The sequence below is a fragment of the Cynocephalus volans genome, chromosome 9 (assembly GCF_027409185.1).
Source record: "Cynocephalus volans isolate mCynVol1 chromosome 9, mCynVol1.pri, whole genome shotgun sequence".
NCBI classification, from domain to species: Eukaryota; Metazoa; Chordata; class Mammalia; order Dermoptera; family Cynocephalidae; genus Cynocephalus; species Cynocephalus volans.
Window position 1 is genome coordinate 112,461,621 of NC_084468.1, and position 288,358 is coordinate 112,749,978.

The 288,358-nt window shown below is 36.0% G+C and overlaps 4 protein-coding genes and 1 pseudogene across 15 annotated transcripts; 3 read left to right on the forward strand and 2 right to left on the reverse strand.

Moving 5' to 3' along the window:
- Positions 1–3,619: 3,619 nt before the first annotated feature.
- Positions 3,620–35,543, reverse strand: MFSD8 (major facilitator superfamily domain containing 8). Of its 2 annotated transcripts, XM_063108268.1 has the most exons (13): positions 35,405–35,543; positions 31,542–31,633; positions 27,281–27,324; positions 21,557–21,797; positions 20,585–20,698; positions 18,430–18,574; positions 17,592–17,647; positions 13,796–13,904; positions 10,519–10,653; positions 7,686–7,789; positions 7,348–7,598; positions 5,128–5,337; positions 3,620–3,696 (listed from the first exon to the last, which is right to left on the reverse strand). In XM_063108268.1, exons 1-12 carry the CDS (start codon positions 35,467–35,469, stop codon positions 5,128–5,130), a joined length of 1,566 nt encoding a protein of 521 aa, XP_062964338.1. In that variant the 5' UTR covers positions 35,470–35,543; the 3' UTR covers positions 3,620–3,696. The 2 variants fall into 2 exon arrangements, with proteins under 2 accessions (XP_062964338.1, XP_062964339.1); XM_063108269.1 differs by lacking the exons at positions 3,620–3,696; positions 5,128–5,337; positions 7,348–7,598 and having other exon boundaries at positions 7,742–7,808.
- Positions 35,544–35,668: 125 nt separating this feature from the next.
- On the forward strand, positions 35,669–79,256 carry ABHD18 (abhydrolase domain containing 18). Of its 4 annotated transcripts, XM_063108241.1 has the most exons (14): positions 35,669–35,950; positions 42,260–42,352; positions 43,453–43,561; positions 47,867–47,951; positions 54,524–54,624; positions 61,057–61,135; positions 61,243–61,327; positions 62,975–63,002; positions 65,966–66,104; positions 68,020–68,109; positions 68,774–68,875; positions 72,687–73,065; positions 73,614–73,776; positions 78,973–79,256. In XM_063108241.1, the coding sequence occupies exons 3-14, from the start codon at positions 43,470–43,472 to the stop codon at positions 79,022–79,024; spliced, it is 1,395 nt and encodes a 464-aa protein (XP_062964311.1). In that variant the 5' UTR covers positions 35,669–35,950; positions 42,260–42,352; positions 43,453–43,469; the 3' UTR covers positions 79,025–79,256. The 4 variants fall into 4 exon arrangements, with proteins under 4 accessions (XP_062964311.1, XP_062964308.1, XP_062964309.1 ...); XM_063108238.1 differs by lacking the exons at positions 35,669–35,950; positions 42,260–42,352; positions 43,453–43,561; ... (1 more) ...; positions 61,243–61,327; positions 62,975–63,002 and having other exon boundaries at positions 47,871–47,951; positions 61,057–61,127; positions 78,973–79,255; XM_063108239.1 differs by lacking the exons at positions 35,669–35,950; positions 42,260–42,352; positions 43,453–43,561; ... (1 more) ...; positions 61,243–61,327; positions 62,975–63,002 and having other exon boundaries at positions 54,539–54,624; positions 61,057–61,127; positions 78,973–79,255.
- Positions 79,257–90,316: 11,060 nt separating this feature from the next.
- Positions 90,317–90,944, forward strand: LOC134386548 (large ribosomal subunit protein eL13-like; annotated as a pseudogene).
- A 12,473-nt stretch (positions 90,945–103,417) lies between these two features.
- LARP1B (La ribonucleoprotein 1B) lies at positions 103,418–213,301 on the forward strand. Of its 8 annotated transcripts, none has more exons than XM_063107901.1 (19): positions 103,418–104,301; positions 110,434–110,492; positions 110,902–110,961; positions 112,960–113,134; positions 115,441–115,581; positions 121,187–121,330; positions 121,554–121,719; positions 126,162–126,306; positions 131,810–131,984; positions 136,956–137,128; positions 143,280–143,639; positions 177,822–177,945; positions 200,652–200,821; positions 201,286–201,392; positions 205,293–205,453; positions 205,843–205,987; positions 210,150–210,259; positions 210,976–211,103; positions 212,700–213,301. In XM_063107901.1, exons 1-19 carry the CDS (start codon positions 103,797–103,799, stop codon positions 212,943–212,945), a joined length of 3,294 nt encoding a protein of 1,097 aa, XP_062963971.1. In that variant the 5' UTR covers positions 103,418–103,796; the 3' UTR covers positions 212,946–213,301. The 8 variants fall into 8 exon arrangements, with proteins under 8 accessions (XP_062963971.1, XP_062963972.1, XP_062963975.1 ...); XM_063107902.1 differs by having other exon boundaries at positions 200,694–200,821; XM_063107905.1 differs by having other exon boundaries at positions 103,418–103,510.
- A 57,147-nt stretch (positions 213,302–270,448) lies between these two features.
- On the reverse strand, positions 270,449–287,403 carry PGRMC2 (progesterone receptor membrane component 2). Its single transcript, XM_063108242.1, has 3 exons — positions 286,990–287,403; positions 273,765–273,920; positions 270,449–272,595 (listed from the first exon to the last, which is right to left on the reverse strand). Exons 1-3 carry the CDS (start codon positions 287,399–287,401, stop codon positions 272,498–272,500), a joined length of 666 nt encoding a protein of 221 aa, XP_062964312.1. The 5' UTR covers positions 287,402–287,403; the 3' UTR covers positions 270,449–272,497.
- Between the last annotated feature and the right edge of the window lie 955 nt (positions 287,404–288,358).

The following is a 288,358-nucleotide window of genomic DNA, read 5'->3' on the forward strand; positions in this document are numbered from 1 at the left end:
ATACTTGGGGCCCACCGGCCTTGCATTGTCCCTTTATTGCCTCAGTTAAGGTGACTCTTCTCAGTCACTATACTCCAGCCACCGTGGACCTATTTTTAGTTCTGTGAAAACTCCAGGATCTTCCCACCTCTAGGTCTTTGTATATGCCCTGTCTTCTGCCTTAAATGCACTTGTCCCATGCTTCACCAATCCCAATCGTTCTCTTCAATCAGGCCTCAGCTAATCATTACTTCCTTGGAGAAACATTCTCTGACTTTCCTGTTCAGGTCAGGTTTCCTGTTATTCATATCCACCCCATAGCTCTCTTGTAGAGGGTTAGAAATCTTGATTCTCATTTGACTTTAGAATAGGTTTTTAGGTAAATACACATATGGAGCAAAAGCCCTCAGGTAGGAGGCCACGGTCTACAGCCAGAGGGCAACAGCCCATCTAATCAACTTAGCATTACTGCTTAGGTGTGGGACTGTATGCTTTTAGAGCTAACAGGTAGTTGCCATACCGATCCTGTTAAGAGATTTTAAGAATAGCTGAAGGGAAAGATGTGAAAAAATGTTTGCTAGGGGCAAGCTGTTGGTGGAAACTTTAGAGATAATTATACTTCGAATTGGGGCTGTACTCAGTTTCTCCTTCTAACAGAGGAATTGTTGAGGTGCAGTCCCTTCAGGCTTCTCATCACATTCATGATGCTTTGAGTAATCCTTTTCTCATCTCTGTTACACAGTGAGAAGTGTAACACTCTCTGTGCTTCTCTTTCACTGCCCTTCCCTCAATCATAATCATCTGTGTAGTCATCTGATTAATGTCTGGCTTTCCTGCTGCTATGTAAGCCTCTGTGCATTTTATTTATTGCTCTATACCCAACAATTACATGGTAATTGGCATATAGTGGGTATCCCTTAAATATGTACTAAAAATACGACTGAATAAAGTTCTAAGGCTTAAGGTACATGAACATAATCTTATTTATTAGAAAATGAACATTCACAATGTAAAATAGACATTACAAATAAGTCTACAATAGTAAAAAATGGTACATAGAATTTTTTCTCAAAACAAGTCAATCTATTCTTGAACAGATGCAGATAAGTAGTTTATGCTCATCAAGACAAAAAATTACATATTTCACTTTATGCAAGAGAAAAGTTTCACATGAACTAGAAGAGTAAATGTAGACAAGCTGAGCAATATAGAATGGAAATGCTTCATGAAGCTATAAATCCCATTAATATATAAACAAACATCACCCTCTCTTCTCATTTGTTTAGGTTTTCAAAAACATGTCTTCTTTTCTTAAATATTTGCTATTATTAGCAGTTCTTCACACCTAAAGGTCCTCTAACATCTTTTCCAATTTATGCTCAACTTGTCCTCAAGACTTCAACTGGGTGAATTTTTTCTGGAACTTTACCGCCCTGCTTTCCCCAACCGCATGTCACTTCCTTATCCCTCTTCTTTTATGCCGAGATGTACTGTGCTGGCATAATCCCCAAAAGAAGAAAGTGCTCTCAATAACAAGGAAGGTGACAGTCATTTTTGCAAGGTTACAGGTTATCCGAATTTTAATCAGTATTATAAATCTTTAAAATTTGGGAAACTTTTCCACATCATATTCTCGCTGGAAACAGGCTATTATGCTAAGACAAAAGCCCCTGTCAGTATGCTTGAAATTACATTTCCCAAATATTTTTGCTGATAGGAGCCATTGACACAGATAACTTACTCTACAACTACTAATTGTGAACTATAAAGACCTTACAAACCTGGGGCTGCCAGTGGCCATCTTCCCACAAAATGGAGAGCATCTGAAAAACTCAAGTAGAGGCATACAGAACTGCAACTTTCTAGGCTATTTTCCCCACTATGAAAAATGTAATGATTAAGTGTGGACTATGAAGACAGACTGTTACTTAGACAAGTAACTTCTCTGTGCCTCCATTCTTTCATGTGTAAGATGGAAATCATAATAGTATCTTCACCCTATAAGACTGTTGTGAGAATTAAACAGTACATTACACATTACCTGGAATATGGAAGAACTCCATAAATGTTAGCTCTTATCATTTTCATCATTACCATTATTATAGTTATATCATGCACACTATCCAAACTTCTTTGGAAAGTATTAGAAGTGACCCATAAAATGTATGACAGAGGAAGGAGTTGCAGAATAACAGGTAAAAGGAATTCCAGGACTTGATCAAATAGCCAGAAACCTGGTTATGGTTCTGATAAATCAACTGAAGTAAAGTCTTGTTATGGGAGGTGGAGAAGAGGAAAACAATCTCTGAAACTGTAGAATGATTTCTGTCAGATTAAGCCTTCTATTAGAGATGAAGAAATTGGGTTAAAGGGCACAGCAAATTTATTTATTTTTTGGATGCTAAATTTATTTTTCCTAGTTTTTGTCTGCTTCCAATTCTTTTTGCTTCCTATATTCAATGTATAAAGTAGTGCTTTTAACTGTGTATCACCTCTCCCCCTCCCACCCTGCAAGCCCACCCAAGTTTTGCTTTATAACTGCCCTCAGCCCACCCCACCGCAGTTCAGGGGCCCAGAGGGGGCTTCCAGTGGTGGGTCAGTTGTAGCCAGGATGGATGCAGATGTTGGGGGTTTGTGGCTGAGGATTTGGCCCCTTCCCACCGTTTCAGGAGCCAGCAGGGCTTCTGCAGAGGCTTGGTCATCACTGGGCTGAATGTGGATGTCAGGGGGTGTGGCTGAGGTTCTTGGACCCCCCACCCCAGCTCAGGAGCCTGGGGGGGGGGGGCTTCCAGCTTGTCTAGGTTTTATAGGTGTTCTTTGGTGGTGTTAGACCTTTACTGGTTAATATCAGAACTTTGTCTCTGACCTGTGGGTTTTTTGTGTTTTCCTTCAGTTCTGTGTTGGATTATTAGCTGTTCCCACCACTTAAACTCTGGACTGGAACTAATTTGTTCTCCTTTGCTTACTTCCAAAATGGAGGAACTTCCTGTGGGGACCAGCACTTGAGCTCTATGATTGAGCTCAATTGCTGCTTCGCTGCTGATTCCCTGGGAAAGGCTTTTTGTGCAGCTCAGGTTTTAATTGTTGACGTCGTAAGCACTTCTAGGTCTTATGAAGTCCAATACACATGGGTTGTGTAGAAACTCTGGTCTGGGCCTGAGTCTTTTCAGCAAACTGTACCCTCTGCAGTTCTATATTCCTGACCAGTTTCCGCTGAGTGATTCTGTGCTGACTGGAGGGCAGATCAGCTGTCAAAGCTGTGCCCCAATGTTCCACAGTGGGCCAATCTTCCCCACCCACCCCGTACTCCAAACACTTCCCACGGGACGGGCCATGTGCTGGTCCCTTGTAATGACTCTGGCTTTTGAGTGGCTCTTTTTTTCAGTTGTCTGTGGCCCGTCACTCATATGTGGGTCCACAGACATCCTGTCAGTGGTTTTGCTGACCTGGGGACCATCAACGCCCTCCTCTCCCTGCAGCCTCCAAGTAACTTCATACAAAGGGCACAGCTGTGGTTTTTGCCAGCTCTTGCTCTGTGTGCTCACCAGGGCCAGCCTTGAAATGGCCGGAGCTCGAAATGGTCAGAGTGGTCCTTTCTTTCTCTCATCGTGACTTCTCTCGCCTTCATGAACTCTGCAGGTCTCTCCTCCTCTTCCCCTGAGCTCCAGTGGCCCCAGCGTGGCAGTCTTTGCTCTTTAATAGTTGTAAATTGATTGACTGTGGGAGAAAGTGATGCTGGGGACTGTTTATTCTACCATCTTGATTCTCCACCCAGTGCAAATTTAGTATAGATTATAGTGTTTACTCTCAGATGTGAAAATATTTATAACATTATATTTATTATATTTGGAAACATTTGGAAAAAGTAATTAGAAATATTTGTTCATTTTTTGTAATATTAATTATCCATATACATAGTTCTCTACTAGTTCCTTTTATCAGCATTCAACTTATGTAGAGGTAGAAATGTATACATAGAGAGTATAATTTAGCCAACTTCAAGTAAACTCAGTAAACCATTAAAGGCATTTTGCTTCCAATACTTATTAGCCTGACCAGATTGGGGGTTTCAGGGCCCATCCAAATTTAAAATCCTACTAAAATTCTGCAGCTCTAAATATCTATGCAGATATAGACCGAAAACTGTTGTGTTCCTCCCTTTCACTACTGCGAGATCAGAAAATTAATTAAAGTGAAAGTTCTCCAGAGTTTAAAGAAGTTGAAAAATAGCAATAATTTTCTGAAACTGTTTACTGTTCAGTATATGTATACAATAATATACATCTGGCTTCTGTTTCCCAAGTGTATTATTTATTAGCACTTGAAAGAAAAAAGTAGCCCTACTAAAAGTAGTAAAATCTATCTTGATCTCTTAATCTTTATTTTTCAAATATTAGCATTATTTTTACTCATACATTAATTTAGGGTTTCTTAGTGAGATCTTAAACTAAAAATAAGACAAAGATGCAGTACTAAAATAAAGGCTCACAGAAGGCAAGGTAGTATAGCAGGCATGCTAAATGGAAAATTTAAGACCATAATTTATATTTCACAAGGAAACCTGATAACAGAAAATGAATTTTTTATAAATAAAACGTAGGTATTTTTGAAACAAAAAATTTCTATTTAGGTAAAAAATTTTCCATAATTTCATTTTGCTATAACTAACTCATACAGAACTGTCCTGGTTCACTGTATAAGATATTTTCTCATTATTTTAATGACACCTCTGCAGTTTGTATTAAGAGTACAACTTCAAGGCAGGCTAGTTAGCTCAGTTGGGAGATCAGGGTGCTGATAACAGCAAGGTCAAGGGTTCAGATCCCTGCACCGGCCAGCTGCCAAAAAAGAGTATAACTTCACATTTATAGACCACTGTCCATTCATTAATTAGTTCATGTATCCCCAAAAAGGTGTTATAAAGAATATTTCATTTTTGAGATAAGGAAATTATGATACAGAATGTTTTTATATATCCTACTATTCACAGTTACATGTGGAATTCCTCTGTTATTCAATATATGTTCTTGTTATTCAAATTATGTAATATTTGCAGCCTTACTTCTGGAGACTGGCTCATAGCAATCATCTAGCAGAGCCTTGGACTAGGAAGTGACACACAGCAAGTACTTTTCATCACAGTCTTACCTAGTTTATTCTTGAACTCCCATATCTTACAGAAAAAGCAATGAGTCTTTTGTAAACCACTCCCAGGAGTGTGATGGTGAACACCATTATTCCACACACAAGGCTGAATGCCCATCGTGGTCCCCAGTAAGTATACACTTGGCTAATGAAAACAGGCCCGAGAATCCGTGCTCCACTTCCAGAAGCTGTTAACCAGCCCATGTATACACCCTGTGGGTGGTGAAGTGGGGTAAAAGCAGAATTGATATTCAGGGTTAGTTATTTAAAAATAAAGATAATGCTACTACCAAACTAAGGCAAACTCATAAAAATCACTTTCTCCGTCTTTTACTTTTAAATTAAATGTAAAACGCCTCTCCATAAATATAAATAATGAACAATAAACTTAATTGATATTATAGTCAGTTTAAGAAAAATAAAAGGAGTGTAAAAAGACAATGTCTACAGAAGCCCTGAAAGCAATATAATTTATTAATATACCTTTTAAAGCTGACATTTATTTTGTACCTGTTATGTGCCAGACACTGAGGTGGGTGATTTACACAAACCGTTTCTAATGTTCATAGGTTTTGACAAGAGGTGTTATCCCTGTTTAACAAATGTGGAAGCTGAAACTCAGAAAGTTTAAATAACCTGTCTAAGAGATTTGAAGTCATGTTTGGTTGACTCCACTATACCACTTTAAACTGTACCACAATGCCACTCCTACAACTACTGTATCCAAATCTACCCAAGAATGTTCAGTGCAGCATTACTTTTAATAGCCCCAAATTGAAAACAACCTAAATGTCAATGGTGAATTAAATGCATACATTATAGTATATTTAATGACTAGAATGCTAAGCAGCTGTTTAAAATAAGGTCTTATGTAGAGTAAGATCTTGTAAGAATAACATTTATATGCACTGACATGGAAAGAAGTCTACAACAAATTAAGTAAATTAACATCAAGATGCAGAAAAAATATATATACATGCGATATAATGTTTTATCTTATAAAAACGCATGAGTGTGGATATGTTTGAATAGGTATAGAAAAATGTCCTGAAGGATACAAATGAAGTTAAACAGTGGTTGACTTTGGTGCAGTGAGGCTAAGAGAAGTCTTCATTTTCTGTTACATACATTCTAAATTATTTGAATTTTGTTTCAACCATCATATGTTGCTTTTGTAATTAATATGCTTTTATCTTAATTTTGAAAAACTGAAAATACAATCTTTTAGGTTAAAAACAAACCCCCAAAATACTTCCAAAATGTTTTACCTATTCTTTCTAGCTTGAAAACACAGGTATTAAATTTTTTTTTCTTTGAGTTATTTCAATAGAGAAATACTAATTTCTGCTCTGAAAAGGTAAAGCTATCAGTTTCACTTTTAAAGAGGAAGATAATATTTTTATTTTGTCTTCATTTAAATATCTGCAACTGAGTTAGATGCAAAACCTGGATATAACGTAAATGTACAATAATAGGAGAATGATCATGAGTAAATGATGATGTATACATAAAATGGAATACAAAGTTTCCATTAAAAATAATTCTCCAAAATACAATTAGATGGCATGGTAGAATACTGGCAACACACTGTTTTTTAAAAAAGCAGATGACAAAACAGTATCCATGATATAATCTTATTTTTGTGTTAAATACACACACCCATTCACATAGGCATATATAAAAGACTGGAAGTAGAAGCATAATTTCGCCAAATTGTCTCTTTGATATTTTTCTTCATTTTGATTAAATATATTTACTGATTTTATATAATGAATGTGGAAATTCTCATTAAAAACTAATTTTTAAAAAATATATATCTGCTGTAAACTTTTAAGACTGTTGTTTTCACTGCTTAGTAATGGCTCCTGGAGCCAGATAAAATTAAGCCTAGATCCAAATTTGGCTATCAATTTTGGTTCTCTAACTGCTGCTTAGTTTAAGAATGAATTCTGGAAATGTATGCTTCAGATTTTTTTACCATGAAAATGACTTTGAGCTCATAATCTCTGGGTTTAAGAGATATCTGAGTTCTAACAGAGTATTGTTTGGTAAATTTCAGCATATAAATCTTATAAATACAAGTTGTAGGTTTAAGAAAAAAATTTAACGCTAAATATGATTAAAAAACCCAACTAGCCTGTGTAAAATAGAGAATGGTAGCAAAAAATATGAATGCTTACAAGTGTATTTCATATAATTGCAATGTCAGGGTAGCTAGGTTACCTGAGGTTTTGGTCCTAGAATTTTTGAATATAATGTATAGGACATTACATTGCACGCTGGATAGCCTACTCCAATTAGCACAGCTGCTGTGAAGAACTGGGCCAGATGGATCATTGGGGTATAGAGGCACCAGGCTTGTTCAACTGGACAACCAGTTGGTCCTTCACTGTTATCTTCTCTTGGAGACTTCCAAAGACCAATAATAATTTCCCCAAACGTGGTGGTATTAGGGATTGAATTATTATGTAGATCTGTAAAAACAAAATTAGTAAGGTATATTACTTGTCAATTTTAGATGAATAAATGGGCTAACATTAGAAAATTATGTATGGCTATACCTTCCCACTGTATTTTGGGAAATCGATTTCCCCAAGGTAACAAGATAAAGAAGCCAGCCCATACAGTGATGAGTCCTCCCAGCAGAATAGCACGCTCACCAATCCTGTTAGAGAACAGAAACTCTGTAATTTAAAAATGAAACATTGTAACATGGTTCCATTACTTTCATATTTTAAAAACTATGAATAATTTTATAGTTTTTTCAATACTTTTTGTGATACATGTATTAATATGAATGCTAAATATAATTTCCCACTAAAAAGAATCAGGACTCCTCTGAAAAATGGCTTATTTTTCAGGACTGAAAATGTGTAAGATAAACCTGGACATCTTTTCACACCAGAAAGCACAGAAGCTATCAGTAACTACTAGCTCATGACAAAAGTACTCAGAGCCAATTTGAAGAAGCTGGCCAAAAACATGAGTGTGTGAACACCAAAAAAGAATAATAATGGCCATGGACAGAAACATAAAAGTTTTATAATTTATGAATTCATACTATATTAAAATAAAATACGCATTGGTCACTTTTCAAGGATGCTAGAGAACCAACTCATTATTTTAAAAGCCAGTTAATAAAAGGAAAGAATTAAGCATTTACCCTGCCTTTCCTATACAAACTATACCTCAGGTTAACCAAATAGTTGGTGAAGGGAAGCTTTTCTTCATAGAAACTATTCTAGCAAATAAATAAAGAAATGATAGAATTAAAATACTAGCATTTTCAATGATCCATCAATAAATTAATGAATCTAGGGAATGATCAGTGGCCACTTTCATCATAAACAAACCATTGTATTTCTCCTGATATAAGCACATAACACTATAAAGTATTCTTGCCAAAAAAATTGAACTCAAGTCATATCAAACTTCTAGATCTAAATAAAAATCAGTTCTCAAGGAATATAGTAGACAGAGGAAAATATTTTTAAAACACCACAGCAGTGCAATCAGCAAGATCCAAAATGTGGGACACTATAGTGCAAATGTTCTGATTTCTTCAATTTGTAAGGAGGAAAAAAACAGAAAGAAAGAGATAGAGAAGAAACCTATCAATAAAAAGAGACTTAAGAAACTTAAGAGCCTGAGTCCAGTGGGCAAACCTGAAACAACAATATAAAACAAAACAAGTATGACACCTGAGACAGTGGAGAAAATTTGAATACTGTTTATATTTGATGATGTTAAGAAATAACTTAATTTTTTTAGATGTAATAATGTTGTCATCATTAACTTTCAGAGATACATACTGAAATAGTTATGGAAGATATGAAATGATGCCTGGAATCAGCTTCAAATAATCCAGGTGCAGGGGAAAGGGAGTGTGGAGTATGTGGAGGTATAGATGAAACAAGATTGTCCAAACATTTGTAATTGTTGAAGCTGGGTAATGGATATTAGCGAATCAGTACATGATGCTCTCTAGACCTTTGTATATGAGTATGTTGGAAATTTTGCAAAATAAAACATACAAACAAAACCAAAGGCTTCCAAAAGCAAAACAAAACAATATAAAAAGCCAACCAACCAAACAAACCCAAAGGCTTCCCATCGCCCTCAGAATACCAACAGGCCTGACATCTTTCCAACTTGATCTACCATTTTCCATTTCTTTTATTCTGCTCTGGCCAAACCAGACTTCCTGCTTGTTCTTTAAACATATAAAGTTCAGTCTTCTGGGAAAAGTTAGTTCCAGGCCATTGCATGGCTATCTGCGGACTTCACTGAGGTCTCTGCTTGACTGTAACTTCCTCAGACATGCCTTCCTTGAGCAGTCGATCAAATATGTATAACACTTCTCCACTCCCCAGCCCTGCCCTCGTCACTCCTTATTCTCTTCCTCTGCTTCATTCTTCTTCATAGTACTTATCACTACCTGACTTAACATTTGTGTTTATTGGCTTTCCCCTGACTAGAACACAAGCTCTTTGAAGGTATGGAATTGGATCTATAGGAATACACAACAGCAGCACTGCTCTACTTGTGTAGCAAGATATATATAACACATTTACTCTTATTTAAATCTGAATATGAATCTATGTCTATGTCCATGCCTATCTCTATATATCTATATTTAACCCCTCACCATCGCTCCAAAGCCACAGAAATCTTCACAATCTTCCTCATAGCACCTAACCCAATGCACTGACTCCATATTTGCTGATTGATTTGAGAACTTTACTAGAGTATTTTAAGAATAACTAAATCATTATAACTGTCTAAATTCATCTAATGTCCTGCCTTAGACTAAGTTCTGACTGAACTTAATTTTATACAAGCATTTCTCCCAAAGTGTGTTCCTTACAGTTATACTTTTACAAAATGACTCTTTAAAAAGGTGTTCTGTGCTCAGATAACTGAGAAATACTTCAAACTATATTTGCCAAAGTCATGACATAGTGTATATATATATATATTGAAGACTTAGAAGTTCTAAAATAAATAAGTTTGATAAACTTAACCAGAATTTTCCAAACTTAACCACTGAATCAAACTTAACCATTTGTTGCTTAACATATATTACCACATAGCAGGACAATGTTTTTATGAAATATGCTTTTAGAAATACTTTAAATAAAACATAATGTACAAAAGATACATTATTTACTTTGTAGAATATTTTGCTTTACCAAAAAAAAAGTCATAGGGTAAAGAAATATCACACTGTCTTAATAAATTTTAAATGTTTGCAAACTTTCAAAGACTATAGTATATAATGAGAGAAAAGCTTTAAATTTATTTTACTAGCATATTCATCTGCATTGTTAGCTCTGTTTCATGCTTCATTCTTAAAAAATAAACTTGAAACAAAACCAAAAACATATAACTTACTTTTTGGAAAGTAATTTAACCCCCATGAAAATAACCACTGCTTCAACTCCAAGAGCAGCAAGTATTATTCCATCATATAATACTGCTTGTTCTCGAGTCCAGGCGTACATATCCATTGTTAATGGAGTAACAATGCTAAAAAGAAAAAAAAAGAAATTATTTTATTTAAATCATAGTAATTGTTACATAAAGTGAAGTATAAGCTTTAATATTAATTCCTACACACTCAAGAATCTGCATTCCTTTTAACAATGACACCAGACCTATATAAGCAAAAGTTTGAACACATTTTAGGCACATTTTGTTGTTACATACACAAGCTACTAAGTTTGCCTATTCATATTTTTATTTCTTCATATTATTTTAATTATATAGATAATATAGTCATATTGCAAAGAGTTTGATAAACAGAAGGAAACAAGTCCAATCATAACTCCTGTCACTCTAACATAACTAAATAATCATATATATATATATATATATATATATGGTCTCTCAATCATAGTTATATTTTGGTTTAGATAAGTCTCTTTCAACACAATAATGTTCCTATTATCAAGTTATTAAAACCTGCTAGTTTTTTTTCCTCTTCCTCACTCTCTTCCATCTCTATCTTTGAATGTACATATATTTTCTCCTTACCTCTGAATGTTTCTCTTCCTTTATACGACTATCTGTCTCCTTTGTTGCCGATCTTTTTTTCTACATTCTATTTTCCTCTGTTAACTGATCAAAAAATGGAATTTATATTAAAAATATTCTCTTAGGGCTGGCCAGTTAGCTCACTTGGTTACAGCATGAAGCTGATAACAACGAGGTCAAGGATTTGGATCCCTGTAGTGGCCTGCTGCCCCCCAATTTTTTTTTTCTTAAAAAAGAACACCACCATGTAAATTTTTAAATCAGATGAGGTGATGTAAAAAAGAGTTTAGTGGTTTCACAGAAAGTTAAACAGAATTACCATATGATCTAAGCAATTCCACTTCTAGGTATATTCCCAAAGGAAGTAAAAGCAGAGACTCAAACAAACAATTGCACATCAATGTTCATAGCATCATTATTCACAATAGCCAAAAGGAGTGAACAACCCAAGTGTCCATCAATAGATGAATGGACAAACGAAATGTGGTATATACCTACAATAGAATACTATTCAGCCATGAAAAGTTATGAAATTCTGATATATGCTACATCATGATGAACTTTGAAAAAAAAATCATGCTAAGTGAAATAAGGTAGACATAAAAGGAAAATAATCAACTTATATGAGGTTATCTAGAATAGGCAAATTCATAAAGGCAGAAGGTAAACAGAAGTTAACAGGGGTTAGGTGAAGGGGGGATGGGGAGTTATTGTTTAATGGATGTAGAATTGCTGTTTGGGATGATGAAAAGGTTCTGCAAATGGATAATGGTGATGGTTGCACAACACTGTGAATGTACTTAATGCCACTGAATTGTACACTTCAAAAATAGTTAAAATGAGCTTGGTTGATGGAGCTGGAAGCTTCCCCCTCTGCCCGCAACCAGGTACACTGCTGCCATGGAGCTGGTAGAGGATCCCAAGGCAGGAGCTGAGGACCGCCACCCCTGCCTGCAACCAGACAAGGAGCACTCCAAAAACACACTTCCATGCAGGTAGCCCACCACAGCTGCTGCAATAGATACGGCTGCCACAAAAGCAGCTAGATGTCAAAGCAGTAGCTACAGCAGCCACCATGCAGGTGGCCCACCAGACACTCAACTGCACTGACACAAGGAGAGTTACCAGCAGAGACCAAAAAAAAGAAGAGGATGTCTCTCTCCACAAAGCCCACTCCAAAGTAATAGAAGAAGCATCTGCTCTACAATAATAATGTGGAATCTGAGCACCCCTCTCTCAGCACTGGATAGATCATCTAGGCAACAAAACAACAGAGAAACAGAAACCATTAATCTTTCAGAAGGAGAGAACAAATCTATGGTTATTAGAGAGGAGGATGGGGAGAGATTGGATCTGGGGCATAAAGAATGTACAAGGGCCGGCCCGTGGCTCACTTGGGGGAGTGTGGTGCTGATAACACCAAGGCCACAGGTTCGGATCCCTATATAGGGATGGCCGGTTAGCTCACTTGGGAGAGCGTAGTGCTGACAACACCAAGTCAAGGGTTAATATCCCCTTACTGGTCATCTTTAAAGAAAAAAAAAAAGTACAATTTGTAATAATGAATATGCTAATAATATTGATTTGATCAACATACATTATACACAGGTGATGGTAGTCAATGCTGTACCCCAAAAATATGCATAATCAATTATGCTTCAATAAAAATAAACTTCAAAAAAATGAGCTCAGTTAGTTAGAGCACGGTGTTATAACACCAAGGTCAAGGGTTAGGATCCCCATACCAGCCAGCTGGCAAAAAAAAAAAAAAAAAAATTAAGAAAAAAACAGTTAAAATGGTAAATTTTATGTTATACAGATTTTGCCACAATAAAAAAATCACCAAAAAAAAAAAAAAAAATCAGATGAGCTGAAACTTTCATATATCTCAATAATTTTGACAATAAAAACATTTAGCAAATCTACATGTACTGACATAAAAATACCACATGTACTGATTAAATGAATAAACCAAGTGGTCAGATGATAACATGAGATAGTCCACGTGAGTTTAATAAATACACACTCACACATGCTCTTATAGCTGCACAGAAAAGTGTCTGAAAAACTACAAACTGATGTATTAGCAGTGATTATCTCCATGAAAAGGAGTAAATGTGAAAATGTAGTGTTTGAAATTTTTACAAGAATGTACTATTTTTTAATTTAATGGAAAGGTATTTGAAAAATAAAAGAGCTGTAAGATAAATAAAGCCTATAGGAGGTAGAGACTTTGTAAGATGCTAGTTTTTTTCAGGATCAGGGATTAAATACAGTTAAAATTGCCAGACCGAATTCTATATACATAAGTAGGGAGTTATATAGCTTAAAATTAAATAAATCATGACACTAAAGTTTTGTAACTGAATTTATCATAAAACTCAGATGAAAGGGGGAAAGACTAGTGAAACAGATTCCATTCTAAGGAAGTAAAATAAGGTTGTGAGATTATGGACAGAGAATGAACGACATTCAAGTTAAAAATCACAAAATTTATATATAGTTTTTACATCATGATAAGAAAAATATGCCTTACATAAGGTTTTCAATAACATCTACATGTCTACTTAACACTGCATCAAGAAATATAGGTTAATATGTAATTTCAGTTAGATGAAGACAGAATAAAACTTACGTTTCAAAAAGGGCAAAAATAAATAGAACCACAAAAAACAGAACATTGGAGGCCACAACAGCAACATGATCAATATTTCCTTGGGGAACCTGAACTTCATCTGTACTTGCTATAGGTAAATAGGAGAAAATGATATTACCTATACATTTAATTTTCCTTATCACAGTAAAATAATGTAGATATTATATGTAGCAAATTCAATGAACAAATATTTAAAATCATTTTTAGGCTTCAAAGAAGTTTAAAAGTAACAATTTATATGACAGAAATCATCTGTAAATGGCATTTAGAAGTAATGTGAACTTTCTTCCCAGGAGATATACTTCAAATCTATTACCTACAGGAAATGAATTTATTTTCTATTTGGTGTCTCTCAATCCAAAATATCTTTATTACAGAGTTCTATAATAAAGTGATCTCACACTAAATACAGTTGCTTTCAATTTCAGTTACAGATGCTTTTTCTATCTTACCTAAATCTTAAATTTACAAGGATTTCCTTAAGAACTCAAGTAGTTTATTAAATCAGTTCCCAGTTATATGATTCACTTCAATGGATATACATTTTGAATTTTAATGCTATGTGAAATTAGTATTAGTAAAAAGCTTTAGTTATCATTGCCATTAAAAAAAATCTTTGTTATTTATATTTTTTGCAAAGAATCAGGATTTGATGGTGGTTTTATAAATTAGAAGGGTTAAGCGTGTGTATTGACACGCTTGAACTATGTAGTTAAGCTACACACTCAATATTATATTCCTGAAATAATGTAAGTATATAGACATATATGAGGGTACTTCAAAAAGCTCATGGAAAGATTCCTATTACCTTTCAATTCCATTTTTCCACAAACTTTTTCAAGCACCCTCATATATCTACTCATACATATCCATCATGTTGTTTCTTAATATATCCACTTATTCAGAGTAAACCAGGTAAGTAATACAAAAATGAGTTCATTTATGCTATCTTTTAAGTGTATGTGTGGTGGCAAGGTGGGGTGGTACAACTTACCTAAGACAAGTAAGTTTCGGTAACTTTTTCATAATAGTGCCTGCCTTTCTATCCCAGGATTCCTAAGAAGGAGTTCCTCCTCCAGCAATAAGTAGATTTGGAAATAGTCTGCTATACTTAGGGGGAATTAAGCACCTTGAACACTCAGTATAGGCTAATCACACACAGAGAACTGGTCACCTTTGTCCAGATCCTTTCCCAGGGGAAGGCTTTCGTCCTGTAGCCCTTGTATTATTTTGGCTAGAACTCTCTGATTCTCAATCGCCACCTAGAAGCCAGTCTTTAGTCTGAATCAAATATCAACATTGTCCCAAGTAAAACTGGGGTTCACTTCTTATGTGGTTAGTTTCCTGCAGCCTTCACCCAGTGCTGACTTCAATGGGGAATCTCAGGAATGTTGCATCCTAAACTGTGGGGATTGACTAGGTATCTTAATTATAAGAATTTTAAGAAAAGACAACATTAATGTATTGATTCAAATTCTATGTAATTGGAAATTATAATCCTACCCCATGATAACCTCTTTAAGTTGAGTATCTTTAAAATCAAAACAATTATGGAAGTTTTTACCAGATGCATTTTATCCATTTATTGAAATTTGAACATTTTATTTTATAAAAATTATTTTGAAATACCTAAAATCTCATGAAAGAAAACGGATCTCTCCTCTCTAAACTCACTTCCTTTTGTACTTTAAACAGTACTGTACAATAGAACTGTGACGTGATGGAAATATTCTTTGTCTGTGTGGTCCAGTGTAGAAGCCACTAGCCACATACTCCCATAACTGGGCACCTGAAATGTGGCTAGTATGACAGGAGAAAATTTCTTAAATCTACTTGAACTTAAATAGCCACATGTGGCTAGTGGCTACTGTATTGGATAGCATAGCTCTAGATCTTTGCTACTCAAAGTGTGGTTCACAGGCCAGCAGCAATTCACATAGTACTTTTCTATAAATGTAGATTCTCAGAATCTCACTAGGTTTGCCAGACTTAGTAAATAAAAATACAAGACATCCATTTAAATTTCGCACTTGAAATAAAAAATTAATAACTGTTAGTATAAGTACTATACTAAAATGTAATATTTAAAATTTAAGTGTAAGAATGTCCCATGAAATATCTGAATCATATTTATACTAAAAAATTTGTTGTTTATCTGAAATCTCAATTTAACTGGGCAGGACATACTTGTACTAAAGCATAATTTGAATTTAACTGGGTGCCTGTGTTTTATCTGGCAGCCCTAATTAGGCCTCACCTACTGGATCAGAATCTGCATTTTAACAAGGTTTGCACGTGATTCCTAAGCATATTAAAGTTAATGAACGACTGATCTAACTCTATTGATCTTCTCCCAACTTCTGAAAGACTGTTTTTACGTATCTTCCCTTTCTTAGTACTTTAACTTCACCCTCTTAACTACCTCATTCCCTTTACCTCATAGGGCCTTAAAGTTGGCATCCTATTTTTCACCTTTTAAAAAAAGTAGTTTGTTCCACCTCTGGCACTTCCTCACCACTCATTCTTTCTTCTCTTTTCTTTTACTTTTTATTTTGAAAGTTTTAAACATATTCTCATACATCCGCTCCCCAGATTCAACAATACTTTGCCACACCTGACTCATCTACTCCTTCCTTTCTTTGTCTCACTCTCTCTTTCCTGCTGTAGTATTTTTTACTGTGACTTTAAAATTTGTATGTCCAGTTTTGATCTTTACTGCCAAAATTACAAATACTTCTGCGATTTTTTATATATTCTAGTATAACAGTATATTCAGCTTGATACAAACTGAAATCATCTTCTAAGCCAACCTCCCCTCCTAAATTCTTGTTCTCTTTCATTCTTCCAATAATCTAGAATCAAAACCTGGCAGACATCTTAAAAAAACTTTCTCTAATCTTTAATATTCTCTATCCAATCTGTCAAGAATCTTTATTTTTCCCTCAAAACTCCTACTTCTCCCTTCTGCATTCTCAGTCACTGCCCTAGTTCAGGCCTTCACACATCTGGATTAGCCTCTGCATGGGATCTATTGTCATACCTCTCTTCTGTGTTCAAAAACTTACTAAAGCTCCTCATCACTCTGCTCTTCACCCTACTATATTTAACTTTACCTTCCACTATTTTTGTTGTGAAAATTAATTAAAATGGCTATGAAAGTACTTGGTAAAATAACACTGTGTGTCTCCCACAACTGTATAAACTCATTGAGGGCAAGGACTCAGTTGCATTCTTTCATATGGCAGAACATTTCCCAGGGAGGATATAATTAGTACTACAATAATGGTTTATTTGGTAAAGTATAACTACTTACCAGATTTTGGTACCTATTTATGAGTCAGAGAAATATCTAAAGAATGAAAATGTAAATTTGTAAAGTATACCAAAAGAATAAAAATTTTAAAAAAAGAGAAACCATACCTACTCTCATGATTAAGGGAGTAAAGAACTGCATGAAACAAAAAATACACAATTTGGTAGCAAAGTTACTGAAATTATTCCAAAGATCTCAAAGGTTTTAGGATATTGGCTCTTTGAAAATAAAATGAAGCTAGTTTTTGCAATGGTTTTAAGCTTGCCAATCCTGAACACCAAATAACTGACATAGGTATGCCTTTCTTAAAAAAAATCAATTTAGATTTTTTTCTTTGAAGATCTTTCCCAATCACCTCTTGCATTGTCCTCAGTAGCAAAATCCAAGTAAATACCAAACAGACAGAATCATTGGAAACGCTTTGATAATGTTACAGTAATTTAGTCAAACAGGTCAATATACCTTCTTCAAAATTAATATTTTTACACGGTCGTCCTGAGTCATCCACACGATGTTCTCTTAAAAAGAAAAAGAAAACACAAATATTGCATCTATGAAATGCTTACTATAATAGAGAAATGGCTTAAATTTGTTACTAGCATTCTATTTTTTTGCATTCTGATATAGTTTCTTTTACTGGCTTTTGAGTAATGAAATTTTTTACCAGTGAGAAACAACCAATAAATTAAAAGAGACAGAAGATGTAATTCTTATCCAGATTTTGTACCAAATAGGTACCAAAATATGGTATAAGATCCTTATCATATTAACATATAAAATGAAAAAAATACCCAATTCATCCAAAAGCATACATGATCTCTTAGTCAGTATTTAAGTTTTGCAGTAATTTTAAACATTAGTTATAAATGTTTCAGACTACTGGATAAAGTGCTCTAAAGAAATATAAGTAACAAAACTTGTAGTTTTAGAAAATTTCTTCTAATATATAAAAGATAAGAGATATACATTACAAGTAATTTTTTTACTTGTATTTAAGGCAGAAACTAATCCATTAATCTACTGTACTTAAAATGTTGCTTTCATACCATTACTCGACTTAGAAACATAGTCAGTAAATCAAGGCCAAACCCTGAATCTTCAAAGACCTTCATAATCTGCTCTCATTGATTGGGTTGTCTATTATTTTAATTGCCATGTTATAGGTGATCGAAAATATAAACACAACTAAAGACATCAAAAACCAAACAAAGACATCATAGGGATAATTATCTCTCAACAATGACAAAGCTTATTAAATTTCAAAATCTACAAAAGTAGCTTATTGTTTCTATTTAATTACCTTAATATAGTAAGAATCAGAATAATATTTAAAACTCCCAGGAAGGCGCCAAGTAGAACTGGTGCTGTGTACATGTTTATCTGCAGCTTAATCATATCCCATGTCACGCCCTTTTCTCCAATGAGTGCAAAACAAGTCTGAAAAACTTATTAAAACAGAATGCACACAGATGAATTGTTAAATGGGAGGGACAGGCTACAAAAACGTAAAAGACATTTGCCACAGAATTGGAAGTAACATTATGGAATCATCTATCTACATCATGCATTTCAACAGGGGCAAGAAAATTGGCTCTTGAGTGGGGGAGACAAAATATTTACTTTTTTCATGCATAAAGCACATATAAAATATATATATATAGTACATAAAAGATATATGATAGATATGTGGTATCAAAATTTCATGAGATGGAGTGATCAGGAAAAAAAAGTCTAAAAAGGCTCCTTAGGGAAACAATAATGGAAAAAAGACTGAGAAACACTGATGTACATGCATTTGCAAAGGATTATATATTTCTAAAGTAACCTGTCAGTATTTTCTTTTTTAAAAAGATCGCCATGGAAAATTTAAATTACACATTTTCTTCCATAAATCAATTATAAAAGTTTAATCAATTTCATTATAAAAAAGAAAATATCACATTTTAGATCAAATATTTTAAATATTACTGTGTATATGGTACCTAAATTTTATATATATATATATTTTTGTTGTTGTTGTTGTTGTCTTTTTCGTGACCGGCACTCAGCCAGTGAGCGCACCGGCCATTCCCATATAGGATCCGAACCCGCGGCAGGAGCGTCGCTGCGCTCCCAGCGCTGCACTCTACCGAGTGCGCCACGGGGTCGGCCCTAAATTATATATATATTTAATACCATTTAAATACCATTTAATTGGATTGGAACAGTACTGATTTGCTCTCCTGATTTAAAGTCTATATGCAGCTCTGTCAATAATTTTCATGCAGCCTTAAAGTGAGGATTAAATCAGATATTGCACCTAAAGCACTTAGAATAGTGCCTGGTACACAGTAAACACTCAATAAATGTTAGTGCTTGTTGAGTGGTTATTATTATTGGGAAAGTGGTTATTATTATTATTATTTAATCTCCTCAGGCTAACATTTACTCATCTATAACAAAATATTTAAATGAGATAATCTATAAAATGTTTTTAAGAAGGCCAAAAATATTTACTGAGATCCTAAGTCTATACCAGGTACTGTGCTAGATACTGAGGGTAGAGTGGCAAATAAAAAAGACCAAGACCATGTCCTCATGTAGTTTACAACAAGGCATTAAAATTCAAGTAGTCTACATCTGAGCTTATATTTGTTTCTGAATACTAGACCAAAATATTAGATTTTGGTGAATGAAGAATTAGATTCTCTTCTGCTGAGCCTTTTTTTCGCCAAGTTGAAGGAAGTAATGGAAACTGAGGGTGGGGGTAAGGTGCTAATGATGAAGTAAACTGAGATGGATTCAAATTGATAATACTCATAACTGTAATATTCAAAGCATGGACCAATTATATGGTCTTTCAATATTATTCTAGGCATAAAAAATGACTAATTTCTCTACTCAGCAGAAAATAAGTTTGTGTTGTGAAAATACTAAGTCTCATTTATATGATTTTACACTCTGCAAAAGGATGGAAGCTTTGGAACAACATAAGTGTTTTTAAAACTCTTACATTTTTTTCAAACTTAGAAAAGTCTTAAAAGGTATGGGCAAAGGGTAAAAGGGTAAAGAAACCCCTATAATTTTCCTCAAATCTTTCATTTGAAATAATTTTGTTTCTAATAAATGGAAAAAGAAAATAATTTCTTGCAGAGATGTCAAGCTAAATTTGACAGAATCAGACAGAGTTAGGTTTGAACCCCATGTTTCCTGTTTACTATCTGGGTGACTTGGGACAATTTTCTTTGATTCTCTATGCTTTGGTGTCCTCATCTGTAAAATGGGACTAACAGCACTTAAGTTAGAGGATTGGTGTCAAAGTAGAATGAACCTAGCCTCACTGCTGAATCAAAAAATATTAGTTTCCTTCCTTTTCCCTTTAGCTACAAGGTTTTATACTTGGATCTCACTGAACATTTGAACCTCAAAGATTTTCCCAATTCAAATTCAAGTAATGACAAGTGAAGAACACCTACCTGGACCTAGAATGAAACCTAATGCTTGACATGCACTTGTATTTGCCATGGAACTTGTTCTTTCCTGAAGGGAAGTAGCACCAGCAATATATGATCTAACAACTGCTACATTTCCTAAGAAAAGATAAAACATTCCAAAGCAAAAGAAAATATCCTTCAGTTATAAAATTCAACTTCATTTATTTTATACATAGAAGAAGAAATATTGGTCAACAGGATAGTCACTGCTTCCTCTTTAGGATCATACAAAGCATGTAAGATATTTTTACTGAGCAAATGAATTAATTAATAAAACATAGTAGTTTTAGTAATATGAAAACAGTTAAAGATTTGAATGAATGAAAAATGGCATTATAAGAATATCAAACTTGTTTTCATTATTAAATACTGAGAAAGCACTGAGTATATGGCATACTACTGATTGCCACAACAATTTTTAAAAGAAAGGTTTCAGAAATTCTGCATGTAGAGACCTGTAAGATAAGGATCAGAAAAAAAAATACACTAATGATTTAACTCAAAAATTTTATTGAGCACTTATTATGTTCAAGAGACCCTGTTAGGGGCCACAGAATATTAAAAAGTATCACAGACTGTCTCTATTGCAAAAAGTTTACTATCTGGTTGCTGAGAAAGGATAAAAACAGTGCAAGACTATAAGTGCGTGCCACAGACATGTTAGAGAAGAGAAAGATCTGTTAAGGGGTAGGGTTGCCTGAGAAGGCTTCATGGAAGATGTGGAAGTTCAACTAAACCTTGAAGGATGAAGAATGATGGGAACAGAAGCGAGAAACCATAGGCAATGGGAACATCATGAGCAAATGCAAAGGTTAGAAAAGGTATTTTTCTGTTTGCAATGAGAAATCTGTATGTTGAACTGTGGGATATTATATAGAGAAGGTAAGAGAGGGCCATAAATGTCAGGATGAAGTAAATTTGACACAACCAAACATATACACGCAAACATATTACCTGCTCCAAATCCCACCAATCCACGAGCAACCAGCATGTAGTATTTATTATGAGAAGCTGGGATGTGAACATACGCATAGAGGCAGTTCGCTGCCACGGAAATGAAGATGGAGACAACGAGAGGTTCTTTTCTTGGTCTATAATTAGACCATAAACCAAATATAGGTGAAGCTACCATTTGGCCAATACTAAACGAAGCAATAACCCAGCCCAAAAAACTTGCATCGGCTGTCTGATCAATCTGCAGAAAAAAAGTACAATGCTTTAAGAATTGTTATCCAAGAAAAGTTAAGTTTAAAACCTAAATACATTTATCTGACCACGTAAATTTTCCTATTAAGAAAAAATTTACACAATTCTAACATACAGATTTTGTAATACTATTACTTATAGTAAGGGATTCAAACTTCTGACAGTACAATTAAGTGTTCTAACAATTCACTGTACCCAAGGAAAAAATGCTTGGGAAGCAACATCTTTTAGAATGATTATGGAAATTTCTGGTTCATAAAAATCTTGTTAAAAAGATAATCACACACACACTATATAAATATAGCAATAACATCACAAAAATAATGAGCTATTCTTTAATTTTTATAAATACAATTCTTTAGATTTATGCTACCCTATAAGCTAAACAGCCATTAGCACTGTATATCTTTTTTTTAAAACTGGGCACAGCAGTCAAACACATAAAAAGATAATAAAAACACAAAAACTGACAGACAATTCTTTCATTAAAATCTATTACTAATTCTTCCTTTCTACATAGACTATTCAGGACTCTACCACTTAAAAAGGGTTTATATATCATGATGAACATTGAGGTGAGAACTAAATGACTAAAATTCAAAAAATAAGATACTTTCAGAAAAACAGAAAACTTCAGCTTAGAAAACAGACTATGGAATAAATCAACAGATTTTTTCTTAATATGATAGGGCTATATAGCAGTTTGGAAAAATAACCATAAAATTTTAGAAAATAAATTTATACAAATATAGATAAGTATTAGAACAATAAAGAAAACCATGGCCTTTTCTTGCCTAGCGATATTTTTAAATAGCTTAAAAGGAAATATTTAGGTATATTTTTCTTTGTGGGGGATGAGAAATAAGAGTGCTTAGTACAATGATACATAATATTAAAATGCTAACCTTAAAAATATCTTTCATTTTAGGCACTCTGGTTGTCATTTTCTACCTGCAAGTATTACCTTTAAGCTCCTTTTTTCTTCTCTATTAAAATACAAAATAATAATTTCATGTCATATACATTTTAAAATTAAATTTCAAAATAGCATTGAAAACCCAATTTAACATTAAATGTGTAGTGGTTGAAAGCAAAAGACAAAAGTGTCTTCTCAGGATACCATTGATCATAGTCAAGAGTTCATTTCACAGATAGAAGTAAGCTGACTTTTGGGGATGGTGCTAATGATATTAATAATATTTGCTAGAGACCAATGGAAGTTTTATATTAATTGAATAATACTTTTTATAGTGACTGAAAAGCTGTAATCTGCTAAAATCCTGCTATAATTCCAACAAGAAAGTAAAATGTGTGCTGCTGATAACACCAAGGTCCAGGGTTTGGATCCCCATACTGGCCAGCTGCCAAAAAAAAAAAAAAGAAAAGAAAAAGTAAAAACGGTTTGTGAGAGGCAGACTCTACACTACAACAGAAGGTGTCACTCCAGTACACCTCTGTACTCAAGTGTGTTTCTGTCCCTCTTACAGAGATGACAGCATATCATTTTTGGTCCTCTGCCCACCTCTGATGATCTCTATCATGCTGTTATTAGGATAAAATCTAAACTGCTTACTATGAAAAACTAGCTCATGAGCTGACCACTAACCCCCCTCGCTAACCTCATCTATCTGCCTGCTCTCTCCCCCCAGCTCTAACTTCCAGTCACATAAAACTGTTTGAAGTTCCCAAAATGAGCCAAGTTCTTTGCCTCCCGGACTTTCTGCACAGGTTCCTCTACTGCCCCTTCTACCAGGAACACATTCCCGGCCTCCTACTCCTTGGCCCACACCTTTCCTTCAACTTCTGTTGGCCTTCAAGTGGTCAACTTCTGCAGGCCTTCAAAACTGAGCTCAGGTGTTACGGATTTTGCAAAATCACCAGGATCTCTTCCATCTGTATTAAAAACATCCCCCAACCTCTCTCCCTCTCTCCCCGTGGCCTCTCTCTCTCTCTCTCTCTCACCTACACACCCCCCCGACACTTTTAGATCTTTACTTATTTATAATATTGTATAGTATATCTACAAATTTGGTTTTGCTCACTTCAGTGAAAGTTGGATCTATATCTTCTCTAAAAATTAAAAGAAACAAAAACAAAAAACAAACTTTGGGGAAAGTGCTTGGTATTGAATTTTAGAACATTCTTCTCTAAAAATGTAATGCTATTGACAAAATCAAAGTTCTAGAAGCATTAATGCTTTACTATGGGAGCTTAGATATGAATATGGGTGTTCCAAGCCTACTCAACAATTTACTTACAGATTGTTGCTTATTCATTCAATTAGCAATCATTGAGGCTTTGTCTGTGGCAAAATCTTATAGCAGGCAATAGGGATGCAAAGATGAATAAACACAGTCCCTGCCATCAAAGAGTTTCTCAACTAGGTTTTACTCATCTGGTTCTGAAAAATCTTCCATTTGAGTTGGTAGGAAAATAAACAGCATGCTTTAATTAATTCACGTGTCAAATGGGGATAACTTAACAGAGCTGTTATAAGAATTATTTGAGCCAACACATGTACAGTGCTTAGGACAGTGTCAGCATATTGTATGCACTTAATGAATGTTACCTATACAAAACAAGAACAAATATTTCTTAGTATTTTGTTTCACTAATATGTCAGTTTAATTACAGTGTTGTATTATCATAACTCATGCATGAGTATTCCCACTAACTCCCTGGGCCTACTGAACAACCTGTCTTTACAATTCAAGACCTGGGTTTTAAGCACATGAGTCCTGCTGGAGATCAACCCCACCTCTGGGCAACACAGCTGAAGGAATCACTCGATTGACGCATGTCTATCAGCTAGGGCAAGGAAGTACAAATTAATAGTACCAAATTCCTTTTGGACAGACCATTACCTGTTTTGTTCTTTTGTGGTGTTTTTTTCTTGGCGGGGGAGGGATGGGGAGAAGTGGATTTATCTTTCTCTTAGCTTTTAAGCTAAGTAGGCTGATTGGTTAACTCAGTTGGTTAGAACACGGGCTGATAACACCAAGGTCCAGGTATGGATCCCTGTACCAGCCAGTAGCCAAAAAAAACAAGCTAAGTAATATTTAACAATATACTACCATGAAAGGGACAGTAACCTTAAACTAGATATTAAAAATATTTAAGGTACTAGGTAACATAGAACCGTGGTTAAGAATCAGATTCTTGTTTCAGATAGGCTTGGTCTTGCCATCTGTAGCTGTGTGACCTTGGGCAAGCCACTTTCTCCGGGCCTGGATCCTTCACCTGTCAAACAGGAATGACAATAACTACCTCACAGCGTTGTTACGAAGATCAAGAGACGATGTAGTAAAAGGTTTAGTAATATGCCTGGCACACAGTAAGCTCTCAATACTATTATAAGATATCTTGAATGGAGCTGGCTGGATAGCTCAGTTGGTAGAGTGTGGTGCTGATAAACTGAGGTAAAGGGTTCGGATCTCCATACTGGACAGCTACCAAAAAAAAAAAAAAGAAAAAAATTCTTTTTGAGGAAATAAATTGAGACCTTTTTTGGGGTGAAAAAGTTTGTATTTGTATTGCCAAAGAACCAGTTTTCAGTTCATGTATTCAATAAATTTACCTTTGAAGAGCTTTCAAATATTTGGAGAAAGGAGTGCGACTTTTCAAAATTCAACATATTGTGCTGAACAGACCTAATCATTACAAATATCCTTCTTATGAGAATTTTAAGGTTAGAAAGATTAGATAAAAGTTAAAAAAATCAAAACAGTTTTGATACACAGAAATATACTTTAGCAGACATGATGTTGCTTCAGACTTGTTACATATCTTGTTTCAATTCTAGTGACTCTGCCAGTACGGAAAGAATTTTTAGTGTCATGGGTAGTAATTTCATTATTATTGTTTCAGAAGAATAGCATTTTCAAAAAGTAGAAATTCAATAACACCAAGGTCCAGAGTTCAATACCTGTACTGGCCAGCCACCAAAAACAAACGAAAAAGTAAAAATTCATAAAAACTAAAAAATATAAAATGAAACATAAAATGCCAATAAACTTCTTATATCACAGATATTTTTAATCACTAAATATTCATCAAATATGTCTAGTATTTTTTATGAAACCATGTGACCATTGTAACAATCTAATAGGGGAGTTAAGTAAACTTTGTAAACACATTGCTACAACACCCAACAATAAGTACTGATGATAAAAGGATGTAGAAGTACATAGGAAAACCTCTGACCCAAACTGGAGGGAGGGACAGTCAGAGGAGGCTTTCCAGAGGAGGTGACACTGGAGCAAAGACTTACAGAATGAATAAAAGATAGTGAGGAAGGAAGGAGGAAGGGAAGGAGAGAGGAAAGGAAAGACAGAGGGAGAAAAAATATTCCAGAAAAAAAGAAGAAAAATGCGTAAAGACCCGAGAAGCCTGGGTTCATCCAAGTAGACACATCTGAAAAATTGTTGGCTATATATCTTACATGGGCCAAGGTTCAGAATCTACGCCAACACACACACACACACCTACACACACCCCCTCACACACCCATATACCAAACTCTGGGCAAAACCAACAAGTACGAACAAGGTGATAAAGAAGAATACATAAAAGAATAAGAACAAATAGTTAAAAAGAAAACCAGAAAAGGGAAATGTCATGGAAGCTAAGAAGTGGCTTTAGGAAGTAGGGAGAGGACAACAATGTCAAATGCTGTCCAGATGTCACCTAAAGAAAGGACTGAAAAGTATCTGTCTGGTCAGCAATTAAGTCATTAGAGACCTTAACAAGAGCAGTTTTAGGGTAGCAGAGGAGTTAATCAGACAGTAGCAGGTTAAGGAGTGACCAGGAGGTTAGGAAGTACAGAGGAACTCTTTAAAAACCTTAACTGAAATACTGTTAATAGATGAATTATGTAGCCAACTTATATACTGATTTTAAGTAAGTTCGCTCCTGGAGATTTCAGATAGAATTGACAGAACCTGATGATCAATTATGTCAAGGTACCTACCAAACTTACATCTTTATGTCATCCCCTCCCCTTCTAGTAATCACAGCATTACAATACATATATTATCTATTTTTTCCACAATGTTACCTGACAACCCAAATTAATTCCATGGGAAAATCATTAAATTATTCCACAGAAATATCATTTTTACATTGTGGGAATTCGGACTGTCTAATTTAGTTTTTTTTACTAGGAAGGGGGTAGTGATGGCATGTGAAAGTGGCTTATAAGTAGGTGACCACACATCTGTGTTTGCCTGGGACTGGCCAGGTATAATCCTATTTTCCTGGTATAGCACCCCTTTTACTTCAAATGTATTCTGGTTTGCACAATAAAGCATATGGTCACCTAACTTACAAGCCTCTTTTGAGGAACTATTATCTCAAGTTATTCTAGTAAAGATTAAACTGTAGAGTACCAAAGAGACTCTAAAATCACAAAACTACATAATAGTTACTACTATTGCAGTTACTTAAGAGAAGAAAAGATTGAAATGTACAAACCTTTTGGAGATATGGCCATATTGACATTATCACTATAGAAAACCCTGTGAAGAGGCAAAGTCGGTTATTTATACTTATAATCATTTAATCACTATTACAGATACAATTTTTTAACTATAACATGGATTTAAAAATACCATTCTGAACCTACAAATTTGTGTACACAAATGCCTAATTTACCAAGCAATGAGATTTTTTTAGTTAGAAGGAAAATAAATACTAAAGTCTCGAAAAGAATATTCAATTATAGTCCCTGACCTTTATTACTATCCTCAATCACATGTCTTTACTGTAAATGGAGATTACTGAAAACTTTGTTAAGTTTTTATAACAGAAATGAATGGAGAAAAAGCCACTTTGTTAGATAGAAAGTGCTAGGCTTCTAGCTTGTACTGTTTGGAAAGATAATTGACCATAGGGAAGAAGGAAAATGGTCACCTAAACGGATCAGTGACTATTCAGAACCAGGATACTTCAAGATGGACATATCTTAAAAGAAAAGTCATAACCTCTGCTAGCCTTTACTCTTTGTGAACTGTAATGATAAACTTCAATGCTATTTGTCATTTATAAATGTTAGGGAAATCCAATTAGAAATTCTTTAAAGCTTATTTCTAAAAATAGCTTACTGAGATATAATTCACATGCCATACAACTTACCCATTTAAAGCGCACAGTATAATAGTTTTTAGTATAATCATAAACATGTGCAACCATCACCCTACAATCAATTTTAGAATATTTACATCACCTCAAAAAGAAAATCTGTACTCTTTAGCTATCACTCTGCTTTCCTTTATCCCCTTTCCCACAACCACGAGCAACCACTAATCTACTTTATACTCCATAAATTTTCCTATTCTGAACTTTTGTATGAATAGAATTACATAATACGAGGGTACTTGGAAGAGTTCATGGAAAAACAGAATGAAGAGATAAATGAATTTTTGAAAACCCTTTGTTATGTGGTCTTCTGTGTCTCACTTCTTTCACTTAGCATAATGTTTTCAAGATTCATCAATGTTGTAGCATGTATCAGTATTTCATTTCTTTTATAAAGCCTATTTTTAAAAATAATTTAATATTAGTTTCATTTTAAAGTATTTCAAATTGACAAATTGACTCTGATGAGAAAAGGACTGAAAAAACCAATTAATCCTTGAAATCAATTCTACAATTTTGCAATAAAGAAACTTGTAAACAAGTAGAATGCATACCAATTAAAATCTTAAGTTAAAATAATGGTTTTGCTGATAAATTTAAAATTGTTTCTTAAAATTTTAGATAATTAAGTACTAGAAACTAGAAGGGTTTCAAAAGGAAAAAAAAAAATCTATTGCAGACACTGCTACCTAAACAACATCCATTTTCCCCCTTCCACCTTCCTGATGGAATCCCAGTTTTATTCAGGAATCCATCCCTCCTCAACAAAGCCTCAGGGTCTGATCCTGATTAGTCTAACGAATTCAGTCGGGTAATCTCATTACCCTAGTTGATGATGGGTTTAGAAGTTGACAGGTAACCAAGTTTTGACTAGTGAGAAGTGAGGGGAGGTTTACTTGGGAACCTCTGGTCTATATGGGGATCTCTGGGAAAGGAATCCTCATGCTTGAAGAGGCTTTAAAAAAAGGGCTCTTTCAATCCCCCCCAAAAATTGCCACGAATGGATGGGACACCTGCAACTACTACAGCAATCCTGTAAATAGCCTAAAAACTAAGCTAATGTGTAGAAGAGGGCAGAACTAAAAAAGTTATTTAAAAACAGAGCCAAAGCCCCACTGAACCTCACTTGGAGTTGTCCTATTATGGACATCTTATAAGGAATAATAAATTACATACTGTGTAAGCCAATTGATTCAACATTTTTTTTCTTTTTGATATTTGTACAAGGCATCCTAACTGATACACAATGCAAGATGAAATTGTCTTATGAAGAATTGTTGAAAATATCCTTTATCATGCACATTTCATTACTTCTGGCTTTACTTTAAATGTATTTTTACCAGTGTTGGATCATGCACAAGACTGGCAACAGAAAACAGGAGGATGACTGAGGTAAATAGAAAAGATACAGAAAACAATTTAGTAAAATGATCTTCACTGAATCCATCTCAGGGAAAGAAACCACTTGTAAAATTAGTGCCTATAGATTTTAAGGTTCTAAACTTGGAAAAAAAATTAATTTCCTAAAATATTCCTTTAAAAACTATCACTTATATTAATATTTATTAAATAAGTATTAATAATGCTTATCCCTTATTTTTAATATGATTACAAGTATTAATATTTTTTAAAGTTTTCTTCATAAAGTTTTACTTTTTAGTAAGTACATATTCATAAATAATGCTAATAGGTTAAAATACATCAAACAATACAAATTTAGATTCTTGTATTTTACTGTTTGTATGTTGTGTCAGTATAAAAATTAAATGAGGTTAACTAGCAACAAAAGAAAAAAATAAACTGGACTACACCAAAATTTAAAACTTTTATTAATTATAGGACATAATCATCAGAGTAAAAAGAAGAGTCCTGGAATGGGAGAAAATATTTGCAACTTGTATATCGAATAAGGGGTTAAAATCCAGAATACATAAAGAACTCCTACAACTCAACAACAGTAAAAAATCAAACAACCCAATTAATAAATGGGCAATGGACTTGAATAGACACTTCTCCAAAGAAGATATACAAATGACCAATGAGCACATGAAAAGATTCTCAACATTAAAAATCATGAAGGAAATGCAAATCAAAACCACAATGAGATACCACCTCATACCTACTAGATGGCTACTATAAATAAAAAAATTTTTAAAAACCCAGAAAGTAATTGTTGGGGAGGATGTGAAAAAATTAGAACCCTCCCTGTTGGTGGAAATGTAAAATGGTGCAGCTGCTATGAAAACAGTATGGCAGTTCCTCAATAAATTAACAATAAAATTATAATAATTATAATATGATCCAGTAATTTTACTTCTGGGTACATACTCAAAGAATTTTAAAGCAAGATCTTTTTTTTTTTTTGGACAGATGATCAGTATGGAGATCCAGACCTTGACCTTGGTGCTTAGTGTTAGCAGCTCTGCCCTCTAACCAAGTGAGCTAACAGGCCAGCCCAAAAGCAAGACCTTGAAGTGACATTTGTATACTCATGTTTGTAGCAGCACTATTCACAACAGCCAAGGGTGCAAGCAACGCAAATATCCATCAATGGATGAATAGATAAACAAAATTTGGTACATACTGAAGGGGATCATAAAATACCACCCCAAAATATGCTGCTTTGGCATATTGATTATTTTGAGCTGAAGGCAACTGAGAAACAGCAGATACAGGAAGGGCTCTCTGCCCACCCCTGTTCTCCCTAAAAGCAGGGCATAAATTTCCCGAGAAAAGTGCTCTCCTGGTACCAGGAAGAAGAGAACATTCCTATCACCAGGAATGGGAGTTTACACCAAGAAGAGTGTGCACAAATAAACTTTACTAAAGTAATTCTTATTTTCCATTAGTCTCCCCCATATATTTCCTAGTTAATTCCCCACAATTTACTGCCTTTAGGAGCCCAAACCCCTTTCCTTAGTCTAGTCACTTCTCCACAACTTATCCCCTTTTGTTAAAATGGTATATAACAGAATCTAACTGCTTCTTTAAGAGTTTTTACTTCTTTACTATGAAGTCTCCCGAGTCACAAAAAAATATTGACATTAAATAAATTTGTATGCTTTTTTCCTGTTAATCTTTCTTTTGTCAGCTTAATTCACAGTCTTCAGGCACAGAACATAGAGGACAGAGGAAACGTTTTTTCCTCCCCTATAACACATACAATGGACTATTATTCAGCCTTAAAAAAAAAAGAAAATTTTGACACATGCTACAACATGAATGAACCTTGAGGACATAGGTTAAGTGAAATTAGCTAGTCACAAAAAGGGAAATACTCTGATTCCACTTATATGAGGTATCTATAGTCAAATTCAGAGAAACAGAAAGCAGAATGGTAGTATCAGGGGCTGGGAGAGGGGAAAATGAGACATTTAATGGGTATAGAGTTTCAGTTTTGCAATATGAAAACATTCTAGAGATTGGTTGCACAACAATGTGGATATACTTAACACTACTGAACTTAGAAATGGTAAGATGGTAAGTTTTATGTTATGCATTTTTTAGTACAATAAAATATCATTTAAAAAAATTAAATGAGGTTAAAATATGACATTTATCTGAATTTTTAAAATTGTGTATAATTTCTAATACTTACCTACACTGCTGAGAAACATAGTAAGATATAGAATCCTAATAGATCTCCATCGGCTTTTATAATGCTCTTCAGTTTCTATAATGTCCCATTCTCTAGGTATAAAGAAGAAAAAAATAGTATAAATTTATCTCATTATGTGCAGATATTTATGTGTTAAAATTTTTATTTTCTCTCTCCTGAAGTCATGAACATGATATGATAAAGGGAGAATTTTCTCTCCTCAAGCCATGAAAATGATATGATAGAGGTAGAAATGAAACAAATATTGGTTTCCACTGCACTAATTCATGTATGAATAAGCATTATTTTTTTGAATTTCCATGAATTGTATTTATGCTCCATTGTATATAGAAACTTGGGGGATACAAGATAGCTTTAAAATGCAAACCATTTTGCAAAGCAATTATTTTGCTATTGTTGGCATGCACAAATTTATTAATCAAGATAGTTAAAATTTGGTAATTTAACAAAATGACTAAACTACATCAAGATAAATCAAATAATCCATCTACAACAATTAAATCTCACAGCTTCTAAGTATTAAAAGATATTTACTGTCATCATTATTACATGCTCCACTTGATGATAGCAAACTAACTCTGTTGCAGGAAGCTGTTTTGGCTGGGGGCTTTAGCAAAATTAATGCAGAAGTGACACCAGTAAGGTTTGACGTGACCTAAGACATTCCCAGCCCTGGGACCCCCTGGAACACTTTTTGCTACAACATGGATTACTCGTGGACCAAAGAAAGACCATGACTCTCCAGACTGGGTTGATGTTTCAGGTAAGCCTCTGATCTAGACTAAGGGGCAAGGATACTTAGGAGACATTCAACCTCCATTAGGTGACACATGAGTGTATGTAGTCATTACATTTTCATATATATACATAAAAAAAGTTAACAAATTTACCTTAATGAAAGCATCATGTTTTCAAATAATTAAGACAAGCATAACAGACAAAATGCCTTATGTTCCGAAGTGAGTTTCTAATTATTTCTAATTACAGACCTTAGAACTGTCAAATCAGTCTTCAAAAAAGAAAATTTTTTTCAAATGTAATGTGGTTGGGAATGGTAGAAAGGGAAAGAAGAAGAGCAATAACATTTTTTAGATCTACTATTTGGCAAGTATATTAGTCCCTGAAATAATATATTTCAAGTATTTAACACTGTGAATGTTATTACATACAAACAGACCTTTAATCATAATGTAGCATACCTGAAAAACACCAGAAACCCAGATGCCCATATTTTGAAATCAATATACCATAATTTGGAATATATAATGTAGACAATAACTCTGGATTTACTAAGGAAAAAATAAAATGATACTTTCACCAGAGAGAGTATCCATGAACTACTGAAGAGCAAAGAACCCATATTCAAAGAGGATAAAAGAAGTGTGTGCTCACTGACAGAGCAGTGCAACAGTATACCAGTTATAAAAATAAGACGGAAATAAACTGAGAATATTGTATAAAGATATGCTCTATAAGGACAGATGCCCTAGTAAATTTGCTTTACAGAGACTATGCTGAAGTTGTAAAGAAAATTTGAAAACATAACACTGGATCAGCAAACTATAGTCTACAGGTCAAATCCAGCCCACCACCTGTTTCTGTATGGCCGATGAGCTAAGAATGGTTTTTGCAGATGAAAACCTGCTGTCACTTTGATGACAGAAAACACTAACTTTGAAATCCAATTAAGAAAAATGTTACCCCTCCAAATTCTATTTCTATCATTAATAGACATATTATAAAATATTATACTCATTTATTATTATATTTTAAATTTCCTTACTAAAATTTTTTGTGGAATTTGTTCCCCTGTTATCTAGGTATCTATATAATATCCTTGATTTTGCCTCTTGGCCTGAACAAACCTAAAATATTTACCATCTGGGCCTTTATGCAAAGTTTGCTAATACTTGTTCTCTTAAATAAATCTCTGTAGAGAGGGTCAGGAGGGTACACAAGGGACTCAAGAAAAGGATAGGAATCTAGTCTTACTAGACCAGCAAATTACAACCAATCTTGTTAGTTAGGAAGGGCTGGCGGTGAACTAGACTCACGTTTGTGTAATATATTCAAAGTGAACCTGCTAATTAGTTGTACATGTTCAATTTAATAGGTTCACTTTAACAGGAAATCTGTGTTTCACTTTAATAGGCAGTCTGTGTTTTTAAAGACATATACTTAATTATTCTCAAAATACTCCCTTTTTATTTTTATTTACTTTTTTTGGGGGGGGGGCGGCTGGCTGGTAGAGGGATCAAAAGCCAAACCTTGGTTCGATTAGCACCACGCTCTAACCAACTGAGCTAAGTGGCCAGGCCCTCCTTTTTTATTTTTAAAATGCTAACTCTAGAACCTCAATCAGTGATATTGTATTGTTCATGGACAGAAACATCTAAATTTAGTCGGGCCCTAATGAACATCAATCACTTGGATGAAACTGAAGCTAAGAGTAAGAAAAAATTTCTCTACTTAGGCTTATTTGGACAGGGTGACAGATGTACCATAAGACAAATTTAAGATAACTCAAGGATCTTGCAATCTGTCAGGAAAACAACCAAAAAAGAGAAAGAAGCTAAAAGGATTCTGAGAAAAACCAAATGTCACGAAGTCTATGCACTCAAGCTTATGCACTTGACTAACAGGAGAGATCTTCAACCCTCAGTCAAAGACTCCATGTTGTAACACACAATTCTATTAAGCACAAATACATGGTTTTCAAAGCCACTGCAAACTAGAAGCCCCAAAATAAAGCAGGGAGAAGATGGAATGCTTACAACAAAAACAGGGGTTTGTGACAAATTTCAAAAACATGAGGAGGTATAGTCTGCCATATACAGAATAGCTAACAGAGAACTGAAAAGCATACATACTCAAGTACAGCATTGTAGAACAAATTAGTATAGAAGCAAGTGTTCCCAAATGCCTCGATAGACCTGGATGACATCACGTTATTAAAAATATTTCAGCATTCACTTTAATGCTCTCAAGATAAAACCAAGTAAAGATAAAATTGCACTTCATATATTCTGTTTAGTAAATCAGGGACCAGGGATCAGAGAAATACATTTTTCAAAGAGTTTCAATCAAAACAGTTAAAATAAAGGTTTGGTGCTTAAGAGGGATAAATGGCCAAAATTAAACATTGTCGTAGACAGGTGAAGTTTAATTGTGTATTTATTAGTTAATTTACTTGATATAATTATTATACATGTTTCAAATAATTCCGTTTTCCTAAAGGTAAAAACACATACTTAATTGCGCAGTAAGAGACCAAGTGTAAACATTTATGAATCACGGCCCGTAAAGTAGGCTAAAAATAATCAGAATTATAAGGATAAAAACGCTGACACCTTATCTCTTAAATGCTTAAAAATTAATCTTTATTTGTACATTTGGCACAGGTCACAGGTGAACTAATTTTAGACAGGTTTACGTGCTAACAAAGTATCAAGAAGTTATTAGGCAATTAGGTAGGTCAGTACTGAAACCAGCAACCTCATGTTATCAATTAGAACCATCATTTCAGAACATTTGTGAAATGTGGAAAGTAATCAGCTATAAAGGGCCAAATACAGAACGCAGTGGCTTGGCTGCTGCAACACTGTTGCAGCGAAAGTCACAAAGGCCACTCGGGTGTCTCTAACACCTGCACCCGAACCAACCAGCGCTCCGCACCACGCAGCCGGACGCACTTTCCCCGCTGTTGGGAGAGAATTTCGCCGGTTCGCGTGACCGGCTGACGTCGGGCACTCGGGTTTTGCCTGGTGCGGCTGACGCCCGGAAAGTAGCCTGTCCCAACATCGCAGGAGGGTGAGGGGGTCCTTCCACCAGCATCCGCTCACCTGCTTCCGGTTGTGCGGTCTCCTAAGAGCGGTTCCTGTTCAGTCTCGACCCCTAGGCTCGCCATAGTTATAATCCCCACAAGGCGGCGTAGGGCCAACTCTCGCGACACCTGCTACCTCCCATCCCGAGCCGTCTGAAGCTGGCCACACAAGCCTGTAAGTGCGCGTGCGTGACTGGAGGCCAGAAGCGGGAGGAGCGTCCGGAGGAGAGAGGTGAGGTCACGCAGGAGACCAGACGGCGCAGGGTGAAAAGGCGTAGGGGGGCGGGGCCGTGTGTCCTCCGGCCTCTTCTTTCAGTTCGCGCTTTCCCGCCTTCCCCTAGGAAAGCCTAGGAGGGATCTGGATGGAACCAAACGTCCTCCCGTCCCCGGGCTTGTCTGCCTCCCTCCGCTTCGCTGTCTGCGGTCCTTAGTTTTTCCGTTCCTGGAAGGGCTACAGTCGCCGCGGTTGGGACTCGGGCGAAAGTCGAGTCCCAGGAGGCCTGGGAACTAAGGCGCTGGAAGGCTCGCTCAGCTCCTCCGCAGGCGCCCGCCCAGTGGCCGCTGAGTAAGTAGCCAGCCTAGCCCGCGTTCCCGGCGCCTACCAGCGTGCTGTGTACGTGCAGGAAGGCAGGGTTTGAGAGGAGACTCGCGGGTCCAGGACGCGGGGGAAGTTGGGGGCGAGAGACTAGGCTGAGGTCCGTGGCGCGTTCTGGCAGGCCGGGATGAGGTGAGTGGTCCTTTCTCCCAGTGGAAAGTGGAGGTGGCTGTGAGCTCAGGTTCTCTAGCTCGGCTAACTACAAAGGCACCTTACCCGTAGTGCTTGTCAAGGCCAGGACTGTCGGTGGGATTTGGCCGCTTCTAACCTGCCGGTCCCTCGATCCGCACCCCACAGCCTCCCGCGCCGACTGGGGTCCTCATTCTTGCAAGATGCCATTCAGCAGAGCCTGCTGCTGTAACCTGGGGGTAGAAAAGGCGCAGCACCTGCTTAGCAATGACCAGCTCCTTTCATCACCGTGAAGGTGACATTTTTAGAAAATATGTTATGGCTTTTTTTTTTTCCTCCACTAGATATCGATGCTGTTTTATCACAACTGTCCTATGAGATAGGCACAGCAGACGTGTTTCTATTTTACCGAGAACTAAGATCCAGAGAAGTTAACTTACCCAGAGTCACTCGGTGTGGAAGTGGCGGAAGTGGGGCCCAAAGTCAGTTCTTTTCAGCTAATATTTATGAGCACTTACCCTATGCCAAGTCTTATACTAATTACAAGTTTATGCCGTCACCTTTGATGTTTGTCTCATTCGTGACCTTCTTGTGTGTATTCAGTTAGGCACATTCCACTGGTAAACAGCTAAACTTGAAATGTGTTTTCTGTTAATTCAGAATTATTTTCTGAGTCCAGCCTTGATGTTTGGTACTTGTATTCAGACTTGCAAATTCATTTGTAACAGCTCACAAAAATATGTCAGATTCTTGTAATTGGTTCCAGGAAGATACATATGTAGAAAATGTAGTATTTTCTTGCTATAATGTTGCTTGGAAGCTAGTATACATAGTGTATGGCACACAGGTAGTGGACAAAGAAACTTTTAACCACTATTGCACCAAGCATAATGGTTGATGGGTAAATATATGTTGAATGAATGCTTATTGAATTACCTCATTTCATCCCTACAACAATCCTTTGAAGTGGGAATTGTCTCAAGTATATTTTACAAGGAAATTGAAGGCAGGGAAATTAAGTAACTTAACTGATAGGCAACAGAGCTAGAATTCAGGAAACTGGGACTCCTGACTGTAAAAGCCTGTGCTCTTTATCATCAGGTTTCCTGTGGAAAGGATGCAAGAATCTTTTTCCATATCTCTTAAAAAATATCAAAACAGGTATTCAATTTTTACGTAAATGAAATAATTTGCCATTATATATTAGGCAAGGCATATTTCCCACTAATAAGTTGAGGTGGCTTATTCAAGGTCACCCAGTGGAGGAACCCAGGTCTTCTGACACTGCTCTTTTCTATTGCTGCCTCCAAGTGATGACTTCAGACCACAAAAGCACGTGGAATGAGCACATGTACAACTTGCAAGATCTAAACAAGCTCTGTGTATCGTATCAATAAAAAAAGAAAAGAAAAAAATATTTCTTAGGAACACACACCTAGCATCCAAAGTAAACATTTTAAAACACAATATGTTTTTTAAAAGCTCATGGAAACGAGGTGCTAAATTTGACAAGCGATTAGATTATTTCCTGAATGTTTCACACATAGATATGAAACAGTCCACTTGTTAGATTTCCTTAGGTGACTGCCCAGAAAAGATATCCATACCCTTCTCAAACAAACGTCCTATTTTCCTACTCTTCTCTAGTGTAGGATTAAAAGGGATTAAAAGTTGCACTGGGGTAGTAGATTTTAACAGTGGTTATATAAAATATCTAAACCTTTCTCAGCTACTTTAATTTCTATTAAAAAGTGATTTAAAAGTGAAGTTATAAGATAAAAAGTTAGATGTCTTTGGGGAGTGGTATAATTCTTGTACATGGTGGTATTTTTTAAATTTTCATTTATGCCTTTTATCAACCATGTGAGGATAAAAGTCCAGACAAAATCAGGGTTGCATCGTTTACAATTCTTAGGTACCAGAGTGATAGGAGATAAAAGTACAAGATGGCGTAATAGACAATAAGGGCTACGTTAGCAATAGAGCTCACTTCTAGGAAAGACTTTTTTTTCATTCCTTGGCACTGTAGTGGAATTTTTGTTTGACTTTGTTTTTCCCTTTCACGTTTGCTATATAAAAACATAGATGACAATTGTGTTGGTTTCACTTCATACATGCTTCAAAAGTGGGTCCTGTTTCTGCAGAAGTTCATTGGTGGTGTCAGTCCAGCCAGATGTAGAAGTATCTGGCATGGCTCCAGATGGTGCCTCCTTTTGATATACTGGAGTTATCTTTACCTTGGGCTTGGATTATCTGTCCCAAGATAATTGGCACTGGATAACCTGAACCCAGCCAGTCCTCAAAAAGACCTGCAAGACCTACATGTTTAGAGGGTCCCAGAAAAACCTGGTCTTTTATACTGTTCTTGGGGCCAAAATGGGATTTAAGAAGATCTGTATAATCCCAAGCCCCAGAACTAAATTTATAGTACGCTATACATGTGTTTGATTTGCTTTCTGTTCCTCATTTGTTTGTTGTTTACTGGCAGGTAAATATAGCAAGGAATATGCTGGCTCTAGATTTGGAATGCTGACTCTTATGGCCTATACAGGGAACTAAAGTGATATGGGAGGGTTTTCTAGTGTAAATTAGAAATGGGTTGAAAGTTAGAAATGACTAAAAAATTTAGGCACATAATAAATATAGTACTTTACAAAATATTTGAAAAGTTTCTTAGATTCTTTCTTGCTTTCCTTGAAACTTTCTACTTCTGTGTGTTTGTCTTACTTTGGTTTTATCTACTACCAACCTAGAAGAATATTGAAGTTTAGAAAAATAGAAAATTTCATGAACAGTATATTACTTTTCTTTTCACTGTAAAATATGAATGTTGGATTTTTAATTTTATTTTTACTAACACGTAATCTGCTTATTGCTATTGATGCCATGATTACAAAGGAAGATGCTGACCCCAGTCTGTTTCCTGCCAATGTAGAGAAAGTAAGTGGCCTGTAATATTTGCAGAAGACAACAATGATATGCCACTGTTCTACTGCAGTTTAATAAATATCTACAAAAAAAATCGGTGTTAAATATTTTAACAATTCCAGAAAAACTCAAGAAGTAAAATAATTAAGTCATCATTCATCACTTGGAATTATCTTTCTTTATGCCATAGAACCCTACCTGAATATATCCAAAGGGTTGGCTTCTTATTTGGAATAGGTAACACTGCTCAGAATTTTGGTAATTGGGTAAAGAATAAACTGACTATTTCATTTCCACTCCACCTGGACGTACTTCAGTTCAGTTCTGACACTAACCACCCAGGGTTAGTGCAGACCCCACAAGTTAAGGGTTCAGTCCTCCAGACACACTTCAGGGGTCTCTAGGCCACCCACACTTCTGACCAACTTGGCTACAAATTTAGGGGTTCTTAAGACCCCTGTGGGTCAATAATTTGTTAGAATGACTCACAGAACTCAGGAAATATACAAACATGATTTAGACAAACTTTTAAGAGCTCATTTGCTTTATAAACGTTTATTCAGGCCCATAGCCCCCCCCACCCCCGTAGGAAAATGTGAAGAAGGAAATTGTCACGTGCTATTGATGATGTCAGCTCAGACATTCTACTCAAAGGCTGATCAGTGCAATTTGTTTTCCTAGTGTAGCATGCGGTCTCTAAAGTGGCCCTCATGATCCTCACCTTCTGATGTTCATATCTCTGTGTAATCCACTCCCTCTCTTTGAATTCAGGCAGAATCTGTGATTTGCCTCCTACTAGGAATATGGCAAAGATGATTGGCTGTCACTCCCATGGTTGCCTTATGTTATATGGCAAAGGTGATGGGTTGTTACTCCCATGGCTCACACTCACTCTTCTAGCCTTAAGGAACTAAGGCTGGTTCATGTTGTGAACTTCCTATGAAGAGGACTGTGGATAGCCTCCTGGAGCTGAGGCTGGCCTCTGGCTAACAGTAAAAAAAACTGAAGCTCTTAGACCTATAGCTGCAAGGAAATTAATTCTGTCAGCAATCTAAGTGAGCTTGGAAGCAGGTTCTTCTCCATTCAAACCTCCAGATAAAAATGCAGCCCAGCTGACACCTTCATTGAAGTTTTGATTGAAGCCAGCTGGGCTGGGTACTTGGAAACTAATCCTCAAGGAAAAGGGAAGTGAAAAGATGGAGGGAAACAAAATAGATTTAAGAGATTTTTTCTTCAAATTCTTTTATTTAAAGGTCTTAGTGAAGCTTTCAAATATTTAAATTATGCAGTGGCTGTTTTTAAAGAGAATAATACTAGCCTTGAATTTTGTTCTAACATACATAGAATAATTAACTACTTCTGCTTACTGAGAAAGGTGTCAAGAAAAAAGGAAAGCATCAATTTACTTCCTCCCAAAAATTTGTAAGGAGACTATCAAATTACATCAAATTCTCAATATAGTTTACTCTTACTAAGTACATTCATATTGTTGTGCAACCATCCCCACCATCCATCTCCAGTTTTCATCTTGCAAAACTGAAACTCTACGCCCATTACACAATAACCTCCTCCTTTCCCCTTTACCACCCTAATCCTTGGCAACCGTTATTCAACTTTGTGTCTGTGAATCTGACTACTCTAGGTATCTCATATAAATGGAATCATACAGTATTTGTCTTTTTGTGACCAGCTTATTTCACTTAGTGTAATGTTCTCAGGGTTCATCCATGTTGTAGCATGTGCCAAAGTTTCTTTCCTTTTTAAATCAGTATACCAAAGAGATACTTGGCACCCCTGTTTATTGCAGCGCTATTTACAATAGCCAAGATATGGAATTAATCTAGGTGTCCATCAATAGATAAGTAAAGGAAATGTGGTATATATACACAACGGAATACTACTCAGCCATAAAAAAAAGTGAAATCATGTCATTTGCAGCAACATGGATGAGCCTGCAAGACGTTATGTTACTTGGAAGACATTATGTTAAGTGAAATAAGTCAGGCACAAAAATACTGCATATTTTCTTATGTAGAAACTAAAAAAAAAGTGAGCTCACGGAAGTAGAGAGTAGAATGGTTACTAGAAGCTGGGAGGGGGAGGGGAGATAGTGAGAGGTTGGTTAACAGCTACAGAATTACATCTAGATAGGAAAACTAAGTTCTAGTATTGGATAGTATTGCTAGGTATCTATAATTAACAATAATTTATTGTATATATTCAAATGGCTAGAAGAGAAGAGTTCAAATGTTCTCATCACAAAGAAATGATAAATGTTTGTGGTGATGGAGATGCTAATTATGCTGATTTGATCATCACATAGTATATACATCTATCGGAATATTATTCTGCCCATAAATATGAACAATTATTATGTGTCAGTTAAAAAATAAAATTAGAAAAAAATTGACTTTCCTTCCTTTTTAAGATTGAAAAAATACACCATTGTGTGTGTATGTATGTGTGTGTGTGTATATATATATATATATATATATATATACACACACCATATTTTGCTTATCTATTCACCTCTTGAAGGACACTTTGATTGCTTCTACCTTTTATCTACCAAATTCTAAATTTTAAGAAGACAAACAAAACATGACTAATTAATACAGAATGTTTAATTTTAGTTCTATTCTGTAGGATATCAAATTCTCTTAAAATCAGTATTTGCATTATATTTATACCCATTTTACAGCATTTGGATAATTTATAAATTTAATAAATATAGTGTTTTATAGATGTATCTTTGCATTTATTGTGATATTTGTCCCATACCTATGATTTATTTGATTTTCTAAACCAAGGAAAGGTCAGCAAACTATGGCTTATTGGCCAACCTGCCTGTTTTTCTATGGCCCTTGTCAGGAGTGTCAGATATCATTTAAAGATGATAAATCAGAGATGAGAGATAGAACTCTACAAAAAGGTATAAAGAAAAGCTGTAAGAAAAAGTATCAATTAAAATTGGGTGATAGGAAGAAGGGAGCAAATATATCTGTCATTATTTATTGTAAGGAGTCGGTACTGTGTACATCATGGAAATACATTTTTAATATTTAATAAAGTTATAAAGGTAACCAGTAATATTGTTGATATTATTAGTAGATATAGCATTTAAATTTGCAAAGTGCTATTTAATTGCTTTATAGATACTAACACATTTAATTCTCATACCAATTCTGTGAGGTAAGTACTGTCATTATCTCCATTTTACAGATGAGTTACAGAAAGTTTAAGTGACTTGTTCGAAGTCTCATGGTAAGGATTTGACCCAGTTTGGCTCTACAGTCTATGCTGTTAACCATTATGGTATGTCACATCTTAAATATATCTCTTTTGAATTTACATACTCGTAGTAAATATAAAACAATTAAATGTGAGTAATTAAAAGAAACTATAGAATCAGTAAAACCAAAAAACATAACATAACTAAAACTAAATGATAATTCAAATTATAAATATATGTGAGCTAAACGCACCTATTAAAAGAAAAAGATGAGGTGGGCCTGTATACCGTGAATTTGAAAGACCTTTGCAGATATTTATAAATAAGCAGCAGAAAGAAGAGCACTGGAAAAATAATTAGTAGTTGGTCTCTTCTGTGTTTAAAGAACACACCAAAAAACTTGTGTTCATATATAAATTGTAAGAACAAGGGCTTACAGGTATGAAATATTAAAAATGGTTACCTTTGGGAGGAGAGAGCTTAGTGTAAGTGATGAAGAGAGACATCTCTTTACTGTGTATATTTTGATATTTTTGAATTATGCCAAAAGTGTGTTACATTACTTCTGTAATTTTTTTTAAAAGTGTGTGTAGGTAAATAAATAACATCAACAACAACAAAATATCAAAAAGAACAGAATCCAGACTGTTTGCACTAGGTATCCCTGAAAAGTAGAATTATAGGTGATTGGAAAGAGATTATTTTCCCCCTTTTTACTATATATTGTATTTCTGTATTGTTTGCATTTAACATTTTACAGTGAGCATTTTTGAATTAAAAAACAAAGAATCCTCATACCAGACAGCCACCAAAAAATAAATAAATAAATGACAAAGAAGAGAGTATGTGATCGTTTTCTCTTGCCTTTCCCTTATATGAATTAAAGTACTTCATAAGTATTATCCCCTACAACAAATATCTGGTACTTATGTCAGTCACTGTACTAAAGATGGGAAGATCCTGTGTAGAGGAATTCAAAGTTTAGTGAAGTTCAGGGCTCTACTTTGTCTTCTTTCATCCCAGTTCATTTTTTAAAAAATAGTGTATGTTTTTCCAAACGAATAAATTCAAAGATTTACTCCCAGTCTTTAATAACTTTACCTGATATTGAAAGGAATGTTTAGAAAATTGACCTTCATTGATAAAAAAATATTTTAAAGTCCTTTTAAATTTTGTTTTATAGAGGCTTGTTTGCTACTAATGGGTGTGAGTAAGTTAGATATTCTATACCGGAGACTTCTCCTCACAAAACTTTTTATCAGAGGATGGGGAAGACCAGAGGATCTCAAAAGGTAAGCATTTTTTCCCCTGAGTATCTGTTCTGAATATGCTTTTTTTTTTTTTTTTTGGTCGTTTTCGTGACCGGCACTCAGCCAGTGAGTGCATTGGCCATTCCTATATAGGATCCGAACCCGTGGCAGCGGCGGCGGGAGCGTCGCCGCCCTCCCAGCGCTGCACTCTCCGGAGTGCGCCACGGGCTAGGCCCCGGAATATGCTTTTTTTTAAAAAATTTTATTTTGTCGATATACATTGTGGCTGATTATTGCTCCCCATCACCAAAACCTCCCTCCCTTCTCCCTCCCCCCCTCCCCCCCAACAATGTCCTTTCTGTTTGCTTGTCGTATCAACTTCAAGTAATTGTGGTTGTTATATCTTCTTCCCCCCCCCCCCTGGTTTTGTGTGTGTGCGTGTGAATTTATATATTAATTTTTAGCTCCCACCAATAAGTGAGAACATGTGGTATTTCTCTTTCTGTGCCTGACTCGTTTCACTTAATATAATTCTCTCGAGGTCCATCCATGTTGTTGCAAATGGCAGTATTTCATTCGTTTTTATAGCTGAGTAGTATTCCATTGTGTAGATGTACCACATTTTCCGTATCCACTCATCTGATGGTGGACATTTGGGCTGGTTCCAACTCTTGGCTATTGTAAAGAGTGCTGCGATGAACATTGGGGAACAGTTATACCTTCGACGTGATGATTTCCATTCCTCTGGGAATATTCCCAACAGTGGGATAGCTGGGTCGTATGGTAGATCTATCTGCAGTTGTTTGAGGAACCTCCATACCATTTTCCATAGAGGCTGCACCATTTTGCAGTCCCACCAACAATGTATGAGAGTTCCTTTTTCTCCGCAACCTCACCAGCATTTATCGTTCAGAGTCTTTTGGATTTTAGCCATCCTAACTGGGGTTAGGTGGTATCTCAGTGTGGTTTTGATTTGCATTTCCCGGATGCTGAGTGATGTTGAGCATTTTTTCATATGTCTGTTGGCCATTTGTATATCTTCCTTAGAGAAATGCCTGCTTAGCTCTTTTGCCCATTTTTTAATTGGGTTGCTTGTTTTCTTGTAAAGTTGTTTGAGTTCCTTGTATATTCTGGATATTAATCCTTTGTCAGATGTATATTTTGCAAATATTTTCTCCCACTCTGTTGGTTGTCTTTTAACTCTGTTAATTGTTTCTTTTGCTGTGCAGAAGCTTTTTAGTTTGATATAATCCCATTTGTTTATTTTTCCTTTGGTTGCCCGTGCTTTTGGGGTCGTGTTCATGAAGTCTGTGTCCAGTCCTATTTCCTGAAGTGTTTCTCCTATGTTTTCTTTAAGAAGTTTTATTGTTTCAGGGTGTATATTTAAATCCTTAATCCATTTTGAGTTGATTTTAGTATATGGTGAGAGGTATGGATCTCGTTTCATTCTCCTGCATATGGATATCCAGTTATCGCAGCACCATTTGCTGAAGAGGCAGTCCCTTCCCCAGTGAATAGGCTTGGTGCCTTTGTCAAAGATCAGATGGCAGTAAGTGTGTGGGTTGATTTCTGGATTCTCTATTCTATTCCATTGATCAGTGTGTCTGTTTTTATGCCAGTACCATACTGTTTTGGTTATTATAGCTTTGTAGTATAGCTTAAAGTCAGGTAGTGTTATGCCTCCAGCTTTATTTTTTTTGCTCAGCATTGCTTTGGCTATGCGTGGTCTTTTATTGTTCCATATAAATGACTGGATAGTTTTTTCCATTTCTGAGAAAAATGTCTTTGGAATTTTGATGGGGATTGCATTGAATTTGTATATCACTTTGGGTAGTATGGACATTTTCACTATGTTGATTCTTCCAATCCAAGAGCATGGGATATCTTTCCATCTTCTTGTATCCTCTCTAATTTCTCTCAGCAGTGGTTTGTAGTTCTCATTATAGAGATTTTTCACCTCCTTGGTTAACTCAATTCCTAAGTATTTTATTTTTTTGGTGGCTGTTGTAAATGGGCAGGCTTTCTTGATTTCTCATTCTGCAGGTTCACTATTGGAGAAAAGAAATGCTACTGATTTTTGTGTGTTGATTTTGTATCCTGCTACTGTGCTGAAATCATTTATCAATTCCAAGAGTTTTTTTGTAGAGGTTTTAGGCTGTTCGATATATAGGATCATGTCATCTGCAAACAGGGACAGTTTGACTTCCTCTTTTCCAATCTGGATGCCCTTTATTTCCTTCTCTTCTCTGATTGCTCTGGCTAGTACTTCCAACACTATGTTGAATAGGAGTGGTGAGAGTGGGCATCCTTGTCTAGTTCCTGTTCTTAAAGGAAAAGCTTTCAGCTTTTCCCCATTCAGGATGATATTGGCAGTGGGTTTGGCATATATGGCTTTAATTATGTTGAGATACTTTCCCTCTATACCTAACTTATAGAGGGTCTTTGTCAAGAATGAGTGCTGAACTTTATCAAATGCTTTTTCAGCATCTATAGAGATGATCATATGGTCCTTGTGTTTGAGTTTATTAATATGGTGTATCACATTTATTGATTTGCGTATGTTGAACCAACCTTGCATCCCTGGGATGAATCCCACTTGATCGTGATGAATAATTTTTCGTATGTGTTGCTGTATTCTGTTTGCTAGTATTTTAGTGAGGATTTTTGCATCTATATTCATCATGGATATCGGCCTGTAGTTTTCTTTTTTGGTTATATCTTTACCTGGTTTTGGTATCAGGATGATGTTTGCTTCTGAATATGCTTTTTAAAAAATTTATTTAAAAAAAAGTTTTTGGTGGCTGGCCAGTAAAGGGATCTAACCCTGGACCTTGGTGTTATCAGCACCATTCTCTTAACAACTGAGCTAACCAGCCAGTCCCCTGAATATGTTGTTTTAGTAAACATTTGAAGTTTTATTTCAATTAGACATTCACTTAACATAAGACCCAGTAATCCCACTCCTAAGTGTTTACTCGAGACAAATACAGACATACATCTACATAAAATGTTTATAGCAGTTTTATTCATATTCACTAATAACTAGAAACAGTCTTAGTGTCCATATATAGGTGACTGGACAAATTCTGTTACATCCATATAATGGAATACTACTCAGCAACAAAAAGAAATGAATTACTCATATATGCAGCAACATGGATGAATCTCGAAAGAATTATGCTAAGTGAAAGAAGCCAGAATCAAAAGACTACAAACTATATGATTTCATTTATATGACATATCTGGGAAGAGTAAAACTACAGGGACAGACAACAGATCAGTGGTTACAAAGGCTAGGAGAGAGGGGAGGGGATTGATTACTAAAGGGTACAAGGGAATATTTTGAAGTGGTAAAAGTATTCTTTATCTTGACTATGGTGATGGTTGCAGAATTGATCAGAATTGAATACATTGCTAAATTTCATAGAACAGTACCCCTAAAATGGTGGACTTTACTGTATGTAAGTCATGTACAATAAACTTGCTCAAATCCTCAAAAAAATAAAAAACTTCAGTTATAAAATGCTTTACTCTCAAATATGGAGTGATTGGTTGTCTGACAAATTAAACATCAAACTACAAAAATGTAATTGTTTCCTTTTTCCTCTTATCTTTTTTAAAGTTGTTTCTCTTAAGCTTTAGCCCATATCATCATAAATTGGACTATTTTAAAAATAATTCAGGCCGAGCCCGTGGCGCACTTGGTAGAGTGCTGCGCTGGCAGCGTGGCAACGCTCCCGCCGCGGGTTCGGATCCTATATAGGACTGACCGGTGCACTCCGGTCACCGAAAAACGACAAAAAATAATAATAATAATAATAATTCAGATTTTAAAATAAAGAGCTCAGAACCACAAACTAGATTTTTTTTTTTTTTTGGCAGATGGTTGGTAGGAACCCATGACCTTGATATTATAAGGCTGTGCTCTAACCAACTGAACTAACTGGCCAGCTCAAACTAGATTTTTAACCCTAGTAATTATTAAGCTGATTAAGCTGATTAGAGTTGTATGTAGTTTCCAGGGACTGAGTTTTCTTGGATAACCTGAATTTGTAATGGCTATAAAACTGGAATATACCATAACTTATGGAGAACTTAAGAAAATGAATTTTCAGGATGGCTGCCCTTAATTTTGTGTCTTACATGTGTTGATTACTTTCTGAAAAGTGTTGTTTCTTACATTTTTCTGCAAAAAGTGTCCAGTTTGAAAAAGCCAACAGCCTAATCTTTTTCTTTAATAGTCAAAATTAAATTTTAATATGGCTATTCATCAGTCTCAATATAAAGAGCATAATAGGTGGTATTAAAGGTGAATTTTTTTCCTTTTTGTCCCATTTCCCATAATAGACTCTTTGAATTCAGAAAGATGATTGGAAATCGAGAGCGATGCCAGCATCTGGTTTCAAGGGATTATCCAGTATACATCGATAAGGTATTCAAATGAAAAAATGCAGTTATAGAAATTCTGGTTTAACATAAGTGTGTGCCAGGATAGATTGAATGTTGGAGTATAAAATAATAAACTGTAATATATGAGTGCAGTGTTGATTTTTCACTTAATATTTAGAGAATGTTTTTAATAACTATATTCATGTATATTTCATGTTTTTAATAACCATACTAATGTATATTTGGGAGCACATATTTAGTAGTTGCCTAAATACAATAAAGTATTTAGGCTGAATCTTTCTGAGTCTCATTTTGTATCTTTAGGCTCAGGAGGGTTAAAGTAAATTATTCAGTATTACAAAAGAATGGTAAGTATTAAAGGTGAATAATGTAGTTGGAGAATCAGCATGTAAGCAGTTATTAGCAAAACAACTGTTAAATAACACCAGGAAAAATGTATGGGATATAGTTAATTGCTGAGGGAATAGCAGAAAGAAAATGCTATAAAATTAGAGAAGATGAGAATGCTTTTGAAATTATTTTGTTTTTTAAGCAACCAACTGTATTTCTGTAAAATATTTCTAATTGGATACTTTGAGGTATTGTTGGAGAGAGGATACAAATGAGTGGACTTCACACATCACTCACTGCCCTTTAACCAGAGTAACCTTACGTGCATCTCTTATGTATTGGATATGTTTAGAATATTTCCTTTTTTAAAAGAGTTCTACTGCTAAAAACAAAATTTTATAAATTGAAAACTCTTCCTCTACATCATGGTTATTTCTCTGTATCTTCTGGATTTAGAACATTTCTCCCTGACTCTCAAACTTTGCTAAATATGTCTATATTCTTTTTTTTTTCTGTGAAAAAATGATAGGCTTAAGTAAATTTAAAGCACACCTAGTAAAAACCAAGTTCTCTTAAATCTCTGCCACATTTCACCTGCTAATTCCATTTCTCTCACATGGGGTAATTACCGTTAAAATTTTGGAATGCATTTTTACAGATCTCCCCCACCCTCCTGGTTTTTATTTTTTATTTTTTTATTTTATTTTATTTTTTTTAAGTTTTATTTTGTCGATATACATTGTGGCTGATTATTGCTCCCCATCACCAAAACCTCCCTCCCTTCTCCCTCCCCCCCTCCCCCCCAACAATGTCCAATGTCCAATGTCCTTTCTGTTATCAACTTCAAGTAGTTGTGGTTGTTATATCTTCTTCCCCCCCCCCGGTTTTTTTTTTGTGTGTGTGTGTGTGTGTGTGTGTGTGTGTGAATTTATATATTAATTTTTAGCTCCCACCAATAAGTGAGAACATGTGGTATTTCTCTTTCTGTGCCTGACTCGTTTCACTTAATATAATTCTCTCGAGGTCCATCCATGTTGTTGCAAATGGCAGTATTTCATTCGTTTTTATAGCTGAGTAGTATTCCATTGTGTAGATGTACCACATTTTCCGTATCCACTCATCTGATGGTGGACATTTGGGCTGGTTCCAACTCTTGGCTATTGTAAAGAGTGCTGCGATGAACATTGGGGAACAGGTATACCTTCGACGTGATGATTTCCATTCCTCTGGGTATATTCCCAACAGTGGGATAGCTGGGTCGTATGGTAGATCTATCTGCAATTGTTTGAGGAACCTCCATACCATTTTCCATAGAGGCTGCACCATTTTGCAGTCCCACCAACAATGTATGAGAGTTCCTTTTTCTCCGCAACCTCGCCAGCATTTATCGTTCAGAGTCTTTTGGATTTTAGCCATCCTAACTGGGGTTAGATGGTATCTCAGTGTGGTTTTGATTTGCATTTCCCGGATGCTGAGTGATGTTGAGCATTTTTTCATATGTCTGTTGGCCATTTGTATATTTTCCTTCCCTCCTGGTTTTTAACAATTAAGATATACAGGCAGTTGTTGCTTAACAATGGGGATAAGTTCTAAGAAATGCATCTCTAGGTGACTTTGTCATTGTGCAAACATCAGAGTATACTTAGACAAACCTAGATGGTATAGCCTACCACACACCTCAGCGATATGGTTAACCTGTTGCTCCTAGGATGCAAACCTGTACAGCATGTTACTGTATGCAATGGTATTCGTGTATCAAACATATCTAAACATAGAAAAGGTACAATAAAAATACAGTATAAAATATTTTCTAAAATGGTAGACCTGTATAGGGCACTAAATCTGAATGGAGTTTGCAGCACTACAAGTTGCTCTGGGTGAGTCAGTGAGTGAGTGGTGAGTGAATGTGAAGGCATAGGACATTATGTACATTATGGTAGACTTTATAAATATTGTACACCTAGGGAACACTATTTAAAAAAAAAAGTAATTGTGCTACCATATTAGGACAGCTATGACATCACTAGGTGATAGGAAATTTTCAGCTCTATCATAATCTTATGGGACCACTGTCACATATGATGTCCTTCACTGACCAAACGTTATGCGGCGCATGACTGTAATTTAGAAATGATAAATTTCACCATTTTAAAGCTATAATTCATTTTTTTAAAAATTATATTACTAAGGTGTGCAACTATCACCCCATCACTGTCTAATTCCAGAACATTTTCATTTCCTCAGAAGGAAACCTGTACCCATTTGCTGTCACTTACAATTAATTGCCCCTAGCAGCCCGCCTGGGGTCCTGAGGTATGGAGGAGGGATCAGACCCTCCTTCCACAGCCATGCACACCGCCAGCGCTACGGGGCCCACCCAGGGTCCTGAGGCTTGCAGCTGGGGTCCGGACCCTCCTCCCATAACCAGGCACACCGCCAGTGCCACGGGGCCCGCCCGGGGCCCTGAGGTATGGAGTGAGGACCAGACCCTCCTCCCACAACCAGGCACACTGCCAGAGCCATGGGGCCTGCCCAGGGTCCTGAGGCATAGAGCCAGAGACCGGACTCCCTCCCACAACCAGGCACACTGCCATCGCCACCACCAACTAGGTAAGGAGCATGCCAAAAACTTCACTTTCATGTGGGTGGCCCACCACAGCCACCACAATAACCACGGCTGCCACCAAAGTGGCTAGACACCACAGCCACCGTGCAGATGGTCTGCCAGCCACTGGAGTGCATTGACACAAGGAGATTCACCAGCAGAGACCAAAGAAAAGAAGGAGTATGTCTCTCTCCACAAAGCTCATTCCAGAGTGACAGAAGAAGCATCTGCTCTACAATAATATTGGGGACCTGAATACACCTATCAGCATTGGACAGATCATCTAGGCAACAAATCAACAGTAACCATTACTCTTTCAGAAGGAGAGGAGAAATCTAGGGTTATCAGAGGGGGGAGGGGGATAGGGAGAGATTGGACAAAGGGCATAAAGAATAAGTATTATTTGTAACAATATATATGCTAATGATATTGATTTGATCAATATATGTCAATGTTGAACCCCCAAAATATGTATGATCAAGTATGATTCAATAAAAACTCAAAAAACAAAAACAATTGCCCCCAGCCCCCCACCTCCTGGCAGTCACTAATTTGCTTTCTGTCTCTTTGGATTTGACCATTCTGGACATGTCTTATAAATGGAATCACACAGTACATGGCCTTTTGTGTCTGGCTTCTTTTGCTTTGCATAATGTTTTCAAGGTTCATCAATGTTGTAGCATTTTTCAGTACTTCGTTCTTTTTAATGGCTAAATAATATCCCATCGTATGATATACCACATTTTGTTTATCCATTTATAAGTTGATGGACATTTGGGTTGTTTTCACTTTTTGGTTATTATGAATAATGCTTCTAAGAATAGGGCCAACCCAGCAGTGCACTCGGGAGAGTGCAGCGCTGGGAGCGCAGCGACGCTCCCACCGCGGGTTCAGATCCTATATAGGAATGGCCGGTGCACTCACTGGCTGAGTGCCGGTCACAAAAAAGACAAAAAAATAAAATAAAATAAGAATATTCATGTGCAAGTTTTTGTGTAAACATATGTTTTCAGTTCTCTTGTTTGTATACCTAAGAGTATGGTTGTTGGGTCATACGGTAACTCTATGTTTAACTTTTTGATGAACTGTTGAACTGTTTTCCAAAGTAATTGCACCATTTTACATTCCCACCAGCTGTGTACGAGGGTTCCAATTTTGCCATGTTCTCACCAACACTTGTACTTGTCTAAGCCATCCTAGTGGTTATAAATGTATTTCATTGTGGCTTTGAGTTTCATTTCCCTAGTGACTAAGATGTTGAACATATTTTTATATGTTAAATATGTTTAACATATTTTCCTTGGCCATTTTTATACAGTAGTCCTTCTTTATCTATGGTTTTGAGTTCCATGGCCTTAGTTACCCATGGTCAGCCACAGTCCAAAAATATTAAATGGGAAATTCCAGAAATAATTCATAAGTTTTAAATTGCGGGCCACTCAGTGTGGTGAAATCTCTTGCTGTCCCACTCCTTCTTGCCCTGGATGTGAATTATTCCCTTGTCCAGCATATCTACACTGTATATGCTAACCATTTGTTAGTCACTTAGTAGCCGTGTGTGTTATTAGATCCATTGTCGTGGTATTACAGTGCTTGTGTTCAAGTATCCCTTATTTTACTTAATAATAGCCCCAAAGTGCAAGAGGAGTGATGCTGGCAATTCAGATATGCCAGAGAGAAGATGGAAAGTACTTTCTTTAAACAAAAAGGTGAAAGTTCTTGACTTAATAAGGGGGGGGGGGGCGGGAATCTATGCTGAGGTTGCTAAAATCGGTGGTAAGAACAAATCTTTAATCTGTGAAATTGTGAAGGAAAAAAGAAATCCGTTCTAGTTTTGCTGTTGTATCTCAAACTGCAAAAGTTATAGCCACAGTGCATTTTAATTGCTTTGCTAAATGGAAAAGTCAGTGGAAGACATTAACAGAAATACGTTCCAATTGACAGCAATCGATCCAGTACTATCCCTGGTTTTAGGCATCCACTGGAGGTCGTGGAACATATCCTACATGGAAAGGGGGGGCTTCTGTATCTTCTCTGAAGAACTGTCTTTTCAAATCCTTTGCTCATTTTTAAATTGGGTTATTCAAGGGGCTGACTGGTTAGTCCAGTTGGTTAGAGTTTGGTGTTATGTAACACCAAAGTCAGGGGTTCAGATCTCTGTACTGGCAAGCCACCAAAAAATTTTTTTTTAAATAAAAATAAATTGGGTTAGTCATCTTTCTACTGTTAGGTTGTATCTTGCTTAATTTTTAAATATATCATATATATAATGATATGTGGTTCTAAAGTAATTGTTTTCTTACCAAATTGCCAGCTGTTTGAACACTATTTGTTGAATTATTATTCCCTTTCACATTAGTTTGTTCTACTTCATTAAATAATTAATAATTTATTCATTTGTGCTGCCTCCTTTATCAGATAACTATTCTAAAATATATAAGAAGAAAATTTTGGAAGTATACTAATAGGCATAAAAATGACTAAAATGGAAAGATTTATTAGATCAAAAATTTAATATTATGCAAATGTTAGGTCTCATTAAGCATTTTTAGAAATGTAATGCAAGTCCAATTAAAGTATTCAATTTAGAACTTAGATCCATAAAAGCATCCTAAAATTACTTTGGGAAAATATGTGAGAGTACAGTCAGATTAGGAGTCTTCTGAAAAGGAAGAGGGATAAGGAAAGACTACTTCAGTCATATATCGATGAGTACTATAAAGCTAAAATTATTGACACAGCTTGGTATTGGTGCAGATATAAAAGATAGACTAATGAGATCTAATAAAATATTGAAAATAACTTGCAGAAATTTTGGAAATTTAACACATGATAGAGTAGTATTTTAACTTTCAAAAAAAATGTAGATTATTTAATAAACGATGCTTGCACAACTGGCTAGAATTTGTTTTTAAAAAAGCTGGATTTATACAGCATCCACAGAGAGGGTTTTTGTTTGTTTCCCATTTTAATGAAATTATGTGGTACCTTACTGCTACTTTAATTTTGACTATTGGCCTAAAATAGATTCTTAATTTTTTCCTTTTAAGGCTTTTTTTTTTTTGGCAGCTGGATGGTACAGGAATCAAACCATGGACCTCAGTGTTATCAGTACTTCGCTCTAACCAACTGAGCTAACTGGCCAGCCTGGGAACTTTTTATTTTAAAAAAATAATTATTTGAGGAAAATAAGTTTAGGTGTTGAATGTTAGCAAATGCCTTTTTATATACGAAAAGTCACATTTTTCCTTATTTAGTATGTTACATCAATAGATGGCCTGATGTTGAACCATTGTAACATATTTGATGTCAACCCTTATCTGATTGTGGTAAATTATTCTTGCAATTTGTAAATTGTTCTTTTTTTTTAATATTGTTGAATGTTGAATTCTTTTAACTGTTTTATTTTGAATTATTGCATGTCAATGTGTGAATGAGATTTATGGTTTATTTTCCCAGCTAGACTGCAGTAAAGAATGTAGAAGGGAAAGAAGGATGTGTGGGTAGAAGCCATGTCTTTAAAAACACAGTGGGGTGAAAGAATACATAGTAGGCATTGAAAAAAAGTTTTTGAGTAGAATTTTTATTAGAAAAACATCCATGATATATCAGGATACCTCAGTAAATTTCCATACATCCTGGTTTTGCTTTTCTTTTAGATTGAAGAGCAGTCAGACTGTAAGATTCTAGATGGACACTTTGTCTCTCCCATGGCCCACTATGTGCCTGATATCATGCCAATTGAATCTGTTATTGCAAGGTGAGAATTTTTGTTCAGCAAATTAATCTAGTCATTTATGTTCATTAAAATTATAATAATATCAACATCATGTTTTTTTCAAATTCTCAGTAAGAAGCCAGCTCTAAATTATTGAAGAGGCTAAATTAGAAGATATTTTAATTCTTCTAAGACCATAAGAGTGGTACATGTACAAGGATGTTCATTGAAGCATTGTTTATAGTTGTAATAAATAGATAATGCCTAAATGTTTAATAGAGGATTAGTTAATTATCCATGCCATGGATATTGTTATTGACATGGACATATGGTCACTTTATATGAAAGTTTAAGAAGATAATATAAACGATTGTTTATTCCATTTTTCTAAACACACAAGCACAGACACAGTCACACAGAAAGTTTCCAAAGGATCTATATGAATGTGCCAACCCTGATTATCTCTGAGTGAAGAGATTTTGGCTTTTAGAATTTCAATTTTAGATTTCTACAGTATGCATGTGTTGCTTTTATAAGAGGAAGAAAAATGTATTTAAAAGAGCTCAAGGGCTGAGCCCGTGGCGCACTCGGTAGCGTGCTGCGCTAGCAGCGCGGCGACGCTCCCGCCGCCGCGGGTTCAGATCCTATATAAGGATGAGCGGTGCACTCCCTGGCTGAGCGCCGGTCACGGAAAAAAAAAAAAAAAAAAAGCTCAAATGTTCTCTTCACAAAGAAATGAATTTTTGCAATGATGAATATGCTAAATACCCTGAATTGACAGTCACACATTGCATACATGTATACCTTATAAATTTGCACAATCAATACATTTCATTAAAAAAATAAATTCTTTTAAACATCTGAGGAAACTAAAGAACATATAGTAACTTAGACTAGACACTACATAGTTTTCCTAAGTAAAGCTCCTCAGGATGGTTAGTAAATACATGAGATTCTTAAATAGTTAATTATACAAGAGTTGAAACTTTGCTTTATTGGATCTTCTTTATAAGAGTATATCAATAAGAGAGTACTTCAAAAAAGTTGTGATAAAATAGAATTAAAAAGTAATATGAATCTTTCCATGAACTTTTTGAAGTACCCTTGTACTGTTAATTTGCTTTGTTGAAACAGTCATCACACATGGTACAGAGGTCAGTTTAGCTCAATGTGGTTAATGGGTTTTTTTTCATTGTTTTTAATTCTAAATTAGTGTTGAAACTAGGTCTTTCCATGGTTTTCTATTTTATGCTTTACCTAATTCTGTTTATTTAAAAGGAACAAGATACTTTACTTTTTTCCGCATTGTTGATAATAAACCATTTACTATTTCTGGTAAAAGGTTTCTCCTTTTAAGATTTTTGTTTTCAATAGCAATGATAAAATAGCAGTGATACATATATGTGTGTGTGAAAAATTCTTCAATTAAGAAGGGATTATTTTGTAATGGAAACATACTTAAACTTTTATGTGAGTATATTGAAATCTTAAAGCTATAAAGTGTGAACTTATGGAATAGCAGTTCGATAGACCTGAATTTTTAACTATTGTAGTCAGCTGTCTATTATTTCATTATCCATAAGGTATTATTTTAAATATATATTTTTTTCTGTTAATAACTTCAAAATGAAGGCAAGCAGTATCTTGCAGTGGAAGGAACCAGAATTTTGGAATTAAACAGATCTGCGATTGAACCCTGGCTCCACTGCTTATAGACCTAATGACCTTTGGTCCATTTCTTAACCTGTGAATCAGGCTTTATAAAGTAGAAATAACACTTATAGTGTTGTTAAAAGGAATAAGTGAAATAAGGAATGAAAATCATGTGCAGGGAATATAAAAAGCATTAAATAAGTGTGTAGCTCTTTAACCTACTAGGCTAAAGGATACAGAGAGAAATTTTAAGTTTCTGTATATCATCAGTTCAATCCCTAGAACAGTGTCCCCTTCTTGTATATTTTCCACCTTATCTGGAAAATAATATAGGTTATAAGCATAAAGAAAGAGAGGATATTGTGTGCTTTGACTCAGTCTAAGAAGTAATCCTTAACATCTAGTGGGAATTGAGGAAGAGTTCTTTACAGTTGATGACAGAAATGGAGAAACAAGTGACTTCCTATTTCTGCAGTGACATATTTTTATAGTTTAACTTACTTTGGTAAAATGCTACTGTAAATTCCCAAGTGATGCACATTGATATCTATTTTCCTTTCTTTCCCCCCATCATTTTTGGACATTAAAATATTAGAAAATACAAGTAAGAAAAAAAGTTATTTGTAATTCCACTAAGGTGGGATAGCAATTTCATAGTATATTCTTCTAGTCTTTTTCCTATGTGTCCACATACAACTGTGCTTATTCTTTCTTTTTGACCTAATTAGTGAGTATGCAGTCCGTCATCATGTCAATGGCTGCTTGGTATTCCATACCATAATTTACTAATTCCTTATGGTGGATATTTAAATTGTGTTATTTTTCACTTTATAAACATCATAATGAACATCCTTGTATACATCTCTTTGCCTACTTATCTGATTATTTTCTTGCTATAAGTTCCTAAATTTAGAATTTCTGGGTTTATAAGATTTGCACAAATTTTAAACTTTTGAAAGTAGGAAAAGTCTTAATAATCATGCCAAGCTTAGATTAATCCACAAGGAGAAATCTATTTGTCCCGTTCTCATTCGGTTCGTTACTCATGATTCTGTCTCTTTTTTTTTGATAGTTTCTGCTTTTATAGAGGCAGAGAAAAATATACCCAGCAAATGAAATAAGGGAACTCAGGCATTCTTTTTCCTTACTTAATGGTTTAAGACTGTTTAAGATCCATCTGTAGTAACAGGGTATATGAGGGTACTTCAGAAAGTTCATGGAAAAATGTAATTAAAAGGTAATAAGAAATGGGCTATCTGGTTAGCTCAGTTGGTTAGAGCTTGGTGTTATGACACCAAGGGCAAAGGTTTAAATCCTCTTTCCAGCCAGCCATCAAAAAGAAAAAAAAAAAGATCATATGAATCACTCCTTGAACTTTTTGAAGACCCCTTGTGTACACCACAGAATATGGATTTCCCTATGTAATGCGAAATAGCTCATAAACTATACTGTGTCTTGTGGAATGCCATATTGGAAATGTACTTATGTTAAAATTCCAAATGAACTGTAATATTTTTAAACATAACATTAATTTCAGCAACTGTGAATAATTTTATGCTACCATGGTATAATTTAGTATTCAAATTTTACCAAAGATTGAATTCCAGTACTATTTGGAATATATTGAATTTCCAATACTATTTCCAATTATCAATACTAATTGATAATTTAGTATTCAAATTTTACCAATGATTGTTAGAAAACCGTTATTGTATCCTTTTGTGATACCTAAGAAATCTTTTTTTTTGGGCCGGCCCATGGCTCACTCGGGAGAGTGCGGTGCTGATAACACCAAGGCCCCGGGTTCAGATCCCATATACAGATGGCCGGTTCGCTCACTGGCTGAGCGTGGTGCTGACAACACCAAGTCAAGGGTTAAGATCCCCTTACCGGTCATCTTTTTTTTAAAAAAAAAAAAAAAGAAAGAAAGAAAGAAATCTTTTTTCTTGTTTATTTATTTATATATTTACTCATCAAAAGGAATGTAAAAATTAGGGCAAATTTAATGTTTGTCCTCTGGTGGAATACTAATAATTCCTGCAGGTATAGTTTATATGTCTTCTATAATAATTTCATTTTTTCAGTATCAGAGATCAAAAATCATTTTTATACTGTGATGCTGATAACACCAAGGTCAAGGGTATCCCTACCAGCCAGCTGCCAAAAAAAAATTTTTTTTTTAATATAATTGGGTTTTTCAGAAATTTAAGGATAAGACATTCATTTTAAATTATGCATACTTTCAAATAAAATGCTCTTGGATTCATGAAACTTTACTCCATTTATAGAAACATGGATGTATGTATGTGTGTGTATAGGATAAAATGAGCTATTCTTACCTGCAGCATTGTTACTTAACACATCCAGTGTTATTTTAACTCTACATTCTAAATTGTACCAAAAAAGTATATTACCTAAAATAAAATGTAGATAGTTTCATATGTTATGATTTCATGCTTACAAAAGATCTTTAGAATAAACCCAAGCAGGAAAAATAGTAGTTTAATTTTCACTGCTGCTTTATTCTGGTGGTTTTAACAGCAATAAGTCTAAATTAATGTATTTATATAATGTATGATTTTAAATATAAATATGTAACCAAATTAGTAAATTCAATGTTATAAGCAGGAAAAATAGCAGCCTAATGTTATATTCTGCTTTTTTCTAATGATTATAACAGTAGTTTCTACCAGTGTTTTTAATTCATTCTCGCTGTCTTAATGTGGCATTCAGTAGTTCTCTACTTATTCTGAAAAGGAAAAAAAAAAACCTAAATTGCATAAAAATTTTCCTAGACTATAAAAAATTCTGTGTAGGTACTGGTAATTCCCTGTCTGTTGTAAGAAGGAAGAGCCAGGGGCCAAGACTCAGCCACTCAATCCCTGCATTTAGGCCATTTATTTAATTTTATGGTGCTTAGCTTCTTCCCTTTTCTGAATTAGAGCTTACTGGAAATATATAGACAGGAATAAAGAAATTAAAGTTGAAAGGAGAAAGTATTAGAGATAAAAGAGTAGAAAGCTACACATTTACTCACACGTGCTGGGAAACAGTACTTAGCTAAAAAAATTTTTAATAAAAGTAATGTGATATGGCGTGGAGAGCCATAATGAAGCTGTTCAAATAGATAGCATTCTCTTGCCTTTCAATTTTCTAGTTGTTTTTTATCTAATGTAGATGTCCATACCCACTATTCTTATCTGTACTCTCTGGAGATCAGGGAATCTAATGAATGCATGTTAAAGACTTAAATTTCAATCAGTAGAATCAGCAGAAAGAGTTTTTGAGGGCAGTGAAGAAGCAATACTCATTTCATGTGACTGAATTTGAGTTTCCTTGAATCTCAACCTTCTTCAGTTGTCTCCTTGCTAGCCTTAGAAAGCTAGGTTTCTTTTGAAATGTGCAGTTTGAAAATTGAAGAGTACCACTCTCAGCCTTGTCAGAGGCAACAAATGATTAGGAAAAGCAGTGAACCACCTGGCAGTAGTAAATAAATGTGTGGTTAGTTAAAGATATGTAACTGAAGCATTTATCTGTTGCCTCAGAGAAAAACTTGCTCATTTCTCATGTTAGCTCTCATCTCCCTCCTTATTTTCTGTTCTACCTTTTTTTTTTTAATCTCACTTCCTCTTATCTTTTTTCAACTTTCTTTGACTTGATCTCCACTGTCTTATTTTCTTTTTTATTCTTTAGGTCTTCCTGTTTCTTCCCACTTTCCTCTCTCTGCAAAATGCCATTATTAAATGTACCCTCCCAAAACACAAAGAATCAAATAAGATAAAAGCAAAACATTTTATTCCGGTAACTTATATTTTAAATTATGTACATTGTCTCATTCTGTAGTTTGTCTTTAAAGCTGCTTGCCACTATGGAACTTTGCATACTTAGGAACTTCTAAAATATTTTAAATGATTATTGGGGTGAAATACTGGGCTTTCAGAGTCTAGAATCCAGAGCAAAGCAGTTATGCAGCTATGGAAACAATCAGTACAGCTGTTCATTGATTCTTGATTACTGAAAGTTTAAGGAGTTTACTATATGCAGATTCATTTAAATAAATATATTTTTAAAAGATGAGTATAACATCTACATTTGAAAGTAGGCTTCTGGTGGCTTGGTTCCCACCATGGCTTAAAAAGAAGTGAAAAGGGCCCTTAGGTGAAGATGAGTTATTGTAGGAAAAAACAGAATTTTTTACTCTGTGGTATATTTTACCACAATTTAAAAAAAGTAACATAGAAAAAGAAAACAAAAACAAAACATTGAGAGGACCAAAATACTACCATAAGAAAAAAATAAACAGAAAACTATATGTGTTTGTTTTTTTCTGGTATGGATTGGGTTTATGTAGCAAAATTTTGATGAATCAGATCCTATCATATACTACAAGTTAAAAAAACCAAAAAGATACCGTAAACTATTTAATTGGTACATCAATAGCCAAGCATGTCTCCTGCAGAGAAGAGGGCAGAACTATATTTAAAGAGCAGTTTCTTTTTAAGACAATCATGTATGTTGATGTATGTACAAAATAAGAAAATTTCATCATGCATTTTATAAAGTTGTGGTATTGAACTAGGAAAGGAGTAATTACAATAAATTCTGAGTTTATGTTGTATTGAATATTTTAATATCCTAACATAAAGCAAGTTTATATTCGTAGCTTTTGGACAAATATTAGTTTAATCCATTACAATCTGAATGTCAAAATTCTGAATGATCTTTTCTCCCAAATAGTTTAATAATAAAATTTTTAAAAATCGCAAGTTTGTATTGAAAGCCTTTTAAAGACAATTTCATTGATTTTTTTTTTTTTAATAGGTTCCAATTTATTGTGCCTAAAGAATGGAACAGCAAATACAGACCTGTATGCATTCATCTTGCTGGAACAGGTGATCATGTAAGACTTTATTATAACACCCTAATCCCTAGATAATTTGTCAACATATTCTTCTTAACAGATGTGTTCATTACATTCTTTAAGTATGTCATCTTTTCTTTCCTTAGCATTACTGGAGGCGACGAACACTAATGGCCCGTCCTATGATTAAAGAAGCCCGAATGGCTTCATTGTTGTTAGAAAACCCTTATTATATCCTTTTGTGATACTTAAGAAATCTTTTTTCTTGTTTATTTATATATTTATTCATCAAAAGGAATGATAGATAGTAACCAACTTTTCTAAACCAGTTAAATTTTAGTCATCAGTTCAGAAAATACTTAAATTAAGCAAGAATAAGGGGCTGGCCAGTCAGCTCAGTTGGTTAGATCCTGGTGCTGATAACATGAAAGTCCAGGGTTCTCTGTACTGGCCTGTTGCCAAAAAAAAAAAATGAAAAAAAACAAATCATAAATAATGAAAAGGACTGAAAGATTATTTCATGCCTTTCAAACACTAACAAAAGAATTATACTTCTGTTGTACAATAGATAAATTGTACTTCTATTTCTTATGAGATGTATGCTGAGTTTTAACATTAATAAGTCAAATATTTGCTATTAAGGAAACACTCATGTTTTAAATGCATTTACAGTATCAGTTCAGGTTTAGAATAGTTCTTAACTGAATTTTCAAGATGACGTCAGACTATTCACAGAAGAAATGAAACCGATGCACAGATGTAAAGAAATGTTCGGCATTTCTGGTAATAAGGGAAATGTAAAGTTAAAGCAAAAATTACCAAAGATTTAAAAAAATAAAACACAGTACCAGTGTGGATACTGTGAAATAAGCACTCTCATTACTTATGACTGTGAAAATCAGGTTAGCCCTTTGTGAAAGCATTTTTACCATATGCATTGGGAGCTTTAAAACATCTCACATTGCTTACCAGGTTAACTTTGATTCTGGGAAATTTACTCTAAGGATAAAATACTAAGGAAAAAGAAAATAATAGAAAAAAGATATTTATATAGCTTTATTTATAATAGTAAAGCATTAGAAATAGCTTAAATGTGTACAGTGGAAAATGGTTGAGTAAACTGTGGTTCATAATATTAGGATTTTATGCAGTTGGTTGTGTTATGTTTATTGCTTTACCACTTACTACCTTTGTGATCTTGGACCTTTTACCTAACCCTTTAATACCTCCGTTCTCTCACTGGTAAATGGAATAATCTCTTACATTATGGAAAATATTAAATGCTTAATACTCTTCAGAACAGTGCCTGATAACTAATAAGCACTCAGTAAGTTTTAACTGTTATTATTAAAAAGTTTACAATAATGTATGAAAAGTATGATGCAAAAATAGGATATAAAACTCTATGGTATGACACAGGTATGCAAAAAACAAAATATAAAACAAAAACTCCATAAAGGAAAAATACTGGAAAGAAACACATCAAAATGTTTTGTGGTTTGTAGATAAAGTAGTTTTTCTTCTATATGCTTTTCTGGGTTTTCTATAATAAACATAATTATAAAAATTTTAAAAACCAAATCAATAAACTTCACTTTAAAGTTGGAGATTGCATAACCTTGTGAATATACTGAAAACATTAATTTGTACACTTTATATGGGTGGATTATATGGGATATGATTATGTATCAAGCTATTTTTTAAAAAGACAAATAAGTTGAAAAAACAGAACTTCTAAGAAGCCTACTTTAGATAACTAGAAAGTAATTTCAGTATTAAATTGTGTTCAAATTTAATTATTTTGTTTAAATTAATGTGTTTTGAGACAAAAAGTATATTTAATTATTTAAAAACTTTCTCTTTGACCCACATTCTTAAATGGCTGCAGGAAACCCAAAGACCAAGTGTAAGTATATATCACCTTCATTTTTGTAGTCTTTATACCAGATCTTCAGCAGCATTAAAATTTTTGGTAGCCTTCATTTAACCATTTCTAAATTTAATATTCAAATATTACTTGGGAAAAAATTCTGTTATAAAACCATAATAAGAATGTTGACTTTAATTTTTATTTTAAGACTTTTGTATTTTAATGTCAGATAAGGAGATACAATAAGAAATTATAATAGGCTGGCTTAAGATATATTTTATTGAAGAGACAGTAAACTTTTTCCTTTTTAAAGTCATTTACTTTGTATAATTAAACCCTACTCTTTTTATTTGTGCAATACATAGTATAGAAAATCTGTAGATAAACTTTTTCTTTATGGTCTTTTAAAATCATGAACTTTGTAACCAATTGTTTTTTTCTTTTGCATATCCATAATCTGTATTGTGTTTGGTTTGGTTCATTCAATAAATATTTGACCCTAGACACCGGGAATACAGCAACAGTAAGACAAGGTCCTCTCCCAGAGCTCATATTCTAGTACAGGAGATAGATAAAAATAAATAAGATGATTTTAGATATTTGTCAGTGCCATGAAGGAAATAAAGCAGGGCAATGGGACTAATAGGGGGTGCAGTGTAGGAACAGTATTGTATATAAGGACATGATATAGTGAGAAGGAGACACCCAGGTGGAGACCTGGAGGATGATCAGCCACAGAGAAACAAGAGTAAATGAAAAGCTCAATGTAAGCATGAGGAGGGGAGAGCAGTACATCATAAGGTAAGAGACATAGGCAAGGGCCAGATTATGAAGGGCCACCATGTTTCAAATTTTTCTGAAGGTGAAGTGTGAAATGTCAAGAGGATTTTAAGCAGATGAGTGACCTGATTTATATTTTTAAAGGCTTATTTTGGCTTACTTGGGTAAGAGTAGCAGGAGAGAAACCAAATAGGAAGCTAATGCAATAATGTAGGAAAGAGAAGAGTGACTGTAGAGTAAGTTGAAGGTAGTGGAGATGGAGAGTTCTAATGGATTTGAGATGTAATTTAGATGTTTTAATGATAAGACATTGATGAATTGGATGTTGTGAGTGGGAAATCAAAAGTTCTGACTTGGACATGTTAAATTTGTGATATCTGTTGTACCTGCAAGTGGAGAAATCAAGTAGGGAATTGGAAAGTGCTGGAATTGTGTTTGGAAGTCACATGTTCTGTGTGGTCATGGCATGAAAGATGTAGATGAAAGCAGGGTGGGATGGAGGCAAAGCTGTATACCAAGAAGGATAGTTTAGAATGAACCTCGTGAAACCTTGTGGAAAATTAAAGTCTAAGCAAAATAGTTCAAGAATTTTCACTCTGGAACCAAGCCCTGAATTCAGAAGCAAGTGTGTCATTTTTACGCTATTCATAGGTTGGTTAAAAACCAAAAAGAGTTTATCCATGTGTAGCAGTCTAAGTTTAATAGAAAGACTGACTTTGGAGTCATATATAGGTTGGAATTGTAGCTTTCCATTTACTAATTGTATGACCTTGACGTTTCTAAGTATCAGGTACCTCATTTATAAAATGGGAATTACTTGTACTATATAATTTCTTCCATGCAGAATTGTTGTGAGAATTATAGATAATGTTTACAAAATATCCTATCACATACTACGTACTCAAGAAATAGAATAATGGTCCAATGTATTTGTTTGATTTTTCTCAAGTAATTCATCATACGTAAGAAATAGCTTGCAATTTAAGTCACAAAGTTACTGTTCTTTTTTAAAAGGCCATCTTTTTTTTTTTTTTTTTTTTGGTGGTGGTGGAAGCCAGCCTGTAAGGGGGTCTGAACCCCTTGACCTTGGTGTACTAACATTGAGCTCTAATCAACTGAGCTACCTGGCCAGGCCTTTCTATAAAAGCCATCTTACATCTATTCAGAAGTGCTTAAGCAGTTTGAGACTGGGTACATTGTTATAAATAACCACTTATAACCACTGTCCCAGAACATCATATCAGTAATTTCTATGTAAAAGATCAAACTGGGGAGGACCTCAGAATTCAAGACTTCCATAGCAGGCCAAAATAATGAGGGGAATTATGTAATCATAAATAGAAAATTGGCTTTAAGATAGATAATAAAGACAAAGAAAAATGGGCTCTTTTCTGATAAAACATGGATATTTTCTGTTTTTATGAAAGATAGCATAGTTTCCATAAAGAGAAACCCTGTCTTCTGGACTTAATAGCTCTGAGAGGACTTGGTAAAATAGTGGACATAAGCTCTGTGGGGGCCAGGATTCTGTTTTTCACACTTGGCATTCCTTATGACACCTGGTTCTTTGCACATAATTATCATACATAGGAATACAGTAGATAATCACAGGTAAAATGAATTTTTGTACATTTTGACAAGATTTCATCCAGTAGCCAGTTATGTGAGTATGTCTTTAATACAAATTAAATTTTGAAAAATAGACTCTAAAGAAAGAAGAAAAACAGCAAAAAAAAAAAAAAAAAAAGGAAAAATCCTAATTTGGTCACTTTTGTAATAAAATATTTTTTTATCTCTATATAAGGATGGTTCTGGGATCTAAAAAGATGTATTTAAGTACTTTTTTTTTTTTTGAGGCTGACCAGTATAGGGATCAAACCTTGGACTTTGGTGTTATCAGCACCACTCTCTAACCAACTGAGCTAACCCCTAGTCCTTAATATACTTCTATGTAAGATCAGTTTTTAAAAACAGAAAATTCCAGTTGACTTGACCTTTATTTAAATTAATTAAAACATGTATTTTTATCAAGTTTAGGTGATTAATATGTAGAACAGTGTTAGCAACACTCTAATTCCATCAGTTTATTCCATTGTTTTACTTAGCTGTGTGGTCCTTTAGAAGAAAAACATGAAGTCTGGCTGCCTGTTGTAAATTTGCGTATGTTAAAATGTAAATGCATAAAATAAATCATTTTCTATTTTGTTTTGTGACTCCAGAAGGTCCAGCTTAAAAAATGTGTCTGACCTTTTTGTGATGGGAGGAGCTCTTGTTTTAGAATCTGCAGCTCTCTTGCATTGGCTAGAGAGGGAGGGTTATGGACCTCTGGGAATGACCGGAATATCCATGGGAGGACACGTAAGCCTTTTCATGTCAACTTATATTTAATTATGATTATGTTTATAAGATCTAGGAAATTTGGTTATTTTAAAACTTCATTTAGGTATAGAATTATTTTTAGTTTTGGTGAAAGTAGGAAGCAAAAGCAGATACTAAACTTACATTCCAATTATGAAGTAATAATGTTCATTTTTTTGTATGATTTATGTAGACATTCGTTGTACTACTCTATAGTTATATCTTAGAAGTTGGATTTAATATATTATTAAAAGTTAATTATAAAATTTAGTTTTTCAGCTCTCAGGTATAAATGCCCAATTTTGCTGTTAAGTTGGTCAAGATAGCTGAATTGGGAAATAGTTTTCATTTATCTCTTATCTCCATCTCCAGTACTACCAACCTATTTTACCTTTATCTATCTTCTAGAGTGTACTAAAACAGACTCTTAATTGGCTCCCTGTCTGCAGTCTTTTCTCTCAGTAATCGTTTTCTTTTCTTTCTTCATCCACACCATAACTAGAGTGATTTTTCTAAATCTGATCTCAACTTTCTTCTGCTCAAAACCCACCAAAAGCTTTCTTTTACATTGGGTTCTAGCTGTGCCAGGTGTTAGCATCCCTCTAGTACCCCATTATTCCTTTTTACCTAGCCCAATTACAGCTTACCCTTCTGGTTTCAGTTTAGAGCTTACTTTTTATAAGAAGCTCTTCCAGACTATACTTCATCTCTTATTAGTACTTTTCACTGTACTGTAATTACTTGTTTAGCTGTCTGTTTACTTCATGAAGCAGTTGGTTCAGTGAGGGCCAGGAATGTGTTCTGGTTCATTACCTGGCGCATATTATTCACTCAGAACATTAAAAATAAGTATATGAAGTTTTGTGTAGGTCATCTGATTTATAAAATGAAGTTCAAAAGCTTACCCAAATTCAGAACAATGATAAGACAGTGAAACTGAGGGTGGAAAAGGATTTATTTTCCTACCTAGCAGTATTTCCATTGTTATGACCTAGGTCAGGTCCTTGTAACTTTCACTTGGACTAATGCTGATTTACTGGTCTCCCTACCTCAAATCTCACCCTCTCTAATCAATCCTACAAATTGCTATCATGTTAGCTTCCTTGAATCACTTCTTTGACATTACCACTCCTTTGCTCAGACCTCTTTATTAATTACCCATTATCTAAATCACAAAGAGACCTCTGATCCTGATCAATCTTTCCAGCCCAGCCTATCTCCCTCACCCCATTGGCCACATGAGCCTACTGACCAGCCAAACTGAAGTATATTGACTGTTCCCTTGCCAGACCCTGTGCTTTCTCAACATCTTGCCGCTGATCATACTGACTTCTTTATATGAATACAAGACCCCACTTTTCATCCCTACGAGAATCAGCCATTTCAAGAAGCTTTCTCTGATTCCTTTAGCCAAAAGTAACTTTTCTCTAAACACACATATTAAATTATTTTATATCCATTATACAACCTGCTTTGTAGTTTACCATGCTGTTGGCATCCTTGCTCAATCTCAGAGGTCTGAGATTTTCTAGTTGTGATTTTGCTGTACCTGAGCAAGTCACTTAAGGAATGAGTGTGCTTAGCCTGCTGCCCAGTATCTACATCTTACTTAGTATGTTTGCTCTAAATTTACACAGTAGAAAGGAATTCTCAGTGAAGGGTCTTGAGGTTACTTAAAATTTTCTATCGTACATTATTGCATTCTAAGGGGGAATATTGTATATGTCATTGAATTTATGATTTTAGGAGTTTAACAAAGTCACTAGACATTCTCAGGAGTGTTTATAGACTCTGTGTTCATTTCTTATCTCACCAACTACTTACTACACAAAATATTTCTTAATATTAAATATTTTTCATTTCAAAGAAACTTGAAAAAGAAGCTCTCTAAACTGACTGTGTTATCTTATTACAGATGGCTTCTTTAGCAGTATCCAACTGGCCTAAGCCCATGCCATTGATTCCATGTCTGTCTTGGTCCACAGCATCTGGTGTCTTCACTACGGTAATTTAACTGCAATTAATATTTAAGTAGCTATATACAATTAAAAGTAATTGCTTTGGGAGTCCCCTAAACCACCCCCAGATTTTGTGATTGACTAGAAGGAATTACAGGACTCAGCATGTAGTCGAACTCAATTAAGACAGCTATAGCAAAAGGATACAGCACAAAATCAAAAAAAGGAGAAAGCTCATTAGGCAAAGTCCAGAGGAAACCAGGCACAAGCTTCCAAGAGTCCTCTCCCAGTGGAATCTCATAGTTCATGCTTAACTTCTCCATTAATAGTTGTGGCAATCAGTGAAGCTTGCCTGAGTCTGGTAGTCCAGGGTTTTTATCAGGGGTCATTGACTTAGGCATCCTTTGCCTAGCATGTACCAAAATGCTAGAAGGAAACCAGGTGTTCAGCAGAAACTACATTGCTTGAACAAACAGTGTAGGCACAATAACTTTTACCAGTTAGGGAAAGTTTTATATCAGTGTAAACAACTGTTTTTGCTGGTTAAATTCCCATATTACAGTCAAGGGCCAACCTTACAAGCAGGCCTTTCTAAGAATAGATAGTATCATGCCTGCTATGCTAACTCCTTCCTACACAGTAAAAGTAATAAAAGTATTGGGCGAAGTACATTATAGTGTGATTTGATCTTCATTTAGTTTATTATTTCAGGGTGTGTTGAGTAAATCAGTTAATTGGAGGGAGCTGGAAAAGCAGTATTATACTCAGACAGTTTATGAAGAAGAAATCATTCACATGCTTGAATACTGTGGAGTAAGTATTTTAATTTCTAAATAACATTGGGGGGAAGAAAGTTGAATGTATACCTAATCCTTCAAATTTTTAAAAAGAATAACCAATTTTTAAAAATGTAGTTGTACACACTATTTTACTTTTTAAAAGTCTTCATTTTAAAGTAAAACACAGATACAGAAAATTGTGCAAAGCAGCTGTATGTCTTACTACATTTATTAAAAGACAAACATTAACATCCAAGTCACAGCACAAGAAACCCCCCCCAAAAAAAAAGACACGTTTTGTAACTACTACATAGGTCAAGAATAGAACTTAACCACGAAACCCTTTCCATGTATCCTAATCACAAGGCCTTCCTCCCCCAGCTATTAGCAAACATTATCCCGATTTTTATAGTAATTATTTCCTTCTGTCTTTCAAATAATTTTATTGTCCAAATATGCATCCTTAGACACTATAGTTCTTTTAGTTGATGTGTCTTTTAATCAGTAAGTTCCCTTCCATCACTTTCTTTTCCTTATAATTTATTTCTTAAAGAACTTGCGTTGTTTGATGTGTAGAGAGTGTCTAACAATCTAGATTTTTCTGATTTTATTCTCATGGTGCATTTCAGCATATTGCTGTATAATTGTCTGCAAATTGGCAGTGGGATCTAAAGATTTGATTAAACTCAGTTTTGATTTCTTTCTCAAGGCTATAGGAAGCACATATGGTCTGATTGTCTTTTTTTGTGAGACATAAGACTCCACTGATGCTTGATGGCTGTATCTATGAATTCATTGACAGTTGCAAAATACTGATATTTTAATTGTATCTTTTTTTTCACTTATTAGTTCAAATACTTACATAAAGAGACACTTCCCTTCATCTATTATTTATTTACCTAGTTTTCAGTTCATGTTGAGAGGCAGGATAAATGTTGTTTCCTTTAATTTACCAGTTTTCAGGATAATGAATTGGTTACCTTTTACTCACCAAAGGTGACAAATTCTTTTCATGAATTTAAAACTTTTCAGTTTGAAAGTACTGAGACTCTCAAGAAATCTCAGAAAGAAAAGGAATCTTTCTACTATCAATGAGGGCCTTTTATTTATAATTACATCACTATGAACCTCACTCTTATTAAGTAGGCTTTCTTGCATAACGTCAAAGGGTAGTTAATTGCTTGCCTAAGAACTTTATTATAAAATAGTTTTACCTGCTATTTAGTTCCTTGTGTTCCACTGTATGTATAATCTGAAAGATACCTATATTTGAAAGCTTCTAAGAAAATTTACATTTATTTTTTAAAGGAAGTTCATAAATTTTGGTCATCTGAAATGGCAGTGTGGTTTGTCTCAGTCCATTTTGTCCTGCTGTAACAGAATACCTGAAATTGGGTAATTTATAAGAACAGAAATTTATTTGGCTCATGGTTCTGGAGGCTAGGAAGTGTAAGGTCGTGGGGCCCGTATCTGGTGAGGGCCTTCTTGCTACATCATCCCATGGTGGAAGGCGGAAGGGCAAGAGAAAGGGAGAGAGAGGGGAATGAGGTTGAACTCAATTTATCAGGAACCTACTCCTCATAACTAAACTACTCCTATGATAACGGCATTAATCCATTCATGAAGGAAGAGCCCTTATGACCTAATCACCTCATAAATGTCTCACCTTTCAACACTGTTTCACTGGGGATTAAGTTTCCAACACATGAGGACACATTCAAACTATAGTAGAAGCCTTCCAAGAACTTGCCTCAGTTAGAACTAGTTCACAGTAACGAATATTCAATAAATGTCAAGATGACTTCCTATTGTTTGTTTTCCCAATCAAAAGAAGTCAAATTTATTGGTGTAATTGTAGGAACCTTTGATCCTTACATTTCTAAATATTACTAAACTTCCTTTCTCTTTTATATTTTTACGGTCTGGATGATTTGTTCTGGTAACCAGGTTGTTAGGTATTCTTTTTCCTTGCTTTCAACCAATGTTCAATTATTTAATTTAAAAATTAGATTGTATGGTCATATAGTTTAAGCATCAAAACTTATAAAAAGAGGGGTCTTCAAAAAGTTCATGGAGAGATTTGTATTATCTTTTAATTCAATTTTTTGATGAACTTTTTGAGGTACCCACGTGTGTGTATATATCTATGTATGTGTGTGTGTGTGTGTGTGTATTTGTATACACACACACACATATATAGTGAAAAGATTCCTACTCCTGTTCCCTATTTGCCTAGGTCCTATCCCCCTCAACAAATAACCTACTAAATTATTGTTTAATGTTTCAGGGAATTTTTGATCCATATACAAACCAATACAATATGAACTTTTTTTTTCTTCCCTTTTTTATGGACTATACACAAATGTTTCCTTTTTTTTTTTTTTTCCTGCTGTATAATAGTCTCTTATATGGATGGATGTACCATAATTTATTAATTAGTACCCTATTGATAGACATTTATATTGTTTCTTTCACTATTCTCTGAAACATTAAACATTAGCAGAGCTGCAGTGAGTAACTTTATACATACATCATTGCACAAGTGTAAATTCCTAGAAATTTTATTGCTGAATCAAAGGGTATATGAATTTGTAATGTGGTTAGATTTTGTCTAATTCTAGTTGTGTCAATTTACACTGCCAGCAGGAAGGTGAGTGTCATTTTCCCTATAAGTTCACAAATTCAGTGTGCTATCAAACCTCTTGTGGGTTTTTTTATTGAATGATAATAGAAAATGGTATAGTTTCAGTTTAATTTACTTAATTATGGGTAAGATTGAGCATGCTTTTATAAGTTTAGGAGTGATTTGTATTTTATTTTATGTAACCTTTATACTCATTTTTTCTATTGTTGTTTTGGGATTTTAAAAAATTATTCAGTTCTAGCTTTTAATAAATTAAAATAATTAGTCATTTGTCATATGAGTTGCAAATATATTTTCCCAGGCTGTCATTTTTTCTTTTGACGTGCTTTTAGTATATAAAAAAGTTTACTTTTACTTATGTTGTATTTATAATTCCTTAAACTTAGAATATAGTTTTGAGACTTTAATAGGCAATATAGTTTCCTTGATAAGTTTTAATTCTTGTTAGTTCAACCTGAGAAAGGGATTTAGGGTGGCTGGTGTTCTCTTAAGCTTGAATTTACATTACTGCCGAGACTTTTGGAAGTTCTAAGTTTAAGTCAGATCATGGATTTTGAAACTTTGGCAATAAAAACACGATGTAGACTAAATGATACCCTTTACTGTTTAGTAAGAAACATTTAGTGGTAAGGTATGTCATTTATCTTAGTCCTCAGTTAAATTTTGACATCTCTTTTCTCTTTGTTCTTTTTTAAAATCATGATAAATATATATGTACAAAATAAAATGTACTATTTTAACCATTTTTAAGTGTACAGTTTAGTGGCATTAAGTACATTCACATTGTTGTGCAACTATCACCAGAACTTTTTCATTTTCTCAAATTGAAACTCTACCTACTGAACAATAATTCCTCATTCTTCTCTTCTCCCAGCCCCTAGCAATTGTCATTCTCTTTCTGTCTCTATGAATTTCATTACTGTAAAGACCTTATACAAGTGGAATCAGACAATATTTGACCTATTGTGTCTGGCTTATTCATTTAGCATAATGTCTTCAGTGTTCATTCATGTTGCAGCATGTGTCAGAATTTCATTCCTTTTAAGACTAAATAATAATACTCCATTTGTATGTATATACCACATTTTGTTTATCCATTTATCCACTGATGCACATTATCTCTTCAATTTGTTTTAACGAAGTTGTTAAATAAAGCCCTATTTTATATTAAATGATGTTTTCTTTTCTTTCATATATTCAGACAGATTCTTTCAAAATGGGACAAGAGTTTGTGAAACGCTTCCCTAGCAGTGCAGACAAGCTAGCTAACCTTAATTTGGTTCCCAGAACTTTAAATTTAGATATGACAGACCAAGTTGTGTCCCAAAAACCTGCTGAGTGCCATAATTCTAGTAAAACATCTATCAGTGCCACATCAGAAGGAATCTTGTTGCAAGATACCTCTAAGATGAAGTGCTTCAATCAAACATTTTCAACCAACAAAATTAGTTATACAAATTGCCACCCTCAGTCATACCACCTACTCAGTAAAGAACAAAGAAGAAACAATCTTCAAAAAGAATCTTTAATATTTATGAAAGGAGTCATGGATGAATGTACTCATGTAGCAAATTTCTCAGGTACTAATGTTTATATGAAATTAAAAATATTTGCTGATCTGTAATAATTTGTGAAATATTTTTAAGGATGCTTTGTAAGATAATTTCATGTTTTCAAGTGCATATTGTTTGTTGGCTCCAGAATATGTTTCCCAAGATAAGTTTGTTATTTAAATGTGTCATATTTTATCCATGCAAATCTAAGACCATTTTATTCATTAAAAAACACATTGGAAAGCTAGCCGGTTATCTCAGTTGGTTAGAGTGTTGTGCTGATGATACCAAGGTCCAGGGTTTGATCCCTGTATTGGCCAGCTACACTACTCCCCAGAAAAAACACTTTGGATTTTGTATCTTTACAATATTTATCTCATTTTATTAGAGATGAATATCAATGATACTATGGTATATTATAGTTAATTTTTAATTTAAAAGAGTTTTAGATTGAGAAGTGTTCCACTTACTGTATGGTGTATTTTATTTTCTAATTATGATTTAGAGTATTCATTTAAGAATCTTAGAGCTTTTTAAATGCTTACATATTGAATTTTTAAAAATCATATACCTAGTTCCAGTTGACCCAAGCCTCATTATAGTGGTTCAAGCCAAAGAAGATGCCTATATCCCACGAACAGGAGTTCGAAGTCTACAAGAAATTTGGCCTGGTTGTGAAATTCGGTATCTAGAAGGGGGTCATATTAGTGCTTATCTTTTTAAACAAGGACTCTTCAGGTAAGATGATTGGTATAAACAGGTGTTTATTTCTTGTCTGTTTGTTTTGGGGGTATTTTTTGTCATCAAATATAAAAGATTAGGTATTTTTATTGTATGTTTTAATCCTCTTATTTCTTCTTTGCCTCTCACAAATCTCACATTGAGGTACTTTTCTCTCTTTTGTATACCATCCTGTGATTTTCTTTTTCTTCTGAAGAACTAGGTGTGTAGCATATCATAGGCATGCTTTATCATGTTTTACACTCTTCAAAATTAATGGCCAGGTGTTTTAGAGTGTGGAGAGAAATATCACAGTTTGTAAAAATTACGTTGGTGTGTCAAGAATATTTTCACTCCACTCTGATGTTCCCTCAGAGTGACCTGAGCATCTATGGAATAATCTAGCAGTATTTTTCAGTTAGCAAGTAAATATTAAGCCTTAAATGAGAAGTGAAAAATTGGTTTTAATGTTAACAACCTTTTATGACTCCATTTTTTTTGGGGGGGGGGTGCTGGAGGGTTTTTTTGGTGGCTGGCCATGACTCCAGTATTTTAGTTAGAACTTATAAAAACTTTTATATTATAACTCCAATTTTCTGATATTCTGTATTATTTCTACTTCTGTCCATATTTGATGGTAAAAGGTATCATTAGAATGTACTTATCATCAATGGTTAAATAAATTAGTTCATATAAATGCTTAAATCCATGCCCTGTGCATCAGTCTTCAAAAACTACCAACTAGATAGCTATATAATAGAAGAACTGTGTGATATTATGTTTGACATGTTTTAGCTCTTGTTAACCTAAGAAATAATTCTTTATGTTGTTGCTTATTTAGACAAAACATAGATGTCACCATTTGAGGTACAGACTAATTCTTTAAGTTTGTAAAATCTTGAAGGATATAGTAAACCTTTCTTTTTATTGTATAATCATTTTTAAAATATTCAGCATTTCAGTCCCTTTTAGCTGGTGAGTGAGCAGACTACCTGCCTAATAATCAAGTGACCCTCTGGCATAGCAAAACTTAAACAAATAAACAAATGAAGACTGTAAGTACTTAGAGTTGCTTAAGAAGTCTAAAGTTCTGTTATATGTGTAAGTGCAGAGGACCCATATGCTTGCTTTAGTAAATCAATATCTAATTTCTTTTATGCTTTTATGTAATCTAAATGGGAGTATAGTTCAGAGGCATTAAGAAAAGTAGAAATAAATCAAAGTTAGATGTAAAAAATCAAAAGTGCAAATTTGAAGGCTTCATTTGAGGAAGAGATAAGTGTTAACTATGACTGTGTGCCAGATACTAGGGCAATCGCTTCATACATTATTATCCCCTTTACATAGAATAAAGGGAATAAAAAAGATTAAATAACAATAAGTTGCTTAGGTGGACTTGCTCCTAAGCTATTTGGCCTCTCCGTTGCCCACCAGTCACTTCAAAAGCTAATAGAGAGTTTAGATGATATTGACATAGAACTTTTTAACGTTCATTCCTTTTCCTCTTAAGATCTGGAACAAGACAAAGATGCCCATTTTCCTTACTCTTATTCTTATTCAACATATTACTAGAAGTTTTAGCCAGCATAGTAAGGCAAGAGAAAGAAAGAAAGGGCATCCACATTGAAAGGAGGAAGTCAAACGATTCCTATTTGCAGATGACATGATCATATGCATAGAAAACCATAAAGACTCCACGAAAAAATTACTAGAAATAATAAATGAATTCAGTAAAGTGGCAGGATGCAAACACACAAAAATCAGTTAGCATTGCTATATACCAATAACAAAATATCTGAAGGTGATATCAAGGAAGTAATACCATTCACAATAGCTACCAAAAAAATGAAATACCTTGCAGTAAATTTAACCAAGGAGGTGAAAGACCTCTACAACGAAAATGATAAAACATTGGTGAAAGAAATTGAAGACACAAATAAATGGATAGCCAAAGCAATCTTAAAACAAAAAGAACAATGTTGGAAGCATCACCCTACCTGACTTCAAAATATACTGTTAAGTTATAGTAACCAAAACATGGTACTGGCATAAAACCTGACAAATTGACCAATGGAACAGAATAGAGAGCCCAGAAATAAACCCATGCATTTACAGCCAACTGATTTTTGACAAAGGTGCCTGTATTAGTCCATTTTTGTGTTGCTTATAACAAAATACATGGAACTGGGTGATTCATAAAGAAAAACAAAATTTATTGCTTATAGTTTCTAAAGCCGGGAAGGCCAAAGTCCATCTGGTGGTGTCGACAGTGATCCAGGTGTCTCACACTGCAAGATAGTGGAAGCAGAGAGAGACAGACAGACAGACAGACTCTTCTTTTAAAGCTGTCAGAACCATGCCCCTGACCACTGTTTTTAATCCATTCACTATTGCATGGTCCTACAATACAATCACCTCTTCAAGACTCCACCTTTCAATTATCATAATAGGATTTCCCACCCTTTTAACAGTCACAATGAGGGCTAAGTTTCTACTACAGAAAACTTGGGGGACACATGTCAAGCTTCGGGGAGTTTTGGGGGACATAATATAATCCACCACAGCGCCAAAAATATACAGTGGGGAAAGGACAGCCTCTTCAATAAATGGTACTGGGAAAACTGGTTATCCACATGCAGACCCCTATCCCTCACCTTACACAAAAATCAACTCAACGTGGATTAAAGACCTAAATTTAAGACCTGAAACTATGCAACTACTAGAATAAAGCCTAGGGGAAACGTTGTACATAATGGGATGGGGCAGTATTTTTTGAGCAAGACTACAAAGGCAAAGGCAACTAAAATAAAATAAAAATAGACAAATCAGACTACATCAAACTAAAAAACTATGCACAGCAAAGGACATAATCAACAAATTGAAAAGAACCTACAGAATGGGAGAAAGTGTTTGCAAACTCCACATCAGACAAGGGGCTAATATCCAGAATATATAAGGAACTCAAACAACAGCAAAAAAAAAAATTTAAAAATAGGCAAAGGACCTGAACAGATATTTCTCAAAAGAAGACATACAGATGGCCAACACAGTTAGAGCATGGTGTTGGTAATACCAAGGTCAAGGGTTCGGATCCCCATACTAGCCAGACAACAAAAACAGCAAAAAAGTCAAATGGCCAAAAGGCATATGAAAAAATGTTCAGCATCACCACTCATCAGGGAAATGCAAATTAAAACCACAACAAGATATCATCTTACTCCAGATAAAAGGTTGTTACCAAAAAGACAGAAAACAACAAATGCTGGCAAGGATGCAGAGAAAGGGGAGCTCTCCTACATTGTTGGTAGGAATGCAAATTGGCACAGCCATTGTGGAAAATAGTGTGGAGAACTAAAAATTGAACTACTTTATGACCCAGTACTGGGTATGTACCCAAAGGAAATGAAATCAGTGTGTTGAAGAGACACTGCACTGCACATTCATTGCAACACTGTTCACAATAGCCAAACGATGGAGTCAACCTAAATGCCCATCAGTGGATGAATGGATTTTAAAAACTATTTTAAAAGATATTTGGAATACTGTCCAGCTACAAATATGTATATATATCATATAAATATATATTGTATATATTATACAAATATATATATATTATACATATATATATATACACACACACACACACACACCACATGATCTCACTCATGCGGAATCTAGGGGTTAAAAAAAGTGTTGCTCAGAAGTAGAGAGTAGAATAATGGTTACTAGAGGTCGGGAGGGGAGGGGAAGTGGTGTCCTAAATGAATCAATGTACAGCATATGTATGTATTGAAACAACACACTGTACCCCACAAATTCAGTCTTTGCACGCACCAAATGTAAAAGTAAAACAAGCCACTCCTTTATGTGTTCCAGTAGTTTGTGTTAAGTTATTCAGAGCTGATAATATGGGTGAATCAGAGACTATTCAAATGATCGAAAAGGCATATGTGTACCTTTCCTAACCCTCCTCATACCATATACACAAACCCAGATTACAACCTTAGGCATCAGAAAGTGAAACAAATTCAGATTCATTCTACCAGAGCAAATACCCAGCACTAACTCTAGGAGGCAAATATCTCAGGGCCTTCTCCCTCTCTCCTGCAGTAAACTGTTGCTCTCACACCTGCTCTAAAAACAAAATCTCTGTTTACACCATCATACAAATGTCCAGCTTTAATTTGTTTCCTTTCTCGTGGTTTGTTGTAATTTATAAGGAACAGATTCTTCAGCCAAAGAAAAATAAAAGCGTGTTGGAAAGCTGTCTTCCCAGTATATCAGAAATCATAATCTATTATGAGACTATCAGTTTTAAAGATAATCTTAATATCTTTGTTAGGATGTGGGGAAATGCTTAAACAAGTAGGATACAAAATTATTGTGATCTCATAGTTATTGTTTAACTGGATGAAAGTACAGACATACATTTAAAAAAAAGCCTGGAGGAAATATTAAAAAAGATTAACCATCGATGTCTTAGAGTGATAGATTTTGACTTCTTTCCCTTTCTGTATTTTTGGATTTTCTGAATATTCTGCAATAAAAATGTATTATTGTGCAATAGGAAAAAAACAAAATAAGCTTTAAAAAAATCTTATAAAGGGCAAGAATAATTTGTCTATTCCTTTCCAATTGAAATATTGAAATACCTAGTGAGGTTAATGTAGGAAACCAAGGCTTTTAAGTTCAGTTGCTAGGAATGTGTTCTTAGTAAATCAAAAACATCTATATCATAACCTATGAAATATGTAGGTTGAATCCCACATTCTGAAAAGTTACATAATTTTCAACAAAGTGACAAAAAGACAATAAAAAGAAACCAGTTTATTCTATCATTTCATATATAATATGTATATATTATATATTAGGGAACTACAAAATGGCCATGGAAAGATTTGTGTTATTTTTTAGTTCTGTTTTTCTATGAACTTTTTGAAGTACCCTTGTATATGCTAACAAAAAAGTCCTTCAGTAAAAGATGATGCTTTTGGATCCATCATCAGTGGGAAGTACATCTGAGGTTTTCTAGTAATGGTGATGAAGTTGCATGGATCCAGATACGCACCCTATGTACCTGCCTTTTTGATAGCTGTTTAGAGAGGAGGTCAGGTTGCAAGCCACAGATAATTTTGGAAATAACTTATAATAGAGGTGTTGTCTGTTCCCCTTTTTGATAATTACTTGTATTTTTTCTTTCATATTTAATTTCAGACAAGCCATCTATGATGCGTTTGAACGCTTCCTCCGTAAATACGCTAACTGATTGGATCCCTGTATGTAAACCCAGTGTGTGGCCATCATGTTTTATATGAAAGGAATTTTCATCCTATGATATGAAGAACAAGCAGCACTACATATCTAATTGCTATCAGTTTAGTCTGGAATTCATGTTGCAGATCAGTTAACTATAAACTTTAGATACATTTGAATAATTTTAAAACTATTTGATTTAAATAATATTGAAGTATTTTGTAACTGGGTGTGAAAATCCCATATACTCAATATCTAGTCTGTTGTTAGTGTTTATGAAAACTTTAAAATTTTAATTATGAATAATTTATTAATTTAAAACAAATTTATTCATAGAAATTATTTGTTTTTGATAGAATTGCTAAATCAAACTAAGATTGTAATATATCAGCCTGTACTGATAGCCTTATATGACATTTCTGCCATTGACTTAATTTGAGAAATGTTTCTTTCTTTGTTGGATGTGTGGTGAGTTTATAATCTTATAAATTTATACGCTTATAAACTTTAGTTAATTTTCTGCCATGGAAATAAACACTCATGATGTGTAAAATCAGTGTTAACTTTGAAATCTAAAAAAATCCTGATTGCTTTGTAGATAAGTGTTTTTAATAATTAAAACGTGTTGAAAAGCAGATAAGATGCCTAGACTTTAAAACTATACCAATGATAAGGTTAGAAAAAAATGCCAAATGTATTTCCCCTACCTAAAAAGTTTCATTGCACAAAAAATGGAAATAGCAGAAGACCTATTGCATTCATTGATGGATTCCATGTGTAAGATTTTCTTCTATGCCTGCTCTTTGGTTTGCTAAATTCTGACTTTACTTTAAATTTTTGTTTTTCAATTTTGATGGCTGGCCGGTAGGGGGATCCGGAACTCTTGACCTTGGTTTTAACAGCACCATGCTCTAACCAAGTAAGTAATTGGCCAGCCCCTGACTTTAGTCTAAGTACTCAACAGCTTCGGCTTTTTAATTTCAGAATTTAGTAGCCATACATGAAATTGATTTATCCTATATAAACTACTTTACAGAAAAGACAAAGTTTTATTTAATAACTACTAACTTTTTAAAATGGATTATGTGGCTAGATTTGGTGCTTTCTTTTTATGTTAAATTTCTGTCACAGAGCTAAGATATTAAAGAAAAAACTAGAAAATATTTTGGGGTATTGAGTGAAGGTTTGGATCAAGTGTATTTGAATTTGTTTGAAATCTGTGTTTATTAGTTATTTTAAAATATGTATTCTGGGGCCGAGCCCGTGGCGCACTTGGTAGAGTGCGGCGCTGGGAGCGCTGCGACGCTCCCACCGCGGGTTCGGATCCTATATAGGACTGGCCGGTGCACTCACTGGCTGAGTGCCGGTCACGAAAAGGACAAAAATAAATAAATAAATAAATAAAATAAAAATAAAATAAAATATGTATTCTTAGTCTAGTTAGGATATTTGAATTATGTGCCTTTGCAGCCGCTTTACAGATTTTATTTGTCACTCTAATGCCTATGCCTCTATCATCTTAACTTTTTTTGGGTGGGGGGGCACTGCTGGCCTGTAAGGGGATCTAAACCCTTGACCTTGTTTTTATAATACCACGCTCTAACCAACTGAGCTAACTGGCCAGCCCCATCATCTTAATTTTTAAGAGCTATTTAAAAATTATTAATGTGAAGTCATTGATGGCAGACAAAATAGTAGCTTCTTTAAAACTACTTTGGCATAACAAACCAACATAGTACAGCTATTTTACACGTTCAGACTAGAACCTTTAGTTTTAACTGAAAATACAAAATCTACTAAAGTTCTTCCACAAAATACTGTTTAAAGATAAAGTAAAACTTACTGTCAACTGAATTAGTACAATTTTCTTATGTATATAGTGAGGTGATATGATTGCTTTCTGAACAATGGCTTTAGTAAAACCAATACATTTATTATTTTTCATGTAAACATTTCTTATTAAGCAATAATGTACTATGTTATGTGAATTTCTATCGTTAAAAGAATGAAATTTTGATTGTTTTAATTAACTCTTAAGCATAACTAATTTTTCCTAAATAAATGTGAAGGTATTTTAAAAATTTCATCACTTAACCAGATGTTTTAAGAATATATCCACAAAACTACCTCAGCTGATTAAGTCAAAATGCAAAATACCTTTTCGTTTTTTTTTTTTCTCTCCCCCTAAAATAGTGGCCAAAATATTCTCATATATGTGTGTGTGTATATATATATATAGACACATACAAACATGAATATGCATGTATACACACACATTTTTCTCTCAGAAATGCTGTCTGCCATTTGTCATTTTGAGGATTAGATACATAAAATGCTTAGGGGCTGGCGGGTTAGCTCTGTGGGCTAAAGCGTGGTGCTGATAACACCAGGGTCCAGGGTTCAATCCCTGTCTGGCCAGCTGCCTCCACTCTCCCTCCCCACCCAGTGGATAGATATATAAAACGCTAGAAATTCATTTAGACCACAGTTGCAAACTGGTAATCCATCAAGGCCAGTTTGGCCCCCAGTCATTTTATTTGGTGCATATGTTTCAAAAAATTTGAATTTGAAAAGTCTTTTGATTTGGGTGTGCATTCGCCAGTTTGCCACAGTCCACTGGACTCTTATATCAGACTACTTCTCTATATCTCCTACTCAGCCCTGCAGACATCTAATTTTGAGATCTGTGATTTAGATCTGTCATTAGAAAACATTTCTGTATTTCATGATTTGCTAATATTGTAATTACTATTAAATCATTTTAGTATATGCATTGTAGATTGTTTCTTATGAATGTATTTTTTAATGTGGTGCTTTCTCTCAATGTTTATTGAATTGGTAACTAACAAATTTGAAAAATTATTTCTAAATATTTTGTATGTCACAATAAAAGTCTGTTTAAAAAGTTAAGTGTTTTTTTCAAGAGGCATTATTGTAAATACAAAAATACATGTCACATTTGATTAATGTACCCACATTTGAACTCATGATATGTGTTATTATACCCTAAACAAGGTAAGGCAGAAATAAGCAAGGGAGGCTCTAGCAGAACAGTATCAGTATCTTTATAACAAGAACCACATTTTCCCCAAAATGTGTGTGATCTAAGGCAAACAAGCATTTTTTTTTTTAATAAAGAAAACAAAATTTATTGCTTAGTTTTTAAACTGAATCAATTGATTATACATATTTTGGGGGTTCAACATTGACGTATGTCAATCAAGTCAATATTATTAGCATATATATTATTACAAATCATACTTGTTCTTTATGCCCCTAATCCAATCTTTCCCCAGCCCCTCTCCCTCCCCCCCACCTCTGATAACCCTAGATTTCTTCTCTCCTTCTGAAAGAGTAATGGTTACTCTGTTGATTTGTTGCCTAGATGATCTGTCCAGTGCTGAGAGAGGTGTATTCAGGTCCTCCACTATATCATAGAGCAGATGCTTCTTCTATCACTGGAATGGGCTATGTGGAGAGAAACATCCTCTTTTCTTTGATCTCCGCTGGTGGCTCTGCTTGTGTCAATGCACTTGAGTGGCTGGCAGGGCATCTGCATAGTGGTTGTTGTGTCTAGCCACTTTTGCAGCAGCTGTGGCTATTATGGTGATAGTGGTGGACCACCCAGATGGAAGTGTTTTGGGCATGCTCTTTGCCTGGATGTGGGAGGAGGGGTTGATCCCCAGCTTCATCTGTTTTTACATTCTAAGATGTTGTTGCGGAGGAGTTCGGTGGGAGGGGGAGAGGGAAGGGGGAAGGAAATAGGGTGGGAGGAGGAAGGAGGGGGGATGTGGTTGACACCCATGAAACCCCCCTCATTCCTTCAGGGGAGACCAGGGGGCTTCCAGTGATGGCTTGGTTGTTGCTGGACTGGATGCAGATGTCAGGAGGGTGTGGCTGAAGCCCTTGGCCCCCCACCGCCCTGCTTTGGGAGACCAGGAGGCTTCCAGTGGTGGTTTGGTAGTCATCACTGGGCTGGTTACAGATGTCAGGGGGTTATGGCTGAAGCCTTCGGTCCTCCACTGCCCTGGCTCGGGAGCCCAGGATTTTTCCAGCAGTGGCTGGGTGGTCATTGTTGGGCTACTTGCAGCTGTTCGGGGAGCCGAGGTGGCCGAGGCCCCTCACTGTCCCAATTCGGGGGCTTGGGGCACTTCTTGCAGTGGCTTGATGGTCATCACTGGGCTGGTAGCGAGTGTCTGGGGTCACGGCTGAGACCCCTGGCCCAATGCCCTCCCTGGCTTAGGGGCCCAGGGGGCTTCCAGTCCTTCTAGATTTTATACGTGTTCTTTGGTGATGTGAGACCTTTACTAGTGAATATCAAACTTTGTCTCTGATCTGTGGGTATTTTTTTTCTTTCAGTTCTGTGTTGGATTATTCACTGTTCCCACCACTTAAATTCTGCACCTGAACTAATTTGCTGTTCTTTGCTTACTTCTAAAATGGGGGAACTTCCTGTGGGGACCAGCACTTGAGCCCTGTGGTTGAGCTAAATTGCTGCTTTGCTGCTGATTCCCTGGGGAAGTCTTTTTGTGCAGCTCAGGTTTTAATGGTTGACTTTATAGGTACTTCTGGTATCGTGAGATCTGGTACACCTGGGTTGTGTAGACTGGTCTGGGCCTAAGTCTTTTCAGCAAACTGCTCCCCCCCTGCAGTTCTGTATTTCTGACCAATCTCCACTGAGTGGGCCTGTGCTGACTAGAGGGCAGATCAGCTGTCCATGCTGTGCCCAGTGTTCCCCCAGTGGCCCGTCTCCCCCACCGTCCACACTCTAAATACTTCCCATGGGACGGGCCATGCATCAGTCCCTTGCAATGACTCACCAGCCTCTGAGTGGCTCCTTTTCTCAGTTGTTGTGGCTCCTCACTCCTATGTGGGTCCACGGGAACCCTGTTAGTGGTTCTGCTGTCCTGAGTGCCACCAAGGCCTTTTTCTCACCTGCAGCCTCCAAGCAACGTCATAGGAAGGACACAGCTGTGGCTTTTGCAAGTTCTTGCTCTGTGTGCTCACCAGGGCCAGACTTGAAGTGGCCAGGATTTGAAATGATAGGAGCAGTCCTTTCTTTCTCTCCTCGTGGCTTCTCCTGCCTTCATGTACTCTGTAGGTCTCTCTTCCTCTTCCCCTGAGCTCTAGCAGCCCCAGCTTGGCTGTCGTTGCTTCTTAATAGTTATAAATTGGTTGATTGTGGGAGAGGGTGACACTGGATACCATCTATTCTGCCACCTTGACTGGAAGTCCTCAGTAAATATTTTTTAGGTGAATGAAATGACCAAATTAATGGACTTAAATGCAATACATGTAAATCTGTCTATTTAGTGCCTGGCTCTGAGGGTGCAAGTCTGGGTTTGTGAGTGTGATAACCATTATGGTCCTTGTCCTCTAGAAATACAGTCAGGATTCTCATGTTGCAGTTCTTGGTTTTTAAAAGCACCTTTAGAAAGAAATGTGCATTTGGTCAATCTTTTCCTCCTGTTCTCTGGAATTTGGTTCCAGAAGGGACATACATGACTGCCTACTTTCTGATATGAAAACCTAAAGACCTGGCAGGTGTCAATTCACAGCAAAATGACCAGACCATTTTGGTAAAATATAACTATATTTGCCATTTAACCACTTTTAAGTGTACAATTCAGTGTCGTTAATTACATTCACAATGTTGTACAACCTTCGCCGGTATTTCCAAAACTTTTTCACCATCCTACCTAAATCATTTTTTAAATATTTCTTTTAAATTGATGGCAAGACTAACTCTTCTCAGTTCTACCACTGGTCAGAGTACTCCTGTGTGTTTTAAGCATCTCAACATATGTGCTTCATCCTAACTTTTGTTAGACCTCATGTCACTCCTAATACTTCCTATCCCTAACTAATTACATGTTCTTCAACACTCATTAAATACAACTTTTAGAACAGATGCACACCACAAGACTATGCTTTATCTTCTCAGCTTAATCTTGTTGACTTAATTTCCACCAATAACTTAATAACCTCTAAATTCAACATAGCGGTATCTGGAAACTAAAAATATTCAAAAATTAAACTCATTTTCCATGCTACCACCCCAGAGTTTCCCAGCTTCTCCCAATCTTTTCCTTTTTTTTTTTTTTTTGGCAGCTGATGAGTACAGGGATTAAATCCTATAGCTTGGTATTACCAGCACCACACTCTAACCAACTGAGCTAACAGGCCAGCCCTGGAAGGAACATCTTTGGCCCTTCACTTTTCCTCTTCCTCTGTATTCATTCAGTTCTCAAGTCCTGCTAATTTTTTCCCCCAAATACTTCAATAATCTACTGCTCCTTTCCAAACTCACTGCCAGAGATTTAGGTTAGGATTTTAATGTCTTTTCTCAGTGACTACAATATCTTCTTTAAAAATAATTTTGCAAAATAAAACAATGTAATATATGCACATAATTAAAGTAAATAGTATTACTAGCTAATACACAGAGTCCAACATAGTTCTCAGCAATACTTGACATCAATTATAAACATCAATATTGTTACTGTATTTGAGGATATAAGCCCTTGTACACCACAAACTACATTTTCCTTCACCCTTAAGAATGAAATTGTGTTACAGTTTTTGGCTCAAATATACATATTACTGTGTCTAAGTAAATACTGGTCACTACTGAGCTAAGCATATTCTAGTACAATTACTTTACTGAATAATTTTGTTTTCCTGTAAATTGCTTAGTTTCCTACACACTTAAGACTTCACTTTTTCCTAAGTGTTGTAAAAAGATGGGCCAAGTAGACTATGATTTTTCTAGACTTTCATATCATGTACCACTTCCCCTTTTTTCCCCTGATGACATCTCTCTGCCAATTCTCTCCCAACCATCTTTCCTCTAGTACTAGGTGTTCTTACATCCTTCTCTTGTGTTGAATCACGTTTTCTGGCTCCTCTCGCTTCTCTTCTTTTGGTTTTCTCCCTAGTTTGGGAGCAGCACATTCTCTAGTAGCATTCTAAGAAAGAAGTTATGAGAAGTAATTTTGAAGTTTGCATATCTGAAAATTATTTTTTTCCACTTTTAATTGATAGTTTGGCAGAATATTGACCTCTAGATTGAAACCATATCTCTCAGAATTTTAAAAGTATTACTCCACTGTCTTTTAGCATTTGAAGTTGCTGGTAAGAACTGTAATGTCATTTTAGTTATTGTTTTTTTGAACACTTTTTTAAAAGATTTTTTAAAACTTTGTGTACTGAAATTTCATGATGATATGCCTTCATGTCTACAGTTCTCAAGTCCTGCTAATTTTTTTCAAAAAGCCGTGTAACAGATACCAATAAACCCATTACTGTGATTTAAGAGGTATTAAACCTTTGCTGCAGACCTCCAGATGTCTTTTTTTTAAAGAAATGACAAAGATATATATGCATCAACTAGCAATCCAACCTCTGATATACAACAAACTACAGGAAATGCAAGAAGTAGCTAGAAACACACTAATAATAGGAGACTAACAAACCACTCTCAGTATAAGATAGGTGGAATTGACTAAATATTTGTGTCCCCCCAAATTCATGTTGAAGCCCTAATTCCCAATGTAATGTTATTTGGAAGTATGGCCTTTGTGAGGTAATTAGGATTAAATTAGGTCATGGGGATGGGAGGCTCATAACAGAATTAATGTAATTGTATACATTTTTGGAATACAATATGATATTTTAAGTACATTCATACTGTGTGCAATGATCATATCAGGGTGCCTAGTATATCATCACCTCCAACATTTGTCACTTCTTTGTGCTAGGAACATTCAGCATCCTCTTGGCTAGCTATTCAAAGATACACAGTACTTTGTTGTTAACTGTAGCCATGATTATTTTTAAATAAACAAAATTTGTATGGTTTTGAATGACCTATAAGCAATATGCATTTGCCAGTTTCTAAATGATCCATCTGCTGCAGAGGAACCATAACATGATCTGCATACTCTATCAGAGATGGTGTATTTGGTGAGCAATAATGAAGAACAATGGCACAAATAGAACAAACTATTCTTAGAATGTATTTTGGTACTTCCATTGGGTGTGAGTATGAATTCACCTCCCAAACAGGGTAGAACTTAGATTCAAAACCACTTAGCAGGATCTAGAATTTGTCAGCTTTTAATTAATAGTCTCATATATTATAATTTCCTTTCACTGATATGGAAAGAATCATATGATACGGAAAGAATTATTAATTGAAATAAAACTACAGAATATAATGTACAGAATGCAAAAAAATGAAGGATATATAAATATATGTACAAAAAATTTGGAAAGATAGAGTATAAGGAACTTTTACTAGTTCTGGAGAGTGAGAATAGAAGGGACAAATTAAACTATTCAATTAATGATCTTTGTTGTTTAAAAATGTTGCCATACCGTGTACTATTTCAAATAAATGTAAAAAAAAATGCAGTCATTTTTATTCTTTTCCTTGAGATTAATGGTTTATGATTGTATTAGCCCACTTGTGTTGCTTATAACAAAATACATGGAACTGGGTAATTTATAAAGAAAAATGAAATTTATTGCTTACAGTTTCTGAGGCTGGGAAATCCAAAGTCCATCTGGTGGTGGCAACAGTGACTCAGGGGTCACACATTGCAAGGTGGTGGAAGCTGAGAGAGAACAGAGTGAGACAGACTCTCCTGTTCTTTTAAAGCCCTCAGAACCATGCCCCTGACCACTATTTTTAATCCATTCACTAGTGCATGGCCCTACAATCCAATCACCTCTTCAAGGCTCCCCCTTTCAATTACCATAGTAGGATTTCCCACCCTCTTAACAGTAGCTATGGGCACTAAGTTTCTACTACGTAAAACTTGGGGTACACATTTAAGCTTCAGTGAGTTTTGGAGGGACATAATTCAATCCGCTGCAATGATAAATTTCTATTTAACTGGGATTATTAGGTCAAAATCCCTAAATATTTATTCCTATGGTTCTTGAAACCTTGTGCCAAACAGGAAAATATAGTTTGCTTGTCACAGATGCAGCACATCATCAAGTGTTTATTTCCGCATACTGTCTGGCATTCTGATAAATATTTTTCCTGTAAAAAATTGGCAAAACCTTTCCACAATATTGCTCATCTGCCCTATTTCTTAGTTGCCTGTTTTCTATAGCAGGTGAAACTCAGCCATATCAGAAAAAATAACAAAAGAGAGAAATAAACTGATGTGTTACTTTTTGAAAGCCTCCCTAAAACCGGGACAAACCAATGTATCTTTAAAAAAATTTCTTTTTTTTAAAGTTGCAGAATTGGTTGTATAGTACTGTATATTAAGAAAAACCTTAGGAAAAAAGATACATATATTTGCAAATATATGTATTGACTTTGAGAATGTTCTTTGTACCTCTAAGGAACTGAAAGAATTTTGAGACTGATAAAGGATTTTGAAAAGAGGGCAATCTTGGCTTCTGGTCAGGATGGTGGAATAGATGGTCCTCAGAGTCACTCTCTCCCACAAGTCAACCAATTTACAACTATAAAAAAGCAACGACAGCCAAGCTGGGGCTGCTGGAGCTCAGGGGAAGAGGAAGAGAGACCTATGGAGTGGGCCTCAGTCATGTACCCCCAACCCCCACAACCAGCCCAGTGATGACCACCGAGCCACGACAGGAAGGGCCCCAGTTCCTGAGCTAGGCTGGTGTGGGGTGAGGGCTTTTGCCACACCCCCCTGATATCTGCACTCAGCCCGGCAATGACCAACCACCCCTGGAAGCCCCCTGGTCTCTCCTGTGGGAATGAGGGGGGTGCCACAGGCCTCAATCCTGCCTCTCCTTCCTTCTTCCATCCCATTTCCTTCCCCTGTCTGCTCTCCCTCTCCTTCCCAACTGCTCCACAACATCATAGAACATAAAAAAATATTAATAAAAAATAAAAATCTGTAGAAAAAACAAAAAAAGAGGCAATCTTGTACTATCTGAAAGTGACAATTTATTAGCTAAGGAATAAATACTTATCATAAGTAAATATATTACTTGTAGAAATATCAGAAAACAAAACTGACTTTAGTTAAAAATTAGTATGAAAATGGAAATTAGGGGCTGGCTAGTTAGCTCAGTTGGTTAGAGCATGGTGTTCTCACTCATCTGTGGAAGCTAAAAAAATTGATCTCAGAAATAGAGAGTACAATAGTCTTTACTAGAGACTAATAAGTAGAGGGAGGAGAAGGTGATGGTGAGAGGGTAGCCATTGAATACAAAATTATAGAGATAGGAAGAATAAGATCTAAAGTGCTATAGCAATACAGGGAGAATACAGTCAACAGCAAATTACTATATAACTTCGAGCAGCTAGTTGAGAGGATGTTGAACATTCCCAACACAAAGAGGTGACAAATGTTTGAGGTATGGATATGCTGCATACTCTGATACAATCATTGTATACTATAGAAACGTACTCGAATATCACATTGTACTCCATAAATATATACAATTATTACAGGTCAGTTAAAAAATAAAAAATTTCAGAGACAAGCAGATTAGAGGTTACCAGAAATTGGGGTGGGGGGTGGGGTGGAGGAATAATGAGAAGTTATTGCTTAACAGGTACAGAGTTCTATGTTTAGGATGATGAAAAAGTTTTGGAAATAGAGGTAGCAGTCATACTGCATTGTGAATGTAATTAATTCCATACAATTGAATATTTTGTAGTCTGAAATCAAGGCTGTGGAGGCAGAAATAATTTTATAAAGGTTTATTGAAAGCCAAGCTTGAGGACTGACCCAGGAACCACAAGCCAACAGAGTTGGAAAGTGCTCCGAAGTCTACTGCAAGTAAAGGCATTCCATAAGGGAGTTTCAAGAGGGAGGGGGAAGTTCCAAGCACAGCTGTCCCTTTTCTCACGGACCACAAGAATCACCATCATTTACTGATTACGACATGGGAACCAAAAGTGTATGTGTGCAACCTGGAAGCAGAAACTTCATGCTTTACCTATTAGCAATACCTAAATGGCTTATCCAGAACCAATAGGTCTGGCCGGTTAGCTCATTTGGTTAGAGCATGGTGCTAGTAACACCAAGGTCAAGGATTTGGATCCCCATACTGGCCAACCGCTCCCTCTCCCACACAAAAACAAAACAAAACAAAAAACCCCAATCAAACCAGAACCAACATGTTACATATTAATAAATCAGCAGTTTTAACCACATACATTGTTTATCTTAAGAACAAGATGTCCACCTTGAATTTATGAAACTTATCCCAAGAAAGTGAGTTTTGGAAAATCTGCTTCATTTTGATTGTTTCATTAGTTCAAAAACTGCTTAAAGGCTGTTCTCCTATGGAGCAGGCAGCCATGGCGCCCAGCCAGAAGGACATGATCCTGAAGCCCCCCGTCCACAAGGACTGGCAGTAGCACATGGCCATGTGGTTCAAGCAGCCAGCCAGGAACATCTACAGAGCAAGGCCCGGCAGGCAAATGCACACCGCCTTGCCCCACACCCTGCCTCAGGCCATGCAGCCCAGCACGAGGTGACCCATGGTGCGCTGTACCAGAGTATAGGCCAGCAGGGGCACCAGCCTGGAGGAGCTGAGGGTGGCCAGCATCCACAAGCAGTCGGCCCACACTGTTGGGATCTCCGTGGAACTGAGGAGGTGGAACAAGTCCACTGAGCCCCTACAAGCCAACATGCAGTGGCTGAAGGAGTAACGCTCCAAGCCCATGCTCTTCCCCAGGAAGCCCTTTGTCTCCAAGAAAGGAGACAGCCCTGCTGAAGAAGTCAAACTGGCCACTCAACTAACAGGACCAGTAATGCTCATATGGAATGTCTACAAGAAGGAGAAAGCCAGAGTCATCAACGGGGAGGAGAACTTCAAGGCATTTGCCAGTCTTCGGCATGGCCCGGGCCAACGCCTGCCTCCTACGCATTTGGGTAAAGAGGGCCAAGGAAGCTGCAGAATAAGATGTGGAAAAGAAAAAATAAAGCCCTGTTGCAGACTTTTAATAAGTCAGAAGTTAAAAAACAAAGCTTAATATGGCAATCATGTTATATAAGTTTCACTAATATTAAACGATGGGAAAAAAATAAAATATAACTTTTTCAAAACAAAAAAATTTAGTGAGTAATATAGCATTATTTCAAAATAGTTTTAATGTCCAGCTTAATAAAAGACAGCTGGACTTTCATATCTGCTTCTGCATTTAATCTGTTGCAATAAGTTGTTCTGATTAAAGTATTTGAAGAAAATCTGTTTGGAAAATGGAAGGGTATTTTAATAGCCTTTTCAGATAATTGAGAAAATTCTTATTTGATATTACACCCAAACTCTGCAAGGGCTATTTTGTAAAGGCTAGTTGCAATGTGGAATGTGAAACCATATTAATAACTTCTCATTCTATTGTTCATTAAAAGCCATTGTTCAGTATCCTGAAACAGAAAAAAGACATTGGTGGAAAAAGTGGTGAAATCTGAATAAAATCTGTAGTTTATAGTGTTGTACCAATGTTAATTGCTTATTTTTAACACATGTACCACGGTCACGTAAAATTTTAGATGTAGCTTGGTGAAGGTGATATGGCAACTATTGGTACTATCACTGCAACTGTTCTACAAATTAATTATTTCACATTAAAAAGTTTTTTAAAAAATGGATCCTGCTATGGATTGAATTGTGTCCCCTCAAAGGTTCATGTATTAATCCCCACTGTAACAACGTTGAAGGTGAGAAATTCTTTGTTTCATTTGTTTGTTTGTTTTGGTGGCTGGCCAGAATGGGGATCTGAACCCATGACCTTGTTGTTGTAAGGCTGTGCTCTAACCAACTGAGCTAACCAACCAGCCAGCCCCTGAAGATGGGAAATTCTATTATGGTAATTAAAAGGTGAGGCGAATAATAAGTTGATGGTTTAATTGGTGGTAAGAGGTGTGGTTCTGATGGCTTTACAAGGAGAGTGAGTGAGGTTAGTGCTCTCTCTTGCTCAAGCCATTCATCATATGACACCTGGCATTGCTGTGAAGAGTTACCACCAACCAACAAGGCCCATGCCAAATGTGTTACCTGGGGTTTGGACTTCCCCATCTCTGAAACTGTAAGCAATAAATATTGTTTCTTTATAAATTGCCCAGTTGCTGGTATTTTGTTCTAAGCAACAGAAATGGACTAATATAGAAAATGGATATCAGAGAAATGGGGTGCTGCTTATAACAAATAGTTGAAAATGTGGAAGCAGCTTTGGAACTGGGTGTGGAGGAAAGCCTGGAAGAATTTGGAGGAGAGGCTGGAAGAATTTGAAGGAGGAGGCTAGAAAAATCCTAGCTGCTGGTGGGAGTTTAGAAGACAAGAAAACCAGGGAAAGTTTGCAACTTCTTAGAGACTGGTTAAACAGTTGTGAGCAGAATGCTGATAGAAATATGAACAGTAAAGACCATTCTGAGAAAACCTCAGATGTAAATGAGAAGGGATTTATTGGAAACTGGGGCAAAGATCACCCTTGCTATGAACTGGCAAGGAACTTGGCTGCATTCTGTTCATGCCCAAAAGTTTTATCAAATATGGAACTTAAAGGTACCAACCCAGGGAATTTGGTGGAAGAAATTTCTAAGCAGCAAAGCATTAAGGAAGCTCCATGGCTACTTGCAGTAGCCTATGCTGAGTTATGGCAGAAAAGGTATGAGATAAACCCAGAATTTATAATTCAAAAGAAAAGCAGAGGGCAAAAAATTGGAAAAATTTCAGCCTGGCCATGAAAGCAAGGGTATAGCCCAGCAACCCTTTGCAAAGGAGATTAATATAGAAGAAAGGGATTATCAGGAGAAGGGAAAAAAGACCTTGAAGGCATTTCAGAGATTTCCTTGGGGAACCGGCCTGAGGTGCCCCCGTCAGACTCACTGCCCAGGGCCCCCTCAGGAAGCTGCTTCTAGCACCAGCAACCCCAGCTGCTTTGGCTGCCCAAACCATGGCTAAATTGGCCCCAAGTGTGACTGGACCCACAGCTTCGGAAAACACAAGCTGGAAGCCTTGGCAGTGTCCACATGGTGTTAAGTCTGTGAGCTCACAGAATGCCAGAGCTGTGGAGCCATAGAAGTCTCCACCCCAATTTCAAAGGATGTATGGAAAAACCTGAGGACACAGGAAGAAATCTGTCACAGAGTGGAGTCACCACAGACAACCTTTGGTAAAGCAATGCCAAGAAGAAACGTGGGGTCAAAGTTGTAGCAGAGAAACCCCATAAGTGCCATGTCTAGTGGGGTTGTGAGAGCAGGACTGCCATGGAGACCCCAGATCTGTAGAGCTACCAGGGTGCAATGCTAGCCTGAAAGAGCTCAAGCATGGCCAAGGACCAGAAAAGCCGTAAGAGTGGAGCTGCCTGAGGACTTAGATGCCTAACCCCTGCACCAGAATGCAGAGGATGAGGAACATGGAGTCAAGGTACATGATTCATCAGCTTTGAGATGTGTTACTTTCTCTGCTGGGTTTCAGACTTGTTTGGGACCTGTTACACCTTTCTTTTGGCCTATTTCTCCCTTTTTGAATGGGAATATGTACCCCATGTTTGTCCCACTATAGTATCTTGAGAGTAGATAACTTGTTTGATTTCACAGATGGGACTTTGGACTTTTGAGTTGAAACGAGTTAAGACTTTGGGGATGTAATGAATGTATTTGCATGTGAAAAGTACATGAGTTTTGGGGGGTCAGGGGAAGAATGCTATAGATTGAATGCCCCCCAAACTCACTGAAGCTCAATCCCCACCGTAACTGTTGAGGGTGGGAAATCCTACTATGACAATTGACAGGTGGAGCCTTGAAGAGGTGATTAGATTGTGATGACCATGCCCTAGTGAAATGGATTAATAATGGTGGTCGTGGGTGTGGTTCTGAGGGCATTAAAAGGAGAGCACATGAAAGTATCTCCCTCTCTGCTCCACCATTCTGCCATGTGAGACCCCTGTGTCACTGTCACCACCACCAAGGCTCTCACCAAATATTCCTGAACTTTGGACTTCCCAGTCTCCAAAACTGTAAGCAATAAATATTGTTTCTATATAAATTACCAAATTTCAGGTGTTTTGTTATAAGCAACAGAAATGGACTTATACAGCAGGTGAGCATGTTAAATGTTAAGAAGTGCTCTTGGCTGGCCAAGTTAGCTCAGTTTGTTACAGCACAGAGCATAGTGTTGTAATACCAAGGTGTACACACACACACACACACACACACACACACACACACACACACACACACACACACACACACACACACACACACACACACACACACACACACACACACACACACACACACACACACACACACACACACACACACACACACACACACACACACACACACACACACACACACACACACGCTCTTACCATTCTCACTGGACTCTGCAGAGAGTTTCCACCAAGAACGCCCTCATCAGATGTGTCCCCTGGACTTTGGACTTCCCAGCCTCTAAAACTGTAGAAGTTTTTTCTTATAAATTACTCAGTTTCAGGCATTCTGTTATTAGCAACAGAAAACAGACTAACACTTTATTACAGCCCTAATCTCATTATATTTAAATAATTAGTTAATTGTCTGTACCCCACCCTCTCCAAATCCAGTCTGTGAATGAAACAGATATTATTCATTTTTAAGCCTTCAGTGCCTAGCACAGTTCCAAGCACTACCAGGTCATCCAAAGTCTGCACAATAATTCCAAGTGTAGTGTTCTTTCCACTGTACCAGCTTGTAGTTTTAAAATATATTAGGGAGCAATTTTATGCAGAAATTTTATGATTTCCTCCAGTGGTTTTCAAACTGGGTTCCACACACTCCCAGGAGTTGAGAATGAATTCTTGCAGTCCTCAAACTATTTTTTTTACAATTAAAATTTATGTGTTTTCATCTTAATGATATTCTAAAAAAACCTAGTATTAGAATGTTGTACATCACTTAGGTCAATAGTTCTCAATTCTGGCCACAGATTTGAGTCTCAGTGGGGAGCTTTTAATGGCCGCACTCCAGACCAATTAAATCAGAATATCTGAGAGTGGGGCCCCTTACATGGGCTTTTTTTTTTTTTAAACAAAGATCCCGAGGTGATTTAAATGTGCAGTCAATGTTGAGACTTACTACAATCTACATCGGGGTTGACAACCTGTTTCTGCAAAGGGCTAAAAAGTAAATGTTTTAGGTTTTGCAGGCTGAGAGCAAAATTGAGGATATTATATAGGTACTTATATAAGAAGAAAAAAATACATTTCCACAAATTTTTTGTTAATAAAATCTAAGACGCTGGAGCTGGCCAGTTAGCTCAGTTGGTTAGAGTGTGGTGCTGATAACATCAAGGTCTAGGGGCTGATCCCTATTCCAGACAGCCATTAAAAAAAATAATAATAATAAAAATAATAATTGAGTACAATTGTTTCTAACATAGAGCTACTACTGAGAAGAATAGGATTCTTTTTGTAGGGAATAGTTCACTTAACTGGGATTCAAAGTTTGTATTACCTATCATCAAAATCTGCTGCAGATATTCATCTGTTAATGCTGATCTGTAATGACATTTTACACATTTCAGCTTTGAAAATGTCTCCACATAGATAGGTACTGCCAGATACTGGTATCAGTCCAAAAGCAAATGCTTTTAATTGAACATACTCATCATCTGGAAGGCATTTATAGAATTCCATTAGATTCTTCTCTTGATATTTGCCTTTTAGTCTTTTTACAACAATATAGTGATTGACAGCACCATGTATGGTCTCTGCTGCCACTACTCAAATCTGTTGCTGTAGAATAAAAGCAGCCATAGACAACAGATAAATGAATACACATGGCTCTGTTCGAATAATATTTATAGAACTGAAATTAGAATTTCATATACTTTTCATATATCACAAAATATTTTGTTTTTTAGCCATTAAAAAGTGTAGAAAAACATTCTTAGTTTGTTCCTGTATAAACACAGATGGTGGACAGGTTTTGGCTATGGGCCATAGTTTCCCAAGTCCTGATCCAGATTATCCATATAACCCTGAATTATTTTCTAAATAATGTATTTTCACTAGTGTTTATGATTGCCTTGGAATCGAGCAGTTATTCAGTAATAAATATGATTGTTCATATTTAAGGGACATGTAATAATGAGAACATTTTAAGTCAGAAAAAGGCCAGTAGTCTTTCTTACTCTTTATCTTCCCTATGTATTATTTTGTAACATTTTTTAGTCATTTGGAAAATCCTGAAAACAAAATAAAACAAAACAACGGAAAATATTATGTCACTGAATTATGCAGATCTCCCAATGCTGACAAATTTCATTATATGATGTCAAAAATTATATTCATTAAAATCACAACTGATTTCATAAAATCTTTAAGCATTGGGAAACTGTTTAGCTCATGGTGGTAGTTACAAGTTTTCCAAACTTCTTTTTTTTTTTTTTTTTGTCTTTTTCGTGACCGGCACTCAGCCAGTGAGTGCACCGGCCAGTCCTATATAGGATCCGAACCCGCGGCGAGAGCGTCGCTGCGCTCCCAAGCGCCGCACTCTCCCAAGTGCGCCACGGGCTCGGCCCTCAAGTTTTCCAAACTTCTAATTTTGTCTTGAAAGCTTGAATTTTATCACTGGCAACAATATCATCAGTTGTTTCCATTGATGTGGTAGGCTCACTTCATCAATTTTTCAGAAAATTTCTTCCAAATGACCTAAGCATGAATTAACCTACTTTGTTATCAGTTTTTCTTTCAAGTAAAAATATGTTCCATGAAGTAAACAGTTTTGCTTAAGAATCAAAATCTCAGAAGTGCTTTTCCTTAAGACAATCATCACACTCCAATAAACAGCAAAAGTAATTTATGTGTACTTCCTATTTCATCACACAGAGTATTAAAAAGATATGCACTTGCACTCAAGAGTTAAGTTTTAATCACATTAGTAAGTTTACTTCTGCATCAAGGACATTCTGAAGTGAAGCTTGCAATTTTTTTTTTTTAATTGTGAATGTGTAACTGTGAAGAATATGATAACTACTAGTACACTTTGGTGCCACTGCCTTGATTCATGCTAACTCAGCAGCAGACTTATCTACCATTGCTTTTGCACCATCAGTGCAAATGTCAACACAGGGGAAAAGGCAAATATGTCTTAATATTATGAAAATAGTTTTGACCTTGTGGAATTCTTGAAAGGGTCTCCACAACCCCAGGGGTTTGGGGAGCACAATTTGAAAATCTACTGACCTAGGACATAGTATTGAGCATCTCCACCAAAAATTTTCTACGTTTGTTTTTTTTTTTGGTGCCTAGCTGATATGGGGATCTGAACTTTTGACCTTGGTGTTATAAAACCGTGCTCTAACCAACTGAGCTAACCAGCTAGCTTTTTCACCAACAATTAATGCTTAGGCAAAGAAGTATTAAAAAGGTAGTCTGAGGATTGGGAATGTGGTATCATTGAAGCAGAGAAGAGGAGTAATCAGGAACTCATGGAAGAAATAAAAAGTTTCCCAGAAAAATCAATAACAACATATATGAAACTAAGTATAAGATCTGAATCCATTCCTTTGATCTTGTTTCTAGGAAATCATGACATTGAAACCACAGAGAAGGAAATGTAATCCTAGCATAGGCATATTACATTGTCCTGCAGTGAGGAATATTTATATCCTCAAATAAAAAGCTATTTAGGGATTCTTAAATTTTAGAACCAATCTATGAACAAAGGGTAAAGAAGTGTGTTACGGTTACAGAGATGTATGAGGGGGCTTCAAAAATTTGGGGAAAAACAGAATTGAAAGATAATAGGAGTCTTTCCAGGAACTTTTAAAAGCATTCTTCGTACAGAAATAAACAAGCCAAAGTGTTTTTCCTATATTCTTGCTCAGCAACGATCAATACAGAAGGCTTCTGTGACCAACTGTGTGGAGTCTACCTAAAGATAGTGTCAGATCCCACAGGTTGAGGGCTCAGTCCTCAAGACTGCCCCCGCTTCAGAGACCAGTCGGAATCCAGGCCCCCGGAACTTCTATCTGACCAGCTATAAATTGGGGTCCTCACAACCCTCTTCTTGAATTTGATTGATTTGTTGAATGTTTCACAGAACTCAGGGAAACACTTACTCTTACCCATTTATTATAAAGGATATTACAAAGAATACAAATGAAGAGATGCACAGAACAAGGTATGGGGAAAGGGGCATGGAGCTTCCATACCTTCCCCAGTGGGCTCTCACCAACTGAGATAATCGGGAGCCAGCCCTGTCATTTTTTTTTATTTTTTAAACTGTAGGTTATAATCTCTACCTAGGTCAAGAAATTAATTTAGTGTTTTAAAAAAGTAAAATGAAATAGAATAGATCACTTAAGGATATATTCATATAGTAAGACAAGCACTGCTTTGTGGAACTTTGCTTCAATAATACGTACTGTAATGAGGTGTGAAAGCCACTGCACTATGCATTTTGCTGTTTTGTGTAATTCCTGAAATGACTGCTTCACTAGTGTATCTCCAGGATGTAGCCCAGTAACTGGACCATAGTAAGCACTCAGTGAATATTTATTAATTGATTAAAACAAGCCATGATAGGTATTAAGAAGTTGATAAAAACTTTTCCCTAATTTTTCTACAAAGTTTATTTTTTCTTATGTCTGCCATTGAAGTTCATATTAACTTGAATTTAAAGATCACATTTACTTTGTAACAGTATTCACATGATTATATTAATACTAAATATGACTGGATAGTAGGAAATATTCAGAAAGGTTACTGACCTCTCCTATACTCTATTGTTTGAAAATCCCTGTTATTTGAAAACTAGAAAAGAGAAAAAGTTGTGCTTCCTTCCAGCATACTTAATATATTTTTTTAAAGATTAAATATTACTATTATTTCTGTTACTACAAACAATTGTAAAAGAAGAAAGACTAGTGTGGCAGGAAAGGCAGACAGACTTGAGTATCAATCCTAGCTCTGCTATTATAGGGTTAGAGTTCTTCACCAATACACAAACTTTTGAGAGCCTTAGTTCCTACTTTTGTAAAACTGGTCTATTAGTCCTATCTAAGAGAGCTACATATTTCTTTTTAGGGGTTTAGGAACAGCAATTTGGTTGGAAGTAAGCCTAAGTTTGACTTGAAACTATGTTTGCACATCGAGTACAGTATTCTTTACATATTTGTACCATACAGGTCAGTAAAAAAAAAAGAACAACATTTTCTATACTTTTTTTCCCCTTTGTTGCTGGCTGGTATGTTATAAGGCTGTGCTCTGACCCACTGAGCTAACCGGCCAGCCCATATTAAAGGTGCTTTTATTCTCACTTTAGGTAAGACTGAATATGTCAACTGTATTTATGGAAAGTGGGGTTCTGACGAAAATTATGGGGGAAAGGTACAAAGCCTAACAGGTATACATTAGCACTGACCCTGCCTTTTAGGTTACAGACAATAGGAATTATTTAGCATTAAAAGCTATTATTATGATAAACAGGGCACAAGGCTCTGAACTTGGAAGTAACGATGGTTCAGTATATCTTAAAAAACTGCTCTTCTTAAAAGTGGTTATTTTGTTGGAAGTTAAAAAAATCTCTGGGTTGTTTTATCTTCTCCTTGGACTATAGGTCTTTGAAAGATTATATCTAATGCATTCTTTGTAACTTCTCTAGCATCCAGTGCAGCTCTTTGCACACTGGGATTTTGCCAGCCTGAACCGAAATTGCACTGGTTATATCAGAGGACCTTGAAGTTCTCACAGTACTTCAATTTCCTGAGACACCAGGGGAAGGGGGAGGAGGAATGGGTTCAATCATCTGGAGATATATTAGCATACTTTAAACAGGAAAAACAGGATTCATCCTTTAAAGGCTCATTTGAACAATGTGATCAAGTTTGTAAAAGGAGAATTACTTTATGTTTCCTAATTTCTGAAGGCCTAGAGAATCATTCTCCCTTTCAAAAGATAACAAATCTAGAGAACAGGTATAGGGTTTTCTATTGCAAAAAGAAAAAAAAAAGTCAGACCTTTGACGGCAGTAGTTCAGTAAAATTAAGGTCACTAATCTTGGTTAAATCTACTGATTTAAAAGCAGTAAAAATAGGAAGCATTATTGAACTAGGGACTTTGGTAAGCATTTTACACATATTATCTCATGTAATCCTCATAACAATTTTATCAATTAGGCCTTAGTGGAGGCAGAGAGGCCAATTAAGGATGGCAGCTTGAAGTAGGTGGCAACGGAGACAAAAGCAGAAGGATGTGACAATTAGAAAGTATAATCTATTGGTCTTGAATGCCTAGAACATTACCTGGAAGAAGCTTTAGAAATATTTATAAATGAATGAACTAGCTATGGAGGGTGAGAGAAAGGGGTTGGTGTGAATGGTTTATGGATTGGAAGGTGGTGCCATTCACTAAGATAGAGAAAAGGGCTGAAAACCTGGTTAAAGGATACCACCTCTCATACGTGCTTACTGGAAACTGGTTCTCCTCCCACCCACTTTGCGTACATGGCAATGTTTTGAACCAAATAATTTGTTCCTCCAGGTCAGGTAGACACCCTACCCAAGGGCAAATAATCCTTAGGTTGGCTAATGAATGATTTGGCTAGAAAAAATAAGTAGAGCCAGTTTTGTACTTGATTTCGAACTGAGAGAGGAAGAATCTGGCAAATATACAGAGGCAGAATCAGGTGACAAAGTAGAGGTTTGCAATGGCAAATTGGGTCAGTCAGGATCCCAGCTAAAATAGATGGAATGTTCAAACTTCATAATCTGAAGTTATTAAAAGGAACCATTTATAGAAAAGCAGGCAAGAGTTAGGGAAACAAGGGATAAAGCCGTACCCCAAGGGCTGGCAGTTATTGCACCTGGGCCTTGTTGAATCAAACTAAAATGTTTTGGCCTGAGAAAGTCTCTCTACTCACTCGAGCTACTCATTCACTATGTCTGAACTGCAATCTAACTTAGCATGTACGCACATGCGCAAATTGAAGATTTAGAAGTGTGCTTCTGGGACAGTAGCTGAATCTCAGCCAACTGCAGTCACCTGTTCTGTACCTCACTTCCCTTTTTCTGTCTAAATCTAACCAACCATGTGTTTTTGGCTGTAGTCCCTCTTAATCTGTTCTAACAATAGGGACTGCCCAATCTACAAATTTTTTTTTTTTCCTTTTCTTGCTCAGGTTAAACTTCGTTAAATTCAAATTGCCTAAATTTATTCTTTTAACAACCTGAAGGGCAAAAGGAAGGATTGGAGAGGCTAACTGTACAGACAGGGCTCTGCAGCCAGCACTTGGTGACCCAGCTTTGAGAATAATGACTATGACCTTCCTACTGGCCTCCAACCTCCTGCAAATACTTCTCACTGCCTGAACCCATCCAGATACCCATTGGCACAATGAGGACAGGTAGCCCTTTCAGGCACAAGAGCAGGAGGAGGGTAGAGAGCACATATGGAAGGGCAAGTAGAAGACAGTTGTGAAGTTGGTTCCAAAAGGCAGTTCCGTGGAAGCAGGAGTTACTAGTATCCATTTAGAATAAAGACAAGAAATAGCCAACTCCCTTAACTGACATTAGGTGAAGATCTCAAATACAGGCTGTTGAGTTCTCTAGAGCCCTTCTGAGTCCACAATTACCCTTCAGTTCTCTCTCCCAGCAAACCAGGAAAGGCCTCCTGCATTCCCCCATCAATCCTTCTCTTCTACTTGAGAAGACCCTATAGGACTTTTTGATTAAAAAGACAACAAACAGACCAAATAACCATGGTTAGGTAGCCCACATACATCAAACTTTGGAGAACTAGACCACATTACCTTTTTCTGCAACCGACTCAGTAAATATATGGTAAAACAGAATGCGTTGCTGGGTCACATTGGCTGTGAATTTGTTGATAGGCTTTTGTAAAAAAGAAAGTCAAGTATTACCTGGCAATACTCCAAAGGGCTGATTATAACAAGAAGAGCAACTAGCTGGTAAAAACACAAAGCTTCACCAGTGCCTCTCTGGGAATTGTAGATGGAAGTTCATCCCTATTTAATTGCAACTGGGTTCAGGTTATTTAGGATTAGGTAAATCGGAAATTACAGATAAGGAAAACAAGAAAAACCCTATTGTTTATAGCTGTTATAATGTATGAATAGTTTCTTAGCCTTAGGAAAATAAAGAAGGGCTAGCCAGTTGTTTTTACCTTGTAACGTCAACGTCAAGCGTTAGTATCCCCATTCCAGCCAGCAGCCAAAAACAAAAACAAAAACAAAAACAAAAAACCAAGAAAAAAAGAATTTATGCCTATTACAGCTTTTGAGTGAATAAAATATTATTAACCTCGAGTTTAATGTGATTGAAGCGATACTAGGGGGAGGGGGAGCTGTACAAATTACTTTCCTAGGTGAGCAGTTCCAGGAGAAACCGGGAAGGACCCGTCGCAAGTCTATACAAATGGCGAGCACGGATCATGTATTTAACAGGGCTGGGGGCGAGGTGCTCTTCCAGAAAAAAAATTTCACCTGGCTCAACCTGCGCTCAGCGACCTTGCGCAGAACATAAACATTAACTCAAATACGCGCACGTGAAACCAATATCGTCTGGAATTGAAATTGAGGGCCAAGTATAAAGCTCTTATCGGATTCATTATCAAAACTTATCTGTACTATTTTAACATCCCAGGAAAAAAAATTGGGAATATAACTAATTTGTAATCAAGAGCTATCTCCTCAAATTAAAGGAAGAGGTAATAAAAAATTTAAAAGCCGGCGAAATATTAGCTGTTTTACTCGAGCACGTTAAAAATACTTCACTTCGTGGATGGGAATCGGGGCGGGGAAGTGCACTATAAATGCCCGGGCAAAGGTTTCATAAACTATTACCTACAGACGACGCTGTTTTCGTTTTGAACGTGGCTCAAGAACAGGTGACCTAAAGCGCCAGGAGGAAACTTTCGCCAGTCGAGGGCGCCCGGCTCAGGGGGTAAAAAGCACCCGGGCCCGGGGACGCTGGCCCACTCCAGAGCCGTTCCGGGCCGGTAGCCGACACGGTCCCACATCGCTTCGCCTAGGGGAGACTAGGCTTTAGCGCTTAAGGGCAGATCGACCGCCCGGTCCTCCCGGCACCACGTGCGCGACCCGCCCAGCTCTTCGGCAGTGGCCGCCGTAGGAGCACAGCGCAAGCCGGCAGCGAGTCACAGAAGCCCGGTACGCGACCCACCCCTGCGCCCGCAGCCGGGGCAGCGGTAACCCATGAGTCGGGGAATCGCCCCGTTTGCCCGACCTCCCCCTCGCTGGCCGCTGGGGCGGGGGAGGGCCAGCCCTCAGGCTGGGCGGAACCCAGGAGAAGTACTCAGTCGACCGCCAGGGCGGCCTGGCGAGGGCAGGAGCGGCTGTGCGGCCACGTCACGCTCCTGAGGGAGGCCCCGCCCCCGCTCCGTCCTCTCAGACCGCCCCGTCCACGGCCCCGCCTCCAGCCTGCGAGCAGTTACCGGCTGGGCCGGCGCGCGCCTCCCTGACTCGGCTGGAGGTCCTCTAGCCCCGGCTCGCTGTGCGTCCGCCGCCGCCGCCCGCGCCAGGTGAGGGCTCGTGGCTCCCGGCTGCGGCGCCCGGTGCGTGTTGAAGGGCTCTGGGCGTGCGCCGCCGAGGAGGGCTGGGCCGGCGGTCGGTTAGCGCTCCGTTCGACGCGGGGAGAGGCGGCACGCCGGGCGCTGCCCGGCCTCGGCTGTGGCGGCGGCGGTAACGGCCGGGCTCTCGGGTTCTCTGCTTCAGGCCGGAGCCAGTCGGTGCCCCAGCGGAGAGACGGGCAACCGGGTTCCTTGGCCCCGGGCCCCCCTCGGTTGGGGCGGCTGGGGCAGGGGGACGATGTCTGCTCGCCTCCCAGTGCCCGCCTCTCACTCTCGTGAGGATCCGCCCGTGGTGGCTGCTGAAAGGGAGTCGCTGTCGGTCGCGGTGAGCCGGCAGGCCAAGCAGCAGTCCCCGCCCGAACGAGAGGGCAAGGAGGCGGCGAGGGAGGAGAGGGCAGCGGCCGCCACCAGCGCGGGGGCGCGGGGAGAGCCGTCGCCGGCGCGGGTGCTGGGACGCAGCGTGCCTCAGGCGGCGGTGCCCGTGAGGCCCCTGGCGCTGCACCTGGCTCACAAGGCGCGCGGGCCCGGGGGCACCTTCGGCGGGGAACCGCCACCACCACCCCCGCCCCGGGATTCGCCAGTCGAGGACGCACGGGAGGAGGCGGCGGCGGCGGCTGGTCTTGAGGAGAAGCTGCAGCCGCCGCCACTGCCTAAGGAGAACCCTTGGACCAAAAAGCCTCCTCAGCACCTGTCCCCGGCCGGGACGGGTCTGACGTCGCGCCCGCTGGAAACCTTGGAGGCAGGTCTGTGTCTCATCTACGGTGTGCACGGGAATGCTGCTGGGAGTGGGGGGCGGGGATGTGGGACGAGTCGCGGGACTTTGCGGCGTGTGGCGGCGGTAGCGGGCGCGGGGCTGGGGGAAGGGCAGGCCTCCTTTCCTTGTCAGTCGGAGGCATTTTGTTCCAAGGTGTCATTCACTCTGCCTATTTACATAAATGGACATCTGGGAAGGGAGCGGCAGGAAGAGGTGGGACGTCAGGTTCTCTTTGACTGATGGGGACGTGGAGGGGGTAACTTGGCAGGGTAGCCCCGCTGGCGCGGCCGCGATTGTGTCTTGCACCCACGTGTTAGTGCCTTGTGGAAGTAGCTAACTTTAGATAGATATTGCAGCGCATCGTACGGGGAAGTTTTTGTAGATTAAGAAAAAAAAAAAAAAGAGTTGAAGGAAGTTGGAGTAAAGGAGTTTATTTCTAAGTGGAAGCGCGATGGTGATCTTTTATTGTGAAATAATTGATAAGCTGTAAATCTGAAGGTTTTCAAAACACTCCTGAGTAGTCATATTAAAAATGAGACCTTAAATGTAGTTCCTGTTAAAGTGCTTTGAGTTATAATTGTGGTGGAAAATAATTGAAATAAGATAGTTGATATGAGCGAGTGAATTTCACGTTAGTTAGATGGTGGTCTTCTAATATTCAGTTATTTTTCTCTTACCTTTAAAGGAGATTGGGGTATGCCACTGCATCTGAATGCTGCATTTGGTACTTAATTTAGTCTTAGTAACTGCAATTAAAAAAAAAAAAGTTAAAATGGAAATGCTAAGTAAAACAAAGACAAAAAGCAGTATCTTCCACTTTTGCTTTCTAAATTGTTGTAGTAAATTAGTTGAACTTTTTTCTACCTAATTGAACTTTTAATATGGAAATTACAGCTGTTTACTTGCAAATCTTCATTATTTCTTAAAATTAAAGGTTAACAGTGGGACAAGAAAAATTTGAACGCGTTTACAGGGTTGTGGGGATCAAATGCAATAAAGGATGTGGCATTAATGCAAGACGATTGTATACACTTGTTAACATTTCCGCAGAGGAACCCTCCAATAGAGGGAGATAAGTTTTAATTGATTCTTTAGCTTTTGGACGGAAATAGTCTTCGTCAGTTCTTGATAAATTTTGACACTTGCAGAAGAAACTTAAAAATTTGCTCTAGATTTTTTTGGTTTTGTTTTTGGTGGCTGGCTCTGGACCTTGGTGTTATTAACACCACACTCTAACCATGCTCTAGATTTAATATTGGCATACTTAATTTCTAGCTGGGAAGATTTGTTTGTTTACTTCTTTTACTAAGTGAAGAGAACACCCTTAAGCAAAATGTCCATAAAATTTAGCAAAGAAAGCCCTAGTGAATCATCTTATTGGCTCTCTCACTTCCCTACTTTTGGACTTACACACAATCATACGTTATATTCAGTAAACTACAGAAAACCTATCTCTTTGTTGATTGTTAAACCAATTTTACAGGTTTTAAAACTTAAAAACTTTCTAGGTGAGACTCAGGAATTTTTGTTCCAAATGACTTGTGAAAAATATTTAACAGTTTAATTAACCTACTGGTCTTTATTCTCCAGTCTTCACTGGAGATTAAGAACAAGGTGATGCTTGCTGATGTATGGTATGGTTCATGGGAATTTCAATTTTGCTGATGTCTCTCTCTAGGCAACTGTATTTGTCTTTCTTGGAATCCATTCTGGGCCTGCAGCAATACCATTTTTCAGACCTGAAATACTGTAGCAATCATAGCCCCTTCCCAACACTGACTCTACAATGTTCTCCGACAACTTCTATTTGTAGTCGAATAACTTAGTTAATTTAGATATGAGATTGTGGTACAGAAGTGCATTGTTCTGAGAGACTTGGGTTCTAGTTACAGGTATTGTTACTAACTAGCTAGTTGACTCCTGGCCTTGTAAATTAAAAGGATGGACTCATCTCTTCCAGTTGTTAGTACCAGAGTGTCATCTATAACTTGAGTGTCTTGACTTCCTATTTTCCTAAGCAAATTTGCAACTTCAGGAATAATGAAATGGGACCAGAGGTCATTTAGGGTTCAGAGTGGGTGCAAACTAAGGAGTGTTAAAAAAGGGTGCTTGTATAATTTATTCTACCAAACAGGATACTCTTGAGATGGAAAAGGAATGATATTAATTACGCTATAATAACAGACTTAAACCAGGTCTTTCCTGGCCAAACCTGGATTTACTCTCACTCTATTAATGAGGTAAGGGAATTCCATTCCACAAAATTTTGCCAGACATGTTATTACCAGAGTTAGAAACATTGTAGGAAATGTAGGGGCATTTCTATTTAAAATTATTTCCTCATAGATGCCCAGGGTTTAAGAATAACATTTTACTGGTAAGGGTATCTGAACCTTTGACCTTGGTGTTATAAAACCATGCTCTGACCAACTGAGCTAACTGGACAGCCAAGAATAACATTTTAATGATATTGGAATATTGCTTAAAAAAAATTGTACTGGTGTATAGTGTCATACCAACGATGTTTGAAAATAGGATATATGTAGATCACACATTTGTTCATTTGTATTTATATATACTTGGAGCTATTAGTAGCTAAATTTGTTTCTTAGGTTTCATCTGTTTGAAAAAAAAATTTATGTATATAATGTATTTTTTTCTTTTGTCTGAGGGAGACTGACAGCATTACTATTTATAGTTATAGCAGCAGTATTTGTTCAGCATGTAAGATGAGTATAGATTTTTAAAATTTTTAAATTAAAAGTTTTTAATTTTCTAGGTTGGTTTGTTTTTGTCTTACATTTTCCCTAATGATATGCAGGGCAGTTACCTCCATTTTAGTTAAAACCATGGGGAAATGAAAGATTTCCTTTCGCAGACTTGTTTTACCTATAATCTATGTGTATACATAAAATTATATTTAAAACCTAGTGGGCTTCTTTCCATGTCGATACATACAGATTTATTTTATTCCTAACAGTTTTGCATTATTTTGTATAGATACATCATATTTTAACTATACCATACTACTGAATGTAGAGGTTATTTAAATACAATTATCAGCAAAGTTGCAGTGAACATCTTAATATAGACGTTTCTGTACCTTGTTTAAATTCCCAGATAATTTCCCAGAAATGGAATTGCTTTATTAAAAAGCATATACATTTTAGATGACAGATTACCCTTGAAAAAGAATACTATTTCATACTTTACCACCAGCATGAGAGAAATGTCCATTTCTTTATAGGCTGACCAGCACTTGGCATTCTCTTTTTTTTGGTCAATATGATAAGTGAAAAATGTTTCATTTTAGCTTACATTTCTTTGTGAGTGTCATTGAATGTCATTTCATGTTTGGCCATTTGTATCTCTTTTTTGAATCATTTGTTCATCCTTTACTCAGGTTTTTTTTTTAAGCTCATTATCATCCTTTTAATTGGAAAAATATACTGGGTTGGTGGTAATCTAAGTGAGCAGTACAAAAGACTTACTTACACTAAATTTGGAATTAGACAGATTTATCTACCTAGTTGGTGTTGCACAACTGCAAGTCCCAGTTCTACCCTTGTTAAGTCTGCCCCTGTGAAGTTGGCAGCATGAAGGAGCAGACCAGAGTGCTTGCTTTTTGTCGCCATTTTGCTTCCAAAGAAAAAAGAGAAAATGTGCTGGCTTTACAAGTTCCTTTTACTAAACTCATTAATTAGGAAACTTATTCCCTTTTTGCGGGAAGAATTGGGACAAGGTGAATAGAAGTGTTTAGGGAAAATCTTCCTCATGCAAAAGTAAGTTAACTGTGAGGGTCACTTAGTAACCAACGTTCAGAAATCACTCCATAATATGTTTCCTGTTCCAGAGTGTGCAACTACATTGGTCAACATAGTTCGTCAAATATTCTGTGATTAGGTTAAATTATATATTGATAAAATACACATAAACATCCCAGTTACAATATGTGTATAAGGTACTCCACTAATAAAACATCGGCATTATAGATACTCCACAGTTAACAGTAACCTTTTTCTCATTATATTTCCTGGGTAGGAATTAAATTTGAAAGATTAAAATTTAGACAAAAATCCAAATATATATATATGTGTATTTTGGGGGGAAGGGGGGCAGCTGGCCTACACAGGGATCTGAACCCTTGACCTTGGTGTTACAACACCACGTTCTAACCAGCAGAACTAACTGGCCAGCCCCCAAATCCAAAATTTTTGAGTTCAAAAGAATTGACTGAAATAAAAATCTCTTCATAATAATTTTTTGGCAGTTGGCTGGTGTGGGGATCCAAACCCATGATCTTGGTGTTATGAGGCTGCGCTCTAACCAACTGAGCTCTGGCCAGCTCCCCCCTTTTATTCCTAAATGTCTGAAGAAATAAAGATCGATTTTTCCCTCCCAGACTTCTTTACTACCTTAGTGAGAGGTTATTCTCAAAGTCTGAGTAGCATATGGGACATAATGGTATTTTTAATCAATAAAATCATTATTAACTTTCTGTCATGCTGTACATATTTTTCTCCAGTTTTTAAAACTTAATTATATCATTTAGTACTGAAATTAAAAAATTGATTTTTATGTGGTCAGGATGACTTTTTTATCTTTAATTTCTGACCTTGGTTTCATGATTATAAATGTCTAATTGATTTGTAATAAAGATAAATAAAACTTGTTTGGATAGCCTATCCCTTATTATTTTCCATTACATCAAATAGTTTGTATAAGGCTGTATTACATAATGGCCAGGCCCTTGACTTAATCAGCAATATTTAGAGCATGTTTCCATGTTCTTTGAGGGAAAAGTCTCCCAGAAGTTGTATACTGTAACTATTATACTATATATATAGTGTTTACATAGTGTATTTCAGTCATTCTAGATAATGTTCAGGCAACTATTGTTCTTTATTAGTAATTTAGGAAGGGCATGAGCGTCCATTTTTTTTTTTGTCCTACTTGCCTATAGTTTTTTACTACCGAATCGAGTTTTTCTTAATGAAAATTTTATTTATATGGACATATGTGCCCTTTATTTACATGTGGACATGTACATATATGTTTACATGTACACATATATGTACCAAAAGTATAAAGGAGAATAAAAGGAATGCCTGTGTACTTACCATAGTATTTTAAAAATAGAATGTTGCAAGATTTATGATTCCCTGTATGCCCATCCCTGATCACACCTTCACCCCTCATCCCTCTTCCTTTAATAAGTACACTATATCTTAAATCTGCTTCTGGATTATAACTCAAAGATTGCTTTATTCTATAAATTGGTCATTGCCATGATTTATGGGATTCATGTTTTGCTGGATTATTTTGTTATGTGTAGATACAGATCCCAAGTTTATTTTACTTTTTAATATTTACTTTATGTCATATTTAGCTAGGTGATCCTGCCATCCAGTCATCTTTATAGGTAATGAACCAAACCAAAGGGTGCAATGTATAAGCTTCTTCGTTTGGAGACATTATATTGGTTTTTATTGTCAACCACAGTGTTCTTATACAAGATAAGGACAAGTGGTGATGTAATTCTGGTCTTGTACAAACTCAGAGACCATTCTCTCTTTATGGCTTGAATCTAGGTACCACCTATTAGGGTTGCCAAACCTGTTTGTTTCCTAGGACAATTAGTTTGAAGTCTTCTGACCTATTTTCTGGATGCTCCTTGATGAATGTATTGTGTAGAAAAGTGTATCCCATTGGAAACTGAGTTGCTAACTTTACTGTATTAAAACATTATATTTCTAATTTTCTCATGTTGTATTCTATTAACGAAAGGGTTGGTCAGTTCAGTATGAATAAACTTAATATTTTCTATTTAATGATTTGGACAGTGAAGGCGCGCGTGTGTGTGTGCGTGCGTTTTGTGGATAGCCATTATGGGATCTGAACCCGTGACCTTGGTGTTGTAAGGCTGCACTCCAAAGAACCAATCTGAATCTGTGTGTTAAATGAAGTTGATTTCTTGCTAGGAAATTGAGTCTCAGAACTTTGGATTTTGTTGGGAAGGATGACTACAGTGACGTACTGAAATTGGTTTAATTGCTGTTTTGTTAAATATATTGAATTGAATGAAGTAGTTGTAAAAACAATTTTATGTATTTTCTTTTAGAGCTCAGTTCCCCCAAAATTATAAAAGCTGGAAAACTCAAGACAAAGAAATCCAGCAAGGTATGTCTTTACAGGAAATAGTTAACTATATTAATTTTAAAAATTGTTGTTAGGAACTCTTCTTAGATTATTATGAGTATTTTTCTTCTAATTGTATCACTGATGTTAGTTTAAAATTAATATTCTAGAGAATTGTAGCTTTTGTCCAAATTTCCATATGCCTTTGTTATCATGTGTATTTTAATTTAGTTAGTTGTTAAATAGTGTCAGAAGTTTGTTCATAAGGCCAAAGCATTCTTATTTGAAAGCATTTTGTTGTTTCAAGAAATGTTTGGTTTAATTTGGCAAATGACTGCATAATTAAGTATACATGATTTTTTAAAATTGCTGTCATTTTTAGAAAATATTTTTTCTATTTGAAATTTCTAAAACTAATTTGCAGACGTAACACTTATTTGTTACTTCTTAGGCTAGCGATTTCAGCGATATGGCGAATTGGCCAACACCAAGTGAATTAGTGAACACTGGAGTGAGTATTATTTTAAGGCTTTAAAAAAAAAAGAAAAAAAAAATTTCATTTTAACATGCAGGATTTATTTTACTTAAAATCTAAAGAATTGACACATTGGGGGACAGATTTAAAGACTTAATTTATCAGCAAAATTACTTTTTCATTTAATTTGCAGTCATCCTTTGATGCTGCCAGTAGGGAGTATTAGTAATGAACTTGGTGTCTTAAGTTTTACCCATGATCAGCTTTACCTATTGTTTCTGCAACAATGAGCACATATATAAATTATAATAAAAATTTTAAATTTTTATAAAATTATATACATCGATAAAGAGATACAGAAAACTTGGCAGCTTCTCTTTTTATAGTTTTACCCACTTTTCAGATACCTGATTTCATTCATCACATTTCTCTCATCTGGTTGTATTCTTAGGAGATAACCTTATGCTTGGGGGAGGGGAAATATACCTAGGTTTCTTCTCTCTGTAAGGCCTACAAATAAAGAGAATAATTTTTAATGTGTCTTATTGAAGCCTATTTTTTGATTCAAAATTTGTGCTATATGTGTATGTTTTCTTTGATTTATAATCTTATATGTTGAAGTGCTAACTATATGTACACACATGCATGTATATACTATATGTGCATATACTATATGTGCATATATATTATATGAAGAATGGATTTTTAATTTTAACTATGAAAGAAGCCCTGAAAAATGGCTCTAAAATATCCTATCAAGGGGCTTTTTGGATGGGTAGCCAATATGGTTATCTGGTTACATGTTTTTATTTGACACTGTTCCCTTGCTTATTGCAATTTGTGCAGTGTTATTGGTGTGTACTTGTAGAAATATTAATTTAAACAATTTAATTAAGGTATAAATGACATAAATAAACTGTGCATACATAAAGTATACAGTTTGATAAATCTTGACCTGTATGACCTGTATGTATGTTTCACCCATTATGAGAATGAACTTAGCCATTGCTCCCAAAAGTTTCCTCATATTCCTTTGTAAACTCCTCCCATTCACCCCCCACATCCCAGGCAACTGCTGATATGCTTTCTCTCACTATAAATTAATTTGCATTTTCTATAACTTTATATATGTGAAATCATACAGTAGGTATTTTTTTACCCTGACTTTCATGCAGCATTAATTATTTTGTGATTTATTCATGTAATTCATTCCTTTTTGTTGCTGAGTAATATTCCATTGTTATGGATGTAACAGTTTGTCCTTCACCTATTTTTGACAGACGTGGATTGATTCTAGTTTTGGCTATTACAAATAAAACTGCTATATAAACATTTGTGTACAAAATTTTGCAAGACTATATGCTTTCATTTTTCTTGGGTAAGTAACTAGGAATAGAATGACTCGATCATATGATAGCTATTTGTTTAGTTTTGTAAGAAACTGCCAAACTTTACAATCCCACCAGCAGTGTATGAGGATTCCAGTTATTCCACGTCCTCACTAACTCTTAATATGGTCAGTTTTTAAAAATTTTAGCCATAGAATTAGAAATGAGTGTGTAGTGGTATTGCATTGTAGTTTTGATTTGCATTTCTCTAATGATGTTGAGCATCTTTTCACATATATCTGCCATCAGTATATTTTTTTGATGAAGTGTCTGATCAACTCTTGCCCATTTTTTAAAACATGGAATTTTCTTATTACTCAAAAAGGAGTTTTGAGGCTTGTTATGTATTTTTGATACAAATTCTTTATCAAATACTTATCAAATACAAGGGTACTTCAAAAAGTTCATGGAAAGATTTATATTATCTTTTAATTCTATTTCTCCACAAACTTTTTGAAGCACCCCTGTATTTTCCTATAGTTTGTGGCTTGACTTTTCTTTTAACAGTTTCTTTTGAAAAGTTGTTTTTTATTTTTGATAAAAGTTATTTTGTCATCTGTTCTGCGGTAAGCACCTTATACAAATTTTTTGATAAGTTAGTGAAAATGATAATGAAAATTGCTTCATTCAGAAAACCTTTTTTCAGTGTCAAAGTGTCATCAGCCAAGGAAATAAGAAGTCACAAAACAGAAAAGAAAAAGAAGAGAAGGTTGAAAAGAGAAGTAACAGTGAGAGCAAAGAAAACCGGGAAAGAAAATTAGATGGTCCTGGTGAAAATGTCAGTGAGGATGAGGCTCAGTCAAGTAATCAACGTAAGAGAGGTCAGTTTATCTATATCTTCATTTAGATTTTAAGTTTTTGAAGAAGGTTGTAGTAATGAAGAATTGTATTTAAACAGTTGATTCCTGGTAGTCCTCGGTGTGTATTTTGTATTTCTTCAGAGTAAACTATCTGCAATGATAACTGATTTGCTTTTGTAACATTTCTGAACTATTGGACTTTCCTTTTTGCACTAAATTTGTATTTTGTGCTAGAAAATGGAATGAAGTTCCATATAGAGATATGGTTGTAGATATATTCTTGTAAAGTTGTGTAATTATTGTTCTTTTGCATTGCAAAAATTAAATACTTGATTTTTCTAAGAGGAAATAAAACTGAGAACAATTTTAGGTGACTTTTTTCCTTCATAGCATTCCCCCTAAAAATTACACTTTGAAGAAAAAAATATTGTCTTCATATCCTTTTGTATTTTCTTTTCTGAACTTTTCATGTGTTTAGGGACAGATTATGATTTATCTGTTGTGTAAAAGCATATTCTCAGTCAGTGTTCTGAACCTTGTTAAAAGTGTCTTCAGAGGCCTCTAAGCAAAAAGGGCTTTAAACTTTCAGAAGGTCAGTGGCTAAAGCACAGTGAGTTTTGGGGAGAGTAGCAGGAAATGGGGTTGGAGACATAGGCAAGGTCCGTGGTATGCAGGGCCGTGGTAATTTGGAATTAGGATTTTATTTTGAGTGCCATGGGAAGCCATTGAAGCTTTTGATCTACAGGTGATATGGCACAGGAGGGAACACTTAATGGTATAGCAGTTGCTAGCCAACTTCTTTAGTACTAGAACTAACAGTCTACCATATACTGAGCACTTACTTGAACAGTTTGTCTTTTTAATGAATATCTAATCTTTAGCTGCAGGATAAGCTTTAGGCTCACTTGATATAATGAGGAAAGGCTAACTGCTCAGAAGTTGTGGCAACAGGACAGCCAAGTGGTTATTAGAAAAAATTCTCCCCGTTTCTTTCTTTTTTTCTCTTTTAAACAGAATTTTTTTTTTTTCAGTGGCTGGCCAGTACAGGGATCTGAACCCGTGACCTCGGTATTAAGATCTAATGTCCATTTTATTTTATTTTTTTGGTGGCTGGCCAGTGTAGGGATCAAACTCTGGACCTTGGTGTTATCAGCACCACACTGTAACCAGCTGAGCTAACTGGCAAGCTCTCTCCTCATTTCTTAACCACTTTATTATCACTTACCTTTTTCCTGCTTCCTAGACACATAAGTAGTCTTTTTGGCAGTCTAGAATTCACAGACCTGTCATCCTGCATTAAAATTTGTCTTCCTTATTAGTTGCTTCAAATAAAACTGATCAATCAATACTATAGCCAGGTGTTTTGTAGTTAGGGTAATATAATCAAGCCATGAATTCATCTCCTAGAGCACACATTTTTGATTTCAAAAGAAGGGCTTGTTTATGCTAGGAAATCTCATTGATAGAATTTATAATATAGGCTTTTTTCAGATTCTTTCGTATTCTCTTTTCCTCATCTGATTCATAGTTTGCAGGATTTGTAGGAAGTCAGTACTGTAGTTGCACACTAATACTGTTTTTTCTCTTAGTTACCTTGGTAGTTTTTCCTTTGCTGATGAGTCTTTTTGTTTGGTAGAAAATATAGATTGGGCAGAACAGTGAACATTTTGAAACCTTAATTATGGAATCCTTGAATAGGTAATCTTCAGAATTTCACTGTAGTATAATCATAACAATTAGTTACATTGTCAGTTAGTCATCAAGAAAAGTTAAATTGCTTGTATCTCTTTTCTTAAGCTGTGTAATAGCTGTAAAAAAAAAAAGTCAATTTTTGTATTTATCTTACATTTTGAGAAACTTCATTCATTAGTAGTAATGCTGGATAAACGAATATTTTAGACAGTTGTCTGAAACAAAAAGTGTTTTGACTCAAAAGCCTAACTTTCCAGTGTGTACTTTATAGTGTCTTATCAGCCATACCTCAATCTAAAGCCTAAGAATCAAGTATTAGACAGGAATATTACGTATATGTACTATTTTGGATAGTTTATCCATCAGCGTTAGAAGAGTGAGCATTTCACTAAAACAAAAATTCCTATGATACTCCATCACTGGCTTTTCACTTGATTTTTAGAAATGTTATTTACACAAGCGAGTTTATCAAAGACCTATGTGAGAAGGGAAAAGATTCTTTTGGTACTCTACAGATAATCCCTTTACAGACAAATCAAGTCTTTCACTTATTAAAATGCAGAGTGCTTTTAGGATTGCAAAGCTTTAGGGAAAGTTCTACAGTCATTAAATGATTCTATTTTGTTTTCTTCAAGCTAATAAGCACAAGTGGGTACCACTCCACTTAGACGATGTAAGACCAGATAGTCAGGAAAGACCTGGATCCCGGAACAGCTCAAGATGTCAACCTGAAGCAAATAAATCAGCACATAACAACAGGAGAAATGATATACGAAGTAAGTTATGTTCTAAGAGAAAAATGTCTAAAGAAAGAACTTAGTCTTAATGCTTATTATTTTAGTAACTACATGTAGTATAAACCATAAGAGTAAGTTGCAGACATCTGTACCTTTAACTCTGAATACCTTCAGAGTGTATTTCGTAAGAATCATAGCACAGCTATCAACAGTGAAACTTAGTATTAGTACAGTGTGACTGTCAACAGTTAGATTTTTGCAATAACGTCCTTTAGGTTTTATTTATTTATTTTTTCCAGGATCCAATCTGGGATCACACATTGCTTTTAGGTGTTTTTTTTCCTTTCTACCCTCCATTGATCTGTAACAGTTCTATTGCTTTTGTTTTTCATGACATTGATTTTTTTTTTTTTTTTTTTTTTTTGAAGACTACAGGATAGTTATGTCATAGATATCCCTCATTTGGGGTTTTCTGATGTTTCCTTATGATTTGATATGGGTTACAAATTTTTGGCAGGAATACTACCAGAGATATATAGTTTTCTTCTCAGCACATCACATGGGAATGTGCATGATCTTGATTTGTCCCATCATTGATATTAACTTTAATCATTTGATTGGAGTGGTGTACTCCAGATATTTTTATTGTAATGGTACTCTTTTTCCCCTTTGTAAATGCTATGTTATTTTTGGAGTCAGGCTTTGAGACTATGGAAATAATTTTTTCATCAGACTTTTTGTACATGCTTTAGCTAACATTGATGATTCCTGCTGGATTCAGTTATTACTATGATGGTTGCAAATGCTGATTTTTCTTACGGCGTAATTCCTTCTATATTTATTAGTTGGTATTCTACTATAAGGAACACCTTTCCATTATTTTCAGTATGGACTCATAGCTTATTTAGTGGGTTATAATTTGTTACTATGTTTAATTTGATGCTCAAACTGTCCCAGCATTGGCTAATGGGAGCCTCTTCTGGGTGGTTTCTAATAAAGCAACTTTTCTGAGATATAAATTACATGTATTAAAATACTCACATTATTGTTATTAACCTCTACCACTATTCTGCTTTTTGTTATCACAGATTAGCGTTGCCTTTTCTAGAATTTCTTTTTTTTTTTTAGAATTTCACGTAAATGAAACTATACAAAATACATTATGTACTCTCGTGTCTCCTTTTGCCCGGCATAATGTTTTTTAGATTCATCCATATTGTTCCATTTATCAGTAGTTTCTACCTCTTTATTGCCAGGTAGTATTCTGTTGAATGGATATACCCTTTTTTCCATTCACGTTTGCTAGATAATTGTCTTGTTTCCAGTTTTTGGCTGTTATGAGTAATAGCTGCTATGAACATTTGTGTACAAGTCCTTATATGGACATATGTTTGTTTCTGAAGTAAATACCTATGAGTGGATTGCTAAGTCATATGGTAACTGCATATTTAACATTATAAGAAACTGCCAAATTATTTGTACCATTTTACATTCTCATCAGCAGTGTTTCTTTCTTTACTGTTTGTTAGGTCATACAGTGTGCATATTTCCCAGTGTATCACACAGCAAGAGGAAGAAAATAGCTGGGTGTTTCACTTTCAGCTTTAAGACTGAGTTCAGTTGTTGTAGGCCTGCTCCATCCATTATAAAGTGTACCATTAGTCTTTCACTTAATGGTTTTACTTTCATTAAAATCATTCCCCAGATATGTTATTTCAACAGGATTTTCTCAGATTTTAGAAAGCAGAAAACTGGAGGATATATGGAAACAATAAGATAAGCATTTGGTTTCGTAGTTTTCTGCTGAAATCTTTTAAGTCTGATAATGCGTGTTCTGTGAATGGATAAGAACATCTAAGAAAATTTTATAAACAGAATTGCCACTTAAAAATTTCCAATTATATTATGAAAAACTTTAAACATACAAAAAGTTGAAAGAATTGTGCAGTATATACCTGTCTATCCACCATCTAGGTTTAGTATTTTGCTATATTTAATTCATCCATCTGTTGAATCATTTGAAAGTTACTTGGAGATATCATGACAGTTCATCACTGATGTCCTAGGAAAATCAACACTTAATTTTCTAATACCATCTAAAATCTAGTCCATAGTTACATTTTTCTTAATTGTCCATAATATGTGACTTTAAAATTATAAAACAAGGACTGGCCAGTTCGCTCAGTTGGTTAGATCGTGGTGCGGATAACACCATAGTCCAGGGTACGATCCCAGCTGCATCCTGCCCCTGACCAAAAAAAGATTATAAAATCTTTCTATGGGAAAATTAAGACTTTCTTTGCCTTCTGTTTCATTGTTCCTCATTTATGTCATTTTAAGAGTTTTATTTTTATTATTTATTTATTTTTCGGTGGCTGGCCGGTGCAGGGAGCCAAACCAAGTGAGCTAATTGGCCAGCCCTAATTTTAGTTTTTAATTGATGTGTAAAAATTGTACTTGTTTATGGGGTACAGAACGATATTTCGATAATGTATAAAATGTGTAATGATCAAGTCAGGGTAATTAGCATATCCATCACCTCAAACATTTATTATTTCTTTTGTTGAGAATATTTGAAATCCTCTCTTTTAGCTTTTTGAAAAATAAATTATTGTTAATTACAGCCACCTAACTACTATAGAACACTAGAACTTATTCTTCCAATCTAGCAGTAAGTTTATATTTGTTAACCAACCTCTTCCTATTCCTACTCTCCTCTTTCCAGCCTGTAGTAACCACAGTTCTACTCTCTACTTGTAGGAGCTCAACTTTTTTAGCTCCACATGAGTGAGAACATGTGGTATTTATCTTTCAGTGCCCAACTTAATTTCACTTAACATAATGTCTTCCAGGCTCATCCACGTTTCCTCAAATGACAAGATTATATTCTTTTTTATGGCTGCATAGTATTTTACTTTATATGTAAGAGTACTTCAAAAAGTTTACGGAAAGATTCGTATTCTTTCAATTTTATTTCTTCACGAATTTTTTGAAGTACCATTGTATACCACATTTTCTTTATCCATTCATCTGTTGATGGACACTTAGTTATTGTGAATAGTGCTGCAGAAAACATGGAGGTGCAGATAGCTCTTTGGCGTAATGATTTCCTTTCCTTTGGATAAATACCCAGTAGTGGGATTGCTGGACCATATCGTTGTTCCATAATGGCTGTACTAATTTAATTACATTCCTACCAACAGTGTGTAAGAAATCTCTTTTGTCCACATCCTCACCATTGATTCACTATTTTTTGTCTTTTTGATAACAGCCATTCTAACTGGAGTGAGAGGATTGTGGTTTTTTGCATTTCTCTGATTAGTGATGTTGAACACTTTTTGAAATATTGTTGACCATTTGTATGTTTTCTTTTGAGAAATGTCTATTCAAGTCATTTACCCAATTTTTAATCAGATTTTTTTGTTGTTTTTTGCTGTTGAGTTGTTGGAGTTTCTTGTATGAGAGTACTTCAAAAAGTTCGTGGGAAGACAGAATTAAAAGATAATAAGATTCTTTCCATGAACTTTTTGAAGACCCTGCATATATTCTGGATATTAATCCCTTGTTGGGTGAATAGTTTGCAGATATTTTCTCCCATTCTATAGGTTGCCTCTTCACTCTGCTGATTGTTTGCTTTGCTGTACAGAAGCTTTTTAGTTTGATACAGTTTCAGTTGTCTGCTTTTGCTTTTGTTGTCTGTGTTTTTGAAATCTTATCCAAAAAATTTTTGCCTAGACCAACGTCTTGAAGTGTTTCTGCTATGTTTTCTTTTAGTAGTTTTTAAAGTTTTGGGTCTTCCATTTAAGTCTTTAATCCATTTTGAGTTGATATTGGTATACAGTGAGAGATAGGGGTCTAGTTTCGTTCTTCTACATATGGATTTCCAATTTTCCCAGCACCATTTATTGAAGAGACTGTCCTTTCTCCAGTGTGTGCTCTTGGCACCTTTGTTGAAAACCAGTTGGCTATTTGAAATTGCTATACAGTATGACTCCATCGACATGCAAGGGTATTTCAAAAAGTTTGTGAAAAAATAGAATTAAAAGATAATATGAATCTTTCCATGGACTTTTTGAAGTGTTTCCTTGTATTCTTTGGCAGTAGTTTTTTTCACTTAACTTAGTCTAATTTTCTTAGATTCCGGCATGCTGGTTATATTGATATAATTTAGTCTTCCCCTCCCCGCTTCTAAAGAGTATTTCACCATTTGGTAAAATCTGTTCTACTGTTGGTGGGCATGTGGATTGTTTCTAGTTTTTTGATATTAAAGTACTATCATGAATAGTTTCGTGCATATTTTCTAGTACATAAGTAGAAGAGGCTCTCTGGAGTAGTTTTTTCAGACTACATACTAGTACCTGTGAGTAGGTTATGAAATCAGAATATTGAGTCATGATCAGGTTTTTAAAAAAAATTGATAGACTAGAGTGCTTCACATGGTATTTCTTTTATGACACGTGTTTAAATTATAGAAAATTTTTATAAGTGTACTGGGGTATGATATAAAGTAAGGCTTACTGTAGATTGCAGCTGAAATATTTAAAAAGACTTTTAAGATAAGCATTGAAGATAAAATTGGCAGGGTCTGGGGCAGTGGTTCTCAGTGGGGGTGATTTTTTCCCCTCAAGAGGACATTTGGCATTTTCTGGAGATGTTACTGGTTGTCACGAGTAGAGGGGGTTAGTAGCCACTTCTGGCATCCAGTGGGTAGAAGTCATGGATGATAAACATGCTACAGTCCATAGGACAGCCGCCTATACCAAAGAGTTTAAAGTGCTGAAGTTGAGAAACCCTTGTCTCTAGGATTTGCATGTTTTCACATTTATTAGATTATTCCCATATTTTCAAAATGGATATATCTGTTTTCACTCTCTGTAGCAGTATACAGATGTTCTAACTTTTATATTTTTGTCAACATTTAATATTACAGAACCTTAAAATATTTGTCAGATGGGGTAGATAAAAGATTCTTTCATTGTCTTAATTTGCATTTCTGATGGCCAGTGAGGCTGAGCACCATTTTCTATATTTATTGGCCATTTGCATTTTTTTGTTTGCCCTACTTGTCTTTTAGACATTTTTCCTATTTAGTGGTTTTGTGTATATGCACATGTGTATGCATGAGAGACAGAGAGTGGTATGAGTTCTTATATGCACTCTACATAGAATTTCTATATTATGTTTCAGGTATCTTCTCTGTTTTTGTGGGGTTTTTTTTTGCTTTTGTTTTTAACTTAAAAGAAATGTCTTTTGCTTCAATAGAAGCAGCCTGTCCTTAAACTTTTTGTGAAAAGTGTTTTTTAGGAGTTTTATATAGTGCAAACTCAGTAGCCTTGGAACTTCTTGAATCTTTAACAGTGCAGTCTTAGCAAAGGACCTCTTTATCTTTGCAGTATGTTATTTTACTTATTAGAATGTCTTCTTTATATGCCAGTACTTTTATGGGCCCTCTTTTATGCACCCTGTTTTATGCCAGAGACATTTTTGACAAATTCCTATTGGATCTCTTAAATTTGTATTTATCTGAAGAATGCCTGTCTACTATTGATCAGTTACAAAGTGGGAGAGGGTGGTTACTATGTTTTCATAAAGATAATTGTTATTTTACTTGCAAATTGTATAATAATATTTTTACTTTTAAAAGGTTGGAGGCGAGATAGAGAAAAGAGAGATGATCAGGATGAAGTTTCCAGTGTGAGAAGTGAGGGTGGTAACATTCGAGGTTCCTTTAGAGGCCGAGGAAGAGGCCGAGGACGGGGAAGAGGACGAGGCAGAGGAAATCCTCGATGTATGGCTTGCTTTTTTTGTTTTATTAAATTAGATGAACTTTGAAAACATTAGTTTTTCACACTATTCTTTATTATGTTTTAACTAATTTTTTTGTCTGATAATAAAAATGGTTTTGCATTTGTTACACCTGGAAGTGCTTCGCTTTGGATTTTTGTCTGTAGTAACTGTTTCTTTTTTTGTTTAATCTATGATCACCTTTCTTTTTCTTTATTCATATCAAGTGAACTTTGATTATTCATATGATTATCAAGAACATGGTGAGAGGACTGATCAGCCATTTCAGACAGAACTTAATACGAGTATGATGTATTACTATGATGATGGTACAGGTGTACAGGTGTATCCTGTGGAAGAAGCATTGCTTAAAGAGTATATTAAACGTCAAATGTAAGTTGATGTCACATGTAAGCAGATGGGATAGTAAAATCTGATGCAGTACTTTTAATGTCATGGATAGTGAATACTTTATAACACATTTTTCTAAGCTATTAGTAAAAGTTGGAGAAATGTTAATATTATGTTGATTATATTTTTCTAGAAAATATGAATAAAACAGGTAAAGTATTTTTTAAAAATTATATTTGTTTCATTTTGTTCATATAAGTCTCCTGCTTTCTCTACTGCTTAGATACTTTTCGACTTAAAGGATATTAGTTAAACTGTCATTATATAATATGAACAAATACAAGAATATAAAACTTCTCTCTTTATATTTATATATATTTGACATCGAACAAGTGAAATTTGGCTTATTATAGGTTAAGCATCCCAAATCTGAAAAATCTGAAATCCAAAATGCTTCAAAATCTAAATTTTTTTTTCTTTTTCTTTTTTTTCCTGAACACCAAGCTCTAACCGAGTGAGCTAACCAGCCAGCCCAAAATCTGAAATTTGAGTGCCGACATGATACTCAAAGGAAATGCTTATTGGAGCATTTTGGATTTTCATGTTTGGGGTGCTCAACTGGTATAATGCAAATATCCCAAAATCTTAAAAAAGAAAAGACTTGGAAACCTGAAACACTTCTGGTCCCTAGCATTTCAGATAAGGAATACTCAACCTGTATTTGCACATAGGTGTTTATATTAAAGTTTGCAAATGAATATAAATGACAGAAATTGTGGTAGATATTTTTGATCATCTTCTTAGCAATTGACTTCTGAATTCTAAGTTTGTTTTTTATCTTTTAAGTTCTTTCTTTGTGACCCATATTAAAAGTCTACCTAATCATTTATTTATTTACTTAATTAGTTTTGGTGGCTAGCCAGTATGGGGATCTGAACACTTGACCTTGGTGTTGAACCCTTGACCTTGGTGTTATAACACTGACCTCTAACCAACTGAGCTAACTGGCCAGCCCCTGTTACCTGATCTTTTAGTTCAGATTTCTTACTCTGGATCTCATAGTATTGCTTTCTGTGTGCTGAATTTGAACTCAGGAGAAAAATTAGGTTGTTTTATTGTCTTTAAGGGGGAAAAAAACCCCAACCCTGTGCACATTAGTATTGTATAGGGTTATTTTACAAATTTATTAGTATGTCTGTATGTAGTGGCAAGAAAAATGTTCCCAAGTGATTTGCATAACCAGTTTGCTAAAATTTGAATTTTTTTTCTATCTTTAAAGGTAAAGGAAAAGGGCTGTTTTTGAAAGGACATGGGTATTTTTAAAATATCTGTCTGTATTTAAGAAAGAAAATGGACACTACGCTTACTAGAAGATAATTTCTTCCTCAGCATCAGCTGGGCACCTTCCTGGGATGCCTTCCTGGTGTATTTGATTGGCTTACAATGTGGAACAGCTTGTTTATTTTGTTCTTGCATCTTTTAAGTTGGTGCAAACACTGAAGAAAAGGGCCTTTTTATAGGTAGAAAGTGCCTGGCATGTGGCTATCAACTTCATTACACTATTCCTGTCTTTTTTTGGTAACCCTTGCTACAACTCCATGTCAGGATAATTGGCCTCTGATGTGCTCATACAAGTGGGGGAGGAGCAGAGCTACTTCAGTGTTGATAAATTTCTGATCATGCAGTGTAGAATCCAGAGCTTCTAAGGTAGGATATGATAATGTCGCCTAGGACACTGAGCAACATGTTAGACACGGCATTGGTGGTGCCTCCTTTTTTCTCGTGGTGGTGGTGGTGTTTTAGCAGTAGGGTTTTTGGCAAATGTTTTCAGAACATCAGGCTTAGGGTGGCTTGTTATTGTTATCATTGATTGATTAGTGGAGATCTGGTTTCGAGGAGTCATGTTTTTGACTTTGTGTCATTGAAGTTTCTAATACACAGAGAGACTGATTGATTAGGGTTTAGTGTGTGTGTGTGTGTGTGTGTGTGTGTGTGTGTGTGTGTGTGTGTGTGTGTGTGTGTGTGCGCGCGCGCGCGCGCGCGCGCGCGCGCGGGTATGGGGATCCAAACCTTTGCCCTTGGTGTTTATAACACTGCACTTTGACCAACTGAGCTAACTGATCAGCCCTTAAATGTTTTTTTTTTTTTTTGAGAAGTCAGTTTTAAAAGTTTTCTTTACACTTGTGGGAAAATGATGCTAAATGTACTTTATTTCTGTTTTGGTGGCTGGCCAGTACGGGGATCCAAACCCTTGACGTTGGTGTTATTAGCACTGTGCTCTAACCAAGTGAGCTAACAGGCCAGCCTTGCTAAGCGTATTTTTAAAGTAAGAGGCTTAATTGTATTCAGAACAGTTGAATTTTTTTATTATTATTATTATTTTAATTGTTTATAATTTAATTATTAATTTATTGTTTTTGATGTCAGAATATTAAGATCTTGATTATTTCTAGTTGGGACAATCTCTCTTGGCATTCATATTTAGAAATGCGTATGTTTGCAGCCTGTTAGAAGTTTCAGAAAATATATACTGTAGGTAATAGGGTGATTTACGAATTTTAGACATCCTGTTTTTCACAAAATGCAACATTAAAAGGACAGCTTATGTGCCGGCCCTGTGGCGCACTCGGGAGAGTGCAGCGGCGCTCCTGCCGCGGGTTTGGATCCTATATAGGGATGGCCGGTGCGCTCACTGGCTGAGCATGGTGCGGGCGACACCAAGCCAAGGGTTGCGATCCCCTTACTGGTCACAAAAAGGACAAAAAAAAAAAGACAGCTTATTATTGATTCAGGGAGGTTTGCATCTAAGAACAGGGGTAACTTGTGACTAAACCAAATGTCTTAATGTCTGAAATTTTAGAATTTCAACACATGTATTATGTACCTACCACATGGCAGACACAATGAATATGGCTTTTGAAGTATAACAAAAATCAGGATGTTCATTTTTTTAAGACTTACGTTTTTTTCTTCAGTGTTCAAGAAAAGTAAATGGTTTATTAGTGTTACTGAGATGTCAGTAATATTTCACCGATCTATAAGGGAGCTTTGCATACTTTGATAGTTGGATAAATATCAGACTATAAAGAAAAATTTGGATATTTACATTTTTAAAGTAAGGTGATTTTTCTTCCCCTTTAGTGAAAGGTAGCTCAAAGCTAGTTGTCAGTTATAGGTACCTATTTGTTCATAGTTAGAAATACACAGCAAAATATGAGCTAGTGTGCTTTCTCTTAACTTGCTACCCATCTTTGAAAACTTGTGATTTGGGAAGAGTGTAGGATTAAACTGTAGGACACATCATCATTGATGTCATGTATTTATTTTGTATTATTTTCTACATTTCCCTCTATTGTCTTGCTGTGTCTCTTTTGAATTCTATTCTCATTTTTCGTTATGGAGGCTGTAATTTAAACAAGTATTTCTCAAAGTCTATTATTAAATGTATTCTGAATATTATCCTTGTGTCTTGAGATTTGTAGTTATTGATCTATTGACAGTTTGTCCATTTTCATTTGTCTCTTGGGAAAGGTTAAATGGGTTTGTACATTAAGATAAGGTGTTTAAGGATTTTCTGTATTTTTCCCCCATGTACCTCATGGTGTCATTGATATTCCTTGTTTAGCTATTTTCTGTTTACTTGTAACATATTATAGTTCTGTCTATCCAAGAAAGGAGAGAACTTGAATCATTCAAATATATAATTGTGTGCACATGTACGCATGTGTTTCCTAAGTTTTGTTAAGCATTGTGCTGGTTACTAGGGTTCAGCAGTATTAAACAATGTCAGTACTTGGTCAATTTAGAAAACAAAGCAAACTACTTTACTGTATGTGATTTTGACAAAGGATACTTCCAGTATACCATTCTTCTCAGTGACTGGGAAAATTTGGAAGGCAGTATGTTGTCATGTGTTTAGCTTTGTTATTTAGTATTTAAATGAAGCAAGTAGAACACTAAGGTCAAGGGTTCAAATCCCTGTACTGGCCAGTTGCAAAAAAATGAAAAAATAAATGAAGCAGATAGAAGTAGAAGTGGCTTTGTAGTGAAAATTTTCGCTTAATTTACTCATTAAAAAAAAAAATCTATTAGTGAGGGCTGGCTGGTTAGCTTAGTTGGTTAGAGCATGATGCTGATAACAGTAAGGTCCAGGGTTTGATCCCTGTACCAGCCAGTCATCAACAACAACCGAAAAAACAAAAAACTAATCTGAACTATTTTAAAGTAAAATGAGTTGCTTAATTATACTTATGTGAAGCTGATTTAAATAGAAGTTAATGTTAGTCCTTTGGAAAATTACCAGTATTTTAAATTTCTTTCTACTTATATATAAGAGTAATTATTAATTCAGTAGGGTTTTTTCCTGTTATCTTTTTTATTCTGTTTTATTACATCTATATAACATTAACCAAATTATGTGCTCTAACCAACTGGCCAGCCCCAATGGATAAAATTTATATTTACTTTCTTATTTCTCTTTTCAGTGAATATTACTTCAGTATAGAAAATTTGGAACGGGACTTCTTTCTTCGGAGAAAGATGGATGAACAAGGTTTCTTGCCTGTTTCCCTGATTGCTGGTTTTCACCGTGTTCAGGCTCTCACTACAAACCTTAATCTCATCTTAGAGGTAATTATTCATTTGAAAAACAATCTTCACTTTCCACTCTATTTTCCTGTGAACCTAAAAGTGCTCTAAAGAATTAAAAAAATAAAATAAAAACAATCTATAGTTGCCTACGGCATAGAGAGCATCTCATAGCTTTTCTCTATTTTGTAAAACCTAAATAAATATCTAAGCTTGGAAATCCCACAAAGAATTGCTAACAATGTTGCCATCTATTTTAACTTGATCCTTCAAATTTTAACTCTTGAGCTTTTTTGGTCCTTTAATCTTCTTCAAGTTGATGTAAAGTATTCCTATTTATTAAAGTTTTGAGACTGAAAAAAATTTTATTTTGGTGCTGGCTGGTACAGGGATTGAACTCTGGACCTTGCTGTTATCAGCACCATGTTCTAACCATCTGAGCTAACCGGCCAGCCCGAGACTTTTTATGTGTTATAGAATGGCTAATTTAAAACACTTTCTAGTTGTCATCTTATTACTTTTATTAAATCTCTCATCTGTCCTGTTTCTAGAAATGCTTTCAACATTTTTAGTTTTCTCTCTGTTTCCTACATACAATTAAATTTACCCGGTGTAGTGAATCCCTTTTTTTACACACAGCCTTTGGCACCCACTCATCTGCTTTTTGTCCCTGTAGTTTTGCTTTTTTCATCATACCATATAAATAAATATTAGAGTTTGTAGCTTTTCTTTGTGATTTATTTAGTACAGTGCTTTTGAGATTCATCTATGTTGCGTGTATCAATAGTTTATTGTTTCATATTGCTAACTAGTATTCTGTAGTATAACTAGTATTATGTAGTATGGATATATCACAGTTTATCCATTCACTAGTTGAACAGTAAAATTATTTTCAGTTTTCGGAGATTGAATTAAGCATTAAGGTCTTTGTGTGGACATATGTTTTTATTTATGTTGGGTAAATGTCTAGGATTGTGTTTGCTGGAACATATGGAAAGTGTATGTTTATCTTTATAAGACACTGCCAACCTATTGTCCGAAGTGGTTTACCATTTTGCATTCCCACTGTTATGTATGAGACTTGTTGTTCCACAGCCTTGTCAGCACTTGATATTGTCAGTTTTTTGAATAATAGATATGTAGTGGTTTCTCACTGTGGTTTTAATTTGCATTTCCTTAATGATTAATGCTGTGGAGCATCTTTTCATGTGTTTATCAAATATATACCTTATTTGTTGGAATGTCTGTTCGAATATTTTGTCCATTTTTATTGAAGTGTTTTTTTTAAAAAATGTAAGAATTCTTTATTCTGGATTTAAGTCCTTTATGTATATTTTACAAATATTTTTTCCCAGTCTTTGGCATTTTTTAAAAAAATTTTAACAGGCTTCTTTGAATAGCAAAGTTTTGGACACACAGGTGCTCCCTACTTTAAAAATTGGCTGTAGGATAGTCCAGGTTTCCAAACCACATCAAATAGTAATTTGTTGATGTGTAACTAATAATTTTTTGTTTTATGAAACTAATTACTTTTAGCAATATCATTATTGCATTTGTTTATTTATAGATAACTATTTAGATAAAGTTTCTGTATACTGTAATTTGAAAAAAGTAAACTTTTTCCTGCAAAGATTATTCTTTGATTACAATTCATAGTAGAATAAGTTTATTAACTGTTGCCATTGTCTGTGCTGTAGCAAAGGTCCACATTGGCTGTCATTTTCTATGAATTTGTCACCAGTTTTCTCCAGTCTCTACTCCTGTAGGAATATGGTAGTAATTTCATTATTATATGCTTTTTTGGTCTGTTCGTATTCCTGTGAAGTCCTCAGGCACATTAGATCAGTGATTGTCTGCCTCCACAAGTAAGGAAGGAATATTTAAAAAGAAGTTTGTGTTACTATTATAGTTAGCATTACTGAATTTTAGTAGCTGGTGATACAGTAAGAAATGCCACTATGAAAAGCAGAAACACACAAGCATAGCAATTAAGAACAGTGTAAGCCTGCATTCACTTAATATTCATTATCTACCTATCATTTGTAATAGTGGGAAAGGTGACCTATCTGTTAAAAAGGTAAAGCTTCATAAGGCTTTGCAGTACATAACAAGAGCATTGACCTGTGTACACATCCCTATATCACTGTGACATTGGGCAGTGTCCTGAGGCAATAATACATACTTCCTAAGGTTGTCATGAGGATGAACTGTGTTAAAGACAGTACCTAGCACACATAGGAAGCACTAAATAAGCGTTTGCTATTATTGTTAGCCCTCTAGGATGTTTTTCTATTCACCTCTCATTTCATCTTCATTCATTTTTATTTCTACCAGCTTCTTCCGTATGTATTTGAATATGCTCAGGTCTTCCCTTTCTTGAAAAAACTATCAAGAGAAGCAAAATACTTCAGCTGACACCCGTATCTGCCCTAGTTGAGTATGTCTACAAAACCAAACTTGTTGAATCTGTTCCCTCCCCTCCCATTTATTTTTCAGCTTACTGCATTCTTAATTCCTGCCCCACAACTGAAAGCTATTTGTGTCTTTTGTTAGATCCATTGATCTTGGTTCTGTAGCTTACCTGTTGTATAACTCTATATAAGTTACTTAACCTCTTCATGCTTCTATTTTCTTGTTGTTAAAATAGAACTAATAATACTTAAGCTATAATAGAGTATGAGGATTTAGAGGAATAATTAATATAATATCAGCTTTATATTTAAACCTCAAACTGTGGTTTCTGAATTAACTGCACTTCTGGTTCCTCAAAGCTTTTGCTCTGCTCTTGTTATATCCAGGTCTTTGCAAATGTAAGTCTTTCTTTTACCACGAAGGACTAAAGATGCAACATGTATATATTTCAGCACTGGTAGTTGTTCATAATAATAGGTCTATATCATTAAGAAGAGGACCAAAGCTAATAGCTAGTCAGATAAAATCTCAGATACCTCAAAATATTGACTGTACACAGCAACTCATTGTTTAGGAGTTCTGGATTACCAAGGTTTGGTTGTAATAAAAATATGTCTAGTTGTTTTGTCTGGTCTTTACCTTAATTTTGTGCACAGTTTGTTTTTTTAAATAAGATTCTTTTAAGGCTAAAAGAAGAATGCTTCATTTTCTGTTTTCTTTTTAAATTTACTTTTTCTAAATAGAGAATAAATTTCATAAAATGCAAAGGAGATATAGTGAAAAATTTTCTTCCCATCTTTCACCAACAGTGAATCAGTTACCTTCCTTGGTGACAATCAATGTTACTTTTTTCTTGCATATTCCTTCTGAGAGAGTATGTGTTTATATAAGCAAATACTATATTACACCACATACACTGTTATATATGTAATATACATATATACTTCTTTATTTTTTATTAAAGCATACATTGGAAAATGTTTTAATAGCTGTACATAAAGAACTTTTGGGTTTTTCATCCCACAAGTTAAAAAATTTTATTAAATTGAGGCATAATTTATACACTGTGTTTTATAAATCATAAGATTCCTTACTTATACACCCATGTAACTGCCACCTACATTAAGATACAGAACATTTTCATCACCCCCAGCAAGCTCTCTTCTATACTCTCCTAGTCAACACCACTGCTCTGCTCTAAGATAATTGCTTTTCAGAGGTCTCACTTGTTTTTGAACTTACATAATTAGGGTTATGCATTATATAGTCTTATATCTGACTTTTGCTTACTATTTATGCAAGATTTATCCATGTTGTCAATGTATGGCAGTTCATTTTCCATTTTGGGGTAGTATTCCAATGTATGAATATAACAATTTATTTTTCCATTCTTCTGTTATAAACATATTTGTGTTTTTTCCAGTTTGGGTCTATGATATTGCCGTGAACATTATTGCATGTATTTTCGGGTGGACATAAGCATTTATTTTCCTGTGAAATTGATGGGTAATAGGATATATATATGTGCTTAGCTTTTATAGATACTGCTAAACATTTTTCTAAAGTATTGAACTAATTAAAACTACTGCTATTGAGAGTTTGTCTTGCGTGCATGTTTTAGCCAACACTAATTGGCAGTCTTTTTCCACAACTTTATTTTGAAAAATTTAAGCCTATAGGAAAGTTTTAAGGAGTTTTTGTTGTTTTTAGATTCAGTTATATATAACATGTTGTAAAATACAGAGACCTTAGGTATTCAGTGTGAGTTTGGGAAGTTAATATATAAGCCCTACTCTGTACAAGTTATAGAATACCTTCATTACTCTAAAAATGTCCTTCATGGCCCTTCCCATTCAGTACCACACACCCTCTTCAACCACTTTTCTGATTTTATCATCATAGATTACTTTTGTCTGTTCTTGGCATTTGTGTAAATGGATTACTTCTGTCTCTTGGGCTCTTTTCACTTGTAAAGTTTTTGAAATTCATCCATGCTCTTGCGTGATCTAGACGCTAGGTAGGGTATACTGTTTCCTACTGGGGTGTTATTGCTTCTAGGTTCTTAAATGGACAAAATGAGGAAAATATGTCAGGAAAAATGTATGGATATCACAAATTCATACCCTAGGATTCTTCCCTGTCTTCCTCCATTCCATATTCCAGACTCCCTTCTCAAAGGAGTTTGTTTTAAAATAAGTTTCAATCCTAATTTTAAAGTAATGCCCAGTTATGGAAAATATACCTTGAGATTTAAGTGCTATACTAATATTAAGAGCATATAAGTGTAAGGTTCTTGAAGTAATACATGATGTATAGCATTTTCTCCAACTAAAATATAGTGGGTTTTAATTTTTATAAGTTAACATACATTTTGGATTTATTCTAATTTCTAAAAGTTGAGCACCCCTGAATTTCAGTTAGAAGTTAAATCAATAAGGCTTTAATTTTTACTTTGAAGAAATTTTGGTTTAGTTTTATTTCATCCTTAAATTACAGCACATTTTTTTGGAAGGCACCATAGTGTACTGGCAAAGACTTTCAGTTTTGGAAAGATAATGAATGATTTGAGTCCTGGTGTTATTTTATACCAGGTCCATGATCTTTTATAAGTTTATTTCTCTGTGCCTCAGTTTTCCCATGTATAAAATAGGACTAATACCTGCCTTGTGGGGTATTGGAAATAATTGTGTATGCATGTAGTACTTAATTAATAAATGGTGATCGTTATTACAATAATAAAATAAAAGCCTGAATTTTATTTGGTGATACTATTTTAAGGGAAGGCAAAAGGAAATAAGAGAAAGAAAAAAATGACAATAAAGCTTTATGGACAGTAAAAGTCATTTTCTTCTGGTTGATGCAGTAATCCTTAAATGACTGTTCTAGTTTTGAAAATATATCATCTACTGTGAGTTAAATTAGTAGTAAATGAGGATATTTGTTACTTTACTGAGGTAAATGATTTTAAAATTTGTTCTATTCTAAATAGTTAATTCATGGATATTTTTAGAGCCATCAACTGCAATAATCTAATTTCAGATTTTCCAATTTTCAGGTTATTAGAAGTATAGGACATATAATGAAAATTTTTTGAATGACAAGTTGTTTGATAACTTAAAATTTCTGTTGATAGGCACTGAAGGATAGCACAGAAGTAGAAATTGTGGATGAGAAAATGAGAAAAAAGATAGAACCAGAAAAATGGCCGATTCCAGGCCCTCCTCCACGTAATGTGCCTCAAACAGACTTCTCTCAACTGATTGATTGTCCAGAGTTCGTACCAGGCCAAGCCTTTTACTCACATACAGGTAACAGCTTTTCTTCTAGAGCAAATAGCATAATAGTGGGTTACTTGTTCCAATTTAAATATCCCTTTTTAAGTTTATTTAGGTTTGATAGGAAAATTAAAGATAACTAAATGATTTTGATGCTCCAAATTCTATTCATATTACCTCCCACACAGAACTATGGGTTAAATAGGGATCTAAGAAGTATGAATGAAGCTCTTATGTTTCTTATTCTTAAATTATACGTGTACTTCATCATTTATGGAGTTTCTACCTATCTTCTCCTTTTAATTTTACTAAATAACTATAGATACATTGTTCCAGTTTTCCCCTGGTAAGATTGGAATAGTGTAGTAGGATTGGAATAGTCTAAAAGTCTTATACTCAAGAATGGGGTAGCCTTTCTTTAATTCTCTACAACCTTGTCTTGAAAAGATAAGGTGACCTACATTCTGAAGCAAAATTGGGGTTCTCTTTAATCTGGTTTTATTTAGGATTTCCAAAAATTGCTTTAATGTTAAGATATTTTTCCTAGATCATTTTTAAGACATTCCCTCTTGGGAAAAAAATGTGTGCTTAAACTTTTTTCAGTCAGGGTGATGATCTGCTGATGCTCTTGGATGTCATTTGATCGGAATATGCAGTGGAATAGGTGACTCACTGAAATGCCATTGTAAATACTGGAAAAATCGTGCTGCAGAAATGAAAGCGACTTGACTGTCTTCTTTGCAAGAATGTCTACTCCCAACTCTTTGTGGAGGAGGTTGGGTCAGCACTACAGTGGAAATAACCACCTTTGCTTGTGGTGATGATGAGAGACAGACCAGAGGACTGCTATTGTTTTTATAGGAACTGCCCATTTCTGTGTGATTGGCCTGGGCTGCATGGGCTACTTTTATTCACGGTGGGAAAGTTAATTATTATCATTCTGGAAATACTGCAAGATTCTGTCTTTTGTTTTCAGGCTTAGTATTTGTGTCCAGATCAATAAAGCAGAAAAAGAGAGAATTGAGTAACATTTTTCAGGTTTGTTAGGTCCTTTACTATTTTGATTTGCCCTTCAGTATAGTGTACATTGCATAACTCACATGTTGTCATGATGTTTCACATGGAATGTAAGATTTATTAATGTGAATACTTAAGGGGCAAGAAATCTAGAAATGAACAAGGGTATTTTTCCTTTACTCTTCAAAATGTATTTTTTGATACATCAGTATGAGAGACCTTCCCATCAATAAAGCATTGATGATAGACAGTCTCACAGATACTTTTATCTCATGTTTCTTTGTCAGCCCTCTGCTTCTAATCCCAGCAAACAACTTGGGCAGGTGTTTTAAAAGTTGAAGAAAAGTGATGTTTTATTTTACTTTTTTAAAGATATAATGGCTGATTATATTAGATTTATTTATTGTGTAAACTTGGGTTCCAAGATGACATTTTTAACCAGTTTTTGAGCAGGCATTGGGTAAGTTAGATAAATGGAAAATACTTTTTCCACATGGTAGCTAAGATAGGTTAGTCAAATTGGTAATGCCTGTCCATTAACCGTTTATGCATTAATAAAATTGTAAGAATAAAGTCATAACGTCTTGTACATTTTTGTGTTTTTTAATACATACTTAGATGCATGCACGTACATATTGCTTGAAACGAGTCAATCTATACTCAAGTGTCATAAATTTTAGGTTTTATGTCAGAAATTAGATAGTTAATGAAAAATATAGAAAGATGGAATGTTTTTAGAATTATGCTGATTCACATTAGGTCATAGTAATAAATATGTAAATCATCACTTTTTCCCATGAATTCCCAAATTTCTGACTTAATTCCCTTGTGATGATAAAGCCTAGTTTCCTGAAGTCAATGGGGAATAGTATGTCACCAAAAGTTTGATGTTGAAATAAGGAATAGGAAGCATAGACTGTATATATACCTATGGGTAGAGAAAAGTAATGTCAAATTAAGAGACCTTAACATTTAAAAATATAACTGTTGATGTATACTTTGTGAAGGACTTATATGGCAAAATATTTTAACATAATTGATCCTCTTCATCAAAGAAATTAAAATTTCTATTTTTTCCTCTTTGGAGGTTGAATTGTCTAACATGAGTTGACATTTGCACTGAGCAGAAGACCTTAATGGACCCAAAAGGTTGATTATGGGAATGGTAAGATTACTTTTGAAATGTAGGTTTTGCAGTACTGTGGATATAGTATTGCACTATCAACTTTTGAATAAAAAGTATTTCATTCATCAAAATTGAGAGATCAGGTACCTGACAACCTTGTTTTTTTTTTTTTGTTGTTTGTTTTTTTGACTTTAAAAAAAATGTTTGAGGATCTGAATTTCCTTTGAAAACTTAAAAAAAAAAATTTTTTTTGGCAGCTGGCCAGTACAGGGATCTGAACCCTTGACTTCAGTGTTATAACACTGTGTCCTAACCAACTGACTTAACTAGCCAGGCCTTTCCTTTGGAAATTTCATATGCGGAAGTATTCTTGAATGTACTACATGTAAAATAAAGAATCCTTTTAAAGAAACCTGTATAACTACCCAGAGCTGTGAGATGGGGGGGGGGGGGGGAGTCATGCTTAGATAGATATGGAATATATATGGTGATTTATCTTCGTAGGGTCAAGTTGATAGTTTTTAATTAATAAAACAACCTAAGAATTTTTTTTATTCTCACAACTTATAATTTATGTTAAAGTATGTCTAATTTTTTGTCTTTAAACTTAATGTCAGCTAATCCAAGTCTTATTTAAACTCATTTGGTCCTGGAAAATTAGGGATATACCCTTAAGCTCTATAAATGTACAGTTTGAAGTCTTTTCATTGTAAAAGGAAATTCAGCAGAAAACCACACAGAGTATAATTATTATAAAAGGTGAACACCTTTAAAAGTCTCAGTCTGTTCTTAAATATTATAAAGTGAACACCTGTAAAAGTCTCCTCCTAAGACTTAAATTTTCTTGGCTGAGCCAAACTTTGTATTTTGCTATTCCATTTCTAAGCACCTGTGTTGTGAATATAGTGAAACACTTTGTGGTAAAGGCATAATTCAAGCTTAAAGAACATTTATAGATGATTATATAATAAACTAAGTGGGTGTTAAAAGATTAAATTTCTGTATTAAAAATAGTACCTACTGATTTCCCTACCATGTGCCAGATACTGTTCTTACCATTTATACATGAACTATACATAGTAATTTAATTCTCACAATGGTTGTTTAAGAAACTAAGCTAATTCCCAAACATAGTTACTGGGGTAGTGGTTCTTCATCTACTTTTAAAGCTTTCTCACTCTATCATCATAGATAATTCATAGTATTAAGAAATAGAGTTCTCTGGAGTTAATGTTTTTCTGATTTCTATAACTTTAGACTATCAGTGTTAAAATTAAACAGTCTAAACCCTGTATTTCACTTATACTACTTTTGTGAATGCATTGGTGATATACAGTGTACTTCAAAAAATTCATGGAAAGGTTTGTATTATCTTATTATTTTTCCACGAACTTTTTGAAGTACTGTTGTATGTACCATTAATTAAGTTGTAGAGCAGCAGTATTCAATAGAAATATGTGAGCCATACATATAATTCTAAAAATTTTAATACCCTTAAAATTACAAAACAGATCACATTAATTTTAGTATTTTAAGCAGATAATTTAACTCATTATATTCAAGTATTATAACATGCACAATTTAAAAATTATGGCACTCCTTTTTTTGGGAGGAGGAGTGACCAAGTCTTTGAAATCTGGTGTGTATTTTATACTTGTCTGAGCACATTTCAGGACTAGCCACATTTCCAGTGCTTAGTATCTACATATAGCTAGTGTCTATGGTTCTAGAGCTTTTTCTATTACGAAACAGAATACCTCTTTTAAAAGTAATTTGGTAATCTGGTATACATGTGTCCGTCCATGGGGAAGATACTGAAACCATCTGATTCTAGCATGCAGATGTAAAATCTTGGAACACTTCTCAAACTCAATCCTGGAATGTGCCTTTCATTTAGTAAATAAAAGGATTGTTGGTGTTAATTTGTTTCATCTTTCTGCATGTAACATTCAACTTTGAGGAGTAAATGATGTTTAGAATTTTACAGTATAAAAAAAATTATTATGTATACTTGTGATTTACAATGTGATATTACAGTATACTTAAAAAAAAAAAAAAACTGTCTAAAGCAAGTCAGTGTTTCATCTATTGACCTGAGGATGAATATAACATAAAACACTTGAATATTCTTTGACTTTTGGAAAAATATTTATAATGGAAACAATTTGGATTTTATTTATAGAGCGTATGCTTATTTAGATTAAAAATAAACAGAAGTAATAGTGTGGAGAGGCCACTTAAATTCCAGCAGTTTTTAAATGTTTTAAATGTTATATCCAGGGCTATGTACTTAAATGTTGTGACATTCTACCCTTTACAGTACTCAGTATGAGCCAGGGTGGGCACACTGCATTTACTGCATGTAGGAAAACCTTGTTAAGCAGAGAAAATGTGAAAAGTAGGACTAATGGTTGCTTTAGTTTATATCCTAGTAGGACAGTGAGGAACTAATTGTACCTTGAATAAAATGCATTTAGCCTAACTATGATTTATTAGCATTTGAGAGTTCATAATTTCATTATAATTTATAGATTTTAATTTAAGATTTCACAAAGAACTTGACTCCCACTTAGGTGTACCATCATAATTAGCGATTCATGTTGACATTCCTGAGAACTTTGAATGAATGTGGTCATCAATGTAAAGGTTGATAAGATTTCTTTTATTTTAATCTAGTGGCTTCACTTTTGAATGAATCTTATAAGCTCTTCAGGTTTGAAAATTAGTGGAAAGGTAATAATTGACATTGATTTATCATGTTTTATGAAAAAAAAAATCAAGCCCAAGTTAAGGCAAAAAATGAAATGTATTTTAAAAAGAAAAACCATTATTTTAACTGTAGACCTAACTTAAAATTTTAGAGTCCGCCCCAACTTCTCCAAGAATTGGAAGTTCATTGAGCCCAAAGAAAAATACTGAAACAAGTAACCTGCAAGAAATGACTAGACGTCTGTCTACCAGTTTGCCTGACTTGGATTCAGAACCTTGGATAGAAATGAAAAAGAGACATCGTCCATCTGCAGTGAAATTGAAGGTAAGTTGTTATAGACCAAGTGAAATGTGATATATCCTAGGAGGAGTGTAAGGTCAGTGCATTTTCTGTTTGTCAGGTACATATGTAAAATTTGTAAAAATTAAAAAATAAAAATTGGAATTGTTGGCCTTCAGTAGAAACTTTATGGGTTACTCTATATGGAAAATAAGTTACGTTGTGTCAATTTTTATTAAAGTTTAACTTATTTTTGAACATGATTTAAGAATATTTTGACTTGGCCTTTTTACTTGTGACTAATTCAAACTTGAATAATATCTCAGTGCTTTAGGGTTTTTTTTAAAGACTAGTCAAGTGCAGTAGTGAGAAGGGGGGAAAGAGTAGAAGTTTGATCTGTAACTGACAGCGAACAATCAATTGAGATAGCTCACTACCTTTGTACCAGCCTTGGTTTTTACAAAGTTAAAAAAAAATTCTACATTTCAAAGTTATGCCCTTGTTAATTTATAAGGATTTTAGGTCACATATCAGGTTTATATGTTTTTGTGATTTAATGTATAGAAGGAAAAGAAAAGGGAATCGATTCCTTGTAGACACATGAGGGAGCAAGATGGGTATTGTTATCATAAAAGGGCAATGTGGTAGAACTGCTCTGTAGTTTTGACTGGTGGTAGATACATGGACTTACATATGTGAGAGAATTGCATTGATCTAAATCACAAATGAGTACAAGTAAAAGTAGGCAAATCTAAGTAAGATTGATGGATTTATATCAGTATCTTGTGATATTGTACCATAGTTTTGCAAGATGTTAACATTGGGGGAAACTGGGTAAAGGATACGTGAAATCTCTTATTTCTTACAACTCTTATGTGAATGTACAGTTATCTCAAAAAGTTTACTAAAAATAAACTTAGAAACAGTGCCACTCAAATGGTTCAAATATTGCAAATAAGCTCTGTAAGGAAAAGGTAACTAAAAATATTGGTCCTAGATGTGGGAAGAATGAAGAAAGATATAATTTTGAAGACTTTTATAAACAGGACTCTTTATCCCTGAGATCAAAGCATGAAGATGGGAAGCATGAAGGAATTAAGAGTGATTCACCACTGGGATAGTGGGGGGTATTGAAATGTTGCCTCCCCAGGGTACATTTGGTGATGTTAGGAGACATTTTTCATTGTTAAAACTGGGAGAGTGCTACTGTATTTAGTGGGTAGAGGCCAAGAATGCTGGTAAACATCTTATAGTGCACAGGACAGCTCCCCCTCTCCATCCCACCCCCCAACACAACAAAGAATTATTAGGTCCAAATGTCAGTAGTACTGAGTTTGAGAAAACTTGATCTAAGATAACGTCTTAATTAGCAATGGCAGTTAAACATAGCATACTTAAACGTTACCACAAGAGGTTTTTTCCCCCTGCTCACTATGTATTTTAAAAGCCTAAAACACCTTTTTCAAAAAAAAGAATTTTCTTTTTTTTTTTTTTTATGGTTATAGCTAACATTTATTGAAGGCTTAATATGTGTTAAGAATTGTCTAGCAGTTTACAAATATTGACTAATATAGTATGTACAAAAGCCCTTTAGGTAAGTTATTTTAATACCAAATTGCAAATGAGAAAACTGAAGTGTAGATAATTAAGTTACTCACAACATTCCATACCTAATTACTGGGCAAGTCTATGTTTTGACCTGATTCTGTCCAATCATAACAAAGGTCTCCTCTTCACCCCTAATGATGCAGTGATTTGGGGTCTAGTCACTCCCTTCCTTATTAGTATTTTGCCAGATTCTGATTTTGGGCCACATTTTGGATCCTGGTGGAAACTGTGTGCTGATTTGGTCTAGGGGGCTTGATATCTGGTTTCTGATCCAAGTTTATCATCCTTACGTGTTCTAGAAGGAAGAGAGAATGTCTTCCATACTAATTCTTTGTTAATCCAGTAGATTTGCTGCATGAGATTGTAAATAATGCTTATTTTTAGTTTAGAGAATGGATTTCTATCATTTAAAACAAATAATCTTAATTCCTTTTTTAAAGAAAAAAATACAAGAATTTTCTAAAGGTTCTAAATAATTGCTATGATTTGTCATGGTACACCTGGATAACTAGGGAGGACCATGTCCTGGACTCAGTTACAAAAATTTGTACCATATTTCATTTATTCTGAGATTTGCATTTTCTTCCACATTTAAAATCTCCACCTTTCAACATTTCCTTTTTGGTGATTTATAAAGTAATGGTTCATTTTAAAATTGATAGCATCTTCTATTTGAGGAAATAAACCCTTTGTATACAAGAATTATACTATGGTGGACCAGCAACTTGGTGGTGGAATCTTGTTTTAAAAGTGTAACAAGAGCTGTATAAAGTCTAGGACCTTTCAGTTTTATAGCCAAAGAATGCCAGTACCTTTAGTAAGATTTGAAATGTACGGTATTCTGATGCTACAGCATGAGGATCTGGCCTGGAGGAAACATGGCTATAGGTTCTGGGGGCCTGGATATTTTAGAGATATCTGTTGTGTAGGTTAGTTATTGACAACATCGTCAATATACATTTTAAAAAATGATGTTTTTGAAACATACTAGAGTGGGTATAGAAACCTTTGTTGGGTATCATTTTTTCTGTAGAATTCTGAAAGCATTTTTCTATTGTTGTCTTGGTTTTAGTGTTCCTCTTATGATATTTAGTCCCTTTAGATTCTTTCTATCAAATGACTTTTTTTTCTTTTGAGGATTTTAAGATGATTTACTTTTATCCTCACTCTTGAAATTTCAGGATGATATGCCTTGGTGTAGGTCTGTTTTTATTCGTTGTGCTGAATATTCATGTCCTTTATTTTGGGGAAGCTTAATGTTTCTCTTTCATTTTTTGATATCCCTTTTCATCTGCTGTTGGACTGATGTTGGATCTCTTCGATTGTCTGACTACTGTTGTTCTGGAGCTGGGGGTTTAAGAAAGGTTCTTTTCTGATACTTTCATTATTTCCATCAATTTTTGTTTTTTGTTTGGGGTTTTATTTTTTGGTTTTTTGGGGGGTTTTTTTTGGCAGCTGGCCCAGTATGGGGATCCAAACCCTTGACCTTGGTGTTATAGCACCACACTCTAATTGAGCTAACTGGCCAGTCTTGCTGTTTGCTTGCTTGTTGAAAACTTTCTCTTTTAGGATGTTAGTTGTTCCTTAATATCTGGTGATTTTCGGTTGATGATTCATATTAGTATTAGTAAATTGGTATGGATTTCTTTTGTAGCCATGTACATCTGCTCATCCAGAGCGCCATTTTGCTGAATGTGAGGTACGGATGTACACTCTTGGAAAGTAAAAAGGTCCTATGAATTGGACTTCTAGACATAGGCAGAGAACAGGCATGTTGGCTCTGGATCTCCACAATTGCTAAAATAAGGAGTACTTTTCTCTGAGAGGTATAATTTCTTGGTGCATTTCGTTCATTGGTGAAATTATATTTTCTTTTTTTTCCCCAGCTCTGTTTTAGAGGTTCAGAATAATACCAGGATGCATTCAGCCCTCTCCAGCCCCGATATCTAAAACATGAGCCCTTCTTTGGCAAAACTTTTGTTTAGAAAGCAATTTGTGGGCTTTTAGTTGGTAGCAGACTTTATAGTTTCATATTCTCAGATAAAGAGATTGAATTGACCATTCTAGATATGTTCTATAGTTGGTTTTCCAAATACCTATTTTGATTGCTGTCCCATGGTCCATTCCTGCTCTTGGTGACTGCATCTCAAAGCTTTCTAGTAATACCAGTGAAACCAATGGCTTCTGCCTCCCCTGCAGCCTTCCTTTGGTTCTAGATTGCTATTTCTTCTAGTCTTGTTTATTATCAGTACAATCCCATTTACTTTTAGCTTTCCAGAAAGTCATTTTTTTTTTGTATTGATATGGACTTATTCTTTTCATTGCTGCTTATAATTACTGCAAATAAGCATGCATAGGCAAGTCATCTTCAAGCCAGTATCTCTTGTCATTTCCTCACAAATTAAAAAAAAAATTTGAAAGAGAAATTTAAATATAAAGTAAAAAGTGAAAGGTTTTATCCAGGGTTTGCCATTATTAACAGTTTGTTTATTCTCTTATGCTTTTGTCTTGTACCTGCAAATGTGAAAAACAAGGTACATAGTTTATAAAAGATACATTCAGCATTTAAAAATATATATATCCACAGTGTTTTACAGCTTGTCTTTTTTTTAGTTAAAACATGGGCAGCCTTTCATTTATTAGAATGTTAGGGCCCAGTCCTTGTCAATTTTATTGTTGTATACTCCTGCCAATAACATTGCCTGGTTCACATGAAGCACCCAGATAATTATCAACAGACTATATGTATCTACATGAACAAGAATTTTGAGAGGGAAGAATTGTTGTTTTGTTTTCTTTTGTTTGTTTTTAGTGTTGTAAATCTTTAAAATTTTATTTTTTAATTGACACATTGATATATTGATTGTACATATTTATGGGGCACAGAGTCATATTTCAATACCTGTATACAATGTATGGTGATCAAATTAGGGTAATAAGCAATATCTGTCATAAAAATTATCATTTCTTTGTGATGAGAGCATTTTAAGTTCCTCTTTTATAGCCACTTGAGAACATACAATAAATTATTGTTAATTATAGATTCCTAGCACTACTGTACACCACTAGAACTTATTTTTCCTATGTAGCTGCAGTTTTGTATTTACTAACCAACCTCTCCTTGTCCGCAACACCTCACTTTTCCAGCCTCTAATAACCACAAGTCTATTCTCTACTTGTAAAAGCTCAACTTCTTTTTTATCTGCCACTTAAGAGTGGGAATGTGCAGTATTATGTTTCTGTGCCTGACATTTCACTTAACATAACATCTTCCAGGCTCATCCATGTTGCCACAAATGACAGAATTTCATTCTTTTTCATGGCTGAGTAGTATTCCCTTATGTATACCACTTTTTTTTTTTTTTTTTTTGTCCTTTCATCTGTTGACAGACACCTAGATTGATTCCATATCTTGGTTATTGTGAATAGTGTTGCAATAAACATGGGTGTGCAGACATCTCTTCCATATGCTAATTTCCTTTCCTTTGGATAAATACCCAGAAGTGGGATTGCTGGATCATATAGTGGTCCTATTTGCAGTTTTTTGAGCAACTTCCATACTATTTTCCATAATGGCTGTACTAATTTACTTTCCCACCAGCAGTGTACTAGGGTACTTCAGAAAGTTCATGAAAAAATAGAATTGAAAAATAATGCAAATCTTTCCATGAATTTTTGAAGTACCTTTGTATAAGAGTTTCCTTTGCTGTGCTCTGCAGTGGAGTGGGTGACTATGGGTGGGTGTTTTGGGGCCTCAAGCAGGATGCTGTTCCCCCAAGAGAGACTTTAGGGTGCTCTGCAGCTCCTCAGCTGGAGTGGACAACTCACTGGGGTTGCTGAGACTGTTGGCAGGACCCTGCACTGTGCCCCCAAGAGAGATGCTGGAGCGGTTTGCAGCTCCTCAGTTGGAGTGGGCAATTCTGGGTGAGGCTGCTGGGGCTTCTGACAGTACTCTGCACCTCTAAGAGATATGTTGGGGCATCCTGCAGCTCCTCAGCTGGGTGGGTGACTCTGGGCTTGCTGGAGCTGCAGGCAATATTCTGTACTCCCTAGAGAGGAGCACAGGTGCTCCACAGAATAGTGCAGGGTGGCCGGCCTGAAGGCCCCAGTTGGTTGGCTCTCAGCCTCTGGAAAGTGTGATGATTGGCTCCTCTTGTCTTAAGGGTGGCCTCCCACTGTGCTGGACTGCCTGTTGCCAGAGGTGCAGGGCACTGCGTGGGTACCAGTGTTAGAGCCATAGTATGATGGGATGTCAGAGGAGCCGTAGGTATGTGGATATACTGGGATGTTGGGCCTGGAGCAGAATGCATTCTGATGTTGGTTCTGATCCCAAAATTTATGTGCTGAGGCAACCTGGGTTCCAGGGTATGGGAGACTCAGTGTGAACATCCTCTCTGGAATAATGCAGTTAGTTGCATGGACTCCCAGAAGCTCCCTTTACTGGTTTCATGGCTTGTAAGGCAAGCACTTTGCCTGCTAAACTAGTCATTGACATACAACCTTGTTATTACTTGCAACACTGTTATATGACAGTTATTTTAAAAGTGATAGAAGAGTTTTTATCTAAAATACCAATTTCTTCCTTAAGGAATCAATGTCTGTATCTGAAGAAGCCTCAAATCAACTGTGTCCTCCAGAAGAACAAGAAGAACTTGATTTTTTATTTGATGAAGAGTTGGAACAAATAGAACGACGAAAAAACACATTTACTGATTGGTCTGATAATGATTCAGATTATGAAATTGATGACCAGGATTTAAACAAGATTTTGATTGTAACTCAAACACCACCACATATGAGAAAACATCCTGGAGGAGATCAAATGGGCAACCACATCTCTCGGGCAAAAATTACATCTGAACTTGCTGAAGTTATCAATGATGGCTTATGTTATTATGAACAGGATCTATGGATGGAAGAAGATGAAAACAAACACACAGCCATAAAGGTAATTGTTTCTGGCCAGTATATTTCTGCTGATACATTGTTTTGATTGTATGTTGCTGCTTATGTTTTCTTAAACTTCATGCTTTATTTTAGGAAATTTTGAATATAAATAAATTGTATTTAATTCAAAAAATTCCTGGAAATATATCTGATAGTCACAACTTAAGGAATCATTTTATTTTATGATGACAGTGTAATGAATACTGTGATTACAAAAAAATATTAGCACTCACTGACTAAAACCCTTGCTTTTTTCAGGTGAACATAATAAGGCCCTTTTCATATGAAGTAATAAAAACTGAAGTTATTGTGGGCAGGCTTAATATATACCCTCATTCGTTACCTGGCTATCACCCCAGCTGTATGAGCCAGTGGCTTTAGAGAGGGCTTACTTCCATCCTTCTTAGTTTAATCTGTGGTGCATGCTCTAAGGTAGTAGACATGGTTGTGGACAAAGTATAGATTAAACTAGCTGATTGTCTCTCCTTGTTCAGTGCCAGGGATGCTGTTTGAAACCTTGTTCCAATTTTTTATCTTGCATTTCATCCCATATTCTGGTCTCTGTTCTAGTTACTAGAATAAAATATAAGAGAAAGCCAGAGTAGTTTATTGGCTATCAGCCTTCCTTTGATATGAATTATAATGGTACAGGAAGGGATGAAAAGGGATCTTTTCCTGCCATTAAAAAAGTTATCACAGGGACTGGCCGATTAGCTCAGTGGTTAGAGTGCAGCCTTGTAACACCAAGATCAAGGGTTCAGATCCCCATACCAGCCAGCCAACGAAAAAAAAAAGAGCAAAACCATTGTCAGAAAATCCCCAAAAGTTAAATATTTGTTTTGGGAATAGAATAATGAAGGAAAGTTATATGACATTATGCACCAAAATAAGAAAGATATCGGTCAGTTGTAGAAAGAAAAGCTGGCCAACCAGTGTTGAATAGAGAGAAGTGCTTGTCCTTGGGGTTCATATCATCAGCAAGAAGTGTGCTTTCCTTTTTGGCTCCTCATTACTTTCTTCCTGGAATTTTCGTTCCTGCTTTCAGCTTCTTACCTTCTCCAGCCACTGCCTTTTTAAGGAGAACCTGCCTTAACTATGATAGCTTGTTAAGTGACATAGAGCCTGAGTAGTTCTCTGCCTGTCCTACAGCTGTGGGAAAGAAAGTATGTTTTTACAAAGTTTCTCAGTCAAAAGTCTTTCCTTACATTGTAATTTTATTTGTCATACTTAGGTTCTATAAGTAACATCTATATTAAATTCTTTTTGGAACAGAGATATAAATAAATTCTCTTAATAATAGGTTAAAATCTTACTCCCCCCATTCTGTATCCCTCCACTCAGCTTTGTTTTTCATCATAGCATAATCACTATTTACCATTCTGTGTATTTTACTTACTTTTCTTCTGCTTGAGCACGGATCCATGTGGATAGGAGTTTTTTGTCTATTTTGTTTACTGTTGTATCTTCAGTTCTAGGACAGTTCCTGGCACAAAGTGCCAAATTCATATTTATTAAAATGGATTAATGAATTACAGATTAAACATTATGCACTAACCAAAGGAACTTAACCACTGTGTATAACGTTGGTTCTGTGGGAAAATGTTTTCAGAGTTTCAAATAACAAAACTTCAAGTCAGCTTGAGAAACGTGCCATTTGTAGGTGATGTTTCCTTTAAATCAAGTATAAACAACAATAATTAAAAGCCATGTATTGAGTTATTAAGGAAGGTGCTGGCCTTATCCATTAAATATTAATCAGAAGAAAGTAATCTTGGCTGTATAACTTTAAGCATTATAAGCATATTCACACATATGTTTTATTTTGTTCTGATTCTTATGTTTATTTCCATCATTTAAGTCCTTCTCCTTGGTTCTGATCCTATGCTCAACATGTAATTTCTGATTAGACTTGTACTTTTCCTGTGCATGTGCTTAATGGGAGGGAAATGAGTCATTTAACATATGCTTATTGAATGCCTGCTATATGCCAGATACTGTGCAAATAGGGTCTCTACATGCCTGGAACCTACAGATAATTGGGGGAGCAGACATTAAAATAAACCTACAATAAGTACTTACTCACAAATTATAGTAAATTCTGTGAAAGGAAAGAAATGGAATGCTTTTGGATTGGGTGGTCATGGAAGGCCTCTGAGAAAGTCATAATTATAATGAAATCTGAAGTGTGAGTAGGGATTGACCATGCAAAAAGAGTAGGGAAATAGTATTCCAGGAAGAGGGAACAGTAAGTGTCAAGGATCTGAGGTGGGAAAGAATTTGGCATATCTGAGGAACTGTAAAAAATGGTCAGTTTGTCTATATAAGAGGATATTTATGGATGTATAGGCAAAAGTTTACTCATACAAGGAGTTGCAGGCCTTGTGAAAAATTGAAGCCCTGCTTTCTAGAGTATTTTGTTCTTTATCTGTTACTCAGTTTGTGTATTTGTTGTTGGAACAAATAAATGTGCATATCCTTAAATAAATAAACTTTTGGCTAGGTAAAAAAATAAAATAAAAACTTTGCTTTCTTAAAGAATTTGTAAACCATGTTTAATAGCTTGGAATTTATCTAAAGTTCGAATGCAATTGGGTTTTACACAGGCAGTGTGACATGATCTAATTTTTATTTTTAAAAGATCATTTTGTTGTTATGACAGAATGATTGTATGGGGACAAGACTGGGCAGAAGAAATCCAAATAAGAGGCTGTTAAGCGGCTATCCATCTAGGAGGTGGATGTTGGTAGCTTAAGGTAAACTGGTGGCAGAGGAAATGTAGAAATGAGAAGACCCAGATCTGAGCCCCAAGAAATGCTCATATAGGAGTTCTATAGGAAAGTGTGGTGTTGTGGAAGCCAAAAACTGGCTCCAAGAGGAGAGAATAACAGTTGTGTCAGAAACTGGATAGGTTGAATTTGATAGGAATAAAAGTATGCCAAACTGATAGGGCAGTTTGGTGATCATTTTTGACCTTTGTGGATCCAGAAGCTGTACTGAACTGGACCAAAGAGTGGTATAGGCTTTTTCTTTCTGGCATCTTTACTGCTGAAGACAACTAAAATGACCAGCTGATGGATGAAAAAACATCTACTTAAAATCCTTAAAGATCTGCAAGGTAAGTTATTATCAGGGTAAAACTATAGAGAAGTGAATTCCTGAAACCAGTTTTGTCCTGCAGGCCATTGTGGAACTTGGGGAGTTTGAGGAGTTCAGCTTTGCAGAAGCTACCCAAAACGGGTAGAAAAACAAGAACCCAGGTACCAGCCTAAATTGGGGATTCCGATTGGAGTCCTTTTCCCATTAAATTGGTACCCAAAAGGAATATATTCTCACTAAAAGAGAACTTGCTTTTCTACCTACTCCCCTAGTAGACCACAAAGAATATTTCCCTGGTTGTGCTGAGCAGAATAGGGAGGGAAAATTGGATATGAAGTTATAATCATGCAACCCAAATTCACACTACCTGGATAACTGAAGTAACCACTAGTTGCAATATTAAAGTGATTGTGGCCTGTTAGTTTTCCAGACATCTAGCATAAGCAAATGTAGATCCTTTGTGAAGACATTCACCTTTATCCTCGACCTCAAAGTATTTACTCAAATTGTTCTATAAGGAAAGTGAGAAGCTCACAAAGTTAATCAGACAAGGAATGGGGTACCACATATGAGAATGAGCAAAAGTAAGACAGCTGAATCATACCTTAAAATAATTTAGATAGTGGAATTGTTAAGCAGAATGTGGAGTAGCTATGTTTACTAAGTTTAAGGAAATAAAAAATATATGCACAGAAGAAGAAATTCTAAAGATTAACCATAGTACTTCTGTAAGTAAAAACAGTTACGACTGAAATTAAGAACTCGATCAGGTGAAAGGATTAGTGGTGGTTTAGACACAGCTACAGAATTAGTGGATTGAAGGACTTCACAAGAAATTATTTAGAAGTTAGCACAGAGGGGCAAAAAGTCAAAACACTTTAAAAGGAACAAAGTTGAAGGACTTATACTTTCTGATTTTAAAACTTACTGCGAAGCTTCAGTAATATAGACAGTGGTACTGACATAAGGATAGACATATAGAGCAATGGAATAAAATTGAAAGTTCAGAAATAAACCCACGTATCTATTCTCAACAGATTGTCGACAAAGGTTCCTAGACCATTCAATAGGAAAATAATATTTCAGCAATTGGCGCTGGGTCAACTGGATATCCACATGCAAAAGAAGGAAGTTGTGCCCCTTCCAGCCTCACATCATATAAAAAAATTAAAATGAATTAAATTCCTAAATGTAAGAGCAAAAACTATGAAACTCATAAGAAAATAGAGTAAAATCTTCATGACCTTGGATTTGATAGTGTTTTTTTATATGACACTAATAGCACAAGGAACAGAAGAAAAATAAATTGGACATTAAAATTGTGAAATTTTGTATTTTAAAGGACACCACACGGAAAGTGAAAAGACAATATAGTTGCTCCTTGACTACAATAGGGTTACATCTTGATCAACACATAAGTTGAAAAATATTGTAAGTAGAAAATGCTTTAAAACACCTAACCTACCGAAACATCATAGCCCAGAACACTTACATTATCCTACAGCTGGGCAAAGTCATCTAACACAAAGCCTATTTTATAATAAAGTGTTGAATATCTCATGTAATTTATTGAATACTATACTGAAAGTGAAAAACAATGTCTCTCTACCGTGGCCCTGCATCTCAAGAGTATGGTGTCCGGAGAAAGATCAAAATTCACAATTTGAAACAGATCAAAATTCACAATTTGAAACAGTTTATATTGAATGCATATAGCTTTTGCACCTCATAAAGTTGAAAAATTGTTAAGTTGAATCATTGTAAGTTGAGGACTGTCTGCATAAAACAATACAATTTATATTAGCACCCCCCAAAAAATACTTGGTTATAAACCTACCAAAATATGTACAAGATCTAATGAAGAATACTACAAACCACTGATGATATAAATTGAGGAAGAACTAGATAAATGGCAAAATATTCCATGTTCATAGATTGGACAACTTTTTATTGTCAACATGTCAGTTCTTCCCAATAGGCAGTACAATGGAGAAAAGATACTTTTCAACAAATGGTCCTGGAACTACTGGACATCTACATGTAAAACAATCTATTTACAGAATTAAACCCTTCACAAGAATTAACTCAAAGTGGATCATAGACTTAAATGTAAAAGGCAAACCTATAAAACCCCTTGAAGATAACTTAAGAGAAAATCTAGATGACTTTGGGCTTGGAATGACTTTTTAGGTACAACACAAAAGCATGATGCATGAAAGAAAAAAATTGATAAGCTGGACTTGATCAGAGTCAGAAATAGATTAGAGATTGTCAGAAATGGGGGAGAAAGAACAATAAGTTATTTCTCAATGGGTACAGAGTTTAGGATGACAAAGTTTTGGAAATAGAGGTAGTGGTTACACAGCATTGGGAATATGATTAATTATATGCAGTAGTGTGTTTAAAAATGGTTAAAATGTAATTTCTTACCACAATAAAAAATGTTTTTTAAACTTCTCTCTTTCAATGAAAGACACTGTCAAGAGTGAAGGGACAAGCTAGACACTGGGAGAATATACTTGTAAAAGACAAATGTGAAAAAGGACTGTTACCAAAAATATACAAAAACCTCTTAAACTCAACAGCAAGAAAACAACCCAATTAAAAATTGGATGAAAGACCTGAAGGATACTTCATCAAAGAAGATAAGCAGATGACAAATAAGCATATGAAAAGAATGCTCAATATCATATCTCATTAGGGAGTTGCAAGTCAAAACAACGAGATACCACTACGTAGCTATTAGGATGGCCAGAACCCAAGACAATAACACCACCAAATGCTGACGAGGATGTGGTGCAGTAGGAACTTGTTCTTTACTGGTGGGAATGCAAAATGGTACAGCCATTTTGGAATGCATTTGACAGTTTCTTATAAAACAAAACATACTCTTACCAAACAACCCAGCAAATTCACTCAAATAAATTGAGACTTATAGCCACACAACCTGTACATGGATGTTTATAGCAGCTTTATCTGTTTTTTTTCCCAAAACTTGAACATAACCAGGATGTCTTTCAGTAGGTGAATGGATAAACTGGTTCATCCAGACAATGGACTGTTACTCAGCACTGAGAAGAAATGAGCTATCAAGCCATGAGAAGACATGGATGAATCTTTTTTTTTTTTTTTGTCTTTTTCGTGACCGGCGCTCAGCCAGTGAGTGCACCGGCCATTCCTATATAGGATCCGAACCCGTGGCGGGTGCCGCGCTCCCAGCGCCGCACTCTCCCGAGTGCGCCACGGGCTAGGCCCCAACATGGATGAATCTTAAGTTCATATCACTGAGCGAAAGAAGCCTGTCAGGAAAGGCTACATACTGTATGATTCCAACTATATGACACTCTGGAAAGGACAAAAATATGGATACAGTAAAAAGATCAGTGATTGTCAGGCCTTTGGGGGAGGGAGTGATGAACAGGCAGAGCACAGAGGCTTTTTAGGGCAAACTATTCTCTATGATACTCTAATGCTGCATAGATGTCATTATACACACAGAATTTACACCACCAAGAGTGCAACCTAATGTAAACTATGGACTTTGAGTGATAATACTCTGATAGTGTAGGTTCATCAATTATAACCAATCACTCTGATTTAGGATATTGAGAGTGGGGGAGGTTGTGCATGTATATGTATGGGTGAAGGGGGTATATGGGAATACTCTCATCTTCTCAATTTTGCTGTGAACCTAAAACTATTCTAAAAAATAAAGATAACACAGATTAGGAGAAAGTATTTGCAAGTCACATATCTGATGAAGGACTGGTATTTGTAATATACATGTGTAAAGAACTCTTAAGAGTCACAAATAACCCAATTTAAAAAGGGGCAAAAAATATGAATAGACATTTCTCCAAAAATGATATACATATGGTCAATAAGCACATGAAAGTTGCTCAATATCATTAGTCACCAGAGGAATGAAAGTCAAAATCAGTGAGATGCCTCCTCACACCTATTAGGATGACTATAATGAAAAAGATACACTAACACGTTGGTGAGGATGGGGAGAAATCGGAACCATAATATGGTACTGGTGGGAGTGTAAAATGGTGCATCCCCTTTGGAATACAGTCTGGCAGTTCTCTAAAGGTTAAACATAGAAATACCATATGAGCCAGCAATTCCACTCTTACCTATATAACCAGGAAAGACAAAAACATATCCACACAAATACTTGTACACAAAAGTTTATTGCAGCATTTTAAAAGTGAAAAGCAAATTTTCATCAGCTGATAAATGGATAAATGTGGTATATCCATATAATAGATTATTAGGCAGTCAAAAGAAATGAAGTACTAATACATGATACAACATGGAAACAGTAAGTGAAAGAAGCCAGTCACAAAGGACCACGTATCTTATGAGTATATTTATATGAAATATCCAGAATAAGGAAATTCATATAGATAGAATGGAGATTGTGGTTGCGTGGGGTGGGGGTTGTGGTGGGTGGTTAGGAGGAAATATGGAGTGACTGCTAATGGATACTGGGTTTCTTTTTGGGTTGATGAAAATATTCTAAAGTTGATTATGGTAATAGTTGCAAAACTCTGAATATATGAAAAACAATTGTACACTTCAGTGAATTGCACTGTGTGTGAATTACACCTTAATAAAGCTGTCATAAAAAACACATGAAAGACATCCCCTGTTCATGGATGACTTAATATTGTTAATATGTTAGTACTATCCAAAGCAATCTACAGATTTATTGCAATCCCTATCAAACTCCCAATGGCTATTTTTTTGCAGAAATAGAAAAATCCATCCTAAAATTCATATGGAGGGGCTGGCCGGTTAGCTCAGTTGGTTAGAGTGCAGCCTTGTAACACCAAGGTCAAGGTTTCAGATCCCCATACTGGCCAGCTGCCTCAAAAAAATGGAATCTCAAAAGACCCTGAATGACCAAAACATTCTTGAAAAAGAAGAATAAAGTTGGAGGCCTCACACTTCCTGAGTTCAAAGCATATTACAAAGTTACAGTAACCAAACATTGTGGTATTGCCATAAGGACAGACATGTAGACCAGTGGAATGGAGTAGAGAACTGAGAAATAAACCCCCGCATATGCGGTCAAGTGATTTTTGACTAGCATAATAAGACCACTCAATAGAGGAAGGACAATCTCTTCAACAAATGATTTTGGGAAAAATGTGTATCCATATTTAGAAGAACAAAGTTGGTCCCTCACCTTTCATGATATACAAACATGAATTCAAACTGGATTTAAGACTTAAAAGTATTACTTAAATTTATGGAACACTTAGAAGAAAGCCTTAGGGGAAAGGCTTTGTGATATTGGATTTGGCAATGGTTTCTTGGATATCACACCAAAGTCACATACTTCAAAACAAAAATAGACAAATTAGAATTCATGAAAATTAAAAATGTGTATGTATGAAAGGGCACAATCAACAGAGTGAAAAGGCAACCTCTGGAATAGAAGAAAATATTTGCAAATCATATGTGTGATAAGGGGTTAACATCCTGTGTTTATAAAGAACTATACAATTCAACAAAAATATAACAGTTTTAAAAATGGGCAAAGGACTTGTGTAGACATTTTGCTAAAGATGACATAAAAATGGCTAGTAAGCATTGGAAAAGATGCTCAACATCACTAGTCAGTATAGAAGTACAAATCAAAATCACAAGACAGTGCCTCACACTCATTAGGATGATTACTATTAAAAATAACAAACCAGAGAATAATGAGTGTTTACAAGGAGGTGGAGAAATTGGAACCCTGTGCACTGTTACTGGGAATGTAAAATGGTGCAGCCCTTATGGAAAATGGTGTGGCAGTTTCTCACAAAATTAAAGATAAAAATATCATTCAGCAATACCAATTCTAGGTATAGTCAGGTACTTCAAAAAGTTCATGGAAAGATTCATATTGTCTTTTAATTCTGTTTTTCTATGAACTTTTTGAAGTACTTACATATATCTGTATATCCAGAAGAAAGCAGGATCTCAAAGAGATATTTGCACATCCATGTTAATAATAGCATTATTCACAATAGCCAAAAGGTGAAACTAACCCAAGTGTCCTTTAAGGGATGAATAGACAGACAAAATGTGGTATATACCTACATGAAATATTATTTAGCCTTAAAGAAATCCTGTCATGTACTGCAACATAGAAATACCCAGTCACAAAAATACAAATACTGTATAATTCTACTTACATGAGATATCCAAAGTGGTGAAATTTATAAAAATGCCCACACAAATACCTGTACACAAATGAAGAATGGTGGATGCCAGGAGCTGAGGCGAGAGGGAAGTGGGAAATCATTTATTGGGTTTCAGTTTTGCTAGATGAAAGTGTTATAGGTCTCTTGCACAGCAATGTGAATATACTTAACACTACTAAACTGTATGCCTAAAAATGGTTAAGATGGTAAATTTTGTTTTTAAACCCAATTAAAATAAAAATTAGAAAACCCAACTACCTATCAGATTTTAAAAGAAGGTAACCACAGGGTTCAATCCCTGTACTGACCAGCCACCAGAGGGGGAAAAAAAAAAAATCAAAACTTACACATATATTAATATCAGATGGAATAGACTAATTTCAGATCTAGATGTACGATTTTATTAACATGTCTTTCTATAATTGGAATGAATAATTTTGGTCATGCACAAATATTTCTAGGGCTTGGAGCTAATAATCAAATACTTATTGGATGAGTAGTAGGGAGGGGAGAGAACACTTATTTTATGAGAAGAACATAATGTCGGTACATGAACCGCACATGAATGAGAAATTGGAGTTCATGAGAATATGAATGAGAGTCAAGTATTATGGGTAATCTAGGTATAAAAGTTCTAAATAATCTTTCAGCAAACCAAATTCAGCAACATTTTTAAAAAATAGGTAACCAAATTGTGTTCATTCCAATAGTGGGAGTTGATTGTACATTAGAAAAATTAGTGGAACTCACGTTATCAAACTGAAGGAAGATTGTATTCACAAATAAATGCAGAAAATGCATTTGGTAAAGGTCATGTTGTATACATGAGAAATTTTTTAGCAACATAAAGATAAAATCTTTAACCTCATAAAGGGTTTCTGCAAAATCTCCTACAAAGCAAACTTAGATTAAACTGAATAGTGAAATGTTGAAGCTAATCTCTTGTAACCAGGAATAAATTAAAGAGTTGCTTACTGCCAAATCTGTCTGTTACAATATCTGTGTTAGACTAGTAAGGGGGAAAAGGATGAGAAATGGAAAGAAAAAATAAAAACTTAAGAATGTGTAAATAGAAAATCCAAAAGAATCTTACAAGTGAGTGGTTAGAATTAGTGTTTAGTAAGTTTTTAGGTAATTTTTAAAAATTCAAACTTTTAAGATTTTGTTTTCTGATAGTATTAAACAATAAGGAAGAACCCATGTATTTTCTTTGACTATCATAGCAGATTACCACAATTTTTTGCAGTTTAAAACAAAACAAATTTTATTTATGTAGATCAGAAATCCTGGTGAGCTCACCTGATTTCTGTGCTTTGAGTTTCGCAAGGCTTAAATCAGAGTTGGACTTCCTGGGCTCTTATCTACAGCTTGTATGTGAGAATCACTTTCATTCAGATTGTTTGTAAAGCTCAGTTCTTTTTGGCTAGGTGTAGGGCTGAGGTCCCCCATTACATTTTTGGCTGTCTGGAGCCTCTCAGCTCCATAAGACCACCTGCATTCGTGGTGAAATTGCATTCTCAGACTTCAAACGAGCAACAGCACTTAAAGCCTCACTTGACATCTCTCTGACTTTTCCTTCTGCTGCCTCTCTCCTGCCGACAGTTGGAGAAAGTTCTCTGGCTATTCCAGAGTAAACTCCCTATCTTAAGGTCATTTATTAGTAATCTTAATTACATCTGCAAAGTTCTTTTTGTCATGTAACATAATCACGTGTTACAGGGATTAGGGGGTCTGGACATCTTTGAGGGGTCACTCCGCCCTTCATAGCGTAGATCTTTAAAAGGATGTTCCAGACCTTTAAGAGAGTGTTATTATAATACTTAGTGGAACTAGTAAAGACATAAATAGGGAAATATTAAAGTTCTCAATGTGGTAAACAAGGTAATTCTCCCCAAATGGATTTAAAAGTCAATTAAATTTTAATAAAGATTTCAACAGTCTTTTTTGTTTTAAGGAATTTGACACCTGAGTCTGAAATTTATATGGAAGTGTAATGGACAGGAAACTGAATATACTCTTACAGGCAAGACAACATATTTTAACAGTTTGAATGTTTAAGATAGACCATAGGAATGGAATAGAAAGTCCACAAGCAGTTTCATGCATATTTGCATATCTGTTAAATGACAGGCAGGGTTATAGATCAATGAAGAAGAAGATCAGATTTTTCATACATGGTGCTGGAAAAGTTGAGTAGAGAAAAATGATATTGTAGACCTCTCCTTTATACTGTCATTCATATCCATTCCTATGAAGGGCAAAAGTATAAAGCTGTCAAGGAAAAACAGTGAAAGATCTTCAGGATCTCAGAGTAGTAAAATTTTAAAAGACAAGATTAATACAATCAAAACAATTTTTTGCTAAAACATCTAAGAGAATGTATACATAGTCCACAGAGAAGAAAAGATGATTTCCATTCATGTTTTGATAGATCTGGTAAAACAAATTCATAAAGTACAAATCAGTGAAAAGATTCAGTAGGAAACTGGTTATGAGATATGAGCAAGCATTTTACAAAAGAGGAAGTCCAAATGATTGAAAACATGAAAAGATGTTCAACATAACAAGGAGACAAAATTAATATTTCAATGAAATATTTCATAAAACCCACATTTGTAAAATTAAAACATCAGACAGTAAGAAGTGTTTGGCAGTATTTAGAACAGGAACCTCAGTATGCCTGTGGGCACAAAAAATGATCCACCATTTCCACTCAGGAATATATTCTTGAGTAGCATTGTTTAAATTTGGCAGCCATTAACCACATATAGTTATTGAGCCCTTGAAATGTGGCTAGTCCCAAATAAGATGTTTTAAATGTAAAATACTGGATTTTGAAGACAGTAAGAAAAATGGCAGATATCTCAACTTATAAGTAATCATTGCATGTTGAAATAATAGGTTAAATAAAATATTAAAATGTACTTTTTATCACATTTTAAATGTAGCTTCTGGGAAATTTAAGATTGCTTTGTGTTTGTATTGGACAATACTACCCTAGAAGGACTTGGAAGTGTTCATCAGGAAAAATGTATAACAATATAGCAGAATAATTCATTATAGTCACAAATTGGAAATATCTGAAGTGTCCATCAGTAGTTGACAGTTTATGTCATTATATAGTTATCAGTGTGATGCTTTAAAGTGAAAATAAATGATTGTCATACATCTTTACGCATGCATCTAGAAAACAATGCTGAGTGAAAGAAGTTAAGTAAGGTTACATACGCAATACTTGTATGATTCCATAAAACTTAAGAACAGGTTAAATCAAACATGCATTTTCAGGGACGTATATGTACATAGATGGTTACATAAAGAAAAGCCTGGAATAATTATCAGATAAGTCAGAATTTGGGGGTTATTTTTTGTAGCAGGGGAGGAAGGAGTAGGATAGGTAGGGGTTTTTAACATACTAACAGTTGTGTTTCTGGTAGTTGTTACATGAGTGTTAGTTTTATAAATAAGTTGCACATGTATGCTTTATACATTCTTTTATATGATGTATTTCATAACAATACTAAAAATCTAGAATGAATGGGAATGGGCTGTACAAAAAGAGGCTAGCTGAAGTTGATTTATTTCCTTCTTGGAGCTCTAGGGTTGTTGCCCCTTGGTAGTTTGAGCCTGTCTCTCTCTCTCTCTCTTTTTTTTTCGCATCCAGCTATTTTTCTTCCTTTCCACTGGTCTGCTTGCAATGGTGTTGTAAACCTGGATAGAACTGAAGGCTTTGTTGACAAAGGACATATGCACAAAGACATTGTGTCCATTCCAAAAACAAGCTGGTGGGCTTTTACGTCTTGTCACTCATATTGACTCACCCCTGGGCTTGTGAGGCTCAGGAATTGCCCAGTTCACTACCTCTCATGATACTAACTAGAAATCTTTGAATTGAATCTTCAAAGAGAGAAACCATTACAACCTGTTTCTCAGTCATTATACCCTCTTCCCAGTTGCTTGTATAGAAACCCAAATATCCTAATGCCTTTTTCTCCAGGGTTTCAAGAAGAACCTTCAAATTTGAAACTTCTGAATTACATCTGTCAGTCATTTAATCTCATTTTTAGGCTCACGGCTTTTGCTGTTGTGCAGTACACCAGGTTTGTCCAGTACTTCTTGGGGTATTATTATCAGGTGAACTTATACTCCTAAGTGGTGGTCTAAGCATCAATTCCCAGAATTCTCCTTGGATTTCTAGCTTTGTGTTGTTTGAGATTTCCAGTTATTGGGTGATCGAGACCATCAGTGGACATGTTGTCAAGAGGGTACATTGGAAGTGGGCTCTGTCTCCTGCCTTGACCAACAATGTTCTGAAATTATTGGGGCCCTCGAGCCTTGGGAGACCTGATGGCTATCATTCACTCTGACTTTGCCAATTACTTCACTGCCTTCAGCACTCTCCTTACAAATATAGGTGGGTAATTGCCTGTATTTGTTGCAGATAATGAAAGGAACCTCATTTGTGGTGGAGTATTTGGTGTATAGATGGAAACGGTGTATAATTTCATCAGGAGATAGCTGGCAGGCAGAAATAATAGAATCATGCTAACTTGTCAAGAGGAGAGTCACCTAAACTTTCCCTCTTCTCTCCACCACTTGAGCTGATCCTTTTCTCCTCACTAGAGAAGAACACCAAGTTGAGAACCTGTCTGGCAAAGCTGGGGCCTATTCTGGACCAGGAGTCAACTTGTGTACAAGTTCACAGGTAGTGCAGTTCTGTAGTGCAAAACATAAGTTCTGTGAACCTCAGATGGGGATCATTCTTGTCCTCCGTACCTTGTAGGGTTGTAAAGAATTTTGAAAACTGTAAAAGACTGGGCATCTTTTTGGGGTGGGGTGGGGTGTGAAGAAAGAATAGAAGCTTAGGCAGGCTTTACATAGAAATTGTGCCATCAAAGTACAGTCTGCGGATTTCTTGCCAGGTGCCACGGTTCCAGACATTTCCATTATTAGTCTTTTTGTGTCGTGTATTTCAAAATGCAAAACTCTTTTAAACTCTTTCTCCTAATACTATACTCTAAAAGACTTCCTCAGATCACTTTCCTTTCATGGACAACATTAGGCCCCAAATCAACTGTAGTCACTTTCTTTAGAAATGGTTTTGATCTACACGTTTTCCTGCTGGAGAAACAAGTGATTCAGGAGACCTGGTTTAAGCTTTGCCTCACTATGTAAATTCTAGCCATAATTCCATGCTCAAGTCTGTTTCATACTTCAAGTATGGTAGCTTTATAATAAATTGACTCTTTGCCAGGGATTTATTTATTAACATATGTTTTAGTGCGTGCTGTGTGCAAGACAGTGCTGAGAGCTGGGAATGTGGTAGTGAACGTGCCTGGCTATTGAAAATGCAGTGTCCAAGTAATTCGTAATGGTGGTGTGGGTGAGTGGAGATAGTTACCTATTGCCTAGATTTTCTAGTTTAAATATCACGATAAACAGGAAAGAAGAAACTTTCCGAGATATTTCAGTGTAACAACAGGGGGAAAAGTCTGATGAGCAGAGACAAGCAGAAATAAGAGTATAAATGTATGAGTGTATTACACCTGAATATTTCAATATTATATTAATATGATGCTTTGGTATAAGGTATTGGAGAAATGGCAGTCTCTGAAGGTAGGTAAGAAGTCAAGGCATGGAGTGTGTGTGTATTAATATATTTTTAAACAATAGAAAGTTCTAGAATATTTTACATAGTGATAGGAATTGTCCAGTGGAAAGGGAGAATTGAAGATACAGAAGAGAGTAGATAACAGGCTAAGGTCCTGAGAATATGAGACGAGATAGGATTCAGAGCATGTGGTGCAGGGTTTCTCAACCCTGGCACTATTGACATTTTGAACCAGATAATTCTTTGTTGTGGAGGCTGTCCTGTGCAGCACGGGATGGTTAACATTATCCTTGGCCTCTACCCACTACATGCCAGTGGCACCCCACCCCCATCCCATGACAATAAAAAATTTATCTTGGGGGGGGCATGCAGGGGCATGGCAGGGGAGGCATGTGGGCAAAACCAACCCCAGTTGAGAACCACTGATACAGACATGCTGACCTTTCAAAGTGTCTCTGTTCTTCACCTGCAGGGAAGAAGCAGAACATTGGTATGGATGGGTTTGTAGATGTGGTGGTAGAAATAAAAGGAAATTCCTTCGTGTGACTTAAACTTTCTCAATGAAATATGAGTAAAAGTCATGGGGTTGGGGAAAGGTCAACAGAGTGAAGAAGATAAAGAGTCATTTTCATAGAATGAAAGCCTAAGATTATTAGAAAATATATAATTAGAAAAATAAAAGATTCCTGTTGGGCAGTGGGAGACTAGAAGCTATTTCTTTTGGTGAAATTATGCTAGAGAGGCTTTAGACCAAAGAGACCAGACACAGGAAAATGGAGGAAGGCACTAAGAAGACCCTTCACTTAATTTTAACTGACTAAAGTTTTTGAAAAACGTACTTTTAAATCTATCTAGATTTTACTCGGTCTTGGACATTTGAATCCTCTTGATTTTCCTCCTATGTCTCTAGCCATTCTTTTTCAGTTAGATTTACACATTTATCTTCTGCTTCTTCCTTAAAAGCTGGTAATTTTTAGGCTTAAGTCTTCAGACGTCTATATTCTTACTCTTACTACTTTCTCTAAGCAATCTTATCTACTCAGGGCTTTATTCATCAGCATATACTGTTTAGTTCCAAATCTTTATTTCTAGACTAGATTTTGATCCTAAGTTTCAGATTTGTAAGTATCTAACTGCCTTTGGGACATTACATCATATTTATCCTAAAGCCCTTTAAAAATCAACATGTCTGCATACCAGCCAGCCACAAAAGAAAAACTTCGTACCCCAAACTGAATTTATTATTTTTCAATTCAAAATCCCCTTCTGTAGCTGCACTTCCTCCAAAACAAATCACCCTGATTGTTCTGTGATTCTTATCTTGGTAGTTGCTCCATGATCCTTGAACATTGGCGTGGTTATATTCCACTTACTTCATGTTTAGTAAGTCTTGTTTGCACTACCTTCATATTTGTTAAATTCTTTTATCTATGCGTTTCTACTTTTCCAGCCTCATCTCTTTGCTCCTTTGTATGCTGAAGTACTTGTAGTTTTCATCTCTAAGCTTTTTCACATGTTTCTCCAGAGCCTTGAAATACTCTTGCCCCATCATCTTTGCTGGGCTAACTCCTGTTTATATGTTCAGCTTGGTTAGACATCACTTTCTCTGACCATCCTTTACTGATCTCTGCTTCTTCCTCTTTCCATGGTACTCCGTGTAAACCTCTATTGTAGCAGAGTGCAAGTGATGGAGCTTGGCTCAAGTGTCCTGTTATTATATAGCTATGTTCCCAGATGACCCTCTCATGGAAAATAACTGAAAATCTTTCATAAAATGATGGGAAAGAAAAAAAATGACAAAAAGTAAGGAATATTTATTCCAGGGATTGACTGAATGTGAGTACCCCAAGAAAGAGATCATGTGCTAAGTAAGGTGAACTCAGTTTTGAAATTAATAGCCACATGGGGTACATGGTACAGGAGATAAATCCCAAGATCCACCCAAGTTAGGAAGTAAGATAAGATACTTGGCTACATCTTCAGTGAACTAGGAGTAGGCCCACTATTCAATTGAGGGGCAAAGAGAAGAAACTATAAGAAAAATTGTGTATCTGGGTCTTGGTTCTGAATGGAGGTAGGTAGGAGGTGCTCTGAACCAAAGGCTGGTCCATGCATTCATGGATTTGCAACTCAAATTCATATTTTAGTTATTTGAAGAAAGCTAAACCGAGATATAAAGTGATTCTGGACTCACAGGTGCTTGGCATAAGCAAACCCATTTTCTCTTTGGAGGAATTTATTTTAGATTGACAAACTCTTCTGAACAGGACTGGATGGTAAATATTTTGAAGCCACTTAGCAGCTCTGAAGCATGTTCTTTGATTTTTAAAATATAACCTTTTATAACTCTAAAATCCATTTTTAGCTAGACAGCTATGCAAAATCAGGCCATGGCCAGATTTGACCTCAGTCCTAGTTAGCTAACCCTAAATTCATTCCAAGCCTCAAATATCTCCATAAAATATTGTCTAAGGAAAATAAGTAGCTCTGAGGGAAAAAAAAAATGTTAAATAAACAAGGAAACAAGGTACCAAGCGCATTACTGCAGCTGAAATAACAGGAGAAAGAGACTCACAAATACTTTGGATGTTAGAATTACCAAATCACAGAATGGCAGTCACAGAATATAAAATAGATGTTTACATGGCTCAATTAATAAGTTATAAACTTTAAAATATGTGATGGAGAAAATAAACTAAAGAACAAAGTGTATTTGAAAAAAGAAATAGAACTCCTATAAATAATGAAAACTATCATTTAACCTTAAGAATTCAATGAATGGGTGTAATAGCACATGAGATGAAGCTGATGATACATAGAAAATTACTGAGTTAGAAGAGAAGTCAGCAGAAATTACCTAGAATAAAACATAGAGCAAAAGAGAAAGTGTGGATGTAGGAGATTCAGTATACAGAAGTAGTTAGAGTTTCAGAAGGAAAAGAGAAAAAATGGGACAGAGACAACACATGAAGAGATAGGACTAAGATTTTTCCAGAATCATGAAATGTAAGTTTAATACATCAAGTTTATTTAATAATGGCGCTAAGTTAATAAGATACCCATATGGGGAAAAAATGAAATTCAGTCCCTGCCTCAAACCACATTTATATCAATTCCAAGTGGATTAGAAATGTAAGTGTGGAAGACAAACCAATAAAACTTTTCTAAGAAAATATCTCAATGACCTGGGGATGGGGAAGGCTTTTTTCCATAAATATATAAACATAAATTAATGATAAATTTTATGTTATTATAAATAATGTTTATTTAAGAATACCATATGGAAGGTAAAAAGATAATTTACACATTGAGAGTATATACTTGGGAATATATACAGCAAAAAATGATTATCTAGAATGTGTAAATAATTCTTATGACTCAATAAACAAAGACAGAAAATCCCATTAAAAATTGGGCAAGACTTGCATGGGATTTTGCAGAGGAGCAATTCCGTATGGCTGATAGGCAAGTGAATATATACTTAACTTCATTATTAATCAGGAAGATATAAATTAAAACTCCAGTGAGAAGTGTTTTATTCCTCTAATACTGTTTATATTCTCATTGCTTTCCCTTTTGTATCATTGATTTCTGCTCTTTATTATGTCTTTCCTTCTGCTTACTTTGGATTTGGTTTGCTCTTGTTTTCTAGCTTCTTAAGGTAGAAACCTATATCGTTAGTAAATCTTGCTTCTTTTTATGGGTATTTAAAGCTATAAATTTCCTTGTAAGCATTGTATTAAGCTCCATCTGACAAATTTTGAACTATTGTGTTTTTATCTTTCAGTTTAAATATTTTGTCATTTCCCTGTGATATCTTCTTTGGCTCATAGATTTCTAAGTATTTGGGGGATTAATTTTTTTTTTTATTGTGGTAAAATATACACAACTATCTTAACCATTTTAAGTTCAGTGTTGGGGGATTTTTGAAATATCTTTAATTTATTGACTTCTAATTTAATTCCATTGAGGTTAAGAGTATATTTTGTAAGATTTCAATCTTTTGAAATTTATTGAGACTTATTTTATGGCCTAATATGTGATCTATCTTGATTGAATGTTTGATGTCCACTTGAAAATAATTTGTAATTTGCAGTTGTTAGGTATAATGTTCTATAAATGTCAGTTAGGGTGGGTTGTTTCATAGTGTTGTTCAAATCTTCTGTATCCTACAGACTTTTTGTCTGTTTCTTCTGTGCATCTTCAATTATGATTGAAATTTGTCTGTTTCTTTCTTTAGAGCTGTCAGTTTTTGCTTCATGAATTTTGGAGCTCTTTTAGTAGATGCATATATATTTAGGATTGTTATTTATTGATGAATTGACTTTTATCATTAAGAAATGTGCCTTATCTCTTCTAATACTCTTTATTTAGTTATTTTTTGTAGTGGCTGGCTGGTACAAAAATCAGACCCTGGACATTGGTGTTATCAGCACCATGCTCTAACCAACTGAGCTAACCAGCCAGCCCCTAATACTCTATCTTGAAGCCAACTTTGCCAGCTGTGTTTTTCTTTTTTTTAACTTTCATCCTATCTGTGCCTTTATTTTAAAAGAAGTATTCTTGTAGACATCATATAATTGTGTATTATTACGTTTTAATGTTTTTGTTCCCTTGCTATTGTTACTTCTTTTGTACTCTCTTTTGGGTTAATCTCATATTTTATAGTATTCCATTATATTTCCTCTTTTGGCTTCTTAGCTGTATACCTCTTTAAACATTTTTTATAGTGGCTACTTTAGAGCTAATAATATGCCTTCTTAACTTTTCAAAATCTGTTTTGAATCATTATTGTGCTTCATACTTTTCTCACCTGATATTTAATACTTTTTGGCTTACAAATATAAAAGCCTTACAAAAATATAATTCCATTACCAACCCCTCCAGCCTTTGAGATATTGTTGTCATATCTTTTTACATAAGGGGATATTTCAAAAAGTTTGTGGAAGAAAAGAATTAAAAGATAATATGAATCTTTCCATGAACTTTTCGAAGTACCTTGGCATATTCTACATCAATCTTAAAATTTTTAAGATTTTAATTTTAATTTTATTTTTAAACTGTCAGCTGTTTTTTAAGGAAATTGTGAAAAGAAAAAGTATAGTCTTACATTTACCCTTTTTATTCCTTTCTGTAATTTAAGTTCTATCTGATATAATTTCCCTTTTAGCCTGAAAAGCATTTTTAGCATTTGTGGTAGTGGAGGTCTGTGGGCAACAAGTCACCTCAGCTTTCACTCACGTGATAATGTCTTTATCTTTATTTCTTTTTGAATGAATCTTTACTAAATGTAGAATGTGCATTGACAGTTTTTCCTTTTGTCATTTTTAAGATAATATTCCATTGTCCTCTGGCCTTTACTGTTTCTAGTGAGAAGTCAGCCATTATTTATTTTCTTGTTCCCTTATATGTAATGTGTCTTTCTTCTGGCTGCTTTCAAGATTTACACTTTACCATTAATTTTAAGCAGTTTTGCTATATGTGTTTTGATGTATCCAATTTAGAATTAACTAAAATTCTTTAGCCAGTAATTTGATGTTTTTCATCAAATTTGGCAAAATTTCAGCCATTATTTCTTCAAATTTTTTTTGCTCCTTATTTGTTTTTTATCTTGGGATTTCAAATACATGTATGTTTATACCAATTGATAATGTTTTCTAGGTCCTTAAGGTTCTGTTTTCTTAAATCTTTTTTTCTCTTACTTCTATAGACTGGATATGTTTATCAACCCATCTTCAAGTTTACTAACTTTTGTCTACCATCTTAACTCTATTTTTAAGCCCATCCTAGTATAAATTTTTCAGTTCTAGAATTTCCCTTTTTTGTAAATTGCATTTTTCTGTTGAGATTCCTTATCTACTAATTAAAACCATGTTTTCCTTATATGTTCCTTCAAACATATTTATAATTGTTGCTTTGGAGTCCTTGTCTTAAAATTCAGCTTTTGAGAGATCAGGGGATCATATCTGTTACCTGCCTTTTTTTTTCTTGAGTTTGGGTTTCATTTCCCTTTTTTTTCATATCTAGTAATTTAAAAAAATTTTATATGGCGTATTATAGATATTATACTGTACAGACGATAGATTATGTCATTTGTCTCTGAAGATGTTTTGTTGTTGTTCTCTGTTTGGTCAACTTGGAAGGTTTGATTTTACTCTTTGTTAAGTCAGATCTGTGGAACTCCTAATTTGACAAAACTTAACCTTCAAACTCAGTATCTCCTTTGGATCTTGTCAAGTTTTGTGTTAGGCTTTGCTAGGGAGTCTAGAGTAGGTCTTACTCCAGGGTGTGGACCTTATTCTATGATATGGCTTAATTTCTAAGGTGTATCTCTCAGCTGAATGCCATAGTGTTAATGAGTGGTTTATGAGACCCTCGTCTGTTCTCAACTAGGCCTGTATGCTCATCATCTCCCAGCTCTGTTGGACCTTTAGTTTATCTGTTCAGTTGAACTCCATAACAGCTCCTTTGCGATATTTCTCAGGTAGTCTTGTCCTAAGCATATGTAGCTCAACCTCCAGCTAAATACACACAAGGGTCTGACCATCATCTGGACTTATTGCCCCCTTCAAACCTGCATAGCATCTTATTCTACAATGCTCTGTGCCACATATTCCACTGCTTCAGCTGCTCTGAACTGTAAGAACTACCTTCTCAGCTCATAAGCACAGCAATGCTTTGCTTGGGCTGAAGCTTGCTGTGCCATTATTGGAAAACCGTACCCAGAAAGAGAGCTGGGGTGATTGTGGAACCCACCTTGTAAGCTTCTCTTCTCTCAGAGATCACAGTCTTACATTGCCTGTTGTCCAGTGCCTAAAAATAGTTACTTTGTTTCGGTTTTATGGTTATTTTCATTAGGAGGCATAGGATGGTATCATTTACTTCATCATAGCCAGCAGCAAAAGACTGTACCTATTACATCATAAAATTAAATATTAATATTAACTTAATATTAAGTCTTAAAATTAATATTACGTCTTTGTAAAAAAGTGGTACAACAGGAACTCACACACCATTGTTGATGTTAGATTAAATTGTTACAGTCATCTTTTAGTACTCCTTATTAAAGTTGATCATTTATGCATCCTAAGAAGCATCAGTTCCATTTCCACATGTATATATGTATACATGCATATGTCTAACTAACAAGCATCAATTCCATTCCTAAGTGTATGTATATGTATGCATATGTGTATGTATCTTTTCCAGAGAAACTTGAATGTGTGCACTATTAGACATATATGCAAATTGTTATATCTAATAGCCCCGTATCATGTCTAAAACGGTATAATGGATAAATCATGGTTTTATATATAATAGTATGGTATTTAGAAGAGAAATAAGTTAATGGTAGATACAGAAATGGTGATGATTGTAAAAACAATGCCAATATAGATCAAGTAAGAGAATGGTAAAATGGTGATAATTGTTGAAACTACGTGATGGGTATCTAAGGCTTCATTATATTATTCTATTTTTGTATACAAAGATGCTTCAAAAAGTTTGTGGAAAGATTTATATTATCTTCCAATTCTGTTTTCCCACAAACTTTTGGAAGTACCTTCATATGTTAGAAAAATTCCAAAATAAAAAATTTTAAAAGTTTGGTGAATGTTAGCTGTAGAATATATGCAGTATGATTTTATTCATATATAGTTCAAAACCAGGGGAAATGAAATGTAATGCTGAGGGATACTTCCAAAGCTGGGAAACAAAAGAACAGCTAAGAAATGATCTTTGCTAAAGTTGGTGTAATGGGGAATATGATTGGGCAGGAGCAGAGAAGAGAATATAAGGTATTGGGTTGGCCAGTTAGCTCAGTTGGTTAGAGCACAGCCTTATAACACCAAGATCATGGGTTCGGATCCCTGTACCAGCCAGCCATGCCGCCTGCTACCCCCTCCCAAATTCTTAACTCAGAAATCACCAATAAAATATATGTCATTTTATGCATAGTCCTATGCCTTAATATGCATGTGTAAACTTATGTATGTAATAACAGCAGGATCTTATTTATAAAATATTCAAGAATTTCACTTTTGAAAATTTATAAGGATTCTAACTTGGTGGTTCTTCTTGTTCATGGTCATCTTTCTCTTTAGAGGTTGATTTTTAAGATAATTCTTTCAACTTTTAGTCAGTATTTCTCTGGTTCTTAACTGTTTTTAGACATGAAAGGGTATGGCGAAACTACTTATTTGGGCATTTTACTTTTCAGGACATTATCAAAATGTATATATCCTTTTGTTAGATTTTCTTTATGTACATTAACATTTTAATGTTTGATTACATTTATTGAGTAGAATAGCAGTTGCATTGCTAGTACATTTAAAAAAAATCATTATTGCTGAACAAGTGTAATTGAATTTTTGTAAGTCAAATGTTAGCACTATGGTACTCTAAAGATTGTTGGGGGGGAACTGGATTGTAAAATGACTTGAAAGCTATATAGGAATTTATAAGGAGCAATTGCAGTTCTTATTAAAGGAAGTAGTATGACTAAAATAGTGGTTTAACAAGGTTTAATTTAAATGAAGCGTTAGCCTATATCATCAGAGGAGGGGAAGACAGAGGTTGAGTTGACCTATTTATAATAATCTAAGGGTGAAATGAAGTACTAAACAAAAGGGGTAGTATTTATATTTTCAGCATACATTCATTAGCAACTGATACTTTCTAGGCTTTGAGAGAATGAAGCGTCAAAATTGGTGAGAGATTTTAAAGAAACAATTTGTGGTAACTTTGTGACAGAAACGTTAACAAGGAAAATCTGGGAGAGAGTGATATTGAGATCAAATTTGCAAATGAGTTGATGTCATGGTATCTATTCATGTAAAATGTCTTTTATCGTCTTTCTAAATCCTGGAGATAAGAAAGCCAGAAATGTAGATTTTGGAGTAGTTAGTATAGAAGAGAGGATTTAAGCTGGAAAGATGACTGAACTTTTCAAGGTATTGAAGAGCAGAAGAGAGGGAGCAATGAAGAAAGGAAGTCTGCTAGTGGTTGTCAGAAGAAAAATAGGAGTGGTTATATAGAATTTCACTGAAGCCAAGAAAGTAAATGGTATTTGAGATTATGACCCACGAAGGGACATATTCAGTCTCAACTGTAGCTTTAATCTTTCTCTCCATTGGTTTTTTACCTTTTCTAAGATCATATTCATCATTTCAAAAAAAAAAAAAAAAATCCATTTTACCCTCCTGTACCTACCACCAGACTGTATTTACATTTCCATGAATAGGAGATGAGAAAGTTTAAGCATCATGGGTTCTTTCAAGAAATGTGGCTGAGGAGATACCCTTGCTCTTCAGCTTCTTCTCCCCCTATTCATGCCAATGTGAATTGCAGATAAATGTATACTTTTGAAAGACAATGTAATTTTCTCACATAATGTTATTGTTATGAATATATTTCCATATCAGTAATACTTATTGATGTAGTTTGGATGTGTTGTCCCCTCCAAAACTCATGGAAATTTGATCTCCAATGTGGCAGTGTTGGAAACTGAGTCATGGGGGCGGATCCCTCATGAATGGATTAATGCTTCCCTGGGAGAGGGGGGATTAATGAGTGAGTTCTCGCTCTATTAGTTCCCATGAGAGCTTGTTGTTTAAAAGACCCTGGCACCTCCTCTCTCGCTTGCTTCCTCTCTCTTGCTTCCTCTCTTGCCATGTGATCGGCTTGTACCCGCTGGCTCCCTGCCACTTTCCGCCATGACTAGAAGCAGCCTGAGGCCCACGCCAGATGCAGCTGTCCCAGAATTGTGAGCCAAATAAACCTCTTTTCCTAATAAATTACCCAGTCTCAGGTAATTCTGTCATAGAAACACAAAACGGACTAAAACACATCTATTTTATTCCCTCCAAGTCTTTATTTTGAAGACTTGCAAGAACATAAGGATCACCAGTATACTGTTCACCTAGATTCAACAATTGTTAATTGTTAACAACTTAACACATTTTTTTCTCTTTTTATATAATATGTATGTGCCTGTGTATGAGGGGTCTTCAAAAAGTTCATGGAAAGATTAGCATTGTCTTTCAATTCCATTTTTCCACAAACTTTTTGAAGCATACTCATATATAACATGTATGTGTATTTTTTCCTGAACCATTTGAGATTTAGTTGTAGATATTAGGTCACTTTTCTGTAAATACGTCAGCATGTATCTCCTAAAAACAAGTGCATTCTCTTACATAATTGATTATCAAACACAGGAAGTTTTACTTTGATAGAATGCTCTTGAATATGCAGTTAATATTTACATTTCTCCAGTTGTCTCAATAATGTCCTTTATAATTTCTTTTTATTTTTTTCAAAATCACCTCCGCCCAGGAATCACACATTGCATTTGTAGTTATATAATTTTAATACTTTTTCATTTAGAACAGTTCCGCAATCTTTTGTTTTTTGCCTTTCATGATACTGACGTTTTTGAAGAATCCAAGCCAGTGGTTCTATCCCTCAGTTTAGATTTGCCTGATTTTTCACATGATTAGCTTCAGGTTAAATATTTTTGACAGGAACATTGCATAGGTGATGTGCCCTCTTCAGTGCATCACTTCAGGAGACACATGGTGTCACTTACAGAGCTGGTGATGTCAGAATTGATTATCTGGTCATTTGGTTATGATGGCGTCTACCAGACTTCTTCATTATAAAGGTACCTTTTCCTTTTTGTAATTAATAAGTGATCTTTGGAGTGATACTTCGAAACTGTGTTCCCCAACAGTCTCTATTCAATTTTTTAGCTTCAGCTGATGATTTTTTTTGACCGGTAAAGGGATTGCAACCCTCGGCACGCTGTGGTCTGCACCACGCTCAGCCAGTGAGCACACCGGCCAACCCCATGTAGGATCCGAACCTGCGGCCTCGGTGCTACCAGCACTTCACTCTCCCGAGTGAGCCACAGGGCTGGCCCTTCAATTGATGATTTTTACCTGAAGCAGTTATTACACATATTATAAGATCATAATTTTCTATTTCTGTTATTCTCTCTGTTTTAATTAGCATTCTTATGTAATCAAGACCCTACCTCTCCACTACATTTTTTATTTTTATATTTTAATTTAATTTTTTTGTGTGACAGTATGGATTCTTATCCATTCTGTCATTATTCATTTTGATGTTCAAAATGTCTCAAATCTGGTCAGGTTAGGACCCTCTCAAGATGGCTCCTATGTATGATTCGTATGTCCCTATCTGTGTAGCACTTTCATATTTTATGGCACAGCACGGTGGTCTGCTTGCCTTTTTTCTTTTTTGTGTGTGTATTTTTTTATTATGATAAAGCATACATAACACAAAATTTACCGTTTTAACCATTTTTAAGGGTGTAATTTTTCCTTGCTTTTTAAATGTGGTCTTCCCTGGTTCTATTCTTGGGTTACTTCTCTTATTACTTTGATAACCTGTCCACAAATGATAGAATCTTTTCCTAGGTTTTTAATTATTAACTACATGCTAATGATTCCCTAGTGTCTTTGTGAGACTCTAGAACTATATAACAAGTAGCCTATTATATTTTCTAGTTTTCTGTCTCAAGTTTTATAGGCATCTCATTTACATGGTCTCCCATTAAAAAAAATTAAAGAAAACCTACCTCAGACCTGTCTCCTATATATATATTTTTATGCTGTTTGCTTGCCTGAGGAATCCCCATCAACTTCTTGTAACTTCCAGCAACTTCCAGCATGCAGTTACTAGGTCTTGTCAGTCTTTTCCTAACCAATCTACTGCCATGTGTCATCTTTCTACAGCATTTATTCAGTAAGTTCTTGGCTCTAGTCCCTTCTCTTTCTAGCTTTACTCTTTCCAAAGTAAGCTTTTCTCCTTTCTTTCCCCTTTTCTTTTTTCTTCTCAGCAAATGCCTTGGGTTGAATGTCCCACCACAGTTAAATCCCCACTGTAACTGTTGAGGGTGGGAAATCCTATTATGGTAATTGAAAGGTGGGGCCTTGAAGAGGTGATTAGATTGAGAGGACCATGCAGTAATGAATGGATTAAAAATGGTGGTCAGGGGTGTGGTTCTGAGGGCTTTAAAAGGGGAGCACAAAGAGTCTGTCTTTCTCTCTGCTCCTCCATTTTACAATGTGATACCCTGCCATCACTGTTGCCACCACCAAGGCCTTTGCCAAATGTATTCCCTGGATTTTGGACTTCTCACCCTCTGAAACTGTAAGCAATAAGTTTCATTTTCTTTATAAATTACCCAGTTCCGTGCATTTTGTTAAAAGCAACAGAAATGGATTAATACAGCAAATAAGGGAATTTACTACTACAAGTCCAAGAAACAGTACCTATTTTCAGGCAAGGCTTTATGTGAAACTTTGAAGAATGATTTTGCCTTCCTTTACCCCTCTTTGGTCTGCTTTTTCTTTGTGTTAGCTACATTTTCAGTCATGCTTTCTCCATGTTGCAACAGTGAATAGCCACTGACAATTTGAGGCTTACATTATTTTCAATTAAGTGATCTCAATGCAAAGAATGCTGTCCTACATCTTTCTAAAATATAAATCTCACTATTTCCTTATTTTTCTTAATGCTGTTTAGTGGTTTCTTACCCCTGCAGGATCAAGTTCAAATTTTTTGGCAGACAAGAATTCATGATTTGGCTCATACATATCTTCACTGTGCTGCTGCTCTCAGCTTTAAAATTCATATCCATAAGTACCAAGTTGCATGTGCTGTTTCCTCTGTCTGCAATATCTTTTCACATTGTTTACTTGCCAAATTCTTTTTCATCCTTTTGATAGAAAAATCCAGTTCAGATATTACTCTCCTAGGAAATACTTCTTTTATAGTTTTTATGCTCATCCACCCCAGAAAAATCACTCTCCTATTCTACTTCTATACCTCATATGTACCTATTTTTAATTCATACTGAATTGTAATGAATTTGTTTACAAATCTTTTTTATCCACTAGATTATTAAGTTTCTTTGGTCCCTTTATGAACAAGGCAAGGTATGAATTCATTTAAAAAAAAATAAAAATTAGGCTTTTGTTGTGCATTCAATTGTGGTAGACTAGGTAATTCAGATCACTCCTCCTGCTTAGAACAACTAAAAAAAGTAGGTTTCAAAAAATCTGTGTGACGGCACAGTAGAGCTAATGAAACACTAACAAATCATGTGGTCAAAATCTGGAAGAAGAAGGAAGCCTGGAGAAATTTGGCTGACATTTGGGTCTTCATTTTTCTTAAAAGTTTCAGAAGAACTTCATTTTTCCCTTCTGCCAGTTCCAGAAGAAGCAATTAAGAGCTAAAAATAGTTTTTTTTTTTTTTTTTTTTTTTTTTTTTTAACTCAGGAGACTAGGAGGACAAAAATTAGAGTTTAGAAACCAGAGGGGAATCTCCAGTAAATGTTCCAGGCTTTCGGAACACTGAAGGGGTACATTCTAGAAATTAGGGTGAGTTGGAAAAGACCTGCTTTCAGTAGGGTCAGCTACTAATCAGTTTAATCCCTTATTTGATCTATGTGCTGATACCTCTAGCCATCTGCCTAAAGCAAAAACAAGTCCTTTTTGAAGGAAATATTATCCTGGGCCTCACATTTTCAATAATAATGTCTAGCCCTCAAGAAATAATCAGGAAAATTAGAGGACAAGGTGATGTGATAGAAAAAACAAAAGAAACAACAGAAAATAGAAACAGACTCATAGGGATCCAGATAATAGAGTTATCAAATAGACTTTATTATTATTTTTTCCTTAACCTGGCATTTGGTTCATCAAACAGACTTTAAATTAGTTATTTTAAAAAATATTTTAAAAAAAGAAAGAGAGATAAGATGGAGAATTCTTATTCTAAGAACTAGAAACTGTAAAGAAGAATTAAATGGAAATTCCAGTACTGAAAAATATAACAACAAAGAATGGTGGATATGTTTAACAGATCAGTACAGCTGAATAGAGAATTACTGAACTGGAAGATGGATCAAAAGCAAAATCCAGAGTGAAGCATGGAGCAAAAAGATAAAAAAAGTAAGAGACATAGGTGATACAGTCAAAAGGTCTAATATATATTTCACTGGATTCTTTAAAGGGAGAGGAGAGAGAATAAGGCAGAAGTGTATTTGAAGAGTTTATGGCTGAGAATTTACCAAAACTGATGAAAGATAGCAAGGCACAAATTCAAATATTGAAAACTCCAAAGAAAGAAAAGCACATCAAGGCCATCATTATAAAGCTGCTGAAAGCAATTAACAAAAGCTGGAGAAAAAGGACAGATTATTTTATAAGCATTAATAGCAAGACTTACAGCTAACTTCTCAGCAGAAATAATGGAGGCAAGGAGACAATGGAATGATGTAGTTACAGTGCTGAAAGAAAGGGAAAATAATATTCAAGAATAAAGGTAAACAAATCATCAAATTGTACACTTAAAATAGTTGAGTTTTATGGTGTGTAAATTAAAGAAGTGAATCTTTCAATAAACCTGTGTAATAATGAAGGTAAAATAAAGATGTTACCAGACAAATGAAAACTGAGAAAATTTATTTTCAGCAGATCTGCTTTAAAGAAAATACAAAGAATTTTTCAGCAGAGGAAAATTATTATGGAAGGAACTTGGAGATACAGGAAGGAATGAAGAGCAATGGGAAGGGTAAATATGTGTGTAGATTTAAATAAATATTGACACTAAACATAGCAAAGCTGGTATAACTTGATTATAGGACAAAGTAGATTTTTTTAAAAAAAGAAAATGTAGTTTTATTAATATTTTTTACATTTTAGGATGTTGCAGAGCAGTTGGGATGGGGGAGAGGGGAAAGGAGAAGTAAATGGGATGAAAGGAGGAAGGAGGAGGAGCGGGATTGAACTTGTGGCACCCCCCTCATTCCCACAGGGGAGACTGGGGGGCTTCCAGTGGTGGCTTGGCCATTGCTGGGCTGGGTGCAGATGTCAGGGGGGTGTGGCAAAAGCCCTCGCCCCCCCACTGTCCCAGCTCAGGAATGCGGAGCCCTTCTTCTTGTGGCTTGGTGGTCATCGCTGGTTGCACATGTTGGGGGGCATGGCTGAGGCCCCCCACCACCCTGGCTTGGGAAAGCCTGGGGCACTTCCTGCAGCAGCTTGATGGTCACTGCTGGGCTGGTTGCAGGTGTCAGGGTGGCTTGGCGATCACTGCTGGGCTGGCTGTGAGTGTCAGGGGGGCGTGGCTGAGGCCCAAGGACTCCCACCACCCCAGGTCAGGAGAACCTGGGGCGCTTCGTGTGGCAGCAGGACAAAGTAGATTTTTAAGGCAAGAAGAATAAAGATAGACATTTTATAATCATAACAAGTTTAATTACCCCAGAAGATATAATAGTGCTAAATTTATATGCATCTAATAACATCGTTTCAAAATACATAAGGCAAAAACTGACTGGCAATATCTCCATGGTCTTTGAGTAGGGAAGTTTACTAAACAGGAAATAACACAATGAAAGAAATGGTTGATAAATTGTACTACATTAAAATGAAGAACTTCTTTTTGTCAAAAGACATAAGAGAGTGAAAAGGCAAGTTAGATAGTATAAGGAGATATTCACAACATTTTATAAAGAACACTAAAAATCAATAATAGAAAGACAACCCTGTAGAAAAATAGAGTAATGGAATTAGTCACCTCACAAAAGAAGTTATCCAAATCAACAAATGTATTCAAGATTTTTAGCCTCATTAGTAATCAGAGAGAGATAAATTTAAACCACAATTAGATAAAACATACACCTACTGGAATAGCTACATTAAAAGAAATTTTTTTGACAGGAAGTTGCAAAAAATAGTACATAGAGGTCCTATGTACCTTTCACTCACTTCCCTCCGAAGGTTACACCTTACATAGCTATAGTGCAATATTAGAACCAAGACATAGACATTTCTTATCACAAATGTATATGTATAGTTCTATGCCATTCTATCATGTGTAAATTTATATAACTACTATCACAATCAAGACACTGGACTATTTTATCACCCCAAAGATCTCCCTTATGCTATTGCTTTAGAGTCACACCCACCTGCCTCCCTTCCTCTATCCCTAACCCCTGGCAACCACTAATCTGTTCTCCATCTTTACAATTGTCATTTTGAGAATGTTATATGAATGGAATCATACATCATGTGACCTTTTGAGATCAGTATTTTTCAGTCCTAATGCCCTCAAGATCCATCCAATGTCTTGTGGTATCCATAGTTTGGTCTTTTTCAAAATGGCTAAAGATATATTTTTTTTAATAGACTTTATTTTTTAGAGCAGTTTTAGGTTCACAGCAAAATTAAGCAGAAGAAGGTTTTCCATATACCCCTTTCCCCTACACATGCATAGCCTCCTCCATTATCAACATCCCCCAGCACAGTGGTACATTTGTTACAACTGATGAACCTACATAGACACATCACTATCACCCAAAGTCCATAGTTAACATTAGGGTTTATTCTTGGTCAAATGGCTGAATTTTTAGACTGATAATACCAAGTGTTGGTGAGGATGTAAAGTAATAGGAACTCTGATATACTTCTAATGGGGATGTAAATAGGGTCAGATATATAAAAAACTGTTTGGTATTTTCTAATAATGTTAAATATAAGTTTAGTGCCTGATTCTGCAATTCCACTCCTAAGTTAATACCCTCCCCACCCTCATGTATGTCCCTGTTCACCAAAGAAGTTGTTGTAGAAATGTATTTATAGCAGCTTATTTGTAATAGCCGTAAACTGGAAAAGACCCAAATGCTTATCAACAAACAGTATAATGGATTTTTTAAAAAATTGTGGTGCATTCATGCAGTAGTATAGAGCAGGGATAGACAAACCTTTTCTATGAAGAGCTGTATAGTAAATATTTTGGACTTTGTGGGCCATACATTGTGGCAACTACTCATCTCTGCATTTGTAGCAATGAAGCAGCCGTAGGCAGTATATAAACAAATGATTGTGGTTGTGTTTCAATAAAACCATTTATAAAAACAGACTTTGGCCTTTGGGGGCTTTCCTTTGCTGACCTCTGTTATAGGCACAAACCGTAGTTACATATACTTACATGGACGAATCTCATAAACATAATTTTGCATGAAAGAAGTCATACATTATGATTTCATTTTGATTTTCATTTCAAAAACAGGCAAATGAATCTATGGTGTTAAAGTCAACATATTGGTTATTTTTGGGGATAGAGAGGAGGGAGTGATGGTAAGGGGATGAAGAGAGCCCTAGGGTATAAAGCTAGTAAGCACATTACCTGAATGGTGGTTACACAGTCTGTTACTTTTGACTACTCATTGAGATGTGTACTTGTGATTTGTGCACTTCTCTCGTGTGTGTATACAGTTGTCCCTCAGTATCCCCAAGACCCCTCATGGATACCAAAAGCTAGGGATGCTCAAATCTCTTATATAAAATGGTGTAGTATTTGCATATAACCTATGCACATCCTTTCATATACTTTAAATCATCTCTAGATTACTTATAATACCTAATGCTATGTAAATAGTTGTGCTGTATTTTTTTCTGTATTTTTAATTTGTATTTTTTTGTTGTTGTTTTTGTTTTATTTTTTCCAATATTTTTGTTCTACGTTTAGTTGAATCTGCAAATGTGGAACCTGTGTTTACATAGGGCCGACTGTATATGTGTGTGAGAGAAAGAATGTGAGAGGGATACTTTAATGAATTAGCTTAAAAAATTAAAAGCAAAACAAAAACACTATTTGTGTTCCCATCAGGTAGAATTGTGTTATTTATCTCTGGCATGTGGTAAGCATACAATAGTTGTTTATTGAATTGAGAGTTGCTAATAGCAAGTTCTCTAGCAATATAAGGGACAGTGAGTAATGACTCTGTTTTAGCTTAAATTGCTTATTGAAGACTTTTGAGGAAGTTATTTTGGTGTGGAGGCAAGAGGTGAAGTAATTATTTAAGGTACTTTAATAAAGAGAAGATAGATATAGTCTACAAGGCTAACAAGAGCTAATGAATAGTCTGATCTGACAAGTTATTCATGTTTTAGACAGGATAAGATTCTTTGGTTAGCCATTAAAAGCAAGCTTACAACTGTCTTGTAATGATATTTAATTTGCTTTCATCTGACATACATACATACATATATATATATATATATATATATATAGATACTTGTGTGTGTGTATATATATATATATATACTTGTGTGTGTATATATATATATATATTTGTAACCTACTTACACCCTGTTTGGTTGTTGCCTCTTAATGGGTCATGTATCCATTAGCATCACGTAGTGTAGATTTGATAATAGAGTTTATTGGGGAAAACTTAACAAGAAGTAGTAGAGTGTAAGCAGTCCGTCAAACTCTTTCGTTATCCTGTAGCTTAGGTCAAGCATGGTCTTCATGCATCATGGCCAAATGACCTGTCCATAGAGAATGGCCTCCACCTCTGTAATGCTCTACATATTTGTAGGTCGGGGAACATCTAAGTGATTATGTATCAATAGAAAGGGGGAGCCTCCAGAGCCCCAGAGGCGGGGATGGGCCTATTCTCCCTTTGAGCTAACAATTCAAACCCACTGAGCTTTCTTGCTGCTAAGCTACTAAAAGGGGTTTCGAAATGAACCTATCACATGTATCCCATTACTAGAAAATGAAGTGAAAATCTCTTGATCTGATATTAAATAAAGGTTTTCGAGTAGCTTTCTTCAACCTTATTATCATGCCTTCTTGCTACTGGTTCTACACAGATTTTCTCATTTACTTAATTACTTTCTAATAAACACATTGCTTTTTCTAAGCTTCTCATCTTTGCTCACATTACCCAGTCGAAGATGCTTTTTCCCCTTCTTTAAATTCTCATCCTTAAGAGCTGCTTTTGTCCAATCAGATGATCTCAGTTCTTATAGCAAATACCACTTTTCATATACTACCTAGTATTATTGGTTTTTATGTGTACATTTCTTTCTGTCTAATTTATAAATTTCCTAAGTGTAGGGAACGTATATTAGATTACTTTGTAACCTCTCTAATACCCTGGCGATCTTGTGTGTAAATGCTCAACAAATAGTTAATGATTAGTATATATGCTTATAATTCCTTTTTGATTATAAAATATTCATAATATTTTAGGGTTCTCTATGCTTCTTTTAGACTCTGAATATTAATTGTTATTAAATATAATGCTAGATTCTTCACTAGAACATCTTTTTTACTCTGCTGCAATTACTTCCTGTTTTAAGAGCTCATTTTTTGAGGTGGGTATCAATTGTCTGTTAGTTACTCTATTAGCCAGTTTAGTAATTAGATTCCTCCATTCTGCTTCAGCAAGAAGTTGAGAACTTTAAGAAGCTAAATCTCATTAGTAAAGAGCAGTTTGAAAACCTAACACCTGAACTTCCTTTTGAGTCAAACCAAGAAGTTCCTGTAGCACCTTCAGAGTCCAGGCAAGGTATGTAAATCTGCTTTTGTACAAGTGTCTGAATAGTTAAATTAAAGCAGTTCTAAAGTGTTTTAAAAGATTGCTCCTTTTTTATTTGTGGAAAAATGTTAGGTATCTGTTAAAATACAAGAATTTTAAAACTCAACTTTTATTTATCCTTTGGTGAACTTCAGAATGTTTTAGAGACTTGAAAATATAGTTCATAATTTTGTAAGACAGCCTTGTAGTAAATGTACAAAGTTTGCATCCCACCTTACCCCAACTGTGCCTGAATAGGCATGTAATCACAAAGGTGACCTAGGAGTCATTTATTATAAGACTGGATCATGCTCAAAACCAGATGCTTACTTAGAGGTAGGCAAAATTGGTTGGTTCTTTATGTATCTGATGTGATTTTGAGATTGTTGGGAATATTTCTCTTCCCATAATAAATAAAAATGTACACTGACTTGCTGATCCTTAGGATACAACACTGGAGTCATTCTTTTGTTTTAAGGCCCAGCCCTGTGTGAAAATGTAAGTACATTTGGGAGATTCATAAATTGAATCTGACATTTTCAGGCAAATGTAACTGATTTTGTTATAGTCCTTCCTGAAGGCAGTTTAAAAAAAAAAAAAAGACATCTCTCCAGAGTACTGAGGCGTGAAAAAAAAAAAGACTTAAAAACTTCAAGCATATACAGAAATGGAGTGAATTGTGTATAACGAACCCCCTTACGTGCCCGTTACCAAACTTTAACACTTTGTCATCTCATACCCAATTTTGTTTCATCTCCAGTCACTCCCTCTGCCTCTCTCTGTATTATTTTGAAACAGACTTCCAATCATATTCATATTTTTCATCCCTAAATATTTCAGTATATGTGTCTTTAAAAATATAAGAGCTGTCTCTTATATAAATAACAGTACCGTTATCATGTCTAATTGACAGCGATTCCTTAATGTCACATATCTATTTAGTATTCATATTTCCTCATCCATCACTTTTTTTTCAGTTTCTTCAAATCAGGATCCACATAAGATCCAAACATTTCAAAATCTCTGTTAGTCTATAGATTCATACTATTTTTCTGCCTTACAATTTATTGTTCCTTGAAATTTATTACTGAAGAAGCTGGGTTGTTTTTCCTATAGTTTATCACATTCTGAATTTTACTGATTGCATCCCCATAGTTACATTTAAGCCTGTTATCTAGTCCTGAATTTTCTGTAACTAAGTTTGATATAGAGGCACGATTGGATTGAGATTTAAATTTTTGCAAGAATGTCATATGTAGTATTGAATACTTTTACCAGGAGGCACTTAATGTTCTATTGTCTCCCTTTTACTGATGTGAGCAGCCATTGATGATCACTGAGTGAAGCTTTTATTTCACTAGGGGTTGCAAAATGGTGATAATTCTATTTTTTATCATTCCTTCTTAATTTACTATACTTCCATAAAGAGAATACTTCCATAAAGAGAACTTCCATAAAGAGAACTTCCCTGAATTGACTATTTGTTTATCCTGAGATAGAGTTCTTACAGAAAAGGGAATGAAAGCTTAATTCTTTTTCTTTGTTTACTAGTTTTCAAAGTAATTGGTTGGTTCCTTAATATCCTGCATAGGTGACCAGTGAAGTTTGGTTTCTTGTTTGTTTTGTTTTTAAATTATCATTATAAACTAATAAGTATAATAGATGGGTTTCACTCTATTATAATTATTATTGCTGTTGATACTTGTGCTAGTTATCAGTTTATCAACTTTTAGCTCCTAATTCACCTTTCATTTCCTTGCTCTGTATTAATGGAATTAGATCGTTAACTTTCTCATTTGCCAGCTGACACAATGTTGAGCTTTCTCAGTACTAGAGTTGCTACTGAGTCGGCTGTTGTTTCTAGGCCTTTTTAATTGAAAGAGCTAGAAAATGTTTTAAAGAGAAAAATATATTATGCATTTATGTTGATATTTTCTCTTCAAATTTATAGGTTTTTAACTTTAACTTGTTTGATTTTTTATTTGAATTGCTTTTTATTTACATGTAAAAAATCTTTGTTTCTAACTACAGTAAAAGAATTATTGTTTTGCTTAACCTATGATATAATAGTTTCAGAATAACAGTATTAATTTAATGATATAAATATTGAAAGGTTCCATCTTTAAAGTTTTTTAAACTTTTAAACTATAAATTTTTAAAAACTTAATACTTTTAAACTTTCTTTAAATTTCTTAGGGTGTCCCACTAAGGATGTTCAGCCAAATTACTGGGTTTTTGTCTTGTTAAATTTACATATTTTAAAATTGAGAATTTATGCTCCTTAGCACATCACAGAGAGAATGAAAGTCACAAATAAGGAGATGAATTTTTGCATTGCGTGAAATTAACAAAGAATTAAATCATAGAAATCTAAAACCTTAAACATCAATAGGAAAAATGGCAAACATCAATAGAAAAAGTAGTAAACAAAACATAAACAGGAATTTCACATTGAGGAAAACAAATGGCCAATAAATATGAAAAGATGCTATCTTTGCTGAGATTTATCACTTTAAACCACAATGACATACCATATTATAACTCAGCAGTTTCACTTCTTGCAAATGTTTACTAAGAGAACATTTACTGCTGTTAGCATTGTTCATAATAGAAAAAGGCAAATGAAAACTAAAAATTGCTCATATTAGAGTACATTATAAGGTGTGGTATATTCATACATAGGAAAAATGTACAGCAGTGGAAAATACATGTTACAAAATGGGTTAATCTAAAAATATGATTTCGTCATTAAATGAGCTAGACACAAAGAAGTTCATTTAATGTAATGCCATTACATAAAGTATAAAATTCACAGATACATGCGTAGCACAGAGAAATCATGAAAAGGAGCAAGAAGAATTATTAATATAAAAATTCAGTGTAGTGGTTTACTCCTGAGAGAATGGGGGAATTCCATCTGGAAAGTCTGCACATGTGTTTGCTAGCATCTGGAATTTATGTATTGGTCTAGTTGGTGGGTATGTGTGTATAAACTCTTTTTATTTAGTTTTTATTGAAACATAATTGATTATACATATTTGTGAGGTACAGAGTTGAGTATCAATACCTTTATACAATGTGTGATGATCAGATCAGGATAATCAGCACATTCATCATTACAGAACGTAATCATTTTTTCTATTAACCAATTTCTCACTAACTGCCCTCCCACTCCCCCTATTTTTAAGTGTATATATACATTTATTAATGTTTCTTTATGTGCTGTAATCTTCAGTTTTAAAAAAATATGAACAGAAAAAAAATGAAAAATAAAGCAAAAATTAAGAAGATAGAAATTGGTCCAGTATATTACTATCACAAGAAATGTTGAATAGATCAATGTTCAGATTGAAAGATAATTTCAGATTGGATTTAAAGAAAATTAAGCTCTATGCTATTTGTATGTCATAAGTACACAGAAAGATTGAAAGGTAAAGAATTGAAAATTGTATAAAAGAATGATACTAATAAACAGAGTTGGTATTGCTATTACAAAATAGAATTTAAGGCATAAAGAAGGTATTTATTTTCACTGTCTTCAATATCTATCTTCCTGTTTATCCCCTATTCCTGCTGCAAACAGGACTCTGCCCCCCACTCCTCAAATCAGCTTTTGATAGTGCCACCAGAGATCTCCATGTTTAAGAAGGGTCAAATCAATCCTCATCTTACCTGACATCAGCATCAGATCAAATTAATTACTCTGTATTAAACATTCTTCTTCCTGGACACTATTCACTTAGTTCTTATTTTGCCTCATGTAGTCTCATTTGCTAGTTCTTCACCATTTTCCTAACCTCTAAAATTTGTATACTTAAGGACTCAGTCCTCAAATTTCTTCTTTTATGCTCAGTAACTCCTCAAGTAATAGCATCTAATCTCATGGGTTTTAAATAGCATCATTGTACTGAGTGTCAAATTTATATGTACAGACCAGACTTCCACCCTTTATTCCAGACAAACATTCAACTATGTAGACAATATGTCCACTTGGATATTTTTTAAGCATGTTAAACTTCATTTTTCCAAAATACAAGTTCTGAATTCCTACCCACCCAAGCACTTTTCCTTTCAGACTTCCACATCTCTAAATATTAACTCCTCCTTTCCAGTTGCACAGGTCAGAAATCCTTGGCATTACCCTTGATTCCTTTGGTTTTCAACCTGCATATCTTACTTATTGGCAAATTGTATCCATTACCCTTTAAAGTATATCCAGAATCTAACCACTTCTCACCTTCTCCGTTTCTGTCACCTTGTAAAAGCCACCATCATTCTCCCATGGTTTATTATAATAAGTTACTAACCTGTGTCCATCCTTTCATCTGACTACCCTACAGGATCCAGAGTTATCTTTTTGGTTTACTTTTTAAAAAAAATTATATATATTTGAGGTATGCAACATGATGTTTTGATACACATGGTGAAATGCTTTTGATAATCAAGCAAATTAATGTACCCATCATCTCATATAGTTACCCTTTTTGTGTGTGTGTGTGGCCAGAGCACCTAAAACCTACTGTCTTAACAAAAATCCCTAATATAGTATATTATTAATATAGTTTGTATGTTGTTCATTGCTCTCCAGACTGATTCATCCTACATATCTGTACCTTTGTATCCTTTGACTTACATCTCCCCATTCCTGTACCTCCTCCCCCAGTAAACACTCCTTTGTTCTCCATTTCTTTATATTCAACTCCTTTTTTTTTTTTGGCAGCTGGCTGTAATGGGGATCTGAAGTCTTGACCTTGGTGTTACAAGGCTGTGCTCTAACCAATTGACCTAAGGGCCAGCCTTTTTTTTTGTTTGATTTTGGACTCCTTATATGAGATCATGTAGTATTTTTTTTTTTTTTCCTGTATTTGGCTGATTTGGCTTAGCATAATGTCCTCCAGTTTCATCTGTGTTGTGGCAAATGGCAGGATCTCCTTTTTTAAGGCTGAATAATATTTCATTGTGTACACATCCCCCTATATCTATGCATCAGCTGAAGAACACTTCAGTTATTTTCATCTCTTGACTATTGTGAATAATGCAACAATGAACATGGGAATGCAGATATCTTTACAGGGTGGTGATTTTATTTCCTTTGGGTATATACCCACAGGAGGAATTGTTGGCTTATATGGTAGTTCTATTTTTAATTTCTTTAGGATTCTCCATACTGTTTTCTACAATAGCTACAGTAATGCAACTTTTCATATACCTGTTGGCCATTTTTATGTCCTCTTTGGAAAATGTCTATTCAGTTCCTTTGCCCATGTTTTAATCAGATTAGTTGTATTCTTGCTGTTGAGTTGTTTGAGTTCCTTATAGATTTTGGATATTAACTTCTTGTCAGATGTATGGTTTGCAAATATTTTTTCCCATCCCATAGGTTGTCTCTTCACTCTATTAATCATTTCCTTTGCTGTGCAGCTTTTCATTTTGATGTAATCACATTTGTCTGTTTTTGCTTTTGTTCCCTGTGCTTTTGGGATTGCATTTTTTTTTTAATTAAGGTATAATTTGCATTCAGAAAATTTCACACCTTTTGTGCATATAGTTTTGGGAACTTTGATATACGCATACGGTCATAAACACCACCTAGTCAAGTTACAGAATAATTACATTATCTCCCCCCAAATTCGTCCATACCTTTTTGTAGTCAACCCCAGGCCAAGCTTTTGGCAGCCTTTTAAAAATTTTTCTATTCATATAGTTTTACCTTTCATTTAGTATATGATGCTTTTGATAGTCATTGATGCTTTTGTGTGTTGTTTGTTTTTATTACCTTTTTATTGGTAAGTAGTATTCCATTGCATGGATGTAAACAGTTTGTTTGTTATTCATTTATTAGGTGAAGGACATATGGATTGTTTTCAGTTTTTGGTGTTAATGAATAAAGCTGCTATAAATATTTACCTATAAATGTTTACATGAATATACGTTTATATTTCACTTGGGTAAAAGCTTAGGAGTGGCATTGCTAAGTCATACAATAAGTGTTTGTTTAGCTTTCTAAGAAACTGCCTAACTTTTCCAAAGTGGCTTTGCCATTTTATGAATGTGTGAAGGTTCCTTTCGCTTTACATCCTCATCAGCACTTGATATTGTTAGTTATTTTTAAAATTTTGCCATTTTAATAGTAGTATCTCATCATGACCGATGATGTTGAGTATCTTTTTATGTCCTTATTTGCCATTGGTTTTGGTGAAAGTGTCTGCTCAAATCTTAGGACATTTTTTTATTGGTTTGTTTGTTTTATTATTGAGCTTTGAGAGTTCTCTATTCTGGTTACAAGTCCTTTATTACGTATGTGATTTGTACACATCTTCTGTCAATCTGAGGCTTATCTTTTCATTTTTAAGACTACCTTTTGAAGAGCAAAAATTCTTATTTTTAATGAAGTGCAATTTTTCATATTTTTCTTTTATATGTTATGCTTTTGGTGTTTATTAAAGAAATCTCTGATAAATTCACAAGATTTTCTTCTAAGTTTTCTATTAGAAGCTTTATATTTTTAGTTTTTACTTAATCCAGGTATCTAATCAATTTTGAAGGTTGTTTTTGTTTGTTTGTTTGTTTTGGTGTATGATGTAAGTATGGACATGGATGTCCAATTATTCCAGCACCATTTTTTAAAAGTCTATCCTTTCTCCATTGAATCGATTTTTCACCTTTGTCAAAAATCTACATGTCTGGATCTCTTTTTGGATTCTATGTTCTGTTCATCTGATCTCTGTGTTTATCCCTTCACTCCTAGCACAACTTGATAACTTTGGAAAAGTTAGGTGCCTTAAAATCAGGTAGTATGAGTCCTCCAACCCTTTTTTTCTTTTTCAAAACTGTTTTAGCTATTCTAGTTTCTTTGCCTTTTTATATAAATTATAGAAATAGCTTATTGATTTCTATGGAAAATTCCTGCTGGTATTTTGACAGGATTGAATCTACAGGTTAATTTGGGGAGAATTAACTTCTTAACAGTATCGAATCTTCCAATTATGGGCATGGTATACATCTCCATTTAGATATTTTTGTTCTTCAGTGTTTTTCAGTTTTTGTTGTATTTTGCCCCATATTTTGTTATCCCTAAGTATTTTTTTGGTTTTTGGTGCTATTATAAATGGTACTTTAAAATTTTTACTTTTTAATTGTTCGTTTCTTTCATATGGAAATAGAATTAATTTTTGTTACCTTAACCTTGTATCCTGTTATCCTTGATAAGTTCACTCATTCTAGTAGCTTTTTTGTAGTTCTTTGATATTTACCATGTAGACAATCATATTGTCTATGAATAAATAAAATTCTATATTTAATTTTTCTATCTGTGTTCCTTTTATTTCTTTTTCTTGCCTTGTTACACTGGTTAGGATCTCCAGTATGTTGAATAGGAGTAATGAGATGGGACATCCTTGGGTTGTTCCTGATTTTAGGGGAAAAGCATCCAGTCATTTACTTATAAGTTTTTCATTGATACCCTTTATCATGTTGAGGAAGCTCCCTTTTATTTTTAAACTACTGATTTCTTAATCACAAATGGACATTGATTTTTCTTTTGAGTCTTTTGAAATGATCATGTGGTTTGTCTTAATTAGTCTGTTGATGTTGTAAATTACATTTATTGGTTTTCAAATACTGAACTAATCTTGTATTCCCAGGATAAACCTTGTTTGGTTATAGTATTATCCTTTTTATTTATTGTGGGATTTAGTTTGCTGGTATTTATTTTTGAGGATTTTTGTACTATATTCATGAGGAATATTGTTTTTTATTTTATGTCTTGGATTACATTTGTCTGGTTTTGATGTGAGGGGAATGCTGGCCTCATAAAATGGTTAGTAAGTGTTCCCTCTTTTATATTTTGGAAGAGTGTTTAGAATGGTTATTATGTATTCATTTCTTATACATTGGTCGCATTTACCAGTGAAGCTATCTGGGCCTGGATCTCTTGGAAGTGTTTTTATTTGTTTGTTTGCTTTTTAGTGACTGGCCAGTACACGGATCAAACCCTGGACCTTGATGTTATGAGCACCATGCTCTAACCAACTGAGCTAACCAGCCAGCCCAAGAATGTTTTTAAGTACACATTAATCTCTTTAATAAATATAAGACGGTTTAAGTAATGTTCTTTTTCTCAGATGAGCTTTTGTATCTAAGGAATTTGTCCATTTTATGGAAGTTGTTTGTTATTTTCCCTTTTTGTTCTTTTAATGTTTGTAGAGTCTGTAGAGATATCTCTTCTTTCATTCCTGATATTTGTAATTTGTGTCTTCTTTCTTTATTTCTTGGTCAATCTAGCTAGAGTTTCATAAGTTTATTGATTTGATCTTTTTTTATTTTAAAAAATTATTTTATATTTTTGGCAGCTGGCTGGTACAGGAATCAAACCCTAGACGTTGATGTTATCAGCACCATGCTCTAACCAACTAAGCTGACCAGCCAGCCCTCAGTCTTTTTTTAAAAAGCTTTTATTTTCATTGATCTTTTCTTCCAGTTTTATTGTTTTATTAATTTCTGTTCTTATGTTTATATTCCCTTCTTTCTGCCTGGTTTGGGTTTATTTTGCTACACCTTTTTTAGTTTATTAGGGTAGAAGCTTAGATCATTGATTTGAGACTGTTCTTTTTTTTCTATTATAAGAATTTAGTGCTGCAAGTTTTCCTCTAAGCATGATTTTAGGTATATCTCACAAATTTTGATACACTGTATTTTCATTTTCATTCCATTCTAATTATTTTCTAATATCTTTTGTAATTTTTGACCCATCAGTTATTTAGAAGTCTTTTTGTTAAGTTTCTTAATTTGGGTATTTTCTTGATATCTGTATTTTAAGGGAAAAGTTTAAGTGATTGAGTTGAAACTTTTTTCTTTTCTGATATAAGCATTTAATGCTATATATTTCCTTTTAAGCACTGATTTAGCTGTATTCCACAAATTTTAATATGTTGTATTTGAATTTTCATTCCATTAGTCATTCATTCTTTTGAGATTTCCTCTTTAATCAACAGATTATTTAGGAACGTGTTGTTTAGTTTCCAAAGAAATTTTCCTGTTTTCTTTCTTTTATCGATCATATTGATGTATAGTTAACTGCTATTATAGTTAGAGAACACACTTTACATGATTTCAATTTTAAATTTGTTTTGATTAATTTTATGATTCACAATGTAGTCTGTCTTAGTGAATTTACTATGCACCTCTAAGATTATTTATTATGCTGGGTTTTGTTTTTGTTTTAGTGGCTGGCTGGTACAGGGATCGAACCATGGACGTTGGTAATATCAGCACCACACTCTAACCAACTGAGCTAACGAGCCAGCCCCCTATTATGCTGTTTTCGAATGGAGTATTCCATAACGTCTCTTGGATTCAGTTGGTTAATGGTATTGATGAGTTCTTCTATATCCTTGCTGATTTTTTTCTACTAATTTTATTTTGTCTACTAGTTTCTATTACTGAGAGGATTTTTGAAGACACCAACTGTAATTGCACATTTGTCTTTTATTCCTTTCAATTCTGTCAGTTTTTGCTTCATTTGTTTTGAAGCTCTTTTGTTAGGTACATTACACTCACTGGTTTATTGTGTCTTCTTGGTGAACTGACTTTTTAAAAATCAATATATATTGTTTTTCTTTGTTCCAAGTAATTTTCTTTGCTCTGAAATCTGGTTTGTCTGATTTTAATACAGCCATTCCAGCTTTCTCTTGATTATTCTTTGCATGGTATGTGATGCATCTTTTCATTTTCTTCATCCTTTTCTTTTAACTTACCTATATCATTATGTTTGAAGTGAGTTTGTTATACACAGCATATAGTTAGGTCATGATTTTCATTCAGTCTTACAATCTGTCTTTTAGTTGGTTTGTTTAGACTATTTACATTTAATGTAATTATTGATATGTTTGGATTTAGGTCCTTAATTTTAGTATTTGTTTTCTGTTTTTTGTTTGTTTTTCCCATTTTCTGCCTTCTTTGGGTTATTTGTAATTTTTTTGCCTTCCATTTTAATTTATCTGTTGTAAGTTTGGACATACTAGTATATATGTATATGTAACTTTTTTATGTAACTTTTTTAGTGGTTGCTCTAGGGATTGCAGAATACATATTTAACTTTTCATAGTTTATTTAGAATCAATATTTTACTATTTCAATAAGAATGTAGAATCCTTACCCCATATAGATTCCTTTATTCGATAGTCATCTTAATACATATTATATCTTTATACATTGAAAAGCCCATCAGATGGTGCTGTATTTTTTACTTTTAACCATCAAGCATGTTTTAAAGAACTTAAAAGGAGAATAATCTGTCTTTTATTCTTTTTAAGCTAGTGAAGAGAAGCAGAGGGAGTGGAGAAGGAACAAAGAAATCAACTTATTGTAAACACCACTGTACTTGGACTGCTAAGAATAGTCCAGTATATCTGTCCAGATTTTTACCGTTTCTTTTGCTCTTCTTCCATTTGTGATGTTTCAGGTTTCCTTCTGGTATCATTTCCTCTGTCTGAAGTACTTTTTTAAGGGATTTTTTTGGAGCAGTTCAGTTTGTTATGATTTATCTTAGTTTTCCTTCATCTGAGAATGTCTTTATTTTGCCTTCTTTGCCAATGGATGTAAAATTCTGGATTGACAGTTCTTTTCTTTCAGCACTTTAAAATTGTTGTGCACTTCTTTTTAGCCGCAAGGTTTTTGATAAAGAAATTCATAGTCATTCAAATTGTTCACCTACATGTAATGCATTCTTTCTCTCTAGCTACTTTTAAGATTTTTTTCTAAGTTTTCAGCAATTAGTGTGTGATGTATCTGGGTATGGATTTCTTTGGGTTTATCCTGAATGGTGTTCTCTCAATTTCTTTAATCTGTGGGTTTAAGTCTTCAGCCAAACTTGGGAAGTTTTCAGCTATTATTTCTTCAAAATACTTTTAGCCCTGCATTTGTCTCCTCTCCTAGATCATTTGTTGTGGTCCCACAGGTTCCTGAGGCTTGACTAATTTTTTTTCAATTGTTTTTTCTCTGTTGTTGTGATTGGATAATTTCTGTTGATCCTAGCTGTTTTTAATGTTTTCTCTTTATCACCCATTTTAAGAAATTTAATTATGATTGCCTCGGTATACTTTTCTTCATGTTTTTTGTGCTTGGGCTCATTGAGTTTTTTGGATCTGTGTGTTCATATATTTCTAATCAAATTTGGAAAATTTTCAGCCATTACTTTAAATTTAAAAATATTAGTAATTTTTTTTTTCTTTCCTTTAAGATTCCAATTACATGTATATCAGGTCACTTGAAGTTGTTTCATACCTCACTGTGTTGTTCTGTTCTCTCTCTTTTTTTTAGTGTCCTTTTTCTCTCTGTGTTTTGTTTTAGATAATTTTTATTCCCATGTCTTCAAGTTCATTGATTCTCTTTTCTTCTGCAGTGTCTAATTTATTTTTAGTCCCATTCAATGTGTTTTTTGTCTTAGCTGTTCTGTTTTTTTTCTCTAGAAGCTTCATTGGGTCCTCTTTTACATTGTCTCTTTTTAATATGCTCATGCTTTCTTCTACTTTATTGTATACACAAAATATGTATAATTATAATCTTTTTTTTGCAATCCAAGTGTAAATCCAGTATTTGGATCCATATCTGTCTGACTGCTCTAGTTCATCAAATTGTGGCCCATAGGCCAAAACTGGCTTGCCAGGGACCAGTCTAGTCACACCTTTTATTTACATATGGCCCATGGATGTTTTCATGCTACAAAGGCAGAATTGAGTTGTTTCAGCAGAGGCCTTATGACCTGAAAAGCCAAAATATTTACTGTCTGGCATTTGCCGAAAAAGTTTGCTGAGCCCTGCTTTAAGTGGGATTTTATTTATAAAAAACCTTAAATGCCAATCCTGATGTGCCATTTTCTATTATCAGCCTTCAGTGAACACTAACAGCCGAATATTAAGTTCTATTTTTATAAAGGCAGTTTCTATCTATAAAGGCAGTGGGGACTGTGGACAGGGCTCATATGGTCCAGTTATGAAGCTGTGCAATGATCTGGTTTGGTAGTGATGAAATTTGGAAAATCTTAAGCAGTAAAATAGTTAGCACAGCTCTTAGTCCAATTGTTTTTAAATTTAGCAAGTATCAGATTCACCTGGAAAGCTTTTTAAACAGATTAAAGGACTCTGTACCAAGTTTTTGATTCAGTAAGTTAAGTGGGATCTGAGAATATACATTTCTAACAAGTTCTCAGATCATGCTGATGGTGCTGGTTTGGACCATACTTTGAAAATCACTGCTTTAGCCTAGTCTCTGAAATATCATTATTCTTTGATAAGCTCTTAGCAAAAACTGTATAGTAGATAGTCATAGTTGAGATGCTTGAAGAGCAGATGACCTGGTTTGTTTTGGTTTCCATAGCTTTTTTGAGGTATAATTTACATATCATAAAATTAACATACTTTAAATGTATTGTAATGAGTTTCCGTAAATCTGTATAGTAGTGCATCAACACCACAATCCAGTTTTAGAACAATTTCATCATGCTAAAAAGTTCTCTCATGCTCATTTACAGTCATTCTCAACACTCACCTTCAGCCTGAGGCAACTAGTTATCTGCTTTCTCTCTCTATTATTTTGCACTTCCCAGAAATTTTATATAAATAGAATTATATGATACATAGTCATGTGTCTGGCTGTTTTCACTTAACATAATAAGTATTTTTGAGGTTCATCCATGTCATTGCATGTATCAATACCTTGCTCCTTTTTATTGCTAAGTAGTATTTTATAGTATGGATAGACTACATTTTATTTATCCATTCAAATGTTCATGGATTTTTGGATTCATTTCAGTTTTGGCTATTATAAGAAATGCTACTATGAACATTTGTGTATAAGAGAAATGGTGTATGATTTTGATTAAAAGGAAGTTATAATATCTATATGATATTCATCTATCATTCCAGGCTTACATTTGATAAAAAATGTTAATGTATTTTCATTCCCTGATTATATATATATGTTTCTAATGATATTTAAATATCTACTAATATTTAAATATTTTCTGTGCTTATAATTAACTATTTTTTGATAATTTTATGTCAAAATGTTTTAAATTGGTATGATATGCTATAAAAATTTTGTAAAGTGTCTCTCTTTTTTTTTTCTTTTGTGGCTGGTCAGTATGGGGATCCAAACCCTTGACCTTGGTGTTATAACACCGCACTCTAACCAACTGAGCCTACTGCCAGCCCTACAGTGGTTTTTTTTTGAGATAACCAAAGGACACTATAGATCTTATTCTTCATAAGATTGATATATCTGCTCTTATTGGGTAAAATTCAAACTGAACAGACTTGGAATAAAATAAATATAAAACTGAAATAAAACTTAACTTTTGATTCAGATACAGATAAAAGTAGAAAGAATTGTTCAATGAACCCCCATGTACCCATCTCACCTAATTTCAACAATTTTTAATAATTTGATGTTCTCTTTTTTTATCTGTACCTTGCTTCCCCATCTGTTTCTGGTATTTTATATTGAATCTCAAAATTTATGATTTCTTCTGGAAATACTTCATTATATGTTGCATACTGATAAGGACTTACAAAAAAATGAATGTATGTATGTATGTGTATGTATATACACACATATATACATATAAAGGTCCACAGTACCATTATTTCATATAACAAAATTAGCAATAATTCCTCAATATTATCTTCTACCCAGTCTATGTTTGGATGTCCCTGATTGTCTGAAATATATCTTTTTCAAATTGTTTGTTTGAATCAGGATCAAACAAGGTGCACACATTATATTTGATTGATATACCATCAAGCCACTTTTAGTCTGTAATCATTTGTCTTCCCCTGTTTTTCCATGCCAATGATTTGATGAAGAAATTGGTTAGTTTGTTTTAGGATTTCTTATGGTCTAGATTTATGTGATTATATCTTCTTCATATCATTTAATATGTTCCTTATTCCCTGTATTTCTTGTGAAGTAGAAATACAGGGGATATAAATATAGCAGATTGAGTATATTCAGGTTTTGATGTGTTTGTTTTTTTCCCCTGGTGGCAAGAATATTTTTTAGGAAGAGTTATTTCCTATTGCATCATAATACATCTGTCAGTCTCACTTTTAATGATGTTGTGATTGATGATTTGGTTCAGGTGTTATATATAGTTTCCCCTCAACTTTTTATCAGATGGTTTCAGCAGCCATTGATGAATATTCCCTAGATCCACTATTTCAATAGAGTTCCAAAATAGTAATCTAATTCTATTATTCCTTCTTCATTTCTTACCTAGAATTCTTCTATAAAAAAGAATATTCTTTCATCAACTCTGGTTACACTGAAATTCAATTTTTACAGAGAAGAAAGGCTAACTGATTGCTTCTTTTTAGTCAATTCATCAATTTTCAACATAATGAGTTAGTACCCTAGCAACCTCCAAATGTGATTGAGTTTTAAAATATGGTTATGAACTCATGGAATTTATTTATCTTATGTGTTTAATTCATTTCAGTGGTCAAATTGCTTCATTTTTGACTGGTGGGACCCCTAAAGTTTGCTCCTGTGTCCTTATGACCTATGCTTGTATTTTTTTTTTTGGCCACTGTCCAGTACAGGGCTTGAACCCTGAATGTTGGTGATAAGAGCACCATGCTCTAATGATTTTTTTCTTTTTTCACCTCATTGCTTTCTGGCTCAAGATTTTCCATGCTTAGCTTCCCATCAAGATTCCTAGCATCACTCTCTACCACAAATCAACCAATCTGAAACTATTAAAAAGCAACAACAGGAGGCCTGAGAACTGCACTGGAATAGGAGGAGCTGCGTGCTGTGGGACCCCCAGCTCAGGCCAGTGCCCTTAGTCCAGAGAGGCCTGAAAACCACCAGGCCTACATGCCCCGAGTCAGCCACACTGGATCAGGCAGGAGCTGTGGGACCTCCAGCCCAGGTCAGTCCCCACCACTTAGAGAGACCTGAGAGCCACTGGGCCCACACACTCTGAGTCAACCACGCTGGAACAGGCAGGAATGTGGGACCTCCAGCCCAGGCCAGTGCCCACCACTTAGAGAGGCCTGAGAGCCACCGGGCCCACACTCCCTGAATAAGCCGAGCTGGAATAGGCAGGTGCCACAGGACCCCCAGCTGTGGCCTGTCCCTGCTGCCCAGAGAGGCCCAAGAGCTGCTGGGCCCACATGCCTCAAGTCAGCTGTGCTGGAACAGGCAAGCGCTGTGGGACCCCCAGCCCAGGCTAGTAGTCCCCACTGCCCAGAATTGGCAGTCCCTTCAGGAACCAGGCCAGGCATCAGGGTGAAACAAGTGGACTGTGATACCCCCTGCCACAATGACTAAACACTAAAGGAAAGATACCAGAAATATGGAAAATCAAGAAAGTACATCACCACCAAAGGAAAATAGTAACTCTCAAGCTCTAGATCCTACAGAACAGGAAGTCCTTGAAATGACTGACAAGGAATTTCGAGCAACAATTCTAAGGAAACTAAATGAGATACAAGAAAACTCAGTTAGACAACACAATGAAATGTGAAAAAATATACAGGGCCTGAAAGAAGAAATGTACAAAGAAATCAGTGCCCTGAAAAGAATGTAGCAGAGCTTGTGGAGCTGAAGGATTCATTCAACAAAATGAAAAACTCAACAGAGAGTCTAACCAGCAGGCTAGAATAAGCAGAAGATAGAATTTCTGACCTTGAAGACAGGCTGTTTGAATTAACACAGGTGGACCAGAAAAAAAAGAACAGAATTTTAAAAACTGAAGAAAATCTAAGAGAGATAACAGACAACCTTAAGCACTCAAATATCTGAATCATGGGTATTCCAGAAGGGGAGGAAAAAGGAAATGGCATTGAAAATGTATTCAACAAAATAGTAGCGAAAACTTCCTAGGTATAGGGGAAAGTCACAGATCATCAGATTCAGGAGGCCCAAATATCCCCAAACATATTCAACCCAAAAAGGTCCTCTCCAAGACATGTTATAGTCAAACTGGCAAAACTCAAAGACAGAGAGAATCTTAAAAGCTGCAAGAGAGAAGAATCAAGTCACCTATAAGGGAGCCCCAATCAGACTAGCATCAAACTTTTCATCAGAAACCCTAAAAGCCAGAAAAGAATGGGATGATATATTCAAAATACTAAAAGACAAAAATTGCCAGCCAAGAATACTTTATCCAGCAAGGCTATCCTTTCAAAATGAAGGACAAATAGTATGTTTCTCAGAAAAGCAAAAACTGTGGGAGTTCACTACCACACTATCAGACTTACAAGAAATTCTCGAGAGTACTGGATTTGATACCTGAAAAGCAACCATCACTGCCGTGAATACCCAAGAAAGAACAAAACCTACCAGTAAAACAAAAATACTAACAATAAAGTGAAAAAATAGTTTATCTACCACCTCAAGAAACCAACAAACACAGAGGCAAACAGAAAATCAGGAAGAAAGGAACAAAAGACATCTAAAGATACTTGACATCTAAACAAAAATAAATAAAATGCTAGGAGTAAATCAACACCTTTCAATAATAACTGAAAATGTAAAAGGATTAAATTCCCCCCTCAAAAGACACAGAATGACTGACTGGATTAAAAAGATGGACCCAACAATATGCTGCCTTCAAGAGACTCACTTCACCTGTATAGACACACATAGACTAAGAGTGAAAGGATGGAGAAAGATATGCTATACAAATAGAAATGAAAAACAAGCTGGAGTAGCTATTCTTATATCAGATAAAATAGACTTTAAACCAAAAACCATAAAAATAAAGAAGGCCACTATATAATGATAAAAGGGTTTTCCATCAAGAAGATATAATAATCATAAATATATAAACACCCAACGTTGGAGCAGCCAGATTTATAAAGCAAACACTATTAGATATAAAGAATGAGATCGACACTAACACCATAATAGCAGGGGACCTGAACACCCCATTCTCAACATCGGACAGATCATCTAGGCAAAAAATCAATAGAGAAACACAAGATCTAAATAGCACTTTAGACCAATTGGACTTGGTAGATATCTACAGAACATTCCATCCAAGAACCTCAGAATATTCATTCTTCTCATCAGCACATGGAACATTCTCCAAGATAGACTATGTGTTAGGTCACAAAGCAAGTCTCAACAAATACAAAAAAATTGGAATTATTCCATGTATTTTGTCAGATCACAATGGATTAAAATTAGAAATGAATAATAAACAAAACTCTGGAAACTATACAAACACATGGAAATTAAACAGCATTCTACTTAATGACATATGGGTCCAGGAAGAAATTAAGCAGGAAATCATTGAAACTAGTGAAAATAACGACACATCATACCAAAACCTGTGGGATACTGCAAAAGCAATACTAAGGGGGAAATTTATCGCATCAAATGCTTACTTCAGAAGAATGGAAAGATGGCAAATAAACAACCTAACACTTCACCTTAAAGATCTAGAAAAACAAGAACAATCTAAACCCAAAGTTAGTAGAGAGAAAGAAATAATTAAGATCAGAGCAGAACCAAATGAAATAGAGACCAAAAAAATGATACAAAAGATCAATGAATCAAAAAGTTGGTTTTTTGGGCTGAGCCCATGGTGCACTCGGGAGAGTGCGGCGCTGGGAGCGTGGCGACGCTCCCGCCGCAGGTTCGGATCCTACATAGGAATGACCGGTGCACTCGCTGGCTGAGTGTCGGTCACGAAAAAGACAAAAAAAAAAAGTTTTTGAAAAGATAAATAAAATTGACAAACCTTTAGCAAGGCTAATTAAGAAAAGAAGTGTGAAGACCCAATAACAAAAATTAGAGATGAAAAAGGTGATATTACAACTGATACCTCAAATACAAGGAATCATTAGAGACTACTATAAACAACTACATGGCAACAAATTTGAAAATCTGGAGGAAATGGATAAATTTCTGGACACACACACAAACTACCAAAACTGAGCCAAAAAGATATAGAAAATCTGAACAGACCAGTAACAATAAAAGAGATTGGAGCTGTTATCAGAAGGCTCCCAACAAAGAAAAGCCCAGGACTGGATGGGTTCACTGCAGAGTTCTACCAAACCTTCAAAGATGAATTGAGACCAATTCTCTACAAACTATTCCAAAAGATTGAAACAGAGGCCATTCTCCCAAACTCATTCTATGAGGCAAATATCACCCTGATACCAAAACCAGACAAAGATACATTACAAATAGAAAACTACAGGCCAATATCCTTGATGAATGTAGATGTAAAAATCCTCAATAAAATACTAGCTAACAGAATACAGCAACACATACACAAAATTATACACCATGATCAAGTGGGATTCATCCCACAGATTCAAGGTTGGTTTACCATATGCAAATCAAATCAGTAAATGTGATACACTATATCAATAAAAGCAAAGGCAAAAACCATATGATCATCTCTATAGAGCTGAAAAAGCATTTGACAAAATTCAACATTTGTTCATAATAAAGAATCTCTACAAGTTAGTTATAGATGGAAAGTATCTCAACACAATTAAAGCCATATATAATAAGCCCACTGCCAATATCATCCTGAACCAGGAAAAGGTGAAAGGTTTTCCCTTAAGAACAGGAACTAGACAAGTATGCCCACTCTCACCACTCCTATTCAACATAGTGTTGGAAGTATTAGCCAGAGCAGTCAGAGAAGAGAAGGAAATAAAGGGCATACAGATCGGAAAAGATGAAGTCAAACTGTCCCTGTTTGTGGATGATATGATCCTATGTATTGAACAGTCTAAAGCCTCTACGAAAAACCTCTTTCAGTTGATAAATGATTTCAGCAAAGTTGCAGGATACAAAATCAACACACAAAAATCAGTGGCATTTCTGTACTCCAACAGTGAACATGCAGAAAAAGAAATCAAGAAACCTAGCCCATTTACAACAGCCACCAAAAAAATAAAATACTTAGGAATAAAGTTAACCAAGGATGTGAAAATCTCTATGAAGAGAACTAGAAACCACTGTTGAGAGAAATTAAAGAGGACACGAGAAGATGGAAAGATATCCCACGCTCTTGGATTGGAAGAGTTAACATTGTGAAAATCTCCATATTACTCAAAGTTATCTACAGATTCAATGCAGTCTCTATCAAAATTCCAATGACATTTTTCTCTGAAATGGAAAAAACTCTCCAGACATTTATATGGAATAACAAAAGACCATGCATAGCCAAAGCAATCCTTAGCAAAAAAAAAAAAAATAAGTAAAGCTGGAGGCATAACACTACCTGACTTTAAACTATACTACAAATCTGTAATAACCAAAACAGCATGGTACTGGCATAAAAACAGACACACTGATCAATGGAATAGAATAGAGAGCCCAGAAATCAACCCATACACCTACAGCCATCTGGTCTTTGGCAAAGGTACCAAGTCTACACACTGGGGAAGAGACTGCCTCTTCAGCAAATGGTGCTGGGGAAACTGGATATTCATATGTAGGAAAATGAAACTAGATCCGTACTTCTCATCATATACCAAAATCAACACAAAATGGATTAAAGAATTAAATATACATCCTGAAACAATAAAACTCCTTAAAGAAAACATATGGGAAACACTCAAGGAAGTAGGAGTGGGTACAGACTTCATGAATATGACCCCAAAAGCACAGGCAACCAAAGGAAAAATAAACAGATGGGATTATGTCAAACGAAAAAGCTTCTTCACAGAAAAAGAAACAATTAACAAAGTGTGAAAAGATAACCAACCGAGTGGAAGAAAATATTTGCAAAGTATAATCTAACAAAGGATTAGTATCCAGAATATACAAGGAACTCAAATAACTTGACAGCAAAAACACAAGGAACCCAATTAAAAAATGGGCAAAGGAGCTGAATAGGCATTTCTCAAAGGAAGATATACGAATGGCCAACAGACACATGAAAAAATGCTCAACATCAGTCAGCATTCAGGAAATGCAAATCAAAACCATTGTGAGATACCATCTCACTCCAGTTAGGATGGCTAATATCCAAAAGACTGAGAATGATAAATCCTGGCGAGGTTGCGTAGAAAAAGGAACTCTCATATACTGTTGGTGGGACAGCAAAATGGTGCAGCCTTTATGGAAAATGGTATGGAGGTTCCTCAAACAATTATAGGTAGATCTACTATATGACACATCTATTCCACTGCTGGGAATATACCCAGAAGAATGGAAATCATCATGCCGAAGAGATACCTGTACTCCTATGTTTATTGCAGCACTATTTCCAATAGCCAAGAGTTGGAACCAGCCCAAATGTCCATCATCAGATGAGTGGATACAAAAAATGTGGTATATCTACACAATGGAATTCTACTCTGCTGTATAAAAGAATGAAATACTACCATTCACAACACCATGGATGGACTTAGAGAAAATTATATAAGTAAAACAAGTCAGGCACAGAAAGAGAAATACCACATTATCACTTATTTGGGGGAGCTAAAAATAAATAATTAAATATACAAACAGAGTCAGGGGTGGGAAGAAGCCACCACAATCACAACAATCACTTGAACTTGTTAAAACAAGTGAACAGATATAATGTGGTGGGGGGGGCAGAGGGAGGGGAAAAAGCAACAGGTAAAGGGACATGAAAATCAACTACAATGTATATTGAGAAGTTAAAATTTAAAAAAAAAATTAAAAAAATATTTTCCAGGCTTATATTATACATTTTCTGCTCCAGACTTTCTTTTGTTCTGACCTGATCAGTGGGAAATAGAATTTAGAGACCATATTCTGGGTGCTGGGAATCTTATTCTTTCTGGGTTGTTGTTGCTCCTACATTTATGAATATTTCTTTTGCAAAGGTACTGTATTTAACATATTTTTTAGTATATGCTCTTATATTTATCCCTAAGATTGTATATCTTTCTTGTTTAAGGAAACAGCCTTAACACAATTCAGTTAGGTTTAGCATTCCTTTACTGAGGTTATATTTTTTCCTATGCATTATGGTATACACTAGTATTCAGTAAGATTGTGGCCATTGCATTCAGGGAAGCAATGAGGCTTGTTGCTCTTAGCATCTAATAGGATGTTATTTAAGAAAATAAATTTTAATTTAATAATTGAAACAGCAAATGGGTAATATGCAGAGAAGATACAAAAAAAATTGACTAACTCCGTTGGCAGGATGTTTTCAAGGAATGCTTCACATTCCCAAGGAAGGTATCATCTGTGCTGGGTATTAAAGGAAGGATATGAATTCAACTGGGTGTACAAAAGATGAAGGAAAGGGACTTTCAAACAGAGGGAAAAGTGTGTGAAAAGATGTAGAGCAATGAAAGAAATAGGGACAGTAAGTAGCGTGGTGCTACGTGGGTCACCAAGATTGAAGTAGAGAATGACAACATATGTGGCAAAATCAGGAAAGATAAAGAATCTATGCTTCTTCTAGAGGCAAAGGGGAAACACTAAAGGATTTTAAGTAGAAATAAGAAATTATCTAATTTGCTCCTCAGAATAATCATTCTGGTAATGGTGAGGAAATGGATTGGGAGAGGAAATGGCAAGTGGGTAAGTTCATTTTTGACATTATAAACTTGTGCCTAGAATAGTGCTTGGCAGATAGTTGCCACTTAGTATGTGTTGAATGGAAGAACTAAAGGTTATTGTGTGAATCAAAAGAAGTTGATTAGTCTTAAGAAAAGCCATATAGAAATAAAGCCTATATTTTTGTCACTACTACTTGATTCATCTGTTGGCTTGCTTAGTATTTTACCATAAGATTTTCATGAGCAAATTAATGAGTTAAAAAAGAAATCAATGGAGAAACGTGAAAGAATACAAATGGCAAGATCACAAAAGGGGAAGTCTGGATGGTAACTAGATAATATGAAAACATGCTCAACTTCAGGGGTAACAACTAAGGAAATGCAAATACCATTTAAACCTCATGGGATGGAAAAATATTTAAAAGTCTGAACAAAACCCAGTCTTGACTGGGAGGTAAAATAAGTGGAAGTCTCACATGATGTTGGTGGGAGTATAAATTGGTAAAACCACTATAAAAATATGTTTGACAGTCAGTGTTCAGTAAGGCAAAAGGTGCACATATCCTTTGGCTCAACATTTCCACTCAGATGTAAACCCTAGAGAAATGCTCACAGCTGTACAGAGACATGTTCAGCAATGCTGATTGAATCATTGTTGATTAAACTGTAGAATGAATAAATCTTGATACCTTTGTATAACAGCATGCTATATACAGCAATGAAAGTGAACAAATCAGAGCTATATGAATAAAACATGAAAAAACAAAATGATACAGTATGATGTCATTTATATAAAGTTAATTATGCAAAATAATATTATTACATATATGTGGCAATAGATCAAAATACCAATTTTAAGAGCCTGTTTATCTCAGGAGGGAAAAAGGATTAGGGAAAATTGCGCAATAAGCTTCAGCCTTTCTTTCTTTAAAAAAGAAAAGGTCGTAAACATATAGCAAAATTTAAATTTTGTAAAGCTAAGTGATGGCTAAACAAATGCTTGTTAGTTTTTATTCTTAAATATTTGAAATACTTCTAGTGAAAAATCCTTTGAGGTTAGACAATTTAAGAATTATCTGTATTTTCATAGTAAAAAATTTCCCTTGTATTTAAATAATTTTAGAGCTTTTTATTTTGTAGATTTGACTGATGAATTAGCTCAAAAGCTGTTTGATTTTTCAGAAATAACTTCAGCAACAATGGCCTGTTCATTCCCTACCGCAGTTCCAGAATATCGTCAAATTCATCCTGCAAGAACACCCAGAAAACCTCGGACACCCAGGCTGCAAGATCCTAACAAAACACCACGATTTTATCCTGTTATTAAAGAACCAAAAGTCATTGATGCAAAGGTACAAAAGACAACTAGGAATATAAAGCCTTCATTTTGTATCCTTTGACATTACAGAATGAGACATTTTAGTTTTTATCACATTCAAAAAAATGTGTATTTTAAATTACAAGAATTCATTTAAAAAATGGTATTTTACCATAGCGATGTTTTCTCAGGTTAATAACTCCTTTACAATTGGGTAGTATAATTAATGATGATCTCTAGAAGGTGTAATGAGGAATCACACTGACTTGCATTTCCTTTGATCCTTATGTTATAAACCTAGCAAAGGACCTTGTTTGTTAAGTTATGTAATTTGTATGCAGGGTGTTTGAGTTTGAGTTTTGTGACTTCATATGATTTCACAATGTGTCATCCACAGTATGAAAATGTTTGAGTTCATTTACAATTAGAGGGTTTTAATTTACTTGTGAGGTTCACACTACTGAAAGTAATTGCAATGTTTGACTTCTTTTTCTTCAGAGTCCAAGAAAGAGAAAAACAAGGCATAGTTCAAATCCCCCTCTAGAGTGTCATGTTGGTTGGGTAATGGATTCGAGAGATCATGAGCCAAGAACATCCTCTGTCAGGTGCCATATTTATCAAACATTTCTTTTTCGTTCTTGATTTAAAGTTTGTTGAAAACATTTACTAATTAGATATTTGGGAATATTTTTAAATTAATGTGTTAGCAAATTATAGAACAATGAAAATAGTAAGAAGAAACCAAAGAAGGGGAAATAAGCAGGACAGTTTCACAGTAAGTACATTAAGGGAATAATTCAGTAGGACAATTTTTTTCCATTTAAATTATTTTTCACAAAGGACCCCTAGATTATAAACTTTTTAGGTCTATGAACATTATTATCTTTGAAAAGATCCCAGATTCCTAATAGATATTATGTAGGGAATTAATGTTCTAAAAAATCTGCTCAAAACTATATAAAGAATATGAAAACAAAACACATTATTATTTTGGATTTTTTTTTCTTTTGGGGGAAATAATTTAGATTAGCTGATTATTAGCAAGAAGTATTTTTTATTTTAGCTTTAATTTTTTAAAAAAGATTTATTTACCTCAAAAGAGATGATAGAGCATAACTTTTAGAGTGCAGTTATGTGCAAAGCAGTATGCTGTGTTTTGTCCTGTAGAGGCAATACAGAAGTGATTTATTGCTCATTGTTTTGTGTTTCTTGAAAACCTATATCCTGTTTGTATTAAATATTTTCAGGAAATTATTTGATAGCTTTTCCATTTGAAAAGTTAACTTTGGGAAAAAATGTTTTTTGACTGGTTATTAGAAGGGGAAAGATTAGTTCATTTCATGAAAAGAAATGCTGGGGAGTTTATCATGATCTCAAAATCTTGAAATATGTCTTCAGTGATACATATTTGGTACTTCTAAATTGTTCTTATTAGATATATTGTCTCTAGAAAATAAATATATATTCTTCTAGACACCTGTGGTATAATAATAGTTATTTTTGAGTTCTAAGTGATTTTGAGTTTGTTTCCCAAATTTTTTTTTATTGGTGCAGTATATTTAGAGATCAACAGATAATGGTGAAAAATGTTAAGTTAATAGCATTTAGTTTAGTTTAGCTAGAATATTTAGTTCTAACATATTGGTAAGAATTTGTTTCTTAAGATTCATATTTTATCACATTATATCTTTTGTTGTTAAATATATGGTGTAAAATTTATGGTGATTTATTAATTCTCAGCCACCACTCCACCATTCCCCACAAGTAAAATATGAGGAAAGCAGGGACTGACAATATGTAGGGCACTTTTCAAGACACTGAGTTTATAGCAGGAAACAAGATAGATATAGTCCCTACCAGAAAAGTATGAGTATTAATCATAGTTATTTTATTTATTTATTTACGTATTTACTTTTTGGCAGCTGGCCAGTAATGGGATTCAAACCTTTGACCTTGGTGGTGTCAGCACCACACTCTACCAAGTGAACTAACGGGCCAGCCATCATAATTATTTTAAAGTCCATTCTGTGATCATGCCAATAGCAGGGTCATCTTTAATATGGTTCTGTTTATTGCATTATCTCTTGATTTTTATTTTCTTTTTGTGTGCTTATAAATTTTGGTTGAATTCTAGATTCTTACTCCTAGATTTTTTGTTGTTGTTCTTGCCAAGTCCTAAGCTGAGTAAACCCAGCTCTTTTTCCATTATGTTTGCTCTTAGTCTGCTGAATGTTGCTAAAGTCCTGGGCTCATTGGTATTAATATAGATTCATGTACTCTAATCACAGCTGGAGCTCCAGTGTTATTTTTGATTCTTTTACTAACCTAAGTATCTGATATGAATTTTAGCTTATTTCTTCCTTCTAATTGAGGAATTTCATTTCCTACAAAGGAATGAAATTTTGATATATGCTACAACATGGTTGGACCTTGAAAACATATGTAGTGAAGTAAGCTAAACACAGAAGGGCAAATATTGTATGATCTCACTTTTATGATGTACCTAGCATAGGCAAAAAGACAGAAGAATAGAGACAGAATGATTAGAGGTTAGCAGGAGCTGGGGGGAGGGACAAGAGGGTAGTTATTGTTTAATAGGTACAGTTTTTGTTGGGGATGATGAAGTTTTGGGTATAGATAGTGGTAATAGTTATATAACATTGTGAATTTATTTAATGCTAATGAATTATACTCTTACAAATAATGTTTAAAATGATAAATAGTATTGTATGTACACAAACTCCTAAAAAAAATTCACCAGTGATTTCATTAGCAAAATCTATAGGTATTGGTGAGAGCTATCAGGCTCGTAATGACAAATACAAGATTTCCAAAGTTCTTATTTTTGCTTGAAAGCTCAAATTTTGTCATTGGAAACAAATAGTTGTTTTCTTTGACATTAAAGACTCGTTTGGTGAGCTGGCCAGTTAGTTTGATTAGAGCAAGGTGTTATAACACCAAAGTCAAGGATTTGGATCCTTGTACTGGCTAGCTGCCAAAAAATAATAAAAAAAAAAAAAGGATAGTTTTGTTCATTTTCGAAGAAAAATCTGACAAATAGGAAAGTCTGAATAACTATAGTTTGTTGGCTGTTCTTCTAATTTAAAATGATACTCCATGAAAAAAGCAGCTAGTTCACCTCACAACTTATTGACACATGTGCTTTGCCTTAAGACAACCTTATCCTTTAATATACTGCAAAAGTGCTTTGTGCTTTTGTCCCATTTTTTAAATTGTGAAAATACACATAACATAAAATTTACCATCTTAACCAATTTTTTTTTTTTTTGTCGTTTTTTCGTGACCGGCACTCAGCCAGGGAGTGCACCGGTCAGTCCTATATAGGATCCGAACCCGCGGCGGGAGCGTCGCCGCGCTCCCAGCGCAGCACTCTACCAAGTGCGCCACGGGCTCGGCCCCATCTTAACCAATTTTAAGCATACAGTTCAGAAGTGTTCAGGATATTTACATTGTTGTGAAACAGATCTCCAGAATGTTTTCATCTTGCAAAACTGAAGCTTCCATTCTTCCCATTTTTGTCACACATAAGACGTATATTCAGGTGTTGAGATTTTATAAAGTTAATTTTTCTGCTTCAACAAGGACATTTTAAGTTGAAACTGACATTTAAAAAAAAAATTCCAAGTGCGTGAAGAATACAATCACCAGTAAGCAAAGTTTGGTGCCACTGCCTCGCTTCACATAAGCAGTTTTACACACCACTGCTTCTGCACCATCAGTACAGATGTCACCACAGTGGACAGGGCAAACAGTGTCTTAGTGTTATTATGAAAATAGTTTTGACTTTGCAGATTTTCTGAAAGGTTCTTGGGAACCCTCCAATAGTCCACAGACCGCACTCTGAGACCTACTAATTTAGACCAATGTCAAGAAGATCACTTTGGTGGCAGGACAGAGGAGGGAGAATGGAAAAACAAGAAGACCAGTTAATTCAAGTGAAAAAAGATAAGGGCCTAAATGTGAATGATGTAGTGCAGATGAAAAGAAAAAGACAGATTTAGGAGATATTTCAGAAGTTGAATTGATTTAGAGAATTGCAAGTATGTCTTTGAGATAATGAGATTATTGCCTTTGTCTTTGTGCCAGAGTTTTCCCCTCATTTCAGTGTATCCAGTTTACATCATTAACCTTCTTTCTCAGATAAGTTGAAAATTTCTCAACTACCATAATAATAATTTTTTTAAAAAACCTCATGTAAACTGAGTTAATAATGGATCTGCAACAGGAATGAGCTATTCAATTATCTGCTCTTAGTTTGAGAATTTATAACCATGTTCTTTATCAACCTCTGAATTTGTTTGTGTGATGAACGTAAATAACACTTCATATGTAGATCTGTATGTCATTAGTTTAGGAGGGTTTTAGGGACTACTGTCTTTTCCGCTGCTCAGACTCTCAGTAATGAAAAAAAATAATACAAATTGGTTTAAACACTTGGTTCTTAATATTTCAGTTTGAAGACTTTTTTCCCCCTCCTCAAACAGCAGTTCAAATGCTTCACCTTCAGAAGGTGCACCACTAGTAGGAAATCATGGATGTACTCCTCATTCATTCCCAAAGTTCCAGCATCCTTCTCATGAACTTTTGAAGGAAAATGGGTTTACCCAACAAGTTTACTACAAGTATCGTCGAAGATGCCTAAGTGGTAAGAGGCTTGTTTTTTACCTAGCTATGTTTAAAATTAAAATACAATTCTAAAAAATTCAAATTATATCATTTAATATAAGGCTAAAGTATCGTTTTATTTTATTATAATCATAAATAATTACCTTAAGTAAACGTTTATATATAGCTTAGAAACATTAGGAAATAAAATTTAGTATATTCTTCTGTTATTATTGACAAATGTTTATAATTTGAGCAGTGAGTCAGAAAATGAATTAATATTGTCCTCTTTTTAGAAGAAACCCAAGTATATTTTGAGGATTAATATGTTTCAATTTTCCTCATTTTAAGTCATGTGAAATGTCTGCTGTTTTGACTTTAAAAAGTATGTTTAATAAAAAAATGATTTATTATTTTAACTTTTTCCAGAGAGAAAACACTTGGGAATTGGTCAATCCCAAGAAATGAATACCCTCTTTCGTTTCTGGTCCTTTTTCCTCAGAGATCACTTCAATAAAAAAATGTATGAGGAATTTAGACAACTTGCTTGGGAAGATGCAGAAGCAAATTACAGGTCAAATATTTTTTAATATTTTTGCACTTGAAGAGTGTTTTTAAAAAAATAATTTAAAAAACTAGTGCTGAAGTAGTCCGATTTTGAACTGTGAAAGTAGCACAACATAACTAGAGGGAGGGCTGTATTAGTTTTCTATTGCTGCATAGGAAGTTACCCCAAAACTCAGGAGGTGAAAACAACAAACATTTATTAGTGCACAGCTTCTGTGGGTCAAGATTCCAGGAACCTTTTAGTCAGGTGGGTCTGGCTGAAGGTCTCCCATGAAGTTGCAGTCAAGGAGTTGGACAGGGCTGCAGTCTGTGAAGACTTGACTCTTGGGCTGAAGAATCTTCTTCAAGCTCATTCCCATGGCTTTAGTTCCTCGCCACATCAGCTTCCCTACAGGGCATTTTACAACATGGCTTCACCCAAAGCAAATGATGTAAGAAAGGAGAGCTTCCAAGATGGAAGGAAGCCTCAGTGTCTTTTATAACCTATATGTATTTGGAAGTGACATACTATCACTTCTGCCCTATTGTATTGTTCATACAGGCCACCCCTGGTACAGTATAGGAGGGAACTACACAAAGTTGGGATACCAGGAGACATGATCATTAGGAGCTATTGTAGAGACTGGCACAAGGGCTAAATGAAATTACAAGATTTTTCTCTCCCATGCCCCCATGATTACAGACTTCCCTTGCATGTTCGTATACGTACCCAAATTGATACATACTTAGAGCCAAACCAGTTGTTAAGATTCCTTGAGACAAGAAAAAGAAAGGCCTCTTCTGACATGTCGCATGACTCACCTTTCCAGTCTCATTTTTTTCCATTAGTCCTCTAGTACTCTAGGCAACAGTGATACTGAACTACGTGTTCTCTGAATGAACCAAGCTCTCTAGCCTCTGGATGTCTGTACATATTATTACCTTTGCTTCTACTTCTCTTCTTCCCTCTGCTTTGCCAATTCCTGTTCTTTTTGTCCCAGCTTGGACCTTGTGTCCTTCAGAAGCACTGAGGGGAAGTCTTTAGTGTTCCTCTAGGGCTGAGTGAGACCAGACCAAGATAGTGAGAAGGAACACGAAGTGGATTCACATAGGCTGTTTATTCATGGGGGAAGGGAGAAAGGAACAAGAGATGGAAAGAAGGAAAAAAAGTAATTTTCCTTTCACCAATATTACCGAAATTTACCCTTCTTCAAGTTCTGAATTCCTTTTGTAAATCTCAAATAATAATATATTGCTAAATCAGATATTGTTATCTTTGAGAGGAATACAAAGTGCTGCAAATTTTTCTGATTGACTTATGTAAAAACAAAACCCATTTAATTTTCATCTAGAATCTTTATCTAGATCAAGAACAGCAGATAACGTGGCATGTGTACATCTATTTTTTCCTCCTCTGTCCATTACTGATATCTCTAATCAATTCCAGCACTGTTTTATGTTCTTTCTTACCACACTTTTCAGATTTGCATTCTTTCTTTCTTACCATGGCTTTAATATCTACTGCCAATTTACCAAAGTTGGTACGAAAGGCAAAATTTGCCATTCCTAGTCTCTATGTTCTCATTCAAGTTGTTTACTACCCATTAGTGGGTTGTGAAACCAATTTAGTGGTTCTGACTAGCTTAAAGAAATACAGTAGAAAACATCAGACACACTGAACATAGTAAGGTAACTTAGTTTCACAACTCGTACATACATATAAATTTAAGAATTGTTTTAGAAACCTTATATATGTTTTTATATACACACATATATAGAAGTATGTATTGACTTGGTTACAGGGTAAAATATTTTTCATACTATTGGACTTAGAAAAATGTGAAAGTCATTGTTCTAAATTGATCTCAGGCTGGCTGGTTAGCTTGGTTAGAGTGTGGTATTATAACACCGAGGTCAGGGGTTTGGATGCCTGTACCAGCTGGCCACATGCACACACAAAAATGGATCTTCTTACCAGCCAGTTGTTTAAATAGATAGATAGATGATAGATAGATAGATAGATAGATAGATAGATAGATAGATAGATAGATAGATAGATAGATAGATAGATCTCAGCATATTTTGCTGTTTATGCAGTATCTATTTGTTCCTTAGGACTTTCTAATAACTTCTCTGATCCCATTTCCACCCAAGTCTAGGTTGGGAGTTCCTGTTCTGTGTTCCTATGCACATAATACTGTGTATGTTTTTAGTAGCTTTTTAATACCATTTCAACTTTTGGGTTTGTTTCTGCAGTATTCAGACTGTGTGGAGTGTAAGCATATGAGCTACTTCTTAGGAAGTAGTGGTTAGGCACCTGAAGGCTTCGAAGTCAGACCTTTGTTTGAGTCCTAGCCCATCAGTTTACTGTGACCTTGGCAGGTTTTAATCCCACGAGTTTTCATAAAGTTCTTCATAAAGTGGAGAACATTATGGTAGATACCCTTAGAGGATTATTGTGAAGATAAAACAAAATATTTAAAGGGCTTAACACAATAATTGATGCACAGTAGTGCTCAATAGGTGGTTATTATTACGGAGAAGATCAGTACTAAATCTATCCATTGACTGAAAGTAGCAGTAAGGTGGTTTCAGGAAGGAAAGTGACAGCTAACAGTTTTTACATCTCCTCAGTGTGCCAGCTGTGGTGTAGGAGCTTTACAAGTATCTATTCTTGAGATGCGGGATATTATTATCCCCATTTTCAGGGATATAATTACAAGCCTAGGGTATAAATATATTCTTTCTGGTTCGAAGCCTTTGTATTTTGCACTCCAAGCTGTCTCATAGTGAGTAAATGATGACTGAGAGGGCTAGTGATTTGCCTCTGTTCTTCAGCGCATCTGTTACATTGCATATTTGGGTTGTGTTATTAATGTCATACTCTTGGTCTTTGGAATAGTCTGCTAGGAAATAAGAGTAAAAATCTAAATATTGTCTATTCAGTACAAGTATTGTATTAAATATCAGTCTTAACCAATAATCTGAGTATTCTTGCTTTTCTGTAAAATGCGATTCATCTGTTAAGAGCCAAAAGCTTTCTTTTTCCAGAAAAAAAGAGAGAGAGAGGGGCTTAGGTTTCACCCCCAAAGATTCTGATTTCACTGCTTTGGAGCAGAGTCTGGGCATCAGTATTTTTGAAAAGCTCCCCAGATAATTCTAATATGTAGCCAAGGCTGGTCCATTAGTCCTTAGTCCCCATAGCTTTCGGTCATAGAAGCTTAACCAATAGCATCATTTAAAGCTACCAAAGCAAAGGGCTCAGGTTAGCGTCTGGGTGTTTAGTTTAGTTGGTAGTCCTTCATTTCTGTTGATAGCTTGCCAAGAAACCTGTTTATTCTTTTGGACAGACCAGACCACCACTCTCCATCTTGTAGATAAGGTGGTTATAAAAGAGAGACACATACACTCACACACCCTGCTCCCTGTGAATAACTCCCAGTTGACAGTATGTTACCAGTAATGAAGAATTTGTAACCTCAACTCCACTGAGGTACCCAGAATAACTTAAGAATTCTAACTGAGGAAACTTTTAATTGTGGCATCTTTTAGTTGAGTCAGCTAGACATGGTCCTTTTGTCCACTCTCATGGGTTCTGCTCATCACCATCAGTTGAAGGTTGAGCCCATGTAGTTTGTTGATCCACTGTCCAGAATTTGTCCCAGGTTCTCTAGGTAGTTATAAGAAGAAATGAAATTTGTTTTATAATTTATGTAGTGATTATAACTCTTTTAGCAATATATCTGCTATTAATTGTACTTTATAACTAAAGCAGGGAGGCTCTCTTAGGAGCCACTTAATTAGGTTTCTATGATTATAGTTGAATGGTCAACCACTTCCAGGTTCCAGGGCACAAAAGTATGGTCTTTATCTGTCTGGTGTAAAGATTATGTTCAAGAGTATTTAATGCCATGTACAAACACACAATTATAAACCTTGGTCCAAGGGCTGCCTGTCATTCTGTAGGTTCCTAGTATACCTTCATGACATGCTATAGCCAAGTCAACAAAACCAGCAAAGCCAGCTATGGCTTACTAATTACCATTTCAGGAAAAATTTGCATACTAAAAATTTATTTTTTGTTTAAGATTTTTTGTGCCATGTTTTGCTTGTATCAGTGCTACTAAGTATGAGATTTTTCATTGTTATAGCAAAAATTTTATTATAAACCTTTTATTTCGTTTGCATAGGTATGGGTTAGAATGTCTGTTCAGGTTTTATAGTTATGGACTGGAAAAAAAATTCAGAGAAGAAATTTTTAAGGATTTCCAAGAAGAAACCAAAAAAGACTACGAATCTGGTAAAAAACAAACAAAACATATATTCTATTTAGAAATTGTAAACCTGTATCTGTCAATAAGTAGGGAGAGAGTTCAAAGCTTTTTTTCTTCAGGACAAACCATTTAAGACCTTCAGGCCACTGTTATGATTCTTGATGAATTATGGGATACCATATAGTAAGAAGGCTCTTCCTGTGAGGTATCGGAAAATAACCGTTCTCAAGTATTTCGTGTATGGAGATGTATTTTGTCATTGTTCCCTCGACAAACATGGCTAATCACTGATGTTCCATTACATGAAAATTTCATGTAACATTAGCAAGTATTCTTGGAAAGGCAGAATAGCACAGCAGTTAAGAGTGTAGGCTCTGGGCCAGACACCTAGGTCTGAATCCCGTTTTCACTACTTAGTAGCTATTGTGACATTGTTTAAGTTAGTTAACCTTGCTCACTTCAGTTTTCTAATCTGTAATATACTCAAGAGCACTCTTATAGGGCTGTATATGGTTCAAATTAGTCTGATATATAATAAAGCACTTAAATAATACCTGTTATATAGCAAATGCTCAATAAATGTTACTGCCATTATTGTTAATTCATTACATCTTATTCTCAAAATCTAGATAAAGTATATATTGGAAGATAAATGGCTTATTGCTGGTAGGATCATGTTTAATATGAATTATTTTTTAAAAATTCTATATAATTTATAGTGTATCTTTTTCTTTATTATTAGGTCAGCTGTATGGACTAGAAAAGTTTTGGGCTTATCTGAAATATTCTCAATCTAAGACACAGTCTATTGACCCAAAACTTCAGGAATACCTCTGTAGTTTTAAGAGGTTAGAAGACTTCCGTGTTGATGTAAGTTTTAAGCCCTTTCCTCTATTCTTTTTATTACCCATGTATTTCAATCTCCTATCAGTAACTTTCTTAAATTTAATTTTACAATTTTTTTTAACTTTTCATTTTGAAAATTTAGCTTTTCAGTTTTGAAATCAAACTTTGGAACGGGTGCAAAAATAGTTCAGATAATTCCCATATATCTGTTCACTCAAATTTTTCAAATGTTAACATATTATATAACCACAGTGCAGTTGTCCGTTTGCTTTAATTTTGACATGCCCCTATAATTGAACATTTTCCAGATTTAATAACTGTTATCTGGATATGCTACTCATTTCTCACCAGCAGTTTGAAACTTTTCACTTTTTAATGTGCTTATATCCAAATAGTTCTTGTAATGTGTGCTGATATGGATTTAGGGTTCTTGCATAATAAAATTGAGAAAAGAATGTTATTTACATATGTGAAGGCAGGAGAGTAGACTTTAATGAATTTGATTTTAAGAGGAAAAGGAAAGCATTAAAAAAAATGGTATGAACATAAGGTAAAGAAAAAGGAGGAAGAAGAGAAACAAAAAAGATATAAGGAAAGAAGAGAAATAAAGTAGAAGAGAGGGAAGTAAAAGGAAGGCTAGATTCATCTCTGCTTAGTGTTGTAGTTTTTTGTCTTGCAGTTTTGTTAGTGGATTAGATGGCTAAGGGATGGAGTTAACTGTGTCTCTGGAATTATGATCTATTTTTTTAAAGTGGCCCAGCCAGTTCTGTCACAAAGATGTCCTGGCTCTATAGTAACGATTCTTGCCCTATCTAAATGTAGGCTAGGATTCAGACCTCCTCTTTTAAATACAATGGAAGATTGAGAAGGAGATTAGTGTCTTAACTTGCCCTCTAAATAAAAATATTAGTCTAGTTGTATACAGCTCTGGTCTCCTCAATCTCTATAACTGGAAAGGCCTAAAATTGCTGACCTTTTTTGAATGTTGGATACTTTTTCACTGTTCACCCCTCTCCTGCTTGCAGTCTGAAGGGATTTGGGAGTTTTATATGGGTACTTATGTTTGAAGATGTTTAAATTTAGTACCGTTAATAATACTCTCCAGTCTCCTTATTCTAAGAATCCTAGATAAACCTTCAAACTTGCTGAAGCTCGTTTGACTTGGCATCCCCCTTTTTCCCCTGCTGCTTTCATTCATCTATTACTTAAACTTAATCACTTAAGCAAGCCTAGGATAGGAGTTTAGGGTTGAGGAAGGGACTAGAGTTACAAATCTTTCGCAGCTGACAGAAGTTGACTAAAGAAGGAAAATGGCCTCACTGAAACATTTTATTGGAGGCAAGGCCTTATGCTTATGCCCTATTATTTAACTCAGGCCCTAAAACATGAGAGAAGTTTAATAAACGTAAGTTGAGTGAAAGAATGGGCAAATACTGGTAAGATGATTTAGTTGGGAAATTTAAGCTTTGCATCCTAAGTTGCTATTAAGTTTTCATCATGCCAATAAAGTCTGCTGTAGTGCCAACATAATTTCCTCTTCATTGGAAAAGTCTGGCCTTAAATTTTGAAGTGAGAAAAAGCAGTATAATTGTCAATTATGTTGTCTTGCATGATTTGCAGCCCCCTATTAGTGAGGAATTTGGAAGAAAAAGACATTCATCTGCTTCTGGTAAGGAGAGTAATCGTCGTAGTCTTCCATCTAATTCTTCTGCAAAGACACCAAATGCTGCTAAGCCTACACCTGCCAGTCAGCTTCAGGCCCCAATAAAGTCTCCCAGAAGGAATACTTCACAGGAGTTCAACAACAATTCACACCAGAACAGTGCTGCATCAGTCTCAACAAATGGTGAAATGCCTGAGAAATAGACTCTTAACGAAAGTTGTTTGTCCTTGAAGTCAACATTTACATCAGTATTTATTTCGGGAAAATCTTCTGATGTTTAATTGTGATAATCAGAAATAAGAAAAAGGAAGAAAAGTGGTAGAATTTTTTCTAGCAAGATAAATTCTAAAAATGTTTTCCTTGATTTCACAAACAAGGATAGTTTTGGTGACCTTTTATAGAGATCCTGTAGTAATATCTTTGTACTCTTTTCTTTTTCAAAGCCATTGTTTAAAAAACAACACAAGGAATGCCTAACATTTCGGCTCATACTTTTTAAAGAAGATATATATAGTATGTTGTATTATCTCTTCTATAGAGTTTTCTTAAAGAACCCAATTATCCCAATTCATATTTGAACTTATCAAAAACAAAGGAAGATTACATATTTTTTTAATTCAGAAAAAGAATATGAAATAATATATTCACTTTTTCTTTTAGACATATAGTTTAAAGGAAACTTTTTTTTTTTTTTTTTTTTACGAAAGTAGAAATATAGCAAGGTTGTAGTTACATTGAAGTAAACACACTTTCAGTGCTGGGTTTTGGCAACCCTGCCTCTCCCTGCCACCCTGTGTCATACCTCATGAAGTTCTGTTGGTGTGGAGTTTTCTGAATTGGCATAAGCTGATTACATTTTAGGAGAGATTTACTTTTGTGATTCTATATAAACTTGCTCAAGCAATTGAAAACTTTATTGGGATTGGTTGGAATATTGTCCTAAATTAATTAAATCTCACACTGTTTTGAATGCATCTGCTGTCTGTACATCTGCAAGTGGGTATGTCACAAACAGATTATCTTCAATTTAAAAGGACTAAATTTTTTCTTTTTTGTTTCATTCAATTTTGTTTTATGCTCAAAAGTGTTTTCAAGAGTTTCAGCAAATTGATTTCTAATTTTAATTGCTGTTGCAACTGATGTAAATGATAGTTTCAGTTTTTGTGGGATTTAAAAAATAAAGCACTTATTCTGAATTATTTGAATTGATTTTTCATTATTTTTATTTAGAATATAATTGAAAAGCTGTCATAATGAAATTCTGCTAGTAAAGGACCATTATATTTTATTAATGAAGTTTCAGTTATAAACTTAATATATCCATTTTTATTGAGCACAACATGATTCACAAATATTTTCTTGTATTGGCAAAAACAGCTAGTTTCAATACACTAATTATTTTCTTTTTGAGTAGATGAGATGTCTCGTTCTTATAAATGACATTATTGGAATACACATAATCTTCTTTGGATAAATGAGCTATTCATCAGTAAATAGATTTTCTTTAGGTTATTTCTCATGCATAAATGATAATATACAGTTTTATAATATTTAGGGGGTCATTTAAATGCTTTAATTTTAGGAAATAGATTCGAATATTTAGAAATAGATTTTACTTAGAGATGTTGGAAAGAGTATGCAGAACAAGCAATGGATTAGAGTAATAAATCCTTAAGTTTTTTCTTAAATGGGTAAGTAGTTCTGGATTTTTGGTGAGAAATCTCCAAACCGTGCTTATGAGCTTAAAGTGGTCTCTTGAAAGGATCTAAAGATTTTTCTCAATATCCTTTTTGTGTTGAACGCATACATCTGAAACTTGTATTTAACCTAAGATTATTTCTATGCAATTAAATATGCAAGCGTATGTTTGATTGGAAAGTTGTATATTTTATGTGAAAATATAGTAATCAGGTTTTGTAATATGTATTAATTAGTAATTTTATCATATTTTTTATTATAAAAGTAATACATATATGTTGGGAAATTTAGAAAAGCAGTAAGAAGAAAATAAAGTACCTTTTTTAAAAAGAAAAAAAGCCAAAATTGGTATCATGCTATACATACAGCATTGTAACCTGCTATTTTTACTTAATAGAGTTGAACATTTTCTGATGTTCTTAATATGTCTACATCATGACTTTCGCTAGTTTCACTGTATTACAGCATATGGATGCACCATAATTTATTTAGCTAATCGCCTATTGTTGAACTTTAGTTGTGGTCAGGTTTTGGCTATTATAAACAACAATTTAATTAATAATATCCTTACAGATAAATCTTTGTTTATAAACTTGGAGTTATTGCCTAGAATAAATTCCTAGAAGCTGAAATTCTAAGTAAAAACATAACCCCATTTAAGGCCTTCTAGGAAGGCTGTACAGTTTATACTTTGACCAACACCGTCTGCTTTCCTACCTACATTTTTATCAACACCGGTTATTATAAATCTTTCTCTTTGTTAGACTGAGAAGCAAAAAATATTATTTTAATCTCATTATTAATGTCATTATTTTAATCAGGTTTCTAATGAGTAGCAAGTTTTATTGTTTGTTAGCTGTGTTATTTTTAGATTGCTTGATCATATCCTTTATGTTTTCCTTTTGGAGTGATTATCTCATTAATTTACAGAACTTTTTACTTATCAAGAATATTAACCCTTTGCTTTCTGATTTTGTTTATGTATGTTTGACATGGTATGTACATTTTTTCAGTAAAATTTTTTAAATTATACACCTTAAATAAATTCCAAATAGAAAGCTCAAGCAAATAAAAGCATTGTTATTCAATGAAAGGAAAAAAATAATTGATTATAAATCTGAATGGCCCTTCCCCAAATTTATGTAAGTCCCTAGAGACCTTAGATGCTTCCTTCCTTACAATTTTTTGTCCCTTCCTGTACAAAAAAATTTTGATTTTATTAAATAAGGCAATGTTAAAAATGTTTAAATCCAAAGTCCTTGTTTTTTAAGGGAATAGTTGAAGCCATTTTTGAAATTCTTTATACTAAAAGGTATTAGGTAGAGAGCTATATTTTAATTTTAAAATAGATTTTATTTTGGGGGCTAGCCGGTTCACTTGGTTAGAACATGGTACCAGTAACACCAAGAACCACCAGCTGGCCCCCCAAAAAAGAAAAAGATTTCATTTTTTAAACTTGTTTTGTCAGTTTGGGACTCCACTCTGACGTTCTCTCATGTTTCTTGCCATTGTACTAAGTAGTATTGACCACTTTTCTTTGCTCAATCTTTTCCTTCAACTAATTTCTTAGCTTTTATGAAACTGCCTATTATTTTTATTTTATTCTTGCACAGGAGACTGATCCAATAGAGTAAACTTAATTGTATCACCACTAGATGGCAGAATGAAATAAATCAGATATGTAGACTTTTGACAGAAGTGTGTGTGTGCGTGTGTGTGTTATAGAACTCTTACTCCATCTTGTGGTAGTATCATATAATTATGTGAATTACTCTTGCATTCCTAATAGTTATATGTGTCTCAACAACTCATGATTATCTTGTTAGGCATTGCCCTAGTTATTTAGTAAATTATCATAAGTTATTTGGTTATTAGTAAATAATATAGTAATAGCATTAATATTTGTGTTTAGTTAAAGGTGAAAGTACTGTTCCTTTGGTGTTTTGCCCTTTCACTTAAAAGTTTGAAGTGAATGAAGATTAACATTATTTGTGATTAACTCTCTTGAGATGTAAACAAGGCGAATTGTAAGATATATCTGTTTAAATGTCTGGCTAATCTAAGCTGTGTAGTTAAGTCACACAGCAAGTTAGTGAATGGACCCTGACAGAAACATGAGAAACTTAAAACTAGAGGTTACTCTTATAACTAGAACAAATTGTTATCTCACAGCTAGTTGAAAGGCTGAGCTAGGATTTGAATTCAAGTAGCTTGGCTCCAGAGTCTAGGTTTTTCATCTTAACCAGATTGTTTTTTTACAGCCTGAAATATCGGAACACGTGAACAATGACTCTAAAACTCAACTGCAGTGATTCTTAACTACAACAAATCAAGATTCCATTCTTGTTTTAGGACTAAATTTTTTGTATGATAGGCATCATCTGCAGTAATGAATGGTCTAGTGTAATATTTAAATACTTAAGTGCTGTACAATAAATCCTCTTTTGGGAGAAAATCATGATTAGGGAACAATATCATTCATGTGTTTAAATATTTCCCCATAATTAGAAAAGGTAAAATACAAACTAAACTTAACATTTTATTCAGAATTCACTTAGAAATTTTATATTAGTTTAGGGTTATTACTGCCAACTGAAGATATTGGACTATTCAGAAATAATGATATTCTGGTCTTAAAAAGGCTTGAAGTAAATATGCCACAAGGTTAATTAACAGGAATCACCTCTGCCTTTATACCATTTGCCAACTTTCTGAATTCTTTACAATGAGCCTGTTTTTCCCCTGACCAGTTAAAAAATGATTTGGTTAATAGAATGGTTTATAACAATATACGAGGGTACTTCAAAACGTTTATGGAAAGACTCATATTATCGTTTTTTTTGTTTTTTTTTTTTGTAACCGGTAAGGGGATCATAACCCTTGGCTTGGTGTCGCCCACACCGCGCTCAGCCAGTGAGCGCACCAGCAGTCCCTATATAGGAACCAAACCCGCGGCTGCGGCGCTGGCAGCGCCGCACTCTCCCGAGTGAGCCACGGGGTCGGCCCCATATTATCTTTTAATTCCGTTTTTACACGAACTTTTTGAAGTACCCTTGTATTGCACATATTAGCTTCAATAAATTCTAAAAACCAGAATGTGCTACTGTTTTGTTTTAGTTTTTTCCAGATAGTGTTCCAAGTCCACAAAGTTGAGTACATTTCTCAGGGTATTTTAAGATGCATTATACTTTTATTACAACATGAACATGATCACAGTACTGTAATGCTGAATGCTAAAATTTTCTGGTTTCCAGTTGAATACCTTTAAGTATAATCTAAAGTGAGACTTTTAATGAGTCAGTGGACTTTGAGGGAGGGTCTGTGAGACCTGGAATGTAGTACATAGAATTTTATATACCTATGGGTTCTTTTGGGGAGAGAATCTATAGCTTTTATCAGACTCCTACAGGGGTATATGATCCCCAAATAGTTTAGTAACTGTTGCTCTAGAGACAGCTTGACTTATTTTTAGAGACATGAATTGAATTCTGGCTCCTCTCACTGTGTTAAAGTCCTTCATCTACAAAACTGCAGTTACCTCATAGTGCTGTGAACAATAAATGGAAAGCATTTAACACAGTGTCTGGCATATAGTAAGCATTCAGTAAACGTCAACTATTGTTAGGACTAAGCCCTGGACAAGTTCTCTCCAAGTATTAAAAGATATTTTCTTTAGTAGGCCATGAAATCTTCATGTAAAATCAATCTACTTTAAACATTTTAATTAATAAAGAAAAGTCAAATTCTTTGTAATTGTTTTATTGTACTAGGATAATAAGTCAGGAACACTTTTCTGCCCTTGTGGTAGTTTGCTTTATCTCCATGTGAGAAGTAGCGGGGTTCTTAGATGCTTTATCTCTACTGACTTGAACAACTGACAAGAGTGTGATTTCCATGAAGCAGTCACCAGGTCATGAGTCTGAGGTATCTTCATGCCTCACTTTTAGTTCTTATTTATTCAGTTAACAGTTTGATCATAATGTTATCCTAGCATCACCATGATCGGTTACTTCTGCCTTTTCCTAAATATCGAGTTCTGATCAGGATATGAGAATTTGCCTTCCTATGACCTCTCCCAGGCTCAGTGACACTCCAGTGACCCCCTCCCCACTTCTACTCACTTCCAAGTTTGACTTTAATCCTGCATTTCAAAAACCATATTTCTGTTCACCTTTGAAATTCTGCCCTGGGAAATTTTTAATAACTTTTATCTTAGATAACAATTTTAACAACAGTTAATCTCCCACCAAGAGAAATTGTCTTTTATGCTCTTTAAGTCAGTTTTATTACAAGTAAATTTGTGGCAGCTTTTTCCTCTACATATGTTGAGACCTGTCTCCAGCAGACATCATTAGTGAGCATTGTGGAAGTAGGAAGTCACATTGGTATCTGCACATCACTGAAAGCAATAAAACTGGCTTAGCCAGGCCACAGGCAGAGCCTGTAGGAGAGTCAGCTGACTTCTCAGACCACCAAATTCTCATGATATCTAGCCTGCTTTATTATTGTTCTATACTTTGATTAAACCATAGTTGTTTTATTATTTTAAAAATTACAGTATAAGCTTCTTGAAAGCCTGGATGGAGGTTCTCATAGTCTATTTGTACTTTGCTAGTAAATAAAACTTTGTTTTTAATACTTCTTAGAGTTTATAAATTACATATAATACAATTTTTTTACTTGGTGCATGAATGGATTGAATTTAACTTAATACCATTATATTAACTTTAAGGTATATCAGCACAATTTCCTAGAATAAATTTTTAATGACGATTCCTGAAACTTTACATACTTTTCTTATCTTCCCATTTCAACTGTATTATTTAAATCCCTAGTGCCTAAATTATGCTGAGCCGATATAGTAATAGCTCAAATAATCATAATAAGGATATTTTGATAATAAGAAAGAATATCAGCAAAGTTATTATCTAAGGAAAACTATCATTTCACCTTTATATTTTACCTTTTCCTTCTCAGCTGTAACTAAGATGTTGGGAATCTTGTCTATCTTGATCACTGTTATATTTCTAACAAGAAAGAAAGAGAAAGAAAAACAGGTAGTAAGGCAGGAAGGAATCACCTGAAATTCTGCTATCTAAGAGAACTATCCCTGACATCTGGTATATATACCATAATATTTTGCCTAAATCTTTAAACAATAAAAGGTTAACCTATACAAGATATTTTAAGTGGCATCACAAGTGATGAAGAGGTAAAATGTGTAAGAGCAAAAATTAAGTGAAGACTGATAGATAGAAGCCAGAATGTATCTAAAAATATTTTTAGTCATCATCCAGGGAATGGAACTGTATATGAGATAGAAATACAGTTCTTGCCAAAGTGTTTGATAGTTGCTTGGTTTTTTTAAGCTTTACACAATAGATCCAGGATGATTATTCTGTTATCTTTAGGGATAACAGAATAAAACAAAGCTGCAGTTCTATTAGTATTATGCAAAGAAGTCCTTGTGAGTGAACCAAGGGGATATAGGCTAATTTTAAGGGCTAAAGGAAGGCATCAAAATATCTCACTGGTTTGTCAGAAACTCCCACATTTAGAAACTCTTCTGGGCTTTCAAGGCAATATGGTATAATGCAGTGCTCCTCGAAGTGGGGATACATAAGCACTTTCAGAGGAGATTACATGGGCTTAGATCATTTTAAAGGATTCAATTTCTAGATCTTCAACTTCCCTAAGTATTCTTTACTAAAATTGATTTATCTGATAATGTGATCAAGTTCATAGTAGTCTTTTTTCCCACTTTGTAAAAGAAATGCATTGCCCCGACTTAGCCCAAATAACTGTTCTGGATGTGCAAGCCATCATGGTTCACCAAAAGGTGGAGTCTTAATGATTCATTGAGCCACCATAAATCCATAAAACTTGCTGAGTTTTTCTTTACAGATATTTCTGCTAAAGGTAGGACTTTGTGTATTGTTGGCTAGTGTTCAATGAGACAGAACACGTTTTTATCAAATCATACAAAACGTATATTACAATTATTGAGTCCTTATTTAATCTTGTAAAATGTTTAACACTTTCTACTTTCTATTTATTAAATTTATTATTTTTAAAATAGCTGCCAGATTTGTTTTTCGCTGACTAAAACATTCTCTTTCATTAGATTTATTTTAAAAGTTGGATCATGATTTTTCTTAACACACAGTTAATTTGTGGCCAAGATTGTCGAGCTTTTTACCCAATCCATTTCTAAATTGCTAGACTGCATTCCTGTCCTTCCACTGTTTCACGTTTGCTAATATAATTGGTTCTGAGTATTGGAAGTCAGGGGAAGTACAGGTCTCCACTTTCAGACGAGATCGAGCACGTTCAGGGTGCTATGGCTGTAGACCAGGGCTCCACTTTCAGACCTGGCCACCTGCCATCTCAATGCTCATTCTTTCCTTTTTCAGCCATATGAAGCCGTATGTTGAAAACAACAGAGCCCCAAGGTAGAAGGAGCCTATGTCCCCGAATCACCACCTAGTCCCTTTTGGGACTCTATTTACAAGGGTACTTCAAGAAGTTTGTGGAAAATAGAATTAAAAGATCATACAAATCTTTTTATGAGCCTTTTAAAGTACCTTCATATTATCAAGAAGTACTTTTATTGTATTAAGCCACTAAGATTTTGGAGTTTATCTGTTACAATAGCTAATATTATCTTAATAACAAAAAATTTACTACTTACGTTTATTTGTTTATTTATTTATTTTTGGAGGCTGGCCAGTAAGGGGAGCCAAACCTTAACCTTGATGTTATAACACCATGCATTAACCAACTGAGCTAACCAGCCAGCCTTACTTATGTTTAATAATTACCAAAACATGTATATATTTATGTTGTCTTACTAAATTATATATTAATATTTGTAATAATCAAGAAGAATTTTTTTTTTTTTTTTTTTTTTTTTACCAATTTGAACCACTTATGGTCAGAAGAAAATAAATAAAATCTTAAATTACATACTTTTGGTGGGGAGGTGGGGTGGGGTGGGCAGCTGGCTGGTACAGGGATCCGAACCCGTGTAACCTTGGTCTTACAACACCATGCTCTAACAAACAGAGCAAGCCAGCCAGCCCTTAATTACATACTTTTTTGTTATTGTTGTAGATACGTATCTGGTGATCAATAAGACTTTCCAACATAAAATTAGGATTAACAATCTGTAGAAAATGGAATGGAAATATGAGCTCAAGGAGAAGAAGGAAAGATATAACCTTTCTAAATGTTAAAGAAGAGCTTGCTGATATAATTTTAAAAATGGATCTAAATGTTATATTTAGATTTCATTGGGTTTGCTTAAAAAGTGATATATTTAAAATTTTAGTTTAAAATGTCATTTTCGATAATATGCTGGAAATTATGATCTTTGCAACTATTTAAAATGATGAAAAATTTTAGATATAACTTAAAACTTTGTGAGAAATACATAGCTTATGAAAATTATTTTAGGAGGTTTTCAAACAAAAAAGCTTGAAGGCTGGTGAAAGGGGAGGAAAGTGCAGACTATGGGGTTAAGTACCCCTGCATCCAGATTTTGGTTCTGCTCTGTGACTTAGTTTAATAACCCATTGGTCCTTATTCTGCTCAAATATTTATTTTTTTTTTCCTGCTCCAATATTTTTTAAAAAAATACATGTGCTAATTATCTGGCACTAACCTGCTCTTGCCATTAAAAATCTTAAGTACTCTGGGAGGGAAAAATTAGCAGTCAGGTAAAAATTAACTCAACAGATCCCATATTTCTGAAATTGAATGAAAAATTAGGTACAGAAGGGAAAGAACTTTATTTGGGAGAGAAAAGATAATTTTAGAACATGTAGCATAAACAGAAAAGAAGCTCTGTTACATGGCAAAATGATGCTTGAGGGGACCCAATTGGAATGGTACGAGGAAGGATGGCGAGGCTGCATGTAATAAGAAAATGAGAAGAAAGCATGCATGTGCTCTAACTTGTCTTGGTCCAGGTGTACCGTACAATGAAAATAGCTCTCTAATTTTAAAGATACTCAAAAGATTGCTTTTAAGTTTGTGTAATTATTTTATATGTACCATAAATAGCATGTGCTTTATGAATCTTCTCCCTTGTGTTCCACATGACTCCTATTTTAGGTAGGGCCAAAGCAATACCATAGAGTTAACTAGGTCAACTGCCACCACGTTTGTTTGTTTTATAATTCTTTTAAATCCCTGAGAGAATTCAAGACTTTAAGCATGGCAATTTCCTTACCTAATACCTCTGATTACAGTGTGTACCTGTTGAGACAGCAGATGAATGCTAGTGGCCATGCTGGAACAGAAGCTAGGGAAGGCTGTGGCATTGCAGAAGTTCATGCATGGGAAGCAGGGCATATGCAGTTAAAACAATATGGCATTACTGACCTTTCCATTACTTCATAAGCCACCTTAAAATTCTGATTTTCCATTAGAGTTCTTATATATAGGAAGGGGTCAGGGAAAGTCACAAGAGAGCCATATTTTGAAAAATAATAGCTAATGTTGGTAGGAGTATAAATTGGTGCTAAACTTCTATGAATATTTAGCAATAGCTATCAAAATTATAGGCACTTTTAGTATTTGACCCAGCCATTCCCCTTCCAGGAATTTACCCTGCAAATATAATCTTTGCACATGTATGCAAAGATGTACATACTAATATAGTCATTATTTTGAATAGCACAAAGTTAGAAACAACTTAAATATCCATCAACAAGTGACTGATTGTTATATTATGGCCACACTGGAATTCCATGAAGTATGACAACAGCTGATAAGGAATAATAAGATAAGGAATAATCTCTAAGATATGACAAATGAAAAAAGGAAAGCACACAACATTGTGTCCAGAACTCCACCTTTTGGTTAAAAAAAATATACACCTAGGGCTGGCTGGTTAGCTCAGTTGGTTAGAGTGTGGTGTTGTAACACCAAGGTTCCTGTACCAGCCAGCTCCAAAAAATTAAAGTTAAAATTTTTTTTTAAAATGGGGTTGGCCAGTTAGTTCAGTTGGTTAGAGCACAGCCTTGTAGCACTAAGATCACAGGTTCAGATCCGCATACCGGCCAGCCACACACACACAAAAGTACACATGTATGCTTGCGTACAAATAGAATATCCCTAAAAGGATAAATAAGAAAGTGATACTTGCCTGTGGGGAGTAGAACTGAGTAACTGGAGGGGTTAGGTGAGAGACTTTTCTACCCTATTTTCTTTTGAATTTTAAAAGAGATAATTTTTTTGGTTAGAGTATGGTGCTGATAACAGCCAGATCCAGAGTTCTTTTTTTGGCAGCTGGCTGGTACGCAGATCCAAACCCATGACCCTGGTGTTACAAGACTGTGCTCTAATCAACTGAGCTAACCAGCCAGCTTTAGCCCAAGGTTTGATCCCTGTACCAGCCAGCACCAAAAAATTTTTTAAAAATAAATTTAAAAAACAAAAAATAAAATAAAAAATAATTTTTTATAAAGTTCTTAAACTTCACAAACTGAGAAACTAAGGTGTATTACTATGACTGATCTTAACATCCCAAATACCATATAGCATGGTATAAAGCATTTGGTCTTACTATAAAACAAATTGTACGGCAGCTCAATGTATATTTCTCTTCCAGACTTTGGGGTGTAGGGATTTTAGGCAGGAGATAATAAGTTATACCCCCTTTCTTCCCCTTCAGGTCTCCACACCAACTCAGACAGACCCAGGAATTAGGGAACAAAATATCCATTACTACCAGTAATTCTGGGTTTGACAGCTGGGTTTAATACACACCCCTTTTCCCAGAGACTTAAACTTGCCATCCAGAGACAGATGGAAAAGTGCAGGCCTCTCCTCAGAGGCAAGCAGCTCATCACTTAGAAGAGGAAGAGCTGAAGAGGGAAAACTGGTCAGTTCCATGGGGAGTTCAGCCCTGCCTGATAAGAGGAAGGGAAAGAGGACCTGAGTAGGGCAGCTGAGTTCCTCTGCCAGGCTCACCAGTCACTCACACATGGGGAAGAGTTGAGAGTTGAGAGTTGAGAGGAGGGAAGAAACTACTCTTCCCAATATGAACTGGAGGGTTTTCAATTTCCATTCTGTGGACTCTGGCAGGAGCACTGGGAGGAGGAAAGACTGGTTTCTACTCTAAGCACCAGCATTGCTGCCAGCCAGAGCACTATTTGCTGTTGATCACCTGCACCAACTGATCCCTCCTAATGCTCCTGCATCATCTGTCTCCTCTGTTCACACTGGTTTGATTACTGCCCTTCACATGCCTTGCACAACTTCCAGCCTTTTGCACTCAAAATCGTCATGGTCCCCTTTTGTCTCCAATTGGCTCTTCAGGTCCGGATCAAGCTCTGCTTCCAGCAGTCCGAGCTACAACAGCTTCAAGCTCATGTGAGCCTTTTTAGAACTTGTTCTCTGACCCCTCCTTTGGCCCTAGCATGTGCTGCCTGTCTGATTACATTTCTCTACTTCCTTTGCTTTTCAGTCCTAAAGTGATCAGTTAAGGAAAACAACTTTTTAAAAAAGAAACCCTATGGGCCGCAGTCACATAATTTATACCCGGACAACTAAGATTTATAATTTTTGACTCATTTTAACATCCCAAATATTATATACAAGACAGTGTGTGGTGGACGCACTAAGATGTCCCTTCCCAGGCTGTGGAACTTAGTGTGCAATAAGGGAAATTTCATCCTTCCCCCTGTCCCCATCTCCTGTTTCCCAGGATACTATGGCAATTGTTTGTTCATAGATGCCCCATAAGCTCTTGGAGGCGGCTGAGAATTAAGTTGCTTATTAATTCATTTAGTCTTGACCTACATATGGTTGAATAATCACAGGGCCATCTGTCCTCCTTAATTAACATGCAGAGACGAAGAGAATTCTTCCTACCGTCTGTGGGTTGGTGTGAATCCTGTCAAGAGGGCCCCTAACCAACTTGCTGCCTGAGTTCTGGCAATTGCTTATAAGTGAAACCAACAGCTTTTGCTGTTGTTGCTTATTTTGTCTTTTTTTAAAAGGCCTCCTGTTGTGACTAGCCCTTGCAATTTCACCAGCCGAAGGCAATCTCATAAATGAGTCAGCAAGAGTATATTTCCTTTCAGGTTCAGGAGATAGAATGAGAGATTTTCCCAGATGCCTGTGAGTTTCCTCTCTCGTAGACTTCCACACTTCTAACAGGATCCTCACATTTGGTTGTGTGACATAGACGGATTAAAGTTGTTACAGAACGCTATTTCTCCTTGGCTCTTGATGTGAAGTGTGATGGGTTAAACTGTCAACTAAAACTTTACTGATGAACCTTGGAGTATCTGTGAACTTTTATGGCCAGAAAATCCTGCTTAACAGTTATCAAGGACCTGACCCAAGTGTTTCTTAGCTCTGGTGAGATGGATGATCAGTAGCCATGTGAATATAATAGCTTCCATGTTAGAGTGCTTCACAGTATACTAAGGACTGTCACACAGTTTATGTCACTTGAGCCTCACTATATCCCTTTGAGGTAGGCAGGGCAGGTCATATAATCCCGATTTTACAGATCAATGAAAATAGAAGAACAAGTAAACTGAGACTTAGAGAGGTAAGAGACTTTTTAAGGCCCACTGCTTTTAAGTACAGAGTTGGGATTAGAATCCTTACTCTGGTCTCCTTATGCAGTGCTCTTTCCAACTTTGTACCCTGATGGGGTTTCCGTATATCCCTTAATTACAGTACCATATGCCATGTCCGTTTATCTGTAATGTGATCACAAGCTGCATTTTACCTCTAGGAGTACAGGGTGGGCCAGTCTGACCAAAAAGACATTGACTGGGATCTTGCCAGAGGTGGAGAACTATGAGATAGTGTGAGTTTTGAGTTTTTCCCTTTTTCTTTTGAATGTGTTCAGCACATACTCATGTTCACTTGCATAAAAACGATGACTACCAAACAATCTTGAAAAAGAACAAAGTAAGAGACAGAGTTAGAAGACTCACACTTCCCAATTTCAAAACTTAACTACAAAGCTGTAGTAATCAAAACAGTGTGGTACTGGCATACAGACAGACAATTAGACCAATGGAATAGAATAAACCCACACATATAATGGGGAAAGGACCCATTTCAACAAATGATGCTGGCTAAACTGGATATCCACATGCAGAAGCATTAAGTTGGACTCTTACTTTATACCATACACAAAAATTAACTCACACTGGTTAAAACACTTAAAATTTTGTTTTGTCTGTTTTGTTTTGGCAGCTGGACAGTGTAGGTATCTGAACTTGGTATTATCATGCTCTAACCAACTAAGCTAAGCGGCCAGCACTAAAGACCTCATTTAAGAGCTAAAACTATAAGATTCTTAGAAGAAAACAGAGAAAATCTTCATGACCTTGGATTCGATAATGGCTTCTTAAGTATGACAACAAAAACAGACAACAAAAGAAAAAATGGATAAATTGGTCTTCATTAAAACAAGAACTTTTGTGCATCAGAGGACACTATAAAGAGAATGAAAAAAACCCACAGAATGGGAGAAAATACTTCCAAATCATATATCTGATAAGAGACTAATATCCAGAATATATAAAGAACTCCTATAATCCACAACAACAACCAATTCAACCCAATTCAAATATGGGCAAACGACTTGAATAGACATTCTCTAAAGATATGCAAATGGCCAATAAACACATGAAAAGATGCTCAACCTTATTAGTCATTAGGAAGATGCAAATCAAAACCACAACAAGATACCTCTTTATACCCACTTGAATGGGCTATTATAAAACAGAACAAAACAAAAATGGAGAATAACAAATGGTGAGGATGTCAAGAAATGAGAACCCTCATGCATTGCTGGTGGAAATGTAAATGGTGCAACTGCTGTGGAAAACAGTCTGGCAATCCCTCTAAATGTTAAATGTAAAACTTACCATATGACTAACCATTTCACTCCTAGATACACACCAGAAAGAATTGAAAACAGAGACTCGAACACATATTTGTACATTAATGTTCATAGCAGCATTATTCACAATATCCAAAAGGTTGAAACAACCCAAATGTTCATTGACAGATGAATGGATACAAAACGGAACATTCAGCCATAAAAAAGAATGAAATTCTGATACACGCTACAACATGGATGAACCTCGAAAACATGCTACAGGAAGTAAGACAGACATGAAAGGAATACTTGTATGATTCCACTTATATGTGGTACTTAGGCAAATCGATGGAGACAAACTAGACTGGGGTTACCAGGGGCTGGGGCAGGGGGGAAGGGAATCGGTATAGAGTTTCTGTTTGGGAAGATGGAAAAGTTTTGAAAACAGATAGGGGTGATGGCTTCACCATACTGTGAACGTATTTAATGCCACTGAATTGTACACTTAGAAATGGTCAAAATGGTAAATTTTGTGCATGTTATATTTTGCCACTGTAAAACAAGATTTAAACACAATTTTAAAAACAAAACAAATAATGGGCTAGGTACTTTACAGAGACTGAGAAGCATAAACTCAAAATAATAATAGATGATAACCAAAAAGCTAGTTGAAAAGAGGGGGACAGGACTTTCGTGGCTGAAACCAAGAGGGGTCAGTGGAGACGGCTTCAAGGAGAAGCTGGTGGAGTAAGGAAGTAGAGAGAAGAGTGCTCAATGGTCGTCACTTACCAGACTTGGTGGAGAAAGCTTTCATGTACTTCTTCACTCCATCCTCACGGCACTCCTGTGTGGTAGCGACTGTTATTAACCTAATATTCCATGAGAGGAAACAATCTTGGGTTCATTCACTTGCTCAAGGATTTGGCCAGTGAGTGGCACAGCCAGAAATCAAAATCCAATCTATCATCTCTGGAATCTATACTCTTATTTTGTTGATCTCAACTTTTTTGGTTAAGAACTGGAACAGCAACACCCACCCCCCAGGGCTGTTGTGAGGGTTACATAGGAAACATTTTCTGAGCTGGAAAATTCTGAATATACCTAAGGATTGTATATGATTCTTTGGGAGACTGAGACCTCTTTTACAGCCCTCTGTATCATAGTAAATTATTCACTAAAGATTGTTCTCATCCTCCTCCACCATTTGTACATTTCTTAATGGCAAAGACTCTATCTTATTGTTTTTGGCAGGATTTAAAAAGGTATGTGATACTAAATGTTTTTTAAGTGAAGGTGCTGTTTGAGCAAAATTTTGAAATGAAAAACATGGCAGAAAGGATGGGAAGGAAGCCTGTAATAACTGCATTTAAAGGACAGATCCTCGCTGGAGCAGAGGGCCAGGGCCAGCATATTGTATAAGGGAAAGACGAGAGTTTAGGCAGGGAAAACAACTGGTGAGAAATTCTAATCTCAGCAGCCTTTGGGACTCGTTATGGGATGCTGGGAAGGAGATGGATCCTTGGAGAAGGTGGGAGACATCAATGTGTAAAGGATCCTTTGGATGGGAAAGAAATTAAATTCAGCAACAGAACAAGAACTCTGAACAAGAGCAATCATCAGAATGCAAGGCAGGATTTAGAGGAGTTGGCAGGGTAAGCCTCAGACATCATCTCTGTGTGGATTACTCCAAAAGCTACCTGAATACCTCCTGTACTAAATGGTATCATTGCACACTCAACATTATTATCATTGTTAACCATAGCAAGTAACAACCACAGTAACACTAAATATGTTATCAGAAACTATGGTGTGCAAGTCACTAGATACATGTCTAAGCCTCTGCTTTCAAAGTGTCTAGAAAAGCCTCTAGACCCTTCCACCACCTGTCCTGTCCTCTGATGCCAAATTCCTTTCTTAAATGTCACTTTAATGATGCCACTCAGTGTTGCTGAAACTCTCTTAACTCCTTAGCATGTGGGCCTTCCAAATTGGGATCTTAATATTTCTTTTTAGAATAGATATTACATTCACATAGCTCAAGATTCACAGTGGTATACGGTGAAAAGGCTTCCTTCCACTTCTTTCTCCCAGTTCCCCATGTGTTTCCCGTGTATCCTTCCAAAGGGTTTCTAAATGTGTCTTTTTTCATATTCCTCTTCACCACTCACACAGTTTTCCCAGTGGATCATTCCAAGTCTCCACATATACCTTTGTTGTTCTTTCTGCCTGTAAAGCCCTCCTCCTACTCCCTTACAAACCTATTAAGTGAAGAAATATCAAGGATTTCTGCAGCTCTGTGATTTATTAACTAATAAAAAGAAAAAGGGGAGAAAAGAAAGAAACTAGCTTCTATATTTTGGTCCAGGAAGTCGGGAGGAGATACCAAAATTCTCCTGAGGATTTTTGTTGATTATTAAGCTTTGGAAGTAATCTCACTTTCACACTTATTTAAACACAGAGCAAAACACTAAAAGTGTAATATTTTGAAAAAACATACAATGTTAAGCCTTTGAATCCCACTCTAACATAATTAAGTGTCTGTCTAGAAGGATTAATTTCAATTTGGCTTGTCTGACCAGATTTGGTGAATCCCATTTTCCTTGAGAGGAGGAGCTATCAAAATTATCTGATTCATAATAAGATTAAGAGCATTCTAGCACCCTGAAAAGGATGATTACTATGTGCAAAAGAGCTGTCCAGTGAAAGTGGGAGGGGAGGGACATGGGTCCTCTGAAGAGCAGCTGTCCTGCTTCCGGGGTGCCTGTCAGGATACCCCTGACCTAATGGTTAACAAAAGTTGTGAGAAACGCCTGATGTTGAAGTGTCTATAGTTCACTAAGTTGATAGCATCTAGAAAGCCTGAGACCGGTCAGATAGGGTTACTTTTGTGTATAATATTCGTGTCCTGAAAAGCATTAAATGGAGTGAAAATTATCTGTCACATACAACTGACCAACTTGGGAGCTCCTCGTAGGGGAGTTTCAAGATGGCGGCGGCTGCGGCGGCTGGCGCGGAGTAGCTGAGGTGGAAAAGGTGGCCACTGGGCCTCAGGCAGCCGGGAAACTTGTGGACCTTCCTCTCGCCATCTCTTAAGGGAGGACTGCTGCTGCTGGCCGGTCGTGGGGGCTTAATGCCACTTTGCCCCCGGCAGGAGAGGCTGCCTCATTTACAGGCAACAGCTTTGAAGTGTGGAGCAGGAAAAGAACTGATTCTTAGCTGCAAAAGCGAGTCTTGAAACAGGGAACACGGCGCCAGGGCTGCTGTGGATGCAGCCAGGATCCCGGAGGCTGGGGCCGCACTGAAGGCGGCCAGCTGCCCTATTCAGGATTCGAGGTTTCAGGCCGGCATTAAAGAAGATTCCTGGGAGCGCCCGAGCCGCGCCGCGACTGAACAGCCCGAGGCGGCAGCGCCGAGAACACGGAAGGCGACAAACAAGAGACAGAGCGAGCGCCCGACCTGGCACAGCACTGTGAGTGATCCCTGGCACAGCTCTGTTCGGGGGGTGGATGCCAACGCGGCTCCCGCCTGCACCACCAGGACACTGACCGCCCCGGGGCTCCCTCCATTTTCCCAGGTGCGGGCAGCTCCGCCCTGCTCGGCCATCACTGAGCCCATTTGCTTGGCCTGGCGCGGGGCTTTCCGGACCCTGCGGGCCGGCCTCCTCTCCCACTCCCTCCGCGGTTCTCTGGCAGGGCTGGGGGCGTGGGGCGTCCCGACCAGTGTTGGGAGGGCAAGGAAGTACGGGCGGGCCGACGGTCACTCCACCACACCCTGGACTCCTCCCTGGTAAACTTCCTGTTACTGGGAGGCAGATACCATCTCTGCGGCCACCAGTTTGGAAAAAAGCCTAACGAATTTCTGGTTGGGAATAGTGTGGTAGGAGAGTTCCCAGGTCCGCTTGAACCTGCCGGAGAGCAGGCTGCAGGCGGGCACTGGACTCGGTTTATACTGGGAGGATACAAAGGTGAACAAGACCCGAGAAAGATCTACACAGTGCTACAAAGGCACCCAGAGAGACCGGTTGTCTGTGCCTAGCAGAAACCTGGTAGACTTCCTGGGCGAGGCGGTGCTGAGAAGGGTCTTGAAGGCCCAGCTGATAGACGAGGGGTGCAGAAGACACACCCCAGCCCAGCACAGTGTGCACAGAGGGGGGAGACGTGCGGCCAGGGAGTCGGAGACTCGACAGAAACCACACACCCGGTGGGGTCGCCACTGCACGATCTAACAGCCTGGGCCACAGCACACGGAACGGGGAGAAGTCCTGTACAGAAAGTGAAAGCTCAACAGAGATCACACACCCTGTGGTACATGACCCACCAGCCCAGCAGAGTCCAAGCTGACCAGAAAGGTGGATCCCCGGAGAAGCCCAAGACCCGAGGCAACCACACACACAAGACACTAGAGGCCAACTGAGCAGTCACGGAGGGAGCCATACCAAATTGGCAACCACAGCAACATCCTAGTTAGTCATTAGTCTCAAACCGGTGGACTGTGAAACCCCCTGCCACAATGAATAAACACCAAAAAAAAGACACCAGAAATACAAAAAATCAAGAAAGTACACCACCAAAAGTTAATAAATCTCATACTCTAGATCCTATAGAACAAGAAGCCCTTGAAATAACTGACAAGGAATTTCGAGTGATAATTCTAAGGAAACTGAATGAGATACAAGAAAACTCAGCTAGACATCATGATGAAATGAGGAAAAGTATACAGGATCTGAAAGAGGAAATGTACAAGGAAATCAATGTCCTGAAAAAAAATGTAGCAGAACTTGCTGAACTGAAGAAGTTATTCAGCAAAATAAAAAACACAACGGAGAGTTTAACCAGCAGGCTTGTCGAAGTTGAAGAGAGAACCTCTGAACTTGAAGATGGGCTGTTTGAAATAACACAAGCAGACAAAAAGAAAGAAAAAAGAATCAAGGACATGGAAGAAAATCTGAGAGAGATATCAGACAACCTCAAGTGCTCAAATATCCGAGTCATGGTTATTCCAGAAGGGGAGGAAAATGGAGATTCCATTGAAAACATATTCAACAAAATAGTGGCAGAAAACTTCCCAGGTATAGGAAAAATCACAGATCTTCAGATCCAGGAAGCTCAACGATCTCCAAACGTATTCAACCCAAAAAGGCCTTCTCCAAGACATGTCATAATCAAATTGGCAAAACTCAGAGACAAAGAGAGAATCTTAAAAGCTGCAAGAGAGAAGCGTCAAATCACCTATAAGGGAGCCCCAATCAGGTTAACATCAGACTTTTCATCACAAACCCTAAAAGCTAGAAAGGAATGGGATGATATTTTCAAAATACTAAAAGACAAAGATTGCCAGCCAAGAATACTCTACCCTGCAAGGCAATCCTTCTGAAATGAGGGGCAAATAGTATATTTCTCAGACAAACAAAAACTGCGGGAGTTCACTACCACACGACCACCCTTACAAAAAATCCTCAAGGGAGTACTCGGTTTGGTTCCTGAAAAATAACTACCACTGCCATAAAAACCTAAGAAAAATCTAAACCCGCTAGTACAATAAAAATGGCATTCATGAAGAGAAAACAAGCTAACAAAAACACTATCTACAACCTAAGGAACCAACAAACAATGAAACCAAACAGTAAATCAGAAAGCAAGGAACGAAAGACACCTAAGACAACCAAACAACCAATAAAATGCTAGGAATAAATCAACACCTTTCAATAACAACTCTTAATGTTAAAGGCTTAAATTCCCCAATTAAAAGACACAGACTGGCTGACTGGATCAAAAAGCAGGACCCAACTATATGCTGCCTACAAGAGACCCACCTCACCCATAAAGATTCACACAGACTAAGAGTGAAAGGATGGAAAAAGATTTACCATGCAAACAGAAAAGAAAAACGAGCTGGAGTGGCTATTCTTATATCTGACAAAATAGACTTTAAACTAAAAACCATAAAAAGAGACAATGAGGGACACTACTTAATGATAAAAGGACTGATCCATCAAGAAGACATAACAATCATAAATATGTACGCACCCAATGTTGGAGCAGCCAGATTTATAAAACAAACTCTATTAGACCTAAAGAAGGAAATAGACACTAATACCATAATAGCAGGGGACCTGAACACTCCACTGTCAATATTAGACAGATCATCTAGGCAAAGAATCAGTAGAGAAACACAAGATCTAAACAAGACTCTAGACCAATTGGAATTGGCAGATATCTACAGAACATTCCACCCAACAACCTCAGAATATTCATTCTTCTCATCAGCACATGGATCATTCTCCAGGATAGATCACATATTAGGTCACAAATCAAGTCTCAATAAATTAAAAAAAATTGGAATTATCCCATGTATCTTCTCAGACCACAATGGATTAAAACTAGAAATTAATAACAAACGAAACTCTGGAAACTATACAAACACATGGAAATTAAACAGCATTCTACTTAATGACATATGGGTCCAAGAAGAAATCAAGCAGGAAATCAAAAAGTTTATTGAAACTAATGAAAACAATGATACATCATACCAAAACCTGTGGGATACTGCAAAAGCAGTATTGAGGGGAAAATTTATTGCATTAAATGCTCACTTCAGAAGAATGGAAAGATGGCAAGTGAACAACCTAACACTTCACCTTAAAGAACTAGAAAAACAAGAACAATCCAATCCTAAAGTTAGCAGACGGAAAGAAATCATTAAGATCAGAGCAGAACTGAATGAAATTGAAAACCAAAAAACAATTCAAAAGATCAACGAATCAAAAAGTTGGTTTTTTGAAAAGATAAATAAAATTGACAAACCATTAGCATGGCTAACAAAAAAAAGAAGAGAGAAGACTCAAATAACAAAAATTAGAAATGAAAAAGGCGATATTACAACTGATTCATCTGAAATACAAGGAATCATTCGAGACTACTATAAACAACTATACGCCAACAAATTTGAAAATCTGGAGGAAATGGATAAATTTCTGGACACACACAAGCTCCCAAAACTGAACCGTGAAGACGTAGAAAATTTGAACAGACCAATAACAATAAAGGAGATTGAAGCTGTTATCAGAAGGCTCCCAACAAAGAAAAGCCCAGGACCAGATGGATTCACAGCAGAATTTTACCAAACATTCAAAGAGGAATTGACACCGATTCTTTACAAACTATTCCAAAAGATTGAAATGGACGCAAATCTCCCAAACTCATTCTATGAAGCAAACATCATCCTGATACCAAAACCAGGTAAAGATATAACCAAAAAAGAAAACTACAGGCCGATATCCTTGATGAATATAGATGCAAAAATCCTCACTAAAATACTAGCAAACAGAATACAGCAACACATACGAAAAATTATTCATCATGATCAAGTGGGATTCATCCCAGGGATGCAAGGTTGGTTCAACATACGCAAATCAATAAATGTGATACACCATATTAATAAACTCAAACACAAGGACCATATGATCATCTCTATAGATGCTGAAAAAGCATTTGATAAAGTTCAGCACTCATTCATGACAAAGACCCTCTATAAGTTAGGTATAGAGGGAAAGTATCTCAACATAATTAAAGCCATATATGACAAACCCACTGCCAATATCATCCTGAATGGGGAAAAGCTGAAAGCTTTTCCTTTAAGAACAGGCACCAGACAAGGATGCCCACTCTCACCACTCCTATTCAACATAGTGTTGGAAGTACTAGCCAGAGCAATCAGAGAAGAGAAGGAAATAAAGGGCATCCAGATTGGAAAAGATGAAGTCAAACTGTCCCTGTTTGCAGATGACATGATCCTATATATCGAACAGCCTAAAACCTCTACAAAAAAACTGTTGGAATTGATAAATGATTTCAGCACAGTAGCAGGATACAAAATCAACACACAAAAATCAGTAGCATTTCTTTTCTCCAATAGTGAACATGCAGAAGGAGAAATCAAGAAAGCCTGCCCATTTACAATAGCCACCAAAAAAATAAAATACTTAGGAATTGAGTTAACCAAGGAGGTGAAAAATCTCTATAATGAGAACTACAAACCACTGCTGAGAGAAATTAGAGAGGATACAAGAAGATGGAAAGATATTCCATGCTCTTGGATTGGAAGAATCAACATAGTGAAAATGTCCATACTACCCAAAGTGATATACAAATTCAATGCAATCCCCATCAAAATTCCAAAGACATTTTTCTCAGAAATGGAAAAAACTATTCAGACATTTATATGGAACAATAAAAGACCACGAATAGCCAAAGCAATGCTGAGCAAAAAAAATAAAGCTGGAGGCATAACACTACCTGACTTTAAGCTATACTACAAAGCTATAATAACCAAAACAGTATGGTACTGGCATAAAAACAGACACACTGACCAATGGAATAGAATAGAGAATCCAGAAATCAACCCACACACTTACTGCCATCTGATCTTTGACAAAGGCACCAAGCCTATTCACTGGGGAAGGGACTGCCTCTTCAGCAAGTGGTGCTGGGATAACTGGATATCGATATGCAGGAGAATGAAACTAGATCCATACCTCTCACCGTATACTAAAATCAACTCAAAATGGATTAAGGATTTAAATATACACCCTGAGACAATAAAACTTCTTAAAGAAAACATAGGGGAAACACTTCAGGAAATAGGACTGGGCACAGACTTCATGAATACGACCCCAAAAGCACGGGCAACCAAAGGAAAAATAAACAAATGGGATTATATCAAACTAAAAAGCTTCTGCACAGCAAAAGAAACAATTAAAAGAGTTAAAAGACAACCAACAGAGTGGGAGAAAATATTTGCAAAATATACATCTGACAAAGGATTAATATCCAGAATATATAAGGAACTCAAACAACTTTACAAGAAGAAAACAAGCAACCCAATTAAAAAATGGGCAAAAGAGCTAAGTAGGCATTTCTCTAAGGAAGATATACAAATGGCCAACAGACATATGAAAAAATGCTCAACATCACTCAGCATCCGGGAAATGCAAATCAAAACCACATTGAGATACCATCTAACCCCAGTTAGGATGGCTAAAATCCAAAAGACTCTGAACGATAAATGCTGGCGAGGCTGCGGAGAAAAAGGAACTCTCATACATTGTTGGTGGGACTGCAAAATGGTGCAGCCTCTATGGAAAATGGTATGGAGGTTCCTTAAACAATTGCACATAGATCTACCATACGACCCAGCCATCCCAGTGTTGGGAATATACCCAGAGGAATGGAAATCATCAAGTCGAAGGTATACCTGTTCCCCAATGTTCATCGCAGCACTCTTTACAATAGCCAAGAGTTGGAACCAGCCCAAATGCCCATCATCAGATGAGTGGATACGGAAAATGTGGTACATCTACACAATGGAATACTACTCAGCTATAAAAACGAATGAAATACTGCCATTTGCAACAACATGGATGGACCTCGAGAGAATTATATTAAGTGAAACAAGTCAGGACACAAAGAGAAATACCACATGTTCTCACTTATTGGAGGGAGCTAAAAATTAATATATAAATTCACACACACACACACACACACACACACACACACACACACAAACGGGGGGGGAAGAAGATATAACAACCACAATTATTTGAAGTTGATACAACAAGCAAACAGAAAGGACATTGTTGGGGGGGAGGGGGGAGGGAGAAGGGAGGGAGGTTTTGGTGATGGGGAGCAATAATCAGCTACAATGTATATCGACAAAATAAAATTAAAAAAAAAATAAATAAAAAATAATAATAATAAAATTTAAAAAAATTAAAAAATTAAAAAAAATAAAAAAATAAAAAATAAAAAAAAATAATAAATAAATAAATAAATAAATAAATAAATAAATAAATAAATAAATAAATAAATAACTGACCAACTTGGAGGATGATATGGGTGCATTTTGTGAGGATTACAACATAATTCAAAGACTCCCCCAAATACCAATATTTTCCTTTGTATTTTTAATTTATATTTCCCTACTTTATTCCATAAAGAAATTGAGGTGATTTACAAGAATTTTAACCTTATGCTAAATAGAAATTTTAAAAACAAATGGCTTAAAGCTAGGAAAGGATGCAGGTTTATAGGTCACAAAGTATATGGTTATTATAATTGTACTGCAGATATTTTTTTGAGCTGCTTGATAGCCAGAGTCAAAAAAGAAACTTGATAAGCTAAAATTCACATTCCATTAAACAATAATTCAATCTCTTACAAGGAAGAAAACTTTTCTTGTCATTTCTGTAAGACAGTTGTGTGGGTTTTTGTGTGTGGGCATCAAGCAACACATAGATGTTTTAACAACATTCTTCAGTAAAAACAAAAGTGGCTGAGATGCTGATCTGCCACCTTCTCACAACAGCAACCTTGTGATAAAAACTTTCTTTCTCTACTGCAAAGACATGTCCTTTGGAACTATAATTTTGGCAATTTAAAAAATCATTTTAGAGGCCCCACCCACACCCAAGCACCAGAGGGGCATGCAGGCCCAACCGCCCACCACACGGGCCACCCAGGCGAGTGTGAAGGACCCACACACTGACCAAAGAGGAGCCAAGGCAGCCCACTGCACATTCAACTGCATTGATATAAGAAGTCACCAGTGGAACAGTATAAACAGAGGAGGAAGTCTCCCCCCTCATAACCCACTCCAGAGTGATAGAAGAAATAAGTGTTCTACAACATGACCAAGCGTCAGCATAAAAATTTTAGAACTACAAATAAACAAGAAGATATGACACCACCAAAGGAACATGGTAATTCTCAAGTACCAAACCCCCTAGATAAAGAAACCCTCAAGATATCCGACAAGGGATTCTGAGCACTGATATTAAGAAAACCCCAAGAAATAAGAATCAACTAGAGAACACAATGAAACAAGAAAAAATATCCAGGATATGAAGGAGGAAATTTATAAAGAGATTAATAACTTAAAAAAGAATGTAACAGACTCCTAGAAATGAAAGATTCTCTCAATGGAATAAAAAACAGAACAGAAAGCTAGAACAAGCAGAAGAAAGAATTTCAGAACTCAAAGATAGTCTTTTTGAAATAACCCAGGCAGACAAGAAAAGGGAAAAAAGAATTTTAAAAAATGAAGACAATTTAAGAGAGCTAGCAGACGACCTCAAGCACACAAGCATCCGAATTGTGCTATTCCAGAAGGGGAGGAAAAAGGAAAAGGCATTGAAAACTTATTCAAGGAAGTAATAACAGAAAATTTCCCAGGTATAGGAAGGGATGCAGAAGACCTTCAGATCGAGGAAGCCCAAAGATCCCCAAGCATATTCAATCCAAAAAGATCCTTTTCAAGACATGTGATAGTCAAACTAGCAAATCTCAAAGACAAAGATTGAATTCTAAAAGTAGCAAGAGAAAAGCACTGAGTCACCTATAAGAGAGCCCCATCAGACTAACAGCAGAGTTCTCAGCTGAAACCTTACAGGCCAGAAGAACATGGGATGATATATTCAAAAGAGGAAAAGAAAAATATTGCCAGCAAAGAATCCTATACCCAGCACAGTTATCCTTCAGAAATGAGGGAGAAATAGTGTATTTCCCTGACAAACAAAAATTATGGGAGCTCAATACCACACAACCAGCCCTGAAAAATACTCAAAGGAGTCCTGCATCCAGAAACTGAAAAGTGATAATATCACAGATTCATAAGAAAAAGCAAAACCCACCATTAAAACCAAAATGCAAATGAGAAAGAAAAAAATCACCTCAAAAATCCAACTAACATTGAAGATGAAAAAGGGCAAAGAAAGGGACAAATGATGTTTAAAACATCTAGTCAAAAAGCAATATGACAGAAGTAAAGTGATACTTATCAATAACAGCCCTCAGTGTAAATGGATTAAACTCCCCATTCAAAAGACACTGACTGATTGGATTAAAAAGCTAGACCCAACTATATGCTGTCTTCAAAAGACCCACCTCACCTGTAAAGACAAACACAGACTAAAAGTGAAGGGATGGCAAAAGATATACCATGAAAAGGGAAACCAAAAACAAGCAGGGGTAGCTATTCTTATATTGGATAAAATAGACTTCAAACCAAAAATCATAAAAAGACAAAGAAGGCCATTATAAAATGATAAAGGGATCTATCTACTTAGAGGATATAACAACCATAAATATGTGTGCACCCAACAATGGAGCACCTAGATATGTATAGCAAACACTCTTAGACCTAAATAAAGAAAAAAGAGATAGACTCAAATAAAATAATAGTGGGTGACCTGAACACCCCTCTCTCAGCATTAGACAGATCTTTCAGGAAACAAATCAATGAAGAAACACAGGATTTAAACTACACCTTAGACCAATTGGACCCAGTAGACATCTGCAGAACATTTCACCCAACAACTAGAGAATATACATTTTTCTCATCAGCACATGGAACATTCTCCAGGATGGACCACATACTAGCTCACTAATCAAATCTTAAAAACTTGAAATCATCCCAAGTATCTTTTCAGACCCAATGGATTAAAACTGGAAATCAATAACAAGCAAAACTTCTGGAAACTACTCAAGTGCATGGAAACTGAACAACAGACTCCAGAATGACCTATGAGTCCAAGAAGAAATTAAACAGGAAATCAAAAAGAAGATACATCATACCAAAACTTATGGGATAGTGCAAAAACAATACTAAGAAGGAAGTTTATTGCAATAAATGCTTACATCAAAAGAATGGAAAGATTTCAAATAAATGACCTAAAACTATGCTTCAAAAAACTAGAAAAACAACAACAATCCAATCCCAAAAGTAGTAGATGGAAAGAAATAGTCAAGATCAGGACAGAAGTAAATAAAATAGAGACCCAAAACATAATACAAAAGATCACTGAAACAAAAAGTTGGTTTTTTGAGAAGATAAATAAAATAGACAAACAATTAGCTTTAACAAAAAAATAAGACCCAAATAACAAAAATCAGAAATGAAAAGGCAGACATTACAACCAATACTACAGAAATATGAAGAATCATTAGAGATTATTATAAACAATTGTACACCAACAAATATGAAAACCTTGAGGAAATGGATAAATTTCTGGACACATACAAGCTACCAAGACTGAACCAAGAAGAAATAGAGAATCTGAACAGATGAATAACAAGTAATGAGGCTGAAGCAGGAATCAGAAATCTTCAACAAAGAAAAGCCCAGGACCAGATGGCTATACAGCTGAATTCTATCAAACCACTAATGAAGAATTAATACCACTTCTCTTCAAACATTTTTAAAAAATTGAAACAGAAGCCATTCTCCTAAACTCATTCTATGAGGCCAGCATCACCCTGATACCAAAACCAGATAAAGACACAACAATAAAATTACAGGCCAGTATCTTCGATGAACATAGGTGCAAAAATCCTCAACTAGCAATCAGATTACAGCAACACATCAAAAAAATTATACACCATGATCAAGTGGGATTCATCCCATGGAAGCAAGGTTGGTTCAATATATGCAAGTCAATAAATGTGATACAGCACATCAACAAAACCAATGGAAAAAACCATATGATTATCTCAATAGATGCAGAAAAGACATTTGACAAAATTCCACATCACTTCATGATTAAGACTCTCAGCAAATTAGGCATAGAAGGAAATTATCTTAATACAATAAAAGCCATTTAAGACAAACCAATTGCCAATATCATCCTGAATGGGGAAAAGCTGAAAGCTTTTCCTTTAAGATCAAGAGCAAGACAAGGATGCCCACTCTCACCGCTCCTATTTAACATAGTATTGGAAGTACTGGACAGAGCAATCAGGTAAGAGAAAGAAATAAAGAAATAAATCCAGATTGGAGAGGACAAAGTCAAACTGTCCTAGTTGGCTGATGACATGATCTTATATATAGAAAAACCTATAGACTCTACCAAAAAACTCTTACAGTTGATTAACAGTTTCAGTAATGTTGCAGGATACAAAATTGACACCCAAAAATCAATAGTGTTTTTATATTCCAATAACAAACAAACTAGCAGAAAATAAAATTAAGAAAACAAGACCATTTACAATACTCACCAAAATAATAAAATACCTAGGTATCAATTTAACCATGGAGGTAAAAAATCTCTGCAATGCGAACTACAAAACATTACTGAAAGAAATTAAAGAGGACACGAAAAGGTGGAAAGACATCCCACACTCTTGGATGGGAAGAATTAACATCATAAAAATGTCCATTCCACCCAAAGCAATCTACAGATTCAATGCAATCCCCATCAAAATACTAATGACATTCTTCACAGAAGCAGAAAAAGCAATCCAAACATTCATATGAAACAACAAAAGACCCTGAATAGCCAAAGCAGTCCTAAGCAAAAAAAAAAAAAAAAAATGCCAGAGGCATAACACTACCCAACTTCAAATTATATTACAGAGCTATTGTAACCCAAACAGCATGGTACTGGCATAAAAACAGACACTTGGATTAAAGGAACAGAATGGAAAACCTGGGAATCAACCCACATACATCAGCCAACTGATCTGTGGCAAAAGCAGCAAGAACATACATTGGGGAAAAGACTGCCTCTTCAATAAATGGTGCTGGGAAAATTGGACATCCATATGCAGAAAAATGAAAGTAGACATGCACCTCTCACCATATACTAAAATCAACTCAAAATGGATTAAAGACTTAAATATAAGACTTGAAACCATAAAATTACTAAAGGAAAATACAGGGGAAACACTCCAGATATAGGACTGGGCAAAGACTTTATGAATAAGACCCCGAAAGCAGAAACAACAAAAGAAAAAATAAATAAATAGGATTATATGAAACTAGAAACTTCTGCACAGCAAAGGAAACAATCAATAGAGCAGAAAGACAACCTATAGGATGGGAGAAGAGATTTGCAAACTATACATCTGACAAGGGATTAATATCCAGAACATACAAAGAACTCAAACGACTATACAGTAAAAAAAACCAAATAATCCAATTAAAAAATGGGCAAAGGGGACGAATGGACACTTTTCAAAGGAAGACATACAAATGACCAATAGGTACATGGGAAAATGCTCAGCATCACTTGTCATCAGAGAAATGCAAATCAAAACACATTGAGATATCATCTCACCCCACTTAGACTGGCCATTATTAAAAAGACAGAATAACAAATGCTGGCAAGGATGCAGGGAAAGGAGAACTGTTCTGCACTGTTGGTGGGACTGTAAACTAGCACAGCCATTATGGAAAACAGTATGGAGGTTTCTCAAACAACTATAGATAGAGCTACCATATGATCCAGCAATCCCACTACTGAGTATATATCCAAAGGAATGGAAATTATCATGTCAAAGGGATACCTGCTCTCACATGTTCATTGCAGCTCTATTTACAATAGCCAAAATATGGAACAAACCTAAATGTCCATTGACAGATGACTGGATAAGGAATGTGGTACATATACACAATGGGATACTATTCAGCCATAAAAACGAATGAAATTCTGCCATTTGCAGCAACATGGATGAGTCTGGAGAAAATTATGTTAAGTGAAATAAGCCAGACAAAGAAACAGAAAAACTGCATGTTCTCACTCATAGTTGGCTGCTTGGAAGACAGGGAGGTTGGGAGGGAGGGAAGGATTTAAGAAGGAAGGATTGAAGGGAAGAAAGAAAAAAAGCCTACAACAATACATTGAACTTTCAGAAGGAGAGAACAAACCTAAGGATGCTAGAGATGGGGGGAGGGAGGGAGGAGGTTTGGGAAGTGATAGATTGGGCAAAGGGCATAAAGAAATATCATGATTTATAAGAATGAATATGCTAATAGTAAATTTTAAAAGTTTTTTTTGAAAGTGGGTTCTGTCTAGTTTTTATTTTATTTTATTTTATTTTATTTTTTAAAATTTTATTATGTCGATATACATTGTAGCTGATTAATGCTCCCCATCACCAAAACCTCCCTCCCTTCTCCCTCCCCCCTCCCCCCCAACCATGTCCTTTCTGTTTGTTTGTTGTATCAACTTCAAATAATTGTGGTTGTTATATCTTCTCCCCCCCCCCCCTGGTTTGTGTGTGTATGTGTGTGTGTGAATTTATATATTAATTTTTAGCTCCCACCAATAAGTGAGAACATGTAGTATTTCTCTTTCTGTGCCTGACTTGTTTCACTTAATATAATTCTCTCGAGGTCCATCCATGTTGTTGCAAATGGCAGTATTTCATTCGTTTTTATAGCTGAGTAGTATTCCATTGTGTAGATGTACCACATTTTCCGTATCCACTCATCTGATGATGGGCATTTGGGCTGGTTCCAACTCTTGGCTATTGTAAAGAGTGCTGCGATGAACATTGGGGAACAGGTATACCTTCGACTTGATGATTTCCATTCCTCTGGGTATATTCCCAACACTGGGATGGCTGGGTCGTATGGTAGATCTATTTGCAATTGTTTAAGGAACCTCCATACCATTTTCCATAGAGGCTGCACCATTTTGCAGTCCCACCAACAATGTATGAGAGTTCCTTTTTCTCCGCAGCCTCGCCAGCATTTATCGTTCATAGTCTTTTGGATTTTAGCCATCCTAACTGGGGTTAGATGGTATCTCAATGTGGTTTTGATTTGCATTTCCCGGATGCTGAGTGATGTTGAGCATTTTTTCATATGTCTGTTGGCCATTTGTATATCTTCCTTAGAGAAATGCCTACTTAGCTCTTTTGCCCATTTTTTAATTGGGTTGCTTGTTTTCTTCTTGTAAAGTTGTTTGAGTTCCTTATATATTCTGGATATTAATCCTTTGTCAGATGTATATTTTGCAAATATTTTCTCCCACTCTGTTGGTTGTCTTTTAACTCTTTTAATTGTTTCTTTTGCTGTGCAGAAGCTTTTTAGTTTGATATAATCCCATTTGTTTATTTTTCCTTTGGTTGCCCGTGCTTTTGGGGTCGTATTCATGAAGTCTGTGCCCAGTCCTATTTCCTGAAGTGTTTCTCCTATGTTTTCTTTAAGAAGTTTTATTGTCTCGGGGTGTATATTTAAATCCTTAATCCATTTTGAGTTGATTTTAGTATACGGTGAGAAGTATGGATCTAGTTTCATTCTCCTGCATATCGATATCCAGTTATCCCAGCACCACTTGCTGAAGAGGCAGTCCCTTCCCCAGTGAATAGGCTTAGTGCCGTTGTCAAAGATCAGATGGCAGTAAGTGTGTGGGTTGATTTCTGGATTCTCTATTCTATTCCATTGGTCAGTGTGTCTGTTTTTATGCCAGTACCATACTGTTTTGGTTATTATAGCTTTGTAGTATAGCTTAAAGTCAGGTAGTGTTATGCCTCCAGCTTTATTTTTTTTGCTCAGCATTGCTTTGGCTATTCGTGGTCTTTTATTGTTCCATATAAATGTCTGAATAGTTTTTTCCATTTCTGAGAAAAATGTCTTTGGAATTTTGATGGGGATTGCATTGAATTTGCATATCACTTTGGGTAGTATGGACATTTTCACTATGTTGATTCTTCCAATCCAAGAGCATGGAATATCTTTCCATCTTCTTGTATCCTCTCTAATTTCTCTCAGCAGTGGTTTGTAGTTCTCATTATAGAGATTTTTCACCTCCTTGGTTAACTCTATTCCTAAGTATTTTATTTTTTTGGTGGCTATTGTAAATGGGCAGGCTTTCTTGATTTCTCCTTCTGCATGTTCACTATTGGAGAAAAGAAATGCTACTGATTTTTGTGTGTTGATTTTGTATCCTGCTACTGTGCTGAAATCATTTATCAATTCCAACAGTTTTTTGTAGAGGTTTTAGGCTGTTCGATATATAGGATCATGTCATCTGCAAACAGGGACAGTTTGACTTCATCTTTTCCAATCTGGATGCCCTTTATTTCCTTCTCTTCTCTGATTGCTCTGGCTAGTACTTCCAACACTATGTTGAATAGGAGTGGTGAGAGTGGGCATCCTTGTCTAGTGCCTGTTCTTAAAGGAAAAGCTTTCAGCTTTTCCCCATTCAGGATGATATTGGCAGTGGGTTTGTCATATATGGCTTTAATTATGTTGAGATACTTTCCCTCTATACCTAACTTATAGAGGGTCTTTGTCATGAATGAGTGCTGAACTTTATCAAATGCTTTTTCAGCATCTATAGAGATGATCATATGGTCCTTGTGTTTGAGTTTATTAATATGGTGTATCACATTTATTGATTTGCGTATGTTGAACCAACCTTGCATCCCTGGGATGAATCCCACTTGATCGTGATGAATAATTTTTCGTATGTGTTGCTGTATTCTGTTTGCTAGTATTTTAGTGAGGATTTTTGCATCTATATTCATCAAGGATATCGGCCTGTAGTTTTCTTTTTTGGTTATATCTTTACCTGGTTTTGGTATCAGGATGATGTTTGCTTCATAGAATGAGTTTGGGAGATTTGCGTCCGTTTCAATCTTTTGGAATAGTTTGTAAAGAATCGGTGTCAATTCCTCTTTGAATGTTTGGTAAAATTCTGCTGTGAATCCATCTGGTCCTGGGCTTTTCTTTGTTGGGAGCCTTCTGATAACAGCTTCAATCTCCTTTATTGTTATTGGTCTGTTCAAATTTTCTACGTCTTCACGGTTCAGTTTTGGGAGCTTGTGTGTGTCCAGAAATTTATCCATTTCCTCCAGATTTTCAAATTTGTTGGCGTATAGTTGTTTATAGTAGTCTCGAATGATTCCTTGTATTTCAGATGAATCAGTTGTAATATCGCCTTTTTCATTTCTAATTTTTGTTATTTGAGTCTTCTCTCTTCTTTTTTTTGTTAGCCATGCTAATGGTTTGTCAATTTTATTTATCTTTTCACAAAACCAACTTTTTGATTCATTGACCTTCTGTATTGTTTTTTAGGTTTCAATTTCATTCAGTTCTGCTCTGATCTTAATGATTTCTTTCCGTCTGCTAACTTTAGGATTGGATTGTTCTTGTTTTTCTAGTTCTTTAAGGTGAAGTGTTAGGTTGTTCACTTGCCATCTTTCCATTCTTCTGAAGTGAGCATTTAATGCAATAAATTTTCCCCTCAATACTGCTTTTGCAGTATCCCACAGGTTTTGGTATGATGTATCATTGTTTTCATTAGTTTCAATAAACTTTTTGATTTCCTGCTTGATTTCTTCTTGGACCCATATGTCATTAAGTAGAATGCTGTTTAATTTCCATGTGTTTGTATAGTTTCCAGAGTTTCGTTTGTTATTAATTTCTAGTTTTAATCCATTGTGGTCTGAGAAGATACATGGGATAATTCCAATTTTTTTTAATTTATTGAGACTTGATTTGTGACCTAATATGTGATCTATCCTGGAGAATGATCCATGTGCTGATGAGAAGAATGAATATTCTGAGGTTGTTGGGTGGAATGTTCTGTAGATATCTGCCAATTCCAATTGGTCTAGAGTCTTGTTTAGATCTTGTGTTTCTCTACTGATTCTTTGCCTAGATGATCTGTCTAATATTGACAGTGGGGTGTTCAGGTCCCCTGCTATTATGGTATTAGTGTCTATTTCCTTCTTTAGGTCTAATAGAGTTTGTTTTATAAATCTGGCTGCTCCAACATTGGGTGCGTACATATTTATGATTGTTATGTCTTCTTGATGGATCAGTCCTTTTATCATTAAGTAGTGTCCCTCATTGTCTCTTTTTATGGTTTTTAGTTTAAAGTCTATTTTGTCAGATATAAGAATAGCCACTCCAGCTCGTTTTTCTTTTCTGTTTGCATGGTAAATCTTTTTCCATCCTTTCACTCTTAGTCTGTGTGAATCTTTATGGGTGAGGTGGGTCTCTTGTAGGCAGCATATAGTTGGGTCCTGCTTTTTGATCCAGTCAGCCAGTCTGTGTCTTTTAATTGGGGAATTTAAGCCTTTAATATTAAGAGTTGTTATTGAAAGGTGTTGATTTATTCCTAGCATTTTATTGGTTGTTTGGTTGTCTTAGGTGTCTTTTGTTCCTTGCTTTCTGATTTACTGTTTGGTTTCTTTGTTTGTTGGTTCTTTAGGTTGTAGATAGTGTTTTTGTTAGCTTGTTTTCTCTTCATGAATGCCATTTTTATTGTATTAGCGGGTTTGGATTTTTCTTAGGTTTTTATGGCAGTGGTAGTTATTTTTCAGGAACCAAACCCAGTACTCCCTTGAGGATTTCTTGTAAGGGTGATCTTGTGGTAGTGAACTCCCGCAGTTTTTGTTTGTCTGAGAAATATACTATTTGCCCCTCATTTCGGAAGGATAGCCTTGCAGGGTAGAGTATTCTTAGCTGGCAATCTTTGTCTTTTAGTATTTTGAAAATATCATCCCATTCCTTTCTAGCTTTTAGGGTTTGTGATGAAAAGTCTGATGTTAACCTGATTGGGGCTCCCTTATAGGTGATTTGACGCTTCTCTCTTGCAGCTTTTAAGATTCTCTCTTTGTCTCTGAGTTTTGCCAATTTGACTATGACATGTCTTGGAGAAGGCCTTTTTGGGTTGAATACGTTTGGAGATCGTTGAGCTTCCTGGATCTGAAGATCTGTGATTTTTCCTATACCTGGGAAGTTTTCTGCCACTATTTTGTTGAATATGTTTTCAATGGAATCTCCATTTTCCTCCCCTTCTGGAATACCCATGACTCGGATATTTGAACGCTTGAGGTTGTCTGATATCTCTCTCAGATTTTCTTCCATGTCCTTGATTCTTTTTTCTTTCTTTTTGTCTGCTTGTGTTATTTCAAACAGCCCATCTTCAAGTTCAGAGGTTCTCTCTTCAACTTCGACAAACCTGCTGGTTAAACTCTCCGTTGTGTTTTTTATTTCGCTGAATAACTTCTTCAGTTCAGCAAGTTCTGCTACATTTTTTTTCAGGACATTGATTTCCTTGTATATTTCCTCTTTCAGATCCTGTATACTTTTCCTCATTTCATCATGATGTCTAGCTGAGTTTTCTTGTATCTCATTCAGTTTCCTTAGAATTATCACTCGAAATTCCTTGTCAGTTATTTCAAGGGCTTCTTGTTCTATAGGATCTAGAGTATGAGATTTATTAACTTTTGGTGGTGTACTTTCTTGATTTTTTGTATTTCTGGTGTCTTTTTTTTGGTGTTTATTCATTGTGGCAGGGGGTTTCACAGTCCACCGGTTTGAGACTAATGACTAACTAGGATGTTGCTGTGGTTGCCAATTTGGTATGGCTCCCGCCGTGACTGCTCAGTTGGCCTCTAGTGTCTTGTGTGTGTGGTTGCCTCGGGTCTTGGGCTTCTCCGGGGATCCGCCTTTCTGGTCAGCTTGTACTCTGCTGGGCTGGTGGATCACGTACCACAGGGTGTGTGATCTCTGTTGAGCTTTCACTTTCTGTACAGGACTTCTCCCCGTTCCATGTGCTCTGGCCCAGGCTGTTAGATCGTGCAGTGGCGACCCCACCGGGTGTGTATTTTCTGTCGAGTCTCCGCCTCCCTGGCCGCACGTCTCCCCCCTCTGTGCACACTGTGCTGGGCTGGGGTGTGTCTTCTGCAGCCCTCGTCTATCAGCTGGGCCTTCAAGACCCTGCTCAGCATCGCCTCGCCCAGGAAGTCTACCAGGTTTCTGCTAGGCACAGACGACCGGTCTCTCTGGGTGCCTTTGTAGCACTGTGTAGATCTTTCTCGGGTCTTGTTCACCTTTGTATCCCCCCGGTATAAACCGAGTCTAGTGCCCGCCTGCAGCCTGCTCTCCGGCAGGTTCAAGCGGACCTGGGAACTCTCCTGCCACACTATTCCCAACCAGAAATTCGTTAGGCTTTTTTCCAAACTGGTGGTCGCAGAGATGGTATCTGCCTCCCAGTAACAGGAAGTTTACCGGGGCCGGAGTCCAGGGTGTGGTGGAGTGACAGTCGGCCCGCCCGTACTTCCTAGCCCTCCCAACACTGGTCGGGACGCCCCACACCCCCAGCCCCGCCAGAGAACCGCCGAGGGAGTGGGAGAGGAGGCCGGCCCGCAGGGTTCGGAAAGCCCCGTGCCAGGCCAAGCAAATGGGCTCAGTGATGGCTGAGCAGGGCGGAGCTGCCCGTACCTGGGGAAATGGAGGCAGCACCGGGGCAGTGAGTGGCCTGGTGGTGCAGGCGGGAGCTGCGTGGGCATCCACCCCCCGAACAGAGCTGTGCCAGGGATCACTCACAGTGCTGTGCCAGGTCGGGCGCTCGCTCTGTCTCTGGTTTGTTGCCTTCCGTGTTCTCGGCGCTGCCGCCTCGGGCTGTTCAGTCACGGCGCCGCTCGGGCGCTCCCAGGAATCTTCTTTAATGCCGGCCTGAAACCTCGAATCCTGAATAGGGCAGCTGGCCGCCTTCAGTGCGGCCCCAGCCTCCGGGATCCTGGCTGCATCCACAGCAGCCCTGGCGCCGTGTTCCCTGTTTCAAGACTCGCTTTTGCAGCTAAGAATCAGTTCTTTTCCTGCTCCACACTTCAAAGCTGTTGCCTGTAAATGAGGCAGCCTCTCCTGCCGGGGGCAAAGTGGCGTTGAGCCCCCACGACCGGCCAGCAGCAGCAGTCCTCCCTTAAGAGATGGCCAGAGGAAGGTCCACAAGTTTCCCGACTGCCTGAGGCCCAGTGGCCACCTTTTCCACCTCAGCTACTCCGCGCCAGCCGCCGCAGCCGCCGCCATCTTGAAACCTCCCTGTCTAGTTTTTTTTACCATTCCTCTATGTAACCCAAAATGTAACAGTATAAGTCAAAAAGATAATATGAAGGAAGACAAGACAATAGATATTATATGCAGCTCTGTGATAATCCAGGGAATAAAAGTGAGATAGCTAAAGAAATAGAGTAGCCACATGTTTTTCAAGATATATTCCTTGCCTATTTCTGAGATAGGAGGTGCTCAGTTTCCATGGGTTTGGGTTTCAGGACACCTCTTGGTTTCAAGCCACTCCCCAGGGTCTCAAGCCCCTTTTCTAGGCCCTCCCCTTGAAGAGATTTGCTGTTGCTTATTGTACCTATTTTTGGTACCAACACTGGGAGATTGAGACCACAAGGGACAGACTTATGCAATCCCAGTAGCTGAGCATGCTCAATTAAAGGAATTTATACAGGCTCACATAACCCTGGTGACCAAGCATGCTCAATAGAAAGGAGTTTATCCTTTGAATGACCTTCCACTGGAGGTGATAAAGGACACAGAATATTCTTGAATATGTCTGGTGCATGTGATAGGATTTGACCAATGAACACATCCTGAAAGGAGACCAACTAAGAATGTGTAAGACTTTGCTACATAACTGGGACCCACCTCCTTAGCTGAATATTCATTAGAGAGCATGAATATATATTAGATAGTGAAACTATAAAAGTAGAGTCCTGGTAGAAGGCGGGGTTGTTGCTCACTCTCTCCTTCTGAGGCCAGCCTGCGCTCTGCCTGTGGAGTGTCTCTTTCTTTTGTTCTTTGTATCAAACTTGTCTTTAGCAGGCTGCTGTTTACTCTAGAGCCAGCCTGCACTTTGTCTGTGAATGTGTTCTTTCTTCCTTCCTTTTTTTTTTTGAACGTATATTTATTACTTTTGTATGAAACTTGGTGCAGGCCCTGCTCTCTCTCTGGAGCTAGGCTGCACTTTCTCTGTGAAGTCTGTATCTCTTATTCATTACATTAAACGTGTTCTCCCTTTCTACTGTCACTCTGCTCTTGAATTCTTTCCTGTGGTGGTGTCAGGAACCTGATAAGAGGATGGGGTGGGTTGGGGCCAGCCATCAGGCCTCCCCAGACCCTCTCCTCCAGTATCATTTCCTTCATTTGGACTTTTGATCAAAGTTAAGCAGGAGAGAATTCTTTTTTTTTTTAAAGGGCGCACATCCCCATCGACCCATGTTGTCATGTGGCACGACTCTCTCCCTCTCTCCCAGCTTCCCTAGAGCAGGTTGAACAGCGGAGGGCAGAAGACCCCCCCCGCCCCGCCCCTGGTCTTCTGCCTTCACCTTTGCTCTTCCCTTCTCTCCCCTCCATGACAGGACCTCAAGCAGGAGAGAATTCAATACATACTCTTTTGCATGAGTGTGGCATTCAGATATTCTCTGTATAGTAGTTGAATAAGAGAGGATCCATACACTTTACAATCAATTAAGAGTGGGAGGGATGGCAACCTTTATAAAAACTGAAGGCTTAGTGTCTTGAGGGTGATTTTAATTGCAAATTCCAAAAAGCCCAGCTCAAAAGAACTTAAACATCTGGATAATTTATTTTAATATTTCTGGTTTCCTAAAAATTTATTTAAAGATATAAATTTCCTTCTGAGTAATGAGTAAGTGAATCTCATAGATTTTGGCATGTAGTGTTTTCATTGTCACTTGAAACCCTCTTATTTAATTATATTTTTCAGTTCCCAAGCATATAAGACTTAAGAAAGGTATCCTTTGGTTGTTAACTTGTAATTTTATTGCGTTATGGCAAGACAATTTAGTCTGCATAATAATCCTTTAGAATTAGACTTCCTTTTTGACCTAATACATGAAACTATTTTTGTAAAATTTTCACATGTTCTTGAAAAGAAGGTATATTCTCTGTTGGCTGTAGAGTTTTGTGTAATAGCTTAAGCTTATTCATTTGCATTGTTCAGGTCTTTGATATCTTTATCTCTATTTTGTCTGTTTGATTTAACAGTATCTGAGAGGGGGTTATTAAAATCTCCAGCTCTAGCTGTTGATTTATAAGTTCACAATATTCATAATAGCAACAAGAATTTTACTTTCTAGGAATTAAGACAAGAATACAATATCTCTATGAAGTTAACTGTAAAGTACTAGTAAAAGACAAAGAAAGGAATCTAGTTAAATAGGGAGATATTCTATTTTCTTGGATGTGATGAATTAATATTAAATACATGTCAGTTCCCCAAACTAACATATACATTTGATGCAATCCAAATAAAAATTCCAATTGAATTATTTTGAAACTTGATATATTTCCTTTTAAATTAATATAGGAGAGTAAAAGTCCAACAATAATTGTTGGAGCAAAGGGCCAGGTACTTATATTATCAGACAGTAAAATATATTACTGGGCTATAAAAGTAAAACCGGAGGGATTTTTGGTGCAACAACAGACAAACAAATGGGATAAAGTAGAAGACTCAGAGAACAATTAAAGTTTGGGAAAACACCATATAACAAAGGTAGACAGGTAAATAAGGACAGGATGAAGTTTTTCGTACATCCTGTTGGGAAAATATATTCACTTTATGCAGAAAAATAAAACTGGGTCTTTTCATAGTGCCACATACAAGGTGGATTCTAGATGGATCAAAGATCTAAATGCAAAAGGTAAAACTATGAAGTTAATAGAAGAAAATGCAGAAGAATTATTTGTGATCTAGGAGTGTGGATGTAACTTCTTAAATAAAATTTCAAGAGCACAAAAAATGTTGATTTCATAGAAATTAAGGATTTCTGTTCAATGAAGGACATCATGGACAAAGTCACTAGATAATGACAGATTGGAAGAAGGTATTTCCAATGATTAAAACTGGCAAAGGATTATCATCTGGATTACAAGAACTGCTTGCAAATCCACAAGAAAAGGACAAAAACCTCAATAGACAACAGGCAAAGCACACGAACAGGCAATTTACTGAAGAGAACTAAGGAGTGGAGATTTTACTTCCATTTCTTGTGGGCAGAGTATCTACATACTAGTTTTCCACTTTCTCCACATCTTTGTTAACATTACTTACTGAAGAGAAGACTCTCCCTAAACTAATAGACACATAAAAATTAGTCAAAGTCATTATCAAAGAAAAGCAAATTAAAACAACTGTAGGGGGCTGGCTGGTTAGCTCACTTGGCTAGAGTGTGGCCTTATGACACCAAGGTTAAGGGTTCAGTTCCCCATACAGGCCAGCTGCCAAAAATAAATAAATAAATAAATAAAACAACAGAAAAATATGACTGTAAGATATCATTGTACACCTCTTAGCAGGTAAAAAATTAGAACACTGGACAGTACTAACATTTCTTACTGGCAATGTGGGGATATGGGACCCTCATAGATTGCTGGTGGGAGTATAACTGGTGCAGCCTGTAGAGCAATCTGGCATTGCATAGGCAAATTATATATATGCATACCTTATAACTGGAAATTCTACTCCTTGGTATATATCCCAAAGGAATTCTCACACAGGCCACAAGGGGACCTGTATGAGGATATTCACTGCAATGTTATATGATGGAAGAGAGCTGGAAGCAACCTTGAGTGTCCATCACTTGCAAAGAAAATAAAGGAAATGTGGATGTCTATGGAGTACTATGTAGTAATTAGAAGCAATATGTTAGATATACACACGGTAACATAGAAAGACAAAGCTTAGCAAAAAACAAGAAACAGTTGATTTTCATGACCCTTGATTTTCGTGAAAATCAACTACAATGTATGTTGAGAAGTTAAAATAAATTTTAAAAAAAAACAAGAAGCAGAATGAGATATGTAACAATACCATTTACACAATGATTCATGCACACAAAACAACAATATACATTTAAAAATGGATATACAGGGCTGGCCGGTGAACTCAGTTGGTTAAAGTGAGGTGATAACATCAAGGTCAAGGGTTCAGATCTCTATACGACCACTGTCAAAAAAAAAAAAAGAAAAGAAAAGAAATGCATATACAACCCACAGAATGGGAAAATATTTGCAAATCATATATCTGATAAGGTATTAATATTCAGAATATATAAAAGACTCTTAAAACTCAACAACAACAAAACCCAATTCAAAAATGGGCAAAGGACGTGAATAGACATTTCTCCAAAGAAGATATACAAATGGCTAATAAGCAAATGAAAAGATGCCCAACATCATTCATCATTAGGGATAAGCAAATCGAAACCACAATGAGATACCATGGCACACTCATTAGGATGGCTATTACTAAAAATAAGCTGAAAATGTTAACAAAGATGCGGAGAAAGTGGAAAACTAGTATGCAGATACTCTGCCCACAAGAAATGGAAGTAAAATCTCCACTCCTTAAGTGTGGCTGCACCTGGTGATGTCCCTCTATGGAGCATGGAAAGCGGGGGAAATAGTAACTTCACAGTGAAGTAACCCGACTAACACTATGTCAGCCAGGTGATCAAGGTCAGCACCAACAGCTGATAAGTCATGCTGATAGCATGTACCTTTTATATGGTGTGATGCAAGTGGCACTTTACAGGGCTGGCCCGTGGCTCACTCAGGAGAGCGCGGTGCTGACAACACCAAGGCCACGGGTTTGGATCCTATATAGGGATGGCCGGTTGCTCACTTGGGAGAGTGTGGTGCTGATAACACCAAGGCCATGGGTTCAGATCCTATATAGGGATGGCCGGGTAGCTCACTTGGGAGAGTGTGGTGCTGACAACACCAAGGCCATGGGTTCGGATCCCTACATAGCGATGGCCAAACCGCTCACTTGGGAGAGCGTGGTGCTGACAACACCAAGGCCATGGGTTCGGATCCCTACATAGGGATGGCCTAACCACTCACTTGGGAGAGTGTAGTGCTGATAACACCAAGGCCATGGGTTCAGATCCCTACATAGGGGTGGCCGAACCACTCACTTGGGAGAGTACAGTGCTGACAACACCAAGGCCATGGGTTCAGATCCCTACATAGGGGTGGCCGAACCACTCACTTGGGAGAGTGCAGTGCTCACAACACCAAGCCAAGGGTGAAGATCCCCTTACTGGTCATCTTTAAAAAAAAAAAAAGAGAAAGAAAAAAGAAATGGCATTTTACCTCTGTGGTTTTCCTCCCCCAAACCCAAACCCCTTTTCTTAGTTACAAGGAAAACATCAGTCAAATTCCAGTGGAGGGCATCTACAACATATCTGACCAGTGTGTCTCAAAACTGTCAAGGTCATCCAAAACAAGGAAAGTCCGAAAAGATGTCATAGCCAAGAGGAGTCTGAGACATGCCCCAAAAATGTAATGTGGTATCTTGGATAGGATCCTGGAATAGAAAAAGGACATTAGTAAAAACTAAAGAAATCTAAATGATATTGGTCATGAATTGTAACAAATGCATCACACTAATGTAAGGCGTTAATAACATGGGAAACAGTGTGAGATGTAGGGGAACTCTCTGTACTATCTACTCAGTTTTTATGTAAACCTAAAACTGTTCTAAAATATATGTCTATTAAAAAATAAGCACTTATGCAAGCAAGAGGATTCTCGTAGGAAGGCTGCCTGTAGGAGTGGAGTATGGAAATAAAGAGAACAAACCAGTAGAGCAAGAGTAGTGTGCATGAATCCATGATGACTGTGCGCCTTGCACTAAACACTACAAATAAATTGATCCTCTGTACCCAAGGCCCCAAAATAAATAATAAAAGAAAACGGCAGGCATGCAAGCAAGCAAATGCAACAGTCAATGCTCGCCCCTCATGTTGCTGGACTTAGCAGAATGTGAAAGCCTTTCTCCTTCTTGAATCACCTAATTCTCTTGCCTCTCAGTTTATCCTCTCCTCACAGTCTCTCCTTTTGACTCCTCCTTCTTTCCCGTCCTCTAAAACTGGGGCTTTTACTGTTTTTAGTGCTATGGACGCCTTCAGTCATCTATTGAATCTTAGGCAGCCTTTTTCAGAATACTATTTTTAAATGCATAAAAAAAAATGCATGAGGTTACAAAGAAAACCAATTATATTGAAGTACAGTGTCAAGACACTTAAAAATTGTGATATGTTAATATAAAGGCTTCCTTATTAACTCATTAAACAATAAGATCTAGGAGTGTGTTTACTAACTACCATCATTTAGAAGCAATAGTTAATGTTAACATTTCATGATAGATATTCTCAGCAAACCAGAAATAGAAGAGAACTTGCTCCATCTGATAAAGGGGGATCTACAAAAAACCTGAAGCAGTATCATACTTAATGGTGAAAGACTGGAATATTTTCTTTTTCTTTTTCTTTTTTTTTTTTAAAGATGACCGGTAAGGGGATCTCAACCCTTAACTTGGTGTTGTCAGCACCACGCTTAGCCAGTGAGCAAACCGGCCATCCGTATATGGGATCCGAACCCGGGGCCTTGGTGTTATCAGCACCACACTCTCCCGAGTGAGCCATGGGCCGGCCCAGACTGGAATGTTTTCTGTCCTAAATTGGGAACAAGGCCTGGATGCCTGCTCTCCCCACTTGTTTCGGAGATCATCAGTGCAGTAAGGCAAGAAAAAGAAATAAAAGTCATTCAGAGTGGAAGGGAAGAAAAGAAGACTGCCTTGGTTTGCAAATATGATTTGTTACACAGAAAGTCGTATGAGATCTACAAAAAACAACAAAAAAGCTGTTACAATAAGTGAATTTTCCATGTTCTCAAGATACAAGGCCGATGTTAAAAAATCAGTGAAATTTTCTATTCTAGCAATGAAGAATTGTAAAATAAAATGAAAAAGCTATACACGTTATAACAGCGTTAAAAAGCAGGAAATACTTAGAAATATATTTAACAAAATACACACACAACTTGAACCATAAAACTATAAAACGTTGCTGAGGAAAATTTAAAAAGACCCTAAATAAATAGTAAGACATGGGTTGAGAAGACTCAATATTGTTGTCTTTTCAATAATTGATCTATAATAATAAAGTCTTTTCCCAAATTGATCTATGTATTCAACTCAATCTCAAGCAAACTTCCAGGAGGCTTTAAAAAAAAAATAGAAATTGATGTGATGACTGTATAATTTATATAAAAATGCAAAGTACCTGGAATAGTCAGAATAATTCTTAAAAAGAATAAAATCTGAAGACCTCTACCATCTGATTCAAAGTCTCCTTATAAAGCTGGCCAGTTAGCTCAGTTGGTTACAGCGTGGTGCTGATAACCAAGGTCCAGGGGTCAATCCCTGTACCAGCCAGCTGCCAAAATAAATAAATAAACAAAGTCTCCTTATAAAGCCACAGTCATCATGATAGTGTGGTATGGGCAGAGGAAAAGACATGGCGATCAATGGGATAGAATGGAGAGTCCAGAAATAGATTCATGCCTATATAGTCATTTTATTTCTGACAAAGTTATCAGGGTAAGTCAATGAAGGAAAGAACAGTCTTTTCAACAAATGGTGCTGGTAAAACTGGATATCCATGCGGAAAAAATAAACCTTGACCTTAATTTTATCAGCACCGCACTCTCCCGAGTGAGCCACGGGCCGGCCCGTTGACCTTAATTTTATACCAAACACAAAAGTAACTTAAAATGGATCATAGGCTAAATGTAAAACTACAAGCCTTCTAAAAGAAAACATAGAAAAAATCTTCAAAATAATGGAGGGAGGAAAAGATTTCTCAGGGCACAAAAAGCATGAACCATAAAAGAAAGCAATTTATGAATTGGATTTTATCAGTGTTAACAATTTTTTTCCTCTCTGAAATGCCCCATTAAGATAATGCCAAGAAAAGCCACAGACTGAGAGAAAATATTGCAATCTGACAAGTGACTTTATATTTAGCATATTTAAAAATTTTTATAATAATAAGGTGACAGACAACTAAATTAAATATGGCAAAAGATTTTATCAGATACTTCACTAAAGAAGATATGTGAATCACCAGTAAGCACGTGAAAAGGTGCTCGAATCCAGGGAAATGCAGTGTGATACTGTGATGTGCCTGCCTACCAGAATGACTAAAATTGAGAAGACTGATAGCACTGAGTGTTTGCAAGGATGTGGAACAACTGGAACTCACATCTATTGTTGGTAAGAATATAAAATGGTACAACTACTGCGGAAGAACAACAATTAGGCAGTTTCTTATTAAGTTAAACACATACCCTTCAAACCGACAATTCCATTTCTAAGTATTTATCCAAGAAAAGTTAAAACTTATATCTGTGCAAATATTTGTTCATAGTAGTTTCATTAATAATAAACCCAAACAAGAAACAACCCAAACAGGTGAAAGAATAAACAAGTTGTGATACATCCACACAACGGAATACTAATCAACAATAAAAAGGAACAAACTACTGACACATGCAACAACATGCATGAATCTCAAAACATAAGTGAAAAAACCAAGACATATTAAAACATATTAAAACACATGTATATATATAAAAGCACATATACACATGAAAAAGCAAGACATTAAAACATATTAAAACACACACACACACATATATAAAACATATATTTAAAAAAATTAAGGAAAAGGGTGAACCTAATCTAAAGTGATAACAGATCAGTGGTTGTCCAGGTTCGGGCAACCTAGGCAAGAGGGAACTCTCTGGAGGGATGAAAATGTTCTCTATCTTGACAGTTGTAGTGGTTGCATGGGTATATATATATTTATCAAAATCCGTTGAACTGTATCCTTAAGATAGGAGTATCTGTTGTATATTATATCTCAACGAAGTTGACTAAATGATACTGAGTTTTGAAACTCAAGACAGAAGTAGTAGACTTGAAGGAAAAAGAATTTTTGAGTTATGAGAGCCTGGATCTTTTGAGTACTGGGCTGAAGTCCTGGTCTAATCAATAGGCATAGAACAACAGGTTGAGTTAAAAAGTACTCTTTACCCCCAAACAGCCCAACTAGTCAAAAACCTGCTGGGCTGAGGGATGCAGAGGAGAGTTAGGTAGGAGGGAAAGACAGTCAGCTATTTGGTTGGGGTCCCAAAGAAAGGGTCCTATACCATCCTTGTGCTCCTGCATCTCCCCAGCTAAGTCACATCAGCTTATAGAAATGACACGAGAGGGATCCAGCTTCCTGGAGAGGTAACAAGCCCCACAGGGCATTCCTGATGCCACCGTGGCAGAGAAGATCAGGTGGGACTCTGGCAACCTTAGCAATGTCCTGTGTGCTCAGCATGCTTGGATGCAACCAAGAATGGTCAAGAATGGCTGGTCAGACGCTGAGAAACAGATCTGGAGGGGCTCATGGCTAGGATGAGGGGATATTGTCAGTGGATGCAGCATAGGCTGCATGGCTGGGGGTGCAATTGAGGAGGAGGCAACAAGGGAGAACAAATGGGAATTCATGTTGGCACATGCTAACAAAGGGGTGACGGCAGAGCACCCTTGATGCCACAGTCCTACAGAAGTCTTGTGGAACTTACCTGCCCCTTCACGGAGAAGGCTGTGGACGAGGAAAGTTGTTTTCTTTTGGTGGCTGGCTGGTACAGGGATCTGAACCCCTTGATGTTAGTGTTATCAGCACCAGGCTCTCCCAAGTGAGCTAACCTGCCAGCCAAAAATGAGGAAATTCTGGATTGATTGAATTTAAACCAAACTCACTTTCCTGGACTTGACTAGGATTATGTTTTCAACCACCCGGAGTGTATCGGTTATCTATTGTTGCATAATGAAGCACCCCCAAAAGTTAGTTGCCCAAAAAACCAATGGGTTGTCCCATCTTGTTCCTTTACTCTCTACATTTGGATGAGGAGACACACTATTCATTCAACTTTGGAAACTCTCACCAGGACTCAGATTTCTGTTCTGATTTCTTACGAGGCAGTGTGTATGTTTGTCATATCTGAGTGCCCCGGCGAGTGTGTTACGATATTATTCTTTGAGTGCACGGTGTCTTCCACCTGCCACAGCTCGTGCTCTGTCTCCCACTGCGGCCTGGTCAGGCAAGCTGTGTGTACACTTTTTGAAAAGGCTGATTGTTGCGAAAACCTTTGCCACCGAAATAGAAACAAGGCATTGGTGCTTTCAGATGCGATTGCCAGCAACTTTTCTCTTATAACCTCTGGAATACAATTGCATCAGCTCAGACATGTGACTTGGAAGAAATATCAGCTCAAAGACATCTAGTTAAGAGTGACAAGGACTTCATTTTGCTCAGTTGGTTACAGCGTGGTGTTATAACATCAAGGTTCAGGGTTTGGATCCCAGTACTGGCCAGCCGCCAAAAAAAAAAAAAAAAAAAAGAGAGCACGAGAAGTACTTCCCAGCTTGGTGGATAGCGACAAGCCCAAATGCCCCAGACGGACCTGCCTCAGCCCTAATTCCTAAAAGATTCACAAGCTGACTCGTTCTGACCCAGCCTTATAAAGGTTTTGCCCTGGCGAAAGCTGGAGTGAACCTCTCCTTAGGTTATATGCCTTTGGAGCAGCCTCAAGGGCTTTTGAGCCTCTGGAGCTAATATGAGGAATGTGTTGCTTTAGGACAGGCCTAATTCAGCCATATTCATTTATTCATCTATTAATATTTGTGAGCAGATACTACCTAGGGGTTAGAGATACTAAGTCTGTGCTGCTATAACAAAATACTTGAGACTGGGTAATTTTTAAAGAACGGAAATTTATTTCTCATAGAGCTGGAGCTGGGAAGTCCGAGATCAAGGTGGGGGCAGGTTTGGCACCATCTGGGTGACCTCACGTGGTGGAAATGATGGAAGGGCAAGAAGGGGATTAATGCAGTGAGGGTGGAAGAGTGAACTTGCCCCCACAAGCCCTTCTATGAGGCACTAATCCATTCATGAGAGTGGAGCCCTCATGGCCTAAGCACCTCCTAAAGGCCCCACCTCTAAATATTGCTGCATTAAGGGTTAAGTTTTAACATGGGTTTTGGTGGAAACACCATCATTCAAACCATAGCAAATACAAAGATAGATAAGATCCAATTTCTGCTCTTAAGAGCTCATGCAGTGGGGTGAAGGTCTTAGAGAAAGAGGGGTAAGAGACAGCATGTATGTAGATGCTGATGACACAGTGTGATCCCGCTAGACAGAAGTAACAAACAAAGCATACGTAGGAGCGCAGAGGAAGCACCTCACCCTGGAGTGGTGTTAGTAAAGGCTTTTTGGAGAGAAGGATGCTTGGATTCAGTCTTGAAGAAAAACAGGCATTAGCCAGGCAAGGGAGAAGAGGATTCCAGGAAGATGGAATGGGATGTACAAAGGTACAGAGTCAAGAGAAAGCATAGGGGACTGTTCTGTCTGGAGCTTGTGCTAAGAGATTAGGTTGAAGATGATAGCAGGGGCCCAACTGTGAAGGGCCTTGAGCGTTATGCTAACAATTTGCAGTCTATCTTCTGGGGAAAGGGAACCATTGAAAAGAGAACCATTTTGTCAGTGGAAGATATTAAAGGTGGGAGTGGGGCAGCTGGCTGATAGGGGGATCTGAACCCTTGAGCCTGGTGTTATAACCCTGCACTCTAACCAGCTGAGCTAACCAGCCAGCCCCCTAAATGTGTTTAAGAGAATTTTGAGGAAAGATCCCTGAGAGTGAGCAGCAAGTTGACAACTGGAGAGGCCTAGGAGGATGAGGAGTTAAATTTGGAAGGGCTGTTGGGTGACCACCTGTGACGGAGGCGACATGAGCCAAAGAAGACTCCAGGTTTCTGGCGTGGGTGCTGAGGACGGTGCTGCTGGCAAATGGGAAAGGCGGGAGGAGGAACAGTTTTTTTTTTTAGCAGAGAAGCTGATGAGTTCTCTGAACACACTGAATTGGGGGAGCCTGTGGGATGCGCAAGAGGAGGAGCCCAGTGAGCAATGGGCCCTGCAGGTCTGTGCTCAGGAAGAGGCACCAGTCCAAAGATGGCAGTTACAGTCAAGGGAATAGAAGAGATTGCCCAGGAGTGTATGCAAGTGAGGAAAGGAGAGGCCCAAGAATGCCGGGAGCAGCCACTCTCAAGAGGTGGCTGAGGAAGAAGCCGTGAGGACTGAGGTGGAAACTGAGGGGAGTGGCGCTGTGAAAGTCAGGGAGCGTGAAGCGGGGGTGCTGTGGAGTAAGTGAGGGCAGAAGAGTCTTTCTGAGTATGAATCTGCAAATGGCAATGGAGGCCCCGGGGGCCTGCCCTGGAAGGGAACAGGGGCTGGAAATCTTCCTGGCCCTCTGGGCTGGATCCTTCAGCAGCCTCTGGCCTTCTTTCTGGAGTCCAGCTCACTCCCCTCCAGGACCTCCGGCAGGATTTCCCCCCAGGCACTCAGTATTTTGTCATAAGCCACCAACGCCAACAGTTGCTGGAAGTGACTCATCTCTTTTTAGGTTGTTAGAACACCCATCAGCAAATCAGTATCCTTTCCAGGTTATTTTTTTCTTTCTAATATATCACTTTCCCACTACATTTAAAAAGAAAAAAAATTTTTTTTCTCACATAATTCTCTTACTCTAATTGTTTTTCTGCTTTTAAACATCTATGTTGCTAGGAGTACCCCCGTGCCCACCTTTTATTAAAGTGAAATATGCTTTGTCCTGTGCTATGGCAAGTAAGGGCTTAATCAATTCATTTATTTAACCAGCAAACATTTACTGAATGCCTGCTTTGTGCCAGGCCCTGGACCTGATGCTATGTCTTCACTTAAGGAACAGCCTGAGGGTAACGTGGGAAGATCAGAGGAGTGCCCTCCCCACACTGCCCTCTCCCAGTGCCTTTTTATCTTGTCCTCCATAGTTTTCAAAGTGTGGAGGGCCCAGCGGGAGCTCAGCTGCCTGATAGATGCCAACAGCATGGGATGAGGTGGCAGCAGTTCCTAATCATTTTTGAGTCAAATGAGGATATGCCCTGGAAGGGGAACTTCAAAAGGAAGCAGATCCCCACGGTAAACATCACCTTCAACCATGCCAATCATTTGTCTCCCCTTGCTTTTCTTTAAACACACATGTAGTTTCATTCAAAGCAGTGAGGCAGCGACTTAAGTTGCTGGAAAAGGGAGAAATAGGACAGCCAGAGTATGGTAGCTTTGCCAATGACAGCTATGCGTCTCTAGTGAGTCACTGTCTTCAGTAAGTGCAAGCAAGACTCCAAGGTGAATGGAGGCTCTCAAGAGTGACAGTGGGTATGTCCCAGGAGATGGCAGGGTCTTCTCATCTCCTTCCCCATCTGATACCCAAGGAAGACATCTGTACGAATAACATTTCCATAATGCTTTTTAGTTTACCAAGCACCTTTCCCCCCAGATATTTTAGTTCACCAAATCATATTTTCAAAAGAGGTAAACTATTTGGGTAAAAGTAGATATTTCTTCTAGGTACTAAGGAACTGTTTGAAATCATTATATGGAAAATGAGGCTTGAAGTAGTTGGAAAAAAAAGAGGTAGATTTTATCTCTAACACTATGGAACTACTTCCATAGTTGAATAAGCAGGTTTGCAAAATAACATACAGTACGATGTGATTTATGTTGTGGGGGGGAAGAGGTGAAAAGAAAATAATAGCTAATACTTTATAGTACTTACCATGTGTCAGACATTGTTTTAAGTGCTTTACCAGGAGAACTCATTTGATCCTCAAAACAACCCTATGAATCAGGTACTATTATTATTTCCATTTTACAGATTTTAACACTGGGGCATGGAGAGGTTAAGTGTCTTGCCCAAAGCCACACAGCTCGTAAGTGGTGGAGCAAGAATTTAAACCCAGGCAGTTTGTCTGCAGGTTCTGGACTTCAAGCTCTGAAATATTTCCACAGGTACAGCTATATGAATTTAAGTGCTTAGAAAAAAATGTCAGAAAGATACACGCTAAACTGAAAATTGTGGTCATTTTTGCACAGAAACCACGAATTAGAGGCGGGGCAGGGTTAATTCAAACATGCCAATAGCCACAATGTTTGAAGTTTTTTGTTTTATTTTGTTTTCCCCAAAGGGAATGATTTCATGTTATTCCTATAGTTAAAGTATTTAGAAATAATTTAAAAAATATTAAAAACAATCAATCTTGGGGTCAATGCAATTGGTTCTGAATAAAATTACAAGATTATGCTCTTCAACCTAAAGGTCACATTGACTTTGGTGTCATTATCAGAGGAATTAATTATTTCATCTTTCCTCTTGGTCAGTCTCATGACATCTGATGAAATCTTATTTGAGAGATTAGGTAAAAAGTTGTTTCAGATTTTATCTGTAAAAATGGGAGGCATATTGGTAAATGTGTTATATTTCAGGTCTGAAATGTCTTTCAGAGTTCAGAAACTGAAGCCCAGGTGGCCACATCAGATCAAATACTATATTAAGTATTAAACAAGTCAAAAAGGGATTTGCTATGTAATTACAAAGATGCTAGTTAGCTCAGTTGGTTAGAGTGCCACCTTATAACCCCAAGGTCACAGGTTCAGGTCCCCATACTGGACAGTCGCCAACAAAAAGAAAACAAAATACAAAAATGAAGTAAAACTTTTAAAATCTCATAATGAATTAATAATTAGGAAATAACAGAGTATTAGGGTATTTAGAGAAACAGAATCAATAGGAGATGATAGACAGATAGAGATATATTTAAATCTCTGTGTCTGTATACATATGCAGAGGGAGAGAGAATGAGAGAGATATACACAAATGTACTTCAAAAAGTTCATAAAAAGATTTGTATTATCTTTTAATTCAATTTTTCCATGAACTTTTTAAAGTACCTTTGTATTTACTTATTTTAAGGAACTGGCTCACACAATCTTGACAGCTGATATCAGTAGGTCTGGATGACTGGAAATTCAGGTAAGAGTTGATGTCGTGGTCTTGAGTCCAAATGCAGGGTAAACCAGTAGGCTGAAAACTCAAGCAGGGCTCTTCTTTTTGGTGGCTGGTCAATATGGGGACCCAAACCCCATGTTATAAGGCTATGCTCTAACCAACTGAGCTAACTGGCCAGCTCCCAGATACAGGGTTTCTACGTTGAAGTCTTGAGGTGAAATTGCTTCTTTTTTGGGAAACTTGTCCTTGTTCTTTTTTTCTTATTATTTTTTAAAAATTTGATTATTTTTGGTTTTGCTTGTTTTTGTGTGTATGTCTTTGCTCTTAAGATCTTCAACTGATTGGATGAGGTCCACCCATATATGGAGGGTGATCTGTTTTACTTAATGTCAACTGATTGTAAATGCATCTACAAATACCTTCACAGCAACATCTAGACTAGTGTTCAAACAAACAACTGGGCACCATAGACTAGTCAAGTTGACATATGAAAATAACCATCTTGAGCAGATTCCAATTTGAACTAAATTCTGGCTGTTCAAGAATATGTTAGACATATGCAAGTCTAGTTATTTTTTAATTTAGGATAACTAAAGTTTTAATTTGCTTTAAGAAGCTCAGTTAATCAGTCATTTGAGTAAAATCTTTGTACATTTGCAATATATTTAGCCATTCTAATCACTACTTTTGCCTAACACAAGTTGGGCTGTGAAGTGATTCTGAATTATTTCATGGCAGCTGAAAGAACGTCAACTAAAATGATGCAATTGAATCTGCGAAGCCAAATAGGAAACACACTGGTGAACTTATTGCTGTCACCTCGCATTTTCAATTTTGCTTCTAGCTAAAAATAGTTAACACGCATAACATGCTCTACTTTTCTACACTGAAGATGGTCACTAATGAGGTGTTTTCACAATTTAATATGATCTCTCACTTCCATCTCTGATATCCTACCTATAGATTCATCAAGTTACACCAATGATTTCAGGATAACCTTTACCCCATGAGTCCAGATTCCAAATAAATTATGAATTGGGCATATGAGGATATTAATAAATGTGGAAATTATGACCCTTGGTATTATTGCTGAACTTTAATACTGATTGCACTGATTGATGTATTAGTAAATGCATCAATAACTGACAGATAAACTGTGGGAAAGCTACTGAACATTTTTCAGATTTATAACTATCAGTTTAATTAACAAAGGATTATTCAGATTGTTACTTTAAATAAGAAAATTATATGTGCCATCTAAAGATACTTGATATCTTACTACACATGAAGAAAATTAGGCTCAGAGAAGTTAAGACACTTCCTTGACGTCACCAGAAAGCAGCAGACACACTCTAGGGCCTGAGCTCTTTCCGCTATAGGCACAGTTTCTAAAACACAGAAGGAATTAAAATGCTTGCTCTCGAATTTCTTACATGAAAAAGGTGATTTGTTCCTATCTCATCTTGCTTTTGATTTCCTTTCTCACCATTAGCACTGCTGTGAGGGCAAAGGTCTTTCCCCACAAATACGGCCTCTCTTCTCAGGAAAGCACATTGTGTTGGGCTATTTTCATTGTGCTTTTATTACATTGCAGTTTGCCTTTGGGAAGATCGAATTTAAATCTGCTTCTCAGTTAACTTTTCTTTTTCTAAATTACCTCTGGAACAGACCAGGAACCACAAGGAGTGCCTCAGTGCTGGGGGTGTTGGGGCTGGAGGCCAGGGAGGGAGGAAATGCCTCCCTGCCAAGTGGGATCTCAAAAGGATGGACAAGTGTCTTTAGTTACAATTGGGAATCCTCTCCTTCCCTCCTCTGATGATGTGTGTAAGCTGCAGTTGCTGCACAATTTTGACTACACAGCCACTGAGGTCAGGGTTGCACTGTGGGGCTTTCACCATTTTCAAGTTGTCAGGAAGACAAATCAGTATTTTACAGTCATAGAGCTATGCTAGATATTTGAAAGACTGCATGGTTCTACCTTTGGATTGTATTTGTAAACTGAAAGGGTGCTCACCATCTAGTCCTGTATTTTTCTGACATTTTTTTGTAGCACAACTCTTCAAATTCTTAATTGCAAACCCAGTAAACAAAACCAAGAAAAGAAGTGCTGCTTTGATACAGCTCCTAGTGTTAATGACAGGCTAGGCTTGGCTTACCCTCTCGAATTTGTTTAAATGACCTGAAAAGTCCAAAAGTTGGTGCAAGGATTGGAAGGTTTATTCAGATTACCAGTACTCAACTAAATGTCTAACCAAGCAAACAAATGAATAGAAGAGGAGCAGTGGGGTCCAGTTTATCCTAGTCCCAATCCACGGGGCCAACCTATTCCACTGACAGTAATTGATAAAAGCAGTTCTCCCCACTGTTTTTAGCATAAAGAAGAAAAGTATCAACTAGATTTAAATCAGAGAAACAAAACATATCCAGGAGGCCTCCAGGGTGCACCTAGTGCACCTATACAGAACAGCAGAAGAGGGCTCAGAAAATCAGAAACAAACCATAGCTGGGAGCCCTCCAGGGTGCACCTACACAGTAGTGGATACAATCCAACCAAACAGCAGAAGAGGGCTTAGAAAATCAGAAAAAGGTAAAGAGAATAAAGCATTGCCTTGTCAGAATTTAGGCCAGGGACTCCAGGAGAGATCTACCAGCAGCAGAGGCATGGGGGCAAAGTAGTCCCAGTGGCCACTTGCCTCTTGCAGCTAAAGTCTTCTCTGATGCCAAAAGCTTTCCAATTTTTGCCAGTGATTATATTAGGCTCTTGGATTCCAAAGTCATAGAAATGAACAGTGTACCCAGCAGTAAAGCAAGAATCCACTTTATTAAAAGAGGAGATAGACTTACGCATAAGGGGGGTAGCAGCAGTACAGTTAGCCCCCTGGAAGGGAGCTGTTCAGAGTCTTTCATAGGGAAAGGAGTTAAGGGGTGGCAGGCCAGCGTCACTGGAGGTGGTCCGTTCTGTTCTTCCTGGTTGCGTCACCGGTGCATGCTCAGTAGGCAGTGGTGTTCATCATTGTCACCCAGGAGGGTCATTGTAGCAGTCACCTTGAGGCTTTGTGCACAGGTGGGAATTCCTAAAGGGGTCTTAAGGTTAATCTGTAACTTTTACAATTATAGTAAACAAGCCTTGGGAGGGGTTTTGCAACTCAGTAAATATCTGTTTCCTCTCTTATCTCCCTCTATTTTGTCAGGGCAGCTCATGGGGTAATCATTTGCCCTAGGGGTCTCATGACTGAGGAGTGGAAATGTAACAAAGTGTCCTCTGCAGGGAAAATGGAGTCAGTTTGGTTCACAGGCCTAGCCTTACTGTTTCACTAGGCTCTCCTGGTAGGCCTTGGTATTTCCTTGAAGCCCCAGTTTAAAACCTTACTGTTGGGCCGAGCCCGTGGCGCACTTGGTAGAGTGCTGCGCTTGCAGTGCGGCCACGCTCCCGCCGCGGGTTCGGATCCTATATAGGACTGACGGGTGCACTCACTGGCTGAGTGCCGGTCACGAAAAAACGACAAAAAACAAAACAAACAAAAAAAAACCTTACTGTTACTAATCTGCCCTTTCCCTTTACAAATTTAACAAAAATGTGTCGAGCAAATGCTATGTAGCTAACAGTATACTAAGTTTGTGAAGAACCTTGGGCCTTAAATATAAGTATAAATCTGGTCCCTAGCTTATCAGGAAAGATAGATAATTACAACACAACATAGTAAATTCAGTGATAAAAATTACCTGTGATATGGAGGCATGGAATGAGGGCTCCCTAATTCAGTTCAGGGATACTGAGTGTGAGCAAGTTACCTAGGAGGGCAGTTAGCTTGGGAGGGTGTGGGGAAGAGTATAATCCAGACTTTAGGATGGAGTGGGTAAGTAAGTAGGGTGTACATTCTGGAAGCTACCCCTGAATAAGCTGGAAGTTCTTTGACAGAGAATATAAACGCAGGAGCAAGTTTATAGGGAAAATTATGCATTCATTTTGAGGTTTCAGGAATAGTCATGGAGAGATGTTCAGTGAGTCTGGATGGGTATCTTGAATCTGAAGCACTGGAGAAAAAGAATACACTATGACCCTACATACATAGAAAGGGAGTGGAGAGAAAAGGTTTTCAAAAAGGGTAACTGCTCAACTCTGATTTTTGGTCAATTTTTATTTTCTTAATACTTTTCTGTACAACAAGCATATATTACTTTTACAACCAGGCAAAAGCGTAGTTATTTCAGATTTATCTTCTAAACTTTGCTCTCCCTCTGTTCTTTTTATCCAAATTGGGACCATATCACATTTAGAATGTCCCGCATTTTCACTAAAAACTTTATTTGGGAACAACTAATGCTTTCAAAAGAATATTTAAAGGCAAATGTAAAAATTTATCAGTCTTCTTACACCAAACTTCATAATGTGGTTTACCTGGGTCCTTTGTGGATATGGTAAAATAGAAAAATCTCTTGAGAATAAACCAGTGTTGACAGCACATCAAGTGCTCTCTTGGATGGAGTAATCACAGGCAGCCTAAATGTTCTCTTGATCACTAGTGATGGTAGAACAAATGTAAAGCTGATATCTAATTCAGGGTGTCTTCTCAAAGTGACTCACAGGAGTGTGACGAGGGCACAGGCTTTTCTGACATTGCTTGAGAATGCTTTTTGCCTAAAAGCAGTAAAGGTGGGTAGTCTTTACTTGAACTTTCTTGCCACAGCCAAACACATAATCTGTGATTAATTTCGTCTACCAAATTGATAGCTGAACTTAATAGAACATACGTATTTCAAAAGCTATCTTTACACATTTGCTACTTTCATTAGAGGGAGGAATCAGAATAATTCATTCAATATCACCATTTTATTCCATGAGTTATTTTTCAATAAGCTCAAAGCAACTTACGAATTTTAAAAATTCTTTACTACAGCACTGCTAGCTTATTCTGATCCATAAAAGGTGTGTAAAGTTAACACACTGTGTAAACATGTCAATGGCACATATTCCTAGCAACCTGTACTTTTATCAATAGAGGTAAGTGGAATGCTTGGATAAGTAGTCTGATTCAATGTCAAGTTTTCCAGAGAACAAAATTTCTCCAGGGCTAATTCAACATATTAACTTTAGCTTTCTAGAGTGTGGGTAGAGGTAGCTGTTGTGTTGGATTTTGCACATCTCAGAAAGGCAGGTAGAACTACTGTCAGAAAAACATAAGCAGCCTTAGCACTAAAAACCTGTTTCTGAATGGGTTCATTTCCTAAAGCAGAGAAACTGGCTAGTACACACAATATAGACTTGGGAGAGACATAACTTGAAGATGTTATTTCTATCTTTTGACAAAAAGATAAAACCTAAAGAATATTAGAACTTGCTGTTTTCTAAAGCCACATACTAGGCTTTTATGTGAAACTCCTGATTTTTAACTCAGAAACCCTAAGGAAGTTTAGTGAATGATAAAAAACCAAATGCAGTGAATCAGACCAGTTATTTAAGCGTGAATTTCATTTCCAGTGCACGACACAGACGAAAAACATAACTTGATTAGTGTGGTGTTTCTCAAGTGTGCTTGAATCACCTCAGGCATGGCCTACAAATAGATTCTGAGACCCATTCTCTTCAGATTCTGGCTCAGTAGGTGGTAGGTCTGAATTGGGGGCCAAGAACCTGTATGTTAAGCACCTTAAGTGATTCTAATAATTAGGCAAGTTTGGGAAACACAGGATAATGGGAGAAAACAGGAACAATACCAACAGCGCTCCAGTCCCCTCAAAGACTGCCTGCCAGCCAAACACCTGAGAATGAAAAACATTCAATTGAAAGAGAGGAATTATCTATAGAACACTGTTTATTTCAAGTCCAAAACACAAAATTACTCATTTTTCTCAACAGACCGCATAATTTTTACTGCATGAATATTTAGGGTTTCTCTATTCACAAATGCAGATTTATTATTGAACTTTAGGCTCAAATGATTCACACATGTATCAGTTTACTACAGAGGACATGTACTTTAACAAATTTTCTTTTAGGAAATATTTTACATAAGAACACAAAGCATTTACCAACACTCTTGTTTTCACAACCAGTCTTCAGCAAAGATTTGGCCGAAGATCATAATTTTCTACAAAACATTCCAAGATTGAATAGAATGTAGTATTTTACACACTATAGCTTATTGTTGTAGTTAAAAGTTTCCCTTTCTTTGATGGCTTCTGCATTTATACCCATAAAGCTGGAGAAGTCTTTTCTTTAACTGGTGACTTGTTAAATAAAATTGCCTTTTTTGGTACAACTTGTCCCCAACAAAGAACCTCAACAGTCAAGATGAAATCAAATAACTGACATATATAGGGCTTTTAGTAAGGGCCTTTTCAATTTAATAATGAAAGAATTTAACATCAGTACAATGTCCTTTATTGTTTTGTGTTCAATAACTACTGCTTGGAGTGCTACCACTTCTAGTATAATCAGTTGGCATCAAAATATAAAGTAAAAATATGTACATTTTAATATATCTGAATAACCTTACCTGAATAACCTCAGATCTCTTGAAAATATTCCACAAAGTGGAATTTCTTCCTAAAGTTACACTGAATGTGGTACAATGTGTACAACTTAGTTAACCAGTGCCTGCTTTTCATCTCCAAGATTTTTCTTTATCTTGAATCAAATGCACAATCTTACTACCATATCACAATGCACTGGCTTTCAGTTTTGTATATAAAGTCCAACTCAAGCTTATTTTGGTTTATTGTACATGCTTTATTAAAATGGTACTTGTATTTACAGTATCTGCAGAATGAGTCCCTTCCAAGGCGCTCTCACACACATTCAGACATCCATACAGACAGACATCCATACCACAACCCCATGCACCCACACCAGTGAGAGGTTAGGGTCAGACTCCTAGAATTAGGCAGCTGTTGGGGGATAACAGTTGTTGATTTGTTTTTCAATTTTTTGGAAAAGAGAAAGCATAGGGGAATGCATTTGGCCATTACAATGCTAATCAACTTTGTGTGTATTAATATATATGGCAGTTAACACTGAATGTTCCTTTTACATTCTATATACACAGAATGACATCAAGGTTTTGTGGTCAACAGAATATTCCAACTTCAGTCTCAATGCTCCTTATAGTGACTTCTGAATTCATATAGGGGCTTTCCCTAAAAATAATTCAAGTCTATGTAAGTGAAATAAGGCACAATTAATATCGATTTGATCTAGGGGAAGGTAAGGGAAGAGATTAAAAACTGGTTTCAAATGATCTTACTGTTGGAAAATTAGCTTTGACTTAAGTCCACTTGAAATCTCTTCTCCTAATGTCCAGAGATTTCTTAGAAATATGTTTTTTTTTTCTTTTCCCCGACAAAGCCTGAAAAGAAAAGTTTGGGAATTCACATTTTAATGTTTCAGTAGACTAAACTACTCAAAGTGATGTGCAACCCTACCCTCCCCTGCTCTGGTCTCCTCTCTCCTCAATGCTAAAATAAAAACACAGCATGTGAAGTAAGAGTCACTTGCTGTTTTTTAGGAGATTTGTACACTTGAGTAGCAAATACGTATCTGGTTGTCTTTGATATATTTTTTAAAAAAGAAAAAGAAAGAAAAGAGAAAAGTAACCTTGTGACTTTCTTGCTCTTTAAAAAAATCCCTGTCTCCTTCATTTCAGGATGATGAAGCCCCACCAGACATTACAAACAACTGCAACAAATGAGTTTGGCAGCATAAATAACGTCTAGTATTCAAATCTTCAGTGAGACTCATTTATCTTGTACACAATCTGTTGAATGTTTTTTGCAGCAGGTGAACCAAACCCAAAGACGCTGGACATTCTGTGAAAGGGAGTAAGAATTGCAGTTCTGAAGGCCCCTGACTTTGGTTGTTTACAAAGTTCAATCCTGTTTATTGTGATCCTTGGTATCTTCTTCATCTGTGTATTCTGACGGTTCTTCCCCTGGTTTTAGGAGTCTGCCTACATAATCATATTTTTCTGAAAGATACATCAAAAGAAAATCAGCAGTGATCAAATTTGTTTCACCATTCCATTATACAGAGGGAAAGTGTTTGCCTCTTTCAGAATCACGCAGAATAAACTAAGATCTTCCTACTGCTTCACCATGGCTGGTCTTTATATCCATGTACAGCTTGAAAACAGGATCAAGGCTTGGAATTATTCTTTGCTGGACAGTGTCCTGTTCCACTGTGATTCTTAACCAAATATTGCATCAGAATTGCTTGGAGATATTTAAAAAACAAAAACAAAAACATATCCAAGACCCATCTCAGAGCTATCCAGCCCAAGCTCTTGTGTTAAGTCTAAGGACATGTACTTTGAAGCTGTTTTAACTCTAACATGCACTGTGAGTCTCAGAAAAGCTCTTTAACTCTTAATAGCCCAAAATATTGTAATTAGAGAAATGAGTTGGCAACATAGGTAACTTCCAACAGTTATTTAAATCACATGGTAAGTAGATCAAACTGGGAAATATTCTTGGGAAGAAAATGTGACATATGTTAGCAGTCCTCAAGAAAATAAAAGTGGAGATAAAAATGTACTTGTTACTTGTCACCCTGTGTTCTTTGAGGTCTCAGTGTGTGGTCCCTGTCACACATTATTCTTTCCCATATCAAACTCTCTTCTTAGAGTTGTTATTTTGCTTGTTTTTATGTTACCAGGTTTAATTTAATTTAGAACACTGTATACAGAAGGTGATACATGTTTAGCTGTTTCTTGATCAGGAACTGAAACCTAGGTTAAGTGAATAAACCTAGGATAAGTGAATTAACTGTCAAGAAGATTAGATAAGAGGACTGCTTCATACAATAGAACTAGTACAACTGTCAAGAAGCCAGAACAGCTGTTCCAAGGGATCCAGGGATCAGATAAATAGCTGACACAGTGTCACAAAGACAGTAAACACTGATCTTATTAGGGTATTATAAAGAACAATATTTTTTCTTGATGCCTTGAGGGTAAGATCAATAAATAATTTCAGAATATAACTGTAGTATCAATATAAGTAATCAATTCAGTTTTAAATACAAGCCTGTATTTTTAAAAACTATACCTTCATGAACAAGCCTTAAAGCGTGTGAAATAGTATATACTTTCTTTGAACATTATTTAGTTTTCCAAAGAACTCAACAAAATGAAGGTACCTTTAAACTGCATTTCCCATTCTCGAACACTCTCCATTTGTACTGCATTCAAATCTGAGAGATCATCATATTCATCCCTAAGTGCATCTTTATCTAGGCAAAATGTTGCCAGTCCTCTGGAGGCATCCCTACCAGCAAATATTCCATATGGACCCGCTGAAAAAAAGAAAAGAAATAATTTAGACTGAAACATTGTTGGTTCTAAAACATTGTTGGGCAAGGGGAAAAAAAAAACCAAAACATCTCACCGTGACTCATATTTGGTATATAGCCTTAATTTCAAAACATGGATATATACTAGATAGAATAACGGGAAGAAATATGTTGGAAATCTGCCTTTTGACCAAAGTAATGCTTTTCACTGAAACCTTAAACCTTAAATTTCGATTACTTCTGCTACCCCAAAACTTGTATTCAAAATGAGGACTATGGGGGCTGGCTGGTTAGCTCAGTTGGTTAGAGTGCGGTGTTATAACACCAAGGTCAAGGGTTCGGATCCCTGAACTCGCCAGCCACCAAAAACAAAGCCAAGCAAAACAAAACAAAAACAAAATGAAGACTGTGAGGTAGTAAGGGAGAAGAGGAAACTTAAACAGATTTGGAAGCCAGTTTGCTTGAAAGGAAATGATGCTTTATTGATTGTTCTTCATTAATAGTGGCATTTAAAAATAATCAACAGAACATCCACTGGATATGTACTATGTAAAGACTCAGGTGAACTGTGAATCCACATTTTTCTTTCTCCTATCTTCTGTAGATTGCAACTCTATGAGAGCAGAGACTATATCATCTTTGAAGCCCCAGTATATATTCAATAAATCTTTGATGAATGGTTTGATCAAAAAATATGACCTATTTTCAAAATAAACATTACCTATAAGATATATAAATATCATCTATAATATCACCACAATACATATGCAATTATTTATATAAACTAAGAAAAGTCATTAAGGAAAATAATTTTCATTTGTCATGACTTTTGGGAAACAGAGGAAGTTGCTATAAGGAATAGTTCTTCTGGACTGACACATTAAGTAATGATTAGCATTTTGTCCAAGGAATTAGGTACCATCCTCTCTGGGGAGGAACGGCATGACTGATATGTTGATAGAAGTGAAACATTCCCAAAGACTATCGGAATTAGGTACTACCCCCTCGCTGGGGAGGAAAGGCATGATGGATATGTTAATAGAAGTGAACCAACTATTCCCAAAGACTACCCTTGAGAGCAGCAACTGTCTTGGTGCCTGGCATGAAGTAGAAACAATGAATTTCTTCTAAATGAATTAGCTATAGTTCCAAATAAGGAGAAACTAAAGATTCTGACCCTTTAAACAGATTCACTTACAGTAAGCAAAATCTCCCCCCCAAATGTGTGATCAAAAAGATACCTCAATTGTTTAAAATAGACAATAATATCAACAAAACTGAATAAACCTAATTTTCTATATCAAGAAATTGGTTATGTAAATTGCTGTACATTACTTTAATAGAACACTATGCAGCTATCAAAAAGAATAAGGTAACTTTGGCTTGCCAGTTAGCTCACTTGGTTAGAGTATAGTGTTATAACACCAAGATCAAGGGTTCAGATTTCTGCACCGACCAGCTGCCAAAAAAAAAAGAATAAGGTAACTGTACGTACAGACATACAGCCATGAAATATTAACTCAAAAAAGCAATTGGAAGAGTATATGATATGATTTACTCTGAGTTAAAAAAAGAATATACGTGTATGCATATTTTAAAGTTTTTGTATATGCATGAAAAAGACCAGGAAGAATACAGACCAAATACTTAACAGTGGTAACATTTCTGGGGAATGAAAGGGAAAATTTTACATCTTATAATTGGTAAAGTCTGGCTATTTAAAAACGATTTTTATAATAAAAATCTTTTAGGAGTTAACTCTGTCTTTATCTTAGGCTGAAGAGGAACGAAGAAGATTTTTGTTTAAAATTTCTTTAAAGGAATAAGTGCTAATAAATAAGATTTTCAAAATACATAATTTTATGAAAGAGCTTGGCTGGTTAACTCAGCTGGTTAGAGCATGGCTTTGTAACACCAAGATCAAGGGCTCAGTTCTCGCCAGCTGTGAAAAAAAAAATTTTTTTTTATAAAAGAAAAAAAATTTTTTTTATGAAAGAAAAAAAATTCTTTTCTGAATCTATAAAGTTATTGATATAGGACAAAGGTCATTTAGAGAAAATAATTTTAAAACCAGAATTACTGGCTTCCCTATTGTGAACAATAGAGTTGTCAATAAGAGGGCTATTCTCCGGTTAAAAGAATAAAGTATTTTCTAATGAGAAGTAAACAGGTGGAAAAAACTGGAAATTCCTTGATTTACAAATAAGCAGAAATGATTATATCCATAATCATATTTGAAAGCATTTATGAAATTGAAAGTCAAAAAATTATCTGTACCTTTTGAGAGGAGAAATCAAAGTTTCACTTAGACAAAAACCTAAACATTTTATGGAACATTAATGTGAATTACAGAGAGCACTGCACCATAAAGTTTATCGGATATAAGAAACTCATTCTCTGAAAAGTTTACTGCATGAAACTAGAGGTGGCATTAGCAGTAATTTTTAAAACAACATTATTAGATATTGATAAAAAAAAGTCACATTAGTTCAACGTATATACAAAATACTTCAAAAAGTTCATGGAAAGATTTGTATTATCTTTTAATTTCATTTTTCCATGAACTTTTTGAAGTACCCTCATATATGTCCTTGATCTCCTGAAAGCACCCATTGCCACAAAGCATGTAGAGTACTGCAAAAAAAAAAAAAAAAAAAAAAAACAAACAAAAAAACCCCCAGAATACTTCCAGTAAAGTATTTTTTTATCCTGCTTTTCTCACTCTTAAGCATTTTTTATATTGCTACTTGGTTGGTATTTACGTGACTACCAATAATTATCAATGAATGTTTATATATTTTCCCACTGAATGGATGTACCTATAATTTACTTAATCATTCTCCTATTACTATAAACTTAGGCTATCATTTTATACTTTCAAATGTGTCTTTTATATAAGAAAGTGGGACATTTTTTACCACTGGCCAACATTTATAAATCTCAAATTTTGCCTGTTCTCTCAACTGACATTCAAAAGGTAAGCATTTAGAAAAAGAAATTCAATATTGTCTCTATTTACAAAGTAAAACCCAAAGTTCATTAACTTGGAATAAGTTATTTTGGGGGACATGTTAGCTCACTTAGGAGAGCATGGTCAAGGGTACGGATCCCCAAACTAGCCAACTGCCCTTCCCCCCAATAAATAAATAAATAGGCCGGAATGGCCCCTAAGGAAAAGAAAAGTAGCCACCCTAAAGCAGATGTTTTTTTTTTCCCCCCACAGTACTCTACATGCTTTGTGGCAATGGGTGCTTTCAGGAGATCGAGTACATATATAAGGGTACTTCAAAAAGTTCATGGAAAAATGAAATTAAAAGATAATACGAATCTTTCCCTGAACTTTTTGAAGTACTTTCATGTATATGTGGAACTACTGTGATGGTTTTTTTTTTTTGTTTCTTGAGAAATAGGGTCAACAGCAAAAACAAATCTGTAAACATTATATACTACTTCTTAATGCTGTGTGGACTAATGTTTATAAACTTAAAACAGCAATGAATAAAACACATAAAAGGAAAAATAAAACTGATCAAGGCTATAACAACGTACAAATGAAAAATGATAGTTTCAACTTTTAAAAGAATTTTTCCACTAACCTCACTTTCTTCTCCCAGAGTTTCCCAAGTGGAAGGAATAGATTTTGTCTTCCCCACTTGGCAGATAAAAAACTGGAGCAGAGGCATTTAGTGATATCCTGCTATGGTCTGAATGTCTCCTTAAGCTCATGTTGGAGCTTAATTCCCATTGTTAAGAGGGTGGGAAAAACTGACTACTAACAACGGTATTTGAAAGGTGGGGACTTTTAAGAGGTAATTAGACGGTGAGGACTATGCTCTCATGAATGGATTAATCCATTCATGGATTAATGGTTTAATAGGTTATCAGAAAGCAGACTGAGGGCTTTATAAGGAGAGGAAGAAAGCATGTGGAAAAACCCCCTTGCTTAGCCCTCCTCATGTGACACCGCATGTTACCACAGGACTGCAGAGAGTTCACACCAAGAAGGCCCTCACCAGATGTGTTCCCCAGACCTTAGACTTCCAGGCATCCAAAATTTTAAGAAAATTTTTCTTTATACATTACCCAGTTTCAGGTATTCTGTTATCAGCAACAGAAAACTGGCTAATACATCTGCCTAAAATTACTGACAGAACTGCAAGTATTATTTCCACTTTTCTAACTACTCCAGTGTACCTTGAGAAAACACACAGAAGACCCACAATCCCAAAGATAAAATGACAATCCTGAAAACTGAAGCATTTTAATAGTTACAAAATTTCAGGAGAATGATAATTTTAGGACATGTGTTGAATCAAAATTGAAGAGAATTTTCAAAAAAGCTGTACACACCAACAGCTTTTCTTTGCATTCTGTTACAGTATTCATAGCCTGCAAGTTAATCTACTTCAGGCACTTCGGAGTTTTAACTATAAAACACCTTTAAATGATACAAAGGCGAAAAGAAAAGGTGATCATTATAAAAATAGCAATCAGAAAACCCTCCATCTCTGAGTATATTAATATATGCCAGTGCATCTTCTAGTAAATTTCTTTGCCAAATTCTCTAAGGAAGCTTCAACATTGCATGAACAGAAAAACAAAACAAAACTTCATAGAACATGGTTTTTTTTTTTTTGATTTTTAATGGCTGACTTAGTAAGCGTGAGCTTGAGTCAACAGTTAATAATCCAAGCCAAATTCTAAACAAAATGATGTTTTGTTAACTCCTGAAGAGAAAAGAATGATTCAATGATTAACATATTCCCCCACTCCCTTAATATATTAAGCTGTCTCCTCCACATGTTTAGAATTTCCCCTCAGAAAGCTTTTAACTCCTGAAAAGGTCTTTTTGGTAACAGTTTCTCTGCTTTTTTCTGTAAGACCATTAAAGAACATAACACTAAGATTAAGAACTAGAGTTGGTGATATTCAACTCTGTACCCCACAAATATAGTTGTACAAATACAGTGGCACAATTAACTATATTTCAGTAATAAAAAAGGTTAAAAAAAGAATAAAGTGTATTGTTTAGAAAAAAAAGATCTAGGGTAGGAATTAGATGGGTTGCTCTGAGAAAAGAGGATCTGAGGTCTAATAAAAGGACATTTCCCTGCATTCATAACACAACCAGAGTGTATCTGATGAGTCAGCAATACCTCCCCAATTCCACTAACCTCTTTAATAGCAAACCTGAATGTTACCAATTCTAATATTTTGTGAACTATACTTTGTTATCTATAGTACTAAAATAACAGAGATGGGCTGGCCAGTTAGCTCACTTGGTTAGAGTGTGGTGCTGGTAACACCAAGATCAAGGGTTCCAATCCCCATACTGGCCCACTGCCAAAACAAAAAGACAAAAACAAAAAAACAAACACAAGAATAGGGAACGACCCAAGGAAAGCAAATGTGAATTGGTATTAAGTTTTTAAGGGGCTGGCCAATTAGCTCAGTCAGTTGGTTAGAGCACTGTATTGCAACACCAAAGTCAAGGATTCAATCCTCATACAGTTTTCTTCTTTTCTTTTTCTTTTTTGTGCAACTGGCCGAAAAAGAAAAAAGAAAAAAGTCTTTAGGTACGGTATAACTTGTTAAAAAAAAAAAAAAAAAAAAAGGCTAGCTTATATAAACTAATCTGGTTATTTCTGACTATTTCTGACTATTAGGGCTCATTTAGACATTACTAATTCAGTAGTGACTAAGAGAATTAAATTCTGTTGTTTTATCAAAGAATAAAATATAATGCTGATACAAAAACAGATTCACAATTTCAAGAAAATTCTTGCTAAAATGAATAGCACTATTCAGCCAAAGCATACTCTCTTTACTTATATAACAAATATTCTAAGACATCATTTTAAAGATAAATTTTATTTCAAAGATATCGTTAAATATAACAAAATGACATTATACTAGTTAGAATTTGATTTCACTATTAGCTTTTAGAGTCAACCCAACTTGCAGTTAAGATTTTTATAGTTCAAAAGTCAATAAACCTATCAGTTCCTTATCTGCTTACTTTAATACAATCAGGTGGAATGGGGTGACATATTCTTGAAAAGGCAACAACTACAAGCTCATTGTAAAACAATGTTTTGGAGAATAATTTAGTAAACAAAAACTTTAGGAGAAAACAAAATATGTAATAAGATAATTTTGTGATTATTAGGATGATTACACACCTACATTAGCATTTATGAAGAGGAAAAATATTCCATGATGAATGAATATTTTAGTTACTTCCATGGTTTAAAAAATATAGCTCCTGGCTGGCTGGTTGGCTCAGCTGGTTAAGAGCATGGTGTCATAACAGCAAGGTCAAAGGGCCTGGATTCCCCTACTGCAAAAAACAAAAACTATAGCTCTCAAAGATGAACTTTAATTCATTAAAATTTGTTACAGCCCAGTTATCTGGCCTGTTTTAGCAAGAATCTTTTGTGATTATTAAAGCAAGTTTTTCGTGTACCTAATAATACTTGATATTGGGTAGTTTATTTCAAATAAGTTAATAGGCCTAGGAACAAATAAGGCAATATATAAAAGTGATTAATGAAGTCAAACTAATTATTTTTTTATACTAGGTCCAGGAAGTTCCAAGACTTTTAGAGAGAAGGTAGTGTGGTAAAACCAAAAGAATACCTCTCAAGAAGACAAGATACTTGGGTTCCAGAGGATCCACCCAAACAAATGACATTAGGCAAGTCTCAGTTTCCACAGTCCTCAAATGCCTCACACATAAAACAGGGAAATTATTTTAGCTGCCTAAAGTTCAGGCCAAACTAGACAATCTCTTGAATACTATGATTCTATGAGGGACTGAAAATCCAATGTTGTTTCTGAAATTCAAACTAGAAGTCTCTCAGCAACGTTGTAGATTAAGGTCAAGGCCTTGTCCGCAGGGCTCATTGGTGGGGTAGGGGAAGGGAATTTCATAAAGTCAAAATCCCATGCCTGTGCCATTTGTGGGCATGGGGTCTGAGTTTACCCAACCCATGTAGAATGAGAACTCTACACTGAAAAAATAGTATGCACTCAAATATCTATAGGAATTAACAAATAGTAAAGATACTACTTCAAGTGTTAGGAAAAAAAAGAATTATCCTAGGGCTGGTCGGTTAGCTCAGATGGTTAGAGCATGGTGCTGATAACACCAAGGTCCAGGTTTGATCCCTGTACTGTCCAGCACAAAAACAAAAAAACGAAACAGTGGAATTAAATGTCTGATAATGATACAGTGGAAAATAGGGTCCGGGAGGGACCAGAGTTAAAGCTTTCTAAGCAGGGCCACAACATATGGCTATGCATTACAACTCCAGGGGACACTATCCACATTTGTAGTCATAGTAGTTTTGTATATTTATTAAAAAAATCTGTCAAGTGGCAGTAAAGTGTCTTATAGAGAAAGCTTTTTCTAATTTATACTAAAATGATATTTGATTATAATTTTTTTTTTAATGGCTGGCTAGTGCGGGACCTGAATCATTGATCTTAGTGTTACAATAGTACTCCAACCAGCTGAGCTAACCAGTCAGCCTTGGTTATAATTCTTATATTGTTCAGAAAGATAGGATAGTGTTTATAGCAAAAACTTAAGGAAATTACCAAAGTAATAGAAACAGAATGCATCCAAATTAGTACAAAGTGGAAGGAAGAAAAAAATCAACCTGAGAAGGAAAAACAGTGGTGAAAGAAGCCAAATAAAAGTAAGTTAAGAGAAATGACAAGATGATAGAAATAAACCTAAATATACCAGCAATCACAAAACATATTAACTGATTAAGCTATTAAAAGACAGGGCTAGCCTGTTAGCTCAGTTGGTTAGAGCTAGGTGTTACAACAGCAAGGTCATATAACACCCACACCAGACAGCCATCAAATAAACAAAAAAACATAGTGTTAACATTATATTTAATTTAAAAAATACAGCCGTATGTTATTTATAAGAAAAAAAAGAAAACACAACACAGGTTAGTTGACAGTAAAGAGATGACGGGGTAGCCGGTTAGCTCACTTGGTTAGAGTGGGTGCTGATAATACCAAGGTCAGGGGTTTTGGTCAGCCACCAAAACAGATAAACGAAAAATGTAAAGGGATGGAAAAAGAAATACTGAGCTATACCAATGAAACAAAGGCTGAAGTCAAGCCTGAAAAAATCAATAAAGTTTTTGCTAAAATGCCAATACCTTTTTCTTGACAATCTAATATAAATAAGATACCTTTCTTAACCACCTAATCTAAATAAAGTCCTCTGTTATCCTCTATTACGTATATCCTATTCATTTCCTTCATAGCATATTTAATTACAGATTATAATTATGTATTGAAATGCTTGTTTACTGCCTGTCTTCCTCAATAGATGATTAACTCCATGAGGATATGGACGTGTCTGTTTTGAAGACTCAGTTAACTCCATTTCTCACATCTTATTCAAGGCCCAGGGAATTTATTATTTTACGTGATAAAATCCAGGGAATTCCTTTTAATATTTAAAAATGAAGCTGAAACTCTATATTAAATATCCGGAGATAGAATCTAAGCTCCAAAAGAGTACAGGAGCTATACAGTGGTGTCTGTCATAGGTAGTTGGAGGAGGGGTCTGTCAGACTGCTGATGTTACTAAATCCACTCCTTTCTTCCACTCTGAATAACATTTTCTGGTCTCATGCTTATTTAAAGCTATCCTTTTATGATCTGCTTTCATTTTTAACACAAATACAATTCCTTCAAAGATTAAAAATGATGGAATAATGTTGAACTCAGAGGAGCCAACCAAGTCGCTACTGTAGAAATAACTAGTAGAAATTTGAGAATATCAAAATTCATCAAAAAACTTAACTGATCTTTTTATCTTACTGGTAGGTAATAGATGTGTGTAGGCATTAGCCCAAACAGACCCAGGTGGCTTCAAAGCAAGAAGCTGGGATGAGAGTTGGGTAGTGTCAACTTCAGGACATCCGTGAAGGTCAGGTCGGGTCTGGTCGTTATGTTGCAACTCTTGCTTCAACTGCAATTTTGCAAACTGAAGTGTCAAATAAAAGTTAACATATTGAAGATAAAGTTTAAAAAGGAGGAAAAAAACACTTAAAGACACATGTACTGCTTTCCCAACCTCCTAAATATTAGTCATCTCATGAGATATTTCTTATTTGACTTTTTTCTTTTCAGTGGAATTTAAAAGTTCGAAAAAATATGGCTTTGCTATGTGTGGAAGAGTTTCATACATGAAATATGGAGGAAGCCGTATATCTAAGTTTCAGGAATGCAGGATAAACTATTTAAAGTCAAGTGTATATTTTTTGCCATTCCAAAGAATAAACAGTTCCACTGCAGTAATATTAAATAAAATTATTTAAAAATTATAGTGTTTGAGTCTTCAAAACCTATTATGACTCTGTAAACATGTGAAATTGGACAGATTGTGATACAATGGGAAGGGATGGCCTATGAAGCCAGTTAGACCTGGGTTTGATTTCTAGTGTTGTCACTTACTAAATATGTCACTTTGGGCAAAACTTCTCTAAGTTTCAGCTTCCACATCTGTAAAACGGGAACACTGGGATGGAGTTTAAAAGTCTAACAGTGATACTGTGGAAAATAGGATAGAGGAGGGACTAGAGTTTAAGCGTTGGAAAATTAAATGAGATAATAAACTCAATAAATGACTTTCCTCTTTCTTCTACCTGTAGAATCAATGCTGTTCAACAGAATTCTCTGGAAAGACAGAAATATGTACTCTATAAAATACACTGTTCAATATGGTAGCCATGTGGCTTAGCACCCCATATATTACCAGTGTTACTGAGAAACTCAATTTTTAATTATATTTAATTAATTTTAATTTAATTAGCCACTTGTGGCTTGTGGCTACTATATTGGACAGCATAACATACAGTCATGAAAGTGTGTTTCTTCGAGGCTTTAAATCCTTATGGGAACCAAGGTACAGAAATACAACAGTAAGATTCTCTACAAGTTTATCCCAGAATGTAGTTTACTAGAAATAGTGTAGCTAAACTTCGTGAACAAATCTACTTGGGTTTATCAGATACTTGTGTGACCCAAGTTACTTAAAATATCTAAACCTCAGACTTTCCATCCATAGGATAGGAATACTTACCAACTTCACTGAGGAATTGTGGAGATGACAAATTAATGGATTTGATATAGTAGGTGCTTATCAAATCTGGTTTTCTTTCTCCTCCCATATTCATTGTTTCTTAAATGATCACACTTTCCTCATGCACTGGCCACGTGCCTGACCTGTTACTAAGTTTAATACTGACAAATGTAGTTAATGCCAACTGTTTGTAACATATGTTTACTCCACTTAATTAAATTGTCAATATTTAATTTTTTAAGAATCTGAATTTTGGGGCTGGCCAGTTAGCTCAGTTAGATGGAGCATGGTGTTATAACATCAAGGTCAAGGGTTCAGATCTCTGTACCAGCCAGCTGCCAAAAAATAAACATAAAAAAGAACCTGAATTTTAAAAATATGTGAGTAAAAGGAAAAATATGTTCATCATTATGGAAAAATATCACAAAACAATTTTGAATCCTAAAATCATTATTATGAAATGGGAGTAGATACTGGTGGCCAGGCATTGAAGCTAGGTTTTTTAGGTATTTCTTAGTTCATTCTTTCAAGCTTCTATGATTCCCAAATAATTGCTTCTGAATTATTCTGCTACAAAACTGTTTATTTGAGGACAAAAATTAAAAGCAAAATTGAACTTATATCTGTTTAGCTGTTATATCTGTTTAGCTGTCAGATATCTAGCTTCAACACTTTTGGAAAGTGCCATTACGCTTTTTATTAATGTGAAATATCAATATATTCTATGTCCATAAGATGATCTGGCTATCTTTAAGGTTCCTTTCAGTAATAAAATATTCCAAATATCTCTATTAGGTTGTTGATCGACACCTGGATTAAAATAATTGAGTATGGCTCTTAGTCTGTTCATCAGAACCCAGGAACTGATAGAAGCTAACCTAAAACTGACTTCTCCATTGTTGTCTGAGGAGCCCACTCAGTGCTCAAACCAAACAAAACAATCTACATTACAACTATGACTCTTACCTTAATTTTTAATTTCTGTCACAGAACATTTGCCACTGGAGGCTGCCAAACTGTGTCTGTGACTGTCTCTTAGCTATTTTCAATAGTGCCAAGGCATAATGTATGAGGACTAATATGCTTCTTTATACTAATACTTGGCTTGCCAGTTTAGACGGGGGTAGAAAGATCTTTTTGTTGGGTTAGCTAATTTTTAAATATTAAAAATTTAATCTGTACACAATTTCTAATCACTGGTGTTCATTAAAATGTGTGTTACATCTTAATACCAATGGAGAAAAAGCTTTAACTAGGTACAAAATACTGTTAATCCTTGATTTAAAAAACTCTATTTAATTTGGTCTGCTTAGGTACTGTACTTTGGCCCTATTCTCTTGTCCCACATGCTGTTAAGTAAACAAAAAAGTATTAACCATTTCATCTGATATAAGTAGACATCTGGTGTTCATATTTATATAACCAGAAGCAAATACTTTATAAGCTATCTATGACTTGGTTGGACTGAATGTAGATACACACACAGAAATACAGACAACTAAGAAATAAAGTTCAACACCAAAAAACCTCTAATTTCTTATCTCTATTCCAATTAACAACAAACCAAAGAACTTCTAAAATATCCTCCAGCCACCAAGAACTCACATCAGAAGTACACATTTGCAAGTGTCAATGAATCTCATGTATTAACATTAAATCAAGGAGGAACCCAGCCTGTTTCTTGACTGTCAATCCCCTTGACTTTACTCTTTCCAATAACAGGTTACTTTAGGTCTCTTATTATTTATTCTTATTGTAGTCACAATAAGAATTTTTTTAAGGCTTCATATTAATCGCTGCACAACCAGGATGTACAATGTTGCTCAATTTTATGGTATACCAACAGGTTCCATGGGTCTGAAGTTTGCTAGCATAATCTGAAATGTTTGCTACAACTACATTGTAAAAAGGGCTTCTAACTCAACTACTCTTCACACACAGTTCTCTGAAAGCAAGGTTCTACAAATCTTTAGCTTGCAGAACTGGTGCATGGGGCTATGAATTTACAGTTCTCTTAAGTTTTTTTCTGCTCAGTTCTGCTAAGTGAAAACACAGTAAGTCATTGTCAGCATGTATTCGAATACCTTCCTTCCTACTATCTTATTAGTAAAAAAAAAAAAAAGCCCCGAAAAAAAGAGAAAAAGAAAAAAATTGAAAAAAGGAAAGAAGAAAAGAAAGATGAATGAAGAAAAAAAATGAAGGAAAAAGAAAGAAACCAGACAGACACGCCTGCTGGGTACATAAGCTCCACCCCCAAACCCAAGGTGAAAATCCTTGCCAGTCTTAAATAAGATCTGCATTCTGGTCTGTCCTCATCCCACATACACTGCTAATCTTGAAAAGCATCTCCGAACTAAAACTGGTTTAAAAGACGAGTATGAGGTGTTGCTTACACGCCCAGATTTCACACACTGGAGGGCTGGGACTTGGAACTACGTGTCCCTAAACGTAGCCTTATGGGGAGTAGCAGAGAGAGGAAAAAGGGTGATCAGTAGCAAAAGATGGTAAAGAAAAAAAAGCTGTAAATTACAGGGCCTAAAACTTTAGGTTCCTACTTTAGAAAACTCCCCTCCCTCCTGCCCCCACCCATCCCTGGAATCAGAAAACTCAGGAAAGGTTGAGGGCCAGCGTAACTGGTGACAACTCTAAGAAATTTTGAAAAATTCTGCACAAGAAAAGGCTGAGGGGAGAAGTGGGATAGGAGAAAGATGAATACTGAGAGGTAGTACCTGGAGCGCAACGGGACCCTGATTTCGGGGGGAAAAGCTGGAGGCGCCCGCAGCTGGGGAGGTGGGGTATGGGGCGGGCCGTCCCAGGTGCGGCAGCCAAGGTGAGAGGGTCCAGGCGATGAGAAGGCTGGGCAAACTAACCCGGTGCCCAGGAGCCTCCCCGTCAGAAGGGGGTCTTGCTTGAGCTGCAGGGGGTCCTCCCCCTCCCCTTGCAACTCCTCCTCACCCGGGCCGTAGAACTTGCTGCCTTTGGTCACGTCGAAGACTTTCCCATTGACCGCGAGGAGGATGCGCGGAGTGCGGGACCCGTCGTACTGGCGCAGCTGCTCCAAGCTGAAGTCCCGCTTCTTCATGCGAGGCAGAGAGGCGGCAGGGCTCTCCTCTCCGGCGCCGGCCCCGGCACCCAGACCCCGGCGCCCCCAGCACACCCACAGCCGGTAGGCCCCCAGCAGCACCAGCGCCACCAGCGCCACGTTCAGCAGCATCTCCCCGCCCCCCGTCAGAAGCGCCAACGCCGCCGCCGCCCAGCCTCCCCCTTCCGCTCCCGCGCCGCTCGGGTTCTCGCTGCTGCCGTCGCTGCTGCTGTCGCTGCCACTCCCCAGGGTGCCTAGTTTCACGTCCCCATCACCCGCCGCCATCACTGCCCGCCAGCGCCTTCCTCCTCCTCCCCGCCCCCTGCCCTCCCCAACCCCACGGCCGGCCCCGCCCACCTGGGGCCTCCCAGCCAATAACATGAGAGAAAAGGGCGGGGTCAGGCCGGCTCCTGATTGGGTGTTGGCGGGGTAACGTTGTCTCGGCTCTCTCGCTCCCCCTCCCTTCTTTTGCTAGCCGCGCTCGCGTGCGACGCCCCGCCCACCTCGTTCACGGTTCTCTGCTCTCCCTCCGCGCCTCTGCCTGGTTAAGTGGACCAGGGGGTGGGTCTCAAGAAAACATGCGGCGCCGGCCGCGCGCGCGCATGGGCGGGGAGAGACAACAGCGCGTGCGCGGGTTCCGGAGTGCCACGCGCTCGCCTTTTCTCTGCGACCCCTCCGGGAGGCACGCTCCGCCCAATCTCCTCGCTTTGCGCGTGCGCTCCGAAATCGCTTCCCTTCCCAGGCCTGGGTTCGCGGCCGAGGACTGCTCGTTTCTTTGCTCTGGCTGGGCTCGGGAGCTTCACGTACAGCGAGGCGGCCGCGCGGGGCGGGGCCTGGGCGGACGCTTTGCAGAGGGCGCTGGTGGTGGCTTGTGGGAGGCTGTCACATAGGTTTAACTGCAAGGCGCAAAATGATGAGGGGCGTCTCTTCTACCCAGAGAGCTGTCGCGCTTGTAGAGAAGCCGGGAGCGTGGGCGCACAGGCACGGCAGCGACCAGAAGTTTTGGCGACGAGCTGGAGTCTTCCTGGCGCCGCACTGGGTTCTTTGGCATCAGCAGTCTCCCTATTGCCTGCGCTGGCACCGAGCAGCCACTCCCCGGTGGTTTTGGCCAAGACTGCTCTTGCAGAATTTTCTTAAAGTATTTAGACCAGAAGCCTCGTCATAATCTCTGTGGCGATAGGGGAGTGAATAGAGTTGAGGTGGTCTTTCTATTCGCTCATTCAGCTTTTCTGTTCGCTCAAC

Excerpts from the sequence above, each read along its gene's own strand:
- MFSD8 (XM_063108268.1), bottom strand. The coding sequence starts at position 35,469 with ATGGCGAGCCTAGGGGTCGAGACTGAACAGGAACCGCTCTTAGGAGAC. Across the intron at positions 13,905-17,591 it reads AAATATTAATTTTGAAGAAG|CAAGTACAGATGAAGTTCAG; the intron begins GTATATTGACCT and ends ATTTACCTATAG. Across the intron at positions 7,790-10,518 it reads GTTAAATTACTTTCCAAAAA|GATTGGTGAGCGTGCTATTC; the intron begins GTAAGTTATATG and ends GTTCTCTAACAG.
- ABHD18 (XM_063108241.1), top strand. The coding sequence starts at position 43,470 with ATGGGTGTGAGTAAGTTAGATATTCTATACCGGAGACTTCTCCTCACA. Across the intron at positions 54,625-61,056 it reads ATTGAATCTGTTATTGCAAG|GTTCCAATTTATTGTGCCTA; the intron begins GTGAGAATTTTT and ends TTTTTTTAATAG. Across the intron at positions 66,105-68,019 it reads GAATATCCATGGGAGGACAC|ATGGCTTCTTTAGCAGTATC; the intron begins GTAAGCCTTTTC and ends ATCTTATTACAG.
- LARP1B (XM_063107901.1), top strand. The coding sequence starts at position 103,797 with ATGTCTGCTCGCCTCCCAGTGCCCGCCTCTCACTCTCGTGAGGATCCG. Across the intron at positions 121,331-121,553 it reads AGGCAGAGGAAATCCTCGAT|TGAACTTTGATTATTCATAT; the intron begins GTATGGCTTGCT and ends ATTCATATCAAG. Across the intron at positions 200,822-201,285 it reads CAAAAGTCATTGATGCAAAG|AGTCCAAGAAAGAGAAAAAC; the intron begins GTACAAAAGACA and ends CTTTTTCTTCAG.
- PGRMC2 (XM_063108242.1), bottom strand. The coding sequence starts at position 287,401 with ATGGCGGCGGGTGATGGGGACGTGAAACTAGGCACCCTGGGGAGTGGC. Across the intron at positions 273,921-286,989 it reads CAGCAAGTTCTACGGCCCGG|CGGGTCCATATGGAATATTT; the intron begins GTGAGGAGGAGT and ends TCTTTTTTTCAG. Across the intron at positions 272,596-273,764 it reads ATGGGAAATGCAGTTTAAAG|AAAAATATGATTATGTAGGC; the intron begins GTACCTTCATTT and ends TGTATCTTTCAG.